The 267,862-nt window shown below is 39.3% G+C and overlaps 11 protein-coding genes across 32 annotated transcripts; 8 read left to right on the plus strand and 3 right to left on the minus strand.

Moving 5' to 3' along the window:
• The first annotated feature begins 20,866 nt into the window (after positions 1-20,866).
• mlphb (melanophilin b) lies at positions 20,867-58,643 on the plus strand. 3 transcript variants are annotated; one of them, XM_040148394.1, is made up of 16 exons: positions 20,867-20,953; positions 24,254-24,406; positions 36,510-36,731; positions 38,845-38,984; positions 41,461-41,502; positions 43,160-43,215; positions 45,520-45,612; positions 46,664-46,775; positions 47,766-48,004; positions 50,493-50,576; positions 53,667-53,960; positions 54,351-54,500; positions 54,599-54,667; positions 55,078-55,126; positions 55,708-55,802; positions 58,125-58,643. In XM_040148394.1, exons 2-16 carry the CDS (start codon positions 24,282-24,284, stop codon positions 58,149-58,151), a joined length of 1,797 nt encoding a protein of 598 aa, XP_040004328.1. In that variant the 5' UTR covers positions 20,867-20,953; positions 24,254-24,281; the 3' UTR covers positions 58,152-58,643. The 3 variants fall into 3 exon arrangements, with proteins under 3 accessions (XP_040004328.1, XP_040004329.1, XP_040004330.1); XM_040148395.1 differs by lacking the exon at positions 45,520-45,612; XM_040148396.1 differs by lacking the exons at positions 55,078-55,126; positions 55,708-55,802.
• A 180-nt stretch (positions 58,644-58,823) lies between these two features.
• On the minus strand, positions 58,824-68,704 carry LOC120801415 (ras-related protein Rab-17-like). 3 transcript variants are annotated; one of them, XR_005709098.1, is made up of 7 exons: positions 67,990-68,704; positions 66,942-67,093; positions 66,714-66,839; positions 66,504-66,597; positions 60,999-61,068; positions 60,260-60,443; positions 58,824-58,939 (listed from the first exon to the last, which is right to left on the minus strand). XR_005709098.1 is itself a non-coding variant. In XM_040148398.1 (5 exons), the coding sequence occupies exons 1-5, from the start codon at positions 68,153-68,155 to the stop codon at positions 61,064-61,066; spliced, it is 543 nt and encodes a 180-aa protein (XP_040004332.1). In that variant the 5' UTR covers positions 68,156-68,704; the 3' UTR covers positions 60,873-61,063. The 3 variants fall into 3 exon arrangements, 2 of the variants coding, with proteins under 2 accessions (XP_040004332.1, XP_040004331.1); XM_040148398.1 differs by lacking the exons at positions 58,824-58,939; positions 60,260-60,443 and having other exon boundaries at positions 60,873-61,068; XM_040148397.1 differs by lacking the exons at positions 58,824-58,939; positions 60,260-60,443; positions 60,999-61,068 and adding an exon at positions 65,561-66,007.
• Positions 68,705-70,165: 1,461 nt separating this feature from the next.
• Positions 70,166-119,008, plus strand: lrrfip1a (leucine rich repeat (in FLII) interacting protein 1a). 12 transcript variants are annotated; one of them, XM_040148391.1, is made up of 30 exons: positions 70,177-70,581; positions 70,705-70,822; positions 89,070-89,156; positions 94,292-94,309; positions 94,480-94,551; positions 96,531-96,572; positions 97,521-97,571; positions 98,780-98,836; positions 98,917-98,958; positions 99,122-99,178; positions 100,889-100,948; positions 101,759-101,842; positions 102,069-102,113; positions 102,510-102,572; positions 103,029-103,106; positions 104,219-104,317; positions 104,888-104,914; positions 105,081-105,206; positions 105,999-106,070; positions 106,786-106,956; positions 108,292-108,384; positions 108,617-108,709; positions 108,892-108,984; positions 109,249-109,393; positions 110,976-111,224; positions 115,156-115,205; positions 116,108-116,228; positions 116,332-116,411; positions 116,497-116,601; positions 116,703-119,008. In XM_040148391.1, exons 1-30 carry the CDS (start codon positions 70,541-70,543, stop codon positions 116,808-116,810), a joined length of 2,547 nt encoding a protein of 848 aa, XP_040004325.1. In that variant the 5' UTR covers positions 70,177-70,540; the 3' UTR covers positions 116,811-119,008. The 12 variants fall into 12 exon arrangements, with proteins under 12 accessions (XP_040004324.1, XP_040004316.1, XP_040004314.1 ...); XM_040148393.1 differs by lacking the exons at positions 102,069-102,113; positions 110,976-111,224 and adding an exon at positions 97,801-97,836 and having other exon boundaries at positions 70,179-70,581; positions 116,703-119,006; XM_040148382.1 differs by lacking the exons at positions 98,780-98,836; positions 98,917-98,958; positions 99,122-99,178; ... (4 more) ...; positions 116,497-116,601; positions 116,703-119,008 and adding an exon at positions 97,801-97,836 and having other exon boundaries at positions 70,167-70,581; positions 110,976-114,971.
• Positions 119,009-119,807: 799 nt separating this feature from the next.
• On the minus strand, positions 119,808-127,495 carry tyw5 (tRNA-yW synthesizing protein 5). The gene is made up of 9 exons (XM_040147526.1): positions 127,478-127,495; positions 122,845-123,008; positions 121,711-121,865; positions 121,561-121,630; positions 121,416-121,460; positions 121,117-121,254; positions 120,749-120,836; positions 120,496-120,612; positions 119,808-120,174 (listed from the first exon to the last, which is right to left on the minus strand). Exons 2-9 carry the CDS (start codon positions 122,923-122,925, stop codon positions 119,855-119,857), a joined length of 1,014 nt encoding a protein of 337 aa, XP_040003460.1. The 5' UTR covers positions 122,926-123,008; positions 127,478-127,495; the 3' UTR covers positions 119,808-119,854.
• On the plus strand, positions 122,993-125,458 carry maip1 (matrix AAA peptidase interacting protein 1). Of its 2 annotated transcripts, XM_040147529.1 has the most exons (6): positions 122,993-123,096; positions 123,308-123,546; positions 123,642-123,713; positions 124,095-124,221; positions 124,301-124,451; positions 124,557-125,458. In XM_040147529.1, the coding sequence occupies exons 1-6, from the start codon at positions 123,075-123,077 to the stop codon at positions 124,633-124,635; spliced, it is 690 nt and encodes a 229-aa protein (XP_040003463.1). In that variant the 5' UTR covers positions 122,993-123,074; the 3' UTR covers positions 124,636-125,458. The 2 variants fall into 2 exon arrangements, with proteins under 2 accessions (XP_040003463.1, XP_040003462.1); XM_040147528.1 differs by lacking the exon at positions 122,993-123,096 and having other exon boundaries at positions 123,105-123,546.
• pgap1 (post-GPI attachment to proteins inositol deacylase 1) lies at positions 127,025-148,754 on the plus strand. The gene is made up of 26 exons (XM_040147525.1): positions 127,025-127,262; positions 129,925-130,078; positions 131,792-131,967; positions 132,793-132,964; positions 133,385-133,545; positions 133,897-133,949; positions 134,056-134,122; positions 134,365-134,470; positions 134,750-134,808; positions 135,089-135,172; positions 137,185-137,234; positions 137,411-137,462; positions 137,542-137,619; positions 138,361-138,436; positions 138,521-138,594; positions 138,685-138,736; positions 138,820-138,886; positions 138,983-139,088; positions 139,225-139,263; positions 139,481-139,665; positions 139,871-140,101; positions 140,257-140,392; positions 140,720-140,770; positions 141,000-141,211; positions 141,923-142,027; positions 142,118-148,754. Exons 1-26 carry the CDS (start codon positions 127,131-127,133, stop codon positions 142,254-142,256), a joined length of 2,817 nt encoding a protein of 938 aa, XP_040003459.1. The 5' UTR covers positions 127,025-127,130; the 3' UTR covers positions 142,257-148,754.
• A 680-nt stretch (positions 148,755-149,434) lies between these two features.
• On the plus strand, positions 149,435-192,377 carry hecw2a (HECT, C2 and WW domain containing E3 ubiquitin protein ligase 2a). Its single transcript, XM_040149386.1, has 30 exons — positions 149,435-149,626; positions 159,743-160,496; positions 165,954-166,061; positions 166,489-166,583; positions 167,468-167,534; positions 168,125-168,294; positions 168,437-168,576; positions 168,784-168,884; positions 168,986-169,827; positions 172,051-172,351; positions 172,466-172,558; positions 173,640-173,790; positions 174,274-174,380; positions 174,792-174,916; positions 176,064-176,249; positions 176,510-176,644; positions 177,916-178,018; positions 178,127-178,223; positions 178,435-178,518; positions 178,670-178,752; positions 181,109-181,229; positions 182,344-182,457; positions 183,028-183,180; positions 183,740-183,838; positions 185,128-185,257; positions 185,344-185,490; positions 186,734-186,848; positions 187,879-187,964; positions 188,328-188,440; positions 189,115-192,377. The coding sequence occupies exons 2-30, from the start codon at positions 160,118-160,120 to the stop codon at positions 189,224-189,226; spliced, it is 4,557 nt and encodes a 1,518-aa protein (XP_040005320.1). The 5' UTR covers positions 149,435-149,626; positions 159,743-160,117; the 3' UTR covers positions 189,227-192,377.
• A 1,221-nt stretch (positions 192,378-193,598) lies between these two features.
• Positions 193,599-204,135, plus strand: stk17b (serine/threonine kinase 17b (apoptosis-inducing)). Of its 2 annotated transcripts, XM_040149392.1 has the most exons (8): positions 193,599-193,765; positions 193,991-194,166; positions 197,849-198,061; positions 199,227-199,365; positions 200,059-200,185; positions 200,727-200,775; positions 201,066-201,245; positions 202,130-204,135. In XM_040149392.1, the coding sequence occupies exons 2-8, from the start codon at positions 194,045-194,047 to the stop codon at positions 202,365-202,367; spliced, it is 1,068 nt and encodes a 355-aa protein (XP_040005326.1). In that variant the 5' UTR covers positions 193,599-193,765; positions 193,991-194,044; the 3' UTR covers positions 202,368-204,135. The 2 variants fall into 2 exon arrangements, with proteins under 2 accessions (XP_040005326.1, XP_040005325.1); XM_040149391.1 differs by having other exon boundaries at positions 193,599-194,166.
• A 1,407-nt stretch (positions 204,136-205,542) lies between these two features.
• On the minus strand, positions 205,543-212,661 carry c16h2orf69 (chromosome 16 C2orf69 homolog). 2 transcript variants are annotated; one of them, XR_005709157.1, is made up of 4 exons: positions 211,955-212,661; positions 208,648-208,886; positions 206,956-208,083; positions 205,543-206,921 (listed from the first exon to the last, which is right to left on the minus strand). XR_005709157.1 is itself a non-coding variant. In XM_040149397.1 (3 exons), the coding sequence occupies exons 1-3, from the start codon at positions 212,252-212,254 to the stop codon at positions 207,606-207,608; spliced, it is 1,017 nt and encodes a 338-aa protein (XP_040005331.1). In that variant the 5' UTR covers positions 212,255-212,661; the 3' UTR covers positions 205,543-207,605. The 2 variants fall into 2 exon arrangements, 1 of the variants encoding a protein (XP_040005331.1); XM_040149397.1 differs by having other exon boundaries at positions 205,543-208,083.
• Positions 212,057-220,746, plus strand: ftcdnl1 (formiminotransferase cyclodeaminase N-terminal like 1). 4 transcript variants are annotated; one of them, XM_040149394.1, is made up of 7 exons: positions 212,057-212,192; positions 213,037-213,187; positions 214,112-214,236; positions 214,553-214,648; positions 215,129-215,284; positions 216,013-216,201; positions 218,367-220,745. In XM_040149394.1, exons 3-7 carry the CDS (start codon positions 214,122-214,124, stop codon positions 218,801-218,803), a joined length of 993 nt encoding a protein of 330 aa, XP_040005328.1. In that variant the 5' UTR covers positions 212,057-212,192; positions 213,037-213,187; positions 214,112-214,121; the 3' UTR covers positions 218,804-220,745. The 4 variants fall into 4 exon arrangements, with proteins under 4 accessions (XP_040005328.1, XP_040005327.1, XP_040005329.1 ...); XM_040149393.1 differs by lacking the exon at positions 213,037-213,187 and having other exon boundaries at positions 212,092-212,192; positions 218,367-220,746; XM_040149395.1 differs by lacking the exon at positions 212,057-212,192 and having other exon boundaries at positions 212,971-213,187.
• A 1,269-nt stretch (positions 220,747-222,015) lies between these two features.
• Positions 222,016-258,430, plus strand: LOC120801613 (nck-associated protein 5-like). The gene is made up of 8 exons (XM_040148765.1): positions 222,016-222,813; positions 236,728-236,863; positions 246,648-246,738; positions 249,769-249,924; positions 254,261-254,329; positions 256,247-256,285; positions 258,066-258,185; positions 258,422-258,430. Exons 2-8 carry the CDS (start codon positions 236,835-236,837, stop codon positions 258,428-258,430), a joined length of 513 nt encoding a protein of 170 aa, XP_040004699.1. The 5' UTR covers positions 222,016-222,813; positions 236,728-236,834.
• The last annotated feature ends 9,432 nt before the right edge of the window (positions 258,431-267,862 follow it).

The raw sequence follows: 267,862 nt of genomic DNA on the forward strand, positions 1-267,862 counted from the left end.
ACCACAGATGGGACTGTGGATGTGAACCCCAGTCTCTGGTGTGCAAGTCGTGCGCTTTGTAGGTCAACTTTTTTCTGAGGTGGATCGTATAAACATTACTGTTCTGTCCCTTATGAGGTAACAGTGCAAGCATGTGTTGCACCAGCCACTGGTGCTGAGTCAACTCAATTCAGATGGCTGAAACACAAAGTCATAATCTTCACAGTCAATTCCTCTTTCATATCCATGCACATGGTATAATACTGACTGGCATATGTGCTGTACTTTCCACTTTCTGAATGACTTTCAGTACCACCCAGTGACTCGTGAAAATATGACAACTATGAAAGAAGCATTTTTTGTTATTTTACACAAGGATCTATGGTCTCTTCAAGCCATCATGCAGCAGATTAAGCACTACCACTTCAACAGTGAACTGCAGAAGTGGTTCTAGCACTGCATACACACATTCAGTAATGATCAGATCATTGTAGCCATAGTCAAGACAATGAAAGAGTTCAATTTCAAAGGATTTCTAGTGTCCTAGAGGTGACTTGATAATAGTATAATCAGTTGTGATCCTTGTTCTGTCAGATATCTCCACTATAACCAAGCAGAGAGGATGGGGGCTTTGAGCTCTTTTCTGTGCTTCCAGCAGGTGGCTATCTCAAAAAACCAAGCTACTGTTCGTTTCCTGAAGTGGGATATATCAAGCACATCTGGACATACAGGCTGAGGCCTCAGTCTAAATATGGAACTAATCTAAAGATAATTCTGTTAAGTCCCGACTTGAATAAGTGGCTAAATTATGGTTCCCATTCGTCAGGGGTAACATGCTGAGCAATCACTCCAATTTTGCATGACGGGGTGATGGAGGCCAAGGTAGTACTTAGGAAGCTTTGTGTTGGTTGATGGGTAATTTGAGCATGGGTTTAAAGCTTTAATCCCCCCTCAACAGTGTTTATGAATGTTATTATTAACACTTAAGTCTAGGATTTTACACATGAAGGGTCTCTCGCAAAGGTAGAATTGACAGTACTAAGACAAATGGAAAGAGGTAACCCTTAATTTAAGTATAAAATATATAACCAGTGCCCTGTATAATGATTCACACATTCATTTATTTATTGTTTGCTCTTGCTCTAGGACATGTAATGTGTACTAATTATATTATACCGTTTATACTGTTGTTGCTAATCTGCTTTGTTGTCTCCAGATTCCTGTGGTTAGCTGTGGAAACATGAACATGATGTTGCACTGAGAAATTTGCACAGGAAACAATACATCATACAACCAGAAAAGTATCAAGAGACCGAAAAGGAGCTATATGTAAGTTTTATTTCTACATAGCCAACGTTAGCATTAACAGATATTTACTTAACAGTCTAGAAGAAACGTTGTGGGTTCCACATTGAACTTCATTCCTTTACTCGCCAAGAGCTGTCTCCAGCCATGGAAAGAAATACCAATGTGAACTCTTGTTTTGCTTCTATTTCTATCACTTCTTTTTTTCTACTGAAGTTAACATGCTAACCAGCTAGCCCTGGCCCATCCCATCTTGTAATACCAGTCTGAGTCACTGTAGCTTCCAGTTTGCCCTCAGACCAACATGAGAGAATGGCGCAGTAACGCTGCCAAAAAGGCGTATTCTAACCTTTTGTCTTGTAAACACAATGATGGCTGAAGTTCTTGGTAAGTAAACAGATATTGGCTATGTAGCAATTGCAAAAAATGTACATGTAGCTCCTTTAATAGACCAATAAACAATGTTGCACACAAATAATGTTGCACTGAGTATATATAGGTCTTTATGTAAGTTCCATCAGGATGACTAGTCCATTTTTTCTCCTTTAATCTTTAGTTTGAGGTTGTTGTTTTTTTTCCCTGCAATGCCTCTTGGCTCCCACTGACTCGTATTTTTCCCATTTACTATCTATTAGTTAAAATAAATCCAAGGGCCTCCCTCCTGCCATGCAGTTCTTTTCGCAGCCAGTTATTTTGCAGTTTGTTCAGCTTCAATCATGATACCGACAGCTCTTGATGCCAAGCAACACCTTCTCCCACACCCTGCATCAGACCTTAGCTTTCTCTCTATCGCCCAGTCTTACCTCCTCAGCTGTCTTGATTTTCTGTGTAGATTTGGCCACATCTTCACTCTACTTTCCTATGCAGCTGTCTCTCAAACTAGCAGGCTACTGATGTGAGAAAGTCATGCAAAATACAGAAGATGCAAAAAGGTAGAGAAGCTATTTATCTATTTCTACAAAGTCCAGTTGGGTGGGAACACCCTGCAGTTTATCTAAATGTCACACTGTAATCATCGGATTAGTCGCAGAAGCGCAAAAAAAAAATAATGATAAGTTTCCGGACACAGCACGGGAATAGTGGAAACAGCAGAAATGTGTTATACTGTATGTTGCAATGTTCTAATGTAAATACACCTCAACCAGTGTTTTTACTGAGGCTGCTATCTCTACTAGGCAGTAGATGCAGAACTGGATCTACCTCATTACTGCAACAGATGTTCCGGATGCACACCAATGTGTGTGTGTGTGTGTGTGTGTGTGTGTGTGTGTGTGTGTGTGTGTGTGTGTGTGTGTGTGTGTGTGTGTGTGTGTGTGTGTGTGTGTGTGTGTGTGCGCGTGTGTGTGTATGTGTGTTCAGGTGTAAAGTAAACTGCTTACAGATGACATAGTTAAGGAGAGCAGAGTGGGGGTTGCAGCCAGAAGGCAGTAAAAGAGAAATACACTGGTCCTCCCTGAGTGACGAAACATAACCTTATCTCTCCACTGGCATTTCTTGAAAACCTTTTCACAATCTGTTGTGTTCTTCTCATGTTGTGTTGTCTCTTTAGCTGTAGTATGTGCTTGTGAGTGCTTGTGAGTGCAAGTGTGTGTCTGTGTGTGTGTGTGTGTGTGTGTGGTCGGGTGTGTGTTTTATGCACTTGAGTGTAGGACTGTTTTGCCATCCTCGTTTAAACCAATTTGAGTTGTTGACTGTTAAAATAACAACATTTTTGTCGAGTGAAGTCATTTTGGCCAGACATCAGTTCTTGGCTTGGCCTTAAGGATGAAAGCAGAAATATGATAAGATTTTTACCAAGATAAAGGTAAACAGTAGCCCTGTCACACTACTGAAATTCTTACTCTCACTTATTATCTAAATTTTTCTCTCTTTAGCACATTTTGTTTTAAACCAAATACTTTAGTTATGTCAACTATGATGTGAAAGGTCACACAAAGGTGCAAATTAGGTGGAATTTCATTTGTTAACTACTTTGAATTAAATTTGTAAATGATTTTGTTACGTTTGGACAGAACGAGGTTTGTTGTTCCCCCGTTTCCAGTCTCTCTGCTAAGCTAAGCTAGCCAGCTTCTAGCAGTAGCTTCATATTTAGCATACAGACATGAAAGTGGTGTTGGGCCTTTAAACTAATTGTCAGACAGAAAACAAATATTTTCCAAAATGTCAAACTATTCCTTTAAGGTTATGCATAGCGAATGCATTAAGTCAGTCATGGTCCTCACAAGTATACAAGTACAAACATAAGTATATGTGTTTGTAAAACTGTCTGTGGTGATACACATTTTGTGTGAGTTTTTTGCATGCTGTGTGTACGTGTTTGTGTTATTGTGTGTGTATGTGTTTGTGTTAGGTGTTGCTAAGTGACAAGCCCAGAATCAAGGCCAAAAACTATTTATAAAGGCCATTTCCTCTGCAGGACTGAACCCAGCCCCTTAAATCTGCCAAAAGACCTGACATTGTGCTGTAGAAGTATTCATCATATCGTGCATCTGTTTAATCTTGTATCCTCCGAAAGCTGCACTTTATCTCCATTATTTGTATGACTTCAGATCAGCAGTGACAATCAGGGTGAGGCAGAGAAGCCTGTGACTTGTCCTTTTTCCTGCTTCATCGGCTCAACCTACAAAACTCAGCATTTCAAACTCTGAGGAAGTTATAGACAAACACTAAAACATGCAGTCATTACTAAGGTAGGAAGGAAGCCATAAAACACAGTAGGAGGCACTCAACTACCTCGATTTTGGGGCTATAATGTCTTTTATTCAAGCATGTTGTTTTTTTGTGAAATAAACAATGGCAACAATAATTGGGAAAAAATTGATGATTATGGTGGGTATATGTCCTTGATTTTGTCAAGTGGATCTCAGATGAAAAGCATAACCTAAAAGAAACAAACATAAATATTGTTGTATTGTCCGCACTCAGCTGCTAATCATTAATAAACTGAATAAATCACAGATTCAGTTTCAGTCATAAGAGTATGACAACTGGTATAGCTCACAACTGAAATCTAAAAAATTCAAATACAGAACATTTTTTACATGATGTAGAGGAACAAAATATGTCTACCATTTGAGTCTAACCTATGTGGTACTAATGATTTTTCCCATTATTTTTGACACTCTCTATTGGTTAAATCAGAAATGGAGGAATTTTTAAAGACAAGTTAAATAGAAAGCAGACAGACCAACAGCTGCCCAGGAGGGAAAAAGGCAACAGAAAAAATATTTTAGGCTCACATGGAGTTATAAAATGGAAATATGTTGCACACATGAGGAGCACAGCTGTATACCATCCTTCAGTGATCCCATTTCCTTTGATTTCCCTGACTCTTATCAGAGTAAACACTGATATTCTGGAATCACACCAAGCAGTCCAGATGATGCACACTGGTGGACTTCCCAATAACGTGGCCTTTCAGTTTCATACCTGGATCTTCATATGGTCTGTCTAATTTGTGCAGCCACTACAGAACACTAAAGCTTTAAAACCGTGGTGAAAAATTGAAAATGACAGTACAGTGTAGCTTTTTAGCTGAGTTTAGCTGAGTGTCCTCTTCAACTTTTCCTTTTGTTGTGATTCATTCAAACAAAGTTGTTCAAATATACTTTATAATTTGTATTAAATAATACAAACTGTAATAAATAATACAACAATAATACAAAATAATACAAATGATAATTAAATAGTAAAAATTATAAAGTGAAAGGATTAAATTAAAAGAAAGACTCTGATCTCTCACTTTAACCCTACAGACACTCCAGTCAGCCTCTGAATAAAAACATCCAATCTCATGCAAAAAGCAGTTCCTTCTGCCTCCTGTGTGTGAAGGCCAAACCAAACAATGTTATGTCATCATCTTAAGCTCAAATATCATCACTTCGATTTTGGTGAAAGCTCCTAGTAACAAATTTTTATATGGCTGGATTGCGTCCGGTCAATATACGAAATTGAGGACGTAGTTAAAAACTGTTGTGAAAACACAACAAAACTTTCAGTGGAAAGTAGCTAAAGCCTGCGGTTTCAGCCCTTTATCTGTTTGCTTCTCTCTTCCTTTTCTGTGTTAACATATACAGTTATTTAAGACAGCCGAACTCCCAATAAAGCTGTTCTCGTTTACATGTTTTTCTGTTTCTGTAGTCAGAAAATGGAACAAGAATGAAATAGTGACTGAAACATGGCCCATTAAGACTGCAATACTACTATGAGGGCTGTGCACCTCAGCGCTCTCCAAGGTGCCATAACATAAGAGCTACTGGATTGGTAATCTGAGGAATTACAAAACGCAGATATATTTTGCTCTGCGATACATTGCACTTATCATAGCTATGCACAGGAAACCTCTGCAACTTCCCTGACCCAATATTTTTCATAGCGGCAGTGAAAACCGTGCAAATATATAAAGTTAAAATATATATTATTATAGTGTGTTGGGGCTAGGTGGGTGGACTGAGTTTATGTGTTTATGGACATGAATAATCACAGATGTTACGTGGTACATGGTCATCAGCAGGGGTGGAAAGAGTACTGGAAAACTATACTCAAGTTAAAGTACTGTTACTTGTAAAAATCTCAAGTAGAAGTAAAATTACTTGTCTAAAAAAATACCCAGATAAAAGGACAGAGTAAGTCAATAAATGTACTCTAAGTACAGTGTTAAATTTTTAAAAAGGGGGAAGGGGAGGAGTAAAACTGTTATATAGCGATACTAATAATATATGATAAAATATTAAATTAAAGAACATCTTTAGGATACCAGGTGAATATGCATTGGTACCTAAATAGATATATGCTGTTCCCAGTTGAGAACCGCACTGAAAGCAACCAATAAATACCTGTCAGGCACTTTGTAGCCTAGTTACAAGTTTATGGACACCACATTGGGAGTAATATTAAGCTACATAAATCAAATAGCCTGCCACTTCTTATAGAATTAACAGCAGAAAATGCATAAATGTATAAACAACATGAACTCCACAGCGGCTGCAGCCAATAAACAAAGACAAAATGCTATATTGCTAGGCAACGCCCTAGTTGTTGATGCTCTCCTCTGCGCGGTGAGTTTCAACAATCAGTCATTTGTTGCACTCACCTGTCTAAATGTCAATCTGTGAGTCTTGTGCACCACAAAGTCCTCAACAATCTGCTCTAAATCCAAATTCTCTGCTATTTCATTCTCAGTATAAAATATAACCAGTCCACTCAGTTTTCAAACACTGTGCAGAATGAGCTCTGCGGTCACAACAGATATTATCAAAAACAGAAGAGAGGTGGTGCACACCTCACTGATGGTAGTGAACATAGACAGCTGAAGGATCCACTGTCAGTGTTGTCAGTGACCCAGCATGCACTTGTTGGTCACACAAAACAGCAGGTGTGTTTGATTTGGGACACTTACCGTGGTGGTCGGGCGGTGCATTAAATAATCAGCTTCTTCTCCACTGCAGCTGCTGATTTTGCCCTGGCCATTAGCACTGGCCATTTTCCCTGGTTACTGTTCTGTTCTGTTTCTACAATGTTTCTGCAGTTTACAGTTTGCTGTTGTGAAAGAATTGTAGTATGAGTAAAGTTATGTGCATGGTTAGTACCTTCCCTCCAGTATAGGTGCGGCTTAGCCTTTTGTTTGATGATGACAAGGCTGCCGTGGTCAGGCCTCTAACCAACCAGGGGCCTCATGAGACAAAAATAATAAATAGTCTTATGTCTCGTGAGGCCACTGGTTGGAAGGAGGCCCAGGACTCAAGCCCAGGTAAACCAATGCATTAAGGCGCCACTGCATACTCATAAGTTAAATACAACGGCAATACAGTGATTTTGTGTACATTTACTTGTAAAAAGATCACTCAGAGAGAATTATTCCAATCTTAGAGAGAAAGTAAGAAGTCAATTTACAGCCTAGAAATGAGACGCATAGAGAGGTGTACCTGTGGAGGGAAAGCGCAACCTCACACTCATAGGGCAATACTGACAACTCTCTTCCATGGAAAGTAGCTAAGGTTTGTCCAAAAAGTTGCCTGATATGTCGCTTGGTTCTTTTTTGAAAAAAAGTCGCAAAAGGGATCGGAAAAGTCAGTAAATCTAGCAACAAAAAGGCAACACTGCCTGTAAATGCCCCCCCAGTGACAAATAGAAACTGCTAGCGCCAATTTATTTTTGAAAGAGCAACGACCAATAGTGTAACTTCATCACAAACTCAACTCTATCATTCACTCACTCACTCACTCATCCATGGACACTTGGGGCTGTTGCGCTGCATCATGGCCGGTCCAGCCAAAACAGAAGAAGATTCTACAGTCATGCTAGCAGCTCTTTGAGGCTGTATTTGAACACAGTAAATGCTAGCATCAGCATTCTAACATGTCAGCGAAAGTGCTAGCATGCTGATGTTTAGGAGGTAGTAGAGCCATCTTAGTTTAGCACGTAAGCATGCTCACATTTGCTAATTAGAAATAAACAGAGCAGCGGCGGCTAGATGTCTCACTTGTTTTAAAATATGTGGACAATTTCATGGAAACTATCCAATATTTCAGTCTGGACCAAAGCGGTGCACCAACCAGCTTGCTGACATTTTCATTTATAGAACCTTGCCACTAGCATAGCAAAAATGGATACAGTCAATTTTGATGAGTTGTCACATTCACTCACATGGTCCTGAATTTAGTGGGGCAACAGAACGTCACAGTTTTAATTGCAGCTCTAGTAAGCTACCATCTGTATTAAGGCATCCTTACGAAGACATTGATCTGCTGTAGGAGCACAACTCCTTGCTTCTAAAAATAAACATTTCTACTGATACTTTTGCAAAAACAATTCCCACAGAGTTTACAGTGGTATGAACTGCCTCCAGGAAATAGCCATACACTTGCACTCTAAAGTCTGTTATGATAAAACCTTTTTCCTTCTCCTGCCTACTCGGCTTTTATATGTTACAAAACTAACTGCCCACCATAGAAATAGAAGCATAAACAACCTTAAATACTGTTACAAACTCACTTAAGTACTGTGTGACAACGTTTAACTTGCTTTAAGCCATCCAATAGGTGACAAACTTTTTCCCTTTGAGGTTTACTGGAGCTGTCTGCACTCCCTGCTGAGACCATTCAGTAATACAAACCCTGCTGCCACTTCTCATACAGACTAGCTACCCTCTGCCTTTCTCGTACATGCTGAACTGCAGTCCGTATAAGAATGCCGAGCTCAGGGGCTTTCCAGATTCGTTCACGTTCCAGAGGAGCATTAGACTCAATGCGTGTTAGCCTGTTAGCTTGTTAGCCTATGGATATTATTCCTGATTTCTGCTGCCTGCGGAGTTTGGAGAGATTCACTGCTGCAGTTAAGTTACACAACTCTTAGTGCCTGTTAATGTCAATAGTTGTTTTCCATTTTGATTTAAATACTTTTATTATCTCCAGGTTAATTATTTTTATTTCTGGTACTTTCATGATACAACGTAAATACGAGCTGGTCAATTTTTGTTTACATACTGTAAAAGTACAGATTTGCCATCGACACTATTATCACATCAAGGTAATTAAAAACACTTCTTGTTTTCATAATTTATCAGCTTTAAGTAGCCGACAGCTTACCAGCACATTATGCTGTTGTGTGTCTCACTCCTGTCGCCTGAAATGTGGGCAACATGAAATACATGAAATTCTCGATACATTTAGAGGTCCACACCTGGTATAAAGTGCCATGAAAAAGTTAGGGCAACCCTGGTCATAATTTCTATTCACGGTAACCGTGAATAGTTAAGTGAGTAGAAAGTAAACTGACCTCCAAAAGGCATAAAGTTAAAGATGAAACATTCCTTTCAACATTTTAAGCAAGATGAGTGTATTGTTTGTGTTTTGTACAATTTTAGAGTGGAAAAAAAGGAAAGGAGCACCATCCAGGGCACCCCAAGAGATATGAGCTCTCAGATAACTTTACCACGGTCTCAGACCTTAATCAGCTTGTTAGAGCTATGGCTTGTTTACAGTCATCATTAGGAAAGGCCAGGTGATGCAGATTTCAAAGCTTTGTAAATACTCTGACTCCTCAAACCTTGTCCCAACAGCACTCTTAAAATTAAAATAACTGATGGCCAAAAAGCAGGAGAAGGCTGTAAGAAGATAGAAAAAGTATTTTCAGGTAGACGTTTCCTCGGTTCATAATGTATGGAAAAGAAATGGCAGTTAACAAGTACGGTGGAGCTCAAGTTGAGTTTTGAAAGACCAAGAAAACTTTCCAAGAGAACTACTGATAGGATTGCTAGAAAGGCTAATCAAAACCCCTGTTTGATTGCAAAAGACTTTCAGGAAGACTTAGCAGACTCTGGAGTGGTGGTGCACTGTTCTACTGTGCAGAAACACCTGCACAAATACAACCTTGTAGGAAAAGTCATCAGAAAAAAACCTTTCCTCTGTCCTAACCACAAAATTCAGCATCAGAAGTCTGCACAGGAACAGCGAAATAAGGAGGATGCATTTTGAAAACAAGTCCTGTGGACTGATGAAGTTAAAAGATAACTTTTTGGCTGCAATCAGCAAAAGTATGTTTGGAGAAAAAAGGGTGCAAAATTTCATGAAGAGAAAACCTCTCCAACTGTTAGGGGTAAGGGGGTAGATCAATCTTGAGTTTGAGTTGCAGCCAGTGGCACAGGGAACATTTCACTGGTAGAGGGTACAATGGATTCAACTAAATACCAGCAAACTCTGAGAGCAAACATCACACAGTCTGTTAAAAAGCTGAAGATGAAAAGAAGATGGCTTCTACAACAGGATGAAAACCTAAACACACCTCAAAATCCACAATAGAGTACCTACAGAAGTGCAAGCTGAAGGTTTTGCCATGGCCCTCACAGTCCCCCAATTTAAACATCATTGAAAATCTGTTGATAGACCTCGAAAGAGCAGTTTTTGGAAGATGGCCCAAGAGTCTCACAGAACCAGAAGCCTTTTGCAAGGAAGAATGGGCGAAAATCCCCCAAACTTGAACTGAAAGACTCCTAGCAGCTACAAACTGTATACAAGGTGTGATACAAGCCAAAGGGGGTGTTACTAAGTACTGATCATGCAGGGTGCCCAAACTTTTGTTTCGGGCCCTTATCCTACGTTGTTATTTTTTGAAACTGTAAAAGATGTAAATAAAAAAATAATCTTGTAAAATATTAAAGAAATGTTTCATATTTAACTTTATGCCTTTTGGATCAGTTCATCACTCACTTAACTATTCAGAAGAAGGTAATCTGGTGTAAATTGCAAATATGTTTTATAGTGTATATGAGCAACCCATGAATTCAGCACTTACATTACACTCCACTTGTTATTATTATTTCCCATTTAGAACTATGCATGTCTGCCACACAGAATAGCACTCACTAATGAGAGGATTACTTATGCCGTAGGAAATGCAAGCTGCTGAATATGAAGGAACGAGTGATCTCTGTCCAAGTGTCATTATTTAGTTATTTCTCTTTGAAATGCATTCATAATGGCTCCACTGTATTTTTTTAAACAAACCACTTTGAGCAAAAGAGCTCACTAACATGACGAGTCACATGATGAACACATATTTCCATACCCATTTTAGGTTTGAAAGCCTTCCTGGAATATTCCTCTCTTAGTTTTCCCATACCCATGTTACACTTCTTCCTATATTACAACGATCGTGTAACTGGCCACACCTTCTTCCCACAACACCCACTCAATCTCACTGGGAGGTAAACTCAAAATGGGACCAGATACTGTAATTTGGATAATCAAGAACAAATCTCACTTAGCTTCTTTGTGGACTACTAATGCTTTGAAGAATTTGCGTTATCATTAGTTTTCCATTTGAATATTTGGCATTAGGGAAAATGTAACTTCTAGTTCTGATAACTCAAAGGCATACCTAGTTTTTATTCAAGCTTCCTGCAAATGTCTATTCTGCAGAAAAGTAGCTGCAGTTTCTTTGGCTCCCACTCTTCCCCACAAAAGAGGCAGGCACTGAATGTCTTTCCAACACTTAACTGTTGCTGTAAGTTGCTTCTGGTGTATCACATCTCCCTCTCATTCTGCCAAGTGTGGCCACACAGTCCCCCCGCCTCCAGTGTTTCTCTGACTCACCAATCCAACTGAACAATGCCCACCATTGAACACTCAATCGGTGTCTTAAATTGACAGCTGGAATCTATTAATGGTGTTGCCAGTAGCCATGGATACTCCACAATAAATTACATATGTACATATTCATGAATGAAAATATATTTCAGCCAGATTCAAGATGGAAACATGGTCAGACTCTGCTCCATAGTCCTTGGTTGTCCTGAAAAGGCCCTACAGAGTTGCAAATGTTTTCCAGTCCTGCTCCATGAGTTGTATTTACCTTGAGAAGTTATAATTTCCATGATTTGGATAAATTAGTTGGCTTTCTTGACATCTGGGAATAATTTTTGCTCATCAGGCTTACAGTTTTGTTTTCCCATCTTTCTTAATGTTACAGACAGTGCTGACAGTGTTTCACGCTATAGATGAGGGATCCTTGAGTGTGTGTGTGTGTGTGTGTGCGTGCGTGTGGGGGTGGGGGGCCTGGAGGTGTTATTAGTTAACAAGAAATGAGTACTGACGTGTAAAATGGACAGCTATGGAATACTGCAACATTTCACACTTTAGGCCCCTATGTGCAAAATGTGTTGTTTTCAACTCTTGCTTTACATCAAACTAAAGCTGGGGAAACATAAATACTGAACAAGCAGTTTGCAGCTGGAAAAAGTTTTCAGCCAAACATGACTCATTTTAAAAGAGCATCCAACTCTCTGTAATAACACAAAAAGTATCTCACAATCAGTACCATGTACTCATGACAAAATCTTAACTATGCAGCAGGTTGTACAGTGTGGGACAGAGGATGCAGCCAAGTTTCTGACAGAGCGGAAGAATATTTAAGACTTGAATGTTCTGCTTTGCAGGTCCACTTAGGGAAGCAATTGTTACATAATTGCAGAGGCACGACAATCACTTCAAATCACTGCAGCAAAGCAAACTCCACTTTGAGAGGTTGGATTGCTATTCTAGCACTGCGTTGGCTTTACTCGCAGCGCTGTATTTAAGAAAAAAGCCAAGTCATGAAGTTGTTTTTACTGAAGGTCAAAATGTCACAGTCCAATTTGGATAACTGAAGTTAAGTGATTGAAACACTGGCCACTGTGCATCAGTGTGTCACTGCAGCTTTGGAGTGCATTCTTTTTGTGTTCTCTACTACATGCTTCTTCTCTTCCCTAATTCCAGACGCATTTTATTACTATTAAAAATCAATCTACCTTTGTTTTGTAACGTGGAATTTTAGTGCAACTGTTTTTCTAGGTGACCAAATTGGAAATAAGGAGATAAGGAATTAAGCAGCTTAAAGGGTCTCTCCATTAAACTTTCTCTCAATAAAACCCACTTTGCCTATACTTTAAAGGTGTATTAAGCATTAATTAGTAACAAGAGAAAAGAAATGGTATTTAGTTATGTGCTAGGTCTGATAAGGCTAACAATCTCATTGAGAATCAACTTGCAGTTTTACACAGTTTAAAGCCACTTATAGCTTACTGTTTTGTTTACCTGGAAGATGAGACCAAGATATTTTACTGAATAGGTGGCAGACCAGGAATATTGGACTCCAAAGGGATACTTCTGCACATTTAAGTAGGTGGCTGTGTACTAATTTGTTAACCATAACAGACTGATATGAAAGCTCACTGCTCAGAGGTTGTTTGTGAGTATTTCTGCCCAGTAGAGGACAGAAAAAGCTTAATGCAGCTTTTAAGATGAATATCCACACTTATAAGCAAACAGCCAAGGCTGCCAAATGTAATTAAGTTCATGTTAATTCACCCAGTTTAAGTTTTTACAGCTTAAAAATTCAATTTTCTGATAATTAAGCTTGCTATTCCTAGTCCTAGCAATACCGCTATTAATTACCTTAGGTCTCAAGCCTTCTGGCCATGTTAGAAGATAATTCCAGTTTATTACAACTTGGATCTTATTTTTGAAGGGTTTGGCCATAGTTTCTATCAGTTAATAACACCTTACTTACCAAAGTAATTGCATTGCTTTGGTAATAGATCTGGGAACTCAGTGACATTTCTACAATGAAGTCCAGCAGGACAAACCCTCAGACAAATAACAAGTTTAACCAGATCATCTAAACCACTATTTTCTTGTGTAATAACCATGTGTAACCATAATGTTAGTAACAATTGTTTAGTGCACAGGAATATGTTGTGCATACACAGCTATAGCAAGTACGGTTAGTCAAAGTTGAACACGGAAGTCAGTCTGTAAACTGCATAAATAGTTTGGGTAATTATTTCTTTTTTCTTGCATTAGTTTTCTCTTCCAGATAAGTTGGAATAACCTGGGAGATTTTATTTAAAACCTGTCTGATCATCTGACTGCTTGTGCTTCTTGTCAGGTTGGACTTATTTGTAGCAATGTTGTCACATTTCAAGATTCCAGTAATTAGCCTTTTGAGTATAATGTAGTCATGCTGGAAATGATGGTCAAACCTATGAAAATAAGATCCAAGTTGCAGTAAACCATAATTACCCTTTATGTCTGAAGCCAACAATGTTGGTGTGATATCTAGACCTGTCATGTTTCTTCAGCTAAGGCGTCCCACCAAGTTTGGGAGTTCTCTTTTAATTGCAGTGTTTGACAAGTTTATTCGAAGACTTATGTTTTTTTCCATTCATATAACTCAAATTCCATATTCCTTTGTTCAGTTGGAGAAATATCTCCTACAGAAATATCTCTATATCCGGTACTGAATGCTGCTCACTTTGCCAGACAGCTTGGAAGAAACGTGATGTTGCACACAGCTGTTGCCTCCAGGAACCCAGCGATTTTGAAGGAAGCCTTGGTGGGAACAGTAGACCCTGAGGACATTCAGTGATACAGAGTGTGGAGGGAACTTTTAATTATTTCCAAATTTTGTCCAATTCAACTGCATCCCCAGGATCCAGGTGTATCCTACACCTCATCATTTTCAACACCAAGCTGGGATAATCCTGAGTTATATCTTACTGTTTTAATGTATACATAAGTTTGTGTGGTTATTTGCAGCTGCACTCATTAAGGTAATGGTAAGTTTTTGCGCATAAGTTTGCTTTGTGTTGGTGCTGCATTTCAAATGAAAGACTGCAGAAGTCAAACTCATGTCTGTCCTCCTGCCTGAAAACGACAGTAAGGATTTAATCAGCTGAAGGGGAAGGGCTTTCATAAAGTTTAAATCAGTTATGTATCGTAGCAATCACCCATTACAGTGCAGACTGCCTTAGTTGGAGCCTAGCTGGAGAGTATATTTCTTTTTTATTAGTGTTTATTACAAACTGATGAAACTGCTACCCGAAATACAACTCTCTCAGTGGTTCCGATCCTTCAGGATGGGCCAAGGGTGCCACAAGATTTATTTCCATTTTCTTTACGGTATACTATTTACAACGTTTCATCACATAAAGAAACAAAACAAAATTTCACATGACATTTTCAAATGCATTAAAACAGAAGAATAAGCCTGTTACCCACTATATAAAAATACCTGTTAAATATGTAGTTGATGCCACTGCTAAAACTATTGAAAACAGTTTATGGTTGCCAGTTGTAACAGAAAAGCAACATGCTTTCTGGCACACAAGTTGTTGCATAATAGGGTGGATGTAAAACATTCATGATAAAGGGGTACTGTAGTTCAAAAAAGTCTGGGAACCACTGCTCTATTTGTTTGGCAAATATGAGGTTACAGCTAGCAGCCAGTTAGCTTTGTTAATCATAAGTATTGAAAACTGGGGAAACAGCTCCAGGCACCAGGCCTGTTTCTTTTCCAAAGGTTACAAAATATGCCTATCAATTAAACACCTAAGCTAATCAGCTGCTGGCTGTAGCCATATATTTAGTGCACAGATGTCAGAGAGGTATTGATCTTCTCATCTAATTCTCAGGAAAAAAGCAAATAAAGTTATTTCTTAAAAGGTTCAACTATTTCTTTTAGCGTTTAGTCACATTATTTACCACTGGTATGTGAAGGCTGAGCTTTTCCATCTCATATTTTGTTTGTCCTTGCTGAGGCAATCACCTAATTGTCAACTGATTGATGTTGGACTGAAATCAGACCTGTTCCTCAGATGCAGATGCAAAAAAAAACTAGCAAATTGCTTTGGTTTACCTCATTTGCATTTGCTGTCATATTGGAAACTTTAATTCACCATTTCTTCTTGCAGAGCATAAACATAGAGCCCTGGGTTTCCTTCTTATTTCCAAAGTTCAGTTACTAAGCTATGATTACTGGACCTTATGCAGTGTAGAAAAGTGTCACTTATTAGCTTTCAAATAGTTTTACAATCAGTTTTGTGTAAGTCTAAGCAGAATTCCAAGGACCTAACTAGACAAAGTATACTTAAATTGTTCTCGGTATTATTTAAGTATGGGTTGCACATGTGGCCCAAACTAAACGACAAAATACATCTTTTGTAAATGCCCTCAAGACACCCCTATTGGCACTCATTTGTCAGCAAAAATAAAATAGTTTTCTGATCTTACACCACTATGATTAAGGTTTGGTCGGGTTTGGGTACAAAAACGTATTGGTTATGGTTCGGGAACAATTGTGGGTATGGTTGCAGGAAACCAACATTGACTGTTGGTAGGAAACAGAAATTAAACTGCAGTCTCCCGTGGTAAACTGCTGTTTTTGCTCCAGGCAGATGAGATTCATAATTCCTAGGGAATTTCTCCCAATTTCTTTGGAGGACAGTTTCAGGTTATGGGCTAATGAATGGAATATGAAAAATGAAGCAGAAGAAGACTCCCTCTCTCTTTTGCAGTCTGTATATTTCTCTTTCAAACTCAGAGTAGTTAACAAAAAAACAATAAAGAAAAAGAGAGAGATAGTTTTAGCGTTTCTTCTATTGTATGGAACATGTGACAATCTGTAAAAACCCATGTGTGCTGTTGCTCTAAAACTGTCTCTATAATAAGCCTCTGTCACTTGGTCCAAACAGCTTTCACATTAGAAAAAAATGCACTGACAGCCAGCACTGCCCAGCTGGAAGTGTGAAAGGAAACTTTTTCAGCCTAAAGCCTCTAAAGTTTTAAAATGGGGGATTCCTATAAAACTACTGGCAGTACAGTATAATCCCCATTAGAGAACACACAAAGAACCTTTGAATATAAAATGTCTATCTCTGTTATAGTCCACAGTCTTACTGCACTTATAAGTGTGATTTAAGTACAATGCACCAATACAAAACGTCAGTAACCACAACATTGCTGACTTTAAAAGATGAAACTAGTCTCTGCCCACCAGATCTTAGAAACAGCTGGATTTATGACCAAACCAAAAACCTTTCAGACATTCATATATAAAAATGAACACTAGAAGGGTGTTTGACTGTGTAGAGAAAAAGCTCATGTGCTGGTGTTTGGATTTGAGGGGGGGGGCATTTCCTACTCCTTTCCCTCTTTATGGCCTCATCACAGCATTGAAAACATGGCCTTTCCTACTTTCCAGTGATTACTGGAGAGGAGGGCTTGTAAGGCTGTAATCTTTCAATCGGAGAAAAAAATCAGGCAAGAGAAGGAGATGCCAAAACCACATAATGATGAGTGAGCAAGAGAAAAAAATGTTGATAAAATCTGTGGTTGTTTTAAATTCTTTCACTAATTCTTTTTAATTATTGGTTCAATTTGGGTCCAAGATCTAGTTTAAACCAGGTAGGAATGGGGGTCATGACTTCTGTCATGTGATCCCTATTTCTACAGTCTACACTTCACTCTTCACTTCATTACATATTTAGCAAAAATAAATCAATGAAAAGTTATGAAACTCCTCAATTAAGATTGTGATTGTTTTAACTGGAGGGATCATATCTTCTATTAGTGACTCGTGTGTGTTCAGTGTGTTTAGTTCAGTGTTGTGTGTATACCAATAGGGGGAGGTTTTGTCCAACCCTTCACTTGTAAACTTAAGAGTGCAATTGCATGGCAATTGTTGCAGTGATGTTTTTCTTGTATTTTACCTATACTAGTGTCATGACTCTACGGATGGCAATGTCTGTCAGTCAGACATTCCATCACTTGGTCCAGACTGAAATATCTCAGCAACAACGACATGAAATTTTGCACAGACCTTCATGGTCCCCACATAATGTATCCTGAAGACTATGCTCGACCCCTGACGTTTCCCCTAGCGCCCCCATGAGGTTGACATTTGTGATTTGGAATGAAATGTGTCAGCAGTTATTTGATGGATCGCCATGATCCCTTAATGACATATTTGTTCTACTTTACATTTTGTACTCAATATCAGTACTCTATCAGTCTCTTCAGTGATGCATTTACATCGTGTGTGTCTGTGAGTGTGAATGTGTGTGAAAATGGTTCCCATATTTTTTTTATCTACTCATAATGTGTGCCATTTTATCTTTGCTTATGCCTTATGCTTTTTACAACAGTGTTTGCAAACACCATAGCTGAAGGATACAGATAATGTAAGGCATAATTCATTGTATGCAAACACTTAACCCTTTTATCATAAGTGACTGGAGCAAACAGGATCTGATTTATTACTGACTATTTATTTACAAACTGACAGTTAACTCTTTTGAGCAGTGTTGTGTGTATATTAGCACTCTGTGACATATTTCATGTGAAGGATACCCTCTGTGCGAAGTTAACTTAAAAAGCAAGTCATTCTGCATGCCTGCACCGGAAGAGTGAAAATCAAACATGCAAACAGGTTGATCATCTGCTATCCAGGATTTTTATACACATTTGCTTGTTTGCACTGGGTAGTATCCAAGATAAAAATGGGAGGAATGGAGTTTACATGCACTGGGAGATAACTGCAGGAACCAACTGTGCTGAAGCCAAATCTTTGTTGTGGTGTTTTTCTTACTGAATTCAAAGAGGGTTTGTTTGAGGTTCTTGATGTTTAAGGGGGATTTCCACTCATCTGGCAATTTACATCATGACCAGCAATCTTGAAGTATTTTAAAACGTCTTCAAAACATCATCAGTGCAAAACCCTGAAATATATGACAATGTTTACTTGAGAGGTACAAACTGCGGCATTATATCATATGTAAAATACATTTCACAAAGTTTGATACATTACTTGTGTAGGTAACATAAACATTGCAGTATACATTATGTGTACGAAGGCTGTACCCAGTTTGTGAAGACCGCCATTTAATACTTACTAAGTAGTAGTAGAGTGTGTAAAATTTGCAATAAATCATAAATCTATGTAATAAAGTGTCAAAGTTGTGTTTTCATTCAGTGTTTCTCCAAAACACTCCGTGTGTCATTGACATTTCACAAACATGTTGATATATAAAGTTTTTCTGATTCTGATTCTGATTTGCAGACACATTGCTGCTTGTCTTTGTGCCTTACCAATGCCAACTTTCAATCAGTGGAATAGTGTGAAACTGGCTTCAAGAAAGTGTCTCATGTCACCCACATGGTTGTGCGTCTGCCTTTTCATCCTCATGCGTGTGTATTCTAAACGAAACCGGGACCCATTCTAACCTCAAGTTAGATGTGTAATATGTGTTTACCTATTGTATTAAAGAACAAGACTAGGGTGGGAGATTTTTCTCCCACTATCTCACTGTATAAAGCAAACATTTGCCTAAACCGAGTCAAAAATTAAATTAAGGTTTCTTTTAAAAAAATGCCAAAAGTTTTTTCAGAGAGCAGGATACAGCCCTAAATATCATTCAAGTGTAGCCTTTATTATGTCTTTATGAAAAAAATAAGTACTGTGCTGTAAGCAGAATGTAATAAACATACAAATATATAAAGTGTGAAAAAAAACTCTTGTGACCAACCTCTTCAAAAGGCTGTGATCGTGTTTATTTACGCTGGGGGAAGATGACAGGGCCTGGTGGTTGAGCAAACAAGAATATTGGATTGCCAGAAGGGTCACATGGCTCAAATCAACCTCTTAGAAAACATAAACCAGCGAGGGAGGAAATGGGAGTAAATCCTTATGTTTATGAGAGGAGAATGAGATAAATGAATTAACAATGAAAAGTCTTCTCACTTCAGCCATTTTGATTTTCATATTCCAGAGCTCCAGACTAACTTTTTGACTGTTGGCACTGGTGCTACTAATTTTCTCAGTTGGTCGGACCAGCAGTGGTTTTTGGTCACACCCTTTTTGTGAACAGGAGTTCCTCTTTCGCTATGTTATAGGTTGTGTTGAACTTGATGACCATTTGATTTTCCTCTATGGAGTGATTACTCTCATCTAACTGCTGAAAAAAAAATGGGGACGGGCTCAGTGTTTCAGGTGATGCATTGGTCCCTGCAGGTTTCTTGCTTCTTACTGTCGTTCTACAACTTCAACATTCCAAGCTTAAACAACTTAAACAAACATGACAACAGCACCACTGCGCTCTGAAACCCATTATTTCCAATGTCTTGCGGCCCGCCATGATGGTTTTCCACTGCGTCAAGTGGCGGTCAAGGTTCAACCTAGTTCAACCTAGTTGAACTCTAACATTGCAGACTGCAAACAGTGCACTTAACCCAGCAGCGAGTGCAGTGCAAATCACGTTGAGTCTAAAAGGGCCATCAGGAGTTGCCTGCAATGGACAAGCCACACTGCCTACAATACACACAACCATGGGTAGTGCTTTTGCCTATATGATTGAAAGTAATACCTTTTCTTCTTCACTGGCTCAGTCCTGCATTCTTATCATCAGTTGTGTCTGAGTTGGTGCCTCTTGTTGTTGCTCCCTCTCCACCAGCCTTCACCTCTTTAATTAGCTAGTTTGGCATGTGCCTGTTGGCACATTTCATCATTATGATGATGAAAGTGCAGGCAGGAAAATTGCAGATAAGGACAGACCGACTGAGCCAGTGAAAAAGATAAAGTACTACTTTCAGCCACAATGGCGAACGCAGTACCTGTGCTGGAGGGGCACCAAGACAATGGAACATGATTCCGCTCCGATAAAAGAAGGTTGACCCACCCGCTGTGCAAAGAACAGTCTTACAACTATATTCTGTCTGTAAGTAGCCTTAAAACCAACACTGAATCAATTATTAACAGGAAGAAAAGATAAAAGAGTTTGGCATTCTTCTGCTGCTGCTGTAACATTACACATTAGAGGTCCTCCCAATGTTTTTATATAAAAGAGATAAATTCCGCATATCTGGTAATAAAGAGCTGTCACTTGTCAGTTAATAGTGCTGAGGTTATGCTTCACCACACTGTCCTATAACATAGAATCCATGACATGCGACTGGGGAATTAGGCCCAACTGGCCTCTGTATTAATTCATGGTCACTGCACATTTGGATACTGTGCAAACAAGTATCCAAAATGTCCAAAAGTGTCCAAAATAACTGTTTCCAATTCAAATGATTTGCTGTTTATCAGCTACTTTCCCAATATACTGTAAATGCAAACTAATAGCAGTTAAAATTAAATAAATTTGCTGTGAATGAGGCCGGAAGGGGCAAAGCACATAGCCTGACCCTTTGAAGCACAGTCAAGGAAGGCGGAGAGGAGGCTTGTCTCACTGCCTTTCTTCCTCCTGGTTAACTAGACATGTGATTAGAATTGCTGTCTGCTACTTAGTTTTCCCTGCAGTCAGTCTGGTGTGCTTTCAGAGGAAATACTCCCTGAGGGCTACTCAGTCAACACCAAGGTAAGTCATATTTACACACATTGTTGTCCTCATGATGTTAAGAAATGAAAATTAGATGTTGATATCTAATGTGTTTGAGTTTCAGATGTGTTGATATCATTTTAATCTTGTTATTGCTTCTTTTAGGGGTTTGTGCTATTTAAACTCCAGTGGATGACAGTGATTTTGCTCATTTCACTGGACCAAACACATGCCTGAGAGTGTTCCAAGTTGTCATTAGAGATATAATTCATGTATTTATTATGTTTTGAGGCAAATGCCAAATAGCTTTTGTCAGCTTTCATAAATCTGCTGAAAAGTAGCCAAGGTTGACACACTGAGAACTCCATGTAAGAGTATGTAAAGTCGTTTGAACTGGAATAAGGTTAAAATGTATGCTTCTGTACTGTTCTTTTGCTGGGAAAAGGTTTGTGTAACTCCATACCTGTTATCAAGCCCAACCTTGCCTTTGCAAACACAAGGAGTACTTTAAAAGTGCACCTGTTGAGTTGTGTGCATCTACAGCAAATTTAATGAAAATCCTTTAAAAGACCACATGCTAAAAAATAAAAATTTAATTGGCTAAGAGATGCAGGCTAACATACTGTAATGAATATTTTAGTGGAATTTTAAAGTTCCTTTTTTTCTTAATGTTCCCTTAATACAACAGACTAAGATACCAAGTTGCAAACACCCACTAAGTAAATACATATAGATCCCTTGTATACTGCTTGGCTACTCAAATTTAAGAATTTAACTGGGAAAGTTGTAAGCAATTTTTATATAGCTGGATGAGTGAATGAATGGTCTACTAAGGTTCTACCTCTTAGATGGAACGTTTCTCTGTAAAACTTGCCTGCTTGTTTTTACCATTACTGCCCACTTGCAGAAGCAGAAATTGAATTAGGTTACCCAATCATTTGAATTTTCTTACGTGGTCTGTGCAAAACAAGACAATTATGTGATGTTCCTGAGCATTCCTCTACTCCTCCCTAATTTTGTGAATGTTTACATGCAATTCACCGGTCATGTGCGCATATGTGTATCACTCTATCGGCTTGGGTGAAGTTACCTCATTCTCTGAAACCAATGAATGATCCAATGAAAGTGGATCATGTGAAATATTTTGATAGGCTCCATTAACAGAAACCTGATAAAAATCCCCCAGCAATGTGATAGCTGAATTAGTGCAAACCTCCACAGATCACTGGACAGATGCATGGGGCAGTGAGGTTTTAAGCACCTAATCTAGACCAACATTCCAAGTCACTGACCCTTGATCAACACTGTTATTCTGGTCTGCTTTGTTTGGACAAAACGACAGCATTAAAGATTAACAGCACATCTCTCAAAAATGTAAGATTTAGACATCTTTGGCTCATTAAGAATGGCTGGAAGACTAACACAGGAAGACTAATTTATAGATGGTAAAAGGTACACTGTATAGGAAAAGACAATGTCCTTACAAAAAGCAGCAGCAGTGGAAATTTGTTCAAATGCTTGTTATGACTTTTGATTTAGGTTTTATGCAAATAATTAACTAAGTAGCAAGGGAAGAAGTTTTATGTACCACCTCAAAAAGAGAAGATCAGGGTAAAAGGTCTTTCCTTAAATATCACCAAGTACTTTTACTTCTAAATCTGGTCGTACCTTAAACATAGGTGTGGCAGATCAGAAAACAGTCATATAAAGCATTTTTATAACATCATATAGGGTTATTGAGGAAGAAGCTGACAAACAATCTATCATTATAGGCAACAAATGGACCATTGTGTTGTTACTAAAACCTGTTTTTAAAGATGCACTAATGAATATTGTTGTATTAACAATCTCAGCGTCATTTTTCAGCCACAGCAGGCAGCTGTTTTCAGCAAAAAAAAAGCTCTAAATATCCACTCAGTCCGACACAGTTAGCCACTGGCTGGAGAATATTGTGAGGCATTACGCAGCTAAAGCGTGGAATATTTCCCTCAAGAGGTGGTAGAGACCAAAAAAAAGAGCTAAAAAAAGAGGGAAAATTGGAATTACATTCATCAGCTGGTCAGAAACACAACTCCAAATAAACGCTAATGTTGCTCCTTATCTGCTTGATGTGTAAATAAGCAACTGTTTACTAACAAGTTCATCATATCAACTTAAAAGGGGATGGTATGTATATGTTTTGTCATAACTTATTCCCCCCAAGTGACCAAAAAAAACCAAAAAACTCTGTTACAGGTTTAATAAAGCCTTTAATTTTAGCCTCTCCTGGTACGTTACCAGGATTACCTGCCTGGTACGTTACCTTAGCAGGTAACGTATCAGGATTCCTCTTTGCAGTCTTTCAAGAATAGAAAAAAGAACCCCTCTTAACTAAATCTGCCTTAATGAGGTGGTCAGAAAGTATTTTCTAGCGGTCAGGTCATCCCTACGGAGCCATTAGGAGGGCAGTAAATTCAGAATTGTGGAAGATGTCAAGACAACACAGAATATGCTTCTTTGCTTGGAAAATTGTTAAAAGACAGTCTAGGATTTTTTAAAGTCTCTCGTGTCCATAGTATATTTAAAAGTAAATGATTGCTATAATCATTTCTCCTGTCCATACTGGCTATAAAGTGATCCAGTACTATCATGACTATGTTGTGAAAGATACAGTAGGAGACAAAAAGTACAATCACAACCTAACCCTAACCCTCGTCTTGTGCTTAACTTCATTAGACAGTTTAGCATTAGCAAGTATAACACAGACTGTCGATTTTGTCCCCTCTCTTGCAGTGTAGTCACATTAGATAGGGGCTGCTTTCAATGGACGTACTGGCATGAGCAAGATAGATCTTTTTTTAAAAATCAGAACTTATCATTTCTATCAATTCTAAAGCTTTTTTTTTTTGCAACAAAATGAAATACAGTGGAATAATAATAATTGCCATCACAGCTCGGAAAAGTTGTGTAGCTCCTACTGGTAAGTATGACTTGCTGGGACATTCACGAGCAAATGGGTAATTTATTTTCAACATTTATAATGGCGCATGAATTTGTGAATCCGTGACTAGCTGATTTAATACTGATGTCATGTTGTGAACTTCTGCACTTAATGTTGCATAGCATCATAGGAAGGGCAGCACTGATTGATTATTTGGAGGAAGAATGCAGGTGAACTGATTTTGAGTGACCTATTTTTACAATTTGTAGTGCTTCCACTGTAGCTAAATAATAATATTAAATATTATAATTACATAAAATCCTTCTCATGCTGCTTACACATTTCTTGACACTTTTAATGCTTAGTTTAATTTCATTTTCAAAACAACGAATTTTTATCTTTTTATCACCCCACTGTAGCCCAGCACCAGGCATTAAATTCACAATCATGCCTGGCTCCACAACAGGGAGGAAGCTGGATCTTTCCAAGCTCACAGATGAGGAGGCCAAGCATGTGTGGGAAGTTGTCCAGCGGGATTTTGACCTGAGGAAGAAAGAGGAGGACCGACTTGGGTAAATTATAAAGACTTTGTTTTTTTGAAGTTACCTTTGAGAGTTTTTGAAAATAATGTCAGACAGCATACATGTCTTATCAAATTTTGGGGTTACAATCTATAAAACACAAGCAGTAATCAATCGTATATTGCTTAAAATTGTCTACAAATTTCAAGTTATTTGGATGTTTTTGTCCATTACCGTGTTTAGAAGTCAAACTCTAATCCTGTTAAAGTAATCCAATACAGACAAATAATTGTACTCTATTGAACTACACTTCATATTATCCTATAAAATCATATCTCGTTTATATCATATTTTCAGCTGTGTCTTGTGTATAGTGAAGGTCTTAAATCTTTTGTTAGTTTAGATGTTACTTTTCTCCACTAACTATGCTAATTATCCTCCTTTTCTACTCCATTCCTATAAATTCTGGAATATAAATCTCTATAATCTTTATTTTCTAGTGTCAAAAATGTATACACCCTTGTTATTTTCTCCTTAGTATTCTGAGAATTGTTATAGAGGTCAGTTTTTCTGGCAAAAATACGTCTAGCAAATCGAATTTTCCATATAGAACTCCTTGATTACGTAGGTGTTCTTTTTAACTGCATAACTGATGTTGCTAAATGTTAATGCATGTTAACATTGTCACTAGGAGCAAGTCCACATGCTGACATTATAATTTACCATAGGTCAATGCACCACTAGAGCCTACGTAGAGCCTCATAGACCCATTAGCATGTCTGTAGAGTCTTAGTCTTGTTTATAATTAAGTATTTAACATTTTTTATCTATGTTCTGCTTAAAGAGTAACACAACACGTACTGAAAATCCTGTTTCTGCTCACCTCCACTGGTTCAACTTCTCACCTTACAGCAGTGATGAAGAAGTGCACTCCAGAATGCCTGGCATCGCTTTTGGGTGTAGTTACAGGAGAAGCAAAGCACACCTCTAACCACACCCAACATCATTGATGGGTAAAACAGGCTTGTAATGTTTAAGCACAGACAGCAATGAAGCACTTGTGCCTGGTGTTCAGTTACTTCTTAAAGTGAGAATGTAAGCCCCCTGTGGTGAATGGAAAGAATGTCTAATATTTGTCTCACATGGCAGTTCACTGCACTTTATAGTATCAAAACAAGACACTCACATTTATTAATGAGCCAGAAATCACATGTCCTGTCTTCAAAGCCTGTGATGCAATATAATTGGTTATCTGCTGTTTTATATTGAGATGATGGATCTTCAACCAATTAGACTGATTCAAATTTAGTAAAACTGAGCAGAAATTGCATACGGTATTCTGTTCCTGAAGGATGGACTAACTTTGTTGAGCTGCACGTCACAAACAGATGGTTCAGTCATTTGCTTATAACTCACTGAGCTACTGCTCACATGTCTCCTTGGCAGCAGTGGCTGATGGATGGTTTAGATATCAAGCTGTGGGATGAAGAGGTTTAGAGGGAATTTCCCCTTATCCTTGGATGTGGGATGATCTCTGCACAGCAGCAGCAGTACAGATATTCCTCCAGGATATGGTACAAAATGAAGAAACCATTCAGTGGCACACTGTTAAAGCAGGATTTACACCTGTTATGTATCTCTCTAACATATTAGTATGCCTATAGTTACAAACTGTAACTAAGTTTATACAGCATATTTTTTACGATTTAAATTAATTATTTGGTAAAAGATGCAATCGGGGCCAGACTAACTCATTAAGGGGCCTTAAGGCATACATAAGAGGGGGTCCCCTATCAAAACTCAATTTGAGGTAGGGCCCCTCTACAAGACAGGACACCATAGCTGTATAATAAAAGCTTAAAGGAACCACCTTTAAGCCATTGTTCTTTTAGTTTATGATGTGCTTAACTGCATATTTTTGCTTCACAAAGACTGGAAAAACACTGCAGAATGCTCCTTTAAGAAGTAATTAACTTTATTACATTTAGAAAAATCAGTTGTAGCAGTATCTGGTACCTCAGGTACAGATTTACCAGATGAAGAGCCAATTTGGGGTTGAAACATTGTAATAATGTTGAAACTTTTTTAGAAATTGGGCTTCTGGGAAGGCAGTTTTGCTCAGTTGGTAATCCAGCCTCACTGACAGTATTCCAGTTTTTTACATTTAGAGACCTTACACACCCATGGTCCACCCACAAAGGTCTTTTTACCTATGTTGCCTGATTGGACCTCTTCTTAGGACCGTATGGACATGTTCAAGCTCAGTTCTGGATTGACATCTCCTGAGTACATAGAGTTTGCTGACACCATGCAATTTCCTGCAAAAGCTCCACCCAACTTTCACCTTACACAGTGTCTAATCAGCCAGAAGTGAAAATACCTGTTATGGTGTGCAACTAAGGTCAAACAGCTAAGGTCTAAATTACTATGGCAGATCTTTTATTGAGAATCTGACAACATGCTTCTCAAACAGATAATTTTTATTACTCATACAGTGGTTTCATGAAGAAGTTCAGACCTCCTCACTTTTTGCACACTTTGTGTTGTAGATTCAATTTTAAAATAGATAAAATAGTAATTTTTCCATCATCAATCTACACTCAATCCATAATGACAAAGTGAAAACAGGTTTTTAGAAATGTTTGCAAATTTGTTAAAAATCAAGAACTGAAATAGCTCATTTACAAAAGTATTGAGACCCTTAATTCAGTGCTTTGTAGAACTCATTTGGCAGCAATTACAGCTTCGAGTCTTCTTGGGTAAGTCTCTACAAGCTTTGGAAACCTGGATTTGAGCAGTTTATCCCATTTTTCCTGACAGATCCTCTCAAACTCCGTCAGATTACATTGGAAGCATCTGTGAACTGCCATCTTCAGGTCTCTCCACAGATGTTCTATGGGTTTAAGTCTGGGCTTTGCCTGGGCCACGCAAGGACAGTCAGACTTGTCCTTAAGCCACTCCAGCGTTGTAATGGCTGTATGCTTTGGGTCACTGTTGTGCTGAAAGATGAACTGTCACTTTAGTCTCAGGTCACATGAACTCTGAAACAGGTTTTTTTCAAGGACCCATCTGTGTTTGCCACAACTATGCTTCACCGTAGAAATGGTATTAGCCAGGTGATGAAATGTTCAACAGTCATAGTGATTGGAGTTCTGCCCAAAGAGTTCAATTTTTGTCTCATCAGACCAGAGAATCATTTTCCTCACACCATTAAGGTCTGATTGATGAAGTGCTGTTGAGATGGTCGTCCCTCTGGCAGGTTCCCCATCTCTGCAGAGGGCTTCTGAAGCACTTTTAGAGTGACAGTTAGGTTCTTGGTCACCTCCCTAAACAAGGCCCTTCTTTCCCAGTTACTCAGTTTGGCTGGGCGGTCGGCTCTGGGAAGAGTCATGGTGGTTCCAGACTTCTTCCATTTCACAATTATTGAGGCCACTGTGCTTCTGGGAACACTCAAAGCTTTAGAAATGGTCTTGATACATGGCTTGTCACAATTCTATCAAAGAGGTCTACAGAGAGTTCTTTGGACTTCATGGCTCGGTTTTTCTCCTGACATGCAGTGTGAATTTAGGGACCTTATATACACAGCTGTGTCCCTTTCTACCCAATCAATTCAATTTGCCACAGGTGGACTCCAGTCCAGTTCTAGATACATCTCATTATTAATTAAAGAATAGAGGAAGCACCTGACCACAGGAGTTACCCAAAAGGGTCTGAATACTTTTGTATATGAGAGATTTAGTTTGTGAATTTTTGATATATTTGCAAAAAAATCCAAAAACGTCTTTTCACTCTGTCATTATGGATTATTAAGTATAGATTGATGGACAAAAATAGCAATTAAATCTATAGCACAATAAAGTGTTCAAAAAGTGAAGGGGTCTGAATACTTTCTGAAGCCACTGTAAGTATTTTTGTAGGATCTTTATCTAAGACAAATTGATTTCCTGCTTCTTCATACACTATGATGACCTTCAGGAACCTCAGTGTTGTTTCTTGGCTGCAGATCTAATCTGAACCATTTTAAAAACGTTCCTGATTTTGAGACACCTTTGAATTCATTCAGAAGATTTCCTGTGGTTGCTTATTTCCTTATTTCGAACAGAGACAGCTGAATCGTCGTTACTCAACAAACTAAACATGGTGCTTTTGTGTGTCTACATGCACATGATGAAGTCATTTTACACTCATTAACTTGCATTACCACTGGGACCTTCTTGTCTCCGTTCTGCATTTCCCAAAGAGGGAGTGAAAAGAGTGAGTCATACATTTGTTATAAAGAGAGTTAAAAACAGCTTTTTTGTTTTTATGCATGCCGTTTATTCTTGAAGATTCACCAATCATTCAAAAGCCAAGGAGCTGATTCTGTTATAGGGCCATGCAGATAGTATGTGGGCTTTTTTTTCACAAATATAAGAACAACACTGTCTTTCAATTTTAGCCACTTCGGTTGCCTTCCCTGCCAGGGTTATTCTTCAGCCATTTGTTTTACATTCAAATGAGCTGTTGTTTGCTGCTCAGGCAACTGGTGCTCTCATCTACGGCCTCAGCAATTTATGAATAGGTAAAAATCTTCATGTGGTTTACCTATAAAACTGTCACACCTAAATCTCGTGAAAACCACGTATATTGGACCACAAAATGAAATAACTTATTTTGGCAATGATTTAGACTTTGTTTTGTTTTATCAAATCCACCAAAATAACAGAAGTCATTTTATTTTCTTAGCGTTAGATTTTTATTACTAGGTTTGTTTTGTTAATTCATCTACCAATAGTCACAGGGGTTAATTTATTTTAAAGTTATTAGATTTTGACACATTTTTGCTTTAAGACTTTACAAATCCTCATGTGTGTGTGTGTGTGTGTGTGTGTGTGTGTGTGTGTCTGCTGGATGTGTAAATATGCAACTCTTTGCTACTGTATATTAACTTAAAAGCCCTGTACAACCATGGTACACATACACAGACATCACTTATTTCACGTTATTAGACCTCTTTGTCAACATCCACATTTCCTGTGCCCCCCAAGCCATGACTTGTGTCTTCTTAAATCTACTACTTGAATCATTTGATTCAAATATACTTTGACCAAGTTATTCAAATCTATTTTAAATTTTTTGGTCAACAATCTGTCAATGGTTCTCTCCATAGGTCTCTCTATCTCCAACCTCATGATAGAAGATCTCCACCTATCTGATCACATTTTTGATCTCAAAGTTACCACACACTCCTTCTGTCCGCCCCGTACCTCTCCGCTCCTCATCCCAATATATACCTATAGAAAGGCTCCCATCACTACCATTACTGATGCCGCACCATCTCATGTGACCACAGAGGAACTTCTTTTAACAGTACTGCTTCAGTCCCCCTTAACTCTGTTGCTCCTGTGAAAACCAGGTCTCCAGCTTCACCATGGTGTAACAATAAAAATACTAAAGAAATATGAAGACAGCACAGAAAGGCAAAATGGAAAGGCAAACGGGATAAACTGCAGATCTCATTTCAAATTCTGAAGAATCTCTTGAGTAAATATCAGCGATCTGTCAAAAATGGCAGAGCACAATACTTTTCTGATCTTACTGTAACTCCAAAAATCTCAGGGTACTTTTCCATCTATTAAAGTATCTAATCTCCTCCAAATGTGAGGATTTCTTTAATTTCTAAAAAACTAAATACATGACATCAGATCTAGTATTATTCAATCTGTAAACAGTGTCCATCTCGTCTGAAAACACTGCAGTCCTAAATTCTCTTCACTCCATCACTCTGTTATTATCTGCTCTATGAAGACCTCCACCTGTTCCCTAAATTTAATACCAACTAAACTCTTCAAGGAAATTTTTAGCACCATTGGCCCCAGGATTCTTTCAATAATCAATAATCAAAAACCAACAGAATCTAGATCTTTCAGTCCATCTTCATTGGATCGATTTTCAAACTCTATTTTTTCTCTAAAATCTGCAAAAAAAAGTAGTTTTTACAGAATTGTTACCTTACCTGGCTCAAATCTGCATTTTTGAAATATTCCAATCTGGTTTCAGAGCCTCCATCTCCTGTAGGGTGGAGGCTCTGTAAAGTTCTATAATTTGTCAGTTCTCCTCTCCTTTTACTCCACTTTACACCATGCTCCCATTTGGTCACATTATTCATAAACACAATACTTCCTACTACTTCCCCCTGGAACTTAATAACAACAACAAACACACTGAGCTCAATCTTCAAGACATAAAATCCTGGATCGCTGCAAACTCTCGCCAGCTCAATGAGAATAAAGCCAAAGTTATATTATTTGGACCATAGCATTTAACTTTGTCATTGTCACCTTTTGTTAAATCGCATGAAGAAATCTTAGGGTCATATTCAATTCAGCACTGCATTTTGGCAAACAAATCAATGAGGTAGTTAAATTAAGTTACATGCAGCTCCTCCTTTGTCTCCAAACTCAGATCAAGTCTCTGTACCTCTGGCCTGGAGAAAGTACCTCATATCATCCCGCCTTTTTTACTGCAACTCTTTATATTTTGGCATGACTCATTCTTCTTTATCCTATCTCCAAGAAGTTCAAAATGCCGGAGTAAGAGTATTAATTTCTGATTGACAAGGTCAAAAAGGACCACATTACTCCCATTCTCGCCTTCCTACATGGGCTCCCAGTTAGCAGTAGAATTCAATTTAAATTCTGATGTTTGTTTACAAATTGTTAAATGGTCTTGACCCTTCTTATATTACAGAATTCCTGTCCCAATATCACACTCTCAGAAACCTGAGATCTTCTGACCAAAGACTAGTCCTGGATCTCAGTACTGTTCCTGAGATCCAGGACAGGGCTTTCTCTGTAGCGGCCCAAAATCTATGGAATTCTCTTCCACCCGTTATACGATTCTCCCTGTCTAATGAGATTTTCCCTCTTTTTATCTCCCTCTCTCTCATTCTCACTTACACTAGCCCATGCAGTTTTTAGTAACTTGTCAGATAATCAAATTGACTTAAGAGAGAGGAAAAGATGAGAATATGAGATTAGGATGTTAGGATAAAAGACTGAAAAAAAGGACACCAGCTCAAATTTGGGTAAGAACATCTGAAACAGCAAGTTAAGTTAAACTAGAGAAGGTTTCATTTATGTGGACGGACATGGAGAGAGAATCACCATGTATGGGAACATTCAGACACAGACAGCTATGAAGACCAAAGTAACAAGGTAAACGTCTGGCTGCACACTCGGATTCCAGAGCTTTGCCGGTTAAACAAAACTGCTGCAGTACCTGCTTTTGATCAAATGCCGTGGAAAAGCTAAGATTTGGGGGAAAATACTAAAGGATATTACTTGGTAAACTCCCTAGAAAATCTAGAAAAATGTATATAATTATATCAAATATTTTAGTGTAAGACTTATTTTTATGGCCATCAGTTTTTTAATATGAAAGAAGGAAGAGAAAATAATCTTAGTTAAGACAAATTTTAACTTGAAAAGAAAATCAATTATTTGGTTTTCTTTTTTTGAGTTGTTTTGAGTTTTTGATAGTTAAAAAAAGACAAATAGTAACATTACAGTCACTTCTATTCTTTTTGAAAGTGCTGTTGTGCAGTTTCTCTTTTATGTAAATAAATATACTTGTCACCTTGACTATGGTTCCTGAAAGCATTTAAATATTATTCCTGTATGGTGCTTTTACATTTACAGTTGCAACAGTTAGTGACTAGCTGTTAAAAATAGTGGAGCATTTAAAGAGCTAAATAGTTGCCTCAGAAGTGGGTGGAGACCAAAAAAGAGCTGAAACGAGAGTGAAAAAACATTCAAACATTCAAAAACATGATTCCCAAAATACTAATGGATCACTATCTTTTTGTTTTTGATGGTTCAATAAAGTTACAATGTAAAAGTTGTGTTTACAGCTTGTTCCATTTCCCCCAAGAGGCCAAAAAATCAAAAACTACTGCTTAAATGTTCTTACAAACAGCAAAAGTACTCATCACCTAATCAACAAATATGTCTGCAAAATTAGATTAGATTAGATGAAAACAAATGTTTGACAGTGTGACAAAAAATTCTTAGCACAATATATCCACTTACTAGAAATATTCCAGAGCTTTCAGCCGCATCTCGTGGCCTTCTATTCACAAGGAAAGCCCTAAAGGCCCCTATAGCTTAACACATTAATTATAAACTGCTTACAACCCCTACAGAGGGCACCACTCTCAATCACTCTTGGTAAGCCATCGCACTTGCTTTTGATATTTAACCTCACCAGCCATGTGTCAGTGCTTGGAAAACTTGGAAGTTGCCTATAGCATACACATTAGTGAGTACCCCAAGTACAGTACTACAGAAATATGCCTGTGTTTATGGGACCCGTTACAGTACAGAAACTAGATACATAGCGTAGGTGGGTACGTAGAATAGTTGATGCAAAAATAGATACATTCAAACACAATTATCAATGCTGTACCCCTTCGAATTTCTATCAAGAGAACTGCCACAATGAAGCTATAACTTATCTATCTAAACCATTTTCTTTTTTTCTAATTTGTAACCAGGGCACTAAAGTTTCCTGGAGAAGCTCTGCAGTATTCTGTGCCTTTACTCACTTTCCCATGTAACAAGACTGACATAATAGTCACACAAAGTTGCCAAAATGAAGTAATGCGTTGCAATCCATGTGCTTGCAACCAACTCTTCACTTATATTTGTCAGCCTTTGATTCATAAAATCTCTGTGTACTGAAATGATGTAAGGTTTGTTTTGCTAGCTGTTAAAACACAAGTGAGTAATAAATTGGAAATTTACCTTCAAGTGTGTTCCAGTAGAGCTCCATAGTTACTAGTTCAAAATTTGGGAAAATGTGCTTATTTGCTTTGTTTCTGAGAGTGAGATAGGTAGTGTAAAACATGGTTAGCTTGGCTTAGCATACATATAGCATACATCTTATTTGATTCATAGAAAATGATCATGTATAGCAGATCTCTGGGATTTGGTGTTTCAGAGGAGGGCAGATTTAACAGATATTACTTTTAAATCACATCGCTGGCCAGCATCTGTATCTACAAAAGGTTATGGGATACCTACAAAGTATCCCGTTTATCCCCGTGATCTGGGCTATAATTCGAAGTGCATGGCCTTAAAAAAGCTTTAATAAACAATAAACGTCCTCACATCCTCAGTGATTTTCCAGACTCCACCCATGCTGTTTGACATTTGGGACTTGTTATCTGAATTTTTCCTCTCCACTACTGTCAGCATTTCACAGTGCTGAGTGAAGCTGTTACTTTTCCAACAATCAGCACAAGTTTGCTTTAAACTTTGTTGAAGAAAATGTCTGACTCGAGGCAATGAAGTCATTCATGACACACATGTAAGGAGCCGCCAAGTCACACAGAGGAGAAGAAAGATGTGTTTGTCCAAGTAGGATTTAGCTGTACTTCTTGAGGCTTTTGAGTTGAATTTGACTGAGATGTTTGCTGAGCTTACTGTATTGTACAGGCATAATTATTAGCTGTAGACAGAGTACTTTCAAATGTAATCATTGTGTGCAATTTCTCTCATGCCTAAAAGATACTGATAAAATGAATGTAGAGAGAACATTCCAACAAAGAAAGTAACTTTTCTGCCATTTTTTCTCTGCTAAGTTTCGGAGTTTGCCGACAAGAACAAAGTAAGTGTTCATTTATATCAAGGAAAGCAAATTAAAGACTGCGATAGATGGAGCATTTTTGCTGATTGTAGTATAATTACTGCTCCTGAAAAAAATACACATGTTCCTGTCAGTATCTCATTACAACTGGTCATTAGTGAGAACTTGAGCAAAAAGTTGTCAACCAACAACCAACCACAGTGTTTTCCTGCTATTTTTTATCCCGTGTAACAGAACCATGGTGATCTGTTTTTTCATATGTAATATGAGGCTTCAACAAAATGAGTATTCATTTATTTTTGACTGATGTCATTTAGCCTGGGACACTGGAACAAAGGCATGCAAGTGTTTTAGATACACAGAAGTATAAAAACTATGTAAGGCTTTAGCATTGCGGACATTCACTGTAATTCTTCCCAGGCTAAGTATAATTTTTTGTACTTACTGTGTTGCCTGTCATTTTGGCATCAGGTCTGCTCAGTTTCTACCTACTTGACTCCATAACAACAATGAACAGTATCGATCCATATACCACCTCAAACTGCTGAAGTCCCCTATAAGTACACTACTCTAAGTAGGCCTACATTACAACAAATACAGTAACACATAGGCAGGATAGTTCTATACAATGTTCCTGACTCCTTTCCCTCGTCCTGTTTGTTCCAAAGTAAAAACACAAATGTAGTTATTTAGTAAGTACCCCAAGTGCAGTACAACAGAAATATGCCTGTGTTTATGGGAGACTTTAAAGTACAGGAACTAGATACATAGCGTAGGTGGGTATATAGAATAGTTGATGTAAAAAAAAAAACACATTCAAACACAAGTCAAAATTTCTATCAAGAGAACTGCCACAATGAAGCTATATCTCATCTATCTCAACCATTTTCTTTTTTTCTAATTTGTAACCAGGGCACTAAATGTTTCCTGGAGAAGCTCTGCAGTATTCTGTGCCTTTACTCAGTTTCCCATGTAACAAGACTGTGTTGCAATCCATGTGCTGGCAACCAACTCTTCACTTATATTTGCCACCCTTTGATTCATAAAATCTCTTTGTACTGAAATGATGTAAGGTTTGTTTTGCTAGCTGTTAAAACACAAGTGAGTAATAAATTGGAAATTTACCTTCAAGTGTGTTCCAGTAGAGCTCCATAGTTACTAGTTCAAAATTTGGGAAAATGTGCTTATTTGCTTTGTTTCTGAGAGTGAGATGAGTAGTGTAAAACATGGTTAGCTTGGCTTAGCATAAATACTGGTGTCAGTGAGAAAGAGCTAGCCTGGCTCTGTCCAAAGTTCAGAAATACGCCTACCAGCATCTTAAAAGCTGTCTTATTTTATGTGACCCTTACATGAGCATAAATTGACCATTTGTGATTTTGGGAGTTCTGTGTTTTAAGTATTTCTTGACAGGCAGCAGTTTATCTTTCCAGATAAAGTGAGCACAACTTTGGTTTTGGTCTTTGTGCAAGCTTGATAGAACCAAATTTGGCCGAGTTTCACTGTGCAAACAGCATTTTGAGACAGTGTTGACATAGAACACAATTTGCAAAAACGATTTCCTGTCCCTGGATGTGCATTCAAAACATGAAAACTGATTTCTGCAGCCAAAGCAGAGCAGCGGTGTTAGTGTTTTTCCAGATTTACCAGATATTACTTTTAAGCCATGTCACTAATGGCCAACAGCTGTGTCTGCAAAGGGTTATGGGATACTTACAAAATATCCCATTTATTGAAAATGATCTGGGTAAAAATTTAAAAAGCCATATCTAGTACATCTACTGTACTAGCATATAGAATATATTAGTTAGCAGCAATCCTACAGTAATCAGCCATGCTTCAATGTCAAATACAGACCTTGGTTAAAGGCCATTTGCAAATATTTATCAATATTTTTTTTAACCTACTTAGCATACCAGATATGTGTTGTGGCACAAGTGCTTCAAGTCCTATTACATGTCAATATAGGCCAGATTTCTCTGATACTGTATGGGTCCCTAAAGTGAAAATATGTCTTCCTCTGCTTTTTGAGGTATGCATATTAACTACAAGATGTTAACCTTTGACTCAAGGATACATGAAAGTCATTTCCCTTCAAGAATCCCACTGATTCCTTTCTTGTATGTAGTGAACAGCTGGGATTTGTCTCATCTTTGGCTAGCGTCGCTCTGATGTTTTTCCATGCTTTTTAAAATATGGGTTTTTTCTTCAAAAATGCATGAAAATAAATGATGGCATGTTTTGGCCCAACATTAATTAATGGCATACAGTAGATTTGAGGATGCTCGCTGGAGCTATGACAGGGGCCATTTGAATAGCTTTTACTATTTATTTTATACCAGATGTTAAATAAAGTTATGCCACAGGCATTGAAGAGGGCATATTTTTGTTGTTTTACATTGTTTTGTTAGTTGGTAGTGTGCCTACTTTGCAACCTTTCTAGTACAGGTGGCAGAATATTTAAAAAGAAAATTTTGCACTTGTCGAGCCATGCTTTCAGTCTTCCATATTTCTAACCCTGTCTCTTTAGGGAGCTGAAGACCAAGATTGAGAAGGAAGACACCAAGAGAGTGCTGTTGGGGAACCAAACAAGCCTGACTGAGTCTCACTGTATTCGCTGTCTCCAGCCTTTCAAGTTCCTGGTCAACAGCAAGCATCAGTGTCTGGACTGCCAGCTGTACATCTGCAAGTCCTGCAGCCGCTACAACAAGAAGGAGCATGGCTGGGTGTGTGATCCCTGTCACATGGCCAGGTAGGAAATTACAAATTTAAAAAATGAAACCGGTTGAAAGTACTGTTAGGTCAGAACCAAGGCTGCAAGTTGAAAAACCTCACCAAAAAACAATCTGTAGCTCCAGTAGGGATCCGTTCAAAAAGTGTCAGCTTCTCTCTCAAAATAAAAACTCAGACATTTTTTGCCACAGATAAATTCCAGCATGTGATTGATTGATCAACAGGTTGTTGCCACTGGCTTGTTGGACTAAATCTAGATTATGTGGCTCTGCCAAAATGGCAGCATGCATTACAAAGGCTACAAAACAATACTTATGGATGCTATACATATTTGTCTACATTACTTTGGAATAAACCCATCTTTTGTTTCTGGGATTCTAGACACCTTTCAATCAGTCCTTTAAAGCTGCATACATGTTGCTTGACATATTACACACCTTTCAAATACAGTCCTATAGGACCACTGAGAACTAAAAATCCCCAGCTAAAGTATTTAAAATACAGACATTTTTCTGATACTGTTTTAATGGCAAACAGGAATTTTAAAGAGTTGTGAAGGAACATTTAGGTCTACTGTCATCATACTGGAACCATAGGTGCAGAGACACCTTTGCATAATCCCCTTGCTTCCAATAAAAAATCCTTGGCGCATTTGACTAAATGACAGCTGGACGGCACTGGTTGGGGAAACCAATGCATCACATCACAGAAGAAATGAGTCACTCATCCAGTCAAACGTTGTGCTAGCTTGGTGGCTGAATCACAGAAAGGCTTGCTTACTCCGTTATTTGTGCAACTGTGGCAAAGCACATGAAGCTTGAGATTCATGAAGTTCAAGGGTTATGCAACATAATTTAAATCTGTGTTTGCATGTGAGGCAACCTAACATTTGGGGTCCAACCCGAAGGTTACAGAACATTCACTCTATGTGGAAACATACTGTATGTGTAAATTCAAGTCTTAATCTATGCCTATTGTTCTGCACGGTTGTGATTCTACCCTGGCTGTGATTTTCGTTATGTCTGCTGACCTGCCTTTAACCATGTGAAAGGAAAGCAAAAAATGTTGTGTGTAAATTGAAAATTATACTTTAGGTTCTTGGCGGTCTTTGCCTTTATACTACTTGGCTGAAAATCTGAAAAAATTTAATAAATATGAAATCATGCTAGTTGGTAGTGGATCCCCCTCCATTGCATCCTAGAGTCTGAAGCTGTTGCTGCTGCTGCTGGACTTTTGATATTAGTCAGTGTGATGAAAAATGACAGCAAAATGTAGTCTAGGTCAAAGAATCACTGCAGTTGTGCTTTGAAGTTACACTAGAGAAGTGTTTCATACTTGGACTGTCAGAAATAAAGTCCAACAGGGAAATAATTTATACATCAGTACAACTTTTGATGTGTAAGTGAGCGCAAGGGCGATTTATTGATACCTTTGTAAGCCTTTCGCCAGCTAGTGGTCAAATACTTTGGTCTAACTCGGACAGACAACTGAGGTCTGAGTATTTGTTACAGTGTAACATGCAAGTTTTGTGTTTCTGAAATAGCCTGAAGATGGTCAGTCTGCAAGGCTTGAGTAACAAATACAAGCTATAGATAACTAATACTGAATTCTTTGAACAAAGTGTTTTCCTGGTCCCTCTGGCCATATAAAATGTCTTAATTCTATTCATTTTAATATTTCTCATGACCAGAGCAATTTTCTGGGCAGTTAAACATTCAGTGTCTTGCACAAGCATGCTTTGACAGCACACACGCATTTGATGGACGTTTTTGTAGTTGCAGTTTCAGCACAGACACAGCTAGGATCTCCTCTATATTTCCAAGTTCTGTTGCAGCAGTAGAATTTAATACATCCAGCTCATTACGTAACCAGTATACTACTGTTTGCTCAAATGAGACTGAGTAGTGAAAAGTCCTTTCACTGAGCTCAACCAATGTCTGGAACACATCGTGCTATGCATCTCCTGCTAAACCCTCATACCGACATTTTCAGAAAACACATATGAAAACACACCGTAATTTTTTCATAATAGTAGTCAATATTATGTATTCCCACAAGTATGTTCTGTAATTAATCTGGTTTGTGTATAAATTCAGCTGTGTCTTTTATGTTCCCTCCATGTCCTCTAACAGGGTCCTCAAGATCGGTACGTTGGAGTGGTACCACGAAAACGTCCGTGCCCGTTTCAAGCGCTTTGGAAGCGCCAAGGTGATGCGATCGCTCTTCAAGAGATGGAATGGAGAACACAGTTGCTCTCAGAGTGACCTTGGAGGTGAGTGGTCCAATTTTTATTCTGTGGGTATTTTTCTGTATAAATATATGTAACATTTTTTTACTAAACGGGTTTCTTGAAAGGCTTTAGAGCTTGTGTCTTGAAAGCATTTGACCTGAATCCACAAAATCTGTTTGTGGTAAGTAAATGACTAATACTCCCCCCTTTACTTTAAAAAATACTGTCATGGTGGTCTGTCAGCAAAGCAATTAACCTCCACCACATGACTGAAACTGCTCAGTGGCCAGTCAAACACTGTGGTTATTCTGGACAGCTTCCATGTGGGAATGAATATGTGAATGTTTAGCAGAGTGAATTCAAATGTAACAAACTTGGTAGAATGTCAGGTCTCAGGTCAAGGTTACTTTGAAGGGGCAGCCTTAACAAATTTCCATCTGCCTCGCTCATTTTTTTACAAGCCCTGAGGAGGTGCTGCAGGTCAGAAATCGAGTCTGCTTGAGTCACAGAGCATTGCTGGAAGTCTGCTTGAGCTTACCATAAGAAATCCCCAATAAATGAAAAGGCTTCAAAGAGATTCAACAGCTGCACATTGCACTGTCACTGCATGAAAATACGTATCAGCCTTTGGAATCACACTTGGAATTCTTCAAAGTAGTAAAAAAAAAATCCCCATGACAAGTGCATCACATGTGTGAATTGTGTCAATTTCAGGTTCAAGAATTGGAAATGGTAATGCATTTTTTTTTTCTTTAAAATTTCTTTAAAACCTTACATAAACCCTGATTAAACTTTACATAAACCCTGATGGACAACAAAATACAGGTTCTTTAAGTTCATGCTAGTAGCACAAGACATTATTGGACCAAATCATATACTATGGCTTTTGCAACCACCAAATCAAATCAACCCAGTGGAAATCCTATAGACAATTAGACAGCACTCTCCCTTCTCCACAATGGTGTTCATCCCTCCAGTAGAGTCCAGAGACTTGCGGAATCTATAACCAGGAGCACGTAAGTTGTTTTTACAGCTCATGGTGGCCCAACACATTGCCAAGACACTTAATGCTGGTGTTTTCTTTAATTTTTCACCCATCTCTCTGCGAGCCCCTTCATTTTTCTCTTTTCTGCCATCAGTAGGCTGCCAAATTTGTCATGGGATTTAATCTCTTCCATCTTTCCTGTTTTCCTGGCTCTGACTCGTCACAGCTGTGCCAATTCCTGTCACAGACTAGTGTCTCGGGCCTGGAAATGGCTCAGGCCAGGTCCTCCAGTGTCAACTTTTTGTCCTCAACTGACCAGCGGCCTTGTAGAAATTCTGCCTTGTGGGATACACACACTGTCGGCTGTACCTTTGGAGACATTATTACCAGTGATACTAATGTGGTGAAAAGTCCTGCATGTTTTTCCTTCTCATGTTTAAAGTCTGACGCAGTCACGGTATGACATTCTTCATCGAAACCTTCCAAGCACTTTTTCCTTTCTTTTTGAAGTTGTTCACGCAGCAATGCCAATATCCTGTGGCTACACCCAGAGCATACAAAACAAGGACCCTTCTACATTGAAGCACATTGTATATCAGCTTTAAGCATTATTATACACAGCAGGTCCCCAAGTGAGATCATAGCATCAGGAGATCAATGAATTACGTGGAGACAGCCGGGACTCCTGGTACTGTTTACGCTGAGTCACCCTCAAGGATTTTGGGAAGAGATACAAAGAGAGTTGGCTGGCTGGCTTAGCCCAGCAGGCATTGTGATCATCCAGTCACATGTCTCCTATTCTGTACCTGGAATTCAAGGGTCCAGTCCCGCAGGGCTCCAGCAACCAGAGGGAGAGAGAGAGACACAGAAAGAGGGAGGGAGAACAAAACTTTTTTTGTCATGTAATGATGTGGAATCCAGCTCCTAGAGTGTGCACAGATGCAAGATGTAGTTATGGAACTTGCTCGTAAATATGCATTGTAACAGATGCATTATGTGTAAAAAGATCAGCAACTCATCACATGTAGACATTCATGTGCCCCCTGGATTAAGTTCAACATGCATGACTGTCCACTCACACACAAACACACACACACTCATTCAACTGCTGTCTTTTTACTGTATGAAGACCACTGCTGTGGTCCGTTGGGCCCCCATAGCTCAGAGGGTGTTATCCTATGTGTAGAGTATCTTTGTGCACATAGGGAAATGTAACACTGATGCTACAATCGCGTCTTTGTTCTCACAAAATGAGCTTAACTCAATTAGTTGGCTAATCTAACCCTGGCTCCTTCATTTTATGCTGTTACTCCTGCTTCTGTTTTTGATTATTATTTTATGTGGAAATTAAAGACTACCTGAATTATCTCAATTTACTGACCTATTTACTATTATTAATGAGTGGCAAAATTGCAAACCTCATTCAGTGAGAAGGTAATTAAAACAATCATGTCGGGTTCTAAGATGTGTTACATGAAAAAGGAATTCAATACAGATAAGCCACGTCTTTTCTCCTCTTTTTGTTTTTTCCAGAGCCCCATGAATATGACACACAGAGCATGCTCGAGGTCCAGAGTAAGTAGACTAAACTAAATGGACAATCAGGAAAGTTTAGATACTGTTGAAAAATAGATTTACAATATCTGTTGATTTTGATACAGTTTATTCATCTTTCCCCTTTATAACAGTTTGGCACTTTTTCCCAGATGTAGCCTCAAGTAACCTAAAAACAAGAGTCTACAGTCATGCTAGCGGCTGTGGGAGACTGTGCTTAGGCACAACAGTGTATGGAGCTAAATGCTAACATCAGCATGCTATCATGCCATCAGTGACAATGCTAATATGCTGTTGTTTGGCCCAGCAGTTATGTGTTTACCATGTTTTACATGTGAGCATGCTAACCTTTACAAATAGCAAAGCAAGTACAGCTGAGGCTGATGGAAATGTCATTAGTTTATAATTATTCCTCATCAACCATAGCATTGGACACATTAAAATTTTTACCTCATGATGGCGCTAGGTGAAAAGTCAGGGGATCGCTAAAATCATTAAGATTCGTGCTCTGGGACAGTAAATGTCAACACAATATCCACAAAATGTACATGGGGGACTTGGACTCATTACATTTATAATGTATGTGTAAAATCCTGGCTACAGCCCTGGTCAGGGGTCAGGCTGAGCCCATACATTTTTTTCTCCCCAGAGCCACCTACAGGGTTAATCCAGCATGTGTGTGGTCCTCCTTAGATCCATTCTGGATGTTAAGTGTTCATAACTAGTATGCTGCCTAGTTTATTTACAATAATATTTTGTCAGAATATTCCTGATGGTAATTCTAAACAGAATGATACTGTAAGTTTTCGTTTCAAAATTGCATATTCACTTTGGACTATTAAAATGATCCATTTAGGCTTTGTAGTTTTGACTGTCCCATACAGTGCGTACAGTGGTTTGAGGGCAGACCAAAAGGTTGTGGTTAGGCTGGTACAGTCAGTACTCCTCTGGCTTTTATTCACATTGCCATATCAAGAGGACAAGAGAAGAGCCTGGGAATTTGTAGTCAGTGAAAGTCAAGAAGAGTAAAAACATATTAGTGGGAATTATTACTATTATTATATCATCATTATTAGAGGTTGTAGAAATGATAGTAATAATGACACTTTTTAATGCGTTTTGTATCCATCTGCACATTTCTGTGCGCAATGTAGCAAAAGTTCATATTAAAGTTCAATTAATTCATCTTGGAAGTTTTAAAGAAGTAATGCAGTAACAGTTAACAGTTGTTTAGTGTTATGTGCATGCAGCTAATCAGTTATGTTGTGGTTTTGCATAAGCTTTCAACTTTATCTGTTGATCGGGGGAGCTTGTTCTGGAACTTTTGTCTCTGTCTGCAGTTGTTATTGTTCCCAGTCACTCCTTCTCTCTTTCTCTCATAAACACTCTCATAAAACGGGGCTGAAAACACAATATGTCCCTCCTTTTGCCTCCTTGAGCTTTAGTTTCTGTGCCTAATGGAAGAAGTACAGTGTGCTTCTCAGCGTAAAGACAAAGGTCAATGGGTTAAGAGCTTTCCAGCTGGTCTGAAAGAGGTGTAACTCTTTACTCATGATAGTTAACTTAGTTTGCTCACATTTGTTTTCCAGAAATCATACGCTTTCTTGTGCAGTATGCTGTCATTCAGTTTTTCTAGGGAGCTTCAGGTATACACTAACATGCCAGGCCTCTTTATCAGCAGATGGATATGATGAGCACAGTATGGATGCAACAGATTCTCATCACTATAAAGGGGTACGGTAACACTTGTTTTTTATAATAAATTTTTCTTAGAGTAGAAGAACTCATAGTATATGTGTTTCTTTGCTTTGCTTACATTTCACTGTTAAATCCCTAATCTTTATTTGCTTGTTAAGAACATAAAATAAATAGGCATCTTGCAGCCATTTTTTAGACTCTTAACTTCTAGTGAGTTTGGGACCTCCAGAAAGCATTCCAGTGATATACATCATAAAACAAGAAACAGAACTCAATTTGTACTTAGACATCAGGTCATTAGAAGCTCTGGCGTTTTTCACTGCTAACTTGTGTTAAGACCTTGACACATGGAAACCCACAAACAGTACCTGATTCACTTATTATCTGTTGATTTGTTGCCCACACCTGACACGTTTGCTGATTCTTAATTAAACTAGATTTTGGTGAGGGAAATCAAAGCTCATCTGCAACACAGATAATTTATTTAAGTTCAAATCAGTATTTTGCATGCATATATTCTCTGAAACGACTGAGTGTTTGCAAGGCTCAGCTGCGGTCAGCACTGATCTTCATCATGCTGACAGGTCCTTCCTCTACTGAAAAGAAGAGGTGTTTTCAACACAGGTTATCTATATGATCAAACCCAGCCCTCATGAGCAACTGGAATGCCTTGACAGCTGGTGACTGCTAAGGTTAGGCGCAGTCGACCCGGCACTGGCCACCATGAATTGTGGGTAAATACCAGGCTGTCAAACGTAATCACACATATAAAACAGTCCAAGCAGAGTTGAAAGACCCTCTGGTTCAAGTCCTGAGACTGTAAAAAAGGGCACTGAGTCCACTGGAATTCATCATAAAACCAAGACTACCCTTGTTTATACCATAGTCTCTGTGTAATGTAGGTGCTAAGCTTCGTTTATTTTCAATCACTGCCGTGGCAGTTGAATAGAAAACATTTTGACAGGACTCTTGGGGTTTGCAGGGTCTCTGGATGCTCTGTCTGTGTTTCCAAAGTGACTAACGATTAAGGTTTTATTTGTATCTTACATGACAGACTTTTGGTTATTACAAAAAGACAGACTAGAAGAAGGCCAAGTGGTTTTTCTTGCATCCAGTTTGATTTCACTTAGAAAGAGTGCCATCTACTGTTCCAGTATTGGGTACTGCCGTTTGAGCCACTTAGAGGAAACTTTCCTGTCATTTTCACCTTTCCAAAGAAGCTGCAATCGAAGTACTGGACAGTTTCTGGAGCTGAGATTCAGTGTCTTGCTCAAGGATTCGTGGGCAGACTGAAGGTTCTGGCAACACAGGGTTTCAGCATGTGTCTAAAAAGAAGTCCCTTTCTTTCTAGACCTCATAGCCAAGATGTTCTCCTAGCCCCAGTTTGTGCCTTTCATGAATTAACATTACATTTGAGTAACAGAACTCAGTATCCATTTTTTGTGAGAAAATATATACCTGGTGTTCTTTGGAAAACCTAGAAGGTTGTTTAACAACACGTATCACCGTTCTGAAGGTACCATAAAAAATATTTTTAACCCTAAATTGCAACACATTTTTTCTAATCTAAACAAAGATGGCAGCCATATCCCCTTTGTGCAACATGAACCAAAATTTTAAGTATTATAATCAGTTATAGTGACTTTGCAAAACTTTTAGACACTAAAAGTAAAGTAAGGATGCTTCAGAGTTAAATAATAGAGATAGTTCTTTATGACTCTGGCTGTATGTTTGGGATCGTTGTCCTTCTGCAGAATGACCTGGGGAACAATCAGATGCCTCCTTGATGGTATGGCTTGATCGATAAGAATCTAGAGATTTAATAGTTCCTGAAACTGTATATTGATGTTAATTTTTTAGTATTTTAGATTTTCATGAAAAATAAAGTTTTAATATTTTTGCTGTTGTTTTACAAAAAGAGCTAGGAAAAATGTCCTCTCGGGCTACCTGGATAGGACATATAGTCACAACTTGAGAAACAGGTAAAAATCTTTTTTTATTTTTGCAAATATCCAGTTGATTAGAAGAGTGTGTGAGGATGCTTACCGCTGTGACTTAAATCCAATGATAATACATGAAAGGAGCAAACTGATAGTAAATGAAATGGCTTGCATAATAATTGTTTTTTTTAACAACACACATAATGGTTCTTAATGAGTTGGTTACGTTGTTCTTGGTAATCTTCTGTCATGCAATGGAGGCAACAGTGTCAGTGTGATATTGCTTTTGCAGTGGCAAGGATTTCTTTGGGATTGTATGCTTCCTCTCTTTTATCCTCTGTCTTATCTCTTTACTCTCTCATCTCTGTTGGTGGCGGTGATCCCTTTCTGCTGTCAAAAGATAAAAAAGGCCAAAAGACGGCTAACTGTTGACCCCTTTGATTTCGAACTGGGCTGTGACTACTCCATCAAGACAAGAGGACGGTCAAATCAGGTAGAAGCTGGACAACTGACCACAACCAGCTTTTTCCTAAACCAAACTGATCTGCATGTCTTCATAAAAGGCAGCCTCTTTCAGTTCCTTCTTTAGCCTGTTTGTGTTTTATTTATTTCTCTGCCAAACATTTTCTGCTTTGGCAAGATAATATTATATTAATTTTGAGCACTGTTATTATTCATTCCCTTATCCAACCACAATACACCCATTGTGCACAACCAAATATGCATATTTGCGTGCACAGACACTAACACTTCTTGTCAGCTCATTACCAGAATGCTCTGCATAAGACCAATGGAACCACTATGGCTGTGTCATTTGGGGATCACAACAGACTCTCAAATCACCAGTGTCAATATATTAAAAGTAAATTTAATGCACTGTGAAAGCCAAGTTTTGATGAGCAGATGAAATGTTGCAGTACTGGCAACAACCAATGGCATGTACTGCCTGTTAATGCAAAACCCATGCTAGTAGAAAGAAAACACATGGAGAGGTCTGTTTCCTTGGCTGTAATTTTATAAATGTAGATATATTTGGTCAAAACATTTATCAAAACTGAGTGGTATAACATAATTCACTGCTGTGCCACCATTTGAACCAGCTCTACCGATCTTTAAATTGTCACTCACAGTACTTTAGGATCTTTGTTTATTCACAGTATTTCTATCATTAGTCATTACAAGAATCTTATTGTGTTTGCATGCCGAGCCTGATGATTTTACTTTAATTGGTAAATTATTCACTAACCACATACATAAATGCAATATCAATTTTTGGGGGTCTCTTATAATCTAAAATAATTTTATGTAGCTTGGATTAAATGTGAGGTGGCAGTAAATTTTGAAATTGTCCAATTCATGCGGCCAAATCATACCTTTGTGACAACCCCAGTCGTACCGCTTTCACCCACTTCCTTTCTCTGATTATACTGTTAAGTTTGAAGCTAGGCAGAAACGGCATCAGCAGCTAATGTGAGCAGTTTGTCAGAATAGCACTCACCAGCCTCTTTTTTTTTTTTTTAACCACTCTCCATCCCCACTCCCAGGCCCCAGGCTCAAATGACATCATGGTCATGGATGTAGGCGTGAGGGAGTCGATGCTTGCCGACGCTGCTATGGCATCTGTTTTTCACCAGATTTTGGAGGAGCAACGCAAAGGTCTGGACCTGGAAATGGCTCCACAAGAGGGCCAAAACAGATGCAAATCATATGTTAAGGAACTCACACTGTACAGTTCAATAATTGTGCTAACCTACAAACTAAGCATAAGGAAAATATAGCTAGGCTAAATGGAGCTGCACAACTCTTGGCCGAGAACAATGGCTTTTTTTTTAGTACCAGTATTTGGTAAACTACCATATTTTTAGCAACACCAGTTGACACGAAAAAGCTGTTGTTTATATCTGCTGCAATATACCAACACTTGGATAAGTAAATTAGCCTCCTAGCTAGTTAGCCAGCTAGTTAACAATGCAGTTTGCAGATTGTTTGTGATAACAGACTCTCTTCAACATAAGAATGGCATACATACCATGGGAACCCAATGTTAGCAGGCTTTTCATCAGTTCAGTTTAAATTCAACGGTTAGTTAATGGTGCCATGTTATACATTCCTCTACATTATTTCCAACAAAGTCACTCAGCCACTCATAAGCTACAAGGCTAATGGTAGTTGAGTACTTTGATGGTATGAATCCAAATAGTTTGTTAACCTAGCGACCTGGTGATAAAATTTGCTGTTCTTGGGTGTAACCATCATTAGTGTTGTTGAGCTTGCTGGGGAAAAAAAATCATTGTTAACCATAAAGTAATAAACCTATGAAACATATATAATGCTGTCTCCTTGTGTGGGCAGTTAGCTGAAAGCTCATGGTCATGAAACCAACTCTACCACTGTCTTTGGACTATAATGCTGATATGCTCATATTGGGTGCTTTAACATTCTGCTCAAAACTTAAAAAAAATATTAGCCAAAAATTTGATGTCGAAATCAGTGTATAATAACTTAATAACTAATATATTAAATACAATTGAAACTAAAGTGACATATTCTACAGCCATGAAATTGATCGAGTTTTTGTCTTAACTCCTGAAGAAAAAAAGAAAAATTGCTCACTTTATTGCTCACACACCCATTTTTTTTTTCTAGATGACCTTGTTTGCTCAGACAACAGAACTATCCCGTCTCGCTCCATCTCCCGGCTCAGCTATTGCTCATGTGGCAGCGGTAGTGCAGGGGTTCCCCAGTGCAGCAGCAGCTACCTGCCTGGCCCTGATGACTCGGAGGACGACGAGCACTGCCAGCCCTACGCCCTCTACCAGTCTCATCAAGGCCCCTGCAGCCACACTTCTCAGGAGAGCCTGAACTCAGTGAACCCCCTACCACAGGTTTTTAATATGCTTCAGATTAATATCTCTCAATCGTCACGAGAAATCTTCAGTACATCACATTTACTTGGCAGCTGCTTTGGGACACCCATAAATCCAGTTTGGATGGTTTTTGTAAAACATCAGTTACGAATTAGTATAGTGTGCGCTGAGAAAAGTCTCTTACTCTTGTAATACGTTTTGCATGCATATTACCACATACCATTCATAGTTTTCAGTGTTCAACTTCCTTACATCATCAAACCCCAGTGGCCCAAAATATTCTGTCTGATATCAATTAGTCAACTTTACTGATGTATATACATCCCCTATGGCCTTTAATGATAGTTCATAAAAGTTTAATGGCCAACATTTTTTCTCTGCCACAGTTTACAGAAACCAATCTTCTGGAGTCTTTGTGAAAGACAACAGCTAACATGGTGATTTTCCATAGTCTGGGCCTTTCTAGCAGTGCATGTGAGAACTCAAACACACATACACACACATTCATCAGGCTGACACGTTATTGAGTGATAAAGGGGAGACAGCTGCTAGATCAGTGGGAGGTTACCTACATTACATCAGGGTCTATTTATGTGTTGGCATACCTCTCAATGCCTGGAAAGGATCACAACAACTGTTACTGGTCGGTTCACGAGAAGCAGATAACAACATACTTTGTGTAGTATTAGTATGACTGACTTTATGCAGGCTGCTTTACTGAAATCAGTAAGTCCACGCGTCCTCATGTTTCCTCCGGTTTTTTGTTCACATGTTCATGTTTCACGAGTTGATTCAGACACTCTGGAAGTAAATGTTTTTTTACAGAGGTATAACTCTGACGATCCGAATCAAAAGATGTTCTTTGTAGTTGTTAGAGATAAGGAATATGAAAACAAAGAACGTGATGAAGCTCTGTGGTGGGTGGGCTGGTGTTATCAGACCCCCCGGCCCTGGACTGATTTCCACCCTCACTATCTTGTGTCATGGCAAATTTGTCTCGCAGCTGGGCAGCACACTGGGAGACACAAACAGGATACCAAAGAAAACACACAGCCCAGACATCAAAAACAGCCGTGACATTTTTCATTGGCTATAAGTTCCTATCCTTGTCAGATTACAGCCGCACATCCTGCATATGGGTGCCGCTTTCGCTTCATCTGATGCCGATCTGGAAAACATTCAAGCCAGCAAATTTAACTTGTCAAGTGACGTATGCAATTTGATTATGTTTGTGGAGCGAGACGTGAGGATGAGTCAACAAACACAGACTCTGTGCAGGCCCAGGGCACATGAGGGGCAAAAATGGTGTAGAGCAAACGTTACAGTATGTTTAGAGTGAGTGAGTGACAAATTAAAGGGAGAATCTGAATAAATGAGCAGAGAATGTTAACAAATATGGATACTTCCATACAAAGCACGGTGGCTCACTGAATGTTTTAACGAAAATGATGTGTATCATGCACTATGATCTTCAGCTGAACACCTATGAGAGATTTTAGACAAACACCTTCAACAGCACTAACATGACACGCAAACAAAAATATACCCTGAAAATGTGGTTTCAAATCTGAAGTATTTCTAAAATAAATAAACTACACTCAAAGTTAAAACTTCAGAAAAAAATAAAATGTCTTAATGTTTGTTGTTGAACTAAAATTTGGTAATTTGCCTCAGGACTCTGGGGGTGTTGGTTTATCAGATTTGACAGAAAGTTGCCTGGCAACATAAGCAAAACACCCCACAACTGTCATCACATTTGTCTTATTTAATTTGGCTAAGTCTGATTAGTTAATGGTGCTATGTGACATCAGCCTTTTTCCTGGATTTGGACGTAGTCTGAGTGGACTGTTGTCTGAGAAGCCCAGTTCAGGTCAGGGAAGTCCTTTTCACATCAAAGATATGTCAGACGATTGTCTGCATGACTTCCTGGCTGGAATATGACTCTTCCTGCCCTCAGGGATGCCATGGGGAAAAAAAATATTATTTTATTATGGCCCATCATCCAAGCGAACATTTCATTTAGTACATATGTGCATGAAGAAAAACTTTATATTGTAAGGTGTTATTTTTCTAGTAGGTTGCATTTCTTTCCTTTTCTACTCTCAGTCAAAATCTACTGTCTGGACCGTTGTGGTTTCACCCAAGTAATTTATAGAGGAACCTTTCTGTGAAATCTGTGAAATCAGATTTGGGGTCAAGATGATTTGGCTGAGAGCTCAGATTGTGATGAGACCACGTGGAAGTGCAGCATGGACTTTTTCAAGAGGGCAGTAAATTGAAGGCAATATGTATTTGAAAGACATATTCCCGTGCCAATTTATCTTTTGATTTGTTCAGTGTGATTGAAATTTATGTTATATAACATGTTACTTAGAGGGTATTTCAACAGTATCATGTAAACTATTATCCCTCTGTGATCCTGCTATCTGCTAATTTTTCTTTCTTTATCCTATCTTGTAGTAATCATCTGACTATAGACTGCATGACTTTCCTTGTCTTTCTTCAGATCACTGACCTGAACAGACGCATGTCAGCCATCGAGACCCTCTTGAACCGCTTAGAACAGAAGGTCACCTCAACATACGACCAGGTAAATCCATTGAATCTCACAACACATTTGCCAAATTATCATCATAATCATCATCGTCATTTAATCATCAGACCTTGGAACAGCTGTTGTAGGAGGAGGTTTTGGGAATTGCATGAGGAGAAGAATGAAATTTTAAACCAAAAATATTAAAAGAGCTTTATTTTCAGCTGGTCTGATCAAATGACATAAAGTAGAAACTAACATACTAATAATACATAGTGCATTATTGTATTCAGACAGCGAGTAACAAACAGTCATTTTTAGTAAACTATATATGAAATACGAACATTGCACTTTATTGGCCACAGAAATGCATGTACCTAGGCAACATATGAAGTTACAAAGTCCTGTCCCATTGCTCAGACAGCACTTTAAGTTCTTGTACACTACTGCATTCACAGTTTTTAGCTGGGCAGAAAGCTAATATTTAATACAGTCTGTGAGGATTTAGAAGGATATATAATGGGACTTGGTCTTCTCTGCAGAGACTACACTGATATGACCCCTGAGTGACTGCCATGTACGCAGAGGTCTTGGCTGTAGCTTACATTTACCTGTTTAAAAATGTGCTTATATGTTGCAGCTACACAAACACCATTCGATTTTTCACGGTGTGCTTGGTTCTTTGTAATTCTTGGTTGGACCGGCCATGGTCCAGGACCATTTCCCTCCGCAGCCACACTTCTCTACGCACTTCATTCAGTTGACTGCACGGCAGCTGACACACCCATGAATTAGCTTATAACTTTCTCTCTGATCGATCATTTTACAAGAAATATAGCTGAAATCACAGCACAGTCATTGACACAGTGTGTATGGTGATTTTGTTCAATGACGTGGTTCTAAAATCAGGATTTCAGCAGTGCAGAGCATCAGCTTGGAAATGGCTTGGAAGTGACTGCTGGTTAACATGTAGTCTTAATGGGCTGTGTTTCAATCCGCATTTCATACTTGTTCCGTTTTCAGAAACAGAAAAACATGTCCATGAGAACAGCTTTATTGGGGATTCATCTTTATTAAATTACTGAATATATGAGCACAGAGAGTTGGAGAGAAGCAAACAGATAAAGGGCTGAAATCAGCTGGCACTAGGCAGAATGCAAATATGATGCAGTTATGCTAATTGGCATATTACATCATCAAGCAACATTTTTCCTTTAGCTACTTTCCATTGAAAGTAGTTGTTTATAGCGGTTTTGCAACCGTTTTCAACTATGTCCTTGACCACATGTGGTCCAGCCGTATACTAGGTTTTGAGCTCTTCTGGTATACACTTATCACCTCTGCCAATAAGTTCCAGTTGGTAAAGAGTGAGCAGTGATATTTGTTAGTATAGGTGTTAGTAAGATTAAATCATTGGTGGTTTTGTTCTCTTGTTGCTACTGCCAACTACACTGGTCCAATTAAATATTGGCAATGCATCATACAGAAGTCCTTGAAGACTTATCTTGTATGGTTTAAATCATAAAACAATTTAAAGCACACATCTTGCAGTCTTTTTCAATTCTCTGAAGCTAGTGTCCGCCAATAAATAGGCCCAAAACATGTTAGTACAAAAGAGGTGAGCTGAAACAAATAAAATCTTTGTATCACATTGTCCATATAAAGGCACATCAACAACATTATATGCAATATAAAAGAACTGAAAGACAATTACCGTATGCGCCTCTTGGACCACATGCAAATTTAGGGTTATTTTGGTGCTGTATGTCTTTCATCTGCATCACTGATGGTTTGGATCCATAATAGCACAGGCATGCTCCTACTAAACTCCGGTCATGTGACATGTTACACTCTACATTAAAATAAAACCTTACATAAGGAGCACAATGTTTTATCCAAACATTATTTTTAAGTTGATATATTTTAGACAATTCATTCATCAATGTTACCCTTTTAACATCTTATTTATTATATTTTTAATATTCTTTAAGGTTGTATGAATGAATGTATGACAGAAACATTTAAAATAAACATCTCAGTGAAAGATGTCTCTGTCTAATACAGTTACACAGTAAAGCATGACGTACATGAAGCATGTGACCTAAATATTCACTGAAGCTTCAACTTCAAGGAAGAGATTAAAAATAGCCTCAGATGAAATATCAGATCTATGGAGAATGAGAAGGAGACTGTTATGTTCCTTAAATTAATATATGAAACAAACATAAATACCATATTTCCATTATGTTTTCTGCATTGTTTTTCACCATTTGAGGTTTGATTGACACTCTTGTATTTGTGTCTTCTTGTTGCACTCTTTTCAGCAATGGTTTAAATTCGTAATTAAAGCAATCGCTCCGAGTTGGTTGAAAACTAAGAATGAGTCAGTTTCCCTAGAACCCTATAAAATGTTTTTAAACATATACATGATAGCTACATACATAATATCATGCATGTGATCACACAGACAGACAGAAAGACATACAAACAGCTGCCAAAGTACCCAGAACCACCTTTGTAGTGGTTCCCGCGATAGTATGTGTTTCCAGGACCATATTTAGCCATGATGACACATACACACACAAGGTGAAAACAGTAGATGTAGCATAAATACAGGAGCTTCATTGTTCTTGTATTGTAAGGTGAAGCTAGTTAGCTCTAGTGGTTTTAGCAGTCTAAAAATATAATTGCAATGTCATTCATTACATGACAAAAAACATACTGGAACAAACAACAAATTACGGGTTAATTATTGTAACTGTTTTTCAAGAGATATAACACTGAATAAAGTAGCCAGTTTAGATGGAGTTGCTGGAGTGCTAACCTTCCCAACATAATTAAGAGCAGGACAACAGTCCAACCAGGGATGGTGTGATTACATGATCACTTACCTAGGCCATCAAAGTGCTCCCTGATCGGTTTGTCTTTAGACTGTGGGAGAAAACCGGAGCACCCAGAGGACACCCACAAAAACGCAATCATTGCTGAACAACTGACGCACAATGCCTCCTGCTTTAATTCATGCATTTTAAATGTTTCTAATGATTCCCATCAGCTTGACAGTCAAGTCATTTAAAATCCAAAGTGTAAACTTTCACTAATTTTCAAAGACATATCATCTCTGCTCTGTCCCTACACACCAACCAGGCTTCTCCAACCCCAAACAGCATCTCTCCTCTACCTCAGTGGGAGGAAGTAGACCTAGAAGAGCAGCAGCTCAGACAGAAGCTGTATGAAATGACGGACAACATTAGTGACCACAGCCTAACCTCTGATGAGGACGAGTCCAACAGGCCACATTCCTCACAAGAGATCCCATCATGGAGGAGCCCAGAGGGGGATGCCAAGGCTTTCAAACTACCTACCAGATCTACATCCAGAACAAGCATCTTGGTCTCAAGATTTGAGGAGGAGAAGCCTCAGCAGACGGATTCTCAGAAGGTAGACATATCTGTGTCAGAATTAAATGAGCAAAACATCAGTAGAGGAAAATTAAATTCTGTATCACATATTTGCCTTTATACTTGGATTAAAACTTTGTTTGATGCCAGCAAGTTCATCAGAAACATACAAACTGCACATCTGGCTTGTTGCAAGTATTACATAACACAGGAAGCAGGATCACCCAGGCTTTGTGATGATGAAACAAGTGTGTGATTGGTCTCACTCCTTTTAGCTAAAATGACTTTGCTTTGTCAAGCCTGAATCTCATTGCTGCTCATGGCTTTAATTACATTCTATTTTTTACTCAAGTAAATATTTTATCAGTTTTTCATGTGAAAAACATATTAAAAAAGAATCTTCTCTCAGACCATAACATATCTCTTGTAGACAAACCATACAACAGAAGAGGTTGAGAGGAAGTGGAACCCCCTAGAGGAGGGATCAAAGGCAAGCTTCAGAGGCTCAACAGCTTTACTCGTTGAGCTAGAAGACCAGGTAGCTCAAGCAGCTGCCAATGTCCAGAATGCCCAGAGTGAGGTAAGGAAAAACCAGAAGCTGAGTTAAGCTTAACCGGCATAATAAATTGGTAATGAAGAGTCAAAAACGGTAGTCACATTCTCTCGTTGTGTCCCAAGGTCTCTTACATAGAGAACAGGATTGCTGCTCTGAATGCTGCTGGTATGCCTGTGGATAAAAGGAGAAGGGTAAGGACATTTAATTTCCATTTAGTCATTTGTTTTATTTCATACTAAGTCTGAGTTTCAGAGTTCAGAGCTGTTTAAAATAATTGTATGCAAACCTCTTTTAGTGTAAAATCAAACAAGTGGACACATTGGAGTTATTTTTAGAGGCAGGGCTATTCTAAAGGCAGATTTAATTCTACTGGTGGACTTACTGACTTTACTTGGTGGTGGTCTTGGATATGATTCCTAACTCTGTGGCCCCAACCTCTTACATTCAATTCAACCAATAAGATCATTTCTTTTTCCAAAGCAGTTCTGCCTGTGATTAATGTTTCTACACTCCAAGATACCAAAAAAAGGCCATATTTTATCCCACATTCTCACATTTTTCCTTTTTTCTTTCTGTTTGTCTCTCACGTCTTCTCTTCTAGTCTGCAATCCCAACCCAAGCAAGAAGACTTTCCCAAAACTTTCCCACAAGTAAGAATTGGCACTGCTGCCCTTGAGCATGATCCCCAGGGCCTCCCAACTGCCACAAAACATCTTAACCTTGTTAACCTCCAAGAACATGATGATCTGTTTTGTGAACTGATGAACACTGTTTCTTATTGTACAGGGGCTTTAATTTTCCCATCTGGATAGCACACGCAAATTCTCAGGCATACTGTGCTATAAATGGTAGAAATTTTTTTGGGCAGAATAGTGATTATACATAAGTTTTCAGGGTATTAAATTATTTTTCAACCATAGATGTTGTCCACTGAGAAGTTCAAGTGGGGCCATTTGGACTGAGTGGTACTGTAACTTTGTCCTGACCAGGAGTCACTAAGAGATGGCAGAATATTTCTAATTCACTTTCCCCCTGATATTTTTCCAATAACTTAATATGTCCTTGGAAATAAGGTTATTGTCATTTCTAAGCCTCCACAGGCACCGAATTTTCTTCCAACTTTCAGGTTTGTAACAGAATTCCAAAGGGAACTTAAGTCTGACTTCCTAGTTCTTTTAAAAAAAGAGCCAGTAGAATATCGATGGACAATGTAGTTGCTGTTTGTCTCCAGGCCAAGTGGACAGGTTTGTGAGGAACTCCCTCTACAGGGGCTCCCTGACGCAGAGGAACCCAGTGGCCAAGCCCAAGACGAGGGCAACCTGTGCGGTATGACCCCACTCTATGGTGCTGGGTGCAGTGAAGAGTTCAATTCCAAAATTACCCAGCTGAGATTGAGATTGCAGGTTGTTTTAATCTGGATACTCTGTCTTAAACATATTGAACGTCAAACCTAAGGTAAAAGTTTGATATTTTGGGAAATATGCTTATTTGTTTTCTTGCCAGAAGTCACATGAAAAGATACATACTACTCTCATATCTGTATTTTAAGCCGAGAGCTAGAGCCTAGAGTCTAAAGCTGGATTTATACTTTGAGGGGCTACACCTTACCTATGGCGCTACATGCTTAGGATCTGAGGTTACGCCAAAGGCTACAGCATAGTCAACATGCGCCTACTTAAAGATATAACTACACATTGGGGCCATGGCTTCAACAGATCCTGGGGGCAGCAAGAACTCTGATTGGCCGCTTTTGTTTTTATTTTTATTTTTATGAGAGTGCAGTTTTTTAAGAGTGAAGACAACATTAAGGAAGCTAAACTAAGACTCTCATTACTCGTCTCCTTTTCAGCTACAAACACCTAACAAAGCAGTTGCAATGAAAACCTTTTGCTCACTGCAATTTCCACTCTGTATGAATGAAAGAACATAAACACAGCCACTACACGAGTGGTAGTGTCCTGTTCAGTAATGAGACAGCGAAATAACGTTGTAAGTTACTGTTGGGAATGCACGACACGCCCTGATCATATACAACACATGCATCTAGTGTTGCGGAGAGGATGTCAAAAGCTTAAATCTGACACAAAACTATACATCTAAGTCTACTAGAGCGGGACTCCCATTAATCCCTTACAGCAACCGTAAATCCAGCTTTAGCTTAGAATAAAGACCAACTCTACCTAAAACTAAAAAAAAAATCTGCTTACCAGCACCTCTAAAGCTCACACATTAACACATTTGGAAAGCATTGCTCGTGGCCAAGAAATAGTCCAGCACATAACCCACTGGAACTTGTGGTTTTCACACTTCAGTTCTAACATGTTAATGACTGACCTTCAGAGATGGTGGTAGTTGGATTTAATTACTTTCAAGAAACTGATTTCTTTCCAAATGGATCGAATGTTGGAAATGAACTCTTCATGTCACGATAAAACTGGGCTTTGTCTTCCTCTTCTGCTGGATAACTTGGTGGCTGGTTTGTATTTTTCTTTTATTTTTATTTCTTCCTGTTTAATCAAGGAATATACAAATTCGTAGCAATTCTTGCATAATCGAGGATGTATGCCCAACATAGAGAATTCACTCAGTTATTCAAACTAATAAAAAATTCATTTTTTAAAATTTCTATACTTGGGAGAGGTAAGCATCAAATCTATTTCTGAGAATGTTTAATAATTGTTTGTTTTATTTTTACACCCTCACTGAAACTATTAGCATGTACACATGCTTGGGTCTTTTATTGCCTATTTATAAATAAACCAGTGCATGGATCCTGCCAAGAGAACTTTCAACAACTGAAGGCTTAACTAGATGAGGGAAAAAATTGATAGATAAGATAATAGCTGTACACCGTTATCTTAAATACCCTAATGTGTTTTCTACTTATGGCAATTCAAAACACCAGTGCTTGTATTGCACACATCTGGCTCAAGGGCTGTCACTGTTTTCACTGCAACGATTTCAATGATTGAAACACTTAGAGTTAATGATAAGGATTTGAAATGCAGCCATGCAAAATAGTTCCATGTCAAAAAAAAGAAATCTTCTCAACTCTGAAAGAGAGTCAGTCTCTGTCTATCCAATACTGAATAGTAACTTTTGCAAGTCTTAGGCTATGATCAGTCTGGGAGCCAGATGCAACTAGATAGGTCCTGAGTTGGACCCAGCCTGAACCCAGCAGTCCAGGATCAAGCCATAGCCGTAGTACACTGGTCTATGAGAACTTTCACTTTCCTTTGATTTTGACTGTTTCCCTAGTGCTCACCCTTCATACAATACTCTACACAGTAGTGATGTTGTTAAATGAAACAAAGGACAAAAAGCTGAAATACTGTATGTTTATTTGGGGTTGATCTCCCCTTTAATATGCTGAAAATGTGATCTCAATTTCCTGTTAGTTTCTGTTCTTCAGCCTGAGTAATCATTCACCATCTCATAAGTCAACAGCAGGTTTATAAAGTTTAGCACGGACATTATAGACCTGTTGTATTGTAGTTACTGTTCTCACTTTTTTTTTTTTTGCTTCAAATACTTTCATGGCTAACAATCAATTAATTAACCCAATCAAAGCATTAAATGATTGGTTACCTAATTAGTAATCAAACAGCCAGTCATTTTCTGTTTCGGTCTGTCTCACTCTCCTTGCAGAAACCAGTTATGACACAGGACTCATGAGGAGGAGGCTGAGCATGATGTGACTGAGCAGTTTTTCTTGTGATCACATTTTTATTCAGTGTGTATTGAATTTAAGTGTAGTTAAAGAGTTTATTATTTACATTATAGAGACTGACAGCTGGAGTGGGGCTGCTTCAAGTTGTATTTAAAAAATGTGTCCTTTTGATATTGTTATGTATTCTACCATATTTATAGATTAAGTTACACATGATATGCACTAATAATGGTAGGTGTGCGTATACGTATGATTTGCAGATTAATTTAAACTCATGTAAGTTGTTGCATATACCTTGTGTGCAGAGGCATTTACATTTGCGCTAGTAATCTGATATCATTAGCTGTTTATTACAGTGTTCACACAATACAAATGAAAACATGAAACAAAATGAAACAACCTTTCCAGATTTAAGCAACATGTTAAATCCCGCTTGCAGTTTTTCTATAGTTGGTAGTTAGCCAGTCCAAACACAGTACAATAACAAACTACCAATCAATTTGAAATGATTTCATATTTTCTTAAACATTTTTTATGCTTTGTGATGTTTCTTAATGTCTGTAAAGGATTTTTACAAAATGGACATAAAATTGGAATTATGTCATAGCTAGAACAATATGTTTAACTGACTACTTTAAGGCATATCTGTGATGTATATGAATAAAGTGAATAAAGAATATAGAGAAATATGCATACAGTGGGGCGCCCTGGGTGTCTAATGGTTCAGGCGCAGACCACATGACACAATTGGCCTCCTGGCCAGGGGAACTTCTTTGCAAGCCGTACACTGTTTCTGTCAAATAAAGGCAATAAGGCAAAAAACAATCTTTAAAAAAAGAAATATACATTCCATTTTTCTATTGTGATATAATATCAAAACTGTATTCCTATTCAATTAGTGAATTATCTGATTTTCTGTATATTTATACCAATGAAACATTTAAAGAAATGTCACTTTTTCTATATCTGTATAATCAGTAGATTGTTTTTACTTGCATCTTAGAGTGGATCAACAGTTATACTCAAATTGCAAATGAAAATGCTCCTAAAATTGTGACTTAGTCATTTTCCTTATATTTTGCAATAACACAATGCATAGAAACAAGGACAGTTTTTCTTATTAGCTCCATGATCAACTGATTTTAACAGCAGTTATCTTACAGAGGCACATTATGAACGCAGATAAAGAAAATGACTGACTTTTTATTTCAAGACGTTTCAGTGATTTTCATTAGTTGTGTGCACATACAGTCCGGTGACAAATCAAAGGAAAATGCTGAATAAATGACTGGAGACACAAAACAAATGCAGCTGCTTCCATACAGGGCACAAAGTGCTGAATGGTTTGATGAGGATGACAGGGATATGAATCATATCCTCTGGCCTATGCAGTCACAGCTTTTCCTTAAATTAGTCACCCCCCTGAAGATTTAAAATTGTATTCTGTTTTACTTTAAACAGTTTGAGATCAGCATTTGTACAAACTACTGGAAGAAATGAACCGCTCCAGTGCCATCATTGAGGTGCTTAGGCTTTTCTAAATCACTGCTAAACAGATTGTTTCAACCCTCTGTTTAACTCTATCTAACTATCCTACTAATAAGTGGTTAAATCTCTCTCTGACTGTCTGTCTGTCCATCTGTCTCTATTTTGATTTTCTCAACAACCACTCATCCAATTGACTTGGCGGTTGTATTGCTGAGGACCCAAGGAAGTGCAGTGTCGACTGAGACTTTTTTTGAATGAGTAGCTGTTGATGAAATCAGCAGACAGAGATTCCTCCATTTATTTCACACTGCACTGGCTGTTACCATGATAACCATGTTTTCTTTTGAATTGAGACACAACCCTCTGAGGATGTCACCGATGACATCTTCAAAAGTCACGCTCCACCTTGACGGGCACTGCACTATGTCAAATTCTAATTATGCAATACCATTTTTTGTCTTATCACTCATAAAATAAATTATTTACAAACCAAACTGATAATGATATTTTCATTTTAGCTACTAATATAGTTTGTGACCTTATAAATGTAACACCAAAGAGCATTTTCCAGTGGAACTGTTTTGCCTTTGTTCCCTCTCCCTGTAGCAGATTTGCAATATCTCACCATAACCTCAGCACATCATGCTTCGTTGTTGACACAGTGTCGGCATCTTCATATAGCAATCCCCGGCCTGTTACTATGACTTGACAGCCCTGCTGGTTCCTTGAATCCACTGGAAACATTGCACCATTGTCCACAGGAATAAAGCTTTCAAGGTCCTTAACACAACTTGTTAGGAAATGGGACACTGCAGGAAAAAAATATACAAATACTAAAGTAGAATTACATAACATTCATAACATGCCTTAGGCTTATAATTTTGTTTTTAATCATTAATGAAAACTTCAGATGACTTTGGTAAGTGAAGGGAAGAAAACATCCCAGCAGTAAATTGTTTAGTTTTAAAAATCAGCTGGGAGCTGTGTGGGGTTTCCAAATTCCAACAGTGTGCCAGAAAGAATTTTTTGAATTTGGTGGTCCTATGCAAGCACTGTAACCAAATCAGTCAATCCAAATGCAAGAGGTACATTTTCACGATCAAAAGCAATCATAAGAATAGTAAATATTCCTCTTGAGAGGTTGGTGACATCAGCATATCAACACATTACCACCCCTCCAGCTGGAATATAAAGAGATGACGAAACAACTGATAAACTGACATCCAGAGGCGCCAAAACCACAGAAGAGCATTCTCCTTGTAGTGCAGGTGAGCACTCAATCAGTTTCCTTGTCTGTTAGTCTCATTACAATCAGTAATTGCTTTTGTCCAGTCATTGGGACTTATGATGTGCTGTCAGTTCACCTAGAAGAAGAGAAGGATTTGCTCTGGTCCAGTCGACGTTCCTTCACCTGCTCAGCTCCTGTGCCTTATACTGGGAGATAGTGAAGAAGCCAGTGAAGTTTGGTTCTGCAGCTCACCCATCCTACAGTATTTTTTCCTGACAGTAAGTCTTCATATTTGTTCAATATTCCTGTGACACTTTTAAGTGAGTTGCAAAACCAGGTCAAGTATTCTTTAGAGCAGAAGTAATTCAACTATGAATTCAAGACAAAGTAGAGCCAGAAAGTCAATTCAAACAGTCTGCTGAGATTAAGGGAAAAATCTCCTTCAGAAATGTGTGCATAGGCATCAAAAGGGATCTATAACAGATTCAGACAACATTATGTGCATGTTGTTTTAGCCCTGATCCTTGTTCTGTCTTTCAACCAACTTTTCTCAGTGCTCATTTTTAGGTAGAAAATAATGTGTTCAATGACAGAAAATGATGGTTAAGCGAAATGATAAAACAGGCAGCTTTTTGAGTTCCCAGGATTTGTTTTTGTCATTGACATACTGTCATAGAAATGGATGGCTTTCTACTACGTGCATCCAAAAGGAATTTTCTCTTATAATTTCCTTAGCTCTCAGCAGAGAGCACAAGATCAATCCAGTAACTTTATTTTATATGTGTCAGCTCTGATGATAATCACTATCAGCTGCTCTAGACCTCGACACTACAGTATCGTATGTGCTGGACTTGGATGTGACTGATTTTATGTGTGTTTTTTTGCTCCAGGTCAAGCTGCAATGAGGATGTGTGCAGTACTCTGTGCTGTCTTGCTGTTCCTGAGTCAAGCTGTCGGTGGTTCGCATCGAGAAGGTTCCATTATTAGCAGAAGTACGGGATCCTTAACTAATGACCCAAATTATATGGAAACCCAATGAGTTCAAAAGTAAATAAATAAATAAAACATTATGAAACAAATAATCACATGAATAAATACAGACAGAATGTTTGCTATAACCATGAAACTGTAACATAATCCAATACATTTTTAAAATTAATCACATTATAATGAAATGTTATTTTTGTCCTGCTTCTTTTCACTTTACTAGAGTTTTTGCCAGTCATTTTTATTTTAAATAATGTACTTTTTCCAAAGTCTCATTTTATTTCTGTTTTACTTAATCCTTAGTTATCGATCAAGACAAACAGGGCAAAGCCAGTTACGCGATTGGCTGTCATTATGAATGATAAAAATGCTGGAATTACATAAAACATATCTGTAATAAAAAAATTCTTGTGTAATGAAATAAGAAGAATAATAAAAAAGGGAAATAAACACCACTTCATAATTATGAGCTGCATTTTTAAATTATTATTTCAAAATTTAATGGTTATATTATGCATTTTGTTTGTATTTGCTTGAATTATTATTATTAAGTTCATAAATAATTTACCATGTAATTTTGTACACTTTGTGTCTCCGTACACTTAACCCTATTCTTTTAATTTTTAAAAAAAGAACAGATAGCTCTACCCGTCTGTTTTCAGTCCTGTGAGAACCACAAACAAATTTCTATTCTCCTCTCTTTTTTTTTCGGGGTGGAAGCAGAAACTAGCTGCATGCCTGGAGACGGGAAGTGAGAGTGAAGTGTGCTTAGCATGTTTATTTTCAAATTGTATGACAATTTAAATTATTAAAATCACATTATAAAGGATACAGTATTATATTATGTTTCAGGGACTAAGTAATTATTTTGGTCCTAACTATGACTGCAATGGTTGGTTGGCATGATATAGCAAATTCATGAGAATTATACATGATGAAATCTGGGATTAGACTCTTCTTCTCATGCCTCTTTTTCCTCTGTACTTTGCAGATCCAGACATCGATGCCTCCTGGTACACAGGACGAGGGATCAGACCCGTGGGGAGATTCGGCCGAAAAGCTGCGAGGAGAAATGAGCATCTGGCTTTCGTCTCAGCCAGAGTTCACAGACCGACTGCTGACAGTGATAGCAATGTTTGGATCACACAGTGAAAAAGCTCTGGATTATCCAGTGCTTATTGTTTTCTCATTTTTCAGTGTTCACATTGGTTTTGATTGTTAAGGATTAAGACTTAGATTTAGGAGTTTTACAATATATTAATTTTAGTTATTTTCTGTGAATTTTCTCTAAATCATTTGTGTTGTTTTCTTCAATACAATGTCGAGGTCAGTTTGCAAGAGATTGCAAGTTTTTTGAAAAAGCCAGAGAAATAAGAATAATGACTTATGTGGCTACGTTTATAAGAACATCCATGAAAATTTGTCGACTTGTACTTTAATACGTCCTGGAAAGGGCTTTAAATTCAAATCAAATGAACAACATGAAAGAATAAAGTCAGAAAACAATGTTATCTATCAATGCATTTTAAATCCCTTAGTTTTAGGAGCAACTCCACACTGGATGTAGTGGGAAGAAAAGCATTGCTGTGCTGACCTCTGTGGATGAAAAGGTTCAAGTCTGTTGCACCTGTGACAACACTCAGCTGTGAAGTAGCACTGCACGGTACACTGCAAACTGTGTTTCAGGATGTCAAACTATTCGCTCCAATGAAAGTTGCTCAGGAGTCGCATACGCTGAGAAAGTTCTTCAGGCTTCTGCAATTGCGGACCTATAGCACAAAAATACATAATTTTCATTGAACCTAGCGGCTCAAATCATAATCATCTCTGAATGTATATGGCACAAAATCTCTTCACTGTTTTGCAGCTGTGTTTTTTGTAATTGTTTTATATGGAAAAGTCTTTCTGGTCCGAAGCATATCACATGCAGCTTCAAGTGTGGCCACTATACCAATAGGAAACATGGATGAATCATAAGAATTGGATACCGGACTCAAGACTATTCTAATTACTAGCAAAAAAATGTCCAATATAGAAACATGCATTATGAAACAAACTGAAACTAACTAAAGCCTAGTAGCTTAAGGCCTCCATCCAAATAATGACATTAGCTTATTTTCAACACTCATATCATACTGAAATACAGGCTTCTTATCCTTTTTAATAAAAATGCCTAAAATAGTATCAGCAAATGCACAGCCAGTGGTGATCTATAATAATAGCTCGCACAGCCAGTGGTATTCAGCCAAGAATAAACATGCTGGCAGATTAGCTTGCTACTGCTAACTCGGCTAACCCTGTCAGCCGCATGACCCTCTTCACTACACTGCACAGTTGCTCCTTGTCTTGGCTGTAGTGCAAAGGTTGTGCTAAAACATGGGGCAAGCAATACATGGCAGCCGAGAAAGGATTATTATCCAGGGTGCAATTACTCTTACTCTTACTCTTCAAGCAGTTCTTTAGATGTAGTTTTGCCTTTCAATCACTTTCTGTGCCAAAGACTTGTGGCATTGTCACAAGAGAGCACTTCATAACTTTTGTTATGACAACCAAATCATCCCTATTTTATTTTTTACTGCATTTCTACTCAGCGTGAAATCAACAACAAAGACAAGCGGCCCCTCTGGCCCTACAGAAGCTTGGTTTCAATCAGTGCAATAAAGACCCTTTTCAGTGTCGATTTATAATCTAAGATCTCGGCAATGTTTTAAATCTCTAAGCAGAAGAAATTCCACACTTAGAGCCACCCGGCAGAGAAAAATGTTGTGTTTATGGAGAAAACATGAGAGAATATTTTGCAAAGAGCAAGTGACCGACTGTAGGGGAGAAAAGCCACTTTATATGGGAGTTTCAGCGAGCCAAATGTAGACAGGATTACTACCGTAAAAAAAGTCAGGAGTCTTTTCAATCCTAATGTTACTGACTCTTATACAGGGACTTTATTTGTGTTGTGATTGTCGTTGGCATGCACACTGAGCTCTATCCACAGCTGATTGACACATCTTTATGCCAAAAAAAAATCAACCCCTACATTTAAGCACATATAAAAAAGTATGCAACAGCGTGGAACACCTATGGAAGAGTTCATGCAGCTGTATTAATATTGTGCTCATTAACATGTTATATCTTCTTTGTTTAATGTGTACAAAAGCAGAAATGTAAAAACAATCATTTCGGGTTGTAGGAAAAGTTAAGTTTTGAAAGTTTCCTGACATACAACAGTTCATCCATCCGCTCAGCCAGCACTTCTGTAAACCACATCTCAGGATTTAGTGCAGGTTGCTGGGAACAGTCAGTGAGCATAGGTTTTAATAGCAGCATCTGTACAGACACGTTGTTCAAAAACCTGGACCTGTGCCAAGACTCTGAGATGATTGGCATAGTGTCAACTGTCCCAGAAATGCTTCCAGCACACAGTTAAAAACTAAAGCGTCAACACTAAGAAAAAGAGTGGTGCTAAGTAAAAATATTACATTTTTTTGACATTGTAGAGTTCTTTCTTTATTATTAAAATTATTCAAGTTAGGCAAATATTTGTGCACTTTTGGTACCTACCAACTCAGGTTAAAATGAAATCTTTTCCGCAACCAGAACAGCAGAATGCTGTCTATTGTTGCACAGTGGTAAATGCTTTTTAATTAGTATCTATTGCGTTCCTGTAGCGCCAGAAGAATTTGGCAAACCACATTTAGGTGAACTCTGCTTGGGGGAATCTCTGTTCAAGCTTGATCTCATGCAAATATTAACAAGGCTGGAGACACTGAATAAAGGTAACTGGTATCACGTCAACATGGGTCCTAAACCCACTGATGTGTAGGCTCTACAATACAGGTAGGGTGTAAAACACACCCTTAATTAAATAGCTTTAAGCCTCAATTACTGTGAAGTAAAACAACATGCAATTGTGTGATTAATCTATTCACCAAAATGCATAGTACAGGATAAATGCAGTGTTAGTGCAGTTTTAAACTGATGAAGACAAACAGAGAAATGAGACAGGCAGCAATGGGATTGAGAATCACAGATGTTAGGGCCCAACTTTGCAGCAGGAAGTAAAAGGAGTGAATGTGTCTCTACGACGCAGATCCGCGAGTGGTGTCTCCTGCCACTCTGACAGACCTCTCTGCTGGGCTCCACTACACTCGTAAACTCTGTGGGCTGAATCATAGCTCTGTTACCAAAGATATCACATTCACAGTTGGATCACACAGGAACCTGCAAACTTTTTAGAGGCCAGGAGTTCAAGCAGTAAAAGAAAACCGGTACCTCAGGCCTAGACTTAGACAGTATTTCCCAGTTTTCAAACTGCCAATAAATCTCAGATAGATGACGATGATGAAGTAAATTTGCTCCTCAGGTCGGTATCTACTGCCCACTAGTGGCAGATGTACAGCCTTTCTTTGGACCTTTGGTCCCAAGATTAGTTAACTAGGCAGACACTCTTTTCAGACTTTTTATAAATTCAGGTTCCTGTTGTAAGATTAGGAGACCCTAACATTAATCTTAACCTGCACAGTCTATATTTGAAAGCATTTGATTGACGGGACTTGCTGGGGCAAAACACAGCGTCTGAGCAAACACGGGAGGCCAAACTCAGGCAATAACAGTCCTAAAACAACTTCTTCTTTGTAAATGATTATACACTTTTACCTACCTATAGCTATCAGCAGCTCGCTGATTTGATCCCCTGACAGGGCAGATGTCTCTGTAAAGGATAAACCCCTGTCACTGGCCAGACCCTTTCCTTCCTGTGTGATGACAAAGAGATCAGAAATTGTATGTTGATAGAGTAGGAAATAAATGTGACTATACTAACTGGAGATTGATTGCGATCAAGTAAGTATGTTATTTGCTTTATCTTTACCTGCACTGAGACTTTCCTATGCTGAGCCAGATCTCCCTTGTTGCCTACCAGCCACATGACAGTAGATCCTGGGATGTACTGTTTCTCAAGCTCCTTGAGCCAAACTTGAGCTCTGATAAATGTTTCCTATAGTAACACAAGCATACACAAGTACACACAATGGTACGTAAACCAGCCAAGATAAGCCTAGGTTAGTCATTTCCATGTCCACGTGTCTGTTCCTTTTACCCTTTTGCTGATATCATAGACCAAGAGTGCAGCATGGGCTCCTCTGTAGTACAGTGGGGTGACACTGTGGTATTTTTCTTGCCCTGCCGTGTCCCATATCTCAAAGCGAAGAGTGACATCCCTCAGATGCACCACCCGGGTCAGGTAGGCACCTGGAGGGTCAGGCGGAAAAATGAAACCAGAGGAGATTAATTTGTTCTCCAGTGAGTGTTAAGAGATGGTTCCGACTAGATTATATTTGCATATTTGCGGTTTTGGGGTATCAGCAGATAATAGCATGTGTGTGAAATCATAAAAAATGTGTTTATAGTGTGGCTGCCTTGCATCTCACAAGATCAAACTTTGTTGAATGACAAGCATTAAAATTTGACATTTTGGGAAATAAGTTTATTCACTAGAGTTAGATGAGATGATTGATACCACTCTCACGTGTGTGCGTTATTCAGGCCTATGAACCTACAGCCAAGTGACATCTTAGCATAAAGATTGGACATGGGGAAAAGAGCTGGCCTGTCTTTGTCCAAGGGTAACAAAAGCCACGTACCAGCACTTCTAAAGCTCACTAGTTAACATGTTATTTCTGGTTTGTTTAATTCGTAAAAAAAATGAATTGTAAAAATGACAAGTTGTGGTTTTTCCACTGTACTTGGCCAAAAAATAGTCGAATCACATAAATCTCCCTGAAAAACCGTAACTTGTCGTTTTTAAACTTTCACTTTTGTAGAGATTAAACAAATGAAATATAGAATGTTAACTAGTAGATTTAAAGGTGCTGGAAGGTGGATTCTTTTTTAACCTTTGGACAAAGCCACTAACCGTCTCCTGGATGTATTTTGGCTGTAGGAATTCATATTTAGTGTACAGACACGAGAGTGGCATCAATCTTCTCACCTTAGTCTCAGCAAAAGTGCAGATAAGCGTATTTCTCAAAATGTCTAACTATTGCTTCAAGATAAATCTTTAACTTACAAGGACTTTCCAGTGTTCTAAAATATTGTGTGTGATATTTAACCACTTCTATCCACAGCTCCGACCATCATGAACTCACAGCCTACAGTAGGTGATGTATTCCTGAACTCGTCCTTGCCAAATCGTAGAGCCAAACTTGATTTTCCTACACCAGAACTTCCCAGGAGTACCATCTTAACCCTGAGGGTCTGCACTGGTCTGTGGGGGTGAGCTCCTCTTCGCACAGCTGGGAGATTCTCCCCCATGAGGAGATTTAGTAAACTCAAAAAAACAGCAAGACAGCACAGTTGGACAAGACAGAAAGAGTCCAGCAAAGTCCTTCAGTCTCGTTCCTGTAGGATTTTCTCCTGTTAAGAAGCAACAGCTAGTCCAAATTGTACAGAGGAGTTAATATGTCTTCTTTGCTGTAAGAGTCTGTGAAGGTACCAGCTCCATCTTGTTTTACAGAAAATAAAAGTAAAAGCAAAGTCCAGTCTTCACTTGTAAAAAGCCAACAACATAATTTCACTTCCTTGTGTACACAGACTACTGAGCCATAAAACCTTATAAGTTAGCAACCACCTGCATTGTTAGTGAGATTTAGGAAGATTCCTAAATTATGCAAACAGAAACTGAAGGGGTTACGCGAAATTTCGGACATTTCTCAAAGTATGGTGTTGTTTTTTTTGTTACTTCACAGACAAAAACAGACTTCTCTTCCTGTGTTATCTCCTTGCATGACACTGTATCAACACAGGAGGGCGGCATTGCATATATTACAGCCTTGCTGTGATAAAAAGGTGTCCAGCCTCACAGGCTATGAGCTTGTGTCTGTATTAAATTCATACTTTTTATCCACATTTTGTTTTGACTTTTAAACAAAAATCATTGGCATTCAGAATGATTACTTGAATAAAACTACAACTGGCCTAAAAAGCACAACAAATACTAAAAGTAATCATCCACTGAATATTCCAACTATAATATCTTACTCTTATACTCATAGTCATAATATTATATGTCTGTATATTATATGTCTGTATAAAAGTTATAACACATGTCTTGGTATACTCAATCATAGTCAATACCACATTCAATATATGCAGCGTTACTAATTCAGAAAATACAGGACCATGTCTTCAAATGATGTATTGCAAGTGCCTCGTAAGGTAAGGTTGTAAGATAACTACGCATCCTACCTCTAAGTTTCTCTAGTAAGAGAGTATGACGGGAGTATAACACCTCTACGCCATTAGCCTATCAGTCCTCATGTAGTTGTGAATCTGGACAAACCTCAGTCCTTATGACAATGTAATGATGGGCTGGACTTTTTTGATGCGTCACGTGTAATCCATCCTTGTTTAAATCACAATTAAAAGTTGTGTTCCTGTAAGATTGCAAAACAAAGTAATTCAAATAGAAATAATGAAGGAATAAGAAACACAACCCAATGAACAATAATTAAACTCCACGTTCCTGAATTCCACATTCCTTGACACGACAATATGGATGTGACACCAGATTTAGATGGGGAGTGTAAAAATATCACAGGAAAAAGGTCCTCTGCATTCCAGGTGCTCCAAATGATACAACAGTGACACCACAAGATACAAAAATATCTAATGTGGTCACTATAAACTCACCCCTGACTATCCCAGACACACTATACTGGACTATTACATCAAGATTATAGGATCTGCATTGTGTTTGACTGGCAGTATGAAGCTATTCAAGACTGAGGCCTTGTCTATCTCTTTAAGAAACGCCAGACTGTTTTTAGAGCTCGCTGGTCATCATTAAAAATAGCAGAGGGAGTGTGAGAGAGTGCGATAGCCCATGCAGGAGCTGTGGCTTCTGGCTGAAACTAAACCCCTGAACATGTCTGGAGTCCCTGTCCAGAGGTTATTGCTGCATTCAAGTGGTTCGCGTGAAATCTCAACCCTGAAAACAGGTGTTGTTACTTTAGAGGTCGAGGAAATAAAATGGATTCACACTTTGATGAAATTTAGACTTGAGATAGACAAGTACAAATACGAACCCATTATTTATTGTAGTATTAATTGATTTGCAAAAATATTGAGATATTGAGAAAATGTTCCATTGTCTGGCAGGGTTTTTACACAGCACCATACATTTATACCTAAAATAACTTTTACCTTTCGATGTTTTAGGAATAATTTCCCCCCACTGAAACGTCATATTGTTTTTACTCGGGTACCCTAGATGCGCCTGCTTTTCCATTGTGGGTCACTGTCGATATGACCTGCGTTACTATGGTAAGCTATATATCCGACTTCACGTGAAGGCGGCCTGATTGAGTCCAGACTTTGAAGTTTCTGTGACAGGTCCCAGTTTGTGATTCCGTCGGGTGGTGGAGTCGTACCGCCGCGAGATAGAAATGAAATCATTCTAAAATATCCCAATTGTAGTTCAGCTACAGTTAGTGTTTCTTTTTTTTTTTCATGGACTGACCGACGGGAACGGGCACGGTTTAAAAGGAGAGTGGGAAGCTACAGTGAACGGCTCCGACTGAAGACGCTAGTGAACGTATCAGAAACGCACGTGGGCCAGATGCCGCCAGTCCCCGCTACAGTCTGAACCGGACTTCGCAGCGAGTTAATGCGTCGTTACAGGAAGAAGTGTTAAAACGGATGTATGACAATGACCCGTGCTGTGAGCGCGACCAGCCACGGTTTGTTTCATCTTAGTCTTTAGCTTGACATTTTAGCGACACATGAGACTCGCTAGCTACAGCCACCGCTCTGTTCGCGTTATTCGTCGCGCTGTTGGACCTCAAAAGTGTCTTCATTTACAGTGGGTGGATAAACTGTTCGAGAAAAAACATGGGAACTCAAGGCGCAGGGCGGAAAAGGTCTACCAAGAAGGAGAGGTCGACGGCAGAGGACGATGCCCTAAATCTCATAGCGAGAGAGGTGAGCGGAGAATTCGTCAAACGTCGAATAAATCCTTCCAGTCAGGTCTGAAATGAGTGACGAAGGAGTCCATGGAGTGGTGTCCCCCCTCAGCCCTCCTAAAGATACACATCTTACGGCCCCATGTAATATATGGCTCCAACACCTACATACTGATAGATTTGTTTCTCGACGGCTGATATTGCTGATATTTAGTGACCGCGGGTTTTAGTTTCACGTCCGAAGTCATCATTTATCCAGAATTTTACTTGTTGACGGAAAAAGAAAACCCCACAAGCACTCAGGGTCTCCACTGACAATTTGAGGCAACCACCTTACACAAGTAAACTCTAAATTTCATCAGGGCCTTTCAATAACCATACTTTTTGGCTACAGATTGTATTGCCATCATTGCTTACCATTTTCCGAAGTAGACCCCAGGTTTTTAGATTAATTTGCTAATAGCCAGGCAGCTGTTGGTTTCTTTTCTGTTGATACAGTATGAAAATTAAGTTGTAGAGACTTGGAACATGCTTGATATAGAATAGGTAAAAAGTATTTTAATGTTGCTTGGTAATATAGTTGCAAGTAAGGTGTGTTCTGAAATTTCTTTTTTTGGTTGGTTGGATGGTTCGATAGCATGGCTTGATTGTTGAAAGCTTTTAATTCACAAGTTGAAGAAGAAAAGTTTTCCTCTGTACAAGTGCACATCCATTGGACAATAACATAACTTACACAGACTAAAAAGATTGCATTTATGCAACAAAGTATATGCAAAACGCCTGACTGGTTTATATATGTGTGTGTGTGTGTGTGTGTGTGTGTGTGTGTGTGTGTGTGTGTGTGTGTCTCTGTGTGTGTGTGTTTATATATATATACACATATGCATATTTGTACACTGATAAGTTTTTGCAGAAAAATTACTTTGATGTATTTTTTGCACGTACATTAAATTCAGGTTATGATAATCATTGTTTTACTGTACAGACAGATCTGTCTGAGCTCTAGACTGCAGGAAATAAAGTGCAGTGGCAGCTCTTAAAAAGTTGACCTGCAGCAGATTAAAATGGTTGACTGTACTGAGGGTTAGGCCTTTCATGTGGTAACCTGCAGGAATTGTTGGGCTCCCCCTCAATAATGCAAGTCTGGAGTTAGCAGCAGTTTAACTCCATTGTTTCTAACAGGTGGTGAAGTCATGTTTTGACAGGTTTACACTGTTTCAAGGTTTCTAATCTCTTTATTATGATGAGTCTAGTGTAGGATAAATTGATCTTTTGTGGCAGGTATGATGCCTAGTGTGTCCTTAAGACTTAAGCCACCTTGTTTAAAGTGTGATACCCTGTGCGCTTTTGTCTACACTTGTGCCCCTGATGTGCGAAACGCAAGCTAAAAATCAACATCTCAGTGTAATTTCAAAATAAAATAACAGCTATTTACAAAAAAAGGCAAAACCTGACATTTACTATTACAAAACAACATTGTACCTCTGTCTTTCAGGATATATTGATTATATTTGTGGAATACTAATCAATAAATCTACTAAACATGAACATTTAGGTGGGTATTTTTTTTTTTCCTGCCAAAAATGCATTTCCAAATTATTTAGCGTTGCTCCTTTGTGTTATTCTTACTGTGAGGTGGTGAGCATAAAAAACCTAAACACCATCATCACAGCTTTCTTCGGTTGGGAGGAAGTTGGGTGTATGATAACCAAACCCGGATGTTTCAGCAAATTTGCATATCACTTTTAACTGAAATATAAACCCTCTGAAGTCATCACGTTTAGCTATGAATGGCCATGGTAACAGTCCTAAACACTTCAGAGGTTGGGCTGTTTGAATGAAATATTCTCTTAACTACTTAGCTGACTATTTACATTGCAGTGGTGTGTCTGAAGTTGCACATTCCTTTAGCTAGTAATCATGTCTTGTTGTAGTCTGTTTGGAGTGGCAGGAATTTCACCTGGCTGAGGTTTGAGTAGATAAGGAGTTTGACAGAGCTCAGGCACAGTCAGTTACCAGCAGCACCAGATACACAATATCCAAACAGAAGATTCCCTTTGATGGATGAATCCTCATCTGTTTTTGGTGGTAGAGAGTCACAACTCCAACAATAAAACAGTAATTGCATCCAGTTTTTTGTCACATCTGTGCAACAAAGAGAAAGTCTGTGCCTTTAAGTAGCACAGGGGTCAAGTCCCTTACTGGCATTGACTGGCATTCTGACAGGATGGTATGTTAGCCCTGATGAGTTGGCCCACTCTGAAAAAGGGTTATAAAAATAGATGCTCCTGAAAGATCAGCTGTTGCTGCACCCCAGTTTTAGATTGGGTCTGTGGTTGGGGGATGGGGATGGAGGAGGAGGAGGAGGAGGAGGAGGAAGGATGTGGTTAACCAACTGGCCATCCTGCCAGCTTGAAAATGGAAAATTCTGCATGGAATTGATCGGCACTATTACAGTAAGTTAGTCTGTACAGTATAAAACAGAAGGGTGGAAATGTTGATAGTGTGAGGTGCTGTCTTAAAGTGTGAAAGTTTTGGTCCATCAGTATTATGTTCTTGTACATTTCTCTACTTGCCTTATTATCACAAGGTTCAGAGAAACTACTACAACTGTAAACGTGACTAATCTTGGACCAAATGGAAGAAGACCACACAGCAGGAGAGAATGTCACCACTGAATACCAGAGCTTTAGTAATTCTGTACTTTAGAGAGTTGGTTCTCTACATCTGTCAAACAATTTGAATCCAATTCTAAACATTCATTTGTACTACAGCGTCAGTATAGCATACTGTAGATGAGCTTCACTACTCTTAAATGGATTGAAATGGGAAAAAGCTGGACAGTGACTATTTAAACTGTATTACATTACAGTGATTGACTGTGTAAAATCATGAATATTTATCTCAGAAATAGTTTGCAAAAGAACAGCCAAGTCAATTCACAAATATTTAATTTGTGTAATTGAGGTTGGGATTTGGTGGAGTTTATCTGACCTCTTATGCACAATTACATGTCATTCAACAATCCAAGAGTTTCATTATGATATCACCCCACTCTATAAAATTCAGTCCTATTTTATGACAAATGGAGTCAAACTAAGGGATATGATTTACAATCTGATTTTACAAAGAATTAAGCATATTATAAATATTTAATTAAACTTTAGACTCAATCACTCAGTGGAAGAATAATGGTTCAAGAAGAGACCTGTGCCCTTAAGTACCAGGTGGTAGTAGTGGTGTAGAGTCATATATGTGTGAGTATTAAAGGCCCTTGTACACCCTCAGATGTTTTTTACATCATCATAGCCAATTAGTCCTGGCTGATTAAACTAACCTTGGAATGACGTGGGGTCACCAGACTTAATGAACTAAAAACAATGTGAAGAGTGTAACATACTTTTTCATGGTAGACAGTTTGATGTCCTACAGTAGGACAAGCACAGGTGTCAATAATAAAATTATTGATGGCTGAATTTCTCTCGTAGCTGCTTCAGTTACAGGGTCCTGGTATTGCTCATGCTGGCTCACTGTTGCATTGTCATACCTTATGGGGATATTAAATAGAAGGGAGCCATCATTAACCCCTGTGCTTTTACTAATTTAACAAGTCTAAATGTCTGCTTTGAAAAAAGGTCTGTTTGTTCTGCCCTGCAGAAAAACTAACAGGGTTAGAGACATGTCTGTGTACAGTGTGTACATGCCCACATAGTCCCGAGTGAAGGTCTTATCAGGCAAGACTATAGTCACCCGTGGGTTTATCATGGGTGTGCAGTGTCTTTAAATTAAGGCAATAACTGCCTATCAACAGCAGCCTCAGCCAACGCTATTGATTACATAACCAACCTGATTTCCAAGTTGCTGCTAAAACTACTAAATTTTGCGTTTTTTGATAAATTAATGTAAGAAAATATTTATTCAATTTGTGTTGAGAAACACAGTAACTTGTAGCCAGCCCGTTTCTCTGATGATAGTGGCTAATTGTAACTTTTACCACTGTCAATAAGATCCATCTGTGGAGAACCCCCAGTAGTTTAAAGCGGTAAATCTTAGTAAAACTGAGAATTACTGGAAACAGGAAAATTACTATAAACAAGAAAGTGTAGGCAGAAGAAGCCATTACCAGGATTAGTTGAAAATCTGCAACAGATTAAAGCCACTAAACACAGTGACACATTATTATTACTTCTAAACAAAATGTTATGTTGCCTGCTACAGCTTGACTTTTTAATTTAAGCAAGAAACGCAGAAATAAGCAGTTAACATTCAACAAGTGGGTACTACTAGCACGATTGCAGCATGCTTCTCTAGCACCACATTCAATTACTTTCATTGCCTGTTTGGTTGTAGAGTCTTTTGAACCAGTCAGCTGTGTTTTCACCTTGATGAGCAGGCCATTTGCAGCTTTTTGTTTTGGTGGTTATTTACCAACTAGTTTATCATAAAGCTCTGAGGGAAAGAACACAACTCTGTGAAAGATTAATAAAATACCCACAGGCTGGACCTTACTGTTAGGGATTTCAGTTTGTTTATGTACAACTGTATCAGTCTATCATTAGCTAAATGTGTGCATTTTTGCTTGCTCTTGGCCTTTAAATGGTCTGGAGTACAATTTGCTACACAGACCCATTTTTATTTCCAGTTTTCTACATAAAACACACCCTGAGATGGAGTCTTTTCTTTTTATTTAAACTAGCATTGATGCATGTGATTGTAAATTAAGGCTTTGTAGTTGAACCACAAATCTCTAAACAGTCAAATTTGATTTCCATCATTGAGGTCAAATTGTTCCTATGGACGATGTGCAAATAATGGCTAATATGTAGCAATTTGGCCAAAAAAGAGAGAGAAATACCCGAAAAGGATTATTTTGGTTTGAGTATACATTATTTCTGTATTGTAAAAGTATAGCTCAATAAACCAAACACTTCGAATTTGTTTCCAAATGTATGACAGCTTTCTGTAATCTGTTTTTAGCCCTTGCCTCTCAGGGTACGAGTTCTATAACAGAGAAAAGTAACGAGAGCACATTAAACGTATACAAACAGCTGGGCAAGGATGGTATACTCACCAACTAGCAACTAATTTAGCAGTTTTACCAATGCTAACTTTTTCATGCAACCACTAACCACCTTTCAAATGCCTCTATACAATACAATTTGTTATCTAATGTGTAAATTTTATTTACAACACGACGGCCAAGGAAATGATTGTTGCCAGGTGACAAGCTGATGTGGAGTAATTGAAGAACAAATGATAACTTCCCACTCTGAAATAGAAAAAGAATGAAAGAAAATCATACATAAGTACAGAAATATTTTTGATAATTAAATAATGATTATTTTAAGGGCTCTGTTTATAGACTTTTGTGTCCACTAGACAGCTATCGTTAGGCTTTTAACAATCAACGTGTCGTTAGATGTAGTTACCCTGAAACACAGTGTAACATAGTGTACCACCATTTCCCCTCAGTTTGGTGTCAAATATTGATTATTACAGTAGTGATTATAGTCCTGGAATTTGGCCCAAGGCAAATTCTTACTCTCTTGAAAGCTTCTGGTAAAGATTCAGTCCCAGTGCGTATTAAACCTAATCACACCTAAATGTGTCACAGTGTAAATCTAGCCCAGTCTGTTTGTGAGCACATACTTGGCCTGTGAATGTTGTTAAAATTAACTGGACAGCACCTTTGGAAAATATTGACTGGTAGCCTAAAAGTTAAGTTCCTAAATGTCTCCCGTGTGTTGGGAAGTTAAGACCAGGGATATTTTTCTGAAAAGGAGTAGATTACAGTCAAGGTAATTTACTTCTCACACAATCTTTATCACATAAAAAATACTCCCTTTCTTGATTTGAATACTGCCAATAACACTGTCATTATATAGATGGAATTTATGTCAAATTTTTTTACAATCATGCTTTGTTAATAATGGAGTACCTTCAGATTGTATCATAGTACAGAGTCACCTCTTAAAGCTGAATTGGCCCACATGTCAGTCGTTGTGACATAGGAATGTCGCATAGCCAAGCATGGTTGAGACCCACATAACTATATTTTAAATTCTCGTCCAGATGATGATTTGAAACATAAAAATTATTTCATGATACCTGATCCAACCATTTTTTAATTGATTGTATTGGTTACATAAAGTCTCTGTTTGCTCTGGGTCTGCCAGCTGTCAAAACTGGCCTCAGTTAAAACAGCTAGGCATCTCCTTATGTCTCTCAGTGCTGTGACTAAGTTAAAACCAAAGAGCACAGCATTCAGTAGTTTTGATTAATATATCAGCAAGGGTCGGTGAAACTGAATATTGAATGACCCGGATCAGGCCACGAAAGGAAGACAGGACATCCCTTTTTATGAGTGTAAGCACAAGACATAGAATGATTCTGCAATTCTTGTGGCCTTGCCAGTCATGCAGCAAAAGTTTTAACTTTGGTTTAGCACTAGCACTTTGGCAGTATTAGAGAAAAGGCCATTGGGTCCTTTTTGGAGTATGAATGTGCTCAGCAAATACCTTGGCAATGTCTTCTTACATTTTAATGGTTCTGGGTGGAAATATTTGGCCAATGTTTGGGTCAGTTGGAAAATTTAAACTGATGCTGATACTACAAAAAGGAAGAGAGATTACCAGAAATGGTAAGAATCTTCTCTTAGTGACTATAAAAAAAATGTACAGTCTGACTCAAAGTCATTATAGCTGTTTTGAGCTATGCTAACGGCACTGTTCTAAGGATAGCAGTGTCGTTCGGTCCAGAATAAAATTCTCAGCAACTACTGGATGGATTGCTTTGAAATTTTGGCCAAACATTTATGGCCCCAAGAGAATGAATCCTAATGACTTTGGTTATCCCCTAACTTTCCAACTAGCACCACAAAATTTTAACATATTCCATGAAATATCTCGACATCTACTTGATGGATTGACACAAACTCAGACATGACTGGTTCCTACATGACATACTATATCATAATGACCTATAAAAATAATGACCATAATGACCGCCTAACTTTTCATCTAGAACTGTCATTAGGACTAAGTTTTCATTTTTCAAAAACTTTTGTTTATGAACAAATATCTGTAAAACTAATAGCATTCCCATCAGCCTCAGCTGTACTTTGTGTTTACTGCAGCAGCATGGTAACATACTAAAGTGAGATGGTGAAAATTGTAAAAAAATATATTGGCTAAACATCAGTATGTTGAAATTGTTTTTGTTAACATGTTAGCATGCTCATGTTAGCATTTAGATCAGAGAACCCTGTGCCAAAGAGAGCCACTAGTGAGGCTGTAGATTTGACTTATTCTTGTTAAATCTTTTGGGGCAGGTTGTAGACTTGACTTATTCTTGTTAAATCTTTTGGGGCAAGAACAAGTCAAGTTACAAAACAGTCAACACTTCAGACTAAGAAAAAAAAAACTGAAGATAAGTCTTTAGGGTGAAGACTCAAGCAAAGTCAAGTGTCAGTTGTCAAGCCCATGTGCAGTGTGAAATCGTCACTTCTGTGATTTCAATCCTTTGCATCTGACTTGAGTTCAAATCTCAAGAGTACAACTCTGCTAGTTGTTGTGACATCAGATTGATACACAAGACCAAAGCATAAAACTGACTGACAGACCAGCCAATTCACCATCCTTATAGGCCCTTGTGTTAGTTGGGCATCCTAAACCTTACTTGGGCTTGTGTGATAATCAGGTTGTAGTGACACGCACACATCTGCAGTGTGAGTGCTCATAAGGGATATGACATAGAGGACTTTTTTAATTGGCATTGTTTTTGCTGGAACCTGTGTGACTGTGTTTATATTATCAGCAAGGACTGACCTTTCACAGATATGGTGTTTTCCGAATTTGACAGAATTTTCTCAACAGAGATTGGAAAATGTATAAGAGGGTGACATATATTATATTCCTGAAAAATAGGACAGATGTTTTGTAAAAATGGTTAATGATTTGGTATCGACAAAGGTTTAAATATAGAATTACTTACTCGATAATATTCCCACAAAATCATATGAATTATAGGATTTCTCCAGATTTTAGCTCTAGTTATAAGTATTATATGATTATGCATCATTGGTGCTCAGTCCACAGCTTCTCTTCAGGTATCTCATAATAGTCTGTTTTTTCTTACAGTTTGAGAAGAAAATCTAAACTGGGGATTAAGTTACCAGGTTGGTGCTGGGTGGCTGTGAACAGCTCAGTGAAGCATTGAAGAGAATTGAGTATTAGAGCAGATTAGTCTGGTGCTTGACAGCAAGAAAGGGGAAACCCACCACACAGTCCCCTTTTCATTCTTAGTTATCTAGGGAACAGGCCCGCAAGCCACAATCCCTAGTGCAGTCACAGCCAGGTTAATCTTTAATACAACACACATTTACACAATGACAGCAAACAAGTCAAATCTTAACTTAATAAATAGTGAAGTTTTGTAACTATGTCCCATCCAATCTAAACACTCAATCTCATTTATATGTTTAAATGCACTGCACTTCTAAACAATGCATTTTGAGTTGAATCAAACAGCTGTGCCACCCAGAATTTGGCAAGAGCAGACTGACATTTTCCAGTGAGCACCCATTATGCCATGAGGTACTTAAATAAGCATTAATGATCTAAACATGTACTTGTGTATTTCCTGATATGTGTATAAACACAAACCACTGGCTTTGGTTTGGCTTGGCTTGCCAGACTCATGTCTCCTTAAAAGGAAGTAGCAGCTCTGTGTGTGTTGGCTTCCTCTTGATGACATCATTACATGCACAGCCCATGCAGATTGTTATCACAAACTCCTTCCTGTTTATTCACCACAGCTGAGTTTTTTTTCCAAAACTTAGGGAACAGTGGAAGGTGGGGCTTGGTGAGAATTGAATGCAGGTATTACAAATTATCAAAGCATGGGGTGTCAGGGTGTAGTTTGTAAACTTGGGGTTTCAGCCACTGGCGAAAGATGGACAGTGATTCTGTTGTTCTGGCTTCAGTGGAAAGCTCATTCCACTCAGAGTGGGTCCTCAGAGTGACAGTATGGTCAATTTCATGGAGGCAGAAGAGCGCAATGGTGGGGCAAAAATGTAGGGTTTGACCATGACTTGGAGGTAGGAAGGAGGAGTTCTCACTGCCCTGCAGGCCAGCACCGGAGTGTCCCACCAAATTAGCTCTGGTTCTTGAACCAGTTCTTTTCCAGATTCTTTGAACCATGGTGCTATCTGGAGAACCAGCCCACGTTTCCACCAATTTTGAGCAGAACCATTGTAATCAAGGATGTGTCGTCAATGGAGAGCGTTGCAAAATGCACAGTGGAATGAACAGTATCAGGAAGTAAAAGTATTAGCAAGAAGGCAGATTGCATTGATCACCTGCATGCTTTTGTTCTGTTATTACAGATATTTGTTTTTATCCAAAAAACAAGCATGGACCAACCACTGATGATAACAAGACATAGAAGACTATTATGTGTAGGACAAATGCTCTCTTTCCAACCTGTAAAATATGTAAAGCTCGCTGATGTCGTCATGGTTCACACTTCAGGTCTATGAAAACCTGGTATTTTTTGGTTCCAGATGGGGGAAAAAATGTTCAGTTTCCGAACCAGTTTATTTCAGGTCGAAATGCACATAATGGTTTAAAATAAGGGGTGCGAATCAGAACAGAACCCGTTCCATGTTAGTGGAAAAGGGAAAAGAGTGCAAGCTGCTCCATGGAGCCTGCGTAGTGGGTGAAGATGAAGGGTGGTATGGGAAAAGACCCTTTTCTATTAAGATTTAGCAATCGCTGGAATGCAAAATCAGTTCTTTTTGAAGTCAAGACCTGTTACTATCTCCCTTTACCAACTCTGTCTGTGTGCCCATGAGCAAGACATGTAACCCTTCCCTATTTCGGTGTCACTGACCAGAGGCAAAGAGTAAGCAGTGCTCATATGAATGTGCATGACTCCATGAAAGTAGCATGGAGAAATAAATAATCTTTTGGAAATAAACATGTCACAAAAATGCCTTTCTGAAACTAATCATCTGTTATTCACTGCACTAAAAGAGCTACATTGTGCAACTTCCTGTTAGGTCCTGCTTACTCCCATCACGCTTCTGTAGCAGTGAGAGTTGCAACATTAAACTGTTGTTGCCTGAAGCACCATGTTCAGGCTACAAGAAGTTTCTAATTACATCCACAAAGAAAAACAAGGGACAGTGTATAACAGTGAATATCCAACTGGAAACGTGTGGGTAACATAAACCAAAATATCTCAAATGATGGTCATATTGTATAGAACATTACAGCTCCTTGAAAAGAACAGTCCCACGTCGTGTGTGTTGATTTGATGGCTGATGGTTTCCTATTTCCCATAATTTACTGTCTTGATTGGAAAAAAATTCATTTGTTTTCAGTGCAGAGTATTAGGCCACTTGGTAAGTCCATGTTTGCATTTCAGGAGAATCTTAAAGTTTGGGAAAAACTTTAAGGTATGGCTTCCCTGGTTGCATCGCATTTCTTCACTGTTAAAACCCCAGCTGCCTCCGTTATGTCTGAAGCACATCATTTTACTTGCACAGTTGCTAACCATTTTGTTTGCAGAACTGAGAGCTTTACAGCTGTTCCATGTGTTTGTGGTGCAGCCTGAGCTCAACATGCACGACTGTGTGAGTGGAGGTAGGCAGGAGGACAGCAGCAGGAGTTCCTTAGGCAGTTAAAGGCATTTCATGAGCGTGCAAGGCTGGGATGAATCTGCATTCATCTGCATGGATCTTTGTAAGGCTACAAACTTTTACATTTGCTACCTCCTTTATAATACATATCTTATAAACATAAACAGTATTTGGAGAAAGGGGAAGGGTTCTCAAATATTAGAAGGTAGCGTAATATTGACCTAATACAATGAAAATTCACATAACCATACACAAAGGATATAAAAATGCAAAAACCATCTAAAAGTAGGAGCACAGGCCAGTGCTTTTTGATATACAGCGTCACTTTGGAAAGGATCAGTAAGACATGATGGTTTACCATTATTAAAAATATGACCTGTAACTCATATATCTTCCCTTCCTTTGTGTTTTAACAACTTGGCACTACGTTCCAGAAATGCATAACCATACTGAAAATGAACAATATGTCATTAAAATTTGCTACTATAATATGGGTAAATATAGACTGAATGCCAAAGTTATTGAGGGGAAAAATGTCCCCCTCACTTTTCAAAATCCTGTTGTTGTTCCTCTCCCTTTATTGTTCATGTCAATGTTTTTTAGTAAAATCTCAGTAAACTTTGTCCTCTGACTGTCCACTTACTATATTCCAGATGAGAAAAGAGAGGAGTTGATAAAATATTTTGATATGGTCATCTCAGTCGCCTTCAGCTATTACGTGTATGCTCAAAGCAATTAAATTAACAAGCAGTTGTGAGTGTCACAGCAGACATTTAGCTAACATTTTGCCCTAACTTATTGCTAGAGTTTGTTGGGGCTAAATGTAGACTGAAGGGAAGACCTGCAGACACTACTTAGGGCTGGAAAAAGTACTTCATCACCTGTACATGTTGTTCGAATGTAAAAAATATACTGTATTTAGTTTTAGCTACAGCTAAAAAGAAGGTAGATTTGAACATCAGTCAAAGGCAAGGCAGTAAACCACATGGCTCTTTGTAGTAACAATGGCATTATTAGTCTGTCAAGAAAACTAAACATTTCAGCCAGGGTTAGTGCATTAGGCTAACATTGCATTTTTTCCATCTTTTTTTGTTTATTTGATATACTTCCATTATTATGAAAAGCACAGTAGCCAGTTACATCATAATTTCTTATTTGCTAGATTGATTTAAATATAACTAACTTGATTTTTTTTTTTTTTTTTCAAAAAGGTGTTTGTGTTTTATATGTTTTTTTTTTTTGTGTCCACCACACAATTGAAAGCAAAACTGTGCTGTTTGATTTATCTCACACCAGTAGCCTTTTTCAGGTAGTCTGTTCTTGAGTGACTTGAATCTTCCTGTAACTGAAAAGGAATAATACTGTAAAAGGTTGGCACCTATTTATTGTCTTCTGTGTTTTACATTGTAGGACATCAATTTTTGTCCATGGTTTTTGCTGACATACAGTGAATTCACAAAGTATTCAGACCCCTTCACTATTTTCACATTTTGTTATGATGCCATCTTATGCTAAACTAATTTAAATTCATTTTTCCCTCATCAATCTACAGTCAATACCCTATTATGGCAAAGCAAAAACAGAATTTTAGATTTTTTTGAAAATTCATGAAAAAGGAAAAACTAAAATCACATTGACATTAGTATTCAGACCATTTACTCAGTACTTAGTTGAAGCACCTTTGGCAGCGATTACAGCCTCGAGTCTTCTGGGGTATGACGCAATAAGCTTTGCAAACCTGGATTTGGGGATTTTCTACCATTCTTCTCTGCAGATCCTCTCAAGCTCTATCAGGTTGGATGGGGATAGTTGGTGGACAGCTATTTTCAGGTCTCTCCAGAGATGTTCGACGGGGTTCAAGCCAGGGCTCTGGCTGGGCCACTCAAGGACATTCACAGAGATGTCTCTAAGCCACTCATGTGGCTCTGTACTTGGGGTCATTGTCCTATTGGACCAGTCTCCCGGGCCTTGCCACTGAAAAACACCCCCACATCATGATGCTACCTCCACCACGCTTCAACGTTGGGATGGTATTGGGCATGTGATGAGCGGTGCCTGGTCTTCTCCAGACATGACGCTTAGAATTGAGGCCAAACAGTTAAATCTTGGTTTCATAAGACCAGAGAATCTTGTGTCTCACAGTCTGAGAGTCCATTAGGTGCTTGTTTGCAAACTTCAAGCAGGCTTTCATGTCTTTCACTGAGAGGCTTCCATCTGGCACCCTGCCATAAAGCCCAGATCGATGGAGTGTTGCAGTGATGGTTGTCCATCTGGAAGTTTCTGCCCTCTCCACACAGGATCTCTGGAGCTCAGCCAGAGTGACCATCAGGTTTTTGGCCCTTCTCTACGATTGCTAAGCTTGGCCGGGCGGCCAGCTCTAGGAAGAGACCTGGTTTTTCCAAACTTCTTCCACTGAAGAATAATGGAGGCCACTGTGCTCCTCAGAACGTTAAATGCAGCAGAATTTTCTTGTAGCCTTCCCCAGATCTGTGCCTCAACACAATCCTGTCTCTGACCTCTGCAGGCGGTTCCTCCAACCTCATGGCTTGGGTTTTCTCTTATATGCAATTCCAGCTGTGAGACCTCATGTAGACAGGTATGTGCCTGGTGGACTACAGGTGGACTCCACTTGAGGTGTAGAAAAATCTAAAAAAAAAATGAGCAAGAGAAATAGGAGGCACCTGAGCTAAATTTCAAGTATAACAGAAAAGGGGCTGAATACTTATGACGATGTAATATTTCAGTTTTTCCTTTTCAATAAAGTTGCAGAAATTGCCATAATGGGGTATTGAGTGTAGATTGATGAGGGGGGAAATTAATTTAAATGATTTTAGCATACAACTGCAACATAACAAAATGTATAAAAAGTAAAGGCGTCTGGATACTTTCTGAATGCACTGTATATTGATATATTGTATAGTCTTTGGCTGAGTTTGGAATGCATTAAGACTAATATTATCAGCTGACACTTTAATAAGCAAATTAAATGATATGACAAAACAATTTTAAGCAGCATCTAGGTGATATAAAAGGTATTGCAAAGAGGAACAAAAATTTTTTTTTTTCCCCCAGTCAGTCATCATCACCCTTGAATAGATGATAAGCAAAGTGTGTGTGTGAATGCACTAAACAGTCCCACCTCAATTTAAACCCAGTCAAACCCCCAGTTGGTTAAGAGTTTTTTTTTTTTTTGCTTTCTTTGTCCACCCTGTCACTCATAGTCATTAAAATACCTGTCCATTTTAGTTACTGTAGGCTGGCATTCAGGGCATGGGAAATAAGTTCACTGGAGACAGTCAGTCCAGGCGGGCATTTACTTCTGGTGGCACTTGAAGACTCGGTGCCCTTAGAGGTTGTCAGTAGACACAAGGGATCAGCTTGACAGAAGCCAGATACAGCTGTCCTCTGCAGTCACCTCAGTATGTTGCATTAACAATGTAGGGTTGTGAAGTGCAATTTTAAAACCATTATGTGTATGATTAAAGCATCTTTCAAATAATTCTGATGACATAAAGTTTTGTATGCAGAAAGTGGGAAATTTTCAAATTCCTCTAGTGGTTTTTAACAATGACCATTTTGGAAGAAAGCACAACCTTTTACAATTTTGTAATGTAAAATAAAATGTGACATTTCATTTTGGCTTCATCACATAGCTCTTGCTTGACAAAATTGTAAATCAGGAATGGGAGGAAGGAGAACATACACTATGTTACATAATCCACCTTTATACAATATAGCTGAAATAAACCTTCCCTTACACTCTTACATTTTTTTTCTACCTGTGTCAACATGTAAACCATTTCAAAGGTTATGTCCAAGTGATGAATCTTGAGCCTCGATTTTTGTAATGAACTAGCTCATTTGCTCTCTGGAGAACATTCACCCCATTGAAACTGATGAATTAGAACAGTTTTGATAGAACCCAAGTCCATGTAGGTCATTATAAATAGCTGTAAAGGAGGAGGAAAAGAGATACGTGATTCTGTCTTTTGGCCTAGTTAGGTGCATCTTTTTAGCAAGAGGCACCTACTATATACATTCATTCATATACAATGTGTGTGGAAATGCAGATGATCCAGGATTCCACTCATTTATGTTGGCTGACATCATGGTGTATTTTGATAACTGCAAAAAGAATTTAATGTATTGTAAGCTCCACACTAAAAGTTCTTGAAGTTACATTTGTAGTTAGCCTGTTTTTTTGTTTTTTTTTAAATGGTCTGCAGTTAAATGACTGTTACACTAGGGGAATTTTCAAGCATACACAGCAGCCCCGCCCAGTAAAATGGAAGGCAGTAATGTGTAAATGATGAAATCATTCACACCTCTTAGTTTGGAGAGGGTTTTGGCTGCTAAATTTACACATTTAGTATTGAAATTACAAGTGCAGATACAGACAGTTTACATACTGGAAGGAATACAACCCTGTATGTATAGGAAACAGGAATGTCTTTTTTCAAATGACTTCTTCTTTTCAAATGAAAATTATTGCATTCCCACAATTCAGAGTGTCAAGTAAGTTGTTGTTCACAGGAAAATCTAATTGACATGATATGATTGTGTTCATGTCCTGGCACTTCATGTATTGTATTGCGGTGCATTGTATGTGGTACTGTATATCCAGCCCATCTGACAACTAAATTAAAAACAGCCAAAAGCAGATAATTTCCGCCTCAGACTGATTTGTAATGTTTTATGTCTGTAAAAAGTCTATTTTTGATCTTGCCCCTAATTTGAATGAAGTATGTATACTCCATTTTGTATATTTAATGAAAAGTAGTGACAATAACAAGCTGAGTAAAAGCTCTCAACCCCTAAGCTTGTTGTTAGATGGAGTAAGTGTGTACTAGTGTTCCATCCTCAGAGCAAAGTGGCCATATTAATGGAGGTTTTCAAGAGCTGTATTTATGTTGCTGGAGGGCAAAAGTCTGATGTCATGTTACTCCTCTGACACTGCAACTTTGTCACCTCTAGGGTCATGGAAGATAAAATGTGGTTTAAGTGGGAGATATTGTACACGTACACGTACACTTAAGTGTAGATGCATCAGCACAGGCACAGTATTTGTGACTTAAGTTAAAATAATTAATTATTTTTGTGTTTTTATATAATCTTGACAACGATGGCTTTTTTAAGCTGTGTCGTGGTACCTATTCATGCACATTATAAGCATGATGTTCCTAGTACACACAGTTTACTGCAGGGTAAAAGGTATCTCTACTGATGCAGCAACAATTCTGGTGTTCGAACATTTTAGGCAACTATTGCTCATTTCTCCACCCCTGGGACATCTTAACAGCAGATTCAGGCAGATGGATATTACTTAAATCATTGTGCAACCTTCTTAGCTCTTACCCTCAATCCTGCAACGATAACGTACAGAGAAACTACACACTAAATCTTGTGTGTATGGAACCCTCGCTGCAAATTACCTCTATTGTTTGAAAGGTTCGGGTCTGTTGCACTTCTGACCACACCCATCATTACAGTTGGGTGTGGTCAGGTGTGGTTTGTTGAACTTATGACCACACCAATCTATGATGTAGCATTGCAAAGTCCTGCATGGTGAAGTGCCGTACTTCACAGGATGCAGACAAAGCAAGCAGCAACCACTACTTGACGTGCAAGTGAGGGGTTGTGCTATATCATATTGTTCATGATAATACAGGTATAAATCCTTTTTGTGGTAAAATGTCTAATATCCTGATATTAACAATATTCTTACATGTATTTACAAGAGCCTTAGTGATTTATGACATTGATACCAATAGAGCTAGACTGGGGGCCGGGCCGATATATTGGCTGGTATTAGCTTATTGCAGCTACTGTATATCGGTATCAGTGTATATGTCAGTCAGTAAGTAACAAGAAATTGTAAAATACCCTGCTCAGTATGGATATTGGTTGAAATTCTTTAAGAAATAATATTCCAAGGGATCCCCATCAAGATTGTTTATATTGTGTAAAATAAAAAAAAAAAAAAATATATATATATATATATATATATATGAGACACACACACAATTGGCTGATATATTGTTATCTAACTTAGATATTTGTGTAATAAATTCACAAATATTTATTAGTGTCTGCCTCATAAATTCAATATTGGTTAGACCAGAGATACCAAAATCAGTATTAAGTAGTTAAAAAAAAAAATCTTACCTCTGACATATCTTTGCATTTTTGTACTGTAGCTTCTTGTTACCTGTAACCCAGCATGTACATACAGTGATACTGCTGCTGATTCCACTCCAAGGTCTTCGTTGAGGCGGTGGTGCTGTCTAACTGTAATGCATTTATGATAAGTATTTCTAAAATGAGGGTATGAGTTAATATTCATAAATATCTTTGTGGCAAAAAATATGTTGCATTGTCTTGAGAAATCTTTTAGGGCGTATCACTGTTATTTGATTTTTAACCTGGGTGTAGTTGTTCTTCCAGTGTGAAAATTAAATGTGAAAATGTGGACCAACTGACATCCAGATTTATAAAGGGCAGACAACCCGGATAGAGAAATGCAGATATATTATTTCTGTCACTTTATTTTATTCTCCCTGGGCAAGAGTTTGAAGAAGTAAAAAAGCAAAAAGAGAGTTAAATGCCAATGTCAAGCTGGCGTACCTTTTTGAAAACATTCATCTGGTTAGTGTTCTGGAGATACAGCGGATTTATTTAGTTTCTGGAACAGAGCATGTTTTACTTTTTCTTTTAAAATAAAGTGAATGTAAACAAGGTTAACGGAGTCATGAACTGAAGTTGCTTCATAGTCTGTGTGAGAACATGCTTTCCTTTGAAACCGACTCTTTTCTTTGTCTGTGTTTTCCTGTTGCTCGATCATGATGACTGACATTGGGGATGCATTAGAGTGATGGTAGGAGGGATTACAGTGACCCCACCTAGAGGCGGACATGCTGCAATCACATAGTGTCTTACACAAAGTTAGAGGAAGGAAATGCTTACACACACTGTAAGGCACACACATACAGTACTCGCTCTGAGAGAGATCCTTTTAAGGAAAAGGCCCTGCTCTTGCCCGAGTGTTGAGTGGAGGAAAGGTAGTGCCCTCAGATACAGACATATAAATACATACGCGCATTTACACTGTTGTGACTGAGTGTCTGAAGATTCTCACTAGATTGTATACTTCTAAATACAATTCAGCAGATGTATTCAGAGTTTAAAGGACATGTGATACTCTGTGTTTATAGACACTGTTTAAACACTGGTAATCCAGTCTAGTGTGACATCCTTCAGTGTAAGGTCTTTGAAGACTGAAAATGACCACCTGTGATACTAATCTTTGCGTAACTGAATTTTAGGAGCATTATTTTGGTAATCTGTACAACACTGCACCTTTCAATGAAGGATCCATTTATTCTTTGTGATTTGACAGCTGGCAATTTTACATCTGGTGCATTTACCTCCCCAACAATGTGTCACAAATTTCACATCTCATGAGAACTCTGTCGAGGAACTGGTTCTCTGCTCACACACTTGTTCAGCATTTATAGATGTTTAGGCATGTGCCATTTGAGTCCGAGTAAATCGGCTGTTGTCTCACTTCTCTTTTTCTATTTTCTTTCTCTCTGTGTTTCTATTTCTTTCTTTATCCTCCCCTCAGGCCGAGGCCAGGCTGGCAGCAAAGAGGGCAGCCAGGGCAGAAGCCAGAGAGATCCGCATGAAGGAGCTGGAGAGACAACAGAAAGAGGTATATAAGTCAAAATACAATACACAATACAAAACCATGAAATAAGAGACACCTCATGGCTAACTATCACGGGAATCACTGCCCACGGAGTAGCCTGTCATATGTTGGTTTGATCAAAAGAGACATTTTGAAGAGAGTTTATCTGTGTATCTCTTAATATCTGGGCGAGTTTCTGTTGGTCTAAACGCCCAAACCATCGAAACAGCTCAACATTGGTGGATTTCTTCGTAATTATGAAACATTATTACATTCAACTAGGTGACATACTATTCTATGAAGATTAGTAATACATAACCCTAAATATCAAGAGGGTTTCAGCAGTCTTGTTTGTGCTCGAAAATTAGACCTACAGCATTTCCTGTCAATATTAACTTACGCTGTTATGCTGCAACTGTTTCATCTTGTGGGTCATAGTTCAGGGGTGTAAACAGAGTGCTATAACTGCATCACTGATCATTACAGTCAAGTTGGTGTTCATAATAAGTGCAAAAAAGTAAGTAAATAAAGAGAAACACATTGTGTACAGATTAATTCAGGATCAACTTATAAAACGTCCACCTCCTGATAATCAGTTCTGTACAAAAATGTCACTACTAATCTATCCAGATCATGTGAATTTAACTTAAAAACCTGTTGCTGCAAAAATCTTATTAATACAAAAATCCAAATGAACAGACTGATTTATTCTTAGAGGCCAAGTTAACATGGAATTTCTTTTTTAAAATTATGCAGAAAAAGATCTGGAAGATACAGATACAGTATTAGTCTACAAAAAACATTTCCAGTAATACACTGGAAAGTAGAAGTAGAAGTAAGTACAATCTTCTAATCTCTTGGTCATACATTTTTCTTTGCTTAGAAAATATTAAGTATCAAGTAAAAGTGAGGTTAAATCATCAGTAAATGTGGATATTTTTTACAGTGTAGGTTGCTGCTGTGAGGATTAGCACACAGTCAGCAAAAGCAATGAGTAGAAAGTCCTTACAGAGGCTTTTTAATTACTCTTCAAGAAGGGTTTGAACCTTTGCCAGTTAAGCTCAGGCTAAATTGCTGAAAATCTTCACTTACACTTTATTTAGAACTCTTCTCAAACTGACAAGGTTCTGGAGATGTAAGACCATAGCACACTGTAACACCTGCTACTGTATGTTTTTTTTAACCTAAAATTTTCAGCAGATCTTCTAAACCAAAATATGATTATAAATATAAGTATGGTATGAGTAGGTATTTACTTTCTGTTATCTGTTTTTGATTATAGACTATGGACAACCAATTGGTCAGTTGGTTTTATCATGGTTCTTTTTGCATAACCCTGTCTCTTTGGGTAATTATAAACAGTACATAGTATAGCTGTATTACTCATATTTGCTCCTCTAGTTGGCCAACATAGTTGATATCTGAAGGCCTCTGACTGGATGATTCCCTTCAGATTTATTTTTCAGAGTTACTAGGTCTTAATCAGAAGGGCCTGCTGTCTTTAAGCAGTGGAAAATAGGTATTAAGCGTTTTGTTTTTTGTTTTTTTAAATTTAGAATAAATAAAATATTAAGTCCCTATTTACCAATAGGTAGTGCAACTGTTATACATCAAGGTATACTGGGATAATCAGCATTCTAGCTGCATTCAGTTATTTGGCAATCAAAGCACAGGTGGTGAGCCCAAACAACAAAAATCTACATGTGCACACAGTCATACGCACTGCATTAACAGTCATTGTTAAGCTGAGTCTGGTCTGTGTGTGTGTGTGTGTGTGTGTGTGTGTGTGTGTGTGTGTGTGTGTGTGTGTGTGTGTGTGTGTGTGTGTGTGTGTGTGTGTGTGTGTGTGTGTGTGTGTGTGTGTGTGTGTGTGTGTGTGTGTGTGTGTGTGTGTGTGTGTGTGTGTGTGTGTGTGTGTGTGTGTGTGTGTGTGTGTGTGTCTTAAACCCTTTAGCCGAGTTCTAAAGTAGCTTAGCAAGTTGCACTCCTTGGTCCGGGCTCCAGTGGAGCGGTTGTTGTTGCTGCTGCACTGCTGTTGACATGAGCGATGGGGCACTGCGCTCACAGCCACCTTTGGGACTTTTGGATGTTTTCTTGCACACTGAAGATAGAACTTAAAGGTGGATTATTGGATTTATAGCAGCTAACAAGAAGTGTGGGTTGCCACTCTTTTTTTGAGCTGAAATCTCAGCACTGCGTCCCGCTGTGATTTGCATTCATGACTGGCCGTGGTCTTACCTGGTGACTGCCAGAGGATGCGACCTTTCCTGGTACCCTGAGGGCAGCAGGACGGCTGGGCGTAGGCTGGCAGGGAGGGGGCTGTGGGCTGCCCTCACCGGGCACCCAGGAACCCCTCCAATCAAGAAGGGGAGCTTGGTGAGTTGAATGGAAAGGTGGCAAACATGTAAGCTGATTGTGCAACTCATTTGTGCTTATGACGGTGCCTGGCTCCTTTGCTAATTGGGTGTCCAGACATGTAATGAGAGATAAGTACTAAACAAGAGACCTCCAGTCAGTTATTAATCTGTAATGGACTGTTCATTGATCATTTTTGTGCCACATTATGCTCCGGTACATCTTAATTTTGACAATTTACAGTAGGCAGAGATTAAAGTTGCTATGTATCTGTCTGTGCTAACTATTAAGGCACAAGGTGTGTTTCATTGTCCTTCTGGTAATGGTACAATAGGGATATTTTATGGGAATAATATGAAATTTATGAATTACATTATTCTTCTATTTGTCACATAGTTACGCATCCCTGCACTGCTAACAGTTGTAATGTATCAGAGCTTTCTGGCATTCCCTGCCATTTATGGCGTGATATTTTTTTAATAAGTCCGACCTCCACAACTCAATGTCACCCTCTTGGAAGTGGGCATGACTTTGTTTTCATGAGTAGAAAAGACAAATGCAGCTCAATCTTTGAGTCTGCTGCAGTAAGTGTTAATCAGTGTGGGGACATGACCTTTCATCTCGACTGAACCTATAAATTAAGAGCGGTGCATTAGCTGTCTCCCATTGATTATCTAGGAGTGCTGCTGTTACTGAAGTGATGAAGTGGACAAAGAGGTCAGCTGCAAAACGATTTCTGAATGCCAGAATCCCAAAGCAGGAAATCTGTATATTGGGCAACCATACAAGGAGACTGTGGCAGTAAATCTGGATTAAAGTACTGGACCGATGAGATGGAAAGTGCAACAGTAAGGGTGGGGTGTGTTTTAGTGTTTGTTGTATGTGGTCAATGGAGGTATTGGAAAAAACTCCAAAAGGCATGAGCTATGAAAGGCACTTTAATTTTAAAGCAACTGTGTTTGTTATTCTATCAAAAAGGCTATCAACCACCACTTCTGTCACTGTGATTCTTTTCAGCTTTATTTGCCATTTGAGACAAACAGAACTCTATTTTATTTATTATGCATTATGATGGCCTTGGCTTAGAGGTACTGAGATAGTTTTGCTAGCTTTTACGGCAGGATTTTTAATTTTTGCATTAATAGGTCAATCACAAAGACAAGAATTATGATACTGCAGCAGATTTAATTCATTTACTTCAACTTTGGCAGGTGAATGACAGAATTGTTCACCTTATTCTTTTGTGTTTTAAAATTTCTTTAGTCTATATTTATCAAATTATATAAATCACAAAATAGTAGACACATCGACAGTCATCTTTTCTATCTATTAACATTTACATCAGTAAGAAGAACAAAGCATGAAGGAAGATTTCAGAAGTTGTTGAGATCTCTGAGGTTTAAAGATTTAAAGATTTAAAGTGTATCAGCAAAGAACATGACAAATAACAGTCCATATAAAATAAATGTAGCCTAGGGTAATTGTTTTATATATTTATCACAATTAACTTAAACTACTGTAATTTGCTATAATTTGTGCACTTCCTCAAACATTCCACATTTTATACAGCAACGCCCACAAGTGACAGCAAGCAAACCAGCCACAAGAGACAGCTACTTGGGGTCTTACTGGCACACAGTGATAAAGTCACAGACCTGCCTGGGTTTGAATCCTATCAAACCTCAGACTGAACTGTTGTAGGGAAGTTGACAGAAATGAGCAGATAAAGGGAACAGCAGTCTGAGATTATTGGATTTAAGTATCCCTGCTCAAGTTTACTGCCAATATTGATGGGGAAAACTATACAGAAAGTTTCCTAAGATACCTTTTGAATGCAGAAAAATGTGTATAAATTAATGCACAAGTTTAATTTGAAATTTAGCATAATGATTTAGCCATGAAAGAATCATAAATTTGGATTAGAGTATTTCACTCATCATAAGTGTGCTATAGCTTTGAAGGGGTGAACTCAAGTGGAGTCTCTGGTTGCTTGGTGACGACAAGGCGCCCAACCAGGAAATACTCCAACACATAACCCCCTGTAAAACAAATACCTCTCACTTTCATACTTTGTTTTTTGTTGGGATTAAACAGTTATATGATATGTTAATTAGAGAGCTTTAGAGGTGCTGGTAGGCCAGTATTTACCTTTGGACAGAGACAGACTAGCTATTTAACCCCGTTTCCAGTCTTTATGCTACGCTACGATAAGCAGCTGCCGGCTGTAGCTTTATTTTTACTGCACAGAAATGAGATTCATATGCATTTTCTCATCCAACTCTCAGCAAGCAAACAAGTAAATATATTTTCCAAAATGTCAAACTGTTCCTTTAATCTGCAATAAAGAGGAATACTAGACTTATTGTGCTTAATAATCACCTTTTAATGTGATCTGTCAGGCTCCTCTTGATCTGACAGAGGGCAGTAGTTTGTCACATATCTAAGTAGTCATGGGAACATAGACTTGAAAGTGCCACCGCAGTACTGCCACTGCTACCAACCTTAAGGAACCATGGGAAAATGCCTGGTAACAAAGTCTCATAGGTCTTTAAATCTCCAGTGAACTTGTGTTCTTGGGTCTTTTACTAATGGTCCTGCCGTGCAGGGGGGTACTTCACATTCCTGAGTGCCTCTACTGTATTTTCTGCATGTCTCTCTTTGACTACAGCTGACTTTTCAATGGCACATAATTTCATATCTTTCTACATCACATCTCGTTTTTGAGGCTGATTTATTTTCTCCTGTTTTCATGTTTGACATCTTCCAATCTTTTTCTTTTACTCCTCATCGGTGTTGGTGTATAGATCTTTCAGGTGCAGAAGGTAGGCCTCCTCTTCTTCTTTTCCACCTCAGATAGTATTTGATTTAAGCTTGGTTATGTAATAATCCTGGGCATGTGCTTCAAATTTCAAAGGAAAATAATGGAAATCTTTTACCTGTGTTCTATTTTCTGAACTGATTTTTCTTGCCCTCATCTCCTGTCTCTTCTTAGAAGTATTATGGCTTGAACACCAAATTCGATGACCGTGTGGACAGCAGATGGGGAGATATTGAACAATGGATGGTACAGTTTCTATGCTGTGATGACAAGACTTAAAACAAACCTTTCATGCACTAAATACTATACATACATTTCTTTGCCTCTGTACATATTTTATATCTGTTTGGAGATTTTTATAGCGTGCCGTGCCTGCTTTTGAATTCCAGATCATTCCTGTTAAGCCTTTTTAGAAAATAACAGATTATAATGAATTAAAGCTTGGCCATTAATGATAATCCACTTATCGAAAGGAGCAGCCCATTTGGCTTTGAATCAGCATGACCATCTGCCCCACTGGTGTGAGACTGCATGGGATTTACTGTGTTGAATTTACCACTTTAATCACTTTAATTACATGGTTTGAATCATAACAGTGGTTCAAACAAAACGGTAAGGATACTTAGTGTGTGTGACTACTTTGACTAACCATGGTGTGTTTTTGACTAAAATAATTGACTTAAATTGTAAGAGGTGATGAGATTTTTTTACAGTTTGAGGTGACAACAGTTTTTGAGGTTGGAAAGTGTTGCCATGTTGTTGTAGCTAACTGTGCATGTTAGAGGTTTGTTGGCTGGATTAGTGGTTGAATGTGATGGTTTTTAAGAACATGCATGGCTGATTCTGTGAGAGAGTGTCCTTTACATCAAACTTAGGGAAAAAAAGTTGTCTAGACTTTTCAGTACCTTCGTACAATAATGTGCTTTATGCAAAAAATGATTCAAATGAACCAAAGAGCAGGTGATGTGTACCGGTGCTTGCTCAAGTGCAATTCACCTCAAACTGTTTTACTTCATGTGGTGTTGAGTCTTGTGCGCCAAAGTCTACATACTAGGGATGGAGTTCGATAGAATTTTATCAAATCTGAATCCAAATCTTAAACTTAAGAAATTATGGAATGTAATTATTAAATAATCTTTTCAGGTAGTTTGTTTGGTGGGGAATGAAAACATCTCTTAGTTAAAAAATGTGTATTGTTTTTGTTTCAATAAGTATCGTACCTAAACCACAGAGATTCCAATGTGCTGAAAGGGTGCAGGGCTTTCAACACAAATTTATTCACTGCTCTGTGACATTCATGAACCGTGTCCTGACTAATTTTTCCTTTTTGTTGCACAAGTGTGCTGCAGTTACATAAGCTCTGGAAGCTTAAGTAAAAACAACACTGTGGAAATAATAATTTTACTTTATCATTCAGCAAATATCACCAAAATAAATAAGTTTTTTTTTTTTTTCATGCAAAACGCACTTAACATTATCTGACATTGTTATTACACTGTTACAGGTCACAAAATCTGATGGGGCACAGAATATTGTGTAACACCGGTGGTAGGCTAAGGCGGAGCACTCATCCTTCTCAACTTATCAAAAACTTCTCAAGGTGTTATTCTAACATGATGGGCAATAGATAAACATTTAAGCAAGGGATGTTGTCCCACCCCCTTTGTGTAGTACCCTCCCACAAATATTGCATTTCATAGTTGTTTGACTTTGAAGTGTATCCACACTTTGGAATGTTTAAGTTGAGGCGACTGCCATGTTCAGTTAGTCAGTCTGGTTAACAACTGTGTCGCTGAGTTATATACGTCACCAGTTTTTTATTCTTTGCAGACACCTGTAGTGTCTGTGCTATTGGAACCCATCCCACAAACGTACATGTGGTCTCGCCTAATATTACACCTCATTTTACTTGACATCAGACTTTCTTGGCCAAAATCATCACAGTATATCACAATATCATGATCCTAAAAGGAAATGAGAACAATCTGATTTTCAGTGATTTTCAAAAACAATTTTTTGCCTTGAATGTAAAAATGCAACTCTCTGGACTGGCCACTAATGGATCGGAGTTAAGACTGACCTCAAAAGTCATTCTGTACCACAAGAGACAGTGATCTTCCTCATCCATCTGCTTCATTGATCTTTGACATCTCTCTCCTCCTTCACACTCTTCATCCCCTCTCTTTTTCATCTTTACCCTTCCCTCCCTCCCTCCCCTCATCCAGGAGGACAGTGAGAGATACTCACGTTCTTCACAGATACACATGGTTTGTAGCTTGCCCTCTGTTTCCATCTTGTCATGCTTTTCCTCTGTATTGTAATCTGCCTTCAATTACTTGGAAAAAGACAACCTGGAGCAACTAATTATCCTATTTTAGCATCAGGTTGGTAAATTCAGCAGAGTGGTATCATAACAAAACATATAGTAAACGAAATATATATATTTAATTATCAAATAGTGGCTGTTATTTGGCTGTTAGTGGCCTTAACCACTAATGTTCCGTTTTATTTCTTCATATTAGTAAGAGGTCTTTTTGATTTCTAATGTGATCTTGGTTTAATTTGCTCTTCATGGTATTTGCTGTTCATATAACTCAAAATGTCCTCCATGTTCACCTGTTGTCTTCAGAAATTCAGGATAATCTATATTTACACAACACTAATTCCATCAGTGCAACATAAGTGAAGTTATTTTATGCAAAAAATTAGTAAGAACTGTTGAGTTTCATTGACATTACCCTTACATCGATTGGGGGGAAAAAACCTCAAAGTAGAAATGATTGAAATTAAAAATTAATACAAAAAGTATTTTTGTTGAAGGGAAACAATTAAACTGCTCAGTTTACTACTGTATATTCTGATACATATTTATCTATATAATACAGGAATTAGGAGGCTAACAGACTGAGACATTCTTTGAATATTGGCTTTTATTTAAGAATGTACGAATTACAAAGTACTTAAAGAAATCATAATTGCAATCGTAAATAATGACAGTAATTTTGAGATGGTTTTTTTTTTCATTCCATAAAGATCTTTTTGACCTTAAGTACATGATCTCAGGTGAAACAATGGTCACAAAGAGTAGAAACACTGTTTAGGATACTTCCTGTCATAATCCACCTTTCCATGTCATTGGTGACGTACATCATACATGCGTGTGTCTAGCCTTAAAGCCCTAATCATCCATTTCAATCTCTTGCTCTCTCACACAGCTCTCAGACGACGATGAGCGGATGTCAGTGGGAAGCCGGGGAAGTGTCAGGGTCAGTATCTTTCAAACAGCACATGCAGTAAAAAACCCAAACCTCTCTTTAAACTTTTTTTTCCTTTCAGTCATTATCAAGTACCATTGCTTTTTGATTCACAAAGAATGGACCTTGTCCTCTTATACCTTTGGTGATGTGGAGGTAGTGTGTCTGTCCTTGATAACTTAACAAGGTACTGTCAGTGTGGATGGCACTTGTTGGTGATGATGTTGTGTTTTTTGCACAGTCGGATCTTGATGCAATTGGAGCTTATGGCGGAGGGGTAAGGGCTGAAATTCTTGAAACATAGACCGTGGATTAGTTTTTAACCCCTCTACTTGCAGGTTTGTAGTGAATGGATTGTTTTTTGACTAACAGTTGATTTTGGTAGTAATAGGAATCACATTATACATTTACCTCTTTAATACAAAGCATGCTTGTGTGTTGATTTTTTTTTTTTTTTTTTTTTTTTTTGTTTAACGTATGAATTAAATGGATTTTAGGAGTAAAACCCGTATTGAGTTTTATATTCTGTCCACATTTTGCGAGATGCATGTGAATCATAGTTTTTCTGGTTTATAATTTTATTTTTTGTGATTGTAAAGGGACATTGATAAGGCGTTTTGTTGACTTTGTAGACACTTGAATTGTTGCAGTATGTGGGAACAATACATGAATGTAGTCAGTTTCATGTGATTCTATCAAGAGATTATGTTCTGTCATATTTATTTACTTTTTTGCTGTTTTGAAGGAACACTGCTTACCTTGGAGTCAGTTAGATTTGATTTTGACGAAAAGAACACTGTGTTAGTTATCTTCCTCCAACCAAAACAGTCAGTACTATTTTAGGCTCTGTTATGTCTCTAAATCTTAAGTGCTGTTTTTTCTGTGCTCCGTGATTATGGAAAAATTCTTTATACTTATCATTTTGATGGGTGTTGAATATTTGGCTCAGTCAGTTTATCTGCAGAATCAGTTAGTTTTGTCTTATTAATTACATGTTAAGACACTGTTATATTAAGTATGCATTTCACCAGTGGCTGGCCAGTACCACGGTCTTTTACCAGTAGTACTGGTCAATGTGAAGAGTCCATTGTGCATGTGTTATATGTGGCCTGAGTTTTCCTAGTAATAAGTGTGGCATTCTGGTTTTGGGGTGAGAACAGATTTGTCGAGATAACGTGTTTTCACCCCTATTGGTTTTCCCTCTCTTTCTACCCTCTAAGGGCTCCTCACATAAGAAGTCAAAGAAAAAGAAGAAACATAAGCACAAAGACAAAGATGTATGTAAAAGCTCAAACTGCACAAATGACCTTCACAGAAGTGGCATCAGTGTTTTCTCACTCGTGTTCTTTATTCACAGAGGAACGGCTATGATGATGATTACAGTGTCATATCGAGCAGGGTTAGTAACCGTGTGTTGAACTGATTGTACAGACATCTGTATGATGTCAGTTGTAAAATAAGGAAAGTTTTTTGTTAACTGCATGATTCCTCCTGGAGAAGGAAAGTTACACAGAAGCTGCATCCCATCACTCATGACTCTCTCCTCTCCCTCATGCTGTCAGAGCTCAAGACTCAGTGATGAAAGCAGAGTGTCTCGCTCCTCTCGGCTAGACCTAACGGTGTGTGTTGGCCCCCTCTGATCCATACTACTGAACAGCTGTATGCTCATTCTTTAAAATAAATATATAGCTTTACTGTGTTTGGTGAACCACATACAACTACTTTATATGTCAAGGGCAAATGGGTCTGTTGACACCAAAGTACAGACTGGAATTTTTGTTTGAAAAATCTCATTGATATGAGGCAAACTGCAGTGAGTGGACCCGAAAAACCACAGTTTTTGGTATGAAATCTAGTTGCCTGGCAACTTTGATGGGTTGTGTGATCGTGGCCAGGCTGAAACAGGATATCACATGTTGAGATCTTTAAGAAATATTAGGCAGAGAGGAAAATTATCCTTTTTCCTTTGTCTGTTCTGCTGCTGTCATACTGAAAGTGTTTAACCAAACCAAGGATTTGTTAGTTTTCCATTACACCCAGTATTGATTTATTAGTTTCCAAACTAATAGATAGAGTCAAGACGGTAAGTATTTGGACAGTTACACATTTTTTTGTTTTTCAGGTTCTGATTTTCAGCACATTCAAGTTGAGGTAAAATAATAGATACTACATTAAAAAACCAAGTCTCAGTTTTAATTTAAGTATGTTTACATCATTATAGAAAGAACTGTGTGGGGGATATAGCCTTTTTAATATCTAGTGCCCAAAGATCAAGGGTTCAGAATTAATGGATAGATACACTTGAAGTCAAACAAAATCATAATATTTAATATTTTGGTGGAAAATCCTTTGCAGTCAATGACTGCCTTATGACTTTGATCCACAGACATCAGCAGGTGCTTTGTATCTTCCCTAGTGATGCTCTCTCAGAGCTTCACTGCAGCGTCCTTCAGCTCTTGCTGATGTCATGGGGTCTCTCTGCCTTTAGTCTGGTCTTCATCAAGTGGACTGCTGCTCAGTCGGGCTGAGATCAGGTGACTGACTCAGCCAGTCAAAGATATTCCACCTCTTCACCCTGAAAAGCTCTGTGGTTGCTTTGGCCGTATGTTTAGGATCGCTGTCCTGCTGAAGGATGAAATGTCGTCCAATGAGTTTTATGCATTTGACCTAAACTGAGCTCACAGAATGCTCCTGTATATCTCTGCATTCATCCTATTGCTTCCACAAGCAGTGAAATCATCAAATAAATGCATGTGTGCCAGTTCCATTGGAGCCCTACATGCCCAAACCATAGCAGAACCTCTGCCATGTTTGACAGATGAGGTGGTGACTTTGAGTCATGAGTGTTTCCTGTTTTCTCAAACAGTTTCCTCTTTCCATAATTTTGTTAGAGGTTGATTTTAGTCCATAGAACTTTGTTCTCCCCCAGTTTCCTGTTGTGTGTTTTTGTGAACTGCAGCCTGGCCTTTCTGTTTTTGAGGTTTACCAGGGGTAAACCTTATCTTGTGGTGAATCCTCTGAGGCTCTGGTCATCAAGTCTCCTCATGATTGTTTGCAAGGAAATGTGTCCGCCTGCATCCTGGGGAGCGTTTATGACATGCTGCTTTTTCTTTTAGAAAGTACCCAACTTTTGATTTTGCAAACCAACAGAAATGAGTAACTGTCCAAATACTTATGGTCTGGACTATGCATATCAATATAACAGTAAGTGATGTGTCATTAAGTTGAACTTAGTAATATTGAAATACAGCTGTGTGCTGTCAGAGTGATGTGGTGAATTTAGTTTTTGTGGTGGTCTGATGTTGTTACCTGTGCTCCCCAACTCTCAGAGCTCCAGACTGAGTGATGACAGCCGAGTGTCTCGTGCCTCCAGATTAGACCTGCAGCCGGTGGGGGGCTCTGCACTGCAGACTGTTTCTTGTTTTTTTTTCTCATAACACTAATGGCCTGTGGTGTGCACTTCTCTTAATCTCTGAAGTTGTAATCATTAATAAACTAAGTTCCAATATCAACTTTTATAGCTTTTTAATTGAGGCATTTGGTGGTTTCTAATCAAAGTCTTCTGTATCATACTAAAGAATACATGTATGTGCGTGTATTGTGTTTGTTCTGTGTTGAATTTTACAAAATTTCTTTTCTTTCTGCTGACACAGTAGAGCCAGTACAGTGACATATTTTTAAATTACTTTGCGCTGACATCTGAATCTCTTTATGCAGCAGTGTTAACTTTGTCAGTTTACACATTTTGGAAAAGGCACTTATTGCCTGGTTGTTTTTTTATGTATTAAAAGCAAGCTACACTCATGACTTCCAGAAATTAATAACTGTGCACCATGTGACTTTTCCTGGGAAGGACCCACAAAAGTTTGGTTATAGGTTCAAATGGTACAAAAGTGGAAATGTGTTCATTTTACAGTGTCATGGAGTATTAGTTTAATTGGTTTGTGCATGTGTGTGTGTTTGTGATTTGCTCCACATATCTAGAGAAAGTTTGATTTACACTAAAATGCTTCTCACTCACTGCTGCACAATTCCATAGTACGAATTCATTCCTAACAGGTGCAAGTTACACTTTTGGTGGAAAGTTGGGGGACTTTCTAAAAATTATGTTTTGAACTTCCTCTCCCATTTCTTCCATTCCCATCTCACTCTTTCTTTTGGCTCATTACCCTTGCCTCCTCCTCCTCTCCTCATTTCAGACTTCTTACGCTTCCTCTGATTTGTACAGTCTCAATGGTCTGTCCACCTCAAGAAACTCAGGTTCAACTTTCAATGGTTACCAGGTCTGTATACAGACAAATGCCAGACAGACACACACACATAAATATTTGGAGGAAAAAACACTTGACAAAGCTTTCCTGCTACTCTGTAGCTTGGCCTTAACCACTGGCCCTCTTTGGTGGGGACAAAAGAAGAGAGAATTTAAAGTATTTAAGTTAAATCTCTTCATTCACCTGCTGTCTTCTCTTATGCAAACATTCCTTCTTCCAACTTCATCCCATTTTGCAGTTCTACAGGTCACTCAATCAGATCACCCAGCAGCTCTATAATAGGGTTGGTTCCATTCATTTCCAGCTTACCTTTTTCCCACTATAACTTCCACTCAGTGATAACTGACACATATAATTATTAATTCACATCAGTGTTCTTCTCAAAAATGAGTTTGCCTCAAGAGCAAAGGATTTGATGGTCAAGTCAAGGACTTCCAGTTAAATGCTTAATCACTTTTAAATTCACTCAGCATTGACATGAGTCACTGCACACCACTGTAAATTTAAGTTTTAAATGAAGCCACTTTCAGGCACTGAAGGTAGGCTGTCAGTTTTTTTCACAGTTGAGAAGAAGTGCATGTAATAAAATGTGCATCAGAGAAATGTCATCGTCTTTTCACACTGCTGAAGCATGGGCATACTGCTTATACTGTATGTGTGTGACATGTCACATGTGCAGAGCTCCTTATATGAAGACAGTCTCTGCAGCGGATCACGGCGAGTCACTGGATCCAGCTGCCATGTAAGATTTTGTAGGGAAATAAATATTCTGTTTTGTTGGTTTGACACACCTGAGAGTGACCTTGTTAAGTGTGAACAATGCTTTTTTTTGTGAAATAACTAAATTAGGGTGTGACTAACAGAAGTTTGAGATTGTTTTGTTACATTAGTAGGACCTTCCCTGAATTTTGAGTGACTTGACTGAGTGATTTTTGCTGCTGCATGGGAAATGCTTCAAGTCTGTGGTTTGATCTAATTCTATTTCAAAACAAAGTGTAATTTCTGTAAGTTGTTTAAGTAGGGTTGGAATCTAGATGTACATTATGCACTAAGCTAATAGTGATTTACATTCCGAATTGTAGTATCGCTTATCTCCTCATGATGTTTGCTACCAGTAGTATTAGTCTAAGTATGTGCATTCTTGTTTGTGCGTTACTCGACATATATACAGAAACATAACATTGTGTTTTCTCTGCAGCCTTTAGAGTTCACTAGTTATCGCCGTTCCAGCTCCAGAGCTTCCAGCAGGGCCAGTTCAGCCCGTGCCAGCCCAGTGGTGAGCCCTCACTCCCCAGACATAGTGCGACCTACTCTGGGGTTTAAAATGGATCAGCCCATTGGTTATGTTTGCGCAGTAGAAAATGATGAGGCTACATGATGCTTGGTTACCACATAAATCTCTGACTTAACTTAACAGTCATCATGCACTTACACTACAACATTTAGCTTATGATTCAGTGTTTGACATTAGAAGAATTTAATACTTAATTACACCATGTTCATTCTGGGTGGTAGAGTGACTCAGAGTTGGCATGCTTTGCAGAATTTGAATTTGTGAAAACATAATTTGTTCTGTGTGTAGATTCAAGCAGGTATTTCCTGGTGGACCTGTATAGCACAGTGGACAAAACAACTCACTCAGTTTAAAAAAATCACATTAATGCCTGAAGTGTTACTATGAAAGTTAAGTGCACAGACTGTGTATGTGTCAGTAATCCAGTTCACTGGGTTTTGGAAGAGCCACAGTACAGTTGCTGATTGAAGCCATCTGTCACAAGGCTGTAGCAGCAAAGTCTGCTTTAGTTGAGGCTTGTTAGTCACAAAAATGCTCACAAAATACATTCTTTTTGGATATAGTCACCAGTCTAAGAAACAGTGGGCTACGTCAGAATACACAAATCTTGTACTAAATCTTGTATCACTACTATTTCAAAAGTGACTGCTGGATGACATCAGCAATTGACAAGGAATCCCCATAACTCAGAACCGTGATAAATTAACTACTCCCATCCATTCTTGTGAATGGACAGCAAAATCCATTTATTAACGTTTTAGTGCTGGCCTTTTTATTTCACAAATAACTAGTGCAGTTAGATTTTTTTTTGTGTGTGTTGGCTGGTATGATGGCTCATAATGGCTCTTCAAAAAACAAAAAGAAAATTTGAGGTATCGAGTGAATTAGATTTAAGGGTAAAGCTGAATGACCTTTTAGTCCTTTTGAGCACTAGTGATGGTTTCTAAATAATTCTCTACTGTCTCATGTCAGCGTATGCTTTTTTTTTCAACATGATTTTCTAACTGGCTGGTGCTTCTGAAAGTGTTGACCTCCTCGTAAGTGTTTGTTTTGGTTCTTTGTTGTTCTGTTTTGCCCCCTGGTGGCTGACGTAGGACAACTGCGGCTCTGTTGCCAGTTTTTTGAGGAGTGCAGCCAATAGCAGGGGCCTCTCTCGGGACCTGGACGATGTTACTATTCCTGACTTTTCAGATGTGAGTCGGTTTGCACCTGCAGAAGGCAGAGACTGTGGTGTGAGCTGAATTACTGCTTGGTTGCTTTTTTGCCAGCCATCCTTCCTTTTTGTTCACTTTGTGTGGTGACTGTGGAGATTACCAGGTTGTCTTGTGACAGGAATGTTTTTATGTGTGCGGTGGGGAGCAAAAATTGGGGATGGCGTGGTGCTTCAAGTGTTTAACACATGATCTGTTATTGAATGGACTGTTATATAAGACGACTTTTTGGCCTGTTTCGTTTTGATAATTTTAATATCCAGGAGAGTTTTGACACCACTCTGCTAATTGTTTGCATGTTGCTACATATAAAAATAAACATGCGCTTGTTCTTAATATGTTGATGAGTAGAGAGCATATTGGATGAGATATTATTTAATCTGTTGCTATTTCATTAGGAAATATCAAGGTAAATCTTCTTCTCACGGCTGAACTGCCTGTAGTAAGGATTTTGGTACTTTGTTCCTTCCTCCTTCAGTTCATCCTCTTGGCCCTGTGAGTTTTATATCATCCTCTGGACTGCTCTGACTGTCTTTTTATTTGTGTCGACAGGTGGAGGACAGAGATTATCTTGAGAAGGTGAGTGGATTGCTGTGTTTTCTGTCATTCAAGATGCATGAAGTGAGATCAGTTCATAGGGAATGTTTAGAGGGGGTGTTACAACATGTTGGAATTTATTTTTTGCGTTAAAATTAATTGTGTAACTGCTAAATGGAGATTTAATTTTTTTTCCTCTCTTTCTCAGGGATCTCGAGCAGCTTCTGCTTCAACTGCAGCAACCCTCACCTCCTCAGGTGGGACGTCCTCCCGGAGAGGGAGTGGAGAGACAGCTATAACTGTAGACACTGAGACCTCCATACGAGAAATCAAGGTAATGATGAAGAGATGCAGCTTCCTAAGGACACAGAAGGCGCTTCCTATTTGATCGTGGTTTTAATGTTACACTTGCAAAGAGTTACTGAAAGATTTTGATAAAAATGATTGGACAATCAAACAAAAAATATTATTATTAAACTTGAGCCAGGTAATGCGTAGAAATTTGTTGTTGTTGATCATATTATTGAGATCATATTACTATATATTAAATATTTGTTTAGTTTCATCACTATTTATCTGAGTAAGTTATATTGATAGGTTTATGTACAACATGATTGTTTAACAATTTAAATTGAACCCAAAAATGAGTTAAGTGCAGTAACATGATTTTATCTCCATATTGAACCAAGTCATCCATGCAGCCCCTTTAAAAACTGACAGCAGATAAGAGAAGCAGCTGTATGTCAGAGCAGAAACTGTCAAGAGTTAAATCTCATTGTTCATAGAGGATGGAATCCACAAAGTAATCGCTCTAACAGCCTCTTAATTAAACCAAAAAACCATAGTTAGCACAAGTCTCACTTTCAAGAAGAACTTTGGATTTCGGTTGTTCTCTGAGATTATATAGTGAACTGGGGAAATGTAAAGAAGTAAATAGATTTAAGGCAGATTTTCTTTTGTCAAAACTGTTTACTAAGCAGTTCTGTGCTGTGTTCATGTCATTTACATCATTTCCGCAAAAAAACCCTTCTGTTGTTTTCATTGCCTGGTCACCAAACTTTTTGCTTCACCTTTTCTGATGCTGTCACGCTGCTTCTATGCTCACCACCGCTGCGCTCTTGACCAGGAGATTCATGAACTGAAGGATCAGATTCAAGATGTGGAAACCAAGTACACACAGAACCTAAAAGAAGTCAAGGTATAAGTCTGAGACCCTGCCAGAAATCCCAACCCTAGACTGTTAACTAATGGGTTTTTTGCCCCTAACCTGCACTGGTTACTATAGTTTTTTGCTGTTTTACTCACTATTGGTCAAATCTGCACATTGTCAACCAAATCACGGTTACTTTACTCACAGAGCACAATAGTTTAATGCGATCCTGTGTTCTGAGACGTCTTCCACTACAGATCAATAAACCAATTGATAATTTGATCACTCAGAAGGCTTTTGAATTGAAACTGAAATAAACATTGAATGTTTTGTCATCCTAATTGTAAAACATTTGCTTCATCTAGATACTTTCCATGCAGTATTATCAGTAGTATCAACACAAATATTGACACACACTGACAGCAGAATAACACTGTGTGAAGAAATGCGAACTGGCAATCTAACTGGCAAAGTTGCATCTGCATGTTGCTGTCTTTCTTCATTTAGGTGGGTGTGTGGGTTAGCCTTTACTACCAGCATTTACAGTTGTGAGATAGAGATAAGTATACAGGTTTAACTTCCAAATACTCTCCTGCATTATCTGAAGCCTCTGCTACGTGCATCCATCTGTTACTATAAACTTATAGTTTGTCCATACTATTTGATAGCGGAAAGTAAGGCTCTACAGTTTTCTTTGAGTACATGTTACATCTGAGCCAGTACCTTTTTATATTCTCATATTCTCTCTATGTCATGACATTAGGATGCATTAGCAGAAGTGGAGGAGAAGTATCGTAAAGCCATGGTGTCCAATGCCCAGCTGGATAACGAGAAAAACAACTTGATGTACCAGGTGGACACACTCAAGGACTCACTCATGGAGCTGGAGGAACTGCTGTCTGAGTCCCAGCGAGAATATAAGGAGAAAGTCAAGGTACAGCAAGCAGACAGAATGATAGACTGAGAGCCAGTCTATCAAGCCACATGTTATTTAGTACACCGAAATGAAGAAATTCTAAGAAACCTGAATGACTCAAACTTTGATGATGATTTAAACTTCCATAACAATTTAGCTGTCTTTACTGAGGACTACTGCTCTGAATTAATGTTTTACCTTCCACAAAGTCATTACAATGAAAATAAGCATGCAGATACTTGAAACTTGTTCAAAGCAGGTAATTGGTCACAATGAACAGAAGCTGCCTTTTTTTCTAAAGTTGCTTTATTTGCTATAAGGTTGCTATTATTTTAATGCAGTTGCAAGCAAAGACTAAAAGCATCCTAAATTCAAGTGATAACTTGAATTAGTCTATACATGCGTTGCAAAGGTTACTCTGACAGTCAGATTCGAAGTCCTGGATCTTAGAGTTTCCCACAGCCTTTGAATACATCATGTGTTTTGAAGAGGTGTATAAACATTTCTCTTATAGAAGCCATGAGAGAATAAATGATCAACTGTAAGGAGAAGCTGGACAATGACTCATACACATCATACATAAGTGTTATTACGTCATGATTACACCCAAGTAGACCTTAGTTAAGTTTTATTTGACTCAGGCCCTGTTCATATCTGGCATTGACATGCATTTCGGGTGATCCAATCACAAGTGGACAGCTCTAATTACAGGTGTGAATGCACCCAAGACACATTGAGGACACATTGAGATCCGAACATGGTCCGCAAATGGCCACGTTCTTTTAGCAGTGCTCTGTATAAGTGGAAGTACGTACTCATTTGCTTGTCAATGGCGTCATTAAAGTGCGACAAAAGGGCAGCAACAACAGGCAGAACGGATTCTTGTGGATGGAGTCCACAGGAAACATGCTGTCTGATTTCCATTTGTCTGTATTGTTTTGATTTCTTCTTTTTTTAATTGCCAGCAGACCAGGCAAGGGGGGAGTGCATTGCTTCCTCCCACCAGTTAAAAACAGCAAGGCAGGGGAACGGGAAAGTAAGATCCGGTCACAAGTGGTCACTCGAGACACATGCGGAAACGAATTCTGATGCCAGGTGTGAACTATCGTATTTAGGGCTGTCCTCTTGTGATTGGATCACCCAAGACGCATGTTAATGCTATGTATGAACAGGGCCGCAGTTAATATTGTTAATTCAACCCACCGTTGATGCTTTGTTTTGACTTTTTGTTTTACAAATGAAGTAAAACATGGGGACAGCAATGCGCACAAACCAGTTCTTGGAATGACAACTGTTGGATCAGACAGGATCAGATGAAGTATCGGTCATCACACTGTCTCTTGTTGCCCACAGGAATACGAGCGAGAGAAACATGCCCACAGTCTCCTTCAGTTCCAGTTCAATGAAATGAAAGAGACACTAAAACAAAGTGAAGAGCTACTAAATGTGAGTTTATGTCTCCCAGTGTGAATGTGTGTCACTAAAGTGTGAATCAGGGTGTGGAAATGGAGTCTTTAGTGGGTTAAAAAGACAGATATTTACCAAAAAACATCAACCAACAATGATGCTTTTCACAGCTTTCTTTTCTTTTCACCCACTGTATATTCTTGCACTGCATTTCTGTTACTGCTTTCTCTCTCTTCCTCTCAAACTTTGTTTTCCTTTTCCTGCCTTTTAGGAGATCCGTCAGCTGCATATGAAACAAGATGGTTTTGTTAGAGAAATATCTGACCTGCAGGAGACAGTGGAGTGGAAGGATAAAAAAATTGGGGTACGGCCTGCAAGCCCTTGTCCAGTAGTTTTGTGTTTTATAAACGTCATCAAAGCATTTATTTTTACTGACTTGAATTCGGTAACGCCTTTGCATGACACTGAAAACTTGCTTTCGCTTTCACGTCTTTTCCACAAATTCCTTCCCTTTCTGCACTCTCTGCTACTTGGGGCTTTGCTCAGGCCTTAGAGCGACAGAAAGAGTACACAGATGCAATCCGAACTGAGCGAGATGAGCTCAGAGAGGAGGTGGTGAAGCTGAAAGATATTCTGAAGGTACTTAGTCTGTGTGTGAAATGCTTGTTTCTCTTGTACTTCATACAGTCTTCATTGAACTCCAAGTTCAGTCTGCTGTGTGTAGTTTTGGGAGGCAAATTTGAAACTATAAAGTGAAAATAAAATTTTGAATATATTGTTACTGTTTTATTGAAGGTAGAAAGTAATTACTCAGCTATCGTTCTTCAGTGCAAATAAAATTTTCAAATTTTCAAGGTGTGTAATCTGTGCTTTTACTATTGTTTTACTTTTTGCTTTGTTTAGAAACATGGAATAGTATTGGGACCCGATCTAAACATCAATGGGGACATTGGTGAAGCAGAAGTTGACAGGTCCCCCAGTGGAGAATCTGCCTGCCAACCAGCTCAGGATTCACAGACCAACCCAACAGAGGGGAACAGCATGCTCGGTAAAACACACAGTGGAATAAAAACCTCCGTCCTTCTAAATGCATGACTTAGCGTCACACTAGTTGAAGACTTTCATGCCAAAATGCTTTAGAGTAGTGATGAAACAGAAAGCTCATCAATAATTATATAAAATAAATAGTGAGTAGTGAGAATACATGTATGCAAGTAGGTTTTTGTTTTTGTTTGTTTTTTTTAACAATTTGCATCTTAATTTTCAAATAGTCCGTATCTAATTTTGGAGGGAACTCTTCAGTTCCCGTTGCTTTGCTCTTGGAATGTTAAGGGTTACTTTAACTCTGACCTTAAAGGATAAGTCTGGTGATAGTCCACAATTTTCTTGACATTGAAAGTTCACTCTCGGACCTTCGAAACAGAGGGAGACAAATAATCTCATCAGAAGGTCCATTTAGTTGCTGTTCTGGGTCTTAAGAACTCAAAGATATTGTGATATGATTGAAAGCTTCACAACAGCTACTAAATGGACCTGGTGATAAGAATGTTTTGTCAACTAATTTTTTTTTCATTTTCAGTCAAGTGAAATGACCAATACCAACAATAATGTATCCTACTTACAAGTATCGTGTGTGTCCATTGTTGTCCAAAAGCTGTTAAAAAACATCAATGAGCCACAGTGTTGCACTGGGTGAAATGATCCTTCATTACCATGGACGCATGGCTGAAAATAGCTGATAGCTGAAAATAGTCCCCCAACAAAGGCACTATTTATTCATGTTTGAGTAATGTTTGATTGAAAACTACATTGCCCACCTGTCTCAGGAATTTACTGAGCTTAATTACATCCTTACTACAAACCATTGGGCTTGTGGCTGAGTGCAACAGCCAGGGTAGAAAAGTCAGAAAGGAGTGAGAGACAGACTAATGGATTTTTAGTTAGTTTTGGTCTTTTCGTGATAAAGCTGGTTGTTGAGAAACAACAGGAAAAATATAAAGAATTGCCAGCCTTATCCTTTAAGCAACATCTCTGATTGCTTTTCTATAAAAACTAAGATTCTGCTTACAAACTCGCCTTGTTTTCATTACTAATGTTTTGGCTTTTATTATGTTTCTCTTGCACCTTTCTCATCATTTCACTTATACATATAAGTTCTGAATCACAGCTAACTTTGTTAACGGGTGGTGTAGGTGCATAAATACCAACAGTCTATAGTGGCACACTGACAGAGTTGAACAGTATTAAGCAAATGAGACTTCTTTTTAGAAGCAAATAGTAGTTATGCGTAGAGAAAATATATTTGGATTGTTGTATAGATACTGTAATACTGTCGTATATCTGTGAGCTGCCAGCCTCAGGCTTCTTTTCTTTTTACAATGATGTTTTGGGGATTAAGAACTTAATTTCAGTGTTGCTCCTGCCTTTCTTCTTCTTGTTCCTCTCGTTCTTTTCTCAGTCATCTTGGCTCTGTGCTTCTCTTTCTGGCCACTGAATCAATCAGGTGTTCTGCCCTACCCTGACTACTGCTGATGCACTTCCTGATGAAGATTGCGGTTCTGAAAATCATGTCTTAAGTGAACATTTTTTTTTTGTCCTTTTATCACCGTATGCTCTTCACGATCTCTCAGGCAACACAGAGAAGACTCAGTTGAGAAGTAGCAGAGAGGAAGAGGTGGATCCTGAGCAGCATCAAGAAATGCTGAAAGAGGAAGACAAAGAGAATCAGTTGAGCTATGATACACTCTGTAATGTTGCTGATGTGTCCACACTGGAAACATCTAGCGAAGAACAGCCGACACATGAACAACAGACATGCTTAAGCACAGAGGAAGACAGCGTTGGAGAAAGCGGCCTCAGCAAGGACTTAAATGTTCAAAGTAATGACCGTCCAATCACAGAAGCCAAAGATATAATTGTTTGCAGCCCTGAACTTCAAGAAATTGTAACAAGTGCTGAGGAAAATATTCCAGAAACAGAAACGCCTGAGGGTGGAGATTTAGGGGAGACAAATAACCCAGATTCAGGGGAGACAGAAACCAAAAGCAGTAGAGTTAACACACAGAGTGATGATTTTAGAGAGGCAAATAACAAGCTTTTTGAAGAGCAAGAAAACAAACAGGAAGAAACTGAGGAAAGTAATTTTAGGAATACACAATCATGTTCTCAGCAAAAAGTCGTCAAGGGTGTTATGAAAGAAAATTTACCGCATGAGACCATCTCAGCTGCGTCAAACACCGAACCGCAACAAGAGCAGGAGAATGCAGAAGAGGCAGAGAACAATGAGGCAGAGGAAATATCCACTAAGTCTCAGGTTGCTACTGCTTCAGGGAAAAAGAAGAAAAAGAAGAAGAGGGGCAAAAAGAAAGGAGGGAACCAACAAAAAGATGGAACAGAAAAAGAAAAAAATGAAACAGAAGAATCAGCAAAGAGAGAGAGAGGGTCAACAACAGAACCTAACATTGATATTTCTGTCACTGAAACCCTCAAGGAATCAAAGATGGATCAAGTTAAGAATGAGCAGGACAGGCAAGAAACTGATGAAGTAGATACAGCAAAAGTTGTTGCACCCACTGAAACCCTTTCTCACATTGAAACTCCCAAGGAAATAAGTGTGGATCATGTTGAGAATGAACAAAATAAGGAACAAAGTTTGGAAAGTGAAACAGTAGAAACAGTAGAGGCTGTGGCACCCACTGAAACTTCTGCCCACCTTGAAACTGTCAAGGAATTAAGAATAGAACCCACAAAGGATGAGCCACAAAAAGAACAAACCTTGGAAACAGAGAACGTAGGGAAAGTAGAATCTATAACAAGTCCTCCAGAGACCAATCTCAGTATATCTGATCTTATTGACCCCTCCAACAGCACAGAGAGCACTGATGGTTTTGACAAAGAGTGTACTTGCAGTGTAGATAACTCTGTAAGTGGAGACATCTCAACTAAGGGTGAATTCATCCAAAGTCAGTCAGAAATTGTTTATAATGTAGAGGATGAAATTGGGTCTGTTGACGAGACGAAGCCTGAATGCTCAGCTAATAACCCAGAAAACAGCCTTGAAACAAACAGTAAGGAAAACACTGAAGCTGAATCATGTGTTCCAAGCAATGGTGACATTGCTGCTGATGAATCTGAATCCACAACCAATTCTGAGAGAAAGGACTTCACATCAGTCTTGTCGCCATATACTAATGACTTAAGCGACTGTCTCAAAAGCTCATCTGACTCAGAGTTACCATCAGAGCTGACTGTAGCCAGGAACTCCCTTAGCGATGACACTCCCACCAAGATTTCTGACAGTGGACTAGAGGAGGCAACTGAGACAGTTAAAGATGAAGAGGAGTCGGGAATAGAGACTGAACAAGAATGCTTTCCTCCCAGTGTCATTTCTCCCAGTCATGATGGTGGTACGCCAGACCTAAAACAAGATGGAACACAAAAGGAGAAGCTGAACACAGAGTTGAGGGAACCTGAAGAGTTAGTTGAACCAGACGGATCCTCACATGATGAAAAAAGTGACAGTTTTGACAGCACATCATTAACGAAAAACACAGATGCATTAGACACTGAAAAGAGTCTGTTGGAGACTGTTGCTCAGGTTGAACATTTAGACGATGTAGAAAACCAGACATTAGAGTGTGTACAACAGACTGATGAATCAAATACTGAAGTTTCTTTGGAAACAGATGAGATCAGTACCATTGACGTGTTAAACCACCAGACACCAGACCCTCCAAAAGAAGCTACAGAGGTTGGTTCCTCTATTGAGCAGGACCACTGCACTGAAGACTCAGCTGTTGCAGAAGATCCTGAACATAAAACCAGTCAATATGATCAGGAAAGTGAGATCTCTCTCTGTCCTTCAGCTGAACAACTGAATGAATCCAGCAAAGACAAATCTGAGGAGGATATATCTCAACCCACCCAGCAGAACAGTGATGAAGAGGATGGTGAAGATGAGGAAGGGCAGTCTTTTGATTTTGATGACATGGATATTGAGGCTGCTGTAGCAGCAAATCCCCCTAAAAAACAAGAGGAAGAAGTTGAGGAGGGAGTTGAGGTCATGTCAGATGAAAGCCACGATGGTAGTTCAGAGCTGTGCCAAAGTAATACTGAGAAAAATGAAAATACACAAAACAAGCAAGTTGAAAGTAATGACGAGAAGAGTACGGTTGATGTGGGTAACCAGGTTGAGAGACTAGATAAAGAGTTGGATACTATGCCTCAAGACAACCAAATCTCTTTGGCTCACGAGGAAGCCACAGCAGATGGGGCAATGCACATTATCGAGGAAGGAAAGGTTTTGAATGTTGGAGAGTTGGGTGTTGTTGCAGAGAACATTAACCAGGCAACATCTTTACCAGTAGAGGAAGGATTAGATGCCATTAAGCAAGAGTTGCAGGGTGACGATTTGGTTTTACCAAAGAGTGCAGACCAAGTGGCCAGCAAAAAAGAGCCACCGCAGTCAGGGAAAGATGTGAAGAAGAATGGCAAGAAAGGCAAAGGCAAGGGCAAAGAGGACTGTAAGATGTCTTAGTTCATAGATGGTATATAGTATACATTTATTTGATGTTCGTTTAATAGTCTTTGCTTAGCTGTTAACAAAGTGGTCAAATTAATATCTGCAATACTTCAAAGCACTTTGATCATTTCCTAAATGAACATTGGTGTAAGTATGTATTTAATTTTTAAAAATGCTTATTAACTATCCAAAGTCCAAACATCAGTTTTCATTTAGGTCATATGTGCAAAAATAAATTCATTTGTGGAGAGATAAGGATGTAAACTGCTATGTGACGGTAGATTTTACTATTCTGCACTTGATGTATCAGGCAAAATGTATTTAGTTATTGATGCACATTTATCATGCTGCTTATAATGTTTTGTGAATAATATTGCTTCGCAGTGGCTCTGCAACAGTATTGCAGACCATTTGTTCTGCTCTATGCAATTCTCATTCCCTCAACTAACTCTCTTGTGTGTGTTTCACAGGTGTACAATTAAAAACACACATGATAATTGCTAATTCTCATTAAGACTTAAGCAAACCTGCTTTTACATGTTCAAGCCATAATGTTGAAGGTTTAAATGAAAAATGCATGGAAACCCCATTCTGTTTACAGGAATTAAAATGACTGTTGTTTGATTTAAATGAAGCAATTTCCATCTACAAGGACTCTGAATTCTAAGGCACATAAATGTATGATAAATGCATGTTTGAATTTTGTTGCACTTAATGGAAAAGAGGAATGTGGTGCCTTAACAATGAAATGCCAATAAATCCCCTGTTACCAATTTGAAATGCATTTTAGTAATGAAATTCCTTGAGTGACATAATGAAAAGCAATGTGTCACCTCTTGGCAAGAAATGTTACAACCATCTTTTTCATTCAGCATATTTCTACTTAGATGTCCATATGGACATACTATGTGGTCATATGGTGTGAATGTACTTCTACCAGCTGTGTGCTCTTGCACTTACCCTCCTCTCCACAGTTTGTGCATGCTAACACTCCCCCCTTATACTGTGCACCATCACTCCCCCATGGATTCCTGCTCTGTTGCATGCATCAGTCTCCCACCCTGACCCAGCCCCCCCCCACCATCTCCTTGGCTCCTCCCATCCCTGGTAATGTTAACTTTATTTTCTTTTTAAAGATGGACTGTAACAGTTGTAATTATTGTTGTCAGAACTACTGTTGTATTATGGCACTGTGATGCAGGATGTTTGAATTAATGATATGTGACAAAGATCTGAAATTAGCTTTTCTGAGCAGTGAATTATTGTCTTCTCAAATGTGTATCTTTTAGAGATTCGCCTGAGGAAACTGGTGGATGAGCGTGAAAAAATGATAGAGCAGGTGAGTCAGTGATTCATCAGTTATGAGACAGTGATTATCTGAGGCAAAATGTTTGATTAAAAACTGCAGTCTCCAGCTGTTTTAGGGGATAACTGAGCCTTTGTTCTAAAAAACAAAACAAAAAAAACTATATTTGTGACCTGCTTTTAAAGTGGCATTAATCTCTAGTTCCATATAAACAATGAATCGAATTGCAACATGTAATGTGAAAAAGGTCATTCTTAGTGCTCACCCAACTCTGAAGCTACTCTCAGGTCCATGAGGAGTTTTGGTGTCTTTCAGCCCATTCTTTTGGTTTTATGTAATTTAGGTGTTTCAGCATAAACCTTGTGTCCAGCAACAGCAGGCAGCTGTTTTCAGTGAGAAAGCACAGTCAGGCCCACTTGACACTATCTGCCCAGCACCCAAAAGCAGACAAAGTTAGCAGCCAGATATTTTTCTCAGGAATTGGTGGAGACCAAAACAGAGTTAAAAGGACCGTGAATATTGTAAATCAGTTCACCAAAATACAAATCCAATTGAATCCTAATGTTGCTGTGTGTCTGCCGGACGTATAAAAAGGCAACTGTGTGCTAACATGCTAGCCAAATGAGCAAGTTAATAGGGCCATAATGTATAAAATTTGTGCACAATACTCAACTTGCTATGAAGTTAGAAAAGCAAAAACAAAAACTTTGATCAGTGCTGCCTTAAAGATGAACTTTTCAGCAGGAACCACTTAGCTTGGAGCTGATTGCCACAGACAGTGTAGTGACAAAGTATTGAGAGACAAACTTCAGCTTGTAAGAGAATTACAGTGTCTTCTATCACAACAGTGACAATGAGGGGGCCAATGCCATAACTTACATAAAGTGTATCTGAGTGTGTTAACAATCATCTGATGTGTTAAACTCAATTAACAGGTGAAGAAACTAAAAGCCCAGCTGGAACAGAAGTCACAGAGGAATGGCACAGAGAGCAGTTCAGGCCCAGATGGTGAAATTCTGGAGAATGGCAACGATCCAAATGTAATAGAACTACAGAGTAAGTGTACATGCAGAACGCACATAAACAGCCCTGTCGCAGTGTGCTACGTCAACACGTCTCCTACAACTCAAGAATATTTGCTTTTGCTAAATCTTTCCAGGAGATTCCAACAGGCAAATAAGTGACTTGAAGTTCAAACTCGTGAAGGCAGAACAAGAAATCACTGCTTTAGAACAAAATGTAAGCTGAGAAGAATCACGAATTTACAGTGTCCTTGAAAACATAACAGTATTCTCAGTTAAGAGGTCTATTTCTTGGTCTCCAGGTGACCAGACTGGAGGGTCATGTGACACGCTACAAGTCTGCAGCAGAGAACGCAGAGAAAGTGGAGGATGAGCTGAAGGCGGAGAAACGGAAACTGCAGAGAGAGGTAGAGCGCTGTTTTCTTTCACTGCAGAGATTAGGAGCTAGCTTATTTAACAGGCTCCTTTTAATCAGAAATCGTTTGGCTCTCCCTATTTCACCCAACAGTTGCGGTCATCACTGGACAAGATCGATGAACTTGAGTCAAACAACAGCTACCTATCGAAAAGACTGGAGAAGATGAAGTCTAGTCGTGGCATGGCACAGACTCCATAGCACCAACCCCACACATAGAATCCATTTTCTCTGTATCCAGACCTGGCTGATCACACTGAAAGAAGACATCCTTCACTCTGGGTTTCTCTTTCATCTGCCTGATAGCAACGTTAAGAAAAAGAACAAAAAAATGTAGGAAGTTAGCTATTATATCCACAGAATCCAGAACTCTACCAAGCAATGTGCCATTTCTTCGTCTATTTTCTGTTTGATGAGAATTCTTCATAGCATTGTGCACATACCCAGGAGATACATGAAGTGGGGGAGCGGATGTTTGTGTACGTCACGACTTTGGCTGAACCTCTGCACTGCTCTGTTTAGGGGGGAATAGGTCACATGGACAGCCCGGTGACTGAACAGCACCAAGAAGACTTCACTGCTGTCCAGTGTTGCAAGAGACAAAATGTTGCACTGCCCTCTTTCTGCTGCCTCTCATCAAGTTTCCAGATATTTACTTGCCTTGCTCACATGGAGGACAGAGAAATTGAAGAAAAGACAGATCACAGTGCAGTGAACAGTACCAGTGTCCTTCGCCCAAGACCTCTACCTTCAGAGGGCATGAGTGCTTTGTGTGTGTTGTGAATGAAAGAGAAAAATTAAGTGTATTTTCCTTTTCTGACATTTGCATCCAAAGCCAAACTATTTTTAAAAATGTCATTGTACGGGTGTCAGTCCTCTGTTTGTGTTAAATCTGAACAAGACAAAAGGGTTTGCTCAGTTTTTCCAACACAATACAATCATCACAGTATAAAAGTCACCAGCTGTCAGCTGTAGTTCCTTCATGTCAGGCAGCAGCCTGACGCAGGTGTATTGAATCTTGAACAGTTTGACCCACAGCGTGTAGCCGCACTTCTAATATAGAGTAATATCTCTGGGCTTCTTTCTGCTTCATATAGTCAGTCACTGGTTGGCTCTTGTGCACACACTTAAATGCTGAGACTTACTGAAGAAATGTGACAACGGGGACTCATAGCGTTGTTAGCAAGACATACTGAACACACTGGGGATCTGCTGCTTCACTGTTTACAAAGCTTTAACATGTTTGTAAGGAAACACAGAACTGTAATCTTTGTGCAATAAAATGTCAAACCATATGGTATCTGCACATTGGCATTTCAGGCCTGGTCTCAAATCTGTGGACACAAGACTTATTGTAAGGTGTATTGCACCCCCCCCCCGGATTTATTCTCCAAATGCTTTCAGAAATGTTGCCTTCATCAGCGTCGAGTCTGACGTTGAGTTTGACTATTTAATCTCGACCTTGGAAATAGCAGATGACCAAACAATGTCAGCTCAAGTTCCACTTACTCAGTCCTTCCAAAGTTTGTACATCACACAGTCTTCATCAGCAGATGAAATCTGCTCTGTTCTCATGATACCGTAGATGTTTAGACTATCTAGACTTCTGAGCTCTTTCTCTAATGTTGTGTCTATATTAGTTTAACAGGTGGGTTTGATACAGCTGAAAGTTTTAGAGGAAGCCAGTAGGTGGACTATGAATTGAGATTGTTTCAGTATCTGAGATTGTTTCTGGTTTCTTTATAGAGTCACTCAGTTATCTGACTTTACAAGAAACAAGGTAAATCTCTCTAAAATCCCTATGGAAAAGACAATTTTTTGTTTGTTTGCTTGTTTCTTTTACAAATAAACAAAAAAATGCAAGATTTAGTTTTTATGGATCAAAAGGTTTTACATAAACTATAAATTACCACAAAAGCCAATATTTGAACTCCCAATGGGTTAAAGAAAAGTTAGACCTAAATCCTAACTATGTTTAAAGCCTGAGAGGGTCAACAAGAAACTAGATATGAAGCTATTTTTAGATTAAAATTGCCATTTTAAATATAGGAATTTTTGGAGAATAATAGGAAGGCCAACTCTAGACTGATTTATCATTAGTTAGAGGTGTCCTCTGACTGTCCGGTCAGACCTCCGCTCAGGATGATGGTGGGTGGAGCTGTGCTGGAATTACATGAGCTCATTAAACTTCACAAACCAATATGAAGGATAACTGTAAACCCTCCCACCCAAACAGATGCCACAAAACCACTAGCAGGGTCAGAGAGATGTCAAGTAGACAGTGTTGACATGCTGCCACGGTCCTGAGGGGGAGTCTGATTAGGCAAAGTATGTTAGAGCAGGTATGGGTGGGCCATGGGTGTGTAGGGCCTTTCAGAGATGGAAGAGATTTGGGCAACTGTGCTCCAAAAAATGAGAGGAAAAGGCATAGAATTGGCTCATTTTTAAAGTGAAAATTTGAGCTTAAACCCGTTTAAATATTTAGATGAAATGTATTTTGTATAAATATTTTAAGTCAAATGTAATATTGTATCTAAATACCCTACAATTGACTTAAAATATTTTATGCATAAGCATAAGCTTATGCATACTTTTCTTGTAAACCCTTTAAGTACATTTTGCATTTTGAAAAGATTACAGGAATGTCTTTTTTTTTATTTTAAACCCAAGATTCATTGTTATGTATTTCTCAAAGTCACATGACCGCTATACTGACAATATAGAAAAACTTGATGAAAGTAAAATAGGTGAAAATATTTGGGGACTAAAGTGTGGTACACTGGAGAAGAGATGTGAGACATGTTTCATTCTGATGGACTTGTAGTGAAATTCATCTTAGTTTGCACCTTGCTCTGTGTATTTTCATTTATTCTAAAATATTTTTATATTAATTTGTAATATTAATAAAAATAACATCCTAAAGAATACGTCAGATAAATATGATAGTCATTAAGTGCTCACTAGAATCCAATAAAAAAACTCCCAGAAGTAAAGCTGCAGCTGCTCTTAAAGAAATATCAAGGGTTTATAATTTTAACCAATGCATAGAAAAGGTTGTGGCTTTATTTCAATCTTTATGCAAACAAAATACTATTTTAAAAGATTTTTTGAAGATGGGCCCTGAGGATTTTTCAGCAGAAAACTGTACTGGACAGTTTCCAAAAGAATAAGCTCAAATGCAGAATGCAAGACGTGACACACGCTTCTTAGATATTTTATTGCTTACTCTACATTTCTCTATACACTCATCCAGGTTTGGTGAATTGCCTGCTGGGTAACGTATGGTCAGAGTCCTCCTGTGTACCTGTTGCCGACAGACTGCCACTGCGTGTCCGCTTTTGGATGCGCTGAACCATGCGGCGCCCATAAAAGTCCCGATAATCTGCAGGAAGTTCATCCAGCATGTGCAGGGCCCTCTCCAGTGCCTGGAAGGCTCGAGTTGCAGCCACTGGGTCTTTGTTGCCGTACGGGTCCTTTTTGTCGTAGCTGTCGGCAGGTAGATGGCGCCAGAACACATTAACACCCACACCGAACTGCAGCGCAGTGGTGTTATGGAACCACAGGGCTGGGGAAAACAGGGGCACTGGATCAAGTATAGTCTTTCATACATGAGGAACAGTTTTACTTCAATTCCATCTGAACAATAATATATTACAGTAAAAATGTTTGATACATTAGTGCTTTACTGGAATCCTTTAAGCTGAAATTGAATAACTTATTTGTAGAGCATTTTTTCTTTTTAAAAAACCAAACAAACAAAAAACTGATTTACAAGGTGCTTTACAGACATTTGAATTACTGTTAAAACGGCCTAGTGAAGTATGATATCCGGCATTTGGTTTGAGGGTTGATGAAATGGCTGATTAATGTGGACGACTCTCCTTACCAGGGATAAAGAGCAGATCTCCGGGCTCAAGCACACACTCGTACCGCTTTGCCTTCACAAACTCAGGAAACCGTTTCAGATCTGGGGCGTCAATGTCCACAACCTCCGACTTATCACCTTAGGAGTTGCAAAAAACATGTATGCATCCAATCAAATGATATCACTATCAGAGCTTAATATGAAAATGGACTGGACTGATATATTTTGTGAATTCAAACATGCAGACTGTGGCATTCTCCCACAGCTGTCCTACCTGACAGGTAGAGGTGCAACGCATCCTGGGGGCTGTAGAGGACCACTCTCTTCATCCCCGACACCTGAGCCAGCAGGTTATCCATCACCTGAAGGAAAGACCAGAGGAGGGAGAGCTTACTGAGGCTACCATCTTTGAAACCTACTGCTGTCTTCCTCTTGTTAAGAGAGAAAATCCGCACAAACGTCGCTTCGGCTGTCCACTGAATGCAAGATACGTCAGCAGCACCTGTTAAGAGAGCTCACCTCAGCGGGGACAGAACATGGAACCTTTGACTTACAGTGTATACTTTGCAGACATTACTCAAAACCCCTGGGCCACCTCGCAGCTCCTAACGACCTCTGACCTCACTCACATTAAACACTCACATCGTAGTGGGTCCACAGCTGCAGACCACAGGAGCTGATTCGGAAGACGCTGGAGAAAAACTGATCAGGTTCAAAGAAGTGTGGGATATGAAAGTCCGCTGCCAAGTCTGGGAACTGTTTGCTCAGATCCGCAGGTTCCTGTGAGAGAGGGACAGTACCTGTGTTATGCTTCATTCAGACCTTTTGCCATATTAATATAGGAATCTGCAACAAAAATCTCCAAACTCTTTATTTTAGTTGTAGCAAGACAAACAGTTACGCTCCAGCGTCACAGAATTCAAAAGATGAAGTCTATACACCTTTCGGACGTCCTCTCCCAATGATCGAAGATAATAGCTCTCATCCTAGAATCAGACCAAGGCGTTTGTGTCATTAAAAGAAAAATAAAATGCCGTAAAAAATAAATAAATAAATAAATATTCCATGCTCTTATTTTATACTTACCTCACACAAGAAAAAGTCAGAGTGTTTTTTCTCCGATGCCCTTTTCACAAATTCACTGAATGGCAGAGTCCTATGACATATGAGGAGTAGCTGAGAAATCTGCAGAGGGGGGGTGCTGATCTGTGTGTGTGTGTGGGAGAGAAGGCTCACTTGTACACAAAGTTTTTGCGAAGGAAGTCCATCTGTGGCACAGTGGATACGTGAATCTTCACTTCCTTGTCCCCTCCCCTCTGGCCAAGATATTCAGCCGTCCACTTCTCCAGACACGGTCCGAGGCACACACCCCTCAGCACGGCCGGTCTGCGCTGGAAAACAAGACTCGCTGTTTAGCTGCTGGTGCAGGTGGCCCCCGGGGGAGAACCTGCTCCAAAGTAAAGCAGGCGAAGATCCCGTCTGATGGCGCATAAATGTACCGGGGATCCACCAATTTTACCCAGGACGTTTAGTTTACTCGCCATGGCGAGTACGGCTCAGCCTGTGAAAACAGGCTTGAACTTCTGTGGCTCTGGAGGGGCGTGGTCAATCCTGAGAAAAGAACCCAGATAATATCACCGGGGTTATCCGGGCCCTGGCCTACGAGACGCTGAGTTACAAACGGAGGCTGGAGAGCTCGTCAGACGAGGGGGAATTACTTGGCAGGAACAGACACTGACCAGGACGTTTGGCGAGTCACTAAATTTGACAGTACTTTTGTCATTAGGATGTTAGGTTAATCAACGTGACGCCTGCTATTCCCACAAATGAAGCTAAAGTTGCACCATGGGGGGCAGCAGCAGCAGCGTTAGGAAGCAGGTCTAAGAGGACATTTTGGTAGGGCCGAAGACATGAAGACGACGATTATTTTCATTATTGATCGACCTGTTCAGTCAATAAAATATCAACAAATAAAGACATCACAGTTTCCCAGAAACCCAAAGATATTCAATTTATGATGTATCATAGAAAAAGGCAGCGAGCTTAGACTATTAATAAACAAACAAAATTCTTGATATATTTCCTGTTGATCGACTAATCATTTAATCGAATAATCATTTCTAATAGACGGCAGATTTTAGTCTTCTATATATGTATCCAAGGGTAAACAATACCACCTAAACTGCTGGATTTTTTTTTTTAAAGCGGTCTGTCGTGCAACGTTGGGAATGTCGGCTGCTTTAAAAACACACACACACACACGCGCGCGCACACAGAGTAAAGGAAGAAACAGTGCGGTGTATGGCTGGACACGGTTTCCCGCAGCAGCCGTGACGAGGCAGACTCGTCGCTGTCGGCAGCAGGTCTTACCTCTGGACAGACCTCTCGCAGAAACACGTCCCGGTCGACCTCCGTCCGAATCGGCACAGGGATCTTTTCCTGGAGCTCCATTGGACACGGTCCGCTTCGTTCCCCAGCCAGCCGGAGTACACCGCTCCTGAACTCCAGCGGGTGTCACATTCTCAGCCTTCCCCCTAGAAACACAAAAATAATAGGTCACAGTCGAGTGCTAAAAAAAAAAAAAGCAATATGGCTTATCGATGAAAAGAGCGTGTTTGTTTGGTGAATATTTAAAAATGGCGTCATGGTCTCAGCATTCTGTTGCAGCACTATCCGTTTTTGGTTTTTTAATGTGCTGTTTGTTCCTCTCCGGATGATACAAGTACGCGGATACGAGGGCTTCCTAGGAATCAAAAGATGGCGCTGCCCGTGTTGAGAGGTTGTTACAGGTTTCCATCGACATTTAGCTTGACTCGTCTCTTTTTAAATGAAGGTGTCATCCTGAACCGGTCCGGCAAAACGCGGCTACCTCCTTCGTCGGCCGCCGGTGCGGCGGCAGCCGTCCGCCCCTACAGCACCGACGGCGGAGGGGAAAAACAGAACCAGAAGGTGGTGGTAGTCGGGATCCCGAACCCTTTCATCTGGTTCCGCACCCGGATTTACTACTTTCTGATCAGGGCCTACTTTGACAAAGAGTTCAGCATCGAGGAGTTCACCGAGGGAGCGAAGCAGGTCTGGGGGAACCCGAGAGATGAAGTGCAGATGTGTTCAGCCTAAGATTCCAGTTTGCACCGTGTTCGTTTGCTGATGTTGTCTTCATCTTGCAGGCCTTCTCCCGTGTGTCCAGGCTCCTGTCACAGTGTCAGTTTGAAGCTCTGGAGGGGCTTGTGGCTAAAGACGTGAGTATGGGAACCGAGCCGGGCCAAACTTTGATTTTTTTTTTTCCTCCCCCTTTCCTCAATGGTTCACCACGCACGTTCACCCGGTGTCTCCTTCTTTGCGGTGCCCGAACGAAGAACCCACGCAGTGCGAAAAAAACGTCCTGCGGTACGACGCGACCCGGACAGATCGCCCACAGTGGTGATGGTGCGCTTTGGTGTTTGGCGCAGCAGCTCCTCGCTCACGTCTCCGAATCACGCAGAGCGTCCCGTCGGGCCTGTCCTAGAACAAACCAAGGACTAAAAAGATGACCGGAAACGTGCGGTGTTTTGGTCTGCTTGTAGAGGTGTAATATGTCTCCGCTTGAAGTTCAGCCCTGTCCCGTTCTCCTGTCCTTGCAGTTGATTGGAAAGCTGGAGGAGAAGTGCAACCTGCTGCCACTGAGCTACAAGAAGGCCCTCTCTGCGGACCCGGATGAGATAATGTACACAACCCCCGGGGACGTGGGAATCTACTATGATGATAACGGTGAAGCCTTGTTGATATTGGTGCTGTCAGTGTCGCCATTGTTGCAGGATTAATCAGTGTTAGTGCTTTCCCTCCCCAGGGAGAAAGTTCGTCAGTATTCTGATGCGTTTCTGGTATCTGACAAGCGCACACCTTCCTGACGACACCATGGAGGGAAGTCGTATCTTCCAGGTGGCCATTGGTGGAGAGGGAGAAGCCGAAACGAAGAGACTGTTAACTGCAAATTATGAGTCAGTATATGGGCCTTGTGCATATAAAATACTAAACGAGCAAAACCTTTGCATGGCTGAGAATATCCTCTTCTGATCTTTCTTTTTGACTCGTTTTCCTGGCAGATTCCAAAGGGAGTTTACTAAAGGTGTGCCGCCAGACTGGACCATTACGAGGATAGAGCACTCCAAGCTTTTGGATTAAGCTGGTCTTGATTTGAGGAAGACGTGCCAGTGGAAACTAATCAAAGACTTGAAATTCTCTTCAGTATTTGGTTTCATAAATTGAGGACAGGGCAGCTCAAGATTATCCACAGAGGGAAAACAAGACGCAGTTCCTCACTGGGAAGTCAGAGGAAAGCGTCAGGACGAACTTGGATTCATCCACCATTCACCGTTCACCTAGGTGCTCTCCAGAACTGTCTGCACTATGTCATTGTTTCTGATTATATTCTTCCCAATCTCTAATATCCCACAAACCAATGATTAGAACTTGACTAGCTTTGTTTGGAAAGGTTTTGTATATTCGGGAATTTGGTTAGAGGAATCAAATATTATTTTCAAATGAATCATAGCCTTATTTTAGCTGTTATATAATACCAGATGGGCGGGGTTTACTGCAAAAGACTTAAAATCAAGGTTAGGTGACCCCAGAAATCATGTGCTGATTTGCTGACACTATCTGACCCAAAATCTGATGATGTGACTGAAACTTTTAAAGTCTGTAATGAGATGGGGTTTTTTTTTTTTTTTTCCCCCAGTCTTTGATTTGCTGCTGCATACACTTTAAATGCAGAATTTTTTCAAAATTAAAAACAGGCAAAGACGTGTTTTGGCATCATAAGCAATATGTGAAACTTCTCCCTGAAAGAAAACGCAGTGTCTTGTGTAGCACCTGATCTTGGGCACTCTCACATCTTTATCGCCTCTATTTTTGAAGACCGACTGGTTTCTGATACTATATTTCCCATTAGAGAACTTCTGTTGCTCTGTGTATGATCTTGTGGTATAAAGGTGTTACAATTCAATGTGCCTGTTTTTTGGTTTTTTTGTTTTGTTTTTTGTTTTGTTTTTTTTCCACACAAAATGGTTAAGGCAGCTTCATGCAGCGGCAGCAGACCTGTGATTGTTTAACTAAAGATTTGAGAAATGGAGTATATGCCATAAATTTCCTGTAGTATTGTCTACACTCAGCATTTATTGTGTTTTATGTAAACAGTAGCAAGAAAAAGTATGTGAACCCTGTGGAATGACCTGGTTTTCAGCATTAATTGGTCATAACATGTGATCTGATCTTCATCGAAGTCGAGTATAGACAAACACAGTGTGCCTGAGCTAATATCACACAAACAACTGTAATCTTTTGTGTCTTCAATGAACACACCCATTAAACCTTCACAGTGCTGATGGAACCAGTGAGTGAACCTTTGGATCTAATGACTGCTCAAAACTCTTTTGGCAGCAATAATCTCAAAGAAGCTGCAGACCAGACCTGCACAGCGTTCAGGATGGATTTACTTCACCTTTGGGGTGATGTTTGCATGCAGGGCCTTCTTACACCTGATGTAGTGATGCACGTTCTTCCCAAACAACCTTAGTTTCATCAGTCCAAAACACATTTTCCCAGTAACATTGTGCAGTGCCAAACTGCTCTTTGGAAAACCCCAGACATGCAGTGATGTTTTTGTGGAGAGCAGCGGCTTCCTCGCGCCGTCCTGCCATGGACTCCATGTTCCTTCCAACCGTGCACCATGATTTGCATATGGTCGACCCATGAACAGATGAACCCGCTCCAAAGATTCCTTTTAGCCTTTAGTTGTTACTCTGAGGTTCGTTGTTTCCTCACTGAGCATCTGCGCTTTGTCCATTTCTAGGTGGAGTAGCCCCAGAACTAAGTCCTCTCCATTTATAAACAGTTTGTCTGACTGTGGACTGATGAATATCGAAACTCTCTGAGATGACTCTCTCACCCTTTCAGCTTCATGCAAATCAGCAACTCTTGATCCTGAGTCTTCTGAGATCCTTTTTGTGACACATGGTTCACATCAGCAAAAGTTTCTTGTAAACAGCAAACTCAAAATGTTTCAGTGTTTTTTAAAAGTTTAAGTAGCTCCAGCTCCTGGTTTCATTGACTGGACTCCAGCTTTGATAACTCCTGGCTCCAGTTAGCTTTAGTTGAGGTCATTAGCTGCGGGGTTCACAGAGTTTTTCCAACCTACTCTGTGACTGTTTGAATTATGTTTTCCATGTGGATGAGAACAATAATTTGTCTCATTAGTTAAATTAGATTGTGTTTGTTCATGATTGTAACTTAGATGAAGATCTGGCCATAATTTAAGACAAAATTTATATATAAATGGTGATAACACACTAAAAGATGAGTAAATGTGCGATGAAATGGAAAACAGAAAGAAAGGAAACTGATCGAACTTAGCAAAAACAGCTAAACTTAGCAATTCCTAATGTATGATATGTCACTCGCCATTTGCTCCCCTATTGGCCCATTCTCTCTGTGCTCTCCTTCCATTGGCCCGAGCAACCTGCCAATCACTACGGGCTGTACAGTATGTAGTTCCTGTTGTGGGGTTGAGCCGGTGAGTATGACAACCTGTGTGGCGTCTTCCCCGGCAGGGAGTTCACACCGTGAAGACGGAACCATGAACACCTGTAGTGTCTAAAAGCCCGCGTCAGAACCGAACCATGAAACTCGCCGCTGTGGCCTTTTACGGTTTCGCTCTGGGTCTCCTGGCGGTCGGCCTGCGGGAGCTGCTGACTGGCTTCGAGCACAACAGATGCAGTATGACCTATATGTTTGAATACCCAGAGTACCGGGTGAGTAGACAGGCTCGCTGTTGTACTACACACGCCGGGAAATAGCCAGGAATCAGCCCGCAGAGCCACCGCTTTTGTGGCGTCGCCTCTGCCAGAGGCTAAACACACCTCGCTACACGGTTCGTGTTCTCGTTTGGACCCGAACGGACAACGAGAGTTATCACTGTCCAGCCTTTGGAAAGCTAATTTCCTGAACTCAAATCTGCTCACGTTACCTGGCGTCGAGGAACGTCAGGTGCAAGGCTGTGTTGCCCCACAGCTGGGCTAATGCGTTTCCTCAGTTCTCTCTGTTTACACGCGCACACCTATCTGGGCTGGGGTGTGCGTGTTTGTCGAGGATTCGGGTTAGATTAGCCAGAGTTAGCCAGGTTATAAAACCATAAATCAAGTCCTGATCCTTGAATCCTCTCAGCAGGTCAGCAGCGGATCAGCTTTACATGTTACATGTGAAGTAATGTGATGTAGGTCGCCCTGCAGTGCTCTCTATGCCCACTAATGTGGTCAACTGTGGAGCACCGCTGGAGGCGATGCACTATATGGCCATCAATCTTACTTCTAGAACTAACATACAGTAATTATGGGAAGTGCTAGATGTGGTTTTGATCATTGTATTATTGTGAACAGGTTCAGTCTCGTCATTTTTCTCCTCTGCTTTACAGGGAAATAACACCGTGTAAGCTGAATGGACCGGTATTATGATATTTGTCAACTTTTGATTATTAGGGTCACAAATAATACCTTAATTGTTCTCATTTTGATTATTTCGTCTAACAAATCAGTCTGAAAATACTGATAAAATATCCCTCACAATTATTTCCTGATTCCCAAGAGCAATCAACTTGATCAATCGGCTTATCATTTCTCCTCTAATCAATATTGCCCAGCCACAGATGTAGTCTTACACATGTTGAGTATACAGTTAGGTCCATAAGTATTTGGATAGTAACACGATCTTGGTAATTTTGCCTCTGTGCACCACCACAATAGCAATCAAGATGTGATTGAAGTGTAGACTTTCAGCTTTAATTCATGGGTGTTAACAAAAATGTTGCATTAACCGTTTAGGAATTACAGCCCTGCATAGTCCCTCATTTTCAGAGGCTTTTGCCTCTGAAGATAACCAACATAATTATAAATATAAGGGTTATTTTAATATTTAGATGAAAATCCTTTAGTAGTCAATGACTGCCTCAAGTCCGGAACCCAGTGACACCACCAAAGGCTGAGTTTCCTCCCTTGAGATGCCAGGTCTTTACTGCACCCGCCTTCAGGTGCTGCTTGTTTGTGGGTCTTTCTGCTTCAGTTTTGTCTTAAGTAAGTGAAAAGCAGGCTCAGTGGGGTTGAGGTCAGGTGACTGACTTGGCCATTGAAGAATATTCCTGTTCTTTCCTTGAGAAGCTCTTTTGTTGCTTTCACAGTATGTTGTGGGTCATTATCCATCTGTACTGTGAAGCACCGTCCCATCAGTTTTGCAGCATTTGGCCAAATCTGAGCAGATAGTAAAGCCCTGTACACATCAGAATTAATCCTGCTACTTCTATCAGCAGTCACATCATCAATAAACACCAGTGACCTGGTTCCACTGGCAGCCATACATGCCCATGCCATACCACTGCCTCTACCATGTTTGACAGATGATGTGGTTGCCATAGAACATGAGCTGTTCCTTCCCTTCTCCATATTCTTCTCTTCCCATCATTCTGGTACAAGTTCATCTTGGTTTAATCTATCCAAAGAATCTTCTTCCAGAACTGTGTTTTTAGAGGTTTTCTGGCAAAGTCTAATCTGGTCTTTCTGTTCTTGAGTGTTACCAGTGGTTTGCAACTTGTGGTAAAACCCTCTGTATTTACATTTACTTGACAATGATACGCCTACCCCTTCCAGAGTGTTCACGGCCTGGCTAGATGTTGTGAAGGGGTTTTTCTTAACCAAGGAAAGAATTCTGCATCCATCCACTATAGTTGTCTTCTGTGGCCTTCCAGGCCTTTTGGTTTTGCTGAGCTCACCAGTGCATTCATCCTTTTTAAGAATGTACCAAATTGTTGATTTGGCCACTCCTAAAGTTTAATTTTTCCCCTTCATTTGCATCGACACCTGTTTGGACCACATATTGAGAGTTCCCATGCATAGCTACCAAATGCAAATTCAACACTTGGAATCAACTCCAACTTTTATCTGCTTAATTTGTCATGAAATATCAAAAAGGAACCGGCCACACCTTCCCATGAAACTGATCAATTGTCAATTGTCCACATAGTTTTGAGCCTCTGAAAATGATGGACTATCTATAAAAATGACCTTTAAACCCCTTGAATTAAAGCTGAAAGTCTATGCTTTAATCATATCTTGATGACTTCATTTCAAATCTACAATCAGCATTGATGTGATCTGACCTCACAGGAGGTTGTTAGCATTTTTCACCATATTATTAATTCTCACATAAAACCAAAAATAGGTACTTAAAGTAAGTAAGGTGAGGTGTTGTCCACTAGCTAGAGAGTAGTTGTACACGTCTTGTGTCTTTAGAGTGCTTTCTAGTGAAAGTGTCACCTGAAGTATTTACAAGTGTGACAAAAAGTTGGTGAACTGTGTGTGTTTTGAATGTAAGTATGGAACTCTATATCCTAATCTGTGTCTGTGTGGGGGCATGTTGGCTACGCAGCGTGTGGCTCTGCCTCGTCGTGTTGCCAGACTGTACCCAGCGTACGGGCTCTACCTGTATGGAGAGGGTCTATACGCCCAGGAGACCCGAGCGCTCAAACTCACCGGTGCCCCTGTGCTCTTCCTCCCTGGAAATGCTGGCAGTTATAAACAAGGTAGGTACACAAAGTTAAAAGTGGCTATTTGAAGATGTTCCATGACAGGTTTCAGTACCTGCATTTAAATGTGCAACTAGAAAAGGTAGAAAACCAGGCAAGTGGAAGTTGCCTTTGTACAACAAAGGCATTCAATGCTCATCCAGGAGGGGGCGACTTTTTTCGATAATTGGATGTGCTGAGGTGTTTGAGGACATTAGGACTTTTTGTTGACTAGTCTCTTCCTAACCAGCAAGCAAACTGGATTGTCCCTCACAAGTTTTCAGTCTTAAGACACTGGGTGTAATAGCTTTACATTCCACAGAAGACAGGTTTCTGCAGTCTGTTTGGTGTATGTGATGCTGGAATTTGGAATTTACATGTAAACATTAGATGATGTGTTAATCTTCTTCAAAAATTTTCTTTTGCTACCATTTTACATTGGTGTTTTTCTTGTTTCTCTAGGATTTCTGTAGTATCATTTTAAGGATACTCTCATCGGCTCATATTAGGATCACAAAGATTTTGAGCTTGTAAACTGATGTTCACAAATACTTCCAAAGATTGTAGCTGTAAATGAAACTCTCTATACCTGGAAAAATAAAGCTGCATGAGAAATTCAAGTTTGTACACGTGTAGAAAAGATTTTTATTTCAGTGGTGAGGCTACACAAAGACACTGTGAAAAAAAGAAGTGCTTTTGTGAAACATCTGTGTACAAAACAGAAAATTGTGTGTAAAAATCAACGCTCAAAGGTCCCATTTAATGTGTCGTGTATGTATGCAAACCAACCTGGATCGCGGAAGAGCCCGTACCGTCTACCATCTTTTAAAAATCTAGTACACCTTTCAGGCAACAGAACCATCTGCCCTCTGAATGAAGACTTTGACTCTGCTTTGTGATTGGATTGTCATTGTCCGGTCAGATTCAGGTGTAAAGACAGGGTCAAAATTCGTATTTGTAACTTGAGCGACACACACAGTGGGAAATTTGAGCGCTTTCAGGACTCTGCCTAAGTTGGAAACAATTCAGTCATGGATGATTATACCGGGATCTTCTCAGCCCAGATCTGATCTTCTCTACGTACTAACTGAGCTATGCTCTCTATTGTACAAAACCCTTCTGAGATTATACTGGCCCTTTGTTCTTGCTATCAGTTGTGTGTAGGAGGAGAGCACCCACGTGTTTTTTTTGTGTGTGTTTATGATCATTAAACATGCTCTCTGTACAATCACACTATTCGAGATGATGTATTGGTGAGGACAGCTGTTGTTTGATAAGCATCACATGTTAAAAACAGCTTGATGAAGTACCAGTGTCTGATCAGATCTGAGCGTTGCTGGGATGTTTCAGGGCTCTGCCTTACAAGAAAATACTATAGCCTATGTAAATTTAATGAGCCTTTTTAACAATAAACTGAAGGTTTTCTTTTTAGGTCATGAATAGCTGCTCTGAGGATCTGAAGAAGTTCAAGACAAGATAGCTCCATTCAGTAATTCAAAATATATAAAAAAAAATAATTTGAGCACAACAGCGGTGCATAGATATTTATAGCAGGACGCCAATTAGCATTATTAGCAAGTTGAGCATATGGTGGTGATTAGTTAAGGATTAGCATTGATCCCAAAGACCAAATCTGTATGATTTCACTCAACTTTTCACACTTTATGCTGTCTGTAAAAACACACAGCCTACTATTATTATTTGATCGAATGTCTTCTTCTCTTCATGAAGCTCGCTCCCTGGGCTCGGTGGCCCTGAGGAAGGCTGAAAACATGGAGGGAGGTCTCCACTTCAACGTGTTCACCGTGGACTTCAATGAGGAGCTGGTGGCCCTTTACGGTGGCAGTTTGCTCCGGCAGACACACTTCCTGCATGAAAGCATTAAGGCCATCCTGAGGCTGTACAAGGTCAGGCCTCAAATATCATCTACTCATCAGACAGGGATACTTACTCTAGATCACAGATACTGCTGGTGGAGTAACATTTCACTGTGGGGGATACATATCACACACACACCACATCTCATCACCTTCTACATTTACATTTTTAAGCATTTAGTTAATCCTTCTGACTTGCAAGTCATGCAGTAATAAATTTGACAAGGCAACACTATTATAAACTAAAATTCCTACATTGCCAACATTACAAGAAGCCAGCAGGAAGGTGTGCCATCAAGTCACGCCGTTACTACAGGATAGAATGTTCCAGTGTCAATGAAATATTAATGTCTGTCAACCTACAGGGGATTGACAAATTACAGGTATATTACATGGATTTAATCTGTAGAGTTTTCAGTTGCAAACACCACTACAGAGGCAGTTTATGTTGGGATAAATGCTAGTTAGTAGTTTTCGCCAGCGGTAAAAGCAGTCTGGCAACCAGCGGTTGGATATGAGGTTTGAAAGCAACATGAAACCGTTAACAGAGATCCAATGAGGTCGTATCATTTGTGCTCATACTACAGGTGCACTGATCAAAAAAATCTGCAAAGTAATTTAATTAAGGATCGAAAGGAGCACTCTTCAAAAGTCATGACAACTAATGCCAAATACAAAGGACAACAGCAAAGAGAAACAGAGGTCACAAGCTGAAAGAAACATGAGGCGTTATCGCATTTAAATAATAAAGCGTTCATTTTTCTAGCACTTTCTGGTAAATGCATAACCCTCAAGCCAATAAGTGGGTTAGGTTAGGATTGAACAATCTGTCTTCTCTCTTTCTCGGCTCGCCAGCATCTGAAGAACCCTCCGCAGAGCGTGGCACTTGTGGGCCACTCCATGGGAGGAGTGGTGGCTCGAGCGCTGTTCACCTTGCCCCGCTTCAACACCAACCTGGTCAGCCTCATCATTACCCAGGCCTCTCCTCACCTGGCTCCAGTACTGGCCCTGGACCCATACCTGCTGGGTAAGAACAACTCTCATTCTTAGTCTTAACTGGTACATTGACACTGTGTGTTGATTTACAGTATGTCCTCTTCCAAAGGAAAGACAAGATTATTTGCATACTTTCAGCCTGAGAGGAGGAACTAATCAGTAAAATCAGTTGCTGCTGTGATCAGCTGGTATGATAACCAGCATACATATGGCAATTGAACTAGCACTGAACTTTTTACCATATGTTAGGATTTTTGAACAGTTGCCCCTTAAGAAACCCAAAATCAAGACTCAAATGTGGTCTGTTTTGTTCCTAAACCTGGTAGTGACTCATTTTTATATGCAAATATAAAAAGAACTGATCAATATGACAATAAGATAAAATCTGAATTCACATAAATGGTGGATATTTGCATTGGTTTTCCCTCCTCTTTGTCCCTCTTGTATACAGATTTTTACTCTGCAGTGAGACAGAAGTGGGTGAACCAGGCGAGCAAACTCCGAAACATCACAGTCCTGTCTGTTGGGGGTGGTTACCGTGACTACCAGGTCCGCTCTGGCCTAACATCCCTTCCTTGTCCTTCAGGAGACCCCAATAAGTTGTCACTGGTGGTAAGATTTATTCATTAATTGGTTAAGTGGCACTTGGCCTTATGATTGAGCCTATTTCAAAGACAGGAACTTTTCCTGAAACCACGGACGTTTTTAAGACCCGAGTAAGACCTGAGTAACTTCACCTGCATTTGGACTGAAGGGACTACGTCAAAATTAAGTTCCTCTTCTATAGTTTCCACCCCCCAAAAAAAATCCCTTCTCTGGTAGTAGTATTTTTTGCCTTGTTAGATGCAATGACAATACTAAAAGACTATTTGGGACTATTTGGTGCTGGAGAATGCAAATGTAGATTGTGTTTGATCCTGCACTGCTCTACTTTATGTTTCAATGTCTTTTATTTTTATCAAGGCAACTGCTGTTCCCAGGACATGGGTGTCCACTGACCACCTGTCCATTGTTTGGTAAAAGACATGACATTATGTTTTGGTAGACTATGCATTTATCCCGAACCATATTTAAATATTATTCAGGTTATTCATATGCTGTGTGTATGTCTTTGTCTTGCAGGTGCAAAGAGCTGGTTCTTGCTACTGTCAGGGCATTCTTCGACCTCATTGATCCTGAAACCAAACAGGTCGGAACAATCACACCTTAATGAACTTTTTTTTTTTTTTTAATTAATCTTTTTGTGAAAAATGTTATACGAAGAAATATAGAGGGGGTGTCGTCCTAGAACAAAGAAGTTATTTTTGCAGAGACTAGTGGGAGTTTTACAACCATCAAATAATCAAAGCCCGTGAAATGTTTAATCTCTGATAAGCATTCATTCCAAGCACATGTAACCTGTTTCCAAGATAATCAGTGTGTTTTTATTAGTTCACAGAAAACCCGGAGAAGAAAATGGCTGTACTAAACCATCACTTCATCAGACATCCTGTCAGGATGTTGGGAGAAACTCAAGACACCTCCATCTCCATCTTAGGTTAGAGAGAAACAATTTACCAACAAGAGGCTGGGATAAACGGATGCAGTTTGTTTGTTTGTTTATGGCACTATCCTGTTCATGTTCTTTTAAACGATCATTGAGCCATATATTTACATGTCTTTCATATTTTTGTGTTGTATTCTTAAAATATTTGGAGGTTTCACTAACTTTTTAAAGCACAGTGAACTTCAGTTTTAACTGAGTGACACTACTTAAGAATCACTCATATTTTATTACATATTGTTATGTTCTTTCCCTTCATCTTTGTTTTTCTAGATTTTCCTGAAGTGTGGAGTGAAGTAAACACACTGCGTCTGGCTTACAGCACACCGAAGGTACCAAACTTTGTACCAAAATAATCAATGAACTCCTTACATACAGCGGAATGAATTCTAATCGTTGAGGACTGCACCAGAGATTTTCAGCCAGATACATTTTTCTATTCATTGCTTTACCATAGCCTTTTTACTGAAGCAAATTGTAAAATTTCTCTCTATCATCTCATACAAATAAATGCAGTCATTCTGACTAATGTCTAGCCTAGTTGTTTGAATAATGATCTACAGACAGAAAAAAAATGTACCAGTTGTCGTCAGTGTCGCTCTTTGTCTACAGGAAGGACAGGTCAAATATTTCCTGTTTGCCCTGTCGAGTCGCAGGAAAGCCTACAGCCATTTTTACTGTCGGAGCAACAATCTGGTGAGTTTTCACCACTGTTATGTTGTCATCCCTTTGGTTTTGGGCTACAACCTTTGCGATGGTCCATCTCGCTTAGCTGGTTTCAGACTTCTGAATCATCACTCACATCGTTAATTTGTTCAGTGATCTATATATTTGCGTACAGTGGCTTCAGAAAGTATGCAGACCCCTTCACTTTTTGCACACTTTATTGTGTTTGAAGATTTAATTTTAAATGGATAAATTGCCATTTTTGCCCATCAGTCTACACTCCATAATGACAAAATCAGAACATGTTTTTAGAAATTTCTGCAAATGTATTAAAAATCAAAAACTCCATATCATTTATTAGTCAGGTATTCAGACGCTTTGTTTCTGACACTCCAAATTGTTTTCAGGTGCATCCTCTTTGCTTAAATTATCCTTGAGATGTGTCTAGAACCTGACTGGACTCCACCTGTGGCAAACTGAATTGACTGGACATGGTTTACAAAAGGCACACAGCTGTGTATATAAGGTCCTGCAATTCACACTGCATGTAGGGACAAAAACCAAGCCATGAAGTGCAAGGAACTCTCTGCACTTAAAACTGTAGTGAGGCATCAGGTATGAAACCATTTCTAAAGCTTTGAGTGTTACCAGCAGCACAGTGGCCTCAATAATTGTGAAATGGAAGAAGTCTGGAACCACCAGGACTCTTCCCAGAGCTGACCGCCCAGCCAAACTGAGTAACTGGGAAAGAAGAGCCTTGTTTAGGGAGGTGACCAAGAACCTAACTGTCACTCTAACAGAGCTTCAGAAGCCCTCTGCAGAGATGGGGAACCTGCCAGAGGGACGACCATCTCAGCAGCACTCCATCAATCAGACCTTAATGGTGTGAGGAAAATGATTCTCTGGTCTGATGAGACAAAAATTGAACTCTTTGGGCAGAACTCCAATCACTATGACTGTTGAACACCAGGCACTGCTCATCACCTGGCTAATACCATTTTCTACGGTGATTTATGGTGGTGGCAGCATCATGATATGGGGGCTTCTCAGTGGCAGGGACAGGGAGACTTGTCAGAATTGAGTGATTGAATGCAACCAAATATTGAGAGGTCCTTGAAGAAAACCTGCTCCAGAGTGCAGGCGACCTGAGAACGAGGTGACGGTTCACCATCACGCACAGACAAGTCTCTGACTGTCCTTGAGTGGCCCAGCCAAAGCCCAGAGAGGATCTGTCAGGAAAACTGCCCAAATCCAGGTTTGCAAAGCTTTCTAGAGAGTTACCCAAGAAGACTTGAAGCTGTAATTGCTGCCAAAGGAGCTTCTAAAAAGCACTGAATTAAGGGTCAGAATATTTTTGTAAATGAGCTATTTCAGTTTTTGATTTTTAATACATTCGCAAAAATTTCTAAACATTTCCACTTTTTCATGATTGATTTTTGAGTGTTGACTGATGGACAAAAATGACAGTTTTTTCCATCTAAAATTAAGTGTACAGCACAAAGTACAAAAAGTGATGGGGTCTTAATACTTTCTGAAGCCTGTGTGTGTGTGTGTGTGTGTGTGTGTGTGTGTGTGTGTGTGTGTGTGTGTGTGTGTGTGTGTGTGTGTGTGTGTGTAATATATTATTTATATATATTATATGATTTAATTAATTAATTATTTAAAATTAAATGTTGGTTCAGTCTGAATAACAGGCTACCATTTTTCTGTTTTAAGATTAAAGTGGAAAAAGTCACACATTCAGTGAAGTAGAAACCAGAGTAATTTGTGTACATTTTCCAAAATTCTAGGATTAAATTATGTTTTTTTTTAAAAGCACTATTTGTGAATATGCCAGACAAGTCCAGACTACAGGCAATTCACAAAGCAAAAATAGGTTGGTTAAATTTAAAGTAAGGTATGTGTGCACAAGCATATGCTTGGTCCTGTATGACTGGAATATGTAGTTCTTGTCTGTTAACGTACAAGAAACCTGCACTAAAACGCAAGGTCATCCAACAATTTGTGGAAGAAAAATGTGATTCTGACATGTTGTCCAACAGGAGATGACAAGCTGGGTGTATGGTTGCGTGCACAAGAACGGTTCTTCATGGTAAGAATATGATTGTAGAGTATCTCCCGCCCACCACATAATGTCTTCAATCAATATTTTAATGTTTTCAATGTTGTGGTTTTTCTGCAGTCATCACTGAGAAAATGCCACTTCTTTTGTTATGTTTGATGTATGTATTTCCCCTGCGCTTCATTCGTGTTCTTTGAATTTTCCAGTGTGCATGCTGTAGATCTGTCTATGGGAACTGAGCTCCTGCCACCATACAAGGTAATTATCCTGTAGAGTCTCTGTCCAGTCCAGTCTGATGTGCTGTTGGTTTCTCCTAACTGTCTGTTATCCTCCTCAGGTCCTGATTCTGAGTCTCAGCGACTTGTCTACAGTTACTCATCTAGTTGTTTCAGCTTCCAACCTCAATGGCAGACAGGTACTTGAAACAAAATGAGAACTCACTACTCTCTGGATGAACTCTCTGTCTCGCTCTCTGTCCTGTCTCTCTATTTGACTGGGCTGCTGTGAGGGAAGAAACAGTAACAAAATGTAGGAATCTACAGCCATGCTAGCAGCTCTGTGAGGCTGTACTGAGGCACAGTGGTGCTTTGAGCTACATGCTAACTTCAGCCTGCTAACATGCTCACATTGACAATACTAACATGTTTAGCAGGTAATGTTTTTACTAATTATGATCCTACTCCACAATCTTAATTAAGCATGTTAGCATTCGGCAAAGCATGTACCTAGCAAAGTACAGCTGAGGCTGATGGGAATGTCCTTAGTTTTTCAGTTATTTGGTCATAAACACACGTCACCAAAGAACTGATGATTGCACTCGAACAGTCAGGGGATCATCAGAATTATTACATTTCATTCTGAGGGCAGCATGAAAGTTTAACTTCAAAAGCAAAATGTCAACCTCATGGTGGTGCTAGAGAAAAAAATCAGGGGATCACTGGAAACCATGAATGTTTGTACAAAATTTGGTGTCATCAGTCACAGCCAGTCGTAGAATAAGTGGAATCAAAGAACTGAAAAAAAGAGTCAACATGGCAAATGTGGCCAGAAAAAACAGACAGTCAAAGAAGCAGAAACAGAAGAAGTTACCCAAACTTTCAATAATCATTAACGTTAATTTATACAAATGACAGCACAAAGTTTGTCCGTTCCACAGTTTACGGTGGAGTGCGAGTGGCAGAGACAAGAATCTCAGACTCTGTCTGTCCCAGTGCCACATGTTCTGTCCTTCGGTGAGTTGTCCTGCTGGTGACGCTGATTCTCAAACCTGAAGTGAAAAGAGACGCATTCCTTCTAAGTAACTGTTGGGTTTGCAGGTTTGACTGTCAGCGATGTCACAGTCAACTCCTCTGGACTTCTTCACACCATTGAGCTGCAACACTTTCACCAGGTAACATTCATTGCTTTATTTGCTGCTAGCTAGACTCAGTATCCCCCTTCCTACTGTCTCACTAAATTTTGAACACCTCTGTGACTTTAGGTCTATCAGGCTTTCAGAATTAATGTTGCAAGCCAGTGCAAAGTACATAAAGGTAAGTTTGTTTTTTGTATATACACAGGCAGACACATGTGCACATGCTGAAATTTGATATAATTACTGTATTTCTGTCTGCAGATCGATTGCCCAATGTGTACAGAATAATGGTACCGTGGTTTAGAGAGGACTCTTTAACCACAGTCAGGTTAGTTATCGTCTCCCGGCTGTTGTTTCTTTTTCTTGTAGATTTACACGACCTGTTCACTGTTTCTGTTATGACTTGGTGTGGTCTGTTCACCAGTGTCCCCTCAGCTACTGAGATCTCAGGGATGCTCCATACAAGTCGTCCAGACAACACCTCAGACGTCTTCCTTCAGCTCCACACTGCCCCCAACTGCCAGTATAAGGTACTACTCTTAGCTACTACTCTTAACTGCAGCCTCTGTCTTTCACAGACATCCTGATGACAATTTATCATGTAAAACATTGTTTTTATCATTAATATGGATATGTTAAACAAATTATGTGTACCTTCTGGTTCAGGTGTCGATAAGGGCCTCCTTACCCAGGGTGCTGGGACAGGTACGACACCTTTCTTGTGTTTGTTTTGGTGACATAGCAGATATCTTTTGATGGTGTCGAGACATTTTAAATCATCGCTGCTTGAACATTTTAGACCATCTTAAACCTTTTTTAAACAAAAATGTTAACTATACATATATGTGTTGTTCTTCATGAACAAACGGTGATTCGGATGTGATTAAAGCCCAGGTCTGATCTCCTCTCTCTTATCTGACAGATACTGAGGTTCTGTGGTCCTATGGTGCCAGTGTACACAGCTGTAACCCTCCTCCTGGCCTGTGGGGGGCAGCTGTCCTCCATCCTCAAGACAAGGCGAACTCTGGGCATGAGCCAGGTGGTGGGCAAAGGCCTGCAACCTCATAAAGTCATCCTGCCTGTTTATATTCTGCACATCTTACGTAGGTGGGCATTGGAAGTCTAATGGTGAAATTGAGTGTGAGAGTTTATTCTTCACCTTGGAAATAGAAGTTTGACAACTCTCACCAGCTTTTTCCAGAGCTTTCAGTCACATCCCTCAGCCTTCAGACTTTAATAGGCATGTTGTATGGTAATACCTGAATATTCCCATATGTTTTTTACTAATCCTTCTGTTCCTCCTTCCCCTCAGCTGTAGCTGGTTTCAAGAGGTCTGCTCCATTCTTTGCCTCCCCCCTATGGATGCCCTCCCCCCAACCTTCCCTGATGCAACGTTTCACGAAGGCGTGGTACCAGTTGAAGAATGGCCCCACCTGCTGTCCCCTCTGCTTTACATTTTGGGGGCAGCTGTGGCATACTGGGGGAGCACAATGCTGTGTCTCATCATGCGACTGATCTCATTAATATTAGCTCCATTACACAGGTACGGTTGGACATTTAAACATTGATGTATGTTATGTGAAACTGTAATTGGATGGTCCTTAGGCTTGATTAAAATATTAGCACATCTAAATTGAAATTGCATCCGTTCTTCTTTAAACATCTTTTTCTGACTTTTTTTTTTCTTTTTATATGCAGACCTTCTGTCTCCAGAGATTGTGGCACCCTGCGACTGCAGACCCAGCTACTCATCACTCTCTGTCTGACTGTTATGGGTGGGACGTCCTGTGGAGCACTGTCGATCTTTGCCGCCTTTCTGCTCCACCTTTATAGGGTGATTTTTTTTTTTTTTTTTAAAGACGTGATGAAATTAGAAAAAAAGGCCTTTTCAGCAGTGTTTTTGCACAGTAGCATCAATAATTAAATCAGTGTAAATACAGTATTGACTCTTTTTATCCCTTGTTGTCTCAAGGTGCTCAATAGGTAAAGCACGGACTGCCATTGTTAAGTGTTGATTGTACAAGCTAACAATGTGCTGACTGTAGTAGTTTTAAAGCATTTATGCGTTCCCTCTGTTACACGATTCACCCACCAAAATATTGTAAGCAGACAATTTCTACTGATTATGTTGCTTGTTCTTTTTTTTACATTGAATGCTCAGGTACTAAGGCTACAGATGACAGAACGGTCTTTGAGTCACATGCTGAATCTGGTAAGATTTTCAATTTGAACTGTTTTGTTGCAATCACACCACCGGCAACCTGATAAACCAGCACGTGAGGGTCACATGAGCAGTGATTGGTATTGTGGGTGCTAGCGGTGTGAATGCAGAGCCATGGTTCAGAATCTCACAGAACATTTAACAGAATACATACAAAACGTATTTGTATCCTTGTTGAATTACACTTGGAAATCTTTCAATTCTTCCACAATCTTTCTAGGCACCCCGGAAGCACAAAGAAGCTGAGAATGGCACAGTCGATGCTAAGTGCTTGAACAGATCTAAAGAATGTAATGGCTACCCCCTGCTCTCTGAGTGTGCTCTACAGGAGGTGAGGGATGACCTACAGCTCCACCTCTGCCTATCGGCGATCTTCACGCTGCCTGTCATGCTCAGTGCACCTTCACTCATCCACTGGATCCGCAACCTGAGGTACAGTAGTAGCATGCCATGAATGGAGTGTGTGAGAGACAATAAAATCTGCTGAAGTGCCTTTGAGCAAGACACTAAAGGCTGTCTTTATTAGGAAGTAGGTTAATTATTACCCCATATATAACAAAAATGCTAATTAGTGCCACATATTTATTTATAAATGCTAATTACTACGTTCACAGGACAAAAGTAGAACGGCCACAGCAGTCTCCAGCACCTGATTCATCAGGACCACTAATGCAAATTAAGTCCCTTGCAATTTCCAGTTAAACTACCTGAGGTGTACTCATTATCCCACATCCCACATTTTATGTATGCAGCTCCATGCATGCATCCTTAAAATGTTTGTAAATAGAGCTGTTGAGTCTTTAGTTGTAGCAGGGATGCTCACGTGTCGCTGAACGTGACCTCTGATTTGATTGTGGACATTCTTAGCAGCCAAAGTGGCACATCACTGTTACAAATGATTGCATTAATTTCAAGTTTACGTAATGGTTATTTATATAGAATATGTGGATGGAATGGCTGAAATTTCACTATATTAGAAGGATTCTTTTTACAGTATCATTTTATCACAAAATGGAATATGACTGCCAATATAAATAAAGTAAAAAGTCAAGTCAATGTTCAGTACAATGGTGAGGTGGTATACAACGTGAATGGCACAAAAGATGGGTGTCTTTGTTTAACCTACGTCGTGATCCTCTACAGATATTCTACCCAGTTGGATCCTGATCCTTGTTGGCCACACATTGTGCCTGTAATTATTATGTACATGCAGCTTATTAACTGCAACACTTCAAAACTCTGCGACAGGTAGGATCACACCATCACCAACGCACACATTCCTTCTGAACGTTGTCATCGTGTAACACTGGAATATACATTTTTTCTTATCTTTTTCAGTAAACTCCTGCCTCTGACTTCCTGCCTCCCTCTGCCCTTGGCCATCACCCTGGTGACCTTCTCTCCTCTTCACCTCTACAGAGTCACCTACATCCTGTTGGCGACACTCCTCCCTCTGGCCTTGTGTTGTCTGCTCTGACGGTATCTGGCTGGTTTCAGTCTTCATCACTACCATAACAAGCCTTTCTCTAAGTTACAGCCTGACTCACCGCAGCTGGTTGAGACTGATTTGTACCGAAAAGACTTGATGTATCAAACTGCCATGGAGCAGAGCCATAGACATACATAGCTTGGGGAACTGCTGCTCAATGTTAGCACTAAAAGCTCCATGGCAATTACACTACGTTTTAAAAAATTAGAAGATGTAAAGGCCTTGGAACATTTGGTGCAAATATGGCTCTGTTGGATTGACCTGAAACCAAGTTTGCCTTACTCTGTATATCTATAGCTCTGCCTTCAAGGAGCAAGAACTCCGCAACCAGTTAAGCTACTGATAATAGAGATTCTCAGAAGGGTGTTACTGTTAAAATGTTTTAAATTTGTTTTTGTTGTTTCTAGTGTCTATAGTGGCATTGCTCACTGTGGCCACCATGCTGTAAACTTTCTCACTGCCTGCTGCTTAGCAATGACTTACAGTGTGTAACTGTCACCTATTGACTGTCGGGGCACCGCCACAAAACCAGTGGCAGTGTCATACAATCATTCCATGAGAAAAATCCAAAGTAATCATGTTAACGTTCTCCCATCATCATTTTTCAAAACACAACAATGACAATGGCAGCAAAATGAAGGTTTGCACTGGAAACGGCTTGAGAACATATGCAGGTTCCACTGTGTCTCTCATTTTTCAGAAGAAGATTATAATCTACTGCATGTTCTCTACAGGGCAGTGGTGTAGCTAATTTTCATAGGAGTGGTCAGACGGAGAACAGTATTCATTTGGGGTGGCACATAAATCTATGTCTTATCTTGTCTTAGTTGTAGTTTATTATAGTTAGTCACACTTTGATTTACTTAGTGTAGGCAATAGTGACTGTTACATGGCTAGGGGCTGATCTAAAAGAAGCACCTAAAATAGTCTTTTAGGCAGAAATAATAGTGACACATTTTCTTATTTGAAAGAAATGAGCCAAGGACTGTTGTGCACGCAACAAAGCTTTGTGTCTCTACTTTACTAATCAAAACTAGTCCATCACAGCCCTCCATGTTTATCTGTTCTCTTGATACATTCAAGATAATCTGCATTTTCAGAGCACAATTAAACAGTCATGATATACGCAATGTCAACCTGCTGCTCTGAGTCTCTCTTTTTAACAGAAATACTGTTCTCACTCTTCAATTCTGATTGTTGCTCATTTGCTGTTCTTGCAAAACTGCTCTCAGTGAAACTCAAAACGTCCTGCACAGATGTTTCAAATTAAAACCTTCTCAGTGGGTCATAATTCCTTTTTTTCCTGTTAGGTTTTTGATGTGAAATATCAGTGCAGGAAGTGTTTAGTTACATTGGCCCAAGCTCAACTTTGGTTGAGAAAATGGCAGGGTAGCAACAAATTAATTAGTGAATGAAAATAATATTTCTGATTTTTAAAAAAAGAAACTTGGTTGCACTGATAGAATTAATGCTGTTTATGTGTATATTATGCTGAATTTACAATCCAAGCACTGCTAAAAACTGTCCCCAGTGGTGCTGTGTCAGTCCAGCAATTGTTTAGCACAAAAGAAGTGACCTGAAAGCGGTGCTAAATGGCGCCGCCCTTTGCTCCGCCTCTGCTTCAATATCATCAAACACAGCTTGCTTCCGATCCAATTGCTCCTGTAAATCTGTGATCTCCTTGCCAGCCTTTTGAATTGCCAGATTAAAAAACAAGCACCTCTGAACAGGGTCGAGCTCACGGAGACATTTTTAACCCACAGTGACTTTCAAAAACAAGCTAACTAGGCGCCGCTCATTTTAGTCTGGCAGGTTACCAGCAAAAGCAGTCGCCTGTTGCACAAAACAAGCAGCTGGCAGAGCTGTATTTTAGAATCTCTAATCTAATTCACCTTCTATGTGGCTGTGTAATATAGGAACAAGCTCAGTTGCATCCTCTAGAAGACCCCTAATGTTACAAGACTCATGGTGCCAACCAATATGTGTATCATGCGTATACTTCTGCACATTACATGTATTTGAGTGACGTAGATACATTGTATACATACAATGTTGATAACCTTTTTAAGAGTTAATCTTTATTTTTAAATATGTGTGTGTGTGTGTGTGTGTGTGTGTGTGTGTGTGTGTTTTCATGTCTTGCCACGCACACCCACACTAAGTGTTTCTCTCTCTATCTCTCACACACACACACACAGACACACACACACACAAGCCTACTCCAATCTGTCATTGTGTGACAAATTATGCTTAACAGACAATTTGCATGTGGGGATGGGACAGATCTCAAATATTCATTGAGTTTTTATGTTATGGACACGCATCCACATGCTTGAACTACAGACAAAGCTAGTCTCCTGGGTTCATACTGACTGTAATTGCTTTGGTTGTTGCTATTTTTATACAATTCGGGCGGAAGGTGTATGTTCTTCTTGGTGACGCTTTGGCCTAGAAAAGTTTAAAAAGCAGACTACTTACGTTGTCTAAGCCTTGGATTTATGTTCAGTAGAAGATTAAGGGATGTGTGCTCAGTATTGCAGCTGATTCATATGGACAGTATGATTCAAGCTTCAAGTAACAGCTTCAAGCTTTTAAAGGAAGATTTTTGAACCTCATAGCGTAACTGGAGTTTGCTTTGCGCTCATGCAGTATCGGGGTTATTAAGGGAATTGGCTTCTATCTCACGGTTACAGTTTATGAAGGTAGGGTTAGCTATCCTAATTGCAGGTGTACAGGTGAATATTTATCAACAAGTAGTCCACTACCTTTTGTCTTTTCTAATCAGTTGAATTAATCTTAACAAAACTGCTGGTCTTTGTGTCCTTTTTGCAAGCTGAAGTCAACTGCACATGGAGCAGTGTAGCAAGTCTTGAAGTTAGAAATGTGACCATTTGAATGTTTGAATAGAAGACGAGGCTGGAGTTGTTCTATATTTTTCTTACTGTCAACAAAACCCACGAAAGGACCAAAACAAACAATCTGTAAGTACATCTCTCAATATTTTCTAACTTCCTTACCCTGTCTGTGGCTCTCAGTCCCAAACCAACTATTTTTTTCTGAGGATGTAAATCATTAAAAGCTGATGGCAAACAGAGTTTCATTTTTAAGAATGGCTCAGTAAGTTCTCAGAACAGCTGGTATGTTCATGGCAATGAAGGAACATGTCACCCAGTGCAACAGTGTTGCTCACTGATGTGCTTCTAATAGTTTTTGAACAATAGATTCCTCACAGACAAATACGATAGATCACACACTGTACTTGTTATGAGGATAAGTTAATTGTTGATGTTGGTTTTTTTGTGGGGTTTGTTGACAGAAAGGAAATGTAGAATATAACTAGACCTTAATGCAAGGTGTTATAAGAAGAGGACATAACAGTTGATAACATGAATCATTTTGGATTTAAATGGAATGAACCAGATTGGAAATTCTGTCACCACAATTGTTTCAAACCATCATGCAAATTGTAGCAATGAAAACTGTTTCCTTTGTGGTGGAGTGTGTTGTGTGTTTTGGGTGTGGTGTGCTGTATTGGCATATGGGCCTAACATTTTTTTGTTTGTTTTTTTGATTTCAGGTTTTGTTGCCTGTGACTTTTTAAGCCATTTAACTTCTGCACTCAGAATGGCACGCCTTTGCCATTAGAGTTTAATGAATCCACGTCATAAATCTGTGTAATATCGGATGATTTTGACTTAAAAAATTGAATGACTAGTGATTTATAAGTAGGTGTTCTGGCATCTCCATGAAGATTTTTTTCTATGACAGCAGTTAGCAGAAACACTTTGGGAAATGATACTAAAAGATCAGGGTTTGGTGTCTCATCTAAGAGTCGAGTTTTTTTATTTTTTTTTATTTTATACCTGTCTGTGTTACAACTGTGTCTTACTGTTAGTGCTTTGTCTCACATCTTCTTGCTGTTGCTCACACTCCCTCCTGCCAGTGAAGCAGCTGCTGTGCCTTTCTGCTTTCTCGTGTATGCAGCAGTGCATCTGTTTCATACCTGCCTGTCAGTTCAAAAGCATTCAGTCCTCCGTAGCAGTGGACTAGCTCAATGATAAAGGCCTATAGTGAATGTAAATGTACTTCACTATTTCTGTGTGAATGTGTTGACTCACAAATATCCTCAACACAGTAGTATGATTTTAAATTTGTATGACTTTATAATTACTAGATACTAAAGATAAGTTCATTAGGGACCAGTCACGCTTGCCCCTCAGGCAAGTATACAATCATACATCAACAAGTTCTGCAAAGACTCCACAGTTGTTCCCAATGTGAATGTACCTGCACTGAATGTCTCTACGTGTGTTTGAATTTTTACAGTACTAGTAGTATAAGTGATCAGCTTCTCTGTGCCCTTGTCTGTTTAGTGCAGTTTTAGTGCTTTGAGATGCACATTGGCTGCCTCGTTGTGAATTGGTGGCATACACTACTTTGCAGAACAAATCAGTAGAGATGAGAATTATGTTTTATATAAATATAATTGTGATTTATATCGGTGTTCACTGTGATAATGTCATTCCAGATGTTCAGATGTACACTTGGGGGTTTTCCTTCCAAACTGAAAAATCCACACTTGGAAAAAAATGATCGTTTTCTCACACAAACTGATGTTTTGGAATATTAGGCATTTAAAAAAAGGCTTTGTGTATTTTTGTCTCTTGTCTAAAATGGAATATCTCAGATTTCAAAGTAAGACAAAAAAATCAGCACATAAAACATGCAGCAAATCTTTGTCATAAAGGTTCCTTGAGTAAGTCCAGAATTAGGTTGAAAACTTTAAAGTTGGTCTGAAATAAATCAGGGAATCAGATTCTCCATTTCATTAACACTCAACCTTAAATACTGCCATTTTAAAAACAGTAAAACAAACCATGGTCCTGTTTTCTCTTGTTATAGAGCAGCTGTGATACATGTGTCTAACGCCATCTAACATAGTTTGAATCCAGACAAAGGAACATTTACAAGGAAGAAGCAAGTGAACACATTATTTCTCTACTTTAATATTGTTGTCAGATATCTCTATTAAAATGGGTGTACAACAAGATTAAGTTGAACAAACATATAATTTATGCAAATCAAGTAAACTATAAGTTGGTAAAATGGCACCATTATTAAAATAACGCCCATCACATCTCATGTTAGTCTTAATTTGACCTGACATTTAAATTATATAATTCAGAACCCTACAATTTCCGAAGCAAAATATTTTAGTTTCAAGTGTCTGTCATGGTGTCTTTACTTTGTGTCAAAAATGACTTGGACAGTTAAGTGTCAGTGACAGTTTTGTAACATCTTAAATGTCAGTCAGTAAATTGATCTTTTTACAAAAGGATGAAGATCTTACTGTCTTGTAACAATATTGTATGCTTGATAGTGGGTGATAACTCTGTTTTTAGTATCTAAACTTTTGCAGCACATACCGTAGGATCCCATCAAACCATCCTGTTGACAAATTTCTGTTTAAATTCCTAATTTATTACAATGTGATTTCTCACTTCTTTTTATGAGCTTACTTTTTTTGTCTCCCAATCTATTTAGCATTTGAATTAAAATCACACTAGGAAAAATGCACTGTGTTCCACTCACTCGGATTGATCACTGTAAACATCCACTTGACAAATGCTGTGCAGCTGCCAAAAACTTAAATTGCTTTTTTTTTGAATAATCAACCATGAAAACAAAGACTAGGCTCTTCGTTCAACTGACTAAAAAAAGCTCTCAGTCAAACCAAAGTCCTTTTTGAATCAAGCTTTGGAGCAAACACAATTTTTTCACAGCGTAAGGTGCTCCTTATTTAGGGAGTTTATTCCAATGTTGAATTGGCAAGTCATAAACATGTTCTGATGTTCTTGCATTAAGGTAAGGTGCAAATGTAGTACAATACCACAGTATGAAACATGGAAACGATATAAAATTCAGTACCAAAGTTGGTCACGGTTAAAAATGTAGCACAACCTGAATGCTCATTGTGTTAATAATCTTAACTGTGGGACAGCTGCGAAAATCTTCTCACGTTGGTTGTTTGTGCTCACTGTCACACGTCTTACCAAGTAATGAAAAATATCTGTGTTTATGTGGCAATATGAAAGTAAACCTCACACTAAATGTTACTACTGTCTGTGCTTTAAAGTCTGGTAAACCTATCAGTGTCCTTTATTTTGCTTCTGCCTAGAGTGACTATAAAACATGTAACCTCCAGCTAGCTGGTCTTAGTTGTGCAGAACTACTTAGTCCTCTGACATTTGCTAATATACTGTTCGAGCTAATTAGGGGCAAGACATGAAAACACAGGCCCTATCACATCTAAGGGATAGTTTCTCTTCATTTCTATTTTCTGGTGAGGCTCTAGTGTGGAAGAGTATTTAATCCTCAGGTTAAAGCATTGTGTCAAAATTGATTGCTTTGATGTTTTTGTATTTCTCACATTTTTATCTGATGTCATTGTAAATGGGCAAACTGTGCAATTTTTGGCACCATTGTTGTTGCAATAAAACTTTAAAAAATAATTGCAGTTTTTTTTTATTTTTTTTAAATTTATTTATTTTGATCCTTCTAGTATGAGTATGAAATCAGCATGCTTTTAAAAGCCACGCACACCCACACTTGGTGTTTCTCACTTGGTTTGGCTGATGGTCAGGTTGATGGTAGGTGGAGCTTCAGTGGGGACTACGTGAGGTCATCAGGAATGACAAAGTTGTAAGTTGTCCCTCCTCTACAGGTTCAAGGAAATTCACCAGAGTGGTGAAGATGTAAATCAAGCACCGAGGCGCCCGCACAGTCCAGAATACGGGCGCGCTTACGCACAATGAGGGAGAACAGCTGTGAAAGTGTACTACGTTGTGTTTGTTTTGTGTGTGTGTGTGTGTGTGTGTGTGTGTGTGTGTGTGTGTGTGTGTGTGTGTGTGTGTATAGCATAGCGGCTTTAATGTAAACTATGGCCTGAAAATGTTTTCACCCTTTCTCAAATTAACCTAAAATTTGACTATAGGATAGATACACTCCTTTTTCCTCAATGTATGTATTCAATAAACACTTCGAAGATTATGTGGCGGGAAACGAAGTCACACCGCCTTTAAACAATGGAAACTTAAATGAAAGCAGGCACGCTTGTGATATTTGGTATGTACAGTGTTTACTTATTTCGGTTTTTCATTTGAACTTTCAAGATATACTTAATATTAACGCGGAATTAAATGATTAAAAAGGACTGCTGCTACTGCCACTTCGGGCACCGGAGCTCAAGCGTACTCCCAAACGGCAAAGAGCTAAAACTGACCAACAATTGGTGAAGTGTTGGAACAGTTTAGGAGGGAGCTTTCTCAGGGAATGACAAACGAAACCAGGGCGAAAATGTAAGTAAAAAGGGTTTAAGTTCAACAAGAAAAGAAAAAAGTCACCAGACGTGATGATATTTATGGCCACGTAATATTAGTTCATTGTTTGCTAACACATTATTAGCCATGTCAATTTAATAAGCTAGGTTAATTTACTGCTGTTAATTTGTCTTATGGTCTTTCTGGAACCTGGTGGTCAAACATGCTGCCTGTAGCTTTAAGCGGGAGCTAAATGCTAAATGCTTTATTCTTGTGAGGTTATGAAAACGTAACTATTTAGCTCGTACGTTGTTTAATTGAGACTGGATAAGATAAGCTCAGCTGCGGACCCGCCACCATTGTCAACCCTGTTCGCACCAACTTTGAACCAGCTAGACACCGTTTTTTTGTTGTTGTTGTTGTTTTTTTTTAATAAATCTACCTCTGTTGGTTGGTCGAGGGAATTTTGGAGTGCTGCTGCACCTCTGCTGAGCGGCCTGCGGGGGGCTCCGTGTCCCTGCCAACACCTGAGTCTGCAGGCTTGCGACGGCAGGAAGCGAGAAGTTACAGCACAACCGAATGAATGTATATGTGCACTTTCCTCGTGGATGCTTTGTGTTTCTACAGGTACCTCGTTTCACACAGGAGAAAAATGCTGAAAATGAATTCCAGGGGCCTTAAGTTATCAAAAGTGCGATAAGGAACGGAAACTACTATCATTAACGCTGTATAGGCTATGTGTTGTTTACAGACATATGTTCATTCGCCTGCATATGTGTACTGGGGCAAGACGGGTGTGTTCAGATCCTTTGAGTAAAAGTAGCAATACTACAATGTAAAAAATACTCAACTGCAGGTAAAAGTCCTACATCCAACATTTTACCTCAGTACGAAGTGTTATCATCAAAGTAGTCTATGCAGAATGGACCCTTTCAGAGTGATGTTAAGGGTATATTACATTATTGGATTCATATAATTGATGTATCAATGCATTTAACATCTTATAGTTGTAGTTGATCCAGATGGAGCTATTTCTAACTACTCTGTACTGTTGAGTTAAATCTCTTACAATATATCACATTGATCATATGTTTTGCATATGAAAGGCTAATCTGCAAATCAGTAACTATACCTCCCAGATTAATGTAGTACAAAGAACATTATTTACCACTATAGCTGAGTAGATTTGAAGTATAAAGTAGGATATAATAAAAAAACAAAACAAGTACAAGCAGGTCTACCTCAAAATTGCACCTAAGTCCAGTAAATGCACTAATTTGATCCATCTGTGCAGTGTAATTGTTCTACAGGTTGATGACATTCAGTGCAGTTTCTCTTTCTCTACGGGACGTGTCTTGAGTCACCGCCCACTATGGCATTTTCCCACATTAATATGCGCTGTGTATATATGTGATCATCAGAAAACCACATCTCAGGATCAATCCTCGGAATAAATCCCTCCGCGCCCCCCAGCAAGGACAGTCACTCCACTGCAAGTAACCGAACATTACACCATCCTCCGGTAAGCTAGGTTTTTCTTTTCTTTTAGACTGACAGCGGTTGCATGCTCTGCCCAGTCAGATTTTGTGCATCTGCCGGGACTGGTGGGAGGACGTCGGCATACTGACTGCAGCGCATTGCAATGCGGGGGGGGGGCTGAGGATGCGATGCATGTATGAGCTGCACGGCTGAAGCCAACAGCAGCAGCAGCCTCACGCACGAACAAAGTACAGGGAGGTGGTGTCGGAGTTCATGCGCACACCTCTACACGCTGCTGCCGAGGAGGGCCGTGGTGTCTCTGCAGCGCCGCAGCTTTTCAGAGGGATACCGTCTCGTTACGTGACTCCGAGCCCAAAGCAGCTCTGGATCTGAGAGGGAGGGAGGGAGTTGGGGTGGGGGTGGGTGGGGTGGGGGGGTAGCGCGGCACCCCGCCCGTCTCGCCTCATTTGGACTGCAGGGATAACGACCTAAACCGTGATATCCCCGCGCAGAAATCACTGAGCAGGTGTTGGTGGAAGCGCTGTCTTCACCAGTACACAGTTTTCCTCCGTCCCGCACCTCTGCGCCAAAGGTAAGCTCTGCCACCCAGTGCGCCGCCAGGAATGGAGAGAGATAGGTGTTCATGGCTTCCAGCGCTGAGGGTAATGATGATGATGATGATGATGATGATGATGCTCAAAACAGCGGGATCTGTCATTAAACAGCCGCTGGGTCATCGTATTCGTATCCTGTCCTGCTCTTGTTGGAATTTAGCCCTGAAGGGCGTAATTGATGGGTTTTTGATTCATGTATGCGTCTTGTGAAAGAGATGCATGGAAAGAAAATGACGTAGGGAATTCCCACAGTAATCCAATAGCGAGCGATGACACCTGCACATTCCGCCAGTGCGGTCCCTATATGGCCTGCTCAGTCATGCGCGCCAAGCGTCCGTGCGCGGTCTCGGCCGCCCACAGATTGATTTGAAATGATTAAACTTGGAGACAAACTGTTATGTAACGTGATTTTTGCTGACGTGATTTTGCAATAAGCGGGGGTTACCTTCACGTCTCTTTTGCTCTGAGATGCTGTGATGCCCAGTAGTCAAGAAAGTGGCCTGTATTCACAATGATATGAGCAGTCATTATTTAGCATGTATCTACACTAAAAGAATTTTGGAGTCATCATTGAGATTGGGTGCAATAATCCAGTCGTATGGGCCTGCACTGCCTTTGCTGAATGCCCTTTTGAGATCTTCCAGTGCATAAATTTCTTATATTTTTATCCACTTTGATCTGCTTTCAGGGTAGGTTTTGGTTCAAATCTGCAGAGCTGCAAACATGCACAGCTTTCTCAAAAATATAATACATGAATAAGATCTGTTGTCTGAGATGAACTGGAACAAGCAGAAATCCAATTTTGCTTTATTTTGCCCCTTCATATAATCACCTGACCAAATTTGACAAGGGGGCAACCTCTGAATATTTGGTTTTGATGCTGTCCTGGTTGTGCACAGAGCCTATTGTGTCAGTTGCAGATGTGTGTGATAACCGACGAGTAAATATACACAAGAAAGTTTTTGAGTAGTGGATGAAGGAATAGAGGGGGAGCAAAAAGTCTTCTCCAGGATGCATCGATGTGAACAAACTGTTTCTGACTGACATCTCCATCACCTTGACTACCTTGGACAACTTACCATGTTATAATTCTTATGAGTACATACATTTCGGTGACATCACATAATTTTCACCAGAGATCCACCCAACTTTTGTCTTTTGAAGACACCTATGTGGGTGTGCAGGGCCCTTTGATAGGCCTTTTTTCACAGTAGACATTTTGAATTGTCATAGCAGGAAAAGGTGTAACCAATAACATTAACAACGACTCTGTTATATTCAAGTGTCCCAGGAGACCATGGCAGAGTGACAGTGAGCCAGCATGAACAATACCAGGACCCTGAATCTCAAGCAGCTAAATGGAATTTAGTCATTTCAGTTTTTACGTCTTTGCTTTTCCTACTATGATGTGTCAAAATGTCTTCTGTGAAAAAGGCCTATAGTTAATGTTGTTGTATTGTTAACATTTGGGTTGGACACCATACCAAACGTTTTCATCTGTCCTGCGACTGCATTCCCACATTCACTGATTACTATGACATATTCCAAGTATTTGCTTAATTCAATCAGGAACCCTGCTATCTATGGGAATGAATGATCTTAAAACTAAACCTGATTCTAAATTTGATCTTAGGTTAAAATTACAGTGCCCACATGGAACATGGGCTGGGTACTGAACCTATACTTTTGTTGATTACCAGCTATAATGCATTTGTTGCAACAAGTATCAAAAACTATCAAGCACTGTAAGCTGGCGTCAGTTAGGATTTGTGGTCTTGTTTGCTAAGACAACGTGCCATTCAACTTCGAGACCTTTTGCTAAATGAAAAACTAAGCATTTGTGGAAAGAAGATGTTTGTATTTTTCAAAATAAGATGGCAAAAAATATTATTGTTTATTTATCGATACAGAAGGTTCATTGAAACATTTCTAACAATACCCAGCCCTTTATGCAACCTTAATTAATCAGAAATTCTATTTCTACAAAGACTGCCATTAGAGTATGAGTTACACTGCTTGCACTTTGTGGAATGAAATGGTCTAGTGTAGTGATGTGGTGAGAAAGTGTTTGATTATCGTAAAACAAAAACGTTGTTAGAGACTGTATAGGCTGTAAAGCGTTTGTAAGAAACTTAATTAGCTAATGAGTCAGGAGTTACAACAGGAGAGGGACATAAAGGTTGTGTCCCCCTGCAGTGATGTCACTAAGTGCCTCACTGCTTTATGTATAGGTTATCATCAATCCATCATTAACCCCTTAACATCCAGTATACTCCTTTTGTTTACTCTTAAGTGGCTTTAACATTGTTCAAAAGACCTTATACAACACTATCTTGACAATATAGTATATTGTTGTGTATCAGTGTGTACTTGCTCTTCATTGAAGTTATATGATGTTTACATTGAGTGAGTATTGTTTTTTATGGCTTTACCTTTCCATCGAATAGAACTATTCTAAATATTTCTGGTGTATCTTTTGATACACATTTCCCCAAAATTCAGTGTGACATATTTGGTATTTTTGGAAACTTTGCGGTTTCCACTTAAATTTAAAATATAGTTATGTGGGTTTGAACAAAGCTCACTGGCTGCACAACCTGAATTTGTAATGACTGACCCCAATGAGTGTCATTGCTCTAGATAGAACTGATTCTTGAATATGGGTTGAAGAAAAGAAAAAAAGTATAGTCTGTTCAGCAGCTCAGCTTCCCCTAGCAGATCCATCAGTACACCTTTGCATAGTATATGTCTGTATACAGTCCTCATGCCATTCATAGATTGCTGTACAACACATTTTCCCATTTACAGAAAGGTTAGCATTCTAAACTTGGAGAGGGCCATTTCAGTAAGTCTTCCAGCTTAAATACCATTTTCAACTTGCCAAGGCCTGTCACAGAGGGATACCTCCTGAGGAGTGACTCATCCCAGACATGTACTCTCAGGGCGATGTGTTTAAAGAAATAGCCTGTGCGGGACAGAGCTGCACTTCTCCTGGGAAGTGGGAACACTGGAAGCAACGCTTGTGTTCTCTCAGAATGACTCACAAAGCTGCATCACCAAGTTAGACCTCACTGCAGTGAGTTGTAGTCAGGTGAACCGCTTAGTCTTCATCCCCCTTTAGGTTCACTTGGAGCTCAGCGAAGAGGTAGTTTTGTGTGTATTTGTGTAGAGAATGTATTTCCATCTTCTTAGTCAGAAAAACTGTTTTCGTAAGCATGGATAAGGGTGTTTGTTTCTGGCTTTGTCAAGTGGCAATTCATTTGTTTTACTATGTAAAGCTTATTTTTTGCTGGTTTTCTGTGTTTTGTTCTTAACTTTATAAGTCAGTGAGGCACAATAAGACCTCAGTGCCACTGTGGATGTGTGCCAGCTCCCCAAGGTGCCCGTTCTGTCAGGCTGTAAAGTGCTGCAGTCACCTCCACAGGGGCACAGAGGGGTCCCTCTGCTGACACCAACACATGCACAGACACACACACACACACACATAGGCACACAGGCTGAGAGAGAGAATGAGTGAGTGAAGAAGGAATCCCTTTACTGACATCACACCATCTATATCTCACAACACATATCCAGTTGGCAAAAACGCAGGAGCTGAAACTAGTGATTATTTTAATTATTAATTAATCTCTCGGTTTTTTTTAATTTCATTAATTGTTCAATATATAAAATGTCAGAGATTAATGAAATATGACCATCACAATAGCATAGAGCCCAACAAGAGGACTACAAAAAGCCTGTTTTGTCAAACTGTTCAAAAGCCAAAGGTATTCTTAGCTGTAAAAAGTTAGGATCAGGATCATCAAATGTTTGAAATTTTTGCTTCATAAAATACCTTAAATCGCTAGTTCCTAACTTCTGGGGTTCTAAACCCTCAAAACAGAGCAAGGTATTTTCAACTGGAGATTAAGGACAGGACAGTGTATGTGGGACTGAGTCAAAATAAACTAGTGTGTGTGTTCCTGGTAATGAAGGAACATGTTACCGTTTGCAGCAGTGTGGCTCACTGATGTGTTTTTAATAGTTTTGGACAACAACAGAGCTCTATGGTGCAGAGGAATAAAATATATATGTTGGATACACAAACAATAGTTGTTAGAAGGATGAATTATCAAAATTGTTTATTTTCCGTTGATCAATTTGAGACTAACTAATTGAACACTCCGAAACACAAACAAACACAAGCACATTTAGTGATTTATGAAAAGAATTTGCCACAGCAGTAAATACTGGACAGTATTTGCAAACTAAGATTTTCAACATGTGTGTTTGTCTGTGTGTGCACAGAGAAGAGCTGTGCAGGTGCCTGTGATTGTGCGGATTCAATATGTCTTCTTGGCATGAGGAGTGTAAGGGGAAGTGTACAGCCATATTATTACAATGATGTCTGTGTGTCATGACCATCACATGGGACACTAGACAAGACGGACTTTCTCAGCCTCTGCATTCATAAAAACAAACCTGTCATAAAGAATGGCATAATTGTAAATCTCAAATACTTTGAAATCCTTTCAGACATCGAGTTCTAGGAATGATCTCCTGAGAAATGCTTTTTAACAAGATATAAGAAAACAACAATCCAGCATATTCTGCCATGCTCGTTCAGATCTTCTGCTGCAGATGTGTTTCTTTTTTGTATTCTCTGTCCAGTGGGGCAGTGTACAAAGTATTTGATGCCTGATAACAGAACAGTACTCAAATGACAGCATCCCTGAGACTGGTTAGAATTAGAAAGGCATTTTCCTTTTTGGGTACTTATATAATACCTTGTTTATCTATGTCAGTTTCCTGAGAATCAATCACTAATCCCACATCAGGTCAAAGCTGTGCAGAGCAGTTGAATTGGGATTATAATGAGATATGGGGGTATTTTAGAAGAAACAGGACTGGACTGAGTCCAGATTGTTCAGTGCCCCTTCCTCAGGTCATGTTTTGGTCTGCGCTTTTTGTAGCTGGTAGACTTCTCGCCCCTTCTGTTTTGAGTGGAACGGGTGCAGCCATGGCATCTCCTACTCCACATCAGGGTTAGACAATGCCTGGCAAACGTGGGGGGGCTACTTGGACCACAAGAACAGTTACATAACAACTGAGCAGTTATATATACACTTATTTTTGTTTCTTCTTCAACTGAGTAAGCTCCTGCTTGTTTATGGAAATGGCCCCACCCTGCTATATGACTGTGTATGAGGCCATGTGAACACGTGAACAGGATTTACGTATTCCTGCATCTGTGATGAAGGTTTTATTCTGTCATAAATCCCTGTATGCTGTGTGTCTGTGTGTGCGTGTGTGTATTTGTACTTCTATCTTTGTGAGGACTAGTTTGAGTTATATACCTAATGGGGTGAGGACATTTTGGGAAAGGGAGGACACTTTGTCTGGTCCTCACACCTTCAAATGGCTGTTTTAGGGTTAAGACGTGGTTTTTTGGGTTCGGATTAGAATTAGGGTTAGGGTAAGGGATGGGGTTAGGCATTTGTTTGTGTTGATTGAGGTTAGGGTAACGGGCTAGGGAATGCATTTTGTCAGTGAGTCTCCTCACAAAAATAGAAATACATAGTAATAGAAGTGTGCGTGCGTACGTGTGTGCGTGCGTGTGTTTGTGTGTTGGAGCCACTCTCTGGTAATCCTGTCAAGTCAGGGACGTCCAAGCTTTCCTCACTTCAAATGCAGCAGATCTTATTCCAATATCAAGCCTGAGCTATCCAGAAACACAACCAATCCTTATGGATCAGCACAGAGGCCAGTTAATCATTTTTGTTCAGTCAGTTCAAAATGCAAAGTGAATTGATTCAGATGCTTAGGAGCCGTATGCACAGTATAGTAGACAATTTTTTGTAAAAGTTACAACATAATTTCATGAAGTGTCTGCATCAATTTGTCTGTGCCTGGCCCATGTATAATACTTGATGTAGATGTTTAATATGCTGGTTTCAACAGAGAAGTGTGCTAGGTCTAATGACTATTCTGACACTGTATGTCTGTATTGTATTGAATGAAGTCTAAGCCTTGATATATAAATGATATATTTTGTCCCAAAATGAAGTTGAGAATATACCATCAGGCGGCCAAAAGACTTGAAATAAGATGTTTTTGTCTGGAAACATCAGAGATTTAAATAAGTGTTAAAGCATATTGGAAGTCCTCTCATAGTTCTGTCCCTTGTATCGAGCTACACATGACCCCAGATAGGGTAAAATTACTTATAAATACAAGGCAAGTTATGTTTACTTGAATTAAGTCAAACAGCCGTGCATACGCAGATAATCCAATCCATACTCAAAAGAAGTCAGACTAGATTTTACATCTAAATAAAAGATTATCCCACTTACTATAGAAGACATCCACAAAAGCAATTGCTTGTGGTTTTTGCCAACTGTATTTAAATCAGATTCAGTCTTGACACTTTGATAGATGATGCAGAGGAAGTTGTTAGTTGGTGCAGCAGAGGAAAGGCAGAGAGCATATTGAAGTAAAGTGCCAAACTACACATTAAATCAGATGTTGAGGTGTACCTCCCTAGGGGGAACGAATGGAGAGACCTAAGGCAAAGATACTATGTGAGGTGAAAGAGACAGGTGCACAGGAGTTTAGTTATTGTAGTTTGGCTTGCTCACCAACACATTCAACAGTTGATGCAGCAGTGGTTTTGACACACAATTCATGGAGCCAGTTGAGATACTTAAAACCCTTAGCATATGATTGCCACAGTTTGCATCAAAAATGGCAAATGGCACATAGAAAGAGTCATAACTCAGTCAAATTTTTTTTCTACCTTTGAACAGAGCCAAGCAAGCTGTTTTACCTGTTTCCAGTCTTTATGCTAAGCTAAGCTAATGACTCCTGGTGTTAGCTACGTATTCTCAATGCTGATATTAGAGTGAGCTTGTCACCTGACTTGGGGCAAGAAAACGAATAAGCATATTTCCAAAATGTCAAATTGTTCCTGTAATATCAAACTATGAGAACAAGAACTGTTAGTGACAGTTATGTCGTTTGAACTGGAGTGACATCTAGGTTGTGGGTTTTCAGTTTTACTTATTTCATTGCAAAAACTTTACAATCCAAACTTTTTTTTATTAAATACAGTGACATAGCATGCAAGCCACATACTAAGGCCTGCAGAGGTGGCAATGGTTTCACTGAACAGCTCAGCTTTTGAGATGTATACCCACTTAAAATGCCAAAGAAATCAGGGCTTAGCTCAAACTACAGCCCACACACTTTTCCAGTGATTGCACGGGGCACGTATTAGCTGAATATTATCAAACCTTTCTCCTTTGGATAAAAAAAAACAGCCTCTCAGCTCATTTAAAACCAGCTGCCCCTAGTTAGATTCTGAAGTCATATGCCATCCTTCCTTTAAACAACATGGCTCTCCCCAGACAGTTCCCAGACTGGCATTTTTTGATTGAAAAACTTCCTGGGAGGCAGATACAGCTGCCTGTCTCCCTTCTGTTTTAACTGAGGCAGCCTATACTGACAGAAACTACTGAAACCTAATTGCAGAGATGTGTTCGTCTGTGTGTGTGTTAGGGTTATTAGGATGATTTATACATTTCTTTTTCCAACACTCTCATAGAGATAATGGATTTCAAATGAGATGTTTTCAGTTTACTCTTCTCCACAGGGGGTAGGTCTGTTTGTACCAGCAAGAAGAACATATAGACCTTCATTAAGTGTTTCATAAATAATTCAAAGAAGTAAATAGTACATTGTGTTTACTCCTTACCATTCGAATACTAGTAAGCGATAAACTAATAAAAAATAACTTAAATGATTTCTAAAAATAAAATGATTTGTACACAGTTGAAACCCTCCTCACGAACATTTCCTCTTTCATTAGAGGGGTTGTCAGAGAAGAAATGGCGGAGAGAAAAGGTTGTGCAGGGTTGTTTGTGTTGGTAACAAGTTCTTTGACAGCAAACAACCCGCTGGTGACTAATGCTTGTTCAGTCATTTGATGATTGCAACTCATGGTATGCAGTCATTGCTTTTGTTGTGTATGAGCAATTTTGTAGCTCATTGATTTCTCTCTGTCTCTCCCTCTCCCGATTTTCAGGTTCCAATTGCCATTGGATATCATGGAATAAGAAAGGCAAAGACTGTGACTGTTGGTGGATATTTTCAACTTTCACAGTTATTTTATGATGCAAGGACCAAAAGGGCCGATAGTGGGGGCCTCTGTGTATAAGGAATCAACACATTATTTCCAAGACTCCCATATATTTCCAGTAATGACAACCTCTTCAAACCAACTCTCACTGTTCAAAAATGAGGATTTAAGTTGACTTAACAAGGATAAATCAGCCAAATGTGCTATCACATCAACAACTAGCCCAATCACTAAGAAGCTCCTACTCATCTCTGCCTCTTTTTGGGACTTCTCATCAACTGTTTTCCCTTCCTGTAGCTGTCTCTTCACCAGATACACAACATGCGCCCTTCCCTCGCTACAGCAGTCCTACCACCCAGGACCCGTTCCCATAATCCACCCAACCTCGCGGTGGGGGGGCGTGAACACCTGTCAGCTCCAAGAAGGCGCAGCCCCAACCTCCGGCACACCCTCAGCCCAGAGAACCTGCGGACCCTGGCGGAGAGGGGCGGTGCTGCTGTCGATACTGCCTCCGTTGTCAGCAGTCCTATAGGGCTTCCGAGGGCTAACAGCGACACAGACCTGGTGACTTCCCAAAGCCGGTCCTCGCTAACCGCGTCCACTCTGGAGTACACACTGAACCGTGGTCAGAACCTCGTCATATCCTGGGATATCAAGGAGGAAGTGGATGCTACCGACTGGATCGGGCTGTACCACATTGGTTAGACGATTACTTTTACATATTTATTTGCTACTAGAGCTGCTTTTAATTCTCTGGGGCAGGTCAAGATCAAATCTCAAGTCTGGGTCCCTGTCAAGTCTCAAGTCCTTGAGGATAGGTTCCAGTCATGTCACAGGTCTTTATCAGCAAATGAAAGTCAAGATTAAATTCTTGAATGCAGACCATTAAAATGAAACAGCATTTGGACAGGTTTCTTTCAATGCTGTGATAATAGTGTTTATTGCATAATTGAAATCCATACATAGTCCTAATAATAATATGTAAGGCATGCTGCTATGCAAGGCCTGCCCGTTGCTGTCCTATTCATTTTTAAATGCTCTGGGATTTTAATAGGTCAGAACTTGAGAATGTTTTTGCTTTCAAGTTTGCCGTCAAGTTTCACGCAAGGGCCCGTACAGCAAAATTTTGCAGGTTCATTACATTTCATACTGTGAGATGAGTTGAGTAAAATCTTTGTCTCATTATGTGGCAGCTTGTAAATTATAAATTTTGGGGCATATCAGATAAATCTCTAGTGAATAGGAGCATTATGAAAGCAAGCAGAAACACATTATCAACTTCAATAACACAATCCTAAAACTGGAAATCACACAAGGGTCCACTTACTAGCTTTTATTTCTTTCACCTGTGTGAAATGGTGTTCCGCAGTTACAGTTGTTATGAAGACAGATCTGTTGGCATCCCAGCACAGTTATTATTTACAGTAATCCATAGCACTTTAGGAATTCTTAATTGGCTTAGAGTTAAGCATTAAATATCACTCTAGACCTTAGAAAGGGACTCTAAAATACGATATTTTTATAATATATAAATTATTATAGTTTAATATATACAGTCTTGGTAGAATTTATGGGCACCCCTGAATTTTAAGTACAGAATTTAGAATATCTTCAGAAATAAATCCAAATTAACCAGTTTTGTATAATTAGAATATTTAATAAAATGTCAAATGTTACTGAACAATAACAATAAAAAAAAATCAGTTTCAACAATTATTGGCACCCTTTTAATCAAGTTGAAGTTCCAAAAAAAATAAAACTCACTTGTGCTTAATTTTCAGTGTTCACATGACCTGAATTAACCGATGAATGATGGTTTTACAGCACAAAAAGAGGTTGATTGTTTCCAGTTTCTTTTTCACAATGGCAAAGTTGAGAGAGCTGTCTGAGAGCATCAGACATGCTATTATCAGAAAACAGAACAATTCCAAAGGCTACAAGGCAATCGCCAAAGATCCTGAAATCCCTGTTTCAACGGTTCAACGTAATGTTATCAACAAGTTTCACAGTCATGAAACTGATAAGACGCTTCCAGGTTTGTGTTGCTAAAAAGAAACTCAGTGAGAGAAGTCTGCAAAGGTTGATACGAATTCTTGAAAAACACAATAAAAGACATCTAAAGAGCTTCAGGCTGACCTGGAGCAATCTGGAGTGGTACTTTCAGCCTTTACCATACACCACACACTAAACCAAGTGGTGCTCCATGGGCGAAGGCCAAGGAGGCAACCACTACTGAAAGAAAGTCTCACAAAGGCAAGACTAATGTTTTGCAAAACCATGAATAGATGAGCCACAGTCTTTCTGGGATAATGTTCTATGGACAGATGAAACCAAAGTAGAGCTCTGTGGGAATGCAGCGCTTCAGCTTGTTTATAGGCGATGAAATGAAGCCCATAAGGAAAAGAATATCCTACCTACAGTAAAACATGGTGGAGGTTCTATCATGTTGTGGACCTGCTTTTCTGCCTCTGGTACTGGAGGCATTGAATGTATCAAAGGAATGATGAAATCAGAAGATTAGCAAGGCATTTTGCAAAATGTGTTACCCAGGCTCAGAAAACTAGGTTTTAGGTGCAGGTCTTGGGTCTTTATAGCAGGACAACGACCAAACGAGCACAAAAGAATGTTTGAAAAGGAAAAAGATGGACTGTTTTAAACTGGCCAGCAAAGAGTCCTGACCTAAATCCCACTGAAAACCTTTGGAGAGAGCTGAAATCTGCCATTGCAAAAAGGACTCCTGCAAACTTAAAGGAGCTTGGACGCATAGCAATGGAAGAGTGGCAGAAACTACCAGCAGACAGGAGCAAGAAGCTTCTAGACGGCTACAAGAAACGTTTAGAGGCTGTGATTGCAACAAAATATTCGTCAAGGGTGCCAATAGTTGTTTCTGGGGTATATATTGTGTTTGTATTATTTTGCTGCAAGTTTTGTTTTTTTATTTTTTTTTGTTCAGTAACCTTGGAAATTTTATTAAAATATTTTGATTATACAAAATTGGTAAAATCTGCATTTATTTATGATAATATTCTAAATTCTGTTCTTAAAATTCAGGGGTGCCAATAATTTATAGCAGGACTTTATATATATGATGTAAAAAGTTATAACAACTACTGTTTTTGCATGGCAATAGATCCATCTCAATGACGACTGAGCAAAGTTAATCTGGTTAAGTGGCTGAAGACACTGGAAAAAGGTAGCAAGCGGACACTAACTTGGGATGATTTTGTCAAACTACGATTTTCAGGGTCAAGAATGAACTTTCATGCTTGAAAATATGCTGGTTTTTTTTTTAATTACTTTTTTACATTTTTATTCAAAATTGGCACTTACAGTGTATCATTTGCCTGTATATTCTTTGTCAAAGACCTTTTTCCACAGCAGGCATTTTGATTTTTCGTGGTAGGTAAAGAACAAGTGGAACTAATAATGTTAACGACGGCTTAGTTCAATTCAAGTGAGCCAGTAAGCCAAGTTGTGACAGTGAGCCAACATACACAATACCAGGATCCTGAAACTGAAGCCGCTAAACTGCATTCTATCATCATTGATTTTATTATTTACACCTGTGCTTTTCCTGCTGTGACATGTCAAAATGTCTGCTGTGAAAAATGACCGCTTCATGCATCATTCCGATTGGTTGGTTTGTTGACATGGGTCATAGTGAGAATTTGATCCTGAAGTTTTCAAGACTGTCTCATTGACAAAGCTAATCTGCCACTGTCAGACGTGTCTCACAGTGTGATCACACTGTAACTCAGATAGTAACTCATATAACAGTATTACAATAATAAGTACTATACATTTCGCACATATATGATCAGAATCTTCAATCAATTTCTCATTCTACCTCTATACTGTTATCTGTGCTTTTCCCCAAAAATCTTATTGCTGAATTATTTTTGGAAACTTGCAGGCACTCAGAACCAGAGCTGACTTGACCCTACCTGTCCTCAAAACTTGGATCAGCTGATCCTGGTAATTTATTATTGGAAACTGATAATAGCCAGGAAGAGTCTTGTGCAGGAGCTTATATCTCTGAGTCAATAGTGAAACAGGAGCTGTTGAGACTTTACACAGGACTGGAAGCTGAGTCAACATGTAACAGCTCTGCCTTGGTATACGATAACACACACACCATCACAAACCATGCATGTCTTGGTGGCAAACAGGGTGGTCTCCAATAATGTATGCTAATCCTGCTTAGAGACAGGAATTTGACAAGGGGGAAATACATTGACCTGTATGCTGAGGAAGGCTATCAGTCTCAAACTGTCTGGCAAATCTGTCCATCATGGTGAAAAGTAATACAGGATCAACTGTGTTCCAACTGCACATTTGTTTTTAGAATCCTGACTTCTATTCCATTTTGCTTACATGGTAAAGAGCTGACATCCTGACGTCACCTTTGGGCTAGCCGCAGTTCCATTAGCTTTGCTAAATCAAAAATTATTAGCATGGCAGTGCATTGCATATCATAACTTATGTTTTTCTATGTCCATAATATTCACCAACACTCTTTTAAGGTAGTTTATCCATCTCTTTGGCTGTATCTCTACTGCCTAAAAAAAACCCAGTCAACACCCCGTCGGTCCTGTCCGTCCTGCTGTTATTACAGACTTGACCTGCTCATGGCATTTAACCTGCGGTGGTCTCAGGCTAATGTGAAAAGACGTTCATTAAAGTCAACCAAAAACTGAAATATTAAAGGGGCACTCCACCAATTTTACAGTTTACTCGTCATGATGAGTACAACTGATCTTGTGAAAACAGTTACATGTGGCTCTGAAGAAACCTATCTGAAGTCTGCGAAACAATATCCCAAGACAAAAAAAAAATGCAACAGAAGCCCTACCTGATGAACTGGAAGTAGTTTGAAAGACGTTGGTTTTTACCACACAGGGAGGGTCAAATGAAATGATGCTATTTGGTGGCATTACGGGAAATGGAGGATCCAGTGTTTTTTTTTTGATGACAATGATGAAGGCCTGACATGCAAAATATCTAAAGCTTACACACAAAATACATATTGAAACAGGATCAATCCCAGAGACATATTGCTACACTGATGAAAATAATAAATTATTGTAAAAATTAGCTTGCTGCTTTTTCTAAAATAATTTTTAACAGCAGAGTCAATGTTGTTGTTCCAGTCTGACAAAGTAAATGTGAAGAGATCACTGCAAAGTCCATATGTTTACTTTTTCGTTATGCAAAAAGTGAAAGTTGTCTCTTTACGCTAGATAATTACTTGTATAACAAAGTTACGTTAAGAGAAATTGCAGTCTATTAGCTGTTCGACATGATCTATTGTGTAAGTAATGGATAATGGATTTCTGAAAAAATGGGTGTCTTTGACTTCCAAGAGGTCAGACAAACCCCCAGTACAGCAGGCAAGAATAGATTCTGGGCACCATGCAATTATTTTATAAAAGAATGTAGTTCATGATCATTTTAACTTGTTTACTAAATGATTAATTACATTTCTGATGACCTCCAGAACTAAACCCGTTTGGATAAGTTTCCCTTGTAGATGGAATGCTATGTGGGAGAAAAAGGTAGTGTAAACTGCTGGTGCCGGCCGAGGCGTCAGGTCACTTCATATTGATCATAAGGCTGCCAGGAGTTCATTATCTGCTCCAGGGTCTTATACCCCAGAGGGACTACCGCTTTCCTCGACTAAGCAGACACTCAATGATAAGCAACTTTCCTCCCCCGCTCCCCTTCAAACAAAAACACACTGGCATGCTCATGCACACACATTTACAATACACAATCCTCCCTCAAAACTTTCCTCCAGTCAGCTGAGTTTGGTGCTTCATTAATCTGTGTGCCAAAGTGCTACATACAGCGGAATTCCCCCACCCTGTTTTTAACTCAGAGGAAGTTTGGTGTTTGTCCTTCTGGTTAGAGGTTGTAGGGAGGTTATTTTGGGAATGATTTCACTGATTAAAGAAGGAGTTTGCACACTAAACTGACTGAAAGGCAGAACAGATGAAGCTTGGTTGCAGTTTTTCATAGCAGAGTCCAGAGCTTAAGCACTCTCATCTGTTGTTTGATTTAAGGCTCTTTGGTTTGAAATCAGGGGGAATGTCAACACAGCGGGTGTGGACTTGTCGAACCCCAGAATTAACACACACTCATATCTGCTCTTTTCCAGATGAAACCAATCCATCCAATGTGTGGGACTGTAAGAACAGAGGGGTGAATGGTACCCAAAAAGGTCAGATTGTTTGGAGGTTGGAGGCTGGGCCATACTTTATGGAGCGTAAGTTTCAGGTCATGTTTGACTGATGATACAATGATACAATTCAATATATTGATTGGGAAAAAAATCCTTGCACTCTATCACTTAGTTCTTTGAAGATATACTGTAATATATTTAAAATTTCAGAATGAGAATGTTTTTCTGGCACACAAGGTAAAAAGGATTTAACGTTTGTATAAGCTTTCATATATACAACCATTCTTATATTCATATGATTCAATGAATCATAATCTTCCCTAAATTTTAGGATATTGACCATATATCTACAATTAATCTAACTATATGTTAGAGCTTTAGCGATCATTGCATATGACATAATCAAAACACTACTCCACAGTATACAGTATAACTGCAGGGTGGCCAACAATAGGCAGAGAATGTTTGCAATGTTTCCATATCCCATAACTCTTTACTACTTCCTCTACAGCCGAGACCAAGATCTGTTTCAAGTACTACCATGGAGTGAGTGGAGCCCTGCGAGCCACAACCCCCTGTATCACTGTGAAGAATCCAGCAGTCCTGGTCTGTGTGTGTGTGTGTGTGTGTGTGTGTGTGTGTGTGTGTGTGTGTGTGTGTGTGTGTGTGTGTGTGTGTGTGTGTGTGTGTGTGTGTGTGTGTGTGTGTGTGTGTGTGTGTGTGTGTGTGTGTGTGTGTGTGTGCATGAGGGTGGGGGGCAATCAGTCTGAGATTTCGTCTTACACAGTCTCAAGCTTTAGCTCAGCTATACCATTATGGATAAATGGGTATTTGCTGTCACCTGCTGAAAAGAAATGCTGTTTGAAAGTGTAGTTGATTTCATACATTTAACAGTGGTGATCAGTGCAAATTCAAATTCTAGAGTGTGTTTGAATGGACAAAAAAGCAGGGCTGAATTAAACTATTAAGGAGATTTCAAGTTTCTGCCAGTTGATTTTTGAACTGAAATTAATATAAAGCAATGACTGTCTGGTAGGATGGAAATCTATCTGAAAATGAATAGTGTTCTTTAAAGAATGGTCAGTAGTCATGTAAAGTCCACAGCATATGTATATAATGGAGTGGTTCAGGCAGGCATGTAAGCCATTGTTTGTATACCATGTTTCATACAGTCCAGCGGATTGATGGCCAAATACTCATATACATTTTAAATACTCATATACAGTATGAAAGAATCAATTCCTTACACTAGGCCACCCATATTAGCAATCTAATTCTCTCTGCTACAACAACAATGAGCAGTGCATCCTTGCTGCTACAGTACTTTCTGCTTGCAGTGACTTTACTTCCCTCCACCTCCCATGTTGTCCTCTGTATAAGTATTTAGGTTTATTTGAATTCAGTAGGACAAACACAGGTGTGTGAAATACAAATTAGTCCTGTTTTTTCCCTGTGGTGTGCAGAGTGTGACATTGTCTCTTCTCTCTCAGGTGGAAGGGCTGGCCGAGCAGGTGGGCATTGAACATCCTCGGAAACTGATCAGCTTTACTTTGACGGGTGAGTTGAGATATTTACACGTTTTTTTTTTATGTTGGAAGACATTTTGACTGATACTATAAAGTGAATATTTTTGTGGCACACTACTATTAAGATAGCTCTCATAATCATCCTCAATAGCAAATCAAAGCAAATCCGGAAGTGGAGTCAATAACTGTTGTTAAATAAATTTAACAAAAAACTCAAAAACAAAAACCACACGTTTGACATTTAGCCGAGCGATGCAGTCTTATTTTCATCTTTGTATAACAGTTCATTTGGGAAAAGCCAGAGTAAACCTTCAAAGCTGTACAGAAAACACAGTGGTCTTGGAATTTAAAGAGGTGTTTTCCTAACAGAGAAAGACGAAGAATGTTATCAGTTTTCTATTGGCGTCAGGCAATATCAGGATTAATTTTAATGAGTTTACAAGAACAGAATGTCCTGTTACAACTTTCTCACCCAAAGCACTTTCCTCTGTTGGCCAATATGTATCTGCAGGTCAGGTTTTGTGCCAGAAGTCGGAGAAGAGAGAACCAGCCCTTCACTTTCCTTGCCGAGATATTTGGCCCACTTGTTATAACACTGTTGTCTGGAATGTTTTGTTGCAGATTTGCGTGCTACTGGCCTGAAGAAGGGCATGTTTTTTAATCCGGACCCGTACCTGAAGATGTCCATCCACCCAGGAAAGAGGAGTGTCTTCCCCGTCTTCAGTCATCACGGACAGGAACGAAGATCAGCCATCATTGCTAACACCATCAACCCTATCTGGCATGGAGAGGTGCTTCTCATACTTTTACACGTCCAAAATCACTTTATTATCAGTGAGAGGACACATGAACACCCGCACTCTCTTTCAAGCAATATATTATCAATACATAATTGGGAATGTACTGACCATGTGTGTCTTTGCCTCTCTGCAGAAATACACATTTGTAGCACTAATGACAGACATCCTGTATATTGAGGTAAAGGATAAGTTCGCAAAAAGCCGACCAATCATCAAACGCTTCCTCGGTCAGCTCACTATCCCTGTGCAGCGGCTTATTGAAAAAATACCCGGGTAGGTAACAAACGGGCAAACATGAGTTCACACACACACACACACACACAGAATCACACACAATTAGAACATACTCTATACATACTTTACGTAAAACAGTGCAGTCTGTCAGAAGGAAATTTTTCTGACCTGTTTCATTAATTTGATGATACAATGTCACAAACACACATCCCTCTGTGATGTTTTCCTCTCTGTTTTGCTGTCCAGTGTCCAGCCTGTGAGTTTCCCTCTGTGTCGACGCCTGCCCACTGAACATGTAAGCGGCCAGTTGCAGTTCAAAGTGGAGCTCACCTCAACCGGGCCTGACGGTAAGTCTGCCTTCAAATTGTATTTACACTCTGTATACAAAATACATTTTATTTAAATTTATTTGTTTTCATCAACATGCAACCTGCTCTGCCTACCGTAGGTGCTTCTCCTGATTCTATCATTGGCATTTCATCCTTGAACGGAGCTCCAGGGACTCCATCTGACGATGAGGACCTGCCACATCACCTTCCGGGGGTGGTCTCTGCGGGCCCCTCCCCAACCGGCTCCCAGGGCTCCCAAGGCATGTGGGAAGGTGGGGCCACGGCCTGCCCAGAAAAGGACCTGTCGCTTGTTGGAGGCGAGGCTAGATTTGTGGAGCCTGAAAGCCTGTCGGGCCATGAAATGCTCCAGAGGTCACTCAGTGAGGGCCTAGATGCTATTGAGGCCCCTAAGGGTCCTGGTGAAAGACCCTTGGGTGCAGCCTCACCCAAATTGCGCTCTAGCTTCCCCACACACACAAGACTCAGCGCAATGTTGCACATAGATTCAGATGAGGACGAGGAGAGATCGGGGTTCAATGACATCACACCAGTGCCACAGTCACCGCTGCTGATGAATGGAGAACCTCTAGATGTCGGCGGCCCGGATGAAGAAGACCCGTTTCCTGAGCTCCAACAGGAGCCTGAGCAGCTAGAGCCCTCAGTGCTTGAGCCCGAGGGTGCAGGTGCTGTGACAGAAGATGTGCCCCCTGAGTTAGAGGTAGAAGCAGGTTTGGACTTAGAGGATGTTTTGGAGCCAGATGTCTTCTCTGAAGTGGAGGAGGCTCCTTTCACAGAGGCTGTGTCCCATAATGCTTTGCTAGAGGGTGGAGAGGTGCCTGAGGAGGAAAGGGTGCCTGGCGAGGAACCCTTATCAGAGATTGACACCTGCTCCATGGCAACAGCCCCACAGACAGTCTTCTCATCATCAGAGAGCTGTCCAATCACACTGACCACTGCTCTGGTGAGTTCATTATCTTAATATGGTCATGACTCAGAATTCAACTCTTTGTTCACAGTCATTACTACAAAACTATAAATCTCACTGTAACCAAAATCTATTTTCATTGTTGATTAATCTGTTGATTATTTTTATGATTAACCGAATAATAAAAATATCAGAAAATGGGGAAATTTTTCAGCACAGTTTCCTCAGAGCTTAAGGTTAATTGAAGTTACTTGTTCTGTCCAAAACCAAAAACAGTACAAAAAAACAATTTTTATAATTTTGCAATGATAAAAGAAACAGAGGAAAGCAACGAACCGCCACATTTGAGAAAACTAGAAAATTTGGTAATTTTACTAGCACTATTGTTATTGAGAAGCAATAGAAAAGTGTTTGTTGTCATCAAAGAAAATCACATCAACAGATGTGAGTAAACCTAAGACTCAGATTTCATGTAGATATACAGTATTTTAACATGTTTTATTTATTAGGAAGATTGGATATTATTATTATTATTATTAAGTGTTTGTGCGAGGTGCCCTGTGGGGTTTTCTTGCAAAAAAAAAAGAACTACATGTGTCTTTGAGATTTTACAGACATGTTGATTGCATTTCCTTCTCCATAAAACATTTGCAAAGCCTGTTTTTTAAATTTCAAATTATGCATTGTTTATGTTCATATTTGCTCACCATCATTCTTCTTCTTCACTACCTTTGTAGGTGCATTTCTACTTAACTGTATTTGCGCATTAGTACGACCAACAGTCAGTTGTGAAACCAAGAGCCAGATATGAATTGCACAGCAGGTGTGTTTGAACATGTGCATGTACTGTACGTCCTCATGCTTTTACACAGTAAAAGCCAAAAGGGGAAAGACTCATAAAAATAATGCTCCATGTCACTACCAGAGGTCAGAAATCCTCATGGTACCTTTCAACACTATTGTGAATTGATGCAAACAGATTTAAATGTTCTCCTAATGAAACAGGCATTGTTTTCTACTGAAATGCAGTAGTAAGCTAAAATTTAGGAAATCGCTTTGAAAATTTGAATAAGTTATCTGTCTTATTAATTAACTGTGATGCAAGATGCAACTGATGGTCTATATAAATTTAAACCTTGATCAATGTGCCTTAACAGTTACTCTGTGCAGTGTACATATTGTAAAGTAAATGTTTCAGGACTGTGCGTTCTACTGATTATTGAGAAAGGCATTCTGGCATTCATTTGTATCTTAAACTTGATGCTAAACTCCATTCAGTCCCAGTTCAATTTAAGTGGTAAATGTTTGTTTCTCATTCAACTATTCTTTATAGCTGCTTTGTTGTAGAATATTTGCATACTCTATATTCATCTTTATGTAATTAGGGCGAATACAACTTAAACTAGTAAACTTTCTTGTGAGGTTTCTTTTGTTAAATCTGCCTGAATACTAAAGCAAAACAAGATGATCACCTGCAAAATCACCATTAATTATTATCAAAGTTTCATAATCAGTAGGCTGATACTCATCATAATTTGCTCAGCTAGTCATGGATGTGAGCACACTCTGGTGATGTCTTCTAATAATATTTTGCTATCATCAAATGTCATCATAACCATTTCTCATCTTCTTTATGTGTAGGCACTGTGCTGTGGCTGAGTGTGATTAGTTTCTTCACAGTGCATGCATTGTATTGACTCAGCAGTCTCCTAGACCCAGGTGTTTTTGTGTGATGCTGCACCATAATACTATACTGTAACACCATCATTCTACTTTCAAAATACGGGGTGAAATACATATTTTCTATCCAGATAGTTAGTTGAAGATAATATTGTCTGACTTGTCTTGTTCTAGTAGTGAACTTCTAGGAACATGAGACTGGAAACCAGTTATCTATCCATTTTCCACTCGATCTTTCAACAAATGTTCCATGATTGTTTCCTTTAAGCTTTCACTGCTACACACCAATACATATTTGCATGAAGCCAAACGTCTCTCGGCTTTCTTTTGTTGCCTTGGTGATGGAGCCAATGCTGCTCATGCTTATGTTGTGAGCTGCCACATAGATTGACAGACTTAATAATTAGTAATTCATTCAGATATTTTATAGCAGTACGTGTGAATGCCTTGCAATTCTACTATGTATTCGAATCACCTAGTGAGCTTAACTTGTATCAACACCAGCTCTAAAATTATTGTCATTTTGTCAATTATTTTCACAAATTTTTCTAATTTTTTATTTTGTGGAATATTTTTTAGGAAGCACAGGAGGGAGCCGAGACAGCCATTGATCCAGGGGGAGATGTAGTTTCCAGCACCACACCAACCAATCAAGCTGTAGACGATGAAGGGGGTGGACAAGCTGACGTCACTGAGGCTGAAAGAGAAGTTCCGCCAGCCAGGGAGCAAGAGGAGGTCGAGGAGATCAGTGTAAGGAGGCTCAGCCTGCAGGCTGCAGGGGGTACGGCTGAAGAACAGGAAGGGGAGGAGACTAAGCCACATGAGGAGGCGGGGTCTGTGGATTCAGAGCAAGTTACCACAGAAACCGATGGAGAGGAAGGTACTCAGTTTCAAGCAACTCACTGCTCACTTATTGCTGTGTAATTTTTTTTAATTCCCAAGAAAAACAGTCCTAAAGGCGTCTTCTAGTCTTTTATATGTTTTCCATGTTCAGGTACCAATGTCAACGGCCATCCTGTACGTTCGCTTCCCTCTGTACGTCACGACATCCACCGATACCAACGTGTGGACGAGCCTCTACCCCCCAGTGAGTGTGTGTGTCTGCATGCACCATATTGTTTGTCTATTTTATCTGTGTATGCCACCATCTGTGTGTAGCAGTGTGTTTTTATTTGTCTGTGTTTATATATGTATCCATGTGTGTCCATGTTTATGTTCTAATGAGCGACCCTAACTAAAACTACAATGGACCATTTGGACCACAAATTAACCCCAAATGGCTCAAAGAATAATGACTGACACAGCAATTTCTCACTGTGTAATGACACATACAGGAAAAAATATGTGAATAAAATGATCTGAAGATTTGCATTCCTTTTTAGCCACACTACCAATACCTGATAGTATGTCAGTCCCATGACTCTGGGCTGATATCTTGACAATTGCCAAAAATGTTTAAACAGACAGTCATGATCCCCAGAGGATAAATCCTAATGACTTTGGTGATCTCTTGAGTTTTTATCTAGTGATGTTAATGGTTTTAGTTGTAAAATATCAAGAAAATTATCAGATGGATTGCTTTTGAGATTTTGTAAAGACATTCATGTTCCCCACAGGATGAACTGTAATAACATTGGTGATCCTCTGATTCTTCCTCTAGTGCACAAATGAAAATTTAGGTGTGCCCATTACTTTGGTTTATGACTTAATACCTAAAAAAGTAATGACATTCCCATCAGCCTCAGCCATACTTTGTGTTTAATGCTAATTAGCAAATGTTATCCCACTAACACTCTAAAACAATGTGGTAAATATTACCTGTCTAACGTCAACATGTTAGCATCGTCAATGTGAAGATGTTAGCATGCTTATGTTAGCATTTAGCTCAGCATCAAAGAGCTGCTAGCATGTTAAAGCTAATTTTGTGAATGCATTTCTATAGCATTAGTTAAAATGTACTGTCAAATAAATAATCAGTACAAGATTTCTGGGTCGGATGACCTAAATATGAAGTATATCAATGTCACGGTGCGAAGTGGGGTTTCAAAAGCTTTGAGATTGTTAGTTGTTAATTTCAGCGTCTGTCACTAACTGTTGACTTGCATTTACATTTACAGTTATGGTCCCCCGAGGCATTAAACATCTACTTTGTTTCCATTGCTTCTCAGACTGGGAGGCTCGTATCGACAGCCACGGCAGGATCTTCTTCGTGGACCACGTGAACAGGACCACCACATGGCAGCGTCCCACCGGACCTCCTGCCCTGCAGGGCCTGACTCGCTCCAACTCCATTCAGCAGATGGAGCAACTCAATCGCAGGTAGGCTCAGGAAGGTGAAATGTACTGCAATATCCAGCATTTTTTTTTCAATAGTAAATGCTGTTGTATAGAATTATGCTGTACAGGTATATACTGTGATCAATATTTCACTAAACCAGGGGTTTAGTTTATCAGTAGTGGCTTTTAACAGGCTAGAGAAGCAAAACAATACTTGTGTGCACACAGAAATGTCCACTCAGAGGCCTATTTTTTATGTGTTCTCTTTTAATGGGACATTGCCTGTGGGTTTCTTTTTATTTCTCTTCATCTTGAGGAACTAATGTACCTGTTGTTGAATAAACAAAGGTATACAAAGCCTTTCAGTAGGCAAGGGCTTCTGTATAATTCTCTCTCCACTGAAAATGCCTCAGTTTTAATATATGATTTGTATAGCAATTAGTTCATGTAAATAGTTGTATTCAAAAACTACATTTTTTGCTGAACTTCTGAAACACTATACTTTCACTATAATCTCAATCACAGATACCAGAGCATCAGGAGGACCATAACCAACAGTGATCGGTCAGAGGAAAGCCCAGTTGACCTGTTACCTGAACCAGAAAGTGAATTGATGCCCCACTCCATTTCTGGTGAGTTTCAACAGACCTCCTACAAACGAGTACAGAAACAGAAAAAAATAAAGGGATCATTCACAAGAACTGTGCGCCTGAAACAACATTTTTATAATTAAATTACTCACCTCTTGAAACAATTCATCTCTTGAAATACTATGGTAAGACATGAGTCGGAAAAAGATTTTTTTTTATTTTATGCATGAGGGTCTCAGAATAACAGTATTCCAGAGAGATGTTTTTTTTTTTTCAGTGACACAAAATGCTAGATATGTAATCCTGAAATTCCTGTCTGCATTTGTGCATCTTTGTTTGAGCCATAGGCTTGACGTACTGTATGAAAATAGATGTCTTATGCTGTCATGAATTAAGCGGCTTAGGTGTCTCTCTGTTTGAAGGCTTGACTAGTATGTGTTTACACCGTTGCAGAATACCGACGAGAAAGCGCAGTCGTTCACACCAGTGGTCGCTCACGCCTCTCCCTGCTGCTGCAGTCACCCAGCGCCAAGTTCCTGTGCAGCCCCGACTTCTTCACTGTGCTGCATTCAAACCCTGTCAGTCTGACATGCTTCACCTCCTCTGTCACCTTTGACTCTGTACTTCTTTTACACTGATCTAGCTGCCTGCATATAAACAGAAACTCATATACAAATACTTTTGTCCACTCAGTAGTTTGACTTTTGAGAACTCATAACAGCTGTTGAACTCAGATATAGTAACTGCTGCTTGAATCAGCCGCTGAGTTCACTATGTAGTGCTACAATTCAGTACTGGAATACAGTAATGCTACACAGAGTGTATGACCCAATACTGGTGATTAATACAAGTTACAAATACAGTTAATGAGTTAGACATACAGTAATTGATGATTGGTGAATGCAATCATCATTTAGTGACACGTAATTTATTATAAGCAAATTTTGCTTTCATCTTTCTTTTTCATTATTATAAAACTCATACTTTGGGCTCTTTGCCTTTTTGACAGAAAACAATGAGCAATTTTGAAAGGTCATTCCTTGTGAATTAAAAAGCAAACATATGTTCTCACTTATCTTTAGTAGTATCTGGCAACACAGATAACCAAAATCTTCATGATAAATGCGAATGGTGGTAAGTTAGCTGAATTTAGCCTAAAATACATACATCATTCTTTTGCATTATTGTAGAGTTAGTAATCAATAAATGACTTGAAAAATCAATCCATATTGAAAAAAAGCTGTTACTTGCAGCCCTATACACGTACAGTTATTTGAAATTTCAGCTGAATCAAAATTCGAAGTCAGTGTAGAAACTATGGTTGAGATCAATAAGAGCAGCGCTGAAAAAAGTCTCATGTTATAGAAGATAGACTGAAAAAGAAAAAAAGTCAATTATTCAAGAAAGTCTACATTTAAACAGTTGTACACTGTCTCAGAGACAGAACATGCTGTACATACAGTATGGTATGATACATACATACTGTATGTAAAACTGATTCTGCATTATGTAAGTACCTAACCAACAGACGGTATCTCTAATAGTCTATTAACTTCAAATTGATTTTAATTCAATTCCAGAAATTTCAATGATGAAAATATTGGTGTGAGAAGAATCCTACTACATATTGTCATGCATCTTGAACTTAAAGGGACTCCAAAGCTGTCCTCTGGTCTATCCTCGGTCTCTTTCTTATGACCTCACCCCTCTGCTCTCTCTGCCCAGAGTGCCTACCGCATGTTTACGAGCAACACCTGCCTGAAGCACATGATCAGTAAGGTGCGCCGGGACGCTCATTACTTCGAGCGCTACCAGCACAACCGCGACCTCGTCACCTTCCTCAACATGTTCTCCAACAAGCAGCTGGAGCTTCCCCGAGGGTGGGAGATGAAGCACGACCATACAGGGAAGGTGTGTGTGTGCTCGTTTATGTGTATGTGTGTGTGTTTGAGACCCCCAAACTTTGAGTCTTGACCTAGGATTACCTTATCCTTGAAGTCCATGTGCATCCAGTGATTGTAACCTCTGCTGAGATGTGCAATAGTTTTCAGTGCTGCTTTTCTATAATCCTTACTTTCAGTGTTCTGCATGTGGAGATACTGTATGTTTCTGCGTACACATAGTGGAGTTTATCCATGCATGACTGTGGGTATTTGCATCTCAATCTCAAGCCTTTCTTTGTGGATCACAACTGTCGCTCCACGACCTTCATTGACCCACGGCTGCCCCTCCAGAGTTCTCGCTCGACCGGGCTGCTGGCCCACCGCCAACATCTGAGCCGCCAGCGCAGCCACAGTGCTGGGGAGGTGAGAGACTACCGACCACTGCACCACTCCTGGAGTCAACTTAAAGCGGACACAGACACTGCAATGTTCATAGAGAAAAAAAGATTGTTTCTGCATGGTGGGCACAGGCAGGGAAGTTAATTCTGCTAGGGTGCTGTGGTGGAGCCGTCAAGCATAACATCAGTACTACTGGAAATGCAAGTCAAGGGTGCAGCGGTAGAAAGTCAACTCAACTTTTCTTCCTTTTTCCCATTCTTACTACTTGGAGATTGCATTTTCTAACTCTTCAAAATTTGCTCTGGCCTTTAGTACAGTCAAACATCACCGGTTTCAAAATTAAATCAGCAAATCAAGTTCCCTGTGACTTAGTCCTTCTGGATATCCTACTCCATCACCTGAATGACTGAAAATCTTCATATACTGTACATTCTCTACTGTATGTCAAATGATTGATTCTTCTTAGCCAGGTCAAGTCGTGAGGGGGAGAGGGACAAAGAGAGAAATGGTGAGACATCAGACAATGAAAACATATTAGCGATGGCAATAAAAATATTACAGCAAATTAAAAGATTCCTAAGGAAGCTATTTTATAGTACATGAGCTCTGTGTTCGCCACATCTCAAGAATACATATATATATACATATATATATGTATATGTGTGTGTATGTATAAAATGGTTCATAGCAGATCCAGTCCAGTGTGTTCTATTTGAAGCAGACAGTAATACTCCTTAAGTAGGCCTATTATACTACAGCCATAATCTAGTCAGACGAGATTAAAAGTTTCACCAGAATCTCCCACATTGCTCAGTGAACCACTTTTTTTTTTAAACTGATAACATTAGACAATTTAACTATTACCTCTTATATAAACTACCTTTTGCAGGATGAAAACATCCTTGCAAGTTTCTTCTCTTCAACCAACATTCAGCAGATGAAAACACTTTCAAACTGTCCAGCATCAGGTCCTGTTGGTCTTATTTGCTTGCAACATCATAATTATTTGGTTACATCTGTACACTTAGCGATACCCCACTAAAGTGAAAAATTGAGGTGGTGCTGATAATTTGTGTTAGGTGTGAATATCCTCCCATGGTATGCTTTGGACAATGGTTAGCAGAGGTGTAAAGAGTAAGAGTTTTATTGTTAATAGGCAAGAACATGCAAAACTAAGAAGTATCAAACACATGTCGAAGTGGTAGAGTCGAGGTCAGTTTTTGGTGATGACTGGCAGGTGGGTCAGTCTCAGAACTAGGATGCGACCTGAACTGTAGTGCTTCCTGTTGTCACAGGTAGTGGACGACTCTCGCCAAACCAACCCGCCCGTCATGCCCCGCCCCTCAAGCACCTTCAGCGGCTCCAGTCGGAGTCAGTACCACGATGTGGTCCCTGTGGGTGAGTCAGGCAGAATCACATGTACGCATGCATAGATGCAAGCACAAAGTGTGAACACAAACAAGACACAGAGCGCAGAATCATAAATCTCTCATCTTATTCCTCCAGCCTACAATGACAAGATAGTGGCTTTTCTACGGCAACCCAACATCTTTGAGATACTGCAGGAAAGGCAGCCCGAGCTTGCCAGGAACCATCCGCTCAAGTATGTCTTTCTCTCCCTTCCTCTTATTGTTTTTTTCTCTCATTGCTTCCCTTTTTACTCTCCCTTTGTCTCTTCCTCTCTAGCCTTGTTCACCTCCAGCACCTCCATTATCATCATCATCAGTCAATCTGAACACAGAGTTAACCTTTAATCCTAATGGATTGTGCCAGTTCACCCCATGACGTGTGTGTGCGTATGTGCGTATTTGCAGGGAGAAGGTGCAGTTTATTCGCAGTGAGGGAATCAGTGGGCTGGCTCGTCTCTCTAGTGACGCTGACCTCGTAATTCTGCTGAGGCGAGTCCTGTGCATGTGTGTTTGGGTGTGGGTGCGGGGGACTGATTATCAGTCGCTTGTGAAAATTATAACTAGTTGATCCCGACACTTCCAATACAAGTCTTATTTCCCATTTTATCCACCTATGCTAATGATATACTGTTGTCTCCAGCTTATTTGAGGAGGAAGTGATGTCATATGTGCCACCGTTACTCCACCCAAGCTACTGCCTCTCCTCTCCTCAGAGCTCCCCTGGTAAGTGTCTGTCTCACTCGGTCTGCATCGCCCCAACTGCAGCAGCTTTATTGGCATGATAGACCTTTTCTCGCCTTTATTAAATTCTTACCCGTTATGAAATTTCATACCTTTCCCCATGACATTTGGTTTACATTGTCTTACTAGATAAAAGAAGTAATTTCATAGTACCCTCATATATAACATAGCTTGATGTGAGGCTACAATAAAACATGAATAAACTGTGATACATAAGACATGAATGTACATTCACACCTATAAGTATGTGCATATAAGTATTATAGTAATCCCGTTCACATTCCTTCCTACCTAACTCCCACCCCTCAATCTCTGCATACATACAATACACAGTGCACACTTAGTTCTCTGTCCTGTATTCCCAACTGGAGCCCCTCCTGCCCAGCTCTGCCAAGACCTTAGAAGATAATATATTTTTAAAACAACACGAAACATTCATTCCATAATAAGTGCAAAATGATTTAAGAAGTGCAAAATTTATCATCAGGTGTACAGATTTCACAACAAATACTGTTTTCTGTTGAATGACTGTGTGATTGTAGATTTAATTACAACAATAAAAATACTCAAAACTTGCTTGTTATCTCATTAAAAGTTCAAGATTTTATTCAACCATCTAATCATCATCATCTAATTTCAAAATCAATGCTATGTTATGATCTTAATAATAATAATAATAATAATAATAGACCCTATTTGTCAGATACCTGATCATAAAACAAAGGAACATAAATTCAAAAGGGTTCCTTTGACACATACACTCACTTGCCAATTTATTAAGTACAGCTAGATTAAAGTAATGCAGTATAATACAACAGCACTTCAATAAATCCTCCTTTCAAGAGGATTATAATGTTCAGTTTTTATTGAACCAGTTTAAAACGATGTTGATTTATTTTAATGGTTATTTTGGAGTCTGTAATTTGTGCTGCTGTTGAATTGTACTGGATTATACTGAGAGGTGTTCCTAATATTTTGTCAACCTTAATTCATATAAATGGGATGGACAAAATATTAGGAACACCTCTCAGTATTATTCTGCATTAGTCTTTTTGAATGCAGAATAGATCTAGGTGTATTTATTAAATTGGCAAGTGGACGTAGATTAATTTAATCACTGTGTGATTGTAACCCTTTCCCTGAACTGGAGAATCAGTCTTTTTACTGACTGACTTAAAAATATTTTTGCATCAGCAAGGAAAATATTTGAAACGAGTTAGTTGAAGCCAGTTCTCAATCATACGTGGTCATTAAAAGAAAAAGAAAATATACAACAGCCGAATAACAACGTTAGATGACGCACGGTGTAACCTTATGTTATCATAACAACAGCAGTGCATAAATGAATTGTTCCACTTGTTAATAATCCTCATATGTCATGCTTGGGTGGTGATGAAAAGGAAACAAAATGGTGCTGTCTTGCTGTCACTGCGTCTTAAACAAAACACTCCTCAATGCTTTCACTTCAAATGACCGTGATTACCTGTTTTACTGCTGTGATAAGGTATTTTCAATTTGCAGAGCTTGTGTTTGTCTAAATTACTGCCACACTTTAGATGATCCTTTGTGAGGTTTTATAACTGCAGCTTGTTTTCCAAGGGAATCCATGCTTTGGCTGGGCGCAGCCATTTATGTGAGGCCCTGTTGTCCCAATCAATGACGTTGGTTACGTGGATGAGATCATCCCAGCTCTATCCGACTGTCAATCTAATATTTCTCTTTTTATGTTTCTTGAGAACCGCTCATCCAAAAAAACTTGGATGATGATGGATTGGATTGGATGAGTGGTTTTCGAGAAAATCGAAGGACAAACAGAAAGACAGACAGAGATTCCTCCATTTATAGTTAGATGTGCATATAAAGCAGCAACATATCTTTGAAATTAAAGAGAAATGAATGAAACCACATTATTAGCTCTACTGGAACATCTTTATGCTCAGCCTTCTTCTAACCTTAAACTATTCACTCAAATTACAGACATTTAGATGCAGTAGTCGAGATAAAGCTGTGAGCTGAAAAAAATGGTTCTCAGAGTCTGTATTTTAACTCTGAAATGAATGAATGAATAACACTACAACAGGCTGATACAAAATAAGAATCCAGGATTAACCTGCATACAGTACTTCAGATTCTCAGACTCCTCACCCATTCAGGCTTTAATTTTATCTCAATTCTCTATTTGTCTGTCTATACCCTCTCTCCCACCCTTTTTATCGTCCGTAAATGTCTCTGTTATGCCTAAAGCTTGACTTTTAGTGTACATTTTCTCTCCCCTTTCTCTTTCTTCCTGTCTTTCTGTCGGCCTGTCTTCTTGCTCTCTCTCTCACTTATATCTCAGGCACTCAGCGAGCCAATGCCCGCGCTCCTGCTCCCTATAAGCGAGATTTTGAAGCTAAACTGAGGAACTTCTATCGAAAGCTGGAGACCAAGGGTTATGGCCAAGGACCAGGGAAAGTCAAGTGTGTTTAAATGCTGCAATTTAAAGAGATTTATATATGGATTACCTTATTTAGCATGATTTATATAACAACATAAAAATAGTGATAATTCCTATGGCCAGTTCATGAACGTTTTCTTCATTTACTGTTTTAAGTCAAAGGAAACAGGAAGACAAGGAAGGTGGTGTCTTTTCAGTAGTTAATTGGGAAGCCGGAGAGTACGAGAGCTCATTCCTCTGTCTGTAAAATCATGATTTACTGTCATGTCACGGTATTAAAATACTAAGGGGAGATTCATTTCAGCAAAAAATTCAAAAGTCACATAGACCAGTGTATGGATATCTTGTCAACAAATCCCATTAAAAGACCCAAACAAACAATGAACTGATCTAACTACCAAGTAGTGTGTGTATCCAAATTCTGATAGAGCTCCATTGTTGTCCAAAAACTATTAAATACACATTAGTGAACCACACTGTTGCTCTGGGTGACATGTTCCTTCACTACCATGAACACACACAAACACACTGTAGTTTATTTGGACTCAATCACACACACACACACACACCATCCTGCTACCCAAAATACGCACTAGAGCACCAAAGGTGGATTAATCCACAGATGAAAAGAGTCCCCAACAAATGTAGTGTTTATTCCTGTTTGAGTAATGTTTGCTTACAGTGCCCAGCTGTTAAAAACATTAAACTATATATCATGAAGTCGTTTTTCAAAGATGAATGTCCTCGTGAGGAACCAACCACGCAGTATTGATTTCTATCTTTTCATGGGATTTGTTGACATGAAGAAAAACTTAGAATTACTGTCAGTCTTCTTGTTGTTTCATTCTGTCAGCAGTGTTTTAATGTTAATACATAACATAGCCTCAACTTTTCCAATGTTAACAGTCCACATCTAATTACTATCATTAGCAGGAATGCTCAACATACCCTAAACTTTAAACCCAAAACTGAATTATTCTCTTCAGCCTTGTTGTAAAACTCAAAAAAATACTTTATTAAGTTAACAACTAACACTATGGGGTTATACAAAGTAAAATGTCAACATAAGCAGTGACACCATTGTTCACATCAGGTCTTATACTACTGTGTGCATATTTGTGTGTGTGTGCTCCCAGGTTGATCATACGCAGGGACCACCTTCTGGAGGATGCCTTTAACCAGATCATGTGTTACTCCCGTAAAGACCTACAGAGGAGTAAACTCTATGTCAGCTTTGTAGGCGAGGATGGGTGAGAAAGACGCATTTCACTCCCAGTTCATTCCCTTATCAAGATGTAGAGAGTGCAAGTGTGAAATGTGTGTATTTGCTAAATGTAATTGATCCAGGTGAGCTTTACTCAGCAGTCATTCTTATCTAAAGCTTCACAGCTTATAATTATACACACATTTGATAAGATCCTAGTAATTCCACTGTCGTCTGGTGAATGAGCAGCTGGGTAAGCGGATGGGAAAAAAACTACAAAAAACATTTTGACATCAGTAAGTAGAGCTAAACAAACAAGCTCTTTACTGAGATCTACACTGCGTTTCTGTGCTGTGTTTTTGTAGATGGTGAAATGACTGACAATATAACTTTTCTTTAAGAAAAGGATACAAGATTATCTTTGCTGAAATAACAACCAGTTCTCCAGATTTTGCTTAGACTGTTTTGGTCTACACCGCAATCCAATATACACAATATACATTGTTCCTTTAAGTGTTTTGCATGGTGGCACAGTAGTTGCTGAAGAACATTCACTGATTCACTTTTCCTACTTTCATGTATATACAGTTTGTGTATTATGGTATTTGTTTTGCAGACTGGACTACAGCGGGCCCTCCAGAGAGTTTTTCTTCTTGGTGTCCAGAGAACTGTTCAACCCATACTACGGCCTGTTTGAATATTCAGCCAATGACACATACACTGTTCAGATCAGCCCCATGTCTGCCTTTGTAGACAACCACCATGAGTGGTGAGGTTTCCATATATTTATTATTGTGTCTACTTACTGTTTCTCCAGTATGAGTCTGTGTGTCTGTCTCATTTTGCCTGCCTGTTGTGTGCTGATCCGAAATTAGAAGCCATTTTGTGGGGTGCTGTGTGGAAATTTGGATCAGCAGTCTGTGGCTTACCAGTAAATTTTGCCTTAGTGACAGAGTGACAATGATTGGATGTACGGGTGGATGAATGAATGGTTGGACAGATGGATGATCAAACTGATGAATGGATGGCCAGAAAACTGGACGGGAAAATCAATAATGTCATAGACTTGATGAAGAAGAGCAGTGAATTGGGTATTTAATGTTGTTACTACATGAAACACATCATGGAAGAAACAAGTACACAATGGCCAGTTAACTTCCAAAGTGTTTATAAATCTTCAGAAAGAAGATTTAAAAAGGGTAAACCCCCTGCATCTGGTAATCGAAGCAGGCTCCATCACTTGATCTGAAAAATGATCTGAAGATACTATTCAATCCAGTTTCGGGGCCTATGCCTATTTTCACCCGTGTTTACTGTGCTGTGTCTAGGTTTCGCTTCAGTGGGCGTATCCTGGGGCTAGCTCTCGTCCATCAGTACTTGCTGGATGCCTTCTTTACCCGACCCTTCTACAAGGGGCTTCTTCGCATGTAAGCCCCTCAACCTGCTTCCCTTTGACATCCCGTTCCATATAACTTACAGCGCACCAGCCCTTCCTATCAGATCCCCCTCAACAACTCTACTGCTGGCTGAGGCTCCTGTCAGCAGGAGCAGAACCCTTATTAATAGCTTTGTCCAAACAATTTAAAATCCTACTAGTAATCTGCCCTAAGTGTTAGACAGACAGGGTTAGATGACGGATGCTTATCTAATAATAAGGGTTCTTAGCCTCATCAGAAAAATGGATCCTTTCTTGGCTCCACAATTACTGTGTATATAAGCATTTATCAAACAAATAGAAATGTATTTTAAATTCTAATAAAAATCACATAGTTTATAAATACATAAAATATTTCATGCTGCATTACAGGGAAAATTGTGACATCATTTTTTTGAATTGCTGTAATGGTGCAAAAAACAAAAACAAAAAAAAACACTCATACAACTTCAGATCTTGACCAACCAGCATGTTTAGTTCTTTCAGTGTAAATAAACTAATGCAGGTCGTTGTTGTCTTTACATCAATGGTGCATATTTACCAAAATGTAAAGAAATATAACCTTAAAAAAACAGATATAAAAAGCTAACTCACCATCTCCATATCAACTTTATACTTTCTGTTTACAACACAAAGCATGATGGGAACAGTGGTGGCAAAATAACAAAATATATTAGCAGTTTTACACATCACACACATTTGCTGTGTCTTGAAAACCTGGGAAAATAAATGCCACTTCAAATAATTTGAATTTCAGCTAAAACATGTAGTAACAATGCAATAATCCTGTAAATAAAGGGAGTGAAAACCAAGGAAAAGCTGTCTTAATACTTACAAGGGCTAAAGGAACAATTAGCGGATATGATATGTTGGGAATATTCTAGGTCAGTGATGCACAAAGTGTGCAGCTACCTTCATATAACCTGAATTTAGTATTAAGAATGGTATGCTGAAAGTGTGCTTTGCCATCTACTTTTATTTATTATCAATGTGTCTCAGTAAGCATCTCACTCCCTCAAAAGCAACATGGTACATCTCAAGGGGTTAAAATGTAATAAATTTGAACAAACATATTTTCTTGCCATGCATCTGGCAGTGTGTTATATTTTATTTGTATTTTAGCCACATCTGGGGAAAGCTATCTTACGCTGTTAATACACCAGGTAATTGACCTTCAACCTCACTTCGTACAATCAGCCATGGTTTATGAGTAGGGCAACCCGTCAATACGTTGCCTACCCCTCTGTAAGCTCTGTGTAACCCCTGCCTGTGCCCACGCAGCCCATGTGACCTGAGTGACCTGGAGTTCCTGGATGAGGAGTTCCACCAGAGCCTTCAGTGGATGAAGGACAACGACATCGAAGACATGCTGGACCTCACCTTCACTGTCAATGAGGAGGTTTTTGGACAGGTAGATGCATTTGTCAAATGAGTTTCTTTTTGAAAACAGATCTAAAGCAGAAAGTCAGGTTTCCCTGTCTGCCTGTGATTCTGCAGATTACAGAGAGAGAGCTGAAGCCGGGCGGGGCTGGTATCCCTGTGTCAGAGAAGAACAAGAAGGAGTACATTGAGCGAATGGTCAAGTGGCGTATAGAGAGAGGCGTGGCCCAGCAGACGGAGAGCCTGGTCCGAGGCTTTTATGAGGTACAGCACATTTGATCAGTCTTTAGAGATGTTACTAGGGCTATGAGTCTTTCTTAAATGTGAAACAAGTAGGATTTTATGGCTCCATAGCACACAAGAGCCATAAAATATTGTGCAACAGGACTGTTGATCAATATCAATGATGCAGTGTGGTTGCCTCATTGCATCGGGTGCTGAAAATTCCTACTTTTTGACCAGTACAAACCCAGGAGCTTCCATCCACACACACACACACACACACACACACACATGCCCTCCTACTGACGTCTGGCATTTTCAGTGGTGGATGATGATGCTTGGCGCAAGTGACCAGTGTCACAATGCATTTCAGCTGGGAAGAATAAAAATACTTGCGATCATGCCAAAAGAGCAAATGACCAAGCAGTATTTCATTTCAGAGAACTACGATGTGACATATTAGCTCTTTACTAGAGGTCTGTTTTCGATGTTAACTCTTGTTAGTTAGCTTACCTATCACCAGGGGAAATGTAGGGGGTAGAAATTAAATAGATCAAATAAAATAGATGGCATAGATTACTTAGTAATATCTGTTTCATGTCTGTTATGATTCTAGTGAATGTACAGTACATAGTTACTTGGATAAGAGACTGGATGTTTAGATTTTGTGCAGTGTACGGTTTGGATGAGAATGTAAGGGCGTGTTTCTATGCTTGCCTGAAGTGGTCTGTTCAAACTCTGAATAACGACAGCTAAACTTGTGTGTTTATTTCTCTGAAACATTTGTACTAGAGGGAACGCATTACACTTTATAAGGTAGGAACCTGGATTTTGATATCTGATAGCCCACAGTCCTACATGCTGTGAAAGCCCAGCATGATAATGTGAACCAAGGGTGGACTGTAATCTGGACTGGTGTTTTTTTTTCTTGTGTTGAAATATCTATTACAAACCCCGCCCCTGCTAAAATCCCTTGTCTGGCAGGATGACAGATTACTGATTATTGTGGGCTACGCGTGTGCCTGTGTTAGTTTATAGGCCCTGGTTTTCTAAACAAATCAAATCCCAAATTTAATGTAATCAAACTGATGGAAACTTTTTCCCCAGCAGTGTTTATCCTTCTGCCATCTGTGTAACTGTGTATCTCCACAATACGGACCTCCTGTATCTGTGTTGTCTCAAAGCTCTGAAATGCCTAAAACCTTCTGATGTATGTAGGAGGACTTAGATAAATGAATATGTCGTACCGTATGTGTTCATCAGTTTGCATGTGTGTGTTTGTTAGGTGGTGGATGTGCGACTGGTGTCTGTGTTTGATGCCAGGGAGCTGGAGCTGGTGATTGCAGGCACTGCAGAGATCGACCTGGCAGATTGGAGGAACAACACAGAGTACAGGGGAGGTATGTAAAGCCGGAGGGAGGCAGAGATGTCGATCCAAGTGTTCGTGGCACACTGACAGCAGTATGGGGAAAACAAGCAAAGTCAGTTGCATACAGTGGCTCTTTTTCTGACACATTCATTCACAAGCACTAAACCTCTGTTTCGAGCAGTGACGGATTAGATGCCTTGTTCTAGAGAACATCGGTGATAAGTAATCGCTGAGGAGGGTTAAAGCATTTCTCTTTCACTTTTTCGGAACCAGTCCGAGGATTCAACCCAGCAGTTTTCCTGACCCATAATGGGATATAAGAAACTGTAAATGACCAATGTAGATAACTAACTTCATACTGACTTCTATGAGTGTAACAGCCAATGTCTACTGCAGCTGTTGGACTGATCCCCCGCCATTCCAGCCAAAGCACCAGTGAACTTTAGGGGTAACTTATTCCTACAACATTAGTCCTAAATGTAACATAACCAGAATTTTGATGTTTCTGAAGTGTAAAAAAAAGTATTACTCCCTGGAATTATTGTTGTTATTTTTTTTTTACTTGCTTAAAGGCAATAAATAATAATTCTTGATTTTGAGAAATATTTCAATTTCCTACTGAATCACTGTATTAGGCTTTACTGTAATGTACTGTATAATGAGCACTTTAAACCTTTAGGAGTTTCTGCTATTATATATTGTAATACATATTGTGTACATTACACAGATGCAAGCACTGGTGTCCAAAGCATTTATAAGAGATCACATTAAAGGGCTTTTTAAGGGTCTGTCCAATTGAGTTGAAAAGCCGCCAGCAGCAGGGACTCAAGAGAACTCAAACTGACAATCGGCAAGGCTCAGTGTGAGGCTCTTTTAATAGAGGAATCGACTGAGATGGAAAAAAACCGCTCCGGCATTAAACATTAAACAGCAGAGCCCATTCAAACATCACAGTGGAGAAATAGTGGGGTGGGAGGTGGGAGAGAGGAGAGGAACATGGGACGGAGGTCTTGTTTGTTATTCAACTGACTCATGCACCATCATCATCTATCCTACTCCAGGTTACCATGACAACCACATAGTGATTCGCTGGTTCTGGGCAGCTGTGGAGAGATTCAACAATGAGCAGAGGCTGAGGCTGCTGCAGGTAGGGCATGTGGGTGACCGCATGCACACAGGCTGCCCCCCTGTGGAGGCTGGGTGCCCTGAAGGCAGTGCAGAGTTGTGTTTACTGCACATCACGGACTGTGAAACCTTTGTATGACAATGGTCTAGAATATAGCTCGATAATGTGCGTGAGAGATGATGTTAGTTTAAGATGATTGATTTCTGTTTTCAAATTAAAGAATTTGTAATTTTCTGTTTCAACTGAAACGACTTGTTTAAATTCGGATTAATAGCTAGAACTAAAAAAGACTCCTTTTTGTCCATTTTAACTCATGAATATTGTCAATGTTCTTGGCTGCTGTTTTCATTATTTTTGAGACTTTTGTGGCCTTCCTGTCTCTAGTTTGTGACAGGCACCTCCAGCATTCCCTACGAGGGTTTTGCCTCTCTACGGGGCAGTAATGGACCCCGCAGATTCTGTGTGGAGAAGTGGGGGAAAATCACCTCCTTACCCAGGTAGGATGACTGTCTAATGGGTAAACTATCAACTGAGTCATGACATGAATATGTCAATTTTAACACACACAGAAAAAAAACTAATTCTTTATGAATATACTGTAGGTGACTAAACATTTCTCTACCAGCATTCTTTAAAATGGTCATATAAAGCCTATAATATAATTCAGACATCTGACATTATACGAATGAGGCATCATCAGACTTCGTTTCTATTCTTTTTCTGATATCTCGATATTAAAGGTGGGGTGGAAATATGATGTTTACCAAAATCCCAAGCACCCACAGAGCTGCCACCTTGGTCTGATTTGTTAAATCAGTGCATACAATTACCATTTTATTTAGCAGATCTCTACTTAGAAGAGGCGAAGGGACATTTTAACTTTGCCATACATTTTCACATTTTACAAAATTAAGCTAATTCCACTTCTAATATGCATATTGTTGGCTAGAATTATTATTTCATTAAACTATTAATCTTTGAAATTACGATTAAATTAAGGTTATTGTGAAATTATGTTTTATGTATTTTGGTGTGTAAGAAAAAAAGGAATATATATATATATAAAGAAAGAAAGAGAGGGAGAGAGAGAAGGAGAGACTGATCTCTCACAGATGAGTCATCTTGGCATTCATCTCATAATCTCTTCGTGTGTGTATCCATGTCTCCACAGGGCTCACACTTGCTTTAATCGTCTGGACCTCCCACCTTACCCCTCCTTCTCCATGCTCTACGAGAAGCTGGTCACTGCTGTAGAGGAAACAAGCACCTTCGGTTTGGAATAACCTCACAAGAGCTCACACCCAGGTTCAACTCAAGACAGAGAACCATCTGGAAATCCACCTTTCCCACTTTGGAGGGACCTGGAAAATGAAACTAAAATCCTCAAATGGCAACTACTCACCCGTGGATAACGCTGCTGTTTTTTCCAACTGGCCCTTTGTCACCCAGCATGCAGGATTCATTCCAATTCTCTGCCTTTCTCACATATTTCTGACAGATCAAGCGAACACTTTCTGGAAGAAAGGCGGAGAATTGGAAAATAGTCTGAAAAGCTGTACAGTACAGTTTTCTTGTTTTCATGGTAACCTTTGTTCATTGAGCAACATCTGTGCTTTATTTCTTCAGTTAATGGCCTTAGTTACTGGATTTCTAGCACCTCCCCTTCTCTTCCTTCTCCTCCAACCTGCACCTCAGAGACAGCTGCTCAAAAACCACATAGATCCCTTCTCCCTCCCTGGACCTCGAAACTGTGTCCTTCCTGCACTGGGGCTGCAGTGTTATAAACTATAACACACACACACACACACACACACACACTAATCACCTTTGCACAAAACACACACATACATGGGACATTTTGTTTTTATTAATGGTGCAAACCAGTGTTTCCCCATGATTTTTTATCAGCATGGAAATATATGACATTTTACACTTTTAACTGGATATTGACTGGTCCTCCCTGCCTGTCTGGGAGCGGGAGATACACTGGTGTGCACATACACACACACACACACACAAACACACACACACACACACACACACACACATAAAAAAAGCTAACACAAATCAGTTGTTCTAAGAATGACAATACACTTGTACTTGTTTTCACAGTTTTGACTCTTAAATAAGCTGGACAGTGAGTCAGAAATCATCAGTAACATATTAATGGGCACTGTCACTGACCCATTGTAATAATGACAGCAGGTTCTAGTCAGGACTGTTACCTTCAATACTGCGACATCAGAGCTCTTACATGAGCACGAAATTTAAAGACACATCAGAGAAATGCAGCCTTCACCCAGGACACCCAGTATCACACACACAAACACATGCATAAATTATTACAGCATTAGCCTTGCACCTTTGAGTGTACTTTCTTACAGTGTAACAGATGCACTTTTGAGTCAGATAGAAACGCAGGGTTCCTGTCTTTCAAACTCTTCCACACATTTATCATGAGCAATAGATGCACTTTCTCTCATAGACAGATGACACTTGCTCGTGAGTATGACACACAAGGTCCTTCTCACTGATGTAACCGCCTCCCACCCAGTGAAAGTCATGAATGTACCAAATTAGTGACTGAATGTATGAACCTCAAGCAACTATGTTCAGCCCCAGAGGAAAATCTCACAGGCTGAAGAGGAAACACAAAGTTAGAAGTGGAGGGGAGGGGAAAGTGAACGTGATGAGGTCGCTTGAGTAATGAGGAGGCGCTTCACTCGATGTTGGCACCGGATTTGGCCTTGTTAGCTGAAAGACAAACCTGGTGTCACCCTGGTTTCTGGTCAGGGTGCAGTGTCGGGGTTTTTTTTAGTGCCTCTTGGGTTTTCCTGACCATAAAGTAAAATTTTATAAAGGAAGCTATTTTATTTCCTTGTAAAAATTTGGCCAGATTCATGTGTTTCACAAATCAAATATGATGAAACTGTATGAGCTGCAGGTGAAATTCCCTTAATAGATATCAACACAAGGGGGCAGTAAGGGGTGCTGTCATGACTATGGCCGGTTGAAAGCAAAGAACCAGTGATTCAACCTTACTGAATGACCTAACCAGGTGTGATGATGATGTTGTCGGGAACAAGTACTGACCTTTATGGCTGTATGGATACTGTAGTTTAGAATTGTTGGCATACAAGTCCATGACAGACAATAGTGTTGTCTCGAAAGCATATGATGAAACCTTTCTGTTAGTCTTAAGTACACAACAGTAACCCTAAGGACCCTTTCACTCTGTCTCTCACACACTTTCCTATATGCAAACAAACAAACACAAACACAAACACACATATACTCATTTTCTATGGGTGCATGCAAGATTACACCTACTGTACAGAGACCCGTTGGAACTAGACAACAGGGGCTGGAATAGTGGTAAAGAGCCCCACATGTGATGCGAGACGTGGAGGCAGACTTTCGTATCCCAGCCCCCTCTCCCAGCCCAATACTGCATGCGGGATCTTCTTGGTCAGCTCTGTGAGCCGTGCCAGGACAGAAACCCCTCGATGGCGTTGTGTTTAGCTCGATATTGCATGCTGAAATAGTGCAACACACTGTCCTTACTAGCTTTTTTTGCATGAGGATATTGCGATCCATTCAGAAAAAGGGGTGAGGGAGCTGGTTTAATTGTGTCACTTTGGTCGTGGCGCTTACTTGAGGCATGCGGTCTTATGCTTACCTGGCACTGTCATACCTTGAGTACAAAGCTCATGGGAACAAGGTGTGGGAAATAGGTGCTTCAGTCACTTAGTTTTAGCTTTTGGAATGGATGTGTGAATGCAATAGTTTGTTTTCTCTATGACAGTGTAATGGCGAGTATCTCGGCAGCATGTTTCAAAAATGTTGTTACTTTCACATATGCGCGTCTGCCTATCTTAGTAATAGGTCGATGGTTATGTTTCATTGCTCATGAATCAGTGATGAATAAATAGGGCTGTTTTGATTTTGTGAAACGTGAGAGCACATGTACGTGTACCATGTGTGCAGTCCTGTTTGTCTCTTTGTATATAACTGTATATGTATGTCTGTCCTGTTGTGTGTATAAATATATATTTTGCACCGAATGTACCAAAGGTTTGGGGCTTGCAAAGTCAACCATTAGGCCTGCTCTCTTTCAGTCTAACAAAACACATCCCACTTCTGGCTTCTGCCAAATCCTTCCAGAGCATCACTTCATGTTTGCTTGAGAGGCAGATTTCTGGCATGGGCAACAACGCTTCACATTAGGATATACATAGCTTGGTCAGTTTGACATTTTCCACAACGAGGCTTTTCTGCTGCGGAAGACTGATAAGACTGATTACTTGCTTCACATCCAAATGAAGACAGCTGCACCTCTCTTCTTTCCTAGTACATCCATGACAGGACCCGGCTCCACTTTTCAGATTTCCACTCTATGCAAAGCTCCTGTATGTGTGTCTCCATTTCACCCCAATGATTGTAATAAAAGAGAACAAATGGCAAATTTTGATCAGTGATACATGACCCTTATTTATTGTTTGCAGGAACGTTGTACCAACTGAATGTGTAAATACCAAAATGTATTATCTCTATAGTACATTATAAAACAAATTTTATTACGAAATTAGGAAACACGTCATCATCAAGTAACCAGTACCTCTTCTTGATTAAACAGTCCTCTGCTAAACCCAAACCTGTTCCAGCCAAATATGTCAAAAAAGAAAAAGATAAACACAATATGTGAAACAAACTAAACAAAAATCTTGAAGATAACATGGGTAGAAATTATTAAAACTATTCTTACACATAGATTATACATTTGTAATTGCATGGTGCTTAGAGAAGTTGCAGTCTTTATGGGTTAGATGCTGAGGTCAGAGTGTAGCTACTATTGGCCTCCAGATGCTTTGCCAGATGTTAATAAATTTACATGTGCACCGGCAGAATGATTTATGTGGAAGTTCACTTCTGCCCAGGAAGAGAAAAAGTAGATGAAATGTTAGAAACGACAAAAATAAAAAATACTCACGGTAAATTATAATTATAACATACCAAGCCATAAGTACGACATACCAGGAAACAAAGATATATCTCATACAGATATATTTTTATGAGATATTAAGTCTAGGAATTATGGGATACTTTTTATCAGAAATTTGATGCATTATCTCAGAAGCTGGACTTAAAAATTTTGCCATATTTGATAACTGACTTATTAATTCGTAATTTTGACTTAAAAGTCACAATTTTTAAATGTTATGTCAAAATGATAAACGATGTCAAAAGTCTGAGTTAAATGTACACATTAAAAAATAGATCGAAATTTTGACTTAGTTTCTTATAGTTATGATTTAGGAAGTAAATCATTTCAATTATTATCTCACAGTCCTAACTGAATCTCATAATTATGACCTAATTTGTCATATTTATGTCATTTGAAAGTCAAAATTTTGATTTTTTTACAGTTGCTCGATTATATTTCTGACCTACTACGAGTATTTATTTATTTTTGTCATTCCTGAGCTGGTCATCCATTTTTCTTTTCTCGGCGGAAATACGCTGCCGTCTTCATGAAGTTAGAGAGTAAATGATTACAGGTCACACACCTGTAACAGCAGAGCTCCATGATCCTGGCGTTTCAAATAAACTTGACCATAACATACAGTCACACCAGCACGCATGCGCCGAGCCGTGACGTGTCGAGAAAGTGTCAAATAGAGGGATGTAAAACTGATCGAAAACTCCCTGGATAAACTTAGCTGCCAAGCTGTTTAGCAGAGGCACGCAGCGCCAGTTTGGATAATTTCCTAACAGGAATCACCCGCAGGCAGAGATTTGATAGACTCGCCGCTCCTCTTCAGGTCAGCTGAGGAAAATCGGTCTAACTCACTTCTGAATCCGCGACATTGACCGTCGAGCTAACTTAGTTAGCGACAGTTGAGCTATCCAGAGTCGTTCAAACTAATCTAAAAATAGCCCGGTTACCGGCTTAGCTAACATTAACATGTAACTGATGTGAAGCGGACAGTGTTAGCTAGCCACTTAGGTTAGTTTTATCGTTCGTCTCTCATTTACTTTGCGTTCAGCGCGGTGTCCAGTCCGGTAGCCGGACGCAGGAGTGATACCGAAGGGAGAGGAACATGTCTCGGAGGCGGCTGGACAGTCGCAGCGGACTCTCCGCGGGGCTGCTCGTCGAAATTCAGACCCCAATCAGCGCGGAGTCGGTGGAAACTGTGTATGAAATCACCGGAGAGTTGGGAAGGTGAGGCGAACGTTTGTCTGCTGTTAACGAGAGAGGTTCACAGGGTCTCCTCCGGGCAGAATGCAGTCTGCAGGAGGTTGAAAAGTTCATTTATGCACTATTATAGTGACTGTACCAACTGTGCAGTATAGACAGTATTGCATTAGCGGGATGTCTGTTCTAGTTGCTCACAACCACTATCAACTATCCAAGCTGACAGTTCTTAAGAAACCCTTATCAATGGATCAGTGCCTGAGAGAAAATGTCATGCCTTCCCATTTTCAGTTTGTTATGGAAGTATACATATAAATGTAAACCATATAAATATAGCAAATGAATAATATATATTTTTTTTTTATTTTTTTGGATTGTTGCTTGGGTGGAACAAACAACTTGAAAATGTCACTTTGGACTCTGTTGTGGGCTTTCTTCATTATCATTGATAATGAAAGCGTCATTTCCAGCCCTGTTCGAGACTCGAACTAATAATTTCCTTATTCACTGGTGGTATTGACTAAGCAGCTTAAAACACTAAACAATAAAGTACTGTGCACTATCACAAAAGCAAGCAGATGTCGTGACAAAATCATCTTAGCTTTGCAACCACAGCACTTCACTGTTTAACTGAATTTGAAGAAAATGCGTGGTGGAACATGCAGTAATTGACTGGGGAGCCCTGGATTAAACAAAACAGTACCATGCAATGCATTGTTACATATTTACAAATGAGGGTAGGTCTGTGTACCTTTACAAAGAGTAAAGATGGAGACTAAATGGGGTGACTGAACTAAATTACATTATAACTACCGATTTGGATTACATGAGAGTAAAATTTTCACATATCACATCTGGACAGCAGAAACAATTCAAAGGACGCCAGAAGAATTTCCTTCTTCGGCACCGACTACTGTGTCCTTTATGTATTAAGTTATGGTAATATGTAGTCTAGTGTATATTGTATGTAATTCCTGTATTTGCGCTAATGTTTAGCATAGATCAAGTTAATCACTGCACTTATGTTAACTGCATTTGGATTCTGGACTGTAAGCTTTAACCACTGTAAACACGAGAGCCTCACAGTGCCAGGGACCTGACTTGGTCGTGCTACAGTAGACCTTTGTCATGTGTTGGACACTATGTGTGAGCCATGGCAACTGCTGATGGTTGATGATCACATCCAAAGATCACTGAGGTGTGTTAGAAGTAGTCAGTCATACACCTTACCGTACAATTCTGAGGAAGGAAACGAGCACGTGTGCAAACCATACTTTAGAAAGAAGAAATAGCACAGGCCACTTCTGTGCACTTATTTGTTTGTTTGTGTGTGTGTGTGTGTGTGTGTGTGTGTGTGTGTGTGTGTGTGTGTGAGTGTGTGTGTGAGTGTGAGAGAGAGAGAGAGAGAGAGAATTGTCAGAACAGGAAGTTTTGCAATGGAATATTTTCTAGAACATGACAAGGGCAATAGTGTTAGGCTGAACATTTTCTAGTTCTACTTCTGACCTTTAAATTAATCTATAGTAATTGCTATGCTGCAACACAGTCTTAAATAAATAGACAGTGACCTTTTTAACTGTAGAAAAATTCAGTCTTCATGTCTTTACTTATTACTTTGTCGGGCTGCAACTCTCAGCTATATTTACTATCAATCCGTATGCCAGTTATTTTTGATGCAGTTGGTTAAACATGCACCACTTAGTGTTTTCTACGGTAACATTGAATAAAATGACTGTGTGATCTTAGAGGAGGTAGGACCTATGGCTGAAGACAGAGAAATATCAGCAGCTCTGCAGTTTGATTTAGCTCATTGTTTTGGTTTTACAGCTCTGATAATACAAGTGTAAGTTACCTGCCCAGCACCAAACGGCGGACACAGTTCGCTGGTTTGCATAGCATCTGGCAAGCTAAGGAAACCTTTGGTGTTGACCAAACCAGAGCTAAAAGGCATGTGAACATGGGACATTTATTAAGAACACAACTAATGGTAAAATGCTAATGTTCCTACTTGTTTATTGGGTAAAATGTTAGCCAGAATAACTTTATAAGTCGATGGTACACAGTGGCTGTGTATCTGTCACCTTTTTATGTTTTTTTTCTGTCCGAAAGTTGATTCATGTGGATTTATCAAAAGGGCAGACAACCAATTTTAAATACATGAAGATGAGTTTACATGTCATTAGCAGCGTTATTAAGACAGTTTAACAGTTGAAAGTGATGTCATCAGGGTTATCTCTGCCTGTGCTAGGAGTCTAGAAATTTTTAACAGAAAGCATAAGTTATCAACAGGAGGTGTGTAGTTTGAAGGTCTGCGCATTTGCCAGTTAGGGAGGGCCTAACAAAAGACTTCTGAGTTGCATTGTGGGAATTGTAGGTTCCAGCGGTTCTGGAGTTTGGCTCATTTTAGGGACTAAATGTCAGAATATTTCCACCTCTGCTGCTTTGATTTTCAAAGTTATTGTTTTGTCTGTCTCTCGTAAGTCATCCAGCTTTATTAGAGAGCAGTACTAGATTGCTGGAGTACTATAAAATGACTAGTCAACAATAATGACAAATGCCCATCACATGTCACTATATGCTAGAGTGTCTAAAGTGCTTATTTAGTGGGACAAGGAGCCAAAAACCAAAACAAAGAAATGCTCACATGTTTAGGCCATAACCTGCCAGATTCTACAGGAGGACATTAACATTTGCCAAGGCAAAGGTCTCCCCAGAATTTCTTGGTATCACACTGTGCTAGCAGCTTTGAAAATGTGTACAAACATATTTTGTGTATCAAATGCTAAAACTGCATGAAAGTATGATTTGTAACAGTGATAAGTGGTGCTACCGGAGCAGGATAGATTAGCACCATTGTTCTATTCTTTGAGAGAAGTCCTTCTGGGCCTCTAACCTTCACAGTCATTGCTCTTGGTGCTTGTAAAGCTGTTATTTTTGGATGAATTTTTTTTTTTCCTTCTGTTGCAGTCAAGGCAAGGCCTTGTTGAGAACTGTTTCCACAAATAGCATAAAATATCAGCAGAATGCCAAAGGTTTTACTGAGGGAAATGTAGATCTAGTTCTAGTTATATAGTTATAGTATAGTTATAGTTATATTTTCTTTGCTAACCTGCCAGCTTTCTTTTTCAGTTACACCTAAGGAGATAAGCTTAAACCACAGACTCAAATGTATATTATGTGTCATGAGCGCTATCTTAGCACTACATGCTGTTGATAAATCTGTGTAGTTGGATCGTTGCTTTTCAGGTTCATCAGCTCAGATGAATTCTGACCGTTAATGCTAGCAGCCAGTAGCCACTTGTCTCTTCCCAGTCCTGAATATCACGAACAATTACCCCAATGATCTAGAATTGGTTTGGGTGTTAACACGGGAGTGTACTGGCATGTAGACAACTTGCAGATGCCTGTTATCAAATGCAAGTATTTGTATTGCACCACTGCTCCAATGCTGCATTAATTTACTCATATGTCACTGAGGGTGAGTAAGATATTAATCAGTATCTTTTTTAGTGAAAGTATTATGGTGTCAGGTTGAAACATTTTGCTGTTTAAATTAAACATATAAAGCAATTAAATTTAGCAATTACTAAACGAAATTTCCCCCAGACCACTGAGAAGGTTTAATGAAACTGATCCTTGTGTCTGATTTGCAGTCGGTCAGTTTTCTAGAGGGCCCACCTTAACCATGTGTCCACATTCCCTGTCTCAGGGGCAAGTTTGCAGTGGTCAAGCGCTGTGTGGATAAGGTCTCGGGGAAAGTGTTTGCCGCTAAGTTCCTACGGAAAAGGAGAAGAGGTCGTGACTGCCGGGCCGAAGTCATTCATGAGATGGCCGTCCTGGAGATGGCCCGTAACAATGCCCGAGTGGTCAACCTGCACGCTGCTTACGAGACGGATCACGACATCGTCTTAGTGCTGGAATAGTGAGTTCACAACAGAACCAGTATCATATTCTTTTACCTTTTTTATCTAATATATGGTACCTCAGTATAATTCATCTTTTAACCTGGCTTACATTGTTTTCACTGGCTAAATTGTTCTACCACAAACGAGCAGCATAGTCCTGTAGATTCCTGGTTCCTCATCACAGTGTCCTTTTTGTCCATTCTTAAGGAGCTGCCACATTCTCTGCTTTTTTATGTAATGCCTAACAGCTCATTCGTCCTAACAGGTTTATTAGGTTTTGTTTAAAGAATAAAAGGCCCACCATGCTCTATGAAATAACTGTACAGCTTGAGCTGAAACTCTGGATGTAGATGACTTGACTGAACATATTCCACCTAAAGTGTCATCACATCCTGACCTCTGGATCACCCATGTTAAATCATGTTTTCAAATGAGCTGTCTTTCCTTGGCATATCATTCATCTTGCTTCACTGCATCAACAAAAACAGAAACTAAATGTGAGACCAAGATAGGAAATGGGAAACACAGTGACTGTGGTGCAGTGAATTGCTGTAATTTTCTAACCACACCTTTAATACCACTTAATGTTGGAGACACTTTAATCCCTTCCTGAGAGCAAAGACAGTGTGAACAGCTCACTTTCTCCATCTGAGACAGCCTCAACAGCGCAAAGAGACGCCAGAGAAAGACCAAATGAGAAAGTTGAATAACTTGAAATGTAATAAAATCAGATGAACTCTATACACTATGCACAGTTTTAGGGCTTGTCCTCTCTGCGTCTCTGGCTGGCACTCTTACTTAGAATGCATCACAGTGAGTAAGCAAGAAGGTTGAGGAGGTAGCTTTCTTGCTCAACAACACTTTGCCAGGACATGCAGGATCAATCCCGTGACCCCTTGGCTACAGGTAGGCCACTTAAAACACCAGGCCCCCCTTCAGTCCACGAATACAGTGTATTTCTGTTTCTCTTGTCCAAAGTCCACCACATCCAAACTGCATGAAAAGTCGCAGAATTGCCAGGAGTTTTAATATACTTAGACATTTTAGTAGAAGACCGTTTAATGAACAGTCCTTTTGTTTGTGTGTGTGTGTGCGCGCGTGTGTGTGTGCGCGTGTGTGCGCGTGTATGCGCGCACAGGGATCTCTGTATTTACAGCTTGCTTGTGTTTTCTCTTTGCCCAGTGCGGCAGGTGGAGAGATATTTGACCACTGTGTGTCTGAGGAGCTGCTGCCAGAGGCACAGATCACCCGTCTGATCAGACAAACACTGGAGGGAGTCCATTACCTCCACCAGAGCAACCTGGTGCACTTAGACCTTAAGGTTTGCGCACACGCACGCAGAATCACATGCATGAATGTAGCTGGAACCGAGAGAATCTATTTTAACGTCACCGCAAACTTCACATTTAAGTGCTTGGCCGTGTTTTAGAGCAGTTGTGCACTCATAACCTCAATTTCCTACTTCCATGGCACAGTTGAGCCTAGAACTGGGATTATACAGAGGCTGGTAACAGAACTCGGCCCAGGGCAAAGTGAGGAAGCTCAGCAGCACAGTGAAAATCAGGGATTTTACACCACTTCTGCATCATTGACACCAGGCTGAGAAATAAAGGGCCTGTTACTGGCTGCAGTGCCGGTGGATCCCCATGTTACTGACGCTTACAACATTAACTTTTACTAGTGTGGGGAATTTTCCAAGAGTAGTTCTTTCAACATAGATGCTAACCATTGTCAGAAATTAGTGAAATTATTGTTTTGCAAATTAAATTAAGAGTGTTTATACAGTGTCATGTGGTCAATATTTTTTCAGTACCTAAACAAAGAATCCTTTTAGAAATACCTACAGAAAGGTAAATGCTTCTACCTTGGAGTTACGTTCAAAGAGAAGTTGAGAAATAGTTCTAATTTTTGTAATAAGTTTGGTTCTCAAGTTAAAAGTACCTCTTACCTCACCACCACTTCTGCTTTCACATGATGTTCACTGTGCTATCTCTTTGTTTTTGTTTTTTCTCAGCCCCAGAATATTCTCCTGACCACCCTGTCTCCTCCAGGAGACATAAAGATTGTAGACTTTGGCCTGGCACGCAGACTGGGTGCGGCTGGAGAGCTCCGAGAGATTCTTGGCACACCTGAATATGTGGGTAAGGTGATGTTCATAAAACAGGCTTTGAATAGTCAAAGACACAGCAGCAGACGTCACCAACACGACCACATTAGAGTCAGTAACAGTCATTAAAAAAAAAACCCCTCCAGAGTAAAACCCATCTCATGTTTTGCTAAAAGAAGTGCTTTCTGAGGCATCAGGCAGAATTTGAGTGGTTTGCAGTTCAGCCAGAAATCGCTGGCTTCATTAGCATTCATTTCAGTACACGTACAGAAAGAGGCTTTGTCTTTAAATACGGGCCTGTTGACATGCAAGTAATACACACCGCAAGAAACCTTAGCTTTGTCTTGTCTTTAATACTTTTTTCTCTAGCTTGGCTACGTACATTTCCCATTTTACTCTGCCAGTACCTTCATGAGTGAGATTTGCTTGTTTATTACAATTATGAAACAGAATAACGATAATAAAGACACAACTGAAACGCGTCACTTCAGTAGTGGTGAAACAAAGGAACAAAATAACATGAGGACTGAAATCCTTGTAACTGTGAATGACAGCTGACTCGTTCTCTCATCCAGCTCCAGAGATCCTGAATTATGAACCAATCACGACGGCGACCGACCTGTGGTGAGTCCATACCTGCAAAGTTGGGAGTGATTTCAGGAGTGACTTCAGAGAATGTTGAGCAGCTGTTCAGTGATTCATTGTGGTGATTCGAGAGAAACTGTAGTGTTGGCCATCATTTCTGATGATGGACACAATGAAAGTACGACCTTTTGCTTATTGTGTTTTTTGTTTTTGTTTGTTTCTTTGTTTTAATAAAAAAGTTGACCTAACCGGGCTGTCCCGTATGCCTTCTGTTGTTCAGTCCACAGGCGCTCCAACACGTGTCCTTTATACATGTTTCTGTCCCTCAGGAGTGTGGGTGTTATAGCCTACATGCTGGTGACGGGTGAGTCTCCGTTTGCCGGGGACGACAAGCAGGAGACGTATCTGAACGTGTCCCAGGTCAACGTGGACTACAGCAAGGAGGCCTTCTCCAGGGTTTCTGAGCTGGCTGTGGACTTCATCCGTAAGCTGCTGGTCAAAGCCCCAGAGTAAGTAAAGACAGTGACTGTGTGTGAATTCAACTCAAAATTCCCCAGAGGAGTCAAATGATTTATTTTGAATGGAATCAAAGTGGAATGTTAACAATGAGCTTTAAATAAAAGGATGAGGGATGTTTCTTCTATGACGAAACACAACCGGTACGTAACATCTTACTTTAGACAAGTTCCGCTGGTGTGTGAAAGATTCACGCATCAGTTAGCAAGTCTGTGCACTTTCCAGAGCAATTAAAGCACTGATTTTTTTTTTTTTTGTTTTTTTTTTTGTTTTGTTAATACACTAAAATATTATTTTTATCTACAAGAAGATGCTGACATGCTAAATCACCTCTGTTCATCATTTTGACTTTCCGGAATCATGTAATGTCTTTTCCTCCTATTACTTTATAGATGATCATAGAGTCTGGTTGAGAAATACTGTTCCTGATAACCTCCAATATATTATGGAACCATTACTTGGAATGTGAAGATGTTTAGAATGTTGTACATTGACCAATGAAAAGGAGTTTTACTGGACATTTGAATCAGATTTAGATTCAACCGCGGCTTGAAATAATTTGTCAGTTAATCTTTTAGTCAGACGATAGTAATTCAGCAGTAACTATGTAATAGTTTCAGTCATTTTTCAAGCAAAATGCAACACATTTGAATGTTCCAGCTTCTCGGATGGGAAGATTTGCTGCTTTTCCATGTCAAACTACACTGACTATAGGTCAGACGATTCGAGGAATTTGAATACATCACTTCAGTCTGTAGGAAACTGCATTTCTCACAAACTTCTGTTGTTTTATAGACCAAAATATTAATTGCCTTGTCAATTAAGAAAACTCTACAGTGTTGGATTCTAAGTGTTTTACATTGGGCTTTGACCACAGGGACCGGCCCAGCGCTGCAGAGTGCATGAGCCACCCGTGGCTGTGGCAGCAGCAGCTCTGTCTGAGCCCCGACCCCGCTACCCCCCGCACCGCCCGCGAAAGGAGCTGTGGCACCAAGTGGGCCGCCCCACCCGAAGACCCTGAAGACAAGGAGAACTTCCTGGAGTCTCCACACTCGCATGCAAAGAGGTTACGCTTCGATGAGGAAACATCCGCCCCCGGAGACGGTGACTTTTGAAAAAGTAAAATGAAAAAGGGGAGGAATTGATGGCAGGGTTGCCCACTTCCTTTTGAGCTTTTAAATTCTTTTAAGCCTCCACAAAACCAGCTGTCTGCCGCCTCCACTCGAGAGTACTTATGTTGTGTTTATATTCCAATAATTAGCAAAATCCCAAGATCGACCACTCAAACCAAAGATAACCAGCTAAATATTGAGATCTATCACTGATCCATTGCTGTTAAAAAGTGTGAAAATGTCATGTCTCCATTAATGTGTGCAGTGTGTTTAACCTGAAGTATTTAATTCCTTTCATTGTTCAAATCTTTGGTGTTTTCAGGGGGTGGCATAAATTTGCTCTGTGTATGGTGTTGATTTGTCCCTGAACTGATGAAGGCTAGTGTGGAGTATTTCTAGAAAAATCTATGCAATACTTCTCTTGTATATTTTAAATCTTTTCTCAAGCAGTCTGCCTTACGGTGGGAAGTGAAGTGTTCTTGTCACCAGCTCCAGTTACTATTTGTTGCACTTGTGCTTCAGCAGAAAAGTGTGATATTGAGATAAGCCTCTCTGTAGTGAGGAAGTGGGATAATGTCCTTCTTTGCATGTCGAAGAGAACTGGGGACAGCTGGACCAACATTGTGGGGAAACCAGGTTTTAAATAATGTAACCTGGCGTATGTGCTCTGTGTCTGGGTAAAATATGCTGTCCATCTCTTAGCTCCATGTCTTACGACCTGCAACATTGCTGTATTTCATGTCTGAACTGCACTTTCACTTAGAACACAACCAGCAGAATGACAGGATTACACCCAAGCATATTACATTCCTTATATGTTTGTCTCGTCCCACTTGTCAAACATTCATTTTCTCCATGTCTGCTATAGATTGAGGGTTTAAATTTAGCTCAGGGCTCTGGATAATACTCTTTTTAATAACTTGAACCATAGCGTAATCCCCTTCCACGCACCTGAAAGGCCTCCGCATTTAGACTATAGCCTGTATTCGGGTTATTATAACATTTTTCTAGAGGAAACTGCATTGACAAGAAGGTTGAAAGTGAGCAACAAATCATGTTACTCATTGATTTCTTGTTTATCCTTCCATAGTGAGATAGAAACCTAAAGCTGTAATGGCTGACAAAAACGAATGACTCATACAGTCGTTCATACGCCACACCCGCACTTACTCAAATGATTTCCTCTCCGAGCTCCAAGTTCCTCTTTGTCAGCCACGCACGAGAGAAAGACGACGTTAGCACTTACTTCAAAAGCACACGTTTTGAACTGATAAGAAAAACAGGAGCTATTTATGAAAGTTTGTATGTTTTTGAGTCCTCGAGAGGTTCGTTGTGGGTTTCAGTCCCTCACCAAAGCCATTGAGTCTGCGTTCGTAGTCTCGGCATTAAAAGCTACTCTGGTCCTCCTGGATCAGGGTGACTGCAGCGATCTATTCCTGTTGTTTTCATCTCAGGGCATTCTGCTCCCTCACTTTGTTTTCTACTCTTAATGTTATTCTTATAGGCCTATTATTATTTATGTGCTGGACGTATACTTTATATTTTTATGTAAATAATGTGCTCGCGTGTGCTGTAAGGAAGATAATGGTGGGAGACAGGTGATTTCGAGTGATTTAGAGGTAATTTAAAAGAGAAGGTGCAGTTGTGGATACAGAGTAATGAATAATAAATGTTTGACTGCAGTCAATTGGGAAGATGAAAGCAGGGATTAGTTTTTAGGTGGTACTGGGAAGTAAACCAAAATGTGAAAATGGACAGATGAGTCAGATGGTTTTAGTCAGAAGGAAGATGATTAAATACTCGGATATGTGTCAATCTTGAAAGATGCATTTAAGGGAGTAGTTCAACAAATGGGAAATAAAAAATGTAGAACGGTTCATTAACGTTCTGATGTTGACTGTTAAGATATGTAGGCATGAAAGCTTTTTTGGGTGATGATAGAGTGGGAATGATGATTTCGCCGTAAAGTTTGAGAAAGAGATGGACGTTTGTCCGAAGAGACATGACAGAACCACTGTATCATGTGAAATACGAGGTGTTCTCTTGTGAGTCGCTTTGGATAAAAGCGTCCGCCAAATGAGTAAATGTCATGTCATGTCATGTAATGCTATTGGCTCACAGGATGTGCCATCTTTGTTCAAGTGAGACTCACCTCTCTTACAGTGCAGCGTCGGCGACTGGGATTGCTCTTAAGCTCCAGTGAAACATTCCTCTTTTTTCGCGAGGTGCCAAACTGAATAACACATTGTATTTGTTTGTTGGTGTCACCAGCTGGTACAATGGCCTTTGTGTGGGAGAAGGGTGTCTCCAGCCACGGCCCTGCTCCAATCTGTATGCTGTCATCCTTTAAAACTGGAACACCACACTGTAAAAGACTTTCATCTCAATAAGAGATTTAACCTCACCGAGTTCGCAGCTTCAACTTAAGCTTGTTGTAAGGTTTTTCTCCAAACAGCTGACAGGTATGTCAGCGTGATACTGTCAAGAGGCTGTAAAAAGCAGAGATGCCGCATTGTCAAACTACTGTATAAGGAAATAAGCTCAAATCTTACTTCATCTCAAGAGTTAGAGCCTCTCAGAGTCTGGTTACACTGCTCTTTCTCATTACCTCTCAGGCGGGTGACAGTGTCGTCAAATGATCTTGATTCAGGCTGAAATGAGGTGCCTTGCTAAAGGAAGCTTCTCGAGTCTTTATTTTCAAACTCAGTTGTTAAAGTGAAGCAAACTTTCCTGTTGCAGCAGGATCTGTAAAAACAAGGTTTAAGACTTGACAAGTAGTAAATCTTCAGAGAAGATGGACTTGTTTTGCAGTGCAGTGATGTCAGATATCTCACGTTGCAGGATGACGAAATGCTTGAATGGGTCGGACAAAGTGGCTCATGCTTGCTGGCGCTGTTTATCTGTCACTTGAACGTGACGTGTGCCGTGGTCTTGATTTAGTTATTTTGTACAGCTGTTGTACTGTGTTATTTTCAGCAGCTAGTCACGCGGTGGCCTCTGTGTGTGAGTGCTCGTTGTCTGAACGGGAGGTGCTAAGCTGGCAGTCAGGCTGTCATCCACAAGAAGTGGAGCACCACTGATGTCGCCTTAAACTCCTCTCTTTTCTTTGACTGAAGGTCACTGTAGATTAAAGTCAAGCCAGCCACAAGCACAAGCAAACAAATGTTTCAGAGACGTATGTTTATTTTGCATTTTATATTTTTTTTTAATGTATGAGCATTCTGATTGCATTTGAAATGACTAAAAAAAAGACATAATCTGTATTGTACTCTGATCAACTGCAGGCTAATATGTAGGCATCACAAAGCAAACTGAAAAAGCTCATTAAAGATTGTAGAAAATATCTGATGGAGCATTTGATGTCTTTTGTTTAGCGAGTCCAGTGAATAAACAGGTTTTTCTCATTTTCCCAGTTCCTGATTTTCTACTTTCTCCACACTGCTGCCACCTGCTGACTCAAGACTGCGTTCCAGTAACTGTGTTGCTAACTGTTAGCAGGACTAAGTGGCATGGTGTTGATGTGTACCAATTACCGAGCAGATGATTTCATACACTGTATGTTATGTTGGCTGTGCCCTAGATAAATTACTTAAGTCTAATATCTGCCCTACCTATACACTCAGAGGGTTTTTAAATAGTGCAACACACAGCAAGCGGTAAACAGAATGGAATGCTCTGAAGTTACATTCAGCAAAATCAATTGCAGCCTAGTGCAAAGATGCTATGGAAGCTTACACAGAGATCATACAGACTGGAATACGACATAGAGATTTATACACATGTTGCTAAAACTGGCAGGTCATCAGCAGTCTAATCTGTAAAAGCCACTTGATTTTACCACACAACTGAGATAAAACTAGCAAGTATGTGTATTTTTACATTTTGCAATGCAGATTGCTGCAGTCAGATAAAAACAGTACAGTATATATAACATTTTTCTGCAACCATGAGGAACAAATATTTTGACAAGAAAATTAAGATATACCTTCTTGTTAATACAACTGGCCAACTTTTTTCATTTTAACAAAAAACTTTACATTGTAAACATCATTAGTTTTTCTGGTTTTAACTTTATTTATAAGGTAATTTTGTATATTGTCAAAACAAAACTGTAAAAGGTGTGAGGAAAAGATCCAATCAAAAAGACAGCAATTGAACATTATCAGTTAAGATTTAGAAAAAAGTGACGTGTAATAACAAGGAAAGTTTATCATGAAATCAGCTGTTATAAGTTCACTGCTATAACAAGGAGAAGTGAGCAGATTTGTTTGTCTTTGTCATGATGGCGGCAATATGCTGGCTAAGATTTAAAAAAAGAAAAAAAATGCTACCAAAATAAAGCTTCCTTGTTGCATCCTTGTTCTTAGATTGAAGCTATCTGACATTTAAACACAAAAGGCCTGACAAATTATTGGTGGCAAATCCACCATCGGGATCGCACTGAAGGAATGACAGAACCGTTTTTTAACTTTCTGACCAAGTACTTGGCTTAATTAACTGGCCACAGTTAAAATACAATCAAGAATCACCACTGAGACCAACTGATGAAGTCCGGACCTGACACTGCAGAGTCAGGTCCAGACATTCGGACATTCACATGTCTAAAAGTAGCTCAACGCAAGTGCAGGTATAAAGAGAATGTAATAAGCTGCTCCGCTTCAGCCAGACATACGTTAAATTAAATGTAAAATCATGGCAGAAATTTAAATAAGTCACAATGTTAAACTAACACTTACACAGCTTAAATTATGGAAATTCTCTCATAAGCATAGTCAAACTGAAACTACATGAATCATTCATGTTTCAAAACCGACTGCTCTGCAGCAACTCAAAGTTTGAGCCAAAATCAAATGTAAAAATGTACACTTAGCCTAAAGAGGGAAATAATAAGGGAGGAAGACACTGGATGTTAAAATTATCCAAGATCCCTTTTTTCATACCTGCATATTCCTACTCTGGGTCATAGGGGAGAAGGGGGAAGGCTCTTTGATCGTTCCACCTCAGATTAAGTGCATTTAGCAGTAGAAAGGAAATACAAAGTACAACACATCAGCTTCTGTCACATGCTCTAGAGAGTCTGAGCCCTTAAATTGCCATAAAACTGAGGTAAGACCAGCGAATAAGACACACAATCTGAATTCTAATAGGCAATCTAAAGCGCTCAGTGACGTTAAAACAAACAGCTCAGGTTTTTGATGTGTGTGTGGTGTCTGACGTGCTCACAGCCACACTGAACCAAACTCAAAACTCCTGGATAACCCTGAAGTGGTTCTCAATGGAGGGAGGCTCATCCTCAAAGTGCAGCTTCTTACTTGGACAGGCCCCAAACTCCTCCAGGGTCTTGATGAAGTGTCCGTGCTCACGGCCCACCCAGGCCCGCATGGGGTCGCACACCTCGTAAGGGGTCACGTGGGCGTGAATCGACACTCCGCTGGCGGCAAGTTCCTTCAACACCTGCTTGTCCGTCACCCAGGTCTCACTGCCCCCCGGGTGTCCGCCGTCCAGCCAGTACATGGCCGAGACGCATTTAATAAAAGGAGACATCTGCGGGTCAGCGCGGGCCCCACCCAGCTCGTACACCATTTGGTTCAGCACCACGCAGCCTTTGCTGAAGCCCACCAGTGCCAGTGAGAACCCTGAGGGGATGCCATCAGCGCCTCCTTCTGGCTGGAGGGGGTTTGGTAGGTCGGCTCGCTCCATGCCATGGCTCAGCAGGGCCCTGCAAACAGAAATGCAGCACAGCACACCTGTTACAACATCTGCAGTGCAAACAATATGCAGTAAATCCGACTTTTATGAAGCTCAGGGGGATGTGTTGACACATCAGGTCAGAGTCAATGCACATTTTGTTAAGGCCTCACCTTTGACCGAGTGTCTCTCAGACTATTAAAAAGTGGTTTTGGAGAACAATGAATATAAATTTTCATCACTTCATCATTTTATCCTTTTAGACATTTGCCTGAAATTTTGTCATAATTAGCATATGAATTCTTGAGTTCTAGTGTTTTGTCAGGTCAAAGTGACCTTGACCTTTGACCACCAAATTCTAATCAGCTCATCTTTTAATCCTATAGAATGTTTGTGTGGCAACATTTCAGAGGTAGTGATGGTCTCACTGCCTCTGAAATGTTGCCTCATATCATTCTGTTTGTAACTCTTTATGAGCTAGAAGTGTTTTAACTGGAGAAACAGCAAACCAAATGACTAAACTGATAATGTGCAAAGTGCAAATATTCCAGCAGATTCCGTTCAACGGAACACAGCAGAAAAGATGGCCACAAACCTGAGATGGCGAAACGCTCCAAAGTCTGGTGAGTACGTCGAGTGCTCTGGTGCCCCGAACATGTTGCTCTCCACAAAGTTGTGGTAGCAGCTGAACTTGTGGAGATACATGCGCGAGGCTCTGACCACCCAAACATATTGGTCAGGGAAACGTCGGCCCAGGGTGAAGGCCACCTGCTCCAGGCTCCAGGAGAGCCACTGGGCTCCCTCAGGCTGCAGAGCCATCTCCTCCTGGAAGTTCTAGACAAGCAACACACAGAGTTTTAAAGCTGCAATATACATATTTTATCTTCACATACTGGAATAACATCAAACATGGGATATATAGACATCATCACTCCACATTTGTTTGTGTCCAAGAATATACAGGTCCCTAATCCCCCAGTTTGTCTAAAATTAGCTTTTTAGTACACATCAAACAAAGCTTAACAAGATCAAGTGTGTGTTGTAGCATAAATTTACCTAGCTGCTTTGGTCACTCCTCCATGGAAATACCCTAAAAGTCAGACGTTTGCAGAATATGTTCAATCTTCTCAGTCTGCTGTCAGACTGGTGTATGTGGTCCTGAACACAGACACCCCATTTTATTTATATGGCAACATCACTGTGACAGCATCCTACACCTACAAACACCACCTGGGAAATACCAGGGGAATACACTGTGGGAATCTGAATACTTGCTTAGAAAGTTGCCTAATGAATTGAAGAAGAGGACAATGAACAGATGGACTGGGCACTCAAAAAGCTGCAATAAATGAGGGCAGTTATTGAGTTACTGAAAGTAATTAGGGAGCAAAACAAATGGGGGATTTCGGATCTTCTTTAACTCTGCTATATTTTTACACTTGATTAGCAAGTGCCTCTTCAACCCACTACAAAAAAAAAAAGAAACCAAAAGCCTGTGAGACAGGTCTGTATAATCTGACAGCTGCAGCATTATAGGTTTGGCACACGCCAGAGAGACACCAACACGTCTGTCCTTTAAAGCGTTGACTCAGAACCGCGCACATATTCAGAAACAATCCTTCTCTTTGCTGATCAGCTCTGCAGTTTCCTCACACACAGGAAACCATCACCTTCCTCTGCTCTCATGGGCCCGTCACCAATGATGGTTTAAGGACTAAATATGTTCATTTTGAAGATTCCACATTAAACTGTCTCATTGTTTTTTATTCCCTGAACACCTACCATTTTCTACCATGTAGCTAAGGCAGGTAAGATGACTGGTGATGCTGGCTTCAATTACCAAACTATTGACGGTAGCTAAAAGCGTGAAAATACTGACTGCTTAGGGTGTTTATTCTGACCTTTAATGATATGTTTTTATGGAGTCTGATTCTAGTCATACAGCACACAGTATAGAAATGTTTTGCAGAAGTTATTTGCTACTTTGCATACCTAAATACACTTGCATGCATTCCAACACAGGAAGGCAAAAAAACAAAAAAAAATACTTTTACACTCTTACTTTTAACATACTATATGTCAGCACTGCAAAATTTCTCATAATACTCACTTTACAGTCTGGAGGGTTGGGAAACGTGGGTTAGCAGATACGGCAATACATGGCTAAATATTCTCTGGGTGTCAATAGTGCAATACATTAGCTATACCAGTCTTTATCCAATCACTGACATAATATTTAGTTATTCTCGAAGTTTCCTTTCTTTAGTTTGCTAATAAAAGGAATATGAACAGATTAAAAATGTTCCTGACTAAAAAATGACTGGCTCATATGTACGCCTGTGTGTGTGTTTATCAAACTTGTCAGACGTAATGAGCTTTGTTACAGTTTCATTTCAGTTGCCTAATACATGTTGTGAAACTGAATGCATTTGTAATGCAGTGAATAGATACAGTCTATGACCACTTCCTGGTTTTTCATGAATGATGTTGGTGTATGTTTTCTTCTTTATTTACACGGCTATTTGGATTTACTGAACATGTTGGTCATGCACTATATCACAACGTACTACAGAACTTCCTCACGATACTGTCACTCTAGTATGCAATGGGCTATTGTCAATTATTTTTGTAATTCCAAACCAAAAACTCTTCACATGGTGGAATTCTGGGTATTGTAGTCTGGTTAGTTTCAGTTCCTACTCAGATAAACATGTTGAATTTTATCAAAACACTCTATGCGTTATAGACAGAGCTGATCCCACTCACTGCGGAAGGTGGCATAACTCCACTCATAATGTGCTCTGCTCCGCGGGCGGACAAGTGGACATTGTACCTTTCTTGTGCACTGAGTACTCTGCTTGATACGCTTTCACTTGGCGATGAGAAGTGCTGCTTTCAGTTCAATTTTGCGACTATATTACTGAGCTCTAGACAGGCCTGTTCCCTGATGAAAGTCCATATAAATAAACTTAACTTGATATCAATGTAGCTGAGAGCAGCCCAGCGTGACAGGGTCCAATATCTAGCCTTACTTGTGGAAATCCTCTCTCAGACTTACTCATTTCAAGCTTCTGTGTGATATCTGAGTTCCAGATGTGTGTTATAAAGTGACAGTAAACAATAATTTATGCAGGGTGAACGCCACACTATCACACAAAAGTGGGAAAGAATAATTCTAACGCATCTAGTCCAAGTTGGCTGTCCCACGTATCAAATGACATTGGGCAGTTCATGGTTCCCTGAGTTGTTCTTTGTTCTTATGACAACCATAAGGTGTCACATGTTGTATAAAAGCTCTAAAAAAAAAACCTTTTTACATGTGCAAAATACACTGCAATCACCCTATAAATGTCATATGGCATTTAATGGTCATGTAAGTGAGCCACACATTGTATAGGCCCTTAAATTACTTTTAAACCACCAGCACCAACTCAACAACACAGGAAATCTTAAATGTACGATACATTATTTAAACTATTTCATACATATTTTCTGTGAGTCGATCGGTCTGTCGTTATAGCTAAAGTTTGGTGGAGACTTACTACAAAGTTTAGTGCGTGTGGGCTACACATTTCCACAGCCTTTAAAAAGCCTGGCTGGCTAAAGGGCGCTAGGGGATGAAGAGACCATAATCAACTTAATGCCTTCAGCGACTATCCCACAGACTGTACTTTCTTTAATTAAAAAAAAACTACAACTGTGCAGTAATAATCACTGACAACACTTTACTCGCTCGTCTCAGGTTTGCCGTGGATATCAGTGAATCGAGATGCTACTGTTAATTACTTTAAGTGATTAAAATCATTCAGTCAGGCCGGTCATCATCTTTCTGTGGACTCCCCCCCTGGACAATTTGAGACCCCTCCCAGATCAGTTGTGATCGCAGCCTTCATCCCACTCACCTGAATATCCCCGTGGAAAAACACAACATGCCTGTTATTGCTCCTCTCCTCTGGTTCTGAAGTACTCTGATTGTCTGCGTCAGGCCGCAGGAGCAGCAGGTCGTTAACTCGGCTCGGGACGCAACCGGGCACGGCAGGCAGCTTCTGCAGCCTCTGCCTCGGGCTCCCAGAGCAGGCTTCCCGGCCGGCTGCTGCATGCAGCCCCCGAGACTCAGAGGATGTCGTCGCTGCTACAGAGGTCATTGCTTTTGCCACCGTTATTAGAGGGAAAACCAACGCAACTGTTCGGGTGGATAGCATGGACTCTAAAATAAGAAAATGATTTGGCGTTTTCTTCCTCAGCGCAGTCACTCCATGCTGCTGCCGCTGTTAGCTAGCCGCTCAACTAACGATAGCCTTCTTTGCTAACAACACAACATCACATAATCGGCAGCTCACGTCAAAACATGGTCGGGGAACCTTATTATGTGGCTATAGCCGGAACACTTAGCAGGGCACGCCGTCTTCTCACCGTTGTCTGTCTTGCATTGTAGCAGTTTTAAATGAATTTTACACATTAATTCATTTTGACAGTTTTGGGTCTGTTTTGTCCACGAAGAGGCGCTGTTTACCAAAAACACAGCTACAAGCCGTAGCTGCCAGAGCAAAACTTTGGTATTGGTGCGCCTGTTTTTTTTTTGTTTGTTTTTTTTTACTGGCTCCAGAGATATTTGAGTGTAGAGATGATGTACTCCTATGTACTTCCGTTTTCGACTAGTCCGTCAACCACACCAGACAGAGTCAGACAGTCGAGGGCTAAGGATAAAGAAATGGGGGGGGGGCAAAATAAACATACAAACGAGAAAACAAAACAAAAAAAATAAATACGGAAATGACTACATTCACGAATAAAAACGATATATAAATAACATGTAAGTACATATAAAAATATGCACAACACAAAAGCACATCCATGAAACCCATTATCCATATAGTCCCATCCAATCATCCATATAGGTTGAAAAATGGAGGGAGCCATCTTGCACTGAAGTCTATAATCTTTAGCTACACATGCTAAAATCTGCCTGTGCAAATTTTCGCAGATCTGCACGGGCTAGCAAGCTGCTCCGCTAAAGTTAGTCCTCTGTTGGTGTTTACGCAGAGAAATCATGGGATTGCACGTTTTCCCCATGGCACAACACCAGAGACTGCTCTGCACATGTCCATTCTGAAAGAGAATTCAGTATAACGCAAGTATGACACACTTTATGGACAGATATTTAAGGTTCTATGGCATGTTTTTGACTTTCGTGCCACAGATAAATGTTGTGAGTTAGTTTACACTAGGTTGGACTTTGAACTCGTTCTGTAACAGGACAGACAACACTGAGTTTAAGAATTCCCGAAGGCCACACTGGAAAAGTTTATAAACTATCAAACAGTAGGATTATTAAACTTTAAGATTCAGTCTAAACATACGAAGACTCTTTTCATCTGTTGAAAGGTAACCTAGACTAAAACATATTTCTCAGGTAACACCATACTCTATTCACTAGCCAAGATGATAGCACTGCTAACACAAATGCGTATAGCAACAAACTTAAAGGTGCAGGTGGATTAACAACAAAAAGAAAAATATAATGACTTTTAGTGACTTAGATTTACTCACACTTTAAGTGAGACTATGTAACTTTTGTTGACCACTGTGGCCACAAGTGACACTTATAGGATAATGGTAAATGCTAAAACTACATTTGATAAAACTGGAGAGGGGTCATCAAGTCAAGTGACAGAGCTGTTGTGGTTTCACAGCAACATCCATCTGGAGTTTGCTCACATTAGCCAACAGTAGCCACCATAAGCTACTGGTCATACCAGACCAAGTCACACAGTAGAAGCGAAACCTCTTAAGTGTGTTTCAGTGCTTATCAATTCAGCGATTCACTTCAAGAATTACATAGTCTCAATGTAACTATAGTCTTCATGCACTTGAGCTGACAAATTCATTATCTTGGCTACATTTCTGTCCAAATAAATTTTACTTATAAGTGGAAAATTGTATATTTCTGCCTTTTTTTTTTTAAAACCATTTGTTTAATTTGTTTGGTCTGGTCAGTGCACTTCATGTTTCAGTCATGCATTTGAAGCAGCAGGCTGAGTCATTCGGTGTTATTGCAGTTGCTGTGACATGGCCTCCAGTTCCTTGGGCAGTAGACTGGTGGCTTGTCTCCTCAATGTTTCCGAGGCTCGCAGGAAAGACCTGGTGGAGACTGTGGCCAAGGCAGCCATATACAACACCGAAGGCAAGTGTAACGTTCTTCTGTATCACGAAACATATGAGTAATGACTAAAATTTCAAACTTTGGAATCATCTACAGTTCTTAAAGTAGCTTTCAAGTGCACATGCTCACATTAACCTTTTTTTTTAACCATGAGTGCAGACTACGAATGCCAAAAAACTGCAATTTGATCACATATTTCTTGCTGGGAGCAAATAACTGTGCAAATGTTTCTCGAGTTAAATTACAATACTTTCTTCATCCTCAACACGTTCTCCACCATGATGGCACCAGAAGTTGTTTCTAAATTGAGGCATTTTTTGTAATTATTATACCTCAGGTGTGAGACGAGAGGGGACCACAGTGCTGAACATCTTTAATGATCATGACTACAACCGCTCTGTCATCACCATCGTGGCCAGCACCGACTCTCTCAGTGAGTATTTAATCTTTATGTTTTTTGCTGAAGCGTCATTGGGATATAACATTTTTACCTTCATTTTCCTACTCTGAGGGACAGATAGAGTCAGCTACTTGTGGTAGCACAGCTGCTACAGTAGGGATTCAGTCTGTGTCCCCTGCTTTCCAATCCTCTGCGAGGGAAAAATCCTTTAATAAGCTTTGTCAGGGATTTAAACACAAAAAAATCAGGATCAACCTTTTTTCTGGCAAAGATCATAGTAAAAAGTTTCTTATTGAATGCTCATCCGAAACACAACCTTCTGACAAAGCTGTCAAGGTTTACAGTGGTATGTCCCACACACACCTAAAGACAAATAAATCACCCTAATCTACTACACAAAACTGTGACTTGAAAAGTGACTGCTTCAGAACAGAAGTTTTATTTCCCACACATCACACCAGGACTTCACTTTGATAGTACAGTATGTTTGATGTCATTTTTGATGTATTCCAGGAGAGGCGGTACTGTCTGCGTGCGAGAAAGCCTGTGGGCTGATTGACATGTGCGATCACAAGGGGGTGCACCCATGTATGGGTGCCGTCGACCTCATACCCATCTACCCCCTGGGGGAGGAGGTGCGAGTGGAGGACTGTGCAAAAGAGGCTCAGGGTGAGATGCCATTTGTGTGTGTTAGTGCACTTAGAAATGTGTCCCTGTCGATTGGGTTTTTACTATATTGTATCTGTTCGTTAGCTTTCAGGGCACAGTCAATACTTGAGTCTCTTGTTTTGTATTCTGTCCTGCACCTGCTCGGGACAGAGATGAGGATGTTTTGACTCTACTCAGTGGCACAGATACATTTTCTTTTGCAGTACACAGCTGCAATCTACATTACACCCTGTATGTTTTTTCGGTTTCAAGTCGTAGTCTATGAAACCACAGTAATTTCAAAAGTATCAAAAACTGCCTCAATCTCCCTGATACATTGTGAATGTATATATACTGCAATGAGCTGGTGGCCGAGGATGTGACATCTTTTGCTTCCTGGGCTGTTGATTAGTTTCACAGATTACCAGCTGATTTAGCAGCCATATGTCTGGCTAATAATGAGCAGTAACTTAGCATGTGGCCTGCATGCCTGAAGTGTGCACTCAGCATGCTAATCTGTGTGGGGAGATTTCGCAATAATAAACCGGCTAACTCAGTTACAGTCAGTCTGTATTTATGTACGCATGGAAAAAGTAGTCCAAGTGTCCATATTTTTCCTTTTGTCTGAATTTTAGCCCCTCAGATGTGCTTTCACACTCTTATTGCTCTAGTGTTTCCGAAAGTACATGTGGTGACATGCGCTCCATTTGCTGGTTAACTAACATGTCTGTGTACTTGCCTGGGTGCAGCTGTGGCTCAGGGACTCACAGAGAGGGTCCAGGGCACCAGTGCCTTCCTGTTTGGCTGGGCTGACTCCCCCCTTCAGCGGGGGCTGGCACAGAGGAGGAAGGAGATGGGCTGGTTCAAGAAGACGCCAGACCTGGAGGCACTCAAGCCCGACCTGGGGCCACAGCCACAGAAACGATTCGGTCTCACAGGTGAGCTGGCAGAGAAACCAAATAGTTATATTCCAGACAGGCAGATGTAGGTAAATGTCTGAGCCTGAAAGGAAGGTTAGAATGTCTCTTTTCCAGGATTATACAATGCTGGTGACTTTATCTCTGTATTTACACAACTACAGCCTGACCACAGGCGATGTCTCTCCTCTATATGGAGTTTTTTTAAGGGAAAAATCTAAACTGATCTAAACAATTTGAGTGCTGCACCTTTTAATTCAATTCAATTCAATTTTATTTATTTAGAGCCAAATCATAACAGGGGTTATCTCAGGGCACTTTTCATGTAGAGCAGGTCTAGACTGGACTCTTTATAGTTATATTTACAGAGACCCAACGTTCCCCCATGGGCAAGCACTTGGTGACAGCGGCAAGGAAAAATTGCATTTTAACAGGTAGAAACCTTGAACAGAACTCGGCTCATGGTGGGCTGCCGTCTGCCCCACCGGCTGGGTTGAGAGAGAAAGAGAGAGAGAGAAAGAAAAGGGGGGGGGTGGCATAGTACAGAAAACGTATAACATAAAGATGTGTAACAATAATTAGACTAATAATAAAATTAATAATTATAATAATATGGTGAATAATAGTACTCATAAACTAAATAATAATTATAGCTATTATTCTAATTAATAATAATAGATGATAATCATAATATTTGAAGCAGTGGGTGTTGAGCAGGATCATGGGGGCAGTAGGGGGTTTGCAGTCACAGATCCAGACTGCAGCACCAGGGGCAGAAATACCTGCAGAAAGCGACAGGAGGAGAGAGGAGAGAGACGAGAAAGCAGAAAAGTACGGGAGAGGGAAGAAGTCAAGTTAGTAACTAGGATACGTTCCTACATTACAGTACAGATATACCTATGTAAATTGAAAGAATTATAAGTTGTTTGAATCCTTTCTCCTGGCCATATTGACCATGAAAGTATCCCTTTGTTGCCCAACTCCTCCATTTTTCATATTCCTCGGAAAAGTGTATTCCTGAAGTACCCCCCCAAATGAGATATGTGCAAAACAGCCTACTATTGAGCTGCATTTTGACACAGTAGCATTAGAGGTAAATCATGTCAATACTTACAACACTATTATAGTAACACTAGCAAAACTAATCTGTTATTAACTCCCTATCAATGCTCTGTGGCTGAAATTGTAAACATCCATGCATCCGTGTTACCTTTGGTTCAGGACATTTTATCCAAAGAGATTATTTAAACTATAAATGAAAAATGTCCCGTGAATCAGTATTAAAATGGAATCAAGTCAAATGACATAAAATAAGCAGAGCTTATCATAATACAAAAGCATGGAGTAGTCACATGTAACACCAGCAATGAACCTACCAGGACAAAGATTATTAGTGTGTTGAAGCCTAAAATTAGCTTTGGCTGAACGTGAGTAGCCACTTTATAGCACACTAGGAGAGAACATTCCACAAATAGCTTTTTATCGTACATATGGCATGTACCATAAGGACTGTTCTGGGAAAGACTTGAAAGAATCTTGGATTACCTGCGTCCATATTGCTGTTAGGTCATTTAAATTTGTTAATCTTACAAAAAACCTTGCCAGTCATTGCTGGTGTATTTCTTGTGCTCTTTCAACAGTGTTTGATAGACAGTTGTTTGTTTGGTTTTTTAAAATCTTCTTAAGACACTAATCGTGTCAGTCCCTCAGAATCAAAGAGTGACATTGTCTCTCTAGTCCGGCTGTTCTGTAGTGTTATTTAAACAGGTTTACAGGAAGAAATATATTGTAGGAGTGGCAGAAATTCCAACAGGTGTAGGATTAATAAACAAAAATGCAATGCAGTTACCACACGTTGCATTTTGATGAGAGGCTGATAATTCTTGACCTGAGAAGGTCTTTATGTCTTGCTTGTACAGTCACTGATTACATTTCTGTTATTCTCTGAACTGAAGTGCTCTAACAATAGATGAAAGCTCCAAGTACACACTCATTTACTGGAGCTGCTGAAAGCAATTCTGAGAAATGCATTATAGCACTTACTGAAATACAGGGAAAAGACACAGTTTGAGGGGCAGTGGGTACAATAAAAATGTAAATTACATTTCCTCAACGAAAATCAAAAAGAGAGGATGTCTAACAGTTTGTAAGTGTTCTGTAGCTCTACATTGGCTAATGTCCTGCAGGTGTTGGGGCCAGTCCATACGTCATGAACTGCAACGTCACTATCAACACCCGGGACATCGCCGTGGGACGAAGCATCGCCACAGCCATTAGAGAGTCGACCCCAGGGGGACTACCAGGGGTGCAGGTGCTGGCTTTGCCGCATGAGGGCGCTGTGGAAATTGCCTGTAATGTAGAAAGCGTGAAGGGGAGCCCGCCTAGCCACATGACTGCGGGTGAACCCTGGCCATCTTTCAGCATCAATGGAGAGCCATACTGTCACGCTCCAGCTTCCCTCATCACAGCAAGGGTCGCAGAGCTGGCAGGGAGGCAGGGGGTTGGCACAAAGGGCACGGCGTTGGTGGGGTTCACTCCCCATGAGTGCAGGGGCTTAGCAGAGTTAGCACTTTCTCAAGGGATTGCTGAGTTCTGGAAGGAGCAGCGAAGGATCCGTATGTGAAAACTAATTGTCACCTAAACCTGTGAAACCTCAAACAATCTCTGTTTAATTTCACTTTAACTATCAAGACAACTGACCATTTGTTAAACCCAGCACCACTCTGTTACCATTGCTGCATCTGTTAAGCTTTCCACTCTAGCCCTGCACATATGCAGTTTACAATTACAGTTTACCACTCGAAATTCATTGTGGTTTTTAGCTTATTAACTAATGACATGATTGCAAGTTGGTTAAAAACTCTGTCATCAGATGACTTATAGTATTTCCAGCTGACTTGTATTAAAACGAGAGGCCTTTAAAAAGTTCTTAGATATGCATGTGATGGCTACATACATGATAATATGCTAATATAATGCTACTTTTAGCCTCCATAGCTTTAGACTCAGTTGCATTATATTCGCATGATATCATGTATGTAGCCATGTAGCCATCGCAGCCTCAGCCGCGCTCAGAATCCAAAACTGTTGGCAAATGGTCCATTCAACTGTTAGTTTAATGCTCCTTTTAATTGTGCATTCACAGCATTGTGAATGCACTAATTATTCAGTTTAAACTGGAACCTGTTTAGTGGCATTGTTCAGAGTATTTCACATAATTTACTCAGAGATTAATGCTCTACTGTTGTTACAATGCTTTACTGTTGTAACAGTTTGATCACGAATATTTGCATATAACAGTAAATAAATACTCGATCAGCTAAATATCTCTTTCCTGGTATTATTTTCATGAGGGGGGTCAAGTTAAACCGAAGGAAACATTTCCACATCCTCTATAACAGACCTGTTATAGAGGCCTTCCTAATCTGACACTTGAGGTAAAAGAGATTTAGGTTTTTAATCTGAATGTCTTCTCTACCCAACCAAGACCAAATCCATAAATCCCAGTATACCGTCCTCCAGAGTGGATTTTGATTTTTTTTTAATGTGTGTGTCATTTCCTGTTTTGAGCAAACTGGACACTTGTGTTTACTGATGAGTTTCTGCTGATGACTCTTTTCCCATCATTTTCCATCATCAGCCTTGCCATGCATGACTCTGTGGGAGGGTAACCAAATGCGTGTGAAACAGCTATTTTTTTCATAAGTCATGAACAAAATCTTCACGAAACATCCAGCACTTTGGCAGCGTTTTGCTATTACAGTGAAACTTACCAACGTGTACAAGTTTGGGGATTTATAATTTTTATTGCTGTTTTCGACCAAAATATATGAAACTAATACTTTCTTGTCAATTCTATACACAGTGTGAGTACATGATGCACAGGATTAACCATTTAATAACATGGAGGCGAATTTGGCCAGAGGACAGGTCAGGAATTAACTGGGGCGAGATGATTCCACTCATTTCTTACATAAAGCCAGTATAATGCATTAAATAGCAGCACATGCATGGACTAAGGAGGTATGGACCTGAGTCATTAGGTAATAATAAGTTGTACTATACAGATGTAGCACAAAGGCAGACTCAGAGCAAGTCTTATAAGCCATACAATGCATCATAAGATGATGATTAATTTCATTCCATATGTAAAGGAAATTAGTGATTCCATTGCCAGTAACTGTCTAATCTGCATACAGAGTGAGTTCTAATCTGTTAATCCTTACACACAAACCAAGGTAGTATGAATCACAAAATCTTCCAGTCAGACTGGTATGCTTTAGCATCAGTGTCTGATGTTACTATCCTTTCATTACGTTGTGTCATTTTTTATTTTTCTGCATTTGAAGTTACGTAAGGTTGCCCTTTGAGGCAGAAGCTGTGTAATTTTCACCAATGTGTGCGCCCTTCTTTTGATAAACTCTCTTACTGTGTGAACATTCATTCTTTGTATGCCATCCAGCTGAGGCTCTTAGTCACACAAGCAACGCAGCAAGCTTCAGTGCAGCTTCATTTCAGCTTCATTTCATCCGTACATACATGACTCTGTCCCTTTCTCTCTCACACGCAAGCACGCACACACACACACACACACATACATACATACATACATACACACACACACATCCTTTCTCTTTCCTCTCTGCTGCCTTCCTTTCTCTTCTGTATCTAGACACATGCACACACATTTAATCTATGGATGGCACACACGCACTCACACACACACACACACACACACACACACACACACACACACACACACACAGCCTTCCAGGCTTGGGAGCATCAAGGCCCAATCTAGGTCACAGCATAAGCCCAGAGGTATCCTGGTCTCCACACACACCCACACGTACGCACATTTTTAAATTTGCGAGCGAGATCGCATGTCTAGCATATAAAATCCATTTTCACTCAACTACTTTTCCCTCAGCTAACAGTGAAAAGATTTTCATTGTGACAGCAGACACCTCACATCCCAGGAAAAATAAGACTATAAATAAATTAAGTGGATTTCATATTTTCCAAAAATCCCCTCTCCATTTTCATTTCCTTCCCCTCCCTCCTGAATAACCTCATTGGTTACGTGACTCAGTCTAATGGCTCTTATGATCATCACAAGGCTATCATTTCCTTGATGAAGTGCACTTTGAGATCCTTCTAGAGCACACCACTGAATCAATATCCATTTAAGAGACACTTTTCCGACCTAACCTAGATCTATTTTTTGTGTGAAATCTGCTTGAAATAAAGACATGTACTGTATCTTTCTTTGTGCTGCCGCTGCAGTTTATGTGTATCCTTGCAGCAGAAGCACCAAAGGATGCCTTTGATATGACTTAGCCTGAAAGCGAATGAACCGAGATGCAATCGTGTGTCACAGCACAGAAATAGAGGAGCTTATTTCTTTACATCAGTCTCCAGTCTTCTATAAATATTCCAAAGCTCTCTGTTCTCTCTCTCTCCCGCTGTTTCTTTCTGTCTTTCTTGCTGCTTTCTCTGTTCTCCCCCCCCCCCCCGTTTGTCCATTTTTCCCCTACACAGTGTCTGCCTCCCACATCTCCCCTTTTCCTTCTGCTCTTGTCGTATAATGTACAGAAATGCGTCTCTTGTCTGTATAGAAAGAGGTAGTAGTGTGAAGTGGGAACAAAAAGACTCCTGTGCTGAATATCATTTCTGAGCCTGAAGGGTTTGTTTTTTTCCCCTCTGTCAATCCTGCAGGGCTATTTAGTTATGACAGTGATTTTATCACATCACATAGAAATCACCACCTCCTTGCCTTCCTTACTGTACTACTCCGCAGGTTTCCACCAATCAAGTCTAGTGTGATGGTTAATGACAGTCATTAATCTCATCTATGACAGCACAGATGTTTAAATCTAAATTAGGGACATTTACAAGGAAAAGAGGCCTAGCAGATTTTATCTAAAGCAACTGCCAGTTAGACGCCGCTATGTGAGCGCACTGTGCCATCCTCCCTAACCTATCAGTGTCGGATGTAAGCATGCCACCTATGAAGTCAGCAGTCCCCAACCCCCACCCTGAACACATGTTCAACATCCTCTGGGCACAGGCTGAGCAGAGCACTGAGACACAGCTGAGAATCAGAGAGGGAGAGAGAGAGAGCAATGAAGTGGAAATATGAGTGAGCGTCAGAGAAAGACAGAAATAGAGCGATAAAGCAGTGTATTAAACAGGCGGAGAGAGGAGGAGGAGAAATAGTGACGGTCTTTCACTGAGGCAGGCGAGGGTTCGTGGAGACGAGGTTATTTTCTCGTAGCAGAAAGCTCTCGTCGTGTGAGGATGTGAGGACCCCATGGATTTGCTTCGATCTGAGTCTCAGTGGAATTCATTGCATCTGGTTCCAAAACAGCTGCAGACAGAGGATGCTGGATTCTAGGATCCATGTGGGCCTGTGATGTCTTCACTCCCCCCTGTAGCTATCTTCTTCCCCGTAAGGATGGCTCCAGCAGTACTGACCCAGATTGTGGAGTCTTGGCTGTTCGCTGTGGGCTGCTCCTTGGTTGGTCTGTGAATGTGATGCAGACGAGACATGCTCTACACCACAGCAGAGACCGCTCAGCCTGCTGCCTCTGCTGACATCTGTCTCCGTGGATACACACAGCAACCGTCAGGGTAAGGATGCACTGCTCTGACCTGCACACTTAAATGTCAAGCTGATGGATTTGGATTGTGTGTGTGTGTGTGTGTGTGTGTGTGTGTGTGTGTGTGTGTGTGTGTGTGTGTGTGTGTCCATGTGCTTGTAAAAATCACTACAACCATGTAGATCCAGTTTCTGTTTTACACACGTGCCTGCTCCTTCTTGAATACAAAAACAAAAAAAATATCTGGGCTTTTCCTTTTAGAGGCTTCACAGAGCACCATAGTGAGGCTGCAATGATGAACTAAATGCCATATTGTATGCATGCAAAATGCAGAATAGCTCCATGTATAATATATAACCTGGGAGATATGGTGAGCAACAAGTAAATGCCCTTCCCCCAAAGTACGAAAGAAAGTAGGCTAGGATGGCACAGGCAGAGAAAACCTGGATAAATAATTTATTAAAGTCCTTTTGGTTTCTGAAAGCATTTGCCTTTAGTCTGCTTGGAGGGAACAATGGACATGCAGCTATTTGTTCCCCCATACTAGGAAGGATACATTTTTTTCAGCTGGATCCCAAATGAACCAGTCTAATGAAGACAAAGTCATCCTAGTCAGTTCCTCCTAAGTGTGGTCAGTGCAGTTTAGTTCAGCTCAGGTCAGCTTAGTTAAGTTCAGTTTGATTTTATTCAGCGCCCTCAAAAACTTGATAAGATACATCACAGATCAGCATGTCTTCTACCATGAAACAGAGGAATGGGTTTCATTTGACGAGAGACCAGACACATTTACCAGAGGTCAGACAGAGGTCAATTTTTTAGCAAAGGTCAAAAAATGTCTCATATCATTTAGTAATTACACTCCTGTTGTATGATGGCGAATGTAGAGTGCTGACTTTAGTCCTTTCACTTCACAACTTGGATGCTGATGTGGCAGCTTAAGAAAGATATTTTTAATTCCAGTGTCGTTATTTAAAAAGTTGACTGATTTGAGGAGGGAGTATTGGATATGATTTAAATATGGGGAAATTACCCACATTTCCAGCCAATCTCTCCTGAAAGACGTTCATACAGTTGCACTCGGTTGTTCACATGATAAGTGACAGAATTAGCTGTGTCAAGAATGAGAGCTAGTGAAGTTCAAATCCTGGCTCTTTCCTCACCTCCACACAGCTGGCCAATCGGTGTGAAGTGAGTGCGAATGTTGGAATTGTCAGTTTCGGAAAGTTACAGAAATGGCTGGACACAGCCCCACTAATCCGATTTCGCAAAGTTGTGGGGGGAGGCATTTCCAAAGCTATTCGATCATCTGACAAGTAAAATGGCAGCTTATAGCTTTACAAATGCGTTACTCATCTCACAATTTTAGAATTTTTGAGACCTTAATTGTGTTATCTATAGGCTATAACTATTTCTTCAGTTTGTCCCTTTTAGTCAGTTTATTCAGTAGACTTTAATGTACTTTAACTTTTACATAGTTTTTACTGATTCACCTCTATAGGTAACGCATTCAACACCTTAGTTAGATACTCAAAACTCACAGCTAATGAAACAGCATACTGGCATACTGCTGGCTAAGTTGGTGTCTGGACCAAACACCACATCATGTTTGCCATCTTAATGATGGGATCAGTGTTCAAATCTTATATCTTATTGCAGTCTACAAAATGCCACCAGCACACGGCTAATTCTGGGCCAGATTTTTCTGTTGTGTATACACTCACCGAGCACTTTATTAGCAACGCCATATTAATACTGGGTACAGCCTCCCCTTGCTCTCAAAACAGCCTCAGTTCTTCGTGGCATGGATTCCACAAGATGTTGGAAACCTTCTTTTGAGAATCTGGTCCATGTTGACATGATCACATGATTTCTGCAGATTTGTCAACTGCACATTCATGCTGCCAGTCTCCTGTTTTACCACTTCCCAAACGTGTTCTACTGGATTCAGGTCTGAGGAATGGGGAGGCCATGAAGTACCCCTAAGTCATCGTGTTCATGAAACAAGTTTGAGACAACTTTTGCTTAGTGACATGGTACGTTATCGTGCTGGAAGTTGCCATTAGAAGATGGTAAACTGTGGCCATGAAGGGAAGCACATGGTCAGTAACAATACTCAGATAGGCTGTGGCATTGAAACTACGATTATCGGTATTAAGGGGCCAAAAGTGAGGCAAGAAAATATTCCCCAAACTATTACACAACCATCACCAGCCTGGACTGTTGACGCAAGGCAGGTTGGGTGCATGCTGTTGAAGCCAGACACCTACCCTACCATCTGCATGCATCAGCAGAAATCCAGATTCGTCACAGGCTACGTTTTTCCAGTCTTCAGCTGTCTCATCAACAAGGTGTGTCCGTCCACAGAACTGCCATTCACTGGATGTTTGGGGTTTTTTTTCACACCATCCTGAGTAAACTCTAGAGACTATTGTGTGTGAAAATCCCGGCAGTTTTAGAAATACTCAAACCGGCACCAACAATCATGCCAGTCAAAATCACTGAGATCCCATTTTTCCCCATTCTGACGTTTGATGTGAACATCAACCGAAGCTCCTGACCTGTATCTGATTTTATGCATTGCACTGCTGCCACAGGATTATTTGATAGTTGCATGAGCATGTAGGTGTACAGGTGTTCCTAATAAACTGCTCAGTGAGTGTAAATTTGCCTTCCTTAGTCATGTCATTGCAAACATAGCATCTCCTGAACTGACCTAAAGACCATCCACTGAACTATCCAGTAATTACAAAAAATCTGTAGTTATAAATTTTAAAGGGGTTTGACCACCAAGACGTGTCTCATGCTATCATGTACCGGAAGGTATTAGCTTGGCTACAGTATGTTTGTGTAGGTGTAGTACTATTGACAGTTGTAGGAACAGCAGTGTTTCCAGTGATTGCCATTGTACCAGACGGGTTATCCGACCACTCATGGTTTCTTAGCTCAACAGAAAACCGCAGCAGAAAGAGTTAACAGGAGATGTGGCTAAATAGAGCTGACGCAAATGTGACAGCTGGGAATTACAGTGAAAAAAGAAAAGTGAACAACTAGGCCCTGTCCCTCATGGCAAATAATTACCACACAGACTCCGACCTATCACTACTGTAACTACTCCACTGATATGACAGTTAGTTTGAAAAATAAGGGTTTGTTAATTCTCATAGTCTTGCCTCTGTTACTGCTGTGTGACCTACACTACAACATCCAACCTCACTCATCTCCCCAGCAGTGCTGTGATACTTTGGCGTCAACTGACTTATTCAAGAGTAGAAGACATCTGGAAAGTATTATTGTAGCAACATGGATAACCTGACCTCAATGAAGAAAAAGCCTTTAAACAGTACTGGATGTACAGTAGCTCAGGGAAAGGGGATAACCATTGTCTGTAGCTGCATTTACTTCATGTTTGGTGCGTTGAAGCAGATAGCCTAATGCATTCGATTGGGAGACTGGATGAGGGCCTTGTGCAGCCACATAAAAAGGGGTCAGCAGTAGCCTAAAGGTTAAAGAAAGGTTTTTACAGGGAAGGCTATCGCTGGAGTCTCGATATTGGTCAGAAAAATGTGGGTAAAAAGTGAGTGATGTTCTCTTTCAGAAGCCATTGTAGAGAAGTTTTTAAACCTGCAGTAATCAATATTTTTGAAATTAACATAGAATCAATTTTATGGAGATTTTTTAGCCTCCATTAGCCCATTGCTTTGTGTGCAAAGAAATACGATATGTTATAAGCCACTCTTATTAACCTCTCGGCAGCTGTTCCAACAAAAGCGCTCAGATTAACCCGCTGTATGCTAACTGCCCAACACCAAATGGCAGACAAAATTTGCGACCAGCTAATGAATAAAGCTGAGCAACTATGAAGAGAAACACCCTGTTATTTTTCTTAAACGTTTGTGGAGACCAAACAAGAGCTAAAAGGACAGTTTATTTCGGACTTACATTCATCCTGTGACAAGAAACACAACTCCAAATGAATTCAAAATTTCGCTCTGTCTGCTTGATATGTAAATAGGCCGGTTTTTTTAGGTAATACATATTGTGTCTGTCATCTTTTTTTGATGTTTTTGTAATAATATTAATACTATATTTTTTTAGGTAACCTTTTTCTGTTACATGCGATGGAACACTAAAACACCAGTATTTACCTAGGGTTGTGGTGCAGTCACATTCCACAAATGAGTGTGCTGATCGGTCTGCCAGGTTACACCTCATTGTACAGTTGACACTGCCACAACCTTCCAACAACATCCAGGTGAAATCCATTTGGCTTAGCTCTCTTCTGCCAACATATCTGGCTCTTTAGCTGCTAAATGCTGCACTGTGTTCACAAGCTAATCACTAACTTACCATCTGCAGTTTGGTGCTTAGCAGGTAGTGTACAGTGGATTAGTCACAAACTTTGCCAGCTGGTGCTGGCACATAGAATACACTGGGTTTATAAGAGCTTTATTGGCTGCAAACGCATGCCCAATTTATGTGAGTAGGTCAGACTGAACTAGTCACTATATCTGTGAACTATAAGACCAAAACATTTAGCTATCATCCAACATTTAGTTGGATGATAACTCTGTGCTTTTCTTTCGTTGTTATTCAATATTTTTTATTATACAGAATTTTGTTATTGGTCAGGTGATAGTCAAAATACAGTTTTAAAGACTTTGATGACCAGCAGAAAAAAATCTGATTCTGATAAATTTACTCTAAAACTATTAGTGTTGACCTCCCCTAGCATATACAGTGTGATGTTAAGTCTAATTAAAATGTTCAGCAGAATGGAATTGAGAAAGCATGTGTACTTAGCTGAATCATTCCCTGAATAAATAAAAGTTAAAATCAAAAACAAAATCTGTAATAAATAGCTCTTCATCGAAGACTTAACTTGACTGTTCCATAAAAATTTACTGCAGACTCAGATTAGAGACTGGAAACGACAGAATGGTAACAGCTTTACAGTGAGTTAGAACCTTTGCAACATCAAGGATGCATAAAAAATAGATTGGTGCTAAAAATATCTCAGCCAAGGACTATTTATGGACTGGAAGCAGAGAGGGATGCATAATATCTCCATGTTTACCAGATCAATTAAAAACCTCTCAGATACTGGCCTCATTTAGATGGGTTTACGAATAACAGTTTCAACACTTTACTGGCTGCTCGTGATTGTAGTGATTGCGGCTATTGTATTATTTGTTTTTTTTGTTTTTTTGTTATTATAGCATCTATGCATACTCAGAGTTAACAAATCTGTCTTTTATGAATTCTGACTATTCTTAGCTGATACATAGTGTGATTATTTATTAAAAATGTTCTTTCAGCCATCGTAACGTCATGCCTCTAAGGATGGCAATGTTGGTCTGTCAGTTGTTGTCCACCACTTTGGTCCAGACTGAAATATCTCAACAAGTATTGGATGGATTTTATATAGACACTCAAAGCCCCCAGAGGATGAAGCTTACTGACTTTTTCATCCCCTGACTTTTCCTCTAGTGGCATTTGTAAAATAAAAATCATTACAACTATTAAAGGGATTGTCATAAACACTTGCTACAGATATTGAAACACTCTGGAGATTCAACTGTTTTTGGTTATCTGCCAAAATTTTCACTTATTCAGTGAAATATATCAATAATCCAGTTGATGGATTATAGTCAAATTTTGTACAGACATTCACAGATTCCAGTCAATGAATCCTACTTTGTTCATGATCCCTTGATTTTTCCTCTACTGTCACTGAATGATTAACATTTTTGGTTGTTATTGATATATCTCCCCAACTATTGATTGGATTACTGTGAAATTGGATACAGACATCCATGTTCACCAAAGGATGAATTGTGATACTTGTAATAAATTATAATTTCAATTTGTCAAATTTTTTTATGACAAAATATCTGCTAAAATGTCATCCCATTACCCTTTGTGTTTAGTGATAATTAACAAATATCAGAATGCTAACATGTTACATTAAGATAGAGAACATGTTAACCATTATACCTGCTAAACATCACCTGATGTGAGCATCAGTTGAGGTTTAGTAAGCATTTACCTCAAAGCACCACTGTGCCTAAGTACGGTCTCACAGAGCTGCCAGCATGGCTGTAGACACCCCTAGACTTGTTGTATTCACGCTATTAAAATGCCGTACATGAATACAGTGATGACAACCCTGGAAACAGTCTTAATATTTTTGTGTCTACTTTAACTAAGGGCTGTAATTTACATGTTGTGCCATTAACAATGAATTTTTAAAAGAAAAGTACGAGAATTACAAATTTACTGGCCAAATGTTAGCGCACATAAGAAGCTAGGTTTCACAAGTGGGACATGAAACCTACAATGATAAATGAAGTAGTACTTTTTTTTTTTAGGTATTCAAATTGTAGTAGCCCACTGTAGATGAGTGGTAGCAGTACATAGAGAAGTATATAAACTAAATAGTACAGAAAGACATAGAATGATAGCAAGAAAGAAAATAGGTTTCATATTTTCACAACAATCTATGAAAGTGAAGGATAAAAACTGTACTTAACAAAAGCTATTGAATACACAGAGTTCTTTATTCTCCTGGTGTACTCATTGTAAGTTGTGTGGGTTAGAAGCCTGAGCTTGAAGTCTAAAAGTGTGCTCCAAGTTTCCTTTTAAATCTACATTTCCTGCAGCACTCATTTCCCAGTGCGAGTTGTATGGTACAGTCACAGGACTGGCTCGCCACTATATCAGCAGGATGTGATTTGAGGGAGAAGTATGTATTTATTAAATACCCAGGGGGGCGAAATCTCAGCAAGGTCCTGTCCTAATTCATTCCAACATCAGTGCCAGAGGCTTAACTGCGGCCCTGATTATACCAATTTACCCTCCCACCCACCCAAAAGGAAGACATGTAATTACACTATTTACACTGGAGTGCTTTCCTCACTGAAAGGTCCTCAAGTAAACACACGCCAGCTTTGTTTTTCTTCTGCATTGCAGTATTGTGATCGAAAAGTATTGTACACTTTCAAATTGTCTGTCTCGGTGGCACTGATGGAGAGAAACATTAGGCTATGAGAATAGCACATTAGGATATGTAAGGACTGTAATAGGGGCTCTTATGGTGACTGAATAATGTCATCTACTGCGAGTGCCGTGATCAGTGTAGCTTTGTTACATCACAATCAGATTACAGTTGGAACTGCAAAATGTAGTATAGCTGATTCAGATGTGTTTGTCTAGACCTGAGAAATCAGTACTAAATAGAAAGCTAAATTGCTCTACTCCGGGTATCTACTTGTGAGGGATTTTGACCACTTTAGCAGATGATATTGCCGAACACAGGTTTAGGCGGGTAATTGTTAACCTGTAATAGACTGAACTCAGAATATCTAAATATAGAAGCAACTCTCTTCAAAGACTTTTATACAGTGCCAGAGAGCGTAATGAACGGCTGCTTAAAGGAAGAAAAAAATGAACCAATGAGGATCAAATCCTCACCAGTTTGACAACACAGACTGTATATCACATTTAGAAAAACACAGAGTTCAAGGAATTGAAATGAATAGATAAATATTTTGGGAAGTCTTGGTTATTTGCTGTCTTTCTGTGAGGGAGATGATTCATATCTATGTCAAGTCGTGCTGAGCTCCAGTTTCCAGAGACACTAAACTGATGAACACATGATTAGCTGGAGATAGTTTTACAGTAGGAATGTATCAGCGTGAAAATATTCTGACAATGTGAAGGGAATCTCTGGCCGTGATGAATCTACAGAGAATTATCAGCTGAATCTGCAGCTCCCCTCGGCTTCATGGAGCTTTACAGTGAGTTTCAGCTCATTGTTTAGCTGTCCAACCCACAACACTACTGTTTTGGTTCACTCTTCGCGCTCTCATAGTGCCGTGTTCAACTACAGCGGGCAGCTGCTTTCAGTGAAAAGGCTGTGAAAGCCACTGTCCACTACCTGCTCAGCAGCAAACAGCAGACAGACACAGTTAGTGACCAGTTCTCTCTGCGATAACAGTTTTGTTGCTTTGTTAGTCAGACCGTTCTTAATTTTGAGGCAGCTTCCATTTTACTCCACTTTGGACTACTACACATCTACATTTCAGGGGGAAGCATACTTTTTACTTAACTACGTCTATATAAGGGCTAACATGCACTGATGCACATCAACATAAACTGTATATATGCATTAACATACGCATGTTACCGCCTATTATCTGCATAAGTTCTTCTCTCTTATTGTGTAATTTTTGACTGTGGTTTTGTTTTCTGGAAACACTTTGTGTCACTGCCTACCTCCTTTATATTTATATCTTTCCCGTGAGTGAACATCTTTATTTCCCTCCTATTGAGATGCATGAATGAATGAAACCTACCAATGCATGTAGTTTAGTGAAAACAGAGCTGACATGTGTTGGTGAATGTTACATTTGTACACTGGCCAGATCTTGTCCAAAGAACTTTGCATCGCTCCGTGGATGGAGTTCACGAATAGAGACCCTTCATAACTATGTGCATTTACAGTAGCCTCTTGTGTTCTATGTACTTAACATTTCCATACACCCCCAGGGAAACAGAGAAAAGGCTGATCTCTAGAAAAAACATCACCATGAGTATATTTAAATAGGTTTTGCTCCAAATGAGATACCCACTGTTTGAGAAATGAGACACATTACAAAATGACTTCCAGCACAAAGTGAGTATTTACACGGATTTATTCTAACATTCTGTGCAGTTACTTGTGAAAAATAAAATTCTCATCAGCCTAAAAAAATTACATCTAAGCAGAGCCTTTCACTCAAGACCTTCACAGAACGAGACATAAGATATGTTTAACAAATTAGAAACATTTTTCCAGACTTGATCATTTTTCTTTAACATGTACGTTGAGTGTGGTGTTTTCATTTCAAATAGATGTATTATCTGTGAACAGAACGTCATGTAACTCATTTAAAGGTACCATATAACTCCAGCAACACCAGCGGGCTGAGGTGTAATCGGGCTCTTTCTCTAGCTCTCCTTTTAGTGTGGCTCGATGGAGCCAAGGTAAAACGGGAAAAAAAAAATCTTAAAATGAACAGGCATACATATGAGGAAGCAGGTGATGAATTCGGATGATGAAAGGCTACAGAACAAAATGAATGAAGAACTCCATCTACTGGCCAAGTGTTGAGAAGCACGCTCATATTGACACACAAGGCAACTGGATGTAACTCTTGTATCTTTTAAGAACAGCCTAAGGATGTCAGAAAAAAGCTGATCAAAAATCATGCATCCTTAAGGCGTTTATCAAGTGTAACTAGATTAAAACTTCTAAAGAAAATCAGTTCAAGCACAAACTTTAAAAGATTTCCATGAGAGTAGCCACATACGGACAACACACGTCAGAATTACTTTCAGACCATTTCATGTGGAAATTGTGGAAGTGAACAAGATGGCTCTTAATGTCATGATAAAGTTACAAAAATCAGGTAAACTGATAAACGGTCCATTGGAACAACTGTCAGAAAAGGCCTTTTTTCACAACATGAAATTTTGACTTGTCAGAGTAGGAAAAGTACAGGTGTTACTAACAGCATCAAGGATGGCTGTGTTCTATTCAGGTGTCCCAATAACCCAGAATGTTCAGTACAAGGACACTGGAACTGAAACACTTTAATTGGAATGCAGCCATTGTTAAAGTTTTTCCTACCGTGACACGTTAAAACATGTGCTGTGAAAACGGCCTATTCAGGTTTCTCTTCTGATAAACTATATTTAATCTATGGACGTCAGAAAAGAAAGTGGTATGCTCAAAGGATAAATCTTAAAATGCACTGAAGAAACCAATGGGGTGCTCCTGGAAAAAGAAGCGTTTAAACCTTCAAAACAGGATCTAATTAGGAATTTACCATAAAAAGCCTTCATTCGATACATACAGTAGCTACTTTATGGGACTGGTGGACATGTTTCTTTTCTTAGAAAGGAAATGTGTAACTGGATCCATGAAAAACCTCCTACCATAACAAAATTGTATAGAGGAATTTTTAGAGTTTTCCCTGATAGAATGGCTCAATGTACTGTAAAAAAAAAAAAAATAAAAGAAAAATGACAACAGCCATGGATCTATGGTGATAAATCACCTGCCCAGTGATGAAAGTAATACATATCATGGATTTAATAATGGTGGGATAGTGTAAAAATGTATGCTAAAGTGTTTTTCTCTCTCAGAGGGTAACTCTGTGCCATAGCTTAGCCCTGTTATAATTGAAATTGTGATAATATTGTGTTGCGCACTGTTCTGATGCAATAAAATATATTTATAAAAAAAGAGCAGTGGTAGATGTTCAGTGTTTAAGGCAGGAGATATTATTTCCGCCTGATTTTTGTAAACATTTATGATATTGACATTGATGATATTGAGTATCATTCAAGAAGTACTTCTCCAAAACTCACAAACAAAGGAGTGAAACAAGTGGGGACCCCAGCAGCTCACCTGCTGGGGAAAAGCAGAAGTGTCTTTAAGAACTTTAAGTTTAGCTGCACTTAGTTTCGCTAGTTCCAGGATACTGGAAGCTGACAAATCTAGTGTACATAATAAAGTTAATAATGGCCAAGTTCCATTTAGCTGCTTCAGTTTCAGGGTCCTGCTATTGCTCATACTGGCTCACATAGCAAGGCAGCGACATAGGTTTCAATCCAGCCCGGGTGCTTTGCTGCATGTTGTCCCATCTCTGGAGGAGTGACTAAAAACAGTCCCAAACCCTATTGGATGGTTCCAAATCACCAATACTCAAAAATTATTGCTGTCATGTGATTTCCTTTTTGTTTTGTCTTTGGATAGTCTACATTCTGCTTCTTTATTGCATGTTTTCGTGCAAAGAAAGATGCATACATCCTTCTTTTGAATGTCTTTTTGTACATCCTGTATGTAAAAAAAATTACCTAGACATGTGTGATGATATACTACAAAAGTAGATTTATGTAGCCAAAAAACTCTTCAAAAGTTTTCTGGTTGTATCACACAACCGTCCTGCTCCCAGTTGTCATGGAATTGTCAGATTTCCATATTTTTGAGCGCTTGAAGAACTTCTTAACTTCTTATGTTGGCATAAAAGCTGTGATTGAAAGTTCATTTTTGACACCACCACAGCCAACTTCCAGTGCCAAAAATGAACTTTCATTCTTTGATTTATGTTTAAAATGTGCAGTGATCCGACATCCAAGTGCCTAACTCTGGTATTGATCTGTAAACACCACTAGATGGCAGTGCTGATTCAAATTTTACATCCTTGCAAGGCCCCTCAAATTTAGATTTTTTTTTTTTTTTTAACTGTAAAAAAATACAACAACCTAAAGGCCTGGAAAAGCTTGGGTAGCATATGTAGGGACCAGTCCAACAATATCATCTCATTTTGGACCACCGTTTCTCTGCTTTAATGGCTTTTAATGGCTTTTGCAATGAATGAAAAAACTTGACTTATTTTTGATCTACTTTTTGTAGACCTGCTATCATTTATCGGGTTTACGTGCACTTCTGGGCTGAAGGACAGAGCGGATTCAATGCACATATCTAAAAGAAAACTGTTCAATTGCAAATCCCTTGCAGTAAATTACTATTCTCTTCCTCTCTTTTTGTAAGTATCATTTTGCAAGGGCAACCAAGCAATTGAGACTGACATATTTTTGCTATCTTTGAACCAGTTCCCAGATCAGGACTGATCATTAAAAAAAACCAAAAGAACTTTTGTGGTGACCCTGAAGTCTCTGCAGAGCAAGTTGTAATGTTTCCTTTTGCGGGTGTATTGACTCCTGTGTTACCTGACTGAAGAAATGATGTACACATTTCAATATTCTTCATCAACTTAGAAATAACGTTTATTGGGAAGGACTTTCTGGACAGAGTTTAACACTTGATCTGTTTTAACTCAGAAATATTGGGACATTTCTGCCCTTTAACCAAGTTTAGTTTCAACAATTATCCATACAAAGTCACTGACCTCTAAAATTGAAACAGTCGACAGAGAGTTTTGTTTGGACTTGCTGCTGTATTATGTCCTCGTTTTTTAGTGCTAAAGTATTTCACTTGAAAAGATTTGGCATTTGACTTTATTTTTAATGCCATCATCCTATTGAATGTCTCCTTCCCTTTCTTCCTGTGCTTTCTTGAAAGCCTTCTGGCTGTAATAGTCTGTTGTCTACAAGCAGTAGTACAGCAGTAGCAGTCATACAGTGATACTGTTAATAGCAGCAGTTGTAGAACCTTTTTCACAGCTACTTTTTGTACATGCTATAGCAGGAAAAGCAGAAGTGTCTTTAAGAACTTTAAGTTTAGCTGCACTTAGTTTCGCTAGTTCCAGGATACTGGAAGCTGACAAATCTAGTGTACATAATAAAGTTAATAATGGCCAAGTTCCATTTAGCTGGTTCAGTTTCAGGGTCCTGCTATTGCTCATACTGGCTCACTGTCACGTTGCCATGGCTTACTGGGACCTTTTTCACAGCAGATATTTGGCATGTCATGGCAGGAAAAGCAGAGGTTGATAACATTACAAATGACTGCTTTCCATTCAAGTCAGCTAGTTCCATGGCCCTGGTATTATGCATCCTGACTCACAGGCACTGCTTACTAGTACACTTAATGGAACTGAGTCATCATTCATGAAATCTACCGTGAAAAAGGTCCATTGTGCCTGTGGGTCACTGGTATGGCTTCCTCACTTTTAGAACTGAGCCATTGTTAATGTTATTAGTAATACTTTTTGTTTACCTGCCATGATACCAAGAAGTCTGACTAAGTGGGGGTGAGAACAGTAGTGATAATGGCAGTGTAGTGACAGTAATCTACTGATCTGAAATGAAACTGACTTTGCCACAAACATGATTCAGAAACACCATCCGTGAGTCAAGAATGACCGTAAGACTAATCTAAAACTATTACAGACAAAAAAAAAAAAAACTCTCTTCATAGCAATTATAAAATCTGGAATTATAACAGGCCTTCATGTCACTCAGCAGTTTTTGTTCCTGTACCGCACTTATGGAATAGAAATAATTGAGTGTGATGGCTAAAGTGAGTCACAGGGAGCCAAACTGGTGGCTAGAGGCTGGTACCCAGGCAATAAGAAAGAAAAAAAAAAATGGGGTCCATTATCAGTTTGATTGACAAGTCTGCTGGCCACTTCATATCTCTCCACAGACTGACACTAAAGAAGAAATTAGCTTTCCGTCATGAAAATTCCCATTAAGCTGATGCAAGGCAAGGATTTAACAAGCACAGAGTAATTTATGGAAAAATATTATATTCAGGGCTTTGAACAGACAGTATCAGCAATCCCAAATGTTATAATGTGTTCTTATCTTGTGTTTAGTGTCAGGAAAACAACATGAGCAGTTCAGAGAAACATTAAATCTACTTTGAATATGTGAGACAGCTTTTTTCAGTTCAGCACTATCCATACAGCTGAACTCCCAAAGGACAAGAGATGAGGTAGCACGATTTTTATAATACTTTTGTTATTATAAAATACTTAAGTTATTATTATAAAACTGTACCTGAACTTTTGCTGCTGTCATAACTTTGTGAGGGCATCCTTGACTCTTTTCAGTTATACAAGTATTTGGGTCCAAAATGACAGTTTGCCCAAAGGCATTGTTTAAATGTCACGAGTAGGGAATTTGTCTAACTCACATCCTGTCAGCTGTGGGGAAAACACAGATGTCGACACTAATTCAAAACTACAGTGTGTGAGGTGGAGAGAGGAGAGGTGAGGAGAGGCTACAAACTGATCCTGCTCTTTCCCAAACAAAGTAAACTTGCTGACAAAGTGTGCTTTTTTATGGTTGTGTGTGTGCATGTATGCGTGCGTGCGTGCGTGTGTGTATGGGGAGGGGTTGAACAGATGTACTGTACGTTTGAAATCTTCAGTGGGATTATGATATGCACGCTTAACAACAAACTAACTGTGTTTACTCCTCTCCCCTACAGCTACGCCACAGAGACTGATCCATAATAATAATCCCCAGCTGGAGAATAAACAACATCTGGGCGTGGAGAGACGGGAGAGGGTGAAGTCTCAGCTGGGAGGGCAGCAGATGGTGACACTGCAGCAGCACTTCTCCAGGTAGCACCTTCACCACACCAGGCTGAAAAAGCTGAAATGCATTTACATACTTTACTAGTTTTAAGGGCCAATACCAGCACAGTTTGAGCAACTCCACCGATTTTACAGAGGGAAGCCTCCAGAGGGATCTCTGAAAATTCAACTGGGGAGGAAGACTACAAGTTTGTGAATTAATAAAATATTTCATCAATATTTTCATAAACGCGGTAATCCTTCTTTCTTGCAAATGAAAGCATGATTGCAAATGACAGAAAACACAAGTAATCTCTCTGTGCTATCCTTTCATGGCTGTGGGCGACAATGGTAGAAAATAGCTGATGTTCAACACACTTAAGAAACAGCTACACCAATAAGAGAATTGTCTGTTTATCTTTAGATAACATAACATAACATTACATAACATAACATAACATTTTGGAAACCCTGAACACTTGAGATACTGATAGATTTCATCTTTTGGATAAACTCAGCTGGTAATTAAAAGCTAACCGCCTGCATTGCTGTCCATGCAGCTAATTTGTGCCCTTGGTGACCTACAGAAACTGAATGTGACCATATGCAATTACAAATTTATTGAACATTGCATACATTTTCTGGCCTTTTGTGGGCAACAGAACAAGCAAAAAACACATTGACATATTATGGACCTTAGAAAGTTGCTAAGGGAAATGTGTTAGCATACAGTTACCTCTTTACACATCCAGCAGACACAAAGCAACATTAGCATTCATTTGGAGTCATGGTTCTGGCCACTTAATAAATGTAAGTCATATAAACACTCTTCTTTTTAGCTCTGTTATTGGTCTCCACCAATTGCTGAGAAAATATCTGGCTCTTTAGCCGCTAAATGCTCCACTGTGTTACTTAGTGGCTAGTGGCTAACATTGTCTGTCTGCTGTTTGCTGCATAGCTAGGACACCGTGGTTTGTTTATCAGATGTTAACGGTAAAAACAGCTGCTCTGTAGAGCTGAAGGGATGCAGGGTCTGGTGATAATTATCTGCGAGTTTGTCACTACAAGTGACCTCTCCCACATTACACAAATATGATCAGTTGTTTGTATAAGAAAATACAACTAGTGCAACTTTAAATTATCCTACAGTGTTATTAGCTGGTTAAGAAAAGCAGAAGAAAGAAAGAGCTGATGTTTCCAACTAGGCTACATCTTTGAGTGTTTGGACTGTAGCAAAAGAAATTTCCTGTGCCTCAGTCACCTCATTTGGAAACTAATTTATGAGTTTACATTTACTCTTAGCTAATGGATCTATAGTTAGATAAACGTTTCTTGCCTAGTTGGTGGTCTGCATTTAGCTGTTTTTGGTGTATAGGAATTTTTCCTGTAAACCTCCAAGATAGTTACGGTGTAATGTAGGAGCTGATTTCATTGTTGCAAGATGTCCAGTGATCCACACAGGGACTCGCAAAAATTCCTGTCATTAGTTCATTGTTAATTTTTGAAGAATGTGTATTGCCCTCAATACACCAACTGTGCAAAACTGTAGCTTGCCGAGTTACATGAGTTTTTCCTGTGAGTTACAAGGTTTCCGAAAGGTTCCCCTCTATCACAGTATCTTATATGTTATATTGTATATGTTATACAATAGATTAAAAGCCACTGGCCACAACTCAAAAACAGTGCAACAAACATAATGCATAGCATACATCCCTCGATGTCCAAACACCAAATGTGATGAACTGCCGGGCTTCTGTGGTGACATCCAACAGTTTCATTAACTTGAGAGCCCACTAAATGCAGAGGTTGTCTTTAAAAGAAAACATCTACTCAGGTTTATTGGGCACTAAAACTTGTTATGAAGTGTCAGCCTTCTGCAGTGAGAGACCACTCACTGCGACACGCAACTTATTGATCTCCCCTCCCAGCATGCGATGAAGAGAAATAATAACCAAGCATTATGTCCAGCCAACTGTTAGGCTGCTGACGGCCCCTCGTGATCCGCGTTTGATCCCATCTGCATATGCTCAGCGAGGTGTGAGATTAGGCCCCAATGATTTGTGACTGTAACTTAATTCACCCCCGGCCATGGAGAAGATATTTGAACTGCTGCCCACTATTTAGGGAAATTAGATATCACTTTTTTTCTCTCTCCTTGCTAGTTAGCATAGGGTGATGTGTCAGTCAGCTGTGGCGCACACCTTATAATTATTAAAAAATTTAACAACGTTTCCCTAAAATCGGAAAGTAGTGGTTCAGGTTTCCACTAAGTTGCAGAGGTTATCAAAATCACATTCTATTATTCTTTTTTAAGGTACATTGAATCTAATTACATGCAGACCGTGTCTCATGAAACAGCCTTTTAAAACAAACCCTGACTTTCAGTGTTCTGATGAAATACTAATTTGCTGGTGATACGCCTTTTAAACATTGGCCTCTATGGACCTTTAATTGGTGCTGGTGAAATTCTGGAGGATCTTTTCTGTTTCAGAAACAGAACAACTTTATCATTAAAAATCTGAAGTTGAATTCCAGGTTTTTAGATATTTTACACATGAAAAGATCTGGGAGGTTTCAATTTAATAGCACATTGGGTAATTGCTGTTTTTTAAACAAACAACAATCATCTTAGATTAATTTGCTAGTGTGCCATTTGAGATGCTATTCATCTTTATTGTCTAATGTTCTTTTATTAAGTCTACTTTTTTTCTCACACAAATGATTGTTGAATCATAATGATGAAAAGAAGATAATTTAGTTTTTAATAAGTTTCATTTTAGTATCTTTATTAAGAATTAAACAACTTCCCATTTCTGTAATATTACACAAAGTAGATTGTCTTTATGCAGACCAATCACTGAATTATAGTGCACTGTGAATTACTGTACTAAATGTCTCCAGAGAAATAAAAAATTTGAATTAAAATATGAAAATTAAACCATAACTGCATACTCGGGGTATAGGTGTACATCCCCTGTCTGCTGTATTATTGTTAGTCCTGGAATCAGTTCTAGTTAGAGTGACTCTGAAAAGAAATAAGAAGTTGCAGGAAACACATAAAAGGATGGAAGCAGAGGAGGCCAGTGACAGGTGAAAGCATAGGATAAAATATGAAGAACAGAAAACCAGAGCATATTCATGCCTGCCTCTAAAGGTTTTATTGCTACAGCTATGCCTGATTATTTGATGCACACTAATAGTGTTTTAAACTTTCATTATAGTAACAACAAGGTGAACTACCACACATTTTGAACAGTGTCCCCATGGTGCTTGAACACACAGAGCAGTTAAGAGGTTTACCTCCTTCATCTCTCCTATTGATAAGTTTTAAAAGCAATTTCAAAAACATTGATTGAATTTTAAAGCAATTCCTTCTTACCACGAGGAAGTAGCGACTGTAATGTAACAAAGATATGTAATTTCAACAACAAGGACTTTGTTTCAATATGTAGCACGATTACAGATGGATTATGCAGGGGCTGTCAAAACAATCATCAAAACTCCTGGGTTTTACATCCACACATTCAGTGTAATGAAGTGGCTGCTCTGGGATCCAGTGAGAGCGGAGTGCCTCAACTCACACTGTGAGCAAAGTAGTAACCAAGTGATCTTTCGATTTCCTGAATAATGGTGCTTTTCTTTTAGGATTTATTATTCAAAGACATCTAAATCATGGATGAAAACACATGAAAACGGAAAAGCTTCGAGATGTTTCCCCATTAAGCTTTTGCCGGGTAGTAGTTCATTTTTCATTGCAGCGGGGAAAGGGGTCATGTCACTATTTAAGAGCAAAACTAGGCCATTCATTCATACATTGTTGTGCATGATGAGCTGACGATCTTGCTTTGAAAAGTGAGGCCTGAGGCAAAATGTCAGAGAGCAGTAAAAAACCCTTCTGGTTAGAGAGAGGGGGTCATTTCCATTTAAGATAGATATCTATGCACTGTCACTGAAGCAATGTTATATTCATTAAACACATGCATGGGTGCACACGTTTGTGATGCGTAAAGTGTGTTGTACTGCACAATATACTGTACTATATATTGTTTCTGTTGTGTAAAAATACCACTTCATGCAGGTATGTATGATTTAAAGATTCCTGAATGAAAACATTAATAGAAACCAATAAGATTTTTTAACACTTCAGACATGTAAATTCAAATTTTTATATTGAATCTATTATTTATAGCTCCCAGAATTGTTTTCGAACTCGTACGTTTGCTAGCTAAAACCCAAGTTCAAGCAGTCAGTATAGTTGCTGTGCTCTGACAACTTACATTTGATAAATAATTCAAAGCCACTACACTGTATGTAAAATTTTCTGATTTTTGACTTTTGCCCCCCTCAGTGGTAGCATCAAAATTAATCTGTGGCAGATGCATGCATCTTTAAATCCAAATGATAGTTTTCTGGAGATAATCAGCAGAAATTTCAGAACTTGATACATAGTGAAATCATTTTTAAGAGGACTATGGAACCTTTTTTTGCAAAATGAAACGCATTTAGATAATACTAGATCATCAAGACAGGTAGTCTTTCATGTCCCCAGAGTCGATTCTACACTTGGCAAAACTGCTATCCATAGTATTTTTTTTTCTTTCATGCATCGCAGCCTTGGAATAATCTACAAGATAATCTTCATTTAGAAATGCTGCCATTGTTTCAGGCATTCAAACAACACATCTCAAAATGACTCATGAGGAATACATTCACATTGAATAGGCAAGCCTATTGGGATTTTTATGTTGTAGGTTGTGTTCTATTCTTATGCTATATGTGATTGTTGTAAATCGATGTGTTGTGTTTACTGAATTTCTTAAAGGGGAACTCCATCAGTTTTACACATAAAAAGGTCCATTTACTAGTACTGGGGAGTTCTGCTTAACGTATGAAAGCTGTTTAAATTGGTCCTTCTGAGTTACTGAACTTTATGGACTCATTATAACTTAAAGTATTTTCTTTTGCCTATTTGGCCTTGTCTTACTTACAAAACAAAGATCTCAAGAGGCATCCCGGTTAAATAAAGGTTAAATAAAAAAATCTCAAACCTTGTTTTAGTCATCACTGAACCCCAACTGAAATCATGAATAATGAAATTCATGAGTGGCAGGTTCATTACAGGTTTTACAAACAGCTACGACTGAAGCTGCTGAGTGAAACCAGATCCACATCTTCACTGGCTGGACATCAGCTGATTTTTATTAAAAGGCAAACGATATATCGACACAATATATCCATCCAACCCTAACTAAAGTTTGTGGTGGGAATGTAAGCAGTAACATACTTTTTTTTAATTTTGCCAGGACCACAATGCAACATTTTTTTTAAATCCTGTTACCTACTAGCTGAGTGACAGCAAAGGAAAAAATTCAGTGTTCATTCAGCAGCAAATCTTAAATGAGGTTTAACACAGAGGGACAGTCAGACCGCAGACGTTTCTCCTGCCAGACTGCAGTCATGAGACTGGGATGGCATGGAGAGTACGAGGCCTTGATAGGGTAGAGTCAAACAGGGTGGGAGCTTGTTTTTCCCCTTCATGAAAGCACTCAGCTGTGCATTATTTCCCTCATGGTCCACCGAGAGACCAGGAGACCCACTTTCCCTTCAGTGCCCAATCACAAAAACAGAACGACGACTAACTCTGAACTGAGGAAACTGAGGACCTGTGTGGTTAGCCTCATTTCAAATGAGCAGCAGCGGTAGGAAAGCAGCATGGGGTGAGTGATGACTGAGTGAGGAAAAAGGGCAGGCAATGAATGAAACTTGCTGAGAATAATATGAATTTTGATAGGAATCAGGTGGACTTTGACGTTGAGGAGGACTAGCTCTAGTGTTGTGGAAAAATGATCCATGTTGCACTGCGACACTTGCACTTAGTGATGCTGAGATGCTGTGAAGCATAACTAAAAAAGGCAGAAGGAGCATTGTATAATGTGACCTATCACATTTTGTGATACATTTATTCTTACAGGACCCATAGGAAGATTTGTGAACTGTATTGATGGAGAGAATGTTGTGGCTTTGACCTTTACGCTGCAATTTTGGTGATGGTTGGTGGTGAAAGCAGATGGCATCAAATGTTTTATTCAGTTCAGTTTCTCAGTTTGGTGAGGGACAAGTGAAAAGACGACAGCGATGCAGCGGTATGTTACTGTGGTACATGTCATAGTCAGTGCTGTATGGAAATACCGTAGAGAAGAAAATATGAATTTTCTGTACATAAAAATGATAGTAATACTCACTTACTCATAAATACAGCTTAAATTTGAACAGAAATTTAAATTATGAGAAGTTCTTGTATGGGGAAACATAAACTCTAATGATACTGCACTCACTGTGCATAATTTTCCACTTCTCAAAAGAGGCTGAAACCATTCTTGGACATACTTGTGGAAAAAGCATCCATCTTGAAGCCTCTGGGTGTGTATTTCCCATGGCATCTGTTGACTGACAGTCAAAAGCTGACATTAAGTCACGCTGTCAGCTACTGCTGTGTGCTACTGTTTGGAGCACGTCACAGCCCCTTCACAAGATTAGACATTTGGGAGGACCCATTGTGTTGTTATATTTGTATTTAACTCGGAACATGGATGTTAGCAAGCTAAGCTAACTACAGCACACTGTATGTTACCTGATGATTCAAATCAGGACACGAAGTAACTTATTGCATCGTGGAGCAGGAAGTAGTGAAATCACAGATGGTCCTAAGCAACGGCTAACAACATCAGACCCCCAGTTGGTTTGTTGTCGGTATGGCCGTCAAATTTGAAGTAATATTACAGATTATTTTTTGTAGTGTAAGTGCAGATATTGGACCAATCAAATTACAATATTGACACCTATTATTTAAAACCGAGACTTCCTATCACTGGAAAACACTGATGTAGAGGCTGCTGTCACAATAGGAAAAAAAAATTGACATCTCTTCTTTTTGATAATTATGATTTTAACCAAATAAATACACAAGTCAAAACAAACGCCAAGGAGCAAAAATGATTTTAAATAGAAATTTGACTTCAAATGTTTGTAAGCTATTCTATGCCATAGCTTAGTTCTATTTTCTCCTCATCACATTTGATTGATGTTATTTTTTTGTTGACAAACTCAGAGGAGAAAACACAAATATGAAGCTATTCATTTATTTTTCCGAGAATTATCATTACATATTCAGTTCTATAAGTTATATAAGTGTGCAAAAAAACTTTAGCAACTGACGCTATCGTGCAGTCTTCCACATGTGGTCTGTCATGAATTTAAAGTTTTATAGTATTTTCCATCCGGTAGACACATTCAGACCCAAAGTGCTTCAGTCACAACTCTGCAGGCATAGGCACTTTCAGCGTGGGTGGTCCTGATGGGATTTGAACCCCTAACCCTGACAGTTTCGATGGCCCGCGCACACCTTTGAGCAACACATCTGCATTTCACATCTGGCTTTCCAAATTGTATATATTCAAATAAAATGATTAAGTTCGCCTTTCCTGAACTGTAAACTCAACAAATATTTGAGTTCATTATTCCCCCGCCCCACCATCACCTCACCCGCTGTTTTCATTTTAGCCGGGTTTGTTTCAGGTCAGTGGCAGTGACATGGGGAAGGAATGCCAGTGGTGTGCTCACAGTCAGCAGCTAAAGCTAATGGATGTGCCACACGCATCAAAAAGGGGAAAAAGCTGCTCTCGAAGGGACATGGCAAAATGTCACTGTATACTGCTCAGTGTCTATCAAGCATACATAGCTCAGAGGGAAAATAATTACAAAATCACAAGGCAAGGCTACACTGATATATGGGAAGCCATTTGAACAAATTTCAGCTGCAATATTATGTTTGTTCTGAAGCCTTGAAATGATCATGTCTTAGGACATGACACATGCAAATGATAGCTCTGAGCAATAAATACAGAAAAACTAAGTTGAAAACGAAGCATTGATGGTTATGATGCACTTTACTGTGAACATACTGTTTATAGGAGTCTGTTTACAGAATATATGACATTTATTTATTTTATCCAAACATTTATTGCCTATATGAGTTTTAGGCAAAATTTTTGAAGACTTGTCTATTTAATTTGCATCAGATAATACCTGAAATCAAATGCTAAAGCTGCACTACTATTTTTTTTATATCAACAATGGATCAAATGATTATGTTTAATGTGAAAGGGGTCACTTATATTGATGATCCAACAAAGAGTTATCACCCGAGTCTGGAGTTTCCCTCAGCTATATGGAGCATTTTAGCGTCTTTTAGCTCATTGTTTGCTTTTCCAACTTGCAACTTTACTATCTCTAAGTCTCTCTGTTCTTATCAGTGTTTCTGGCAGCAGCAGGCAGCTGTTTTACGCAAAAAGCTTTTATAAACCTACCATACACTTACTGTCCAACACCAAACACCAGACGGACAAAGGCAGCAACTAGCTTGTGAACATAGTGGAGAATTTAATAGCTAAAGAGCCAGATAATTCCCCAATGAGGTAGTGGAGACCAGAACAGAGCTAAAGGGAGTGTATTTCCATTCAAGGGAATGGAAATATGGCTCCAAATGAATGTTAATTTTGCTCTGTTCATTATAAACTCATAATATGTCAATGTATTTACATTTTGTTTCCGCTACCCCCAGCTGAACTTTATTTTTCTTTGTTTATCTACCTGTTACATTTGGACACAAAGCGTATACAGTATAAAATATCATTAAAATATTTTTCATAGCAATAATTCCCAAAATTCGACTTCAACTTTTGTTTTAATCAAATAACATTTTACCGGCAGATTTGCCTGTTCATTTCATATATGAGATGTTTGTTAACAGCATTTGTTATCTAATCAGCACTGCATCATTGGGTATGGATGTGGAAAAGTCTGAACACTGTAGGTCAGATCATCTCAGGGGGAGCTGATCCACTGCTGATGTTGAATGTTCATGCAGTCGTTGCAAATGATGAAGTGTGAAGATGTTCTATCAAAATGAAATGCCCCATGAGAACAACAACATAAGAACCTCTATCAACAGGTTTATCAGCTTCACATTCTCTCTCTTCTATACCTCTGCATCCAATTAGCAGACTTCATTATTGTATCCACTGAGCTGGAACAATAACATTGTGCTGCAGACACTGTTAACGTCACTGATCAGTCATAAATAGTCACATAAACTATTATATAAAGGCTCAGTCAGTGATCCAAACGCAAACAAACGTGTATTCCCGAACATCAAAATTCAAAACAGAAGATTGGCATTGGCTGTTACTCCCAAAGCGACTGACCTGTTTTTGACACACATGTATAAAATACCAACATCTAAACTCAAAAACATAAAAATTATGATTTTTATTACCTTACTAGCAGTATAGCTCAAAGGACAGCACTTTGGTTCCGGACTGAAATACTCAACAACATTTGGATAGACTAATAACTTTGGTGAACCCCGGACTTTGGTGCCACAATGACGTTGACAATCTTTTGAGAACTGCTTACATTCCCCTCAGCTGTACTTAGCGTTTCGTGCTGATTAGCAGATGTTAGCATGCTAAGCTAAACTGACTAAGCTAACTACCTGCTAAGCACCAGCATTTTAGCATGGCTGTAGATTCTAAGTCTTGTTCATTTAAGTCAAACTTTTCAATTACAGTTTATGGTGGGGCCTTTAAATGGCTTTGAAATAGTAATTATCCCTTATGATTGTTCCTTTATATAATGAAATAATTACAATAAGAATTTAAACCTTATTGATACATGCTCCTTGAATACTTTGATCCCTAGTACTTACAATCACTCATCTCCCATTCAGTGGGCAATATACTGACCAGCTTGCCTTTTTTCTTCTTGAACACAGCATGGAGGAGACAGTGCGAACACTACTACAGAACCAGGACTCACTGGAGGGCCCCAAGGTGGACCCACTGGACCTTATGAAAGCATACAAGGTACAAAAAGGACCTCCAGTCACCACTAGATATATTTAAGTCCCTTGGTTGCATTTTTGTTTTATAACACTGCTGTGATGCCTATGTTGTCTTTGCCCTCACCATTTTGATTTGAATCAAGTGAAATCTTGTCTGCACATTTTGCAGACTGTTTCTGACTTGCCAAAAATGGTTATATGATAAAGCGAAACAGTAATTTGAGCACATTTTTTGCACTAATGTAATACAAAACTGTAATAAGAAAATATGCAAACAACTGATTTTTTTCAATTTTCAATTATCCAACCTGCAGATGGTAACACATTATAAAGCCCTTGGGATGATTTACATTTAGATATATTATTGATTTCACTACGAAATTAACTTTAAAACCTTTTTCAAATGATGCTTCATGTTTTGAGTCACGTTTGTATTATGCTACGTCAAGATTATGATGCAAGTGGCAGGATGAGGTTCTTCTTGTGCAGGTTGTAATGTGTAGCTAAAAAAATATGAAAAAGGGACTGTGGAGACTGCTAAAGTAATACATCTTAATCAGTATTAAGTCATAGAAGTGTATAGAGTAGGGAATGAAATGGATACTTACCCTCATGATAGCGAGCATTGTTTTAATTTATCAAAGAAAACAATCATGACTTTTTCCACACTACAATAAGAAAGCTTTTTGAGAGCTTTTTTTGGTTAGCTATGTACATTGCATTCATGATAAAATATCATATTCAAATTCATATCATTAAATTCCAGTCTGATGTTTCACAGAGTTACTTTCACCCAAAAATGTTACTCTTATAATTTAATAATTTACCTTATGGGGACCTGCTTTGTATCCCCAGATGGAATTGGGTCCGTCATAATGCAACTGTATGAAAGTGTTGTGTATAGACATACAAGTTGCACTTACTTCAGATCTTCAGCTCTGACGTAGTTTATGATTTGTGTTGGTGTGGATAAATGTGCATAATATAAGAACTAATGAACCATCTAGCAAATGCAAACATAATTCATAGAATTCATTAGTTAGGGGTCTAATCACTTTTCTGTGCTTTTCATGTTACCATCAACCTCTTTTTTTTTTAATCAAGGCTTTTTAATATTTGGTTTCTGCTATTTTAAACTAATCATTAATGCAAAGTGCTAAATGATGCAAAATTACAATGAGGGCCAATAAATACTTTGCAAACATCTCTTTATCTAGTCTCATGTAAACAAGATGCTCCAGTGATGAGTCAGATAAAAGAGGAGACAAACTACTTAAAGCATTTTGAATAGAAAGTCCGTAATGCCATAGATGGTGGGTGTATGACACATATCTCGCCCCTTCTCCCCAAAGGCCAATCGTCTGCGTTATAACAGCCAAACGGAACAGACTTGCCTATAAGGGTTTTGATTCTAGCAAATTAGGACGAAACCTGATTTATTTAAAACCAAATAAATTTCCTGGAGTTAACACTGAAATATTAATTGCCCGCCCATGCTGCCACTTTGAAGGGTGTTAAAACATTGTGGTGGTATCAGTTGACAGTCATGGTGACAGTGGCTTGTTGCAGTAGATGTTCTGCTCCTGATGAACTGATTTTTAGTGGAAAAAGTCAGTCAAAATCAGAAAAGCTAGGCCAAAATACACATATGGATACTAAATTACGTTTAAGGATACATGAACCATTGGGAGGAAAGTCAAGTCTTCAACTTTATCAATTTGTTACACATGCATAATCCCAAGGAAATACAAAAATTTCATCTGACCCTCTCCCACTAAGCTCACTACCATCTTCAGCTTTTTCTGCACCGCTGCTGCTCTCTGTCCATTTAAACATCCAGCTTTAAAAATTGTAACAAGAACTGATCTCATGATCCCTTACATACTGCTCTTTACAGTTTAATTGAGCAGACACACAGGATCCCACTAGGGTCCTTTTTCTGGCCACCTGTTGAACAAGTGTCCAATATTCACTGGTGTTTTAGCCTTCATTTGTTCCACTAACATGCAAGGAGACTATTTGTCTCCCCTGGCTTAGTAAATTTTCCACTCTCTTCACCAGCCACTTGTTAATTTTGTCTCTCTGCCATTTCACACTGAGCATGAAGCATACATGCAGGTTGTCTGAGCTTGTGAGCCAGGGAGACTGTCCTCGCCAGAAAAATGACAGCATTGGTCATATGTTCAAACACTTAAAAACACCATGATTTTGTTTCCCTGACAAGTGAGCTGTTGCAGCTCTAATAAAGGCTGGGTTAATAAAACACTGAGGGAGGTGGAATGACCTGTAGTTTACTACCAAATCTCTTATGGTAAATTTAGTATAATTTGCATTTCCACAGCGTCATGTCATACTATAATGTTTTCATACTCATATTAATTCATATTAATTCCGTTTTTTTTGTTCTTTGCCATACTCCTCATCGATGTAAAGCTACTGTCACTTCCTGATGTTTTTTTTTTTTTTCCAAATTAAATGCCTTGTAATAGAGGGATGGCTGAAATACTTTTAATGTGAAATTCAGTCAGGGAAAAAGGCAAAGTAGAATGCCTGACATGAGCCTTGCTGTGCAGATGGAATTAGTGTAGACATTATTATAAATAGAGGCCTGATTGTCTCTTCCACTGAGATAAATACCTTTATTTACCATGGCCACTTTTTGAGAATGGACGATATTTTGCAGTTGGACACTTGTTGAAGTTGTAAGAGTCAGCCTACGGTTTTACGTTGGGGGATGATATGGGGATGGTGCTTAATTAGTCAACCATGCAGATAGGTGAATCAGTGCAATAGAGTAAAAGCTGCAGGCACTATAAGGTGAGGTGTTGATTCCCAGTGAGATCGACAGCACTAGTTACACATTACTCATACACATTACAGGGGGTTGTTTGATTCAGCATTAATAAACGTATGAGTGAATAAAACTTAAAAGTAAAGCTAAGCATAAGTTTCATTTATGCAGCATTCAGTGTGTTGTTTATCCAAATGTATTGCTATTATAACTGGAGCCGACTTTGATATGGAGAATTGATCCGCCCTCTCTGCATTCTAGGACAAACTCCTGGAGGAAATGTGGAAGCAGCAGGATAGTCTAGAGGGTCCTACAGCCACAGCAGTAGAAATGCCAACCTCGCCTGAGGCCGGTGGTGGATCGGAGGAAATTTCAAAGGACAGCAATCCCCTGCTAGAGCGACTCAGAGCCCTGGAGGTAAAGTGGATTGCACGGTCCACTTCGCATCCTTCCCTCAACCTTTCCCCATTTTCCTGCTCCCTATGTCCTTTCTCTTCACCCCTGAAATGTCAGATTGATCGATATATTGAGGGTACCGCATGTTTAATTAAATTGAATCATCACTATCATCACTGGATATCTATAGACACTTGGAATAAGTGGGCAGCTCAAGGACAGCACACAAGGCTGTTTTTTGAAGGCCTGAACATTGATGAACTGGCTACATGATGATCTATCTGATCGCTGAGAGTTTTTTGTGTCTTCCATATTTAAGAAGGATTACAGGGTAGCTAGGGTTGTTGAAGAAATAATATGGTGTTAGTTCATCCCTAACTTTGAAGTCTGACAAGCTGTTACACAGATCAATCAACTAATTATCTATTTTTTTTTTTTCTTTTACTACAGCAGAGGCCAGCATATGTTCTGAACTTTGGACCAAATCTGGCCTTAACCTAAATTATAGCTGTTTTTTTTCTTGCTGGGCTTCATCAAAACCTTTTGGCGTGTTGCAGAAATATACTGCAGACCCCGTTTTTTGGTGTTAAAATGCTAAATTCCTAGCTGAGGCGTCATCTGTTTTGAAATCATTAGGGAAATCTAAGATAAAAATAATTTAAAAGCAACCTAAGGTAAATATGATTTCCTCACGGAAACTGGAACATGAAACATGTCAGTTAATGTGACTGTTTAACTCATTCATACCATCATATGAAATCAACAGGATTTACTTGTTTTAATTAAATAGCTCTCAAATGATAATCAACCACTGTCACGTGTCATTCATAGCAACTGAGTCTATGTGGCTTCATTTGAAAATACCAATGGGACATGTAGATGGCAAACAAGTACAATCCGTGTTTCATCATGCCTCTATCCATCTTGGAATACAGACCTCATTATCATGAAGAGTGATACTAGGAGCAGGGGAACAGCAGAAGACAAAGGAGTTATTCATATCCACTAGCCGATAATTAAAATGCTGACAGGGTGGTTAACATTTTGAGTCAGTGTTGCAGTAAATGTACAGTGTGCCTCGCCGTCTCACCTTCCCTGCTGAAAAGGTAATAGGACTTGCCATCTGTTGAGAGGTCTCAGACAGCCAGTATTGATCACACTGCTATATCTACTGCAATGCATAGCCTAAAGGAGAAATCCACCTAAAAACAGAATTCACTTGTCTTTGTTTTAATGGATGTGATGCAATTTTCACACGTGTTATTGTTGAGCTATTTTATATTATAAAACTGTCATCTTTTATTTATTTTTAAAAAAATATGATCAGTAATGAAAATGATGCCTTACTTTAAGGCCAAAGAACAGAAACCTGTTTCCTTGTAGAGTATGAGAATCATGACTCATATTGGTTTTACTTGACTATTGCTATAACCATGGTGCTCTTTTATAAGATATAAATATAAATAAACTCATCCTTGGCTCACCAGGAGTGCACTTGCTGAACCCAGAAAAGGCTGTAATTATTGTACCGGTGTTACCGTATGTGTATGTGTATATGAACTGGTGTTCGGTGCGCGGAGATGTGGGGAGGGATAGTTACTGGTTGTCACACCTTAGTGCTGCTCTCTACAGATGCTTTGGGGGGGGGGCTCATTTCATCACCTACAATAGCTGAAACAAAAGGTTCTGATAAGACTGAGAAACCCCAGAATCACTGAGTTAAACACTGAACTACTGCAATAACCCATTACAGACACCATTACAGAAATTAATTGTGCTGTTTCCTTGTATCTTAATGTACAGTACATGCTTTCAGTTGGTTGATAAAGAACAAGTTTGCTGGTAAAAATAAAAAATGAAAAGCCTAACACATTAGCTTTAGCCGTTTTAATCCTTCAACATTCCTTTTTTGTGTATTATTCAACAATGAATGTCCAGGAATTATGTTACGTTTGTTATGTTAAAGTGTAACTTAGTTGTTTAAAGTCAGTGATGCTGACCAATTCCTGATAAACTAAATGAAATTTATGGTGATTTCATGAAAGCTCTGCGCAAATAGACCATCATTGAATAGCATAGAGCATTGTACCCGATTCCCACAATTTACGTCAAAAATTGCACTCCTTCCTCCCCAAGTCCCACTCAGTCAAATCTGAATACACAGACATGATCCACATACTTTTTAGATTCAGTGTGACCTACACTTTTCGACAATATCCTTATCTCTGCTGTCCATCACGAATAAACGTCCATCAATCTGCTTAGAAAACATCTCATTTCCATACGCACCTCCTTGTGAATGCAGAACTTGTCTGAGAATCTTCATGTGTTAAAGTCTTCTTCAGTGTCAAAGTAATCTAGTGATAGTTTCCTGTACAGCCATAGGTACACTATAAACAGCAACCGCTAATAGCTAATTCAGCATAATTTTGACCGTGCCAATTTGCCAAAATGTAAATTAATATAGTCAAAGAAAAAAACAAAAAACGGGCTTAAGCTGTAGCCCACAGTGTAACTACTTACTAACTCCATGGCAGCATCTTACTTCCGGTGTACACACCCAAAACATCATGGAAACTGAATTTCCAAAACTTAGACCAGGATTATCCCCCAAATAGAGGTAAGACAAAGAATAATAACAGGAGTGACAAAGTCTTTTTTTTTTCATCAAAACATGTATAGTACAAGTGACATGCCAATTTATACTCTTTCTGAGTAGCCCAACTTATTCTGAAAATAACAATATATATCATGCTAAGCTAAGACATGTAGTGACTGCTAAAATAATGATTCGGATGAAACTGACCAAACCACAAATACATTGGAGGATTTTAATATTTATATTTTAGCAACATTACATAAAGAATATGTAATCTATGTGCATCAACTACAAATGCTTTAATTTTGCACCCTGCATCCACTCACAGTAAGAGTGCTAAATTCAGCATGGAGGCTTGCTGAATTATAGGAAATGACTGGACAGCATTTCAGTGATATTTTAGTGATATTTAATTTTCTGTGGTACTAACCAGTCATTGGTGATTATCTTTTAAAATGAATTGCCCCCTTAAATTACACTTGTTTTCTTGTTTACCTTGTTGACCCTAATGGATCATTCGTAGTGTATTTTGTGATTTTCATGCCGTTGCCTCTTCATGGTGGCTGCCTTTATTTTATCCCCATTTGTAATTAAACTTTAACGCTGAACTGAAGAAACTTTACAGGGTTTTCCACTTAGTTGGAAACTACTCTCCAGTCATTATGGCCCACTTGGGTACCTTCCGTGTAATCTACCATGGAAAATTTGCTCTAAGAAGCACAAATAAGAGTGAGAAGATAAATAATAAAAATAGACTGAGCTTGCTGTGGTGTTTCACAGAGGAGAAGTCACTGACTCCTCTCAGCTCCTCAACCAAAAAGTAATTTTCAGTGGGATTTGACAGTTAAGCCTAAAACACTTTCCAGATCAACCATGTTAACTGTGAAAAAACAAGGATGAGGGAGCATGGCAGTAAACATTTACATCTTAGCAAGGGATTTATTTTTACATTCAGGATATTTTTTGCAGATGCAATATAATATGCAGATTCGAAAAGCGTTCTTTAATGTTTTATAAATTAAGATTTTAAGGAGTCAGAACAATCCTGTGGTCAGTCTCAGAATTTAATAGGTATCATTTCAGCAACCAGTCATTGAACTACGTTGAAATACTGTGGTATAATACTGTGTATTAGATTTGGCTCTCACCTTAGTTTAGAGTTAAAATGATGCTGAGCTGTGTGAGGTGAGTTCTTCTTCTGTGATTATCTGCCATTTCTGTGATTTTCTGTGAACCTTTTGTACAGAGGAGTTGCCCGCAGCACAGAAGTAAAAAAAAGCCTGCTCAGGTAGCTCAGCTTTTAAGATTTACTGGATTAATCATTTCAGTGGAAAGTCACCTCCTGAGTTCCCAGAATGCTTTCTGTTCCCTGTCGGGCAAAACCGCTGTCAGTAATTGAATTAAACCTGGGATACCTCAAGTGAGCCTTACAGACACAGTAAGGGTCTGCGGGATGTCTGAAATTTAAAGCATCATTCATTTAGAATCATCGACCTGCAAATCCCTCAGTGCTGCAGGAGAGAACCTCTGGATCTGTCTGTCAGTATGTTTGTCCTTCTGTCTTCAAAAGCTCACGTTTATCATACTGCACATTAGTTTTTTGCTGGACTGACCATGTTATTTGTCATGTGTATTTAAATCTCAACTGAGATGTGAAACCTTAGCTATACAAGTTTTTCTAAATTATACCTGTGAAGCGCATTCAGGAGTAATTACTGTAGTTCATGCAGTTTATCTGTCTGTTTTTTGTTCGTACAGGCGGAGAATTCTGCTCTGTCGATTGAAAACGACAATCAGAGGAAGCAGTATGAGCGCTGTCTGGATGAGGTGAGTGTTCGTTTTCTCACAACGCTTTCAAGAACATGTGCTGTGTACACCTGCTTTATTTATCCAGTGGGACTAGATAAACCATGCAACCATTCGACACAAGCGGAAAAAAATCATATCAATGTCAGATTTTAAGGAATAGATTGACATTTTGTGAAATACGCATTTTCACATTCATGGTGAGAGTAAAATGAGAAGATGGATTGTACTCTCTGTTTCCAGTCTTTATGCTAAGCTAAGCTATCTGTCCTCTGGCTGTAACTTCGTATTTAGCGTACGGACATGAGAGTGCCAGCATTCTTTTCAACAAAAACAATGTGTCTGATTGATATCAGACAATTTCCTATGTAAAGACTGCAGACAGCAGAAACAGGCTCTGTCCAAAATGAACTTCTAAAGCTCATAAACATATTTTATCTAGTTTGTTCGGTTTTTACTGTACAAAAACTGTCCAGTACTATATCACAACAACAAGTTGTGGTTTTTATGGGGGATTTTTTTGCCGTACTACTTGTGTACTTGACTATCATACAGCCGAAACAAACAAGATACAACATGTTAATTAGTGAACTTTAGAGTTGTTGGTTGGCAGATTTTTTCATTTTAAATAGAGCCAGGCTAGCTGTTTCCCCAATCTCCAGTTTTGATGCTAAGCTAGGCTAACCAAGTTGTGACTCCAGCTCAGTACTTAACGCACAGCTATTGGAATGGGATCATTCTTCTCCTCTCACTCTTGGAAACAAAGCAAATAAGTAAATTTCCCAAAATGTTCAACTATTCCTTTATCTTTTTAACTTGAGGCCAGACAAAGTTATCTGGAGGTCAGGACTCAGATAGACAGAGATGACCATCCGCTTCTTTAGCTTAGAGACTCACATACACACTCAAACTATCATCTATAGTGTTAGTGAAGTCCATGGAGAAAGCCAAAAGATGGGTATATCTCTAATTGAAGCAGACAGACAACAGAGCCCTGGGCAATTTGAGAATGAGAGATTGAGGAGCGGGACTCACCACTCAGGAGGACAGACTCCCAGCTGCTGTATGTCAGTTGTCTACCTGCACTCCTTCCCTCTCCTTTTCTCCCCGACAACACTTTGATTGTCTCTCCATCTCTTTCCCTGTCTTTCCTCCATCCTTCTCCAGCCGGCAGGACCCCCCTACCCAATTTTTTTAAGCAGCCTTCGCTAACGGGCTTGTTACCTTGGAGATTGCTGCCCATGAGAATTTACTGTCCTCTGGCTGAACGCAGAAATTTCAGAGTTTCTGATGAGGGATTAATTTCTCTTCTGCTGCTTTTCAGAAGCATTCTGAAGGATTCCTGTCATGGTCTGAATGAGCTGAAAGTGAGGCGTTTTGATAGATAGATGAAAGAGGTGCAACGAAATCATTTTGAGGCCCACAAAAGTGGAAATATAGTTATTATTCCAGTGCAAGGTATAAAGTATGCTTCTGCTTCAGAAATCAAAATAAGTAGTGGAGAAAGCAGTTCAGTTTGAACAGTTTTATCTAGCCACAAAACTAAAACTAAACTGAGCTATAGCCGCTTTCTGTAAAGATCTATACAGAATAGAAATCTTTTCCTAATTACACCAAGGCAATTGTTCAGATTTCTTGGACAATATTTTGGTTTATTTACATGCTGAGGACAAAGTTAGACATACTAACTGCAGGCAACTGCTATGTGATTTCAGTAAATCTGAGTTTGTGATGCAACATGCTGTCAATTTGTCCTCAGAGCATCTTACATGCCTCTAGATTCTCTCTGATGGTGTTTGTACTGGGTCATTTTCATTTAAAGTCTGTCTGCATTTCAAAGCTTCACAGAAAGTTCCAAAATCCAGTTTAAAATAATGACCAGACTTGTAATGAATTTTTTTACATATTTGTACTTCCCTTTTCCTCGTTCCGTTCAAGGTGGCTAACCAGGTGGTCCAGGCCCTCCTCACACAAAAGGTATGTCTTTGTCTCTGCAGTACTGAAGCATCATTAATCCAGACAGCCATTAGAATCAGTCAGAGAGATTATGACTTTCATGATGATGAGCTGCTGCATATCACTAAAAAAAAGGAGGATTAACAGAACATCTCTTGCCTCATGATCTTTGAAAGTACAAGAAAAACTAAAATCCTTTGATGTTAAGTGTTCCTGCTGTAAAAAGTGCAGCTTGCTGCATTTCAGCATCCATAATCAGTTTTACACCAGTTTGGACTCTTTAATGCAGTGGTTGTGGACTCAAGTCAGACTCGAGACATGGATCGGATTTGATTTGACTTTACAAAATCCACAAACAGACCTGTAAATCAAAAAAGACTGTCTGGGATGACTCGATTCCTCCCCAGGCCCAAGGATGAAAAAGTATGTTATAAAACAAATGTGCAGTTAATCAACTCTTCCTTTTCCTAACAACAGATTTGAATCAATCCTATCAATCGCGCTTACATACCTATAAGATAGAAGTCACTCGTGTCTGAAAATGAACTTAAATTCAGATCATCATTTTCTTACAGGTATGATGAAAAATGTTGATATAATTTTAAATTAAGATGAGAGCATGCAGGTGACTGAGAAAACATTATGATCTGTTGGTGTAATTGTCACAAATTATTTTTCACAGTTAAGAGTTAAATACTTACACATGATAAAATACACAACAAAATAAAATCAGTACCCTTAACACATAAAATGAGACTTATGACCATTAATCTGCTGTTACATGAAGCTGCACTTGGCTATAATAGGAGCACTGATCAAACAAAGTGTGGGACCTGAACTTGATTTGGAACTTGTTGGTCTTGACTTAGGACTTTAAAGCCAATACTAAAGATTTACTTGTGGCTCATATTTTCTCAACATGAGAAGACTAGCCCCTGTCATTTTCATCAGTCTGCTAGATTGGTAAAAAAGCACAGAATAGTGTTGAAGCTTTCAGAGTTAATTATACTTCCACATGGGGGCAAATGCACATGGATTCTGGAAAATGTATTCCTAATTTAAATCCAAAGTGTAAAAATGGCGTGACCAAAAGGCTACTATCATTTAAGTTCAGCACTATCATTTAAGTAATTTAAATAAATGTATTAATACAACCACAGAGGAATAATAAATGAATGTGACAGTTATATTCAAACTTGAGATATACTGGAAAGTAGACAAGCATTTAGGCAAAATGTACTTATGTATCAAAATAAAAGTCTTGACCTTGAAATCTGCTTCCTTTTGCATCCAGCGATTGTTGTCAGCGTTTGGACCATATTTTGCAGAGTAACTACTACAGCCATGCGATAAATGGAATGGAGTAAATGTATGGAGTCTCACGAAATGGGAATACTCAAAGTATATGAGCGCTTGAACTTCACTACAATGATTTAGTACATGTATTTAATTACATCACACCTTTGCAGATGGAGTCATTTATGTATGGTAGCTACACTAGGTTATAATTAATTTGCTAAGCACATATTGATATTATCAGTGCTTTATAAAGCATATTTAAATAGTTTCAAGCGGAAATCAAATACTCCTGCAGTGAGAAGATTCAATAACAAAATGCTTATAACTTTTTGTTGCTTTTGCTTGGATGTTGTTTTTTTGCTGTCATCTGTATCTTGCATAAACACAGCATTGTGTATCCTGCAGCTGTTAAATTAGCATCTGATACATGTGTAGTTATTTTAAATATCCCCTTAGTCATCATTATCTGTCCATTTTCCCTTTTTGTTTGGGGTGTTTCTAGGACTTGAAAGAGGAATGTGTGAAGCTGCGGACCCGTGTGTTTGACTTGGAGCAGCAAAACCGCATACTGAGTGTGCTCTTTCAACAACGTGTCAAAATGTCCACGATTCCTGTCTCCCAGGTAGGAGCACATGGTGCAATGGATACAAACAGACACTGACAGACATAGCCCGCTTCAAGGCTGTTTGAATATTACATGAGCTGTGCTCTACTTCTAAAGGTTACTAACTTTCAAAAGGACCACAAAGAGAGAGAATTCACCCCAGAATTTGATTCAATTCAAATTGTTAGGCTGTACAATTTTACAATAGGATTCAGAAAGAAATTCATTTGGACTTTATATTCTTCCTTTCTCAGTTGGTGTAGCTAGAGTCACAGCGGCTTGCTCGAGTGGATTCAAGTGACCTTTCATCCAGCTGCAAAGTGATGGTGTAGAAATCAGAAACTGTGCTGATCATGTTTCTTTAATTGCGCTCGGCCGTCGAACGATAGGGACAACCAGTTAAAACCCGGGCCTTCCTGTAGTATTATTAGCCATCCTGACAATCCCTTGTTCATTTGTGGAGTTTCATCACTTACTGCACTGTAGAGTTTTATACCTGCTCTAATCAATATTTGTTTATAAAAATGGACTATCCGACTATGACTACTTTGACAAGAGTCACTAGTAGTGACAACCAAAGAGAATTATCACCCTCTACAGTTCCTCTCAGCTCTGCGTAGGGCTTTAGTGTCTTTTTGCTGATTTTGCGGATTTTTCATCATCTGTGGCAATGGACACAATGCACAGCCTTTCAGTAACTATTATGCTGAGACCTGAGCCTATCGACACACTTTATGGTCGACTACAGTAACTTAGAAACCCCTGACAATATGCACTTTACAGTGCCTTACTTTTCTTATCAATTCACCAAAACCCCAGTAATCTGAAAATAAATTCAATTTAGTATACATGGAAATCCACGCTGGATACTCACTGATCCAAATTTTTTAAAATGTGCTCCTCAATTGGATAGAAACTACCCATTTCCTGAAAAGACCAATGCAACCACAAGACATGCAACTTCAGTAAAGTGCACATTTTGCTTGATTCTTGATCAATTGGATCTGTTGCTCTAACTGTATAACTGCCAGTCATCTGCACCACCACCTTCTGTATGGTTGAATGTGGAGCACTGAGATCCCCGTATTTCCCATGAATTCTCGCCAAAATGAGAGACTGCAGGAATCCTGGCTTTTTTTATGTTTTTTTTTTGCATACAATAAACAAAACAAGCCTTCTCCAGACCTCATAAATGCTACCATGTAACTGCCGTAGCCATAATGCAGCTCTGAAATGGCGTTGTTATGGTAGCATAACTGGATGAACTTCTCAGCTGCAGCTTTCATCTGGCGGCTTACAGACCAGCTTTGTTCCTCAATATTATTTAGAACCCATTCAGGGTTGCTAACTCTAAGGCATGTCAAAGGAAGACAGCCATTGCTTGATGAAAAATATAAACTACTGTTTCACACAGGACAACTTATGAGCATCATTTTTTTTTCACATTTCAGCGTCAGAATTGGTCCATAAACATTACAGAATTACATTACACAGTTTTCACGACTTTAGGTGGCAGAGGTGCAAACACAGAGCTCTCAAAATCCCCAAACCCCTTCGTATATGTTGAGTTTTGCCTCTTTCTCTTTTCTCTCCAATTTTGGATCTGTTAAAGCTTGAAATGTGTGTAGAGTCTGTAGGGGGCAGAGTAATGTCTGAGTGTCCCACGGTACATTTTACTGTTCATTATGAAGTGTAGTTAGATTTATAGCTAGGACATACAGTGTTTTTTCTCCCTTTCTTTGTCTTGGCCACAACAAAAACTTCAATGCATAATTGGTCTTTATCAGAGTGCTGGTAGAATTTCAGATTTAACTTTTGTAAACCACTAAAATCCTAATGAAATGACCCCTCTCTCTCTTGCTGAGAGTCATGATCATTATGCAGAAGACAGATGAGAACTTTTTTTTTTCTAAAAGTCTCTTTGGGTTGTCGGGATGCTCAGCATGATTCCTCTCCTCTGACAAACCTACGCTCAGTATTCAGATGACCAGTTTTCTATCAAAGACAGAATTGGAATTAACATGCAGCAGAATCAACATGAAAAAGACAGAATAAACTGTATGAATACCGCAGAAATTCCTTTTTGCATCTTCATAGAAATCATCATGGAAAGACTAGGAATTCCCATACCAGGTCATTGAGTATGCTTTGAGCCTAGCAGAGCAGGAAATGCTGTCCTTCATCTTAACCTTTTCTGTAAAGGTCAAACTTGCAGACTGCTAAAAGAAGGATTCTGTCTTTGTAGGAGAACTACATATATCACTGCAGAGATGCTCAGCTGCTTCTGCTACAAAGAAGGATTGTATATGCTGACATTTTCCCTTAAGGCGTGATTAAACTAGCTTGGAAAGTTATGATCTTTGGTGACAGAATATGCATGCAGCAGTATTTGCTTAATATGAGAATTCATTATTTGGTGTGTTGCAAAAATGACCATTAATTTTTCTAGAATTTGAGAATGTCCTAATATAAATAATATCACAGAAATTTTAATAATTATGGTCATGTTTTGTGTAATTTTTTAGACTGTTTGACCTGCTACAGTTTCTCCACTCCTCCGCCAAACATTTCAGCCAAGTTCCCTCTAATTAAACACTCTCTCTTCTGATTACTAACGAGTAAAATAGTTATTAGATCATGCTCAGGCTAGAAAGTAGATTTCGAATTCCAGACCTTACTAGTTAATTTCACTGTTTCACCAGGCAAGATGGATTTTTACTGCATAAAAAATGTTAATAACAGAACATTGCTGGCAGCATGAGGAAAAAAAAACCTTTTATGTGCCAGATACTGAGCCTTTGATTTACTATTGCAGCTTTCCCCGTTATCTAGGAGGATACATTAGTAGTGTAAGATAATTATCTCTCGCTTAAAGCTTGAATATTAAGCACAGTTGTTAGATTTGTCTTCTGCAAAGTCACAAACAAATGTTTTGAGAAACAAGCCTCGCATTTAAATCACTGATTTCAAAGTGTGGGGTTTCTTGATTGTTGACTTCTTGAGAAAAGTTATTGATTTGATTTCCTGCGGTGCAGCTAAACAACATTTTATTTGTGGATGGATGAATTTACTGCGAGAGGTTAGGGAATTTCTAAGTAAGATAATGATTCATTCAAATGAGAACACTGGAACACAAAATGTTGAGTTAATTTACATATTATCACCTTAAAATAAAGATGAATCTGCACTACTGCTGTGAACAGCCATTTTGAATTCATGCCACACTTAGGATGGGAAGATATACCCAAAATGTTACTAATTATATATATATAAAACTTGTTTATTTCAATGCTTTAATCAACACCAAAAAAAAAAAAAAAGTGTCTTACCTGAAACATCTTTAATGCAAAAGTCATGGTATGACTTAAGGTCATTGTTCCTCACAAACCCATATTCTCTAGAGACCCTGGACTGCTCACCTGTCTTAGTGATGAGCCAGGCCACTGAGACCAGATGAACAGCATGATTACCACAGCATGGGATCATGGCCTTTGTACTTCCACAAAGTGGGAGCAAAGACGTCAAAATCCATTAGGCTCTACACTCTGTAACAGCTGCAGAGAGTACTTGAAACAGTGAAACACAGGTAATGCACAATGTTATGAATGCAGGCATCAATTGTATGTTTAAGACCCCTTTTAGAGGAATTTTATTTTACGAGTCAGCCGGAGACATTAAAAAGTCAGCGAGAAATTGGCCTTTTTCAAACAACTTGTGGAAGCAACATTAGCTTATTAGCTAAGTAGCTAAAGCTAATAAACTCGGCAAGCGACAGTTGTCATTTCAGCCTGCAAATATGAGAAGGCTTTTTTTGTCTACCTCTGTCTGAAATCAAGGACACATACATTGTTTCAGAAATGATTACAAATTTTGAGCAGCAAATCTGTCTCTTTTATCACTTACTGCATTATGTGCTGTGTGAGGACAGAAAGCACAGATATAGCAACATAATTGAAGGGGGGGGGGCTTAACATGTGGTTAATTTCATATGCTCAGCACAGGCAGTGGCCCATCATGGGATATAGGCTGCATTGACCTGCATGATGTACAGAGGAGCTCTGACAATGCGTTACGTTATTTCTATGATTAGACTGCGGTTCTCCTGGGTGTTTCAATAACTGCTTGGACTGTTTACAGCTGCAACGTCGTCACCCTGTGCCTCTGCGCAAGAGAGCCGTAGCTGTTAAAAATCTATCGTCTGTCACAATATTATTGTCATTCAGTGGCAGAGCGACACTCTAGAGACCCAGAACTGCGAGGTTTTTAAACAGCTGCAGGTGTCTCTTTCCTCAGATAAACTCCCTGGGAGGGATGCAGTAAAAGATACAGGCAAATTTATACTAAATTCAAATGTAGTTGCCCCTTTGAAGTGCTTTAAATGGCATTTGATATTGCTGCTATGTGAAGTCATATAAAAAAGTCAAGTTTATTTGCCCTTTTTGAAGTTTCTGAAAATAAATTTCCTTTTGCCCAGCAGGGAGATTTACAACATGGGTACAATGTACAACACAAACAATAACTTCCTCACTGGCCTCTTTCACATAAGAGATTTGACTGATTTAACACACAGTCCTTTACTGGAGCAGCACACCTCACCATGCAGAGCTACTTGCTAGCGTGGTCTTCTTGTTTTCCACCATTTCAGCCCTGCTTCCTTCCTCTCTCTGTGTACTGACACCAAACAGCAATTCAACTAGCCCAACAGGGAAAATACTGGAAAGAGGGCATAGGAGCTGAAGGTGACATGAAAAAACAAAAAGACAGCAAGGTGTAGATGAGTGAGAAACATTAATGACAGGGGCCTGAAGACATAGTGAATGATATGAGAGCATTGAAGAGGGACCATTACAAAAGAATAGAGTGAAGAAAACTGTGTTCTGAGGAGCGGCTGAGTGAATGTAACCTTGCTTTGGGTTGCTCATGTGGATGCATGGACAAATTTGGATGAGACTGTGAAATTTAAAAGTGAACTCAAAAGTCCATTGTCCTTGTGGCTAAATGGTTTGCTGATCAGCAGCCTGTTTTGGTGGCAGTGAATCCAAAACTAAATATATATCTTATTCCTCTGTGCCATAGAGCTCCATTGTTGTCCAAAACCTATTAAAAACAAAACAAAACGCACACACTGTAAAATCCCACACACACCATCCTGCTGCCATGATTACCCAGAAAAAATTGTTTGAGTCAATTATTGGTAAAAAACAATTCTATAATTTAATTTACGTCTGCCAGGGAGTGTGTTTCGGTAAAATTCAGTATGCCTTTAAAAAAAAATCAGACAAATCCAACCTTCTCAGTTTGCTCTGGTGGATCCTTCTACAAGGTTATCTCCTATACTGCATACTAGGGCAGACAAATCTCCAGAACTTCAAGGGTGAGCTTATTAAATCTAACACTAAAATGTATGAAGTCATGGCGCTGCGAAGTGCCTGGGATAAAAGCATCAGTGCAATAGCATATGCTCTGCTCTCTGTAGAGCCACCAGCTGACATGGAGCGTACTGTATTATTCTAACTGAGAGGGCTGAATGGATGCAGGGATACTATGATTTATTTACACTAGTCTGTGGGCATGTCTGACTCTCAGCCTCTATTTTGGGTCAAGCTCCAAAAACCGTGAGTCGTACATGTCCGATAATGCAACTTGATAACTTGCTTTGCTAGATCCTCCTGTCTGCTAAACACTCGTCTTTAACACTTCACACCCCCAGTTTGCAGTGCAGCCTTTCTATTAAAACTGGTAGTCCCCTTTAAGAGTATGAATCATTAGTGTAGTAGTGATTAGACTACTACCACTAAAATCTGATGTTGATAGTAATAATCATATGAAGATGAAGAAAAAAATCAACATTACTCACGTAGCACATTTCATACAAATGGATGCTGTATAAAGTGCTCCACAAAGTATGATCAAGTGCCACTCCTGTCTCTGATCTGCAGAAACTGCTTCAGAGCAAGTTGGAAATTTTAAGTAAAAAGAAAAAAAAGAAGCGCCTAGCACTGAGCTTTTAAATCTTTTGTGAAAATGTTCTTGTGATCACTCTACGCCTGTTACATGCAGTGTGACTCGTTATTTACTGTGACCAAAGTAACTTGAAAAATGCAATTGAACAGGTTTAAGTACTGTATATACAGTATATCCAGAGAACTGGTGATTTCTGCCAACCATCACATAGTGTTTATCCTCTATCTCCTCTATAGGCCTACTGAAAATTTTTTTCACATGACAAGTGTCTGGATGTGGCTTTGGTGCTGTTGCAGTCAAAGGGACATACACTTTTATTCATGTAAAATAGTACTGTCTGAGTTTTATGGAATTTGAAATGAAAAATTAAGAAAAGCCTTTTCAAAAAGTGGAAAAACACTAAAATATGTGAAAAGGAAAAAAAACATCTCCACAGCTCCTAAATTTGCCCTTGACTTTAAGCATAGTGCAACTCTGATTGAGGGTTTTGTTAAACTGTATCACTTGTGTCAAATCTCAGATACCCCTCAACATGCTGACTGTAATTACTTCCAAGATTAATCCGCACAAGCATGTGGCCTTCTTCTACAGTGCTTGTGAAATAAAGGCTAGCACGGATAATCAAATAATAGTTGAATATCAATGAATGGACCAAATCACTTTAGTCCCAGGCTCCCTTATGCAATTATCTCTATTCACATTAATTATTGCTAACAGATGACACTAATGACTTTGAGAAAAAGCTGGTCAATGCAGCCTTGCAAATGATCAATGCTATTTTAAATGGGGTCACAACACATGATACCTTTGGGTCCATCTGATTGGAAATGGCACCAATGCAAACCGCATCTGCAGCATGCCAGTGAATTGTGCCAATGACTCCAAGTAACAGACTCGGTTTCATACATAGGTGCCTTCACAGATAAATGGATCTATATACTGTGAAGTGAAAACATCAAACTGTGGACTTCTGTAAAAGAGAATTTTACCTTAAATACACTTTTCAGTACATTTTTATATCTTTCAATTTATTAAAATTAAAATTGACACAAAAATCATAATCACGTGTGACTCAGTTGTCTATCCTCTTTCCTGTGTAATAATCATAATCGAGAATGATGTTTTCATTTTCGTGAGACTTTTTGACAATCCAAGGCAAGGTAGCTTTATTTACTGTTATATAGCAAATTTTAAACACAGAGGCAATTCAAAGTGCTTAACAAAGGCAAAGAAAAGTAGTAAGCAATAAAAGTAGAATAAAATAAATTAACATAGAAAAAATATATATTTAAAAAAATTTGATCAAATGAAATAAAACTTAAAAAATGTATTAAAATACAAATAGAAATACAGTTACAGTGCATTAATGAGTTGTACATTCTCCTAAATCCAACAGAGGAAATTTAAAGTGCAGTAGAAAAACTAATCAATCAAAGGCACAGGGGGGCAAAGGCACAGCAGAGTTTTTCATTTAGATTTGAAAGTGGCTTGATGAGAAGTAGGATCTGCGTAAAACATAGCAGCTGAAAGCAGCTTCACCCTGTTTGGTTCTGCCTCGAGGTTCTACCAGCTGACTCTTTCCTAAAGATCTAATTGCCCTTCTGGGTTTATATTCTTCAAGGACAACCGAACTATATTTTGGCCTGAGATTATCGAGTGATTTATAAACTAGCAGCAGCACTTAAAATCTATTCCATAAGTAACTGGAAGCCAGAGAAAAGATCTAAGAACAGCAGTAATTCGCTCAGTTCTCCTGGCTCTGGTAGGAGCATTTTGAATGAGCTAGAGTTGTCTAATGGTCTTTTTGGGAACACCAGACAAGAACGCGTTCACCCTCCTGGAGATAAAAGCATGACATGACATGACATGAGACCTCTAATTCTTGATGCAAGTATTTGTTTGAAATGATAAAATGCAGATTTAGTTGTTGCCTTGACATTGCTCTGCTGCAAAAGGAGTTTCTCAGATGAATAATGAAAGAACTGATACTCAAAATGAGAGGCTCAACAGTCATCTCAGAAACACGTTTTTGAAAACCTATTCAAATTTATCAAATTATTATATTACTATAAAAGCAAGCTTATCAATAACTTCTTCCACATGGAAGTGCACGGGTATCATGAGTTATTCTGAATAATTCAACCACAGGATATGAGAAATATGTCTGAGTCCTAGGCTGGCTAGTTTTCCGCCTGCCACCGTTTATTTAATCTCTCATCTCATCAGGATTTATAAGAGTTTTAAGACTGTAAAATAATCTATGTTAGCTGTAAAAAAACAAAACAAAAAAAAAAGCTAAAAATGTCTAAGAGCTGCGCAGAGCTGTAGAGCTGTGTTGATTTTCAGTTGGTTTGGCACTACTAGTGACTCCTCCACATTACAGTCACCAGAGTCACATGAGACTTATGCCCAACCTTTTTATTTCACTTTAAATAGATACAAATAAGCAACTGAAAAACACTCTTTACTATCAATCAATTAACCAGTCAATCAATAAACCTTAGATGAACAGATGACACTTTGGTCAACATTACAGGGAACTGCTGAAATGCCAAGAGGCTCCATACTCAGTGAATAGTCTGCCTTCATGTCAGAACAGAGGCATCACCACCCCCTCAAAATAATCATGGTATACCTACAAGACAACAGAAACATGAAAACACACTGTGTTTTAAAAACCACTAAAGCACTAAAATCTAACTAGCGGAGTGGAAAATGTCATTTCATTTCTCTATTAGCCTTTGGATTGGAAAGAGACAGCCATGTATCCAGCATATCGATTCTTTGAGATCTGTGACAGAGACAAATTGAGAGCCATAGGGTGTTCATACTGCAAAGAGAATCTGTTGAATATAATGTCAGGAATTACTTGGATGAACAAACAGTTAGTTGGTGCGAATGTGAGCTTTAATTACATTATTTTAAATTAAATTGTATATCCTACAAATATGTTTCTTACTGTCAATGCTACATCAGTGATGACTTTCTGCATTTTCTGCACTGTTTCCATAATTATTCTATAACTTGAAGTTATTGCTGCTACATCCATCTCTTTATAATGTTCGCTTAATTTCCGTTCATTGATTACATAATTCATTATTTTCCAGGAGGTCCAAAGAAATGGAAAAGCAGGTATTCCTGCAGGAAGGTGGCCCAGCCTGCTGAGCCTAACATGTCCACGCAGTAGCGGTAGCGGCAGTGGCAGTGAACTGTCACTATCCAGTGCCTGTAGTGAGTACTCCAGTGGCTCCCACACTTGGGCAGAAGGACGTGGCTTCTCCAAGCAGGTGGGTTTCATTAGTCTTCCACTCATCTTCCCTCAATTTTAAGTATAAGTAGGTTGTCAAAGTAAAGTGCTTTGACAACCTACCTATCTTTGTGGCATTCTGGGTAAAAACATGTGATCCATCTATAAATACTATTTCAATAATTCCACTTATCTTTTATAATACACAGTGTGCCACAAGCCGAGACAAAAGGATGAGTACCGGTTCAGTATCCAGCAATCATTCAGCATCCATCGAGCAGACAGACCTGGGATGGAAGGAAGGCCACATTCTGAAAGGCCTGAAGCGTCTCCAACTGTGTAGCTCCAAAGAGGCATCCTCACATGCATCTGTACCACAATGCAAAGATTGTATGACCTCAAATGAGGGCATATACTCACTTGGTATAAAGTTTGGCATACAGGGGGCGACTGTCAAACAAGTAGCCCCTACAAGTAAACCTTT

The sequence above is a fragment of the Xiphias gladius genome, chromosome 16, assembly GCF_016859285.1.
Source record: "Xiphias gladius isolate SHS-SW01 ecotype Sanya breed wild chromosome 16, ASM1685928v1, whole genome shotgun sequence".
NCBI classification, from domain to species: Eukaryota; Metazoa; Chordata; class Actinopteri; order Istiophoriformes; family Xiphiidae; genus Xiphias; species Xiphias gladius.

Excerpts from the sequence above, each read along its gene's own strand:
- mlphb (XM_040148394.1), top strand. The coding sequence starts at position 24,282 with ATGCCTGGCTCCACAACAGGGAGGAAGCTGGATCTTTCCAAGCTCACA. Across the intron at positions 48,005-50,492 it reads CAGTGAACCCCCTACCACAG|ATCACTGACCTGAACAGACG; the intron begins GTTTTTAATATG and ends GTCTTTCTTCAG. Across the intron at positions 54,668-55,077 it reads CTGTGGATAAAAGGAGAAGG|TCTGCAATCCCAACCCAAGC; the intron begins GTAAGGACATTT and ends CTTCTCTTCTAG.
- LOC120801415 (XM_040148397.1), bottom strand. The coding sequence starts at position 68,155 with ATGGGGGAGAATCTCCCAGCTGTGCGAAGAGGAGCTCACCCCCACAGA. Across the intron at positions 67,094-67,989 it reads TACATCACCTACTGTAGGCT|GTGCCTACCTGACCCGGGTG; the intron begins GTGAGTTCATGA and ends CTGACCCTCCAG. Across the intron at positions 66,840-66,941 it reads TCTATGATATCAGCAAAAGG|GAAACATTTATCAGAGCTCA; the intron begins GTAAAAGGAACA and ends GTGTTACTATAG.
- lrrfip1a (XM_040148380.1), top strand. The coding sequence starts at position 70,541 with ATGTATGACAATGACCCGTGCTGTGAGCGCGACCAGCCACG. Across the intron at positions 101,843-102,068 it reads CAACTTTCAATGGTTACCAG|TTCTACAGGTCACTCAATCA; the intron begins GTCTGTATACAG and ends CCCATTTTGCAG. Across the intron at positions 108,710-108,891 it reads GGAAGGATAAAAAAATTGGG|GCCTTAGAGCGACAGAAAGA; the intron begins GTACGGCCTGCA and ends GGCTTTGCTCAG.
- tyw5 (XM_040147526.1), bottom strand. The coding sequence starts at position 122,925 with ATGGAGCTCCAGGAAAAGATCCCTGTGCCGATTCGGACGGAGGTCGAC. Across the intron at positions 121,866-122,844 it reads TGCGAGAGGTCTGTCCAGAG|CGCAGACCGGCCGTGCTGAG; the intron begins GTAAGACCTGCT and ends CTTGTTTTCCAG. Across the intron at positions 121,461-121,560 it reads CTGACTTTTTCTTGTGTGAG|GATGAGAGCTATTATCTTCG; the intron begins GTAAGTATAAAA and ends GTCTGATTCTAG.
- maip1 (XM_040147528.1), top strand. The coding sequence starts at position 123,232 with ATGGCGCTGCCCGTGTTGAGAGGTTGTTACAGGTTTCCATCGACATTT. Across the intron at positions 123,547-123,641 it reads TCACCGAGGGAGCGAAGCAG|GCCTTCTCCCGTGTGTCCAG; the intron begins GTCTGGGGGAAC and ends TTCATCTTGCAG. Across the intron at positions 123,714-124,094 it reads AGGGGCTTGTGGCTAAAGAC|TTGATTGGAAAGCTGGAGGA; the intron begins GTGAGTATGGGA and ends CTGTCCTTGCAG.
- pgap1 (XM_040147525.1), top strand. The coding sequence starts at position 127,131 with ATGAAACTCGCCGCTGTGGCCTTTTACGGTTTCGCTCTGGGTCTCCTG. Across the intron at positions 133,950-134,055 it reads GACCACCTGTCCATTGTTTG|GTGCAAAGAGCTGGTTCTTG; the intron begins GTAAAAGACATG and ends TTTGTCTTGCAG. Across the intron at positions 139,089-139,224 it reads CCCCCAACTGCCAGTATAAG|GTGTCGATAAGGGCCTCCTT; the intron begins GTACTACTCTTA and ends CTTCTGGTTCAG.
- hecw2a (XM_040149386.1), top strand. The coding sequence starts at position 160,118 with ATGCGCCCTTCCCTCGCTACAGCAGTCCTACCACCCAGGACCCGTTCC. Across the intron at positions 166,584-167,467 it reads TGAAGAATCCAGCAGTCCTG|GTGGAAGGGCTGGCCGAGCA; the intron begins GTCTGTGTGTGT and ends CTTCTCTCTCAG. Across the intron at positions 176,645-177,915 it reads GCAGCCACAGTGCTGGGGAG|GTAGTGGACGACTCTCGCCA; the intron begins GTGAGAGACTAC and ends CTGTTGTCACAG.
- stk17b (XM_040149391.1), top strand. The coding sequence starts at position 194,045 with ATGTCTCGGAGGCGGCTGGACAGTCGCAGCGGACTCTCCGCGGGGCTG. Across the intron at positions 199,366-200,058 it reads TGGTGCACTTAGACCTTAAG|CCCCAGAATATTCTCCTGAC; the intron begins GTTTGCGCACAC and ends GTTTTTTCTCAG. Across the intron at positions 201,246-202,129 it reads CTGCTGGTCAAAGCCCCAGA|GGACCGGCCCAGCGCTGCAG; the intron begins GTAAGTAAAGAC and ends CTTTGACCACAG.
- ftcdnl1 (XM_040149393.1), top strand. The coding sequence starts at position 212,173 with ATGTCGTCGCTGCTACAGAG. Across the intron at positions 214,237-214,552 it reads AGCCATATACAACACCGAAG|GTGTGAGACGAGAGGGGACC; the intron begins GCAAGTGTAACG and ends ATTATACCTCAG. Across the intron at positions 214,649-215,128 it reads GGCCAGCACCGACTCTCTCA|GAGAGGCGGTACTGTCTGCG; the intron begins GTGAGTATTTAA and ends GATGTATTCCAG.
- c16h2orf69 (XM_040149397.1), bottom strand. The coding sequence starts at position 212,254 with ATGCTATCCACCCGAACAGTTGCGTTGGTTTTCCCTCTAATAACGGTG. Across the intron at positions 208,887-211,954 it reads TTTTCCACGGGGATATTCAG|AACTTCCAGGAGGAGATGGC; the intron begins GTGAGTGGGATG and ends TTGCTTGTCTAG. Across the intron at positions 208,084-208,647 it reads GGAGCGTTTCGCCATCTCAG|GGCCCTGCTGAGCCATGGCA; the intron begins GTTTGTGGCCAT and ends TTCTGTTTGCAG.
- LOC120801613 (XM_040148765.1), top strand. The coding sequence starts at position 236,835 with ATGGTGACACTGCAGCAGCACTTCTCCAG. Across the intron at positions 236,864-246,647 it reads CTGCAGCAGCACTTCTCCAG|CATGGAGGAGACAGTGCGAA; the intron begins GTAGCACCTTCA and ends TCTTGAACACAG. Across the intron at positions 246,739-249,768 it reads ACCTTATGAAAGCATACAAG|GACAAACTCCTGGAGGAAAT; the intron begins GTACAAAAAGGA and ends TCTGCATTCTAG.